General features: G+C 43.8%; 2 protein-coding genes and 1 pseudogene across 2 annotated transcripts; 1 reads left to right on the top strand and 2 right to left on the bottom strand.

Moving 5' to 3' along the window:
* Positions 1-56,368: 56,368 nt before the first annotated feature.
* Positions 56,369-181,460, bottom strand: EGF (epidermal growth factor). The gene is made up of 22 exons (XM_083178130.1): positions 180,819-181,460; positions 157,658-157,857; positions 156,881-157,062; positions 155,049-155,279; positions 151,062-151,261; positions 136,487-136,609; positions 134,464-134,586; positions 127,605-127,727; positions 115,632-115,757; positions 114,470-114,606; positions 108,642-108,790; positions 105,686-105,790; positions 103,821-104,044; positions 97,283-97,450; positions 87,288-87,455; positions 84,706-84,822; positions 79,934-80,056; positions 75,629-75,751; positions 74,046-74,175; positions 72,237-72,398; positions 69,044-69,121; positions 56,369-62,855 (listed from the first exon to the last, which is right to left on the bottom strand). The coding sequence occupies exons 1-21, from the start codon at positions 180,946-180,948 to the stop codon at positions 69,067-69,069; spliced, it is 3,099 nt and encodes a 1,032-aa protein (XP_083034256.1). The 5' UTR covers positions 180,949-181,460; the 3' UTR covers positions 56,369-62,855; positions 69,044-69,066.
* A 22,254-nt stretch (positions 181,461-203,714) lies between these two features.
* Positions 203,715-261,063, bottom strand: LRIT3 (leucine rich repeat, Ig-like and transmembrane domains 3). Its single transcript, XM_083178143.1, has 4 exons — positions 260,904-261,063; positions 257,155-257,627; positions 209,187-209,492; positions 203,715-204,842 (listed from the first exon to the last, which is right to left on the bottom strand). The coding sequence occupies exons 1-4, from the start codon at positions 261,017-261,019 to the stop codon at positions 203,755-203,757; spliced, it is 1,983 nt and encodes a 660-aa protein (XP_083034269.1). The 5' UTR covers positions 261,020-261,063; the 3' UTR covers positions 203,715-203,754.
* Positions 245,843-245,965, top strand: LOC146038783 (5S ribosomal RNA; annotated as a pseudogene).
* Positions 261,064-288,358: the final 27,295 nt, after the last annotated feature.

Raw genomic sequence — 288,358 nt, forward strand, 5'->3', positions numbered from 1 at the left:
CTGGTCCATTTTGCCGGCAAAGGTACAAAATCAGGGGCATTGCGTCGGTCGGGACCATTAACATTGGTCCCGACGCGATGCCCCCGATTTTGCCATAGGCTTCAATGTTAAAATATTTTTTAACATTGAAATCGTGAGCATCGCGTCGGTCTTGTGCCATTATAATGGCACAAGATGAGATGGACTTGATTAAGTCCATCTCACATAGGAAAAAATGTGAAAAATGTGAAATGGGCCAATATGACCCATTTCACATTATATATGGCCCCGTCGTCACCGCACGATAGATGCCAACCCGAAGCGTGGCGAGCGCAGCGAGCCCGCGAGGGGCGGCGGTGCGCGTCCTCCGACCTTTTCATTCCCCTACTATCCACGTCGACGTGGAGTTGAGAATATATAGTGTGGCGAGCGCAGCGAGCCACCGAGCCCGAAGCGTGGCGAGCCCCGCGAGGGGACGCGTATACCTGTGAAGTTATACTATATATATTCTCAACTCCACGCCGACGTGGATAGTAGGGGAATGAAAAGGTCGGAGGACACGCACCGCCGCCCCTCGCTGCGCTCGCCATGCTTCGGGTTGGCTTCTATCGTGGGTTGTGGTTTACGTAGTAAAATTTGGGGGTCTAGGGAGTATTTTACATTGAATCCAATGTAAAATCGGGTCCCAGGGACCCGATTTACATTTGATTCAATCAAAAAATCGGGTCGGTCGCGTCGATCGCATTGCATGCGACCAAATCGCATGCGATGCTATCGACGCAATTTTTCCGACATGACCACCCCAATGTCAATCGGGGTGGCCGTGCTAGGAAACAAGTACCCTTTATTCAATCCTTAATGAATACATAGCAAAAGATGTCACTCAACGTTTCTGTCCTCTCGGGACCATCGTCAGGAGTTTCAGTCCATATAAAGTATATGCATTAAACCCACAGCACAAATCAGGCAGTGATTATATATCACTAATGTGCCATCACCAGTGGCGGGTTTTACCTATAGGCTGCAGCCTCCCCATGTAAAATCCACCCCTGTGTGGAGCCAGATGTAGTCTGTGAGACTGCACTGGCTTCACTGTGACTGGCAGTGACTTCCTATTGGAAGTCTGACCTGCCAGTTACTCAAGGCAGTCCCATTGGTAGGTGTTCTCTCCCTCCGGGATGCCTCTATGGGGTACTGTGGGGGCAGCCCATAAAAAAGGGGTTCTGCACACTGCCCATGCACCTGGGACGGTGAATATGTTTCTATGGACTGCTGGAATGCGGAGGTTCAAAAAGGTTTGTGACCACATTGTTTAAATAGAAATAACAGGGGCTTTGCATTCACTATATTAACTAGTAATAATAAATAGTGCAGATTTAGGGCCTAACACCGACCTGATCCCACCCAAATCTGATTAGATTTGGGTGGGGTGTGTTAACACTGCTTTTTTTACACTGCTATGTAGATTTCAGATGGTATTTACCCTGCACAGAAACAAAACTCACCCAAATGTAACTCTCTCTGTGCATGTTACATCAGCCCCACCTGCAGTGCACACGGTTTTGCCCATTTAGATAACTAATTTGTCCTGTGATCAGGTCTGAATTAGGCCCTTAGTTCATGAATTAATCAATGCATTTCAGCCTGCTGCCCCCACCAAGGGACCCCACTTTTCTGCAGGTCCTACTGTATTGCTGAAAGTAATTACCATGGAAATATCTACTGTACCTTTTCTCAACATTTTCTGTAGTAATTAGCACACAAAAGATATAGACAGATCTATTGCATCCCAGAAAATGCTGGACATATTCTGATTGGTTGTTGTTCATTTTTAGAAGCTTTAGTAAATCTGCCCCTCAAAATGGGTACATGTGTGTACCCAGCGAGATGGGCAGTGATAGGGACCCAGCGGGGTGCCGGCATCGGCAGTTGCATTCACACTTGCCAGTGCCGGCCACAACGGAGGGTATCGGCATGCAGGGCCGATGGAGGATGCGCACACACTGGACAGAATGTAATTCTGACCAGTTGGAGTCACTAAAATAGTTTATCACCCAGTGTGTATGCACCGTCATATTACTGAGCTATAATGTTTTGATTCTTTGTAGATGAGGACAGATAAAATAGTTTTCTAAACTGAATTAGTTGTGTACATGGGATGAGTAAATCAGCACAACTTTTCTGTAAAACAGGAACATGTGTAGTATGCCATGTCGACATTCAAAACGTCAACATTGTCTGAAGTAAAACATCCAGGATGTCGACATAATATCAATGTCGACAGTGACATAATCTCAATGTGTCCATGTCACCATTCAGCTTGCCAACTTTAAACCTGCCAACAATATGAATATCAACATAGTAGCGACAAACCACCTGACCAGTAAGTAATTCTGTACACCACTGGAAAAAGAAAATGATAGGTTATAGGGGAAACATTGAATTCGCATTGTTTAGCAACTTCCCATCCCTGCAGTAATCGGTTATATGACAAATGACAATTCAGGCACTGTGGAATGATCTGTCTATTGACACTTTAACCGTCTCAGGTCCAACGTCTGGTCAGGCTCAACAGCTCTAGCGCTAGTAGCAGATCTAATGGTGAGACACTTTAAAATAAGAACATTAACATCGCTCAACATTCAATGTAGACCATTTTTTAATAATAATTTAAAAAAATACAATTCATTTAAACCAGACTAAATTGCATACCCCCTTCACAGTACAGTAAATCAGAGCATGGTTGCTGGCAGACCTTCAAAAACCTTAAATATTGCCTCACATAGATTATTTAATGTAAGTGAGCTATTGGTGTTGAGGCCAGACAAATGTTGCTTAATTTTTCAATACACCCAGTTAATTGTGGCATCACCAGACATGTCAAACAAATCCTATTTACTTTTGTGACTGGGTTACTAAGGTATCAGATTAAAGTGAGGGAGGAAGGGGGGTAGATGTAGTTTATCTAGACTTTAGCATTTGACATGGTTCCACATCACAGACTGTTAAATCATTTGATTGTGCTGATCTCTGAAGTGCCACAAGGGGGATCAAGGGATGAATCCTGGTCACCTGGCTCTCAATTTAGATATATGTATATGTGCAATTATCATGTAACCTTACAGTAGACAATTATATGGCCCAGAGTGGGTACTGGGCCATATAGTAAGATCGCCACTGTCCTAACCAGAGAACACGGGTTAGCACAGATTGCCCATACCTCCCAACATGACCCATTCTAGGAGGAACACAATGTTCTGTTCTTGGACTTCCCTCTTAATCTATGATTGCTATCCCCTGGTTCTCTATAATACATAAGGGATACTGGGGATTCACTTAGTACTATGGGGTCCAAAGGAGCCTATTCACATAAAACTTCAAATAGGGTGTGCTGGCTCCTCCCCTCTATGCCCCCTCCCACAGCTCAGTTTAGAAAAATGTGCCCTCAGGAGGGAATGCACACTCTGGTTTCTTCATTATTTCAAACTGTTATTTCTTGGGCATGCTGCTTGGACATTCAGCATACCTGCGACGTGGGAGATTAGAGAGGATAGATATCGACCTCTTCAAGTGCTGCTCTGATCCGGCACCATTACAAGGGGCGGAGCTACCTCAGAGCAGGACCAGCAGTGACTAAGCGACATGAACAGTGGGTAGCTTGTTCTGGCTCCTCCAAGGCATTCAAGTCTACAGATTTACTGGTACTGGGGTGTTAAACTGGGGGAGAGTAGCTGAAAACGGCTCCACTAAGGGCTTGTTTCACTGGGATTTCAGTGTAAATTCCACTGATAGCGCCATTACATTCCCACTGGGTCTGTTTGGCGATTGTGCTGGTTTCCTACCCTCTGGGTCCTTTACATGTCTGGAGCTGGGGCAGACTTGCTTTTACCCCCTCTGTGTTTTCTCCAGTGGTGCAAGTAAGGGTGTACTGTGTACGTTTAAAAAATATGTTGCCGGTACACCAAATCACCCCATATCCCCCGCTGTGTGCTGACACATTCAAGACTTTACTTCGCCCACCCCTCCATCAAGAGGAGAGCAGTGCCGCAGGCTTTCCCCACCCTTCCAGTGGCAACTGAGCCAATCAGAGCTCGCGTACCAGCAACCACTGTGATTGGCTGCCAGGCTGTGAGCTCCGATTAGTCAACGAGTAGGCGCCATATTTCAAATAGCTGAGAACCCCCGGAGGAGTGAGAGAAGCCTGTGGCACTGCACTCCACCCTCATACTCGCATCGGCGGAGGAGGCTCTTGACTACAGGGGTGAGTCAGCACCAGTAGCAGCGGCACTACAGGGGGCATTATTCAGCAGAACTACTAGAGGCATTATGAAGTGGCACTACAGGGGGCATTAACCAGCAGCACTAAAGGGGGCATTAAGCAACAGCACTACAGGGGGCATTAAGCAGCAACACTAAAGGGGCAGTATGTAGTGGCACTAAAGGGGGTATTATGAAGTGCCACTACAGTGGGCATTATGTATAATTGGCACAGCAGGGGGCATTATTAAACAGCACTACAGTGGGCATTATGTATATGATGGCAATCATAAATTAATAAGAAAGTCCAGGAATAGAGCATTATGGGAGTTATTCAAGTTCGCACAGAGGACCGATGTTGTGGGTCTGCACATGCGCAGGCGCGTTTGTGCGCATGTGCAAACGTAGGGTGCGCGCACCCTCTGCAAACTTTTGGTTCGCTGGGTGCACGCACCCATGATGGTGCGCGGGGGGGGGGGCGTTCCCATGAGAACACTGGGCATTCTCATGGTGATGTGGGAGCGGGGGGCTGGCAACTGACATCACCGGATGTCAGCTGCCCGCCCACATCCGTGTAAGTGACTTAAAAGTCACTTTTATATACGTGTACCTTCGACATCTTTCGATGGTCGCTGACCATCGAAAAATGTGGGAGGTTACCCACAGGCATATGAATGGATATTTATGCTAAACATTCATTCGCATCCTGTGCAAACCCGCGCTGCGAGGAGGGGCGGGTGGTCGTTAGTTCGCTGGGTGGGGTTTGGTGGATTTGCAAGGCTGCGAATTCGCAGCCTTGGGAATCAACCAGAATGACCCCCTATGTCCCTTCTGGTACGGGTCATGTTCGGAGATATGCCATACACACATCACTTCATGTGTATGGGCGATCTCCCTAGACTGCATCGTTCAGCATGCAGGCTAGCAGAAATTGCCTTGTGTGTACAGGGCTTTAGATCTCTGAATTACCTACTACCATGTGATTTTACTAATTATTTTGCTAATGCCCCTTGGTGTGCAGGGGGAAAAAATGTTTTGTGCCTCATTCTCGTCTAGAACAGCCCCCACCCTTTCAGCACCTGAGGGTCATTACTAGGCATGAGCGGGTTTGGATCTCCGAGATCCGAACTCCCCCAGAACTTCACGATCCGAGGCAGGATCTGACAAACTCGGATCCCGGAACTAGGTAAACCGTCAACATACCGCTGTCGGAATCTTGTGAGATCCGGACCCTATATAGCTCCATGCGGCTCTGTACCATCTCCCAGAATTAGAAAGGGAGCAGGACAGATGTGTCTGGCATCTATCTGAGCCAAAGGTGGCATGGTGTGTAGTCCTGTCCTGTGTGGGGTGTAGTGCTGTCTTGTGTGGTGTCCTGTGCTGCCAGCCTGCACAATTCTACACTTGCTGCTGGGGCTGCAGTATAAATCCTGTGGTGTCCTTTCTCCGTGTGATGTTCTGTGCTGCCAGTGCTGGGGCTGTAATGCTGAATGATAATTAAAGGGGTTCCAGTGCACCCATGTGCTGTATTGGTGCTCTGCCCTGGTTTTCACTCCATTTAATTAAAGGGGCTTCCACCCATGTGCTGTAGGGTTGTGCTCCCCAGTGTGTTCGCTTCATCTACAATTAAAGGGGTTCCACTCATATGCTGTATTGGTGCTTGGGTATGGATTATTTGGTCGACCATAACTAGGTCGACAGTCATTCGGTCAACACTGTTGTGTCGACATACAGGTAGGTCGACAGGGGTCTAGGTCAACATGGGTGAATGTTGACATGGGTCTAGGTCGACAATGGACTAGTTCGACAGGGGTCAAGGTCAACACATGCGTTAGGTCAACATGGGTTAGGTCGACAGTCAAAAGGTCAACATGGGCTTTTTGACTGTTTTTTTTTTTTTTTACCCGAATGTCGACATGGACACAATTTTAAGTGCACCGCATCCCCTCTCCCCTCGCACCGCTCACTATGCTTCGGGCATGGTGCCTTGCTGTGCTCAGCACATTATTTTGGCGCATGTCTGCTCACAAAACAGTCAAAAACTGTTGAACTTTTGACTGTCGACCTAACCCATGTCAATCTAACGCATGGGTTGACCTTGACTTCTGTCGACCGAGTCCATTGTTGACCAAGACCCCTGTCGACCTTCACCCATGCCGACCTAGACCCCTGTGAACCTAGCTGTATGTCGACCCAATGCTGTTGACCTAATGACTATCAATACAGTTGGGGTCGACAATTCAACCGTATCCCTGGTGCTCTGCCCTGTGTTCATTCCATCTACATTTAAAGGGGTTCCACCTGTGTGCTGTAATTGCTGCTCTGCCCTGTGTTCGCTCCATCTACAATTAAAGGGGTTCCATCCATGTGCTGTAGGGGTGCGCTCCCCTGTGTGTTCACTCAAAAAACAATGATGGAGGGCAACAATTCGGCAATAAGGAAAGATAAATAACCTCTTTCTAGTGCTGAAGCTGCTGCCACAAGCCATAAGCATGACATAGACGATGAAATGCCATCTACGATGTCTGCCAAGGTCTATGATCAATTTCATAGTAGAGGGCATGTAAGATCCAAAAAGTCAACCTCCAGTATATTATTAAAAAATTGAATTTAAATTGTTGGAATAGAATCATAAACTTGGCAATATCCCAGTTACGACACGGAGCGGCAAGGAACGGGTAAGGTCCTGGCCTATGTTCATGACTAGTGGTTCAGATTCATATGACAATGGAACCCCTCCTCCACACTCACAAAAGCAAAAAATTAAGCTGGTAAAAGCACAGCAAAAAAATGTGTTCTCCTGAGAAGGATCACAAATCCCCAAGGAGAGTCCAAGTGTGTCGGCATTTGCGATGCCTGGAGTCCTCAACACAGGACGGGTAGAGGTGGCTCCTTCGACCATTTTCACGCCCTCCACAAGTGCTTGAAGTAACACCCACAGTCCAGTTGATATTGACATTGTAGATGTCACTGTTGAAGTACACCGGGGTGAGAATATTGATGTAGCTGGTGCTGAAGAGAAAGTTAAGGAGAATGGTGATGTGGTTTGTTTAAATCAGGCACCGGGCGAAAAAGTTGTTGTCCATTGGGTAAAAAAGACCATCATCATGCCTGGGCAGAAGACGAAAACATCCACATCATTGATCTGGAATTATTTCTACCCCAATCCGGACAACAACTGTGTTGCCATATGTAGCCTATGTAAAGCTGTAATTAGTAGGGGTAAGGATGTTAACCACCTGGGAACATCCTCCCTTATACGTCACCTGCTGCGCATTCATCACAAGTCACTATCAAGTTCGGAACTGGCTAAGAGTGTAAGCAGTCAAGTGACACCTAATCCCTTTGTCCTGTTGTATCCAAGCGCCTGCAATCCATACCACCAACCCCTCTCCTCGTCAAGCAGTCCTTAAGGCAGTGTCACTGGCATTCAGGATTCTTCCAGAGGAGGAGTGCTATGCCTACTGCTGCCACTGCTGCTGTTGCTGCTGGGAGTCGTTCATCATAACGAAGAGGAAGTTGCAACACCACTACTTTTTACTAAGCAATTGACCGTCCTATTGCAAAGCGGATTACTCAGGCATTGACAGCTATGTTGGTGTTAGATGGGCCTCCGATATACGGCATTAGTGCAGTGGGATTTAGACAATTGATGGAAGTAGTGAGTCCCCGGTACCATATCCCATCTTGATTCCACTTCACTAGGCAGGTGATACCCAGAATGTACAGACAGGAAGGTGTCCTCAGTGTCCTAAAAAATGTGGTTGTACTTACTGGCCACTTAACCACTGACATGTGGACAAGTGGTATAGGGAAAGCTAGGGACTATATAACTATGACAGCCTCCTGGGTAGATGTATCGCCTTCCACAGCAACAATAGCAGTAGCAGCATCCCAGAAACGCCAGCTCATTACAAGGCAGGCTACAGTACAATGTCTATTACAGATTTCACTAAGAGGCACAACGCGAGTGATGGAAATCATCGCACAATGGCTTACCCCACTTAGACACTCCTGGGGATTTATGGTATCTGACAACACCACCAATATTGTGAAGGCATTACATCTGGGCAAATCCCAGCATGTTCCAATAAATTTGGTGGTGCAGCATTTTTTAAAAAAAATGACAAGGGCATACAGGAGCTTATGGTGGCCTGAAATATTGTGGGCCACCATTGCCATTCAGCAACTGCCTTCTGAAGACTGAAATTCCTGCAAACTCTCTTGAACCTGCCCTGCACCCACCTGAAACAAAAGGTGGTACTCCACTCTCTATATGCTTCAAAGAATGGAGGAGCAGCAAAAGGCCATTCAAGCCTACACATCCACCTATGACATAGGCATAGGAGGGGGGATGCACCTGAATCAAGCACAACGGAGAATGATTTCCATGTTGTGCAAGGTTCTCCAACCCTTTGAACTTGTCACACCTGAAGACAGTGCAGACACTGCCAGCTTGAGTCAGGTCATTCCTCTCATCAGGCCTTTGCAGAAGCAGTTGGAGAAAGTGAAGGAGGAGCTAAAATGGAGCAATTACGCGAAGTATGTGGGACCTAGTATGAAGCCCTTCATTTGCTTTGCTAGGATTTGAGGGTGGTCAATCTGTTGCAATTAGACCACTAAATTTTGGCCGCCATGCTCAATCCTAGGTTTAAAGTGTATGTTGTGTCTCTGTTTCCGGCAGACACAAGACTACAGAGGTGCAAAGACTTGCTGGTCAGGAGATTGTCAGCCGAAGCGGAATGTCACATGACAACAGCTCCTCCTTCATTTTCTCCTGCCTCTGGGGCTGTTAGGAAACAACTTAGATTTCCAAACCAACCGGCTGGCGGTGATGCAGGGCAGGCAGAAGTAAGTTTGGACATCTGGTCCGGACTAATTTATTTATTTATTTATATAGTTTCTTATATAGCAAAGCATATTCCATTGCGCTTTACAAATGGACTTGCCAACATTTTATAACATGTCTACAATCATTGCATATGATACTGTCACCATTGAAAAAATGGTTAAGGTTTACATTGGTGACAGCATCCATGTATGCATGTCAAACTGTACTGCCAGGAAAAATATGCAATTTGGAGGCCCCTGTACAAACTGGCTCTCTTTTCCATGCGTTTTCTCTTCTCCAGTGTGTACACCGAAAAAGTTTTTAGTGCAGCTGTGAAAATTGTCAGCGAGTGGCGTAGGAGGTTGCTTCCACACTCCTAGATGTGCCAGGTGTTTGTGCCACCCAGGTGTGTGCTTGTGTCACTTAGCATAGTCACCCAGCTACCTCTGTGCTACCTATTGGCCTACAAACAATATTGGGGCAGATGTATTAAGCCTTTACAAGAGATAAATAAAAGGGTGATAAGGAGAGATAAACATCCAGCCAATCACCTGCTAACTGTCATGTTACAGCCTGCGTTTGAAAAAAGTCAGTAAGGAGCTGATTGGCTGGATGTTTATCTCTCCTTATCACCCTTGCATTTATCTCTTGTTAAAGCTTAATACATCTGCCGGTACTTATGTATTATCTGGGCTCCCATGTTAAATGCACCCCATTTTTTCATACCCCTACTATCCAACTACGCATGGAGTTGATTTTATATAGTGTGGCGAGCGCAGCGAGCCACCGTGCCCGAAGCGTGGCGAGCGCAGTGAGCCCCCCGAGGGGACGCGGTCTCATAAGAAAAACGGGAGCCCAGATATTACATAAGTACCCATCTGCCCCATTGTGAGTTGTTCAGGATAGACTGTGAATGAGTGGATATTAATGTTATTGCGGTTAACAATAGCATAGAAACAAAGTGATCACTTTGTTTCAACATTAGTAGCAAATTTATATAACATACAGGAAAAGTTAATATAGAATCACGAACACTAGGCACGAATATAATTAAAGAATTTGCTTTGCACAGTAAGAATTCACAATTAAATTATTAAACATATACTTAAGCTCACCTAGATTTTTCGTCTCCCCTTTTGTTTCTCTATTTACCCTTCTCCTAAGGCTAAAATGCTACATCACCTAGATAAGTTGTAGGATCGGATCGATAAGGCGGCACTTGGCAACAGCTACGACTCATTGGATACTTAAAGGAGCGCAGGGGCCTAGGACACGGATCCACAGACACAAGTAGAGCTCATAAACGAGTCAGAGACTAAAGACATAAGCATATAAAGCCTGTCTGCGAATGGGAATTTTATTCACTTTTGTTATGTGTCATTCAATCTATTATGGTATCTAATATAAAATTTTAATACCAATTTGTATAAAAGGAAAAATTTAATAAATAAAGATGGAATTGAAAAAAAAAAAAAAAAAACAATAGCATAGAAACCAAAAAAAAAATTCTGTGACTTTAGCTGTTTTTATGGGTTTAAAAAAAAAAATACAGATCCAAAACCAAAACCCAAAAAGCGGTTTTGACAAAACCAATCCAGATCGAAAACACAACGGGAGATCCAGATCCAAAACACAAAACCTGACAAGTGCCCGTTGCACACGCCTAGTCATTACTAATTTCACTGAGCAGCTTTCAGTTTGTTTTAGAGCTTATTTGATGTGAGTGAGCTATTGGCTGCTTAAGGTCAGACAAAATGTTGCTTCACATTTTAATACACACAGTGAATTGTGTCAGGACCAGACATGTCAAACAAATCTTGTTGACTTTTTGTAAAGTATTAGATTACAGTGGGAATAGATGTAGCTTATCTAGACTTTAGTCCTTGACATGGTCCCACATCACAGACTGTTACATAAACTCAAAAGCCTGATATTTAAATATAAGATGGCTGAATGGATAAAATCTTGGGGCAAGATAGGAACGTTGTAGCAAATCAAGTACAGTTACAAGAGGGAAAAGTTACCAGTGGAGTACACCAGAGTTCTGTACTTGGACCAGTACTTTTAAGTATCCTTATTGGTGACATTGCAAATGGTTTTTGAAGGGAAAGTACACCATTTTACAGGTGACACAAAATTATGCAACAGGGTAGACACTACAGGAGGAGTAAAACAAACAACTGATGATCTAGTTAGACTAGAGCAGGGGTGTCCAAACATTTTGCGACGAGGGACAGATTTGGTGTAGAGTAAATGTGTGGGGGCCGACCATTCAGCCTGACATTCTTTGAATCATTAATCACATCAGAATGGTCCCCCACTCTGCCCCCATTCACTGTATGTCCCCTAGCCTGCCCCTCCTTCACTGTATGTCCCCCATTCACTGTATGTTCCCCACTCTGCACCCATTCACTCTGTCCCCCAGCCTGCCCCCCTTCTCTGAATTGCCATCACTGCCTCCATTCACTGTATGTCCTCCAGCCTGACCCTCCTTCACTGTATGTCCCCCACTCTTCCCCCTCCCTTCTCTGTATGTTTCGCAGCCCCTTGTGTGAGCCAGAGGAAGGAGAGGCAAAGCAGGCACTGCAAGGATAGGAGAAGCTTGGGCTCCCGCTGATGCCCTCCTCCGCTCTGCATGTTACGGGAGCAAGCTCCCCCCTTGCTGACCCCTCCCCAAACACTGCTGTCACCGTGATCGTGATATACGATTGCAGTAGCAGGGGCCCCACCTTTAGTGTCCTGTGCTGTGCTTCCCACATCTGATGATCTGCCCGCTTCCAGCTGGAGGCTGCGGGCCGCTTGAAATGACAGCAAGGGCCGCAATTGGCCCCCGGGCCTGACTTTGGACATGCCTGGACTATAGGAATGGTGAAGAACGTGGCAACTACATTAGAATGCAAAAAAAAATGCAAATCATGCACATGGGTGTCAAAAATCTGAAAGCTACATATGGTAATAATGGCACTATTAAGGAAACTACTGATGAAACACTACTGGTGTGTCTTTCTCCTTTTATTTACATTGTTTTCGCAGTAGAACAGTGTCCCGCATTCTGGGACTTGTGGTTCTCAAAGTCCCACTTTCACTTTACTTAAAAAATGCGCATGTCCAAAAAATAGGACATTATCGTTACTAAAATTTCCCAGAAATCACAAGTGATTTCTGACTGTCTAAAAATTTGCATCGTTTTATACTGTATGTGAGAATTTTGGAGAAAAAAACACGGTACGTGTCCTCCCGACCTGTTCATACCCCCACTATACATGTCGGTGTGCAGTTGATTTTAAAAAGTGCATTGAGCGCATTGAGCCACCGAGGCCAATGTGTGGCGAGCCCCGCGAGGGTACGCGGATTACACATTAAGTAATCTGCGTCCCCTTGCGGGGCTCACTGTACTCGCCACGCTTCGGGCTCAGTGGCACGCTGCACTCGCCACACTTTATAAAATCAACTCCACACCGGCGTTGATAGTGGGAGTATGAACAGGTCAGGAGGACGCGTACCGCGTCTGCTCGCCATGCTTCGGGCTGACGTGGATAGTGGAGGTGTTTCAGGAACACATTCACACCTGTCATGTCAGGCAGGTTAAATGGGTCAATGGTTCCCTCACAATGTAATAAGCACTGACTGGCTACACTAACTGCGTAATGCTAACTTACTATGCTAACTACATAAACTCCGTCTAGCTGCGAACGTACTGACTATGCTGGCTGTGGGAACATGACACTGATACGGACAGGGACGCTGACTACGCTAACTACGCTGGCTGCGGGAACACAATGCTGATACTGACAGGGACACTGTCAGGACTGCCATTTATGTCTTGTTTGGTCTGCAGTGCCTCTGGTTACACAGAGGTGCTGCTGTTGTTATGTTCACCTTGCAGTACCTCTGTTTGGCCAGAGGTGCTGCTGTCATTGTTTGGTCTGCGGTGCCTCTAGTTATGCAGCGGTGCTGCTGTTGTTATATTCACCTTGCAGTACCTCTGTGTGGCCAGAGGTGCTGCTATCATTTCTTGATCTGCAGTACCTATGGGTGGCCAGAGGTGCTGCTGTTGGGTTCTGCCTGCAGAACTGTGGCTTCTGAGAGCAGTTCCAGCTGGTATAATCAGCTGGACTGGGCTGTTCTCGGAAAGCCATTCCCAGCTGCAGCACATATTGATCATTAAGGGGCCTGTCTCTGTGTGCTGCAGCGATTGGTCTGCTCTGGTTTAAAAACTGCCTTTTCCCAGGGCCAGTGATAGCTTTCTCAGCCATTACTGTTACCTTGTTCCTGTACCTGAGTCCTGCTACCTTGTTCCTGTATTTGAGTCCTGTTACCTTGTTCCTGTACCTGAGTCCTGTTACCTTGTTCCTGTACCTGAGTCCTGTTACCTTGTTCCTGTACCTGAGTCCTGTTACCTTGTTCCTGTACCTGAGTTCTGTTACCTGGTTCCTGTACCTGAGTCCTGTTACCTGGTTTCTGTACCTGAGTCCTGTTACCTGTACCTGAGTCCTGTTACCTGGTTCCTGTACCTGAGTCCTGTTACCTGGTTCCTGTACCTGAGTCCTGTTACCTGGTTCCTGTACCTGAGTCCTGTTACCTGGTTCCTGTACCTGAGTCCTGTTACCTGGTTCCTGTACCTGAGTCCTGTTACCTGGTTCCTGTACCTGAGTCCTGTTACCTAGTTCCTGTACCTGTTCCTGATTTATTATCCTGATAAAGCAGCGAGTTTCATCAATCCTGCCTCCGTTTGTCTGTTCCTCCAGCAAGTATATTTCAATCAGTCTTGCAGTCCACTGGGACTCCTAACAGACACTGGCTACGCTGACTAACTGGCGCCGTGATAATACACAAGTACCAACCTTTGTTTTAATTACATTCTTGATTTTGCACACTGTAATGCCCATTTACATGTTATGCACACAGAGGGATGCCCATTACATGTTACTTCACATACTGTGATAACAATTACACGTTACACCACACGTGATGCCAATTACATGTTTTGCCAGGGCCAGACAAATGGTTTTTAAATCTAGGAGCCAGGATGAAATTGTAGGAGCTAAACAAGATAAAAATAGGGACATTGTGTGGCGAAAGCCAGAAATTTCCACCGTAATGCCTATTACATCACACACTCGTTACATATTATACCACATGCCATAATGCCCATTACACATTATGCCACACACAGTGATGGCCATTGCACGTTACACCGGGATGCCCATTACACATTTTCACACACGGTGATGCCAATTACCTGTCTCGTCACACACATGGTGTTGCCCATTACACATTGGATGACATTTAATAGGATTTAGTTTTTTTGCTGTTTTTAGGCAAAAAACGGCCAAAATCCCTTGCTTTCCCTTATCCCACTTTTTGCTGCGACTTCATACATTCTGAAGTGATGATTTTTAAATTTGCATCCAGATGTCTTCCCATTAAAATGTATACAAATCGCAAATTTAATGGGATGCAAATTTGGGAAAATGTTACAAAAAATTGCTACACAAACAGACCAGGTTGTGATGGGTGATTTTAACTGAACCATGCACAGATCAGTGTTATCTGTGCACTGTTCTGTCCAAAAAAAAACCAATAAAATAAAAAACAGCATGGGGTCCCCCCCCCCCTCACCTGAGCTCAAAGAGCTGGTTGTGGTTTCATAAAATCATGGGACAAACCGAGTAGGGGTCCTCTGGATATTATGAAACCAGCACCAAGCTCAAGGGTCCGTCCTGGTTCCCAAAATGTGGGGACAAAATTAGAAAGGATCCCCCGCATTTCAAGAACCAGCAGCGGGCCCAACCAGCCAGCAGGGTAATGCCACAGCCAGGAGGAGACTTTTTATACAAGTCCCTCCAGCCAAGGCATTCACCTCTTGACCTGTCAGCATGGGCAGGGATCCTGGGGAAGTGGGGACCCCCCCTCCAGAGTTTGTTGTTTTTTACACAAAATCGCACCATATCACACATATTCACATATCATTAAATAGTCGAATTCAGGCACCATGATTCCCATTATATGTTATGTCGCACACCATGATGCCCATTACATCACACACCGTGATGCCCATTATACATTACGTCACACACTGTGATGCCCATTACATCACACACCGTGATGCCCATAATACGCTATATCACACATCGTGATGCCCATTACATGTTACGTCACACACACACTAATGCCCGTTACAGGTTACTTCACACACCGTGATGCCCATTACATCACACACCGTGATGCCAATTATACGTTATGACATACACTGTGTTGTCCATTACATGTTACATCACACTATGATGTCCATTGCACATTATGCCACACATGATAATGCTCATTACATATTATGCCACAGGCCGTAATACCCATTACACATTATGCAACACAACGTGATGACGTTCACATATTATACCACATACCATAATGGCTACATCATGTTATCCCACATAAGTGCCACTTACCTACATGTTAATTGATGGGGGTTTCTTGCTCTATTCCAGTGTCTTCAGTCTCAATGCCATGGGGGATTACATGCTCATAGCGTGGGGCTCAGGACCCAGACAGGGTCAGTCAGGGACTCACTCAGACTCACCCTGTTTATTATCAAGTAGCCAGTCCAGGAAAGGTCTAAGAGAACAGAAAGGCAGTCAGCAGAGGAAGATGGCAGGTCAGAGCAGGAGTCAGGAGAGGTCAAGGGCCAGTCAGGAGCAGCAGCTGCAGGAGTCACCAGAGGGCTCTTCGGAGTCCTCGGCTCAGAGTCAGCCTCACCACTGGCACTGCTGTCTGCTGCTGACTGTGAATGGTGGTCAGAGGGAGGATGAGCTCGTCATGAGCTGCTGGCTAGTAGGTTGCTGCTTGCTCCAGTGCAGACCAGTCCTCTCCTCAAGTGGGGCCGTGGCCTGGGTCTCTAGTAGTAGTAGCTGGGGCTGGGTGCTGCACCGCCCAGGCAGGTGAGAGCGGAGGGCACAGACACAGAGACCCATTGCCTCTCCCCAGTGTCATCCACTGCCAAGTAGCATGGAGGAGGAGAGTCAGCCCACCAAGACCACAGCTGGACAGAACATCAGTTCCAGCTTTGATGAGCATGTGGACTTGGTGAATGCTGTTGTGAAAAACTATAATGTGATGTCTAATACCCCTTTCACACCGCAGCTATAACATGGTATATTGCCATTTTAAAACGTTTCTAAATGGTTATTGCTGCAGTGTGAAAGCTCCAGAGCGAATTTACCTGTTCCAAAATATTCAAGGTGAAAAAGCTGTCCTGGTACAGTGAAACGCGTTGGTGTTTTCCAGGGACCTAACTGAGACCTGACAAATATACTTTTTACTGCCCAATCATCTGGACTTGCACTTTATCCCCCCATTTGGGACTAACTTCCTTCCCAAGCACAAACGCACTTTAGAGAGGATCCCCATACCAATGAAGTCCTGACGGACTGGGACACCTCCAAAAATTCTATGGAGATTGCAGATTGGAGTACCTTTTCCTAACAAGCACAGCCGCACATTAGAGAGGATCCCCACAAGCCCATGCAATCCTTTTTAAAGGACCGGGACACCTCCAGCAGCACATAAGGATATCCCTACTGGACTCCCACTTTATCTCTCTCCAATCGTGCTGGGACTTTTGAGTGACCAGAGCAGGTTATACAATCCATTCTTTATTGGCAGGTCCATATATTGTTTTTAATTATAATTGTCAATAAGTGTCTTTTATTGTTGTTTTTTATTTTTATTATCATAATTAAATATGTATTGTACGATATATTATTGGTATCATTAAAAGAGCGCTGCATACCCCCTCTTTTGTTTGCACTACTGCCTAAGTGTACCTACCTAGTACAACTACATACTAGGCTGCTATATATAATTTAATTAAAAAATAATACTTGTGCTGCGTGGGACTGTAAAAAATAATTCCATGCTGCTGGTGCACTGACGTGTGCCACTGAGTGCCAAGAAGTACCTAATAATACAATTAATTATTATAAATTCTGCTGGTGCACATATACTAGTATTGCTGACGTATCTACCTGTCTTGTGCCTAGTACTGCCTTATCTACCTGTCTTGTGCCTAGTACTGCCATATCTACCTGTCTGGTCTGGGGCCCACTGCCTAATACTGCCGTATCTACCGTCTGGTGCCTAGTACTGCCTAGTACTGCCTTAACTACCTGTCTTGTGCCTAGTACTGCTGTATCTACCTATCTGGTGCCTAGTATTGCCGTATCTACTGCTGCAGTGCCACTCTTACATGAGCCACGTGTTTGTGCCGCACACTTGTGTGGCTTAGCATAGTTATCCAGCTACCTCGGTGCAACCTTTTGCCCTAAAAACAATATTGTGAGGTGTGAGGTGTTCAGAATAGACTGGAAATGAGTGTAAATTAATGTTATTGAGGTTAATAATAGTGTAGGAGCAAAAAAAAAAACCCCAAACCCAAAAATCCAAACACAAAACGTTTAGGGGGTGTTTTGGCAAAACCCATTATAACCCAAAACCTGAAGGTAATCAGAATCCAAAACACAAAACACAAAAAGTTGCCGGTGCACATCCCTAGTTGGAAGCCCTTAGCGCCGCACATCAGTTGCCTGATGGGTGCTGGGATGTCAAGCCGGACCGGACTGCTCCAGTCGCCGGGAAGATGTTTGATTACCACGGCTGGGGAAATAGTGACCTCCAATTCTCTGTGGGTATCAACAAGGGTGACGATGTAGCTTCTGGGTGGCCCAAGGGAAGACAAAGGGCTCTTTCTTGACGCGTTTCTCCGTCTATAATATCGGACGTTTTCCTCAGAAGGTGTAAGAGATGGCTATTGGAGCCTATTCACTGCTGGTACTGCTAAGGTCCAGTTAACTCCGGGTCCGAGACCTCTCTAAATAATTACAAACATGTGCGTGGAACTACAAAACCATTAATGCCCGCAATTAACCATCCTATTAAAGGGAACACCAAGTCTTGAGATATTTTGCTCTGGAAGATAATGAAATTATTATTACATCTATGCATATTTGACTTATCCAATGGAATTATATTGATTATAGGTCCTAGACCAGTGGTTCCCAACCTGTGGTACGCGTACCCCTGGGGGTACGCGTCCACATGCTTGGGGGTACGCGGCGGCCCGGCCTGTAATGGCGGCCGCGGCAGTCAGACAGGTCGCTGGAGGGGAGGAGAGTGCATTGCGCATCTCTCCTACCCCTCAGTGTGCTTCCCTGTGACTGGCCGCCCATCCGCCAATCAATCAGAGCTTGCGGGCCGGCAGCCAATCAGGAGCCGGCCCGCGAACTTTGATTGGCGGGCAACCCAGTCACAGTAAAGGGAAGGAGAGATACGCAGTGTGCTGTACTCTCCTTCCCTGAGAGAAGCAGCGCGGCAGCTACATGGCAGGGGGACACTGGACTGTCCTCTCCCTAGCAGCAGCGTCAATGGTGAGTGTGCTGCTGCTGGGAAATACTATGGGGGCATTGCTGGCACTGTGGGGGCATATTTATTGCTGGCACTGTGGGGGCATTGCTGGCACTGTGGGGCATACTTGTTGCTGGCACTGTGGGACATTGCTGGCACTGTGGGGCATTTTTGGCACTGTGGGGCATTGTTGGCACTGTGGGGCATTGCTGGCACTGTGGGGCATACTTGTTACTGGCACTGTGGGGCATTGCTGGCACTGTGGGGCATTGCTGGCATTGTGGGGCATACTTGTTACTGGCACTGTGGGGCATTGCTGGTACTGTGGGGCATTGCTGGCACTGTGGGGCATACTTGTTGCTGGCACTGTGGGGCATTGCTGGCACTGTGGGGCATACTTGTTGCTGGCACTGTGGGGCATACTTGTTGCTGGCACTGTGGGGCATACTTGTTGCTGGCACTGTGGGGCATTGCTGGCACTGTGGGGCATACTTGTTGCTGGCACTATGGGGGTATATTTGTTGCTGGCACTGTAGGGGCATTGTTGGCACTGTGGGCGCATACCCAGTACCATGGGGTCATACCTGGCACCGTGGTGGCATTCCCGTTTCTGACACTGTGCTGGCATACCTGGCACCATTGGAGCATATGTGTATCTGGCACTTTTGGGGGCATATGTGTATCTGGCACTATTGGAAGGCTAACGTGATCCGTTGGAATGTCTGTTGCTTCAGAGATTTGACAAGGTTCTGTTATTTTATATGCTGTCCGCAGAATGGGCTGAGCTTATATTGTGGTCAAGTGGTTGCACTTTTTTTTTTTGTCGTCATTGCCAGTATGACTTGCCCCTGTTAAGCCACACCCCTTTTTAGGCCACGCCCCCTACAATTTCACGAGGGGGTACTCATAAATGAAAAGCCTAATCAAGGGGTACGGGAGACAAAAAAGGTTGGGAACCACTGTCCTAGACTATGAATTAGAGACTGTGATATACATGGGTCTCTGGACATTGCCAATTAATTAAGGGACATTGCCCAAGGGGTACCTTATACCCATTAGGTTTGCTTAAGGTTGTTAATAAATTGTATTTTAATATTGTCTTTTTTAATAAATTTCATCTACATTGGTTCCATGCGCTCTCATTAATTATTGTTTCTTTTTAATATTGTTGTTTATGTTATGAGTTGCACATATATACCAACTAGGTGATTCATCGCGCTCTGCTTGCGCTCTTCACACCGTCGTAAGGGGCTGCGCCCCCATAACCTGTGAAAGCATTGTGTGGGTTAGGTGTAAGGGTGCTATGGGTTGAGGTAGGTGCTTGGGGGTGGTGTGGGTGGGGGAGTGGCCGGGTATGCTGCTGGGGGTTTGAGGAGGTGGTAGGGACACTGGTGGGAGAGGGGGGCGTGCAGATGTGGGCAAATATGTAAAGAGCCATACACAGTTGGTGACTTTGAGTTGAAAGCCGCTCAAAACAGCAATTTTGAGGGGCTTTCAGCTGAAATCGTTGAGCGGTGATACGCGCTCCCGCATCAACACTGGGAAAAGCTGTCTATACACGCTGGGCAAAGTCACCCATTGTATATGGACCTACACATATATATATGTTGGGGTGGGGGGGGGGTTTGCATGTGGGAATGCTACTGCCTGTAGACCAGGAATGGGGAGGACTGAGGACACTAGCAGGAGGGAGATGTGGGGTGTGTGGATGCTGCTGTGAAATTAGGGGTGGGGTGGGCAGGGGTGCCGGCGGGAGATGGGGTGCGGTACTGCCGGCGGGTGATGTGGGGGGGGGGTGGGGAATGGGGACGCTGCTGACTATAGATGGGGGGGGGGGATCTGAGGACACTGGCGGGGTGCTTGCTGGCTTTTTGGGGATGCTGCCTGTAGATCACAGGGGGATGGCATGTGCAGAGACTGGTGGGAGAAGGCGGGGGTGCTGGCGGGGTAGAGGTGTGGGCGGCAGACGCTAACCATCTGGGGGGTGTGCAGGCAGCTGCTGCCACTACCAGCATGGTGGGGGAAGGGGGGGTAGAGGTGCACATACCTTTCAACAGTCCTGACCTCTGATTCCTGCGGGAACGTCCCTGCTGACGGCAGTGTCCCACCGGGGGGGGGGGGCTGCTGCAAGCGGGGCTGGGGCATGGCTAGAAGCTCACAGAGCCTCCTGGCTACACCCCCACAGTGGTAGAAGGGGCGTGGCCTCGTGCGAAGATGTGATCATAGACCACGCCCCCTATCCAGCAAGCCACACCCCCAAAATTCGGCGGGGGGAGTGACACACGCTGGAGGCAGAGGGGGGGGGGGGGGGGGAGACACACGCTTGAGGCAGAGAGGGGGCGGAGACACACGCTGGAGGCAGAGGGAACAGGGGGGGAGAGACACACACTGGAGGCAGAGGGAACAGGGGGGGACACACTGGAGGCAGCGGTGACAGGGGAGAGACACACGCTGGAGGCAGAGGGGACAGGGGGGGAACACACGCTGGAGGCAGCGGTGACAGGGGGGCAGACACACGCTGGAGGCAGAGGGGATGGGGGGAGGACACACGCTGGAGGCAGAGGGGACAGGGGAAGAACACACGCTGGAGGCAGCGGTGACAGGGGGGAGACACACGCTGGAGGCAGAGGGGATGGGGGGAGGACTCACGCTGGAGGCAGAGGGGACAGGGGGGGAACACACTCTGCAGGCAGAGGGGACAGGGGGAAACACACGCTGGAGGCAGTGGTGACAGGGGGGAGACATACGCTGGAGGCAGAGGGGACAGGGGGGGGGGACACGCTGGAGGCAGCGATGACAGGGGGGGAGACACACGCTGGAGGCAGAGGGGACGGGGGGAGGACACACGCTGCAGGCAGAGGGGACAGGGGGTACAGACGCTGGAGGCAGCAGTGACAGAGGGGACACACGCTGTAGGCAGAGGGGACAGGGGGGAACACACGCTGAAGGCAGAGGGGAGGGGCACACGGTGGAGGCAACGGGGGGAGAGACACGCTGCAGGTAGAGGGGACAGGGGAAGGAGAGACAGTGGAGGCAGCGGGAACAGCGGCTGGGGGCAGGGGGGACGGGGGAGGAGAGACACACTGCAGGCTGGTTCTGTCACTTTGAGAGTGTGTGTGGGCGGGGTCAGAGGTGCTGATAGGCTATTAGCCTACGATTCCGCCCAGCGTTATAGACACACTCACTGATGAGTGACAGATGTAGCCAAATATATAAGTGATTTGAATCACCCTAGTGAATTGGGATATATATCTATTTAAAGCAATTAATTATCTGCGAATCTGCGCCTGATTTATTAGTTGTTGTTGTTTTTTTCCCCTCTGTACTACCCTGCACCTCGCTTCCCAAATCTCTTTCTATCTCACTGCTCTTGTGAACCAAGATTGGTTAGCTGTCGGTGGAAGTATAAACTGCCGCAACATCTGCTTTGACACTGGCTTCCAATTCTCTGTCTCATTGGCCCTAATTTGAACTGTGGTGGCATAACACCAAGTGACGTTATGCCACCAAGGGGGAAATTTACTAAGATGTGTATTCTACTTCCCATGTGATGTTGCTATGGGCAACCAAACAGAATCTACTTCTTATTTATTTAGCGCCCTCTAGAAGATAGTAGACAGGATCCGATTGGTTGCCCATAGCAACATCACATGGGAAGTAGAATACACACTTTAGTAAATTTCCCCCATGTGTCAGAAGTGACACATGGGGAAATTTGCTAAGAGGGCAGTTCTATTTCACATGGGATTTTGCTATGGGCAACCAATTAGAATCTACTTTTTATTTATTTAGCACCTTAGAAGATAATAGATAGAATCTGATTGGTTGCCCATAGCAACATCCCATGTGAAATAAAACTCCCATTTTAGTAAATTTCCCCCATGCTATGAGAGTGTCTTAGGGTTATCTAGGTAAGGAAATGTATCAATTGCACTTGTGTTCACAAAGAGGAGTTTTAGATATAAACAGAATCCTTAAGTAAGTGGGTTTCTCCCAAGTGTATCACATTGCATTATGTAATAGAAGTGAAAAAGTTAATATTTTTCCTCTACTGAAAGCGGAAAACAATGATTTTTCCTATTAAGTGATACCTTATTCTGGTGTATATCTTTGACAGCAGTGCCCTCTGCTGGGCAGATTAGAATGCAGCAGCTTAGAAACATACTTTTCATACTGTTTAGTTAATTTGAGTAATTTGTTGCACAAGAACAAGAAATACATATATACATATCTTGCAAGTTATTTTTAACTAATGTGTGGGGATTTTGTGTAAAAGCTTTGCACTTTAGGTTTTTGAGGAGATAGCATAAATCACAGGTGTTTAATAGGAACATATGCACAGTTACGGCAGTGTATATCAAAGACACCATTATTTTAGCTTGCCCAAGCATACAAAAAAAACCCTCTAGTACAGAATAATTTTCCAAAACGGACCAGAAAGTAATGTACATGATCAACAAATAAAAGGGCACACCACCAGCAAAGACCTGAATAAGTCATACATGTATTTGGGATGCGGTCAATTTGCCGGCGGTCGGGATCCCGGCGTTCAGAATCCCGACACTGGAATCCTGACCGCCGAAATCCCGAAACTTTCTCCCTCTGTGGGTGTCCACGACACCCTTAGAGGGAGAATAAAATAGCGTGCCGAGCGTAGCGAGGCCCCGGGCCCGCTGCGTGGCGAGCGCAGCGAGCCCGCAAGGGGGGGGCGATCCACGTCCCCCCCATGTCGGGATTTCGGCGGTCGGGATTCCAGTGTCGGGATTCCGACCGCCGGGATTCCGACCGCCGGCATTACGTATCGGATCCATGCATTTATATCATCACGACTAGACTACTGCAATGCTCTCTACCTGGGTCTCCCATCAAAAGAATTGCACCGCTTGCAGCTGGTACAAAATGCAGCCACCAGACTATTAACAAACCAGCCCCGCTCCTGCCACAAAACTCCCATTCTCTACTCCCTTCACTGGCTACCTGTAAAATGACGAATCGTTTTCAAGATTGGCTTACTCACTTTCAAGGCCCTACATGACCAGGGCCCAAGGTACTGTACCTGCAGCAGCTTCTGATTCCTTACTGTCCTACTCAATTACTACCATCCGTTGAAGAAGGACTGTTAACAGTTCACAGAATTTCCCTGAATTCATCTGGGGGTCGAGCTTTCAACTTTGCTGCTCCAACTCTATGGAACTCTCTTCCTCGCACAGTGCGAGAAGCCCCCCACTGTAGAATCCTTTAAAAAGAGACTAAAGACTTATCTATTTACTTAAGCATTTCACTGACATCTACTGTTAAGCTTGTTTTGTATTTTGAGCTGTAAAGACAATGGTAAAGCACTTTGAGTCCTATTGGAAGAAAAGTGCTATATAAATATCATTATTATTATTATTATTATTATTATTATTATTATTATTATTAATGTGACATTTACAGGTGTATATGCATTACTGTGTCTTTCTGCATGTACTTGCAATGGTACAAGCATTATACTAATTTTAGCATGCAGACTAATTTCTAGCCATAAACTTAGATTTTATACAAGTATTGCTCCAATACCCAATAATGATCCAGTAAACTTTTTTAGTTGTTAAGATGTAAAAAATACATTCCAAGTTTGTATGTAACAGCAGAGAAACTTTTTACTCATTTTTTAAATTTATTAACAGTTTCTTGTATAGCGCACACATATTCCACAGCGCTTTACAGAGAATATTTGAACATTTACATCAGTCCCTGCCCCAGTGGAGCTTACAATCTATATTCCCTTCCACATGTACACGCACACTAACAATCTAGGGTTCATTTTGTTGGGAGCCAATTAACCTTCGTGGTTTTGACTCCACTTTCCCTTCCCCACTTTGCTAAATGTGTATTTAAATTGTTGTGAGACATAGAGAGATTAAGCGGTACCTGACCGGACTTAGTCAGCTATACCAACACGTGCGGCTGCTGGATACGCGGTGTGTGACGTCTGCACTGCGATCCTTCAGCAGAGACACAGTGATTGACCGAGCGGCGTTCACTGCCGGCTACCTCGGTCATCCACGGAGCTGTCAGTCCGGCTGGCGTCTGGCGATTCGCCCGGTCTGTGAATGCGTGCTGATAGCATCAGACGCAGCACCCTAACATAGTGAGATACCACTTGCCAAGGTGCAGTGGTTGTTTGGCGCACTAAACATCATTTAATGGTACAATATCCTGCTGTTTGAGTAGAGGACCTTGGGTCTTCATCAGATTTAGCTGTCATATAGCAATCTGACCTACCGAACAGACGATTGGCCACTTACTAATTCAATCAGATACCACAACTCTACTACGAATAAACTGCAACAATTAAAACACATTATATTTACACTATTATAGTGAGAAATATTTAAACCCCAACAAGTGGAATAGTGAAGACCCACGTCGTAAGGATAGTGATATCCTTTTTATTTTTACATGTTTAACATTTGTATCCGTATGTATCTTTTCTTTTATTTCGCTACTGCTTTTACCAATAAATTAATAAAGGTTATATTTTATTAAAATTTCTCTTGGTGCACCACACAGTGATACTCCTTTTTCTCTGCATACTCCAATTAACCTACCAGTATATTTGGGTGTGTACTGCTACATCTGAGAGGAATCTTGTAAAATGACATATCCAAATGTAGATGATCCCCAAAGCAGTTAGTAAGAGCTGCTATACTTGGTACAGTGCTATGAAATGGTACTGATGATTCAATGTAAATGTATCTATCTCTTTTTTCTTCTGTATCTATCTCTTTTTATTCCTTTTTTCCCAAAAATGTAACAGTGTAATGTGAGTTAGGAGAAATGAGGGAGATTGGTAGACTAGAGGGAGAGAAGGAGATTGCTGCTATTTCAGGGAGACTCCTGCAGAATGCAGGAGGGTAGGCAGCTATGGCCTCTACCCTCATCTTCATCCCCACAATTTAGACTCTCTTGCTTAATCCTGCTTCTTCCACCTCTAACACTTTTCCTCAAGGAGACTATTTCTCACAAATGATGATACTAAAACTGTAATTCACACCCATATCTTTTCACATTACTGGACCTAAAGGTGTCCATACACGTGCCGATTCTGGTGTGTGTTTTGTGCTAAAATAGCATCGCATTGCATGCATTGTGCATGCCATGTGCATGCAATAAAAAGACAGTACTGTGCGATAAGATGCCGCGGGAGCGCGCATCTTATAGCACACATCGCACCGCCAGAATCGGCACATGTATGGGCACCTTAACTCCTCAGTGGCCTACTAATACTTCTATTTATCCTTGGCACTGCTTCCTGTCTTATTTGCCCTTTCTCAATACTCCACCTCTGCTGATTCCACCTGCCAGTACCTTTGTGTTCTATATAGAATCAAACTCCTCACTCACCTATACAGCCCTCATCCACTATGCTCCACCCTACAGTAAGTCCGCTGCATCATTTCCACTCACACTCACTATGTTGCACAAAGGGCCTCCTCCCTGAACACCACGTCCCACTGCCACCATCTGGATAATCTTATATGTTTGTGTCATTTTGTTTTTAGGATTATCCCCTTACATGGTGCTAGGAACCATTGAGGAACTGTACAAATATACAAATAAAAGATATAATAATAATAACAATAATAATAATAATAATAATAATAATAATAATAATAATAATAATCACCACTGGTGCACTTATTTACTGTTTCACTGTTTCCACTGTTATATACATCAACCCCAGAAATACCAATTTTTCAATGATACCCTACGGAACCAATTTACATAATCAGCAGCCTCATTTGCGCTTTACTTAATGCTGGGTAGTGCTAGCTCTGCTTTTGATGTTGAACGATAAACGTTTATATTTTTCTCGTACTACTACACCACTACATCTCTATTTAGTGTAATTTATGTCTTACATTATTCATGGGATTAAGATGACATCGATACTATTACATTTGGCACTACAAATGCACTTTTCTGACAAAGTGCAGAATAGGTCCTATTTAAAGTGTGTGTGTGTGTGTGTGTGTGTGTATAACGCACACTCTGCAAAGGTCCAAATTAAATCCATGACACTCCAGGTTGCTATGGTAACACATACTTGACAGTAGTGCTCAGTGATATCTTGAGCAGCTAATTACATGATAATTAGTTGGCTTCCAAGACTAGTAAAGGTCAGTAACCTTAGAAAGCTGAGTTAGGAAGCCTACAGCAGGTGTTTAATATTGGGTGGAAATTATAATATTATTATCATTATTTTAAACAAATCATGTTTTTCCGTTTTATTTTCATTTTAAACAAATGAAAGAATATGCTACAATATATCCTGTTTGAAATAACATATTTTGGGGATTAAACCATGGTTCGTGTCAGGGTCTGTAGATAGTTCTTTCATGTCCTAGACACTGACAGAGCTGGCATGACATGGATACCGGGAATGTTGTACATCAATATTTGCCTCTGTTATTTTTACTGTGACTCATACTGTATATCAGGTCTGAGTAGAGAGAAATCTAAACCTGCTTTAGAGCTGTGAGTAGAAGGTATGAGCAACAGATTACCTACATCTGAGGCAGAGAAAGAGAATGGAAATAATTTACATTGCAAAGTCTTGGTCACTGGCCAAACTTTACTCTTGTCAGATATAGGGCCAAATTCTCTAAGCTTCAAAAGTGATAAAATGGAGAGTGATAAACAGCCAGCCAATCAGCTCCTGTCTGACATTTTTCAAACAGTCTGTGACATGGCAGGTAGTAGCTGATTGGCTGGCTGTTTATCACTTTCCATTTTATCACTTTTGATGCTTATCAGCTCATGAGCAAACATTGTTATGGTAAGCTCCAGCTAAGTCACTCAAGTGCTGTCTCTTATAGGACACAAGTGCAGACATAGGGCAGGATGTATTAAAATACATCACCGCCCTTCGCTCCCCCCCGCCGCGATGCCAGCGCATATGTACTAACATATGCGGCTGGCATCACGGTGCGGTAACGGAGACCCCCCGCGATACCTGTATTGTGGTGTGCGGGGGGTCTCCGTCACCTCCCAGCCGGCTCCTGATGCCTACATGCCGGGGACAGTTAAGCAGGCTGTCCCCGGCGCCTCCTCCTCCCCCCTGCAGCCGGAAGGACGTACGGCTGCGTTGATAGGGGGAGGAAGGGTTTACCTTCCGGGGTCAAGGAGGACCTGCAAGAAGGTAAGAACAAGGGAGGGGGGAAAGGGGGGGTCGGCGAGGCGGCGGGGTTGCGGCGACGCGGCGGGCGGTGAAAAGAAGCCCGTAGGCTTCTATAGGGTATCGCCACCCAAAGGTGGCAATACCCTGCTCTGCGATAACGGTGCGGCCGGGTAATAGTACATAGGAAAATGCGGTAAAACAGGGGTTGTACCGCATTTCCCTTTAGTACATCCCGCTCATAAACCTTGGTGGAGGCAACAACCTGCCATTAGACTGGACCCTACAGTAGAGAATTGCAAGGGGGGGAAATGCTGTTTAATATTTAGGGGGATACTGGGCATATATATATATATATATATATTGTTTAGTATATATATATATATATATATATATATATATATATATATATATATATATATATACTAAACAACTATCCAGACATAGGGCCAGATGCACTAAGCTTCAAAAGTGATAAAATGGAGAGTGATAACCTACCAACCAACCAATCAGCTCCTGCCTGGCATTTTTCAAACACAGTCTGTGACATGGCAGGTAGGAACTGATTGGTTGGCTGTTTATCACTCTCCATTGTATCACTTTTGAAGCTTAGTGCATCTGGCCCTATGTCTTAAGCTGGCCATATATGTTACAATTTCGTTATGGGAGGGATCTAATTGGATTCCGAACCCCGAACCCCTGCATTTTCAAAGATTTGGCCACAATGTTGATATTAAATATGTTACAAATACAGGTTCCTCTTCATCTGAACCCCAGTGAGTCCACTTTTATTATATGAAGAATGCCGTTAGTCAGAGTTGTTTGTAGAAATATATGTGCTATGCTGGTTTGGTTTGTCTCTGTGTAAGTTTATTTGCCAGCACACCATAATGGATGAGACAATAGGTCTGATTCAGAGTCAGCTGTACTTTTGCGAAACTTTGCAAGAGTACAACTGGCTGCGGTAGTTGAGGGGGCCCAGCTTCACATTAAAGCACTAGCACATGTCCAGAAGCCCCCTGGCTCTGCAGCCTAGCAATATTTAGGGCTTCAGACCTCCCCCTTAGCAGCCTGGACACGCCTGTGTTTTCCAGGCCACTCCTAGAAAATGCTTGTGCCCCTCCCCCCAATGGTCCAATGCCACCGCCATTCCATTGGCGTTCCCCCCCCCTCGAAACATAAATTGTGATTGCGAGTGAATCGCAATTTAAGTGTTTGCACACGCACACTGGCACGTACAGAATGTGCATGCTCAGATCTCTGAAAATTGCAATCTGCGATTTTCGAAGATATGGGTCTGGGTCTGAATTAGGCCCAATGATCCTTGTAATGCCATATTGGAAGCAGTTGAGGTGCCTCTAGGTGAGTTGTCTCTCAATTTAGAAATACATAAATGTATGTATGTAGGTGCTATTATAGTGTAATCTGGGATGGCCAGAGCGGCTCTCTGATCTTCCTGTGTTTGCAATGTACAGTATGTAATGATTGCAGTAAATAAAATGTTGCCAATGCCTTACGTGACCATTTTCAGGGGTTGGCTAAGCTCCTTTCATACTGAAAGCCGTGCTATAATTTAATTTAACGAAGTGTCCAGAGTACTTTGCAAATGCCCAACACAATCTGTATGGCTTTTCAGTTATGGCTTAGGGCCTTATTCATGTCTGCACGTAATGTCGATGATAACACAATTGAGCTATTAATATCAGACTGTGCATTCTTTACAATCGCACTGCACATGTGTAAATGTGCCTTTGTGTTACCACTCGCAGTGAGGTTTTCATTGAGTGATTGGCCATTTGGTGGGATGTAACACTCATGGGTTAAAGAGAGGGGAAACTGGGTGAAACTGAGTTTCACTACCTGCAATAATAGGTGAAACTAGTTCTACCTCCATCATGGCCTTGCGTATTAATTCCAACAGAAAAGCCGGCCCCACCAACCACGTGAATAGATACTTGCAGTGATAATGCCGCTAATGAGCTGCAGCTACCACCCCCTTCCTCCAATTCTGGTGGCTCCAAGGTTCTTCTCCACTTGTAGCCTGTCCCTCATGGCAATCAGACAGCATTCTCCCCTTTCACCGTTTCCGGTGGCTTCCTTTTCCGGCACAGTATATGCAGGGCCGGTGTGAACTGTCCCAGCACCTTAGGCAAATCTTCACCCGCCCGCCTGCCCAACACACTTCTCTCCGCCCCCCCCCCCCCCCCTCACCTAAACATAGCCGGGGAGTGGTACTCCCACCCACCGGCTTTCTTCAGAGGCTGCTGGAGTCGGCACTTCTCATCACGTCAGACAGGCGGGTGTAAGCTCACCCGCAGATAGCCACGGCACTGACCAGCAAGGGTGGGGGTGCTGCGGGCAACCCCCACCGATAGCATCAACGGGCAGGCTCCACAGGGGGGCAGGTGTAAGTTCACCTGTTCCAGCAGAGAGCTGCTGACCAGCACTGGGGGTTCGCCGGCACCACCCGCCAATCACTTCAACGGGCAGGCTCCACGGGGGGGGGGGGATGAGGGGCAGGGGGGCATGGCAGGTGGGTGTAATGTAAGCTCACCTGTTCCCTGCTGGTACTTAACGTTAACAGCTGCTTTAGTTTCTGCTCTCCTCGGGCGGGAGCGCTACTGAAGCTCAGTACCGCCCTCCAGTGGCCGGCGCCCTAGGCAAGTGCCTGAAGCTGCCTAGTGGTGGTGCCGGCCCTGAGTATATGTGATGCCATGCAGTCACCACCACTGTAGTGACGAGGAGCCTCTAAGAAGAGCATACTTTGTGGACACAGAGCATGTAGCTGCTGAGTTCCACCACATCTCCAGGATCACTTTAAGCCCTGGTACCAGGAAGTAAAAACACAGGCGTGTCATGGTTTTTCCAGCTGTGTTCATGTACAGGTTGAGTATCCCTTATCCAAAATGCTCAGGACTAGAAGAATTTTGGATAACAGACTATGGGGGTTATTCTTACATATAGACAAAACCATGTGCACTGCAGGTGGGGCAGATGTTACTTGTGCAGAGAGAGTTAGATTTGGGTGAGGTTTTACTTCAAAGTGAGTTCTATATTGCAGTGTAAAAATAAAGCAGTCAGTATTTACCCTGCACAGAAACAAAATAACTCACCCAAATCTAATTCTCTCTGCACATTTTATATCTGCCCCCCTGCAGTGCACATGGTTTTGTCCATCTAAGAAGGAATTTGTCAGAAGGAGTGAACCAAAATAACCCCCTATGTGTTTTGGAACATTTTTATATTTCAATGAGGTATCTTGAGGTATCTTGCATTTATGTTGTATAAACACATCAAACACATGAAATACACATATATATATTTATTTATTTTTTTTTTTATTTTTTTTTGTGTGCATAAAACAATGTTTTTAAAACATGAACCAAAGTTTGTGTACTATCTCAGGCATGAAGATGAATGCCAAGAAATCATTTTCTTACACATATTTAGTGGCAGTTGTGGAAGTGCATTTTGCGATTAGTAATTCCGTAGCCTAAAAAAAAAAAACTAATAAAAAACTGTCAATATCAATCTATAATAGCTCTTTAACTGGATTTATACAAAATCCATTAGGAGAAATTATATAGGACAAAATGATAGTTTATCACATTCACACTTCTCAGGTTTGGAATTAAGGGGGAAATTTACCAATATGAAAAACCTAGTTTTTCGTATTGGTATTTCCCCTACGGCTGCATACGACTGTTTGAGTCGTATGACCCCCCAATGAAGGGGTTCCCCCCCTCCAGGACTTACCTGACCAGGCTGAAGCCTGGTACTGTCCCCGATGCCCCTGGGCGGTGGGCATCGGGCTGATTATGGTGTAAAAAAAAGACTAATCTATTGTTTTTTACTGTGGCACTACAAGTGTCAGCAAGCCTCCCCAGCAAGCTGGGACTTGGAGAACCACAAGTCCCAGCCTGCTGGGCATTAAAGGGCCCGCTGGCACTTGTAGTTCCACAGTTAAAAAAATAGTACACAAAACACACTGACACACTTTTAAAATAAAACTTTAATACATACAAAGCCCACACATACTAATACTTACCTATCTTCTTCCCGTAGGTATCCCTGGTCCTGTGTCGTCTTCTGGTCCTCCTGTGTCGTCTTCTGGTCCATGTCGACGTCTTCTGGATCCATGTCGTCCTCGCTGTCGGCGGTCCGGAGTCCGACGAAATCCATGGAGGAACCTGTGGAAGGAAACCATACTCACCTGTCCCAGCGCGACGTAGTCCAGGTAAGTGTCTTGGCAAAAAAACAAACCGAACACCCCGAAACCAGCCCGGACAGCGAGAGCCACACGGTGTTTGTTTACATCGTGCGGCTCCACCTCCCGAATGCCGCTATTGGCCGCCTTGCGGCTCCTGATTGGCCGCTAGGCCGCAAGGCGGCCAATAGCGGCATTTGGGAGGCGGAGCCGCACGATGTACACAGAGTACCGTGCGTCTCCCTGTCCGGTCTGGTTTCGGGTGTTCGGTTTGTTTTTTTGCCAAGACACTTACCTGGACTACGTCGCGCTGGGACAGGTGAGTATGGTTTCCTTCCACAGGTTCCTCCATGGATTTCGTTGGACTCCGGACCGCCGACAGCGAGGACGACATGGATCCAGAAGACGTCGACATGGACCAGAAGACGACACAGGAGGACCAGAACGACACAGGACCAGGGATACCTACGGGAAGAAGATAGGTAAGTATTAGTATGTGTGGGTTTTGTATGTATTAAAGTTTTATTTTAAAAGTGTGTCAGTGTGTTTTGTGTACTATTTTTTTTACTGTGGAACTACAAGTGCCAGCGGGCCCTTTAATGCCCAGCAGGCTGGGACTTGTGGTTCTCCAAGTCCCAGCTTGCTGGGGAGGCTTGCTGGCACTTGTAGTGCCACAGTAAAAAACAATAGATTAGTCTTTTTTTTACACCATAATCAGCCCGATGCCCCCCGCCCAGGGGCATCGGGGACAGTACCAGGCTTCAGCCTGGTCAGGTAAGTCCTGGAGGGGGGGGGATCCCTTCATTGGGGGGGTCCCCACTCCCCCAGGGCCCCTGGCCAGGCTGACCGGTCAGGGGGTTAATGTTTTGGCTGCGGGACCTTATATCATAAGTGTCTCCCGGCTGTGACATTACCCTGCTGGCTGGTTTGGCCTGGGACTGGTTCTTGAAATACAGGGGACCCCTAGTCATTTTGTCCCCCGTATTTTGGGAACCAGCCCCGGACCTGGAGCCTGGGGCTGGTTGTTAAAAATTGGGGAACCCCTATTTGTCGGGTTCCCTGATTTTTAATTACCGGCCCCGGCTCCTTCAGCCTGGTGTTGGTTTCGGCTGTGGGGGGGACCCCATGCCGGTTTTTTTATTTATTTATTTAATTTTTCTATTTTTTTACACTGAAGCCTGCACGGATCTGACTGATCCGTGCAGGCTAAAACGCAAATAAAACAGGAAAATGGTGTTCTATTTTCCTGTCGTATTTGCGTGGGTGTTTCACACCACTTAGCAGCCGTAATATCAGTACGGCTGCTTAGTACATCAGGAATCACCATTCTTTTGAATGGTGATTTCTGTCGTATCCTATCGATGGTGTAGGACATTCATATTTGTAAATACAAATACGAATGTTCCATCTTTAGGACTACGAATTGTTGTATTTTTGGGATTGTAAATCCCGAAAATACAAATTCGTAAAAAAAAGGTGTATTTCTCCCTACGAATACACCTTTTTTCTACGAATCCATTTTGGTAAATGTCCCCCTAATTGTCCATTTTTTTTGTTCGTGCTACCAAATAACTAGTCTACAATGTTATACAAGTCAGAAAAAATATATGAGTTATCCAAATACTGTATACTACCCAAGAACTTTCTAATCCCATTGACTTTAAATTAGGGTGGGACATATCATGAAACATTATACAATGTCATTATGGGCAGGGGCGTAACTAGAGCTTTGTGGGCCCCAGAGCAAAATCTTTTGAGCCCCGCCTGCAGTACATACGGTTTTGTCCATTAGAGAGTGATTGTGCCTTTCCGAGTGAATCAGAATAACCACCAATATCTCTTCTATTTCTTTTTACAGTTAGTTTCACCTCATCACTGCAGGCAAGGCCATCTTAATGTCTGGGTCCCACAATTCTAGAAGCTTTTGAGCAGGGATGGATGTCAGTCACACAATCAGAGGGGCAAGGCATTATTCTCTACCTGCCTCCCATCCTGCAGCCAGACAGTGAATAGCTGTCAGCATATTGAATGATTAATGGTTGAAGCTATCCACCAATCAGAGTGCTGACAACCATTCACTGTATAAAAGCATTCATAGAGGTGGTGCAGGACCACAGGAGGGGCAAGTACTTATTTTTATTTAATTAGTTCTTCTGAATGGGTTGGTAGGGACCCTTTCAGAGACCTCTGGGACCCTTTGCCATGGCCTACAAGTACACACAAAAAAAAAAAACTATTTTAGGCTGAATTTATAAATTGAGTATTTTTAATATCTGAGTTAACGTGATATCTATGAAATTCTCTGCAGAACCACTATCAACAAAAGCCAATTTGTTAGCTGACAACTCCCCATAAGCATAGTTACATAGTATTTAAGGCTTAATAAAGACTCACGTCCATCCAGTTCAACCTTGGTGTATTAGCTTCATCCCTTGTTATACGCAGTGTATACTGATACATTTAAGGACAGATTATGATTATTGCTTGTACCCTTGTATGTTTTTATCCAATAGATGCTTGTCCAACCTTATTTTAAACATATTTATTGTGCCTACCGACACCACATCTCCAGGAAGTGAGTTCCATAATTTGGCTGCCCTTACCTATAAAAAATGTTTTCTTCTAAGGGAACGAAATCTTCTTTCCTCTAATCTAAACTCATGTCCTTGTGTCCTTGAGTCCTTCCTTACGGTCTGACTGTTCCGTATATTCGCCCCTGATATATTTGTACATGTTAAGCACGTCCCCGCTTAAACATCTCTTTTCTAGCATAAACAATCCTAAATGGTTCAATCTATCCTCATAGCTTAAATTCTCCATTCCCTTTATTAGCTTTGTTGCCCTTCTTTGGACTTTTTCCAGCTATGTGATGTCCTTTTTAGAGTGTGGGGTCCAGAATTGTACTCCATTTTCCAGGTGTGGTCTAACCAATGCTTTGTACAGTGGCATAATTACATGTGAGTTCCTAGTCTCCATGCCCCTTTTTATGCATGCTAGTATCCTGCTGGCCTTATTTGTTGCTATATGGCATTGAGCACTGCACCCCAATTTGTTATCTATTTGGACTCCTAGATCCTTTTCAAGTTCTGAATTACCCAATGCCTCCCTGCTTAGGTTATAACTAGCACACTGGTTATGTCTCCCAAGATGCATAATCTTGCATGTATCTACATTGAACCTCATTTTCAATTTTTTTGCCCTTTCGCCTAATTTATTGAGATCACTCTGAAGCAGTGTAGGCCTCTGGGTAAAGCAAAGCACTGGGGCATTGCAGAAAATGCACATGTGCAGTCCCCAATCCATCAGACAGAGGTCGTATTCGGCCCTGTGCACACAAGTCTGAACCGGGCCCATAGTTTAAGCAATCATATTCTCTATACTCAGCAGACAACCGGAAAGCCCCAACCTGCACACACTGGGCTAAAGGAAAATTATAGGAGGAGATTGCAGAGTCTATTGTTTTTCATATAGATCCGCATCTTGGTTCCCAAGTTATAAAGGCTTGAAAGTTATAGCAAGAAGTTATTATTCTGCTAAGCTTCATGATTGCTGAATCATATTAAAACAACACTTTGTATCTCATCACTGTAAACCGTAACAATGATCCAAAATAGATCTCTCATGTGCAAAGGAGCACAGATTAGTTTCTGCTGCCATGACCAGGTCAGGCATGTACAGAGCAATCATAGCAAGCTGGACACTATTATGAGGCTCTAAACTACAGTAAACGCCCAAGACAAAGAATAACTCTGTAGTAGAGATAGGATCATCTCACTCTCTGGTGCTCATATGCTGAGAAAAATGGTCAAAGTTCAAAGTGCATCTTATGTCTCTCCTTAGAATTTTGGAAAGTTTTTTTTACCCTCATGAACCATTCAGGGAGGTGCAAACTGGGTTCTAGTACTACAATAAACTTCTGTCTGACTTATTTGCTTTGTATCATTTCCTATTCTATTCATTAGAAGTCAGTGGAGTTTATTTACTATGATGGGAGTTCTATTGAAGATAGGATGTTGCTATGGGCAACTAATCAGATTCTATCCTTTATCTTCCAGAAGGGGCAGGGAGGCGAAACTATTAAGGTCGACATACATTGGGTTGACCACTGAAGGTCATCAGGCCTTTGTTTGACACAGACAAAAGGTTGACATGCCTAAGGTCAACAGGGTCAAAAGATCGACACACACAATAGGTCGGCGATGGGAAGATCGTCAGTCAAAAGGTCTACATGGTTTTTTTTATGTTTTTTTAGCATGTGCCGACAGGGGGTATTTCATGTCCTACTATCCACTAGGGCGTGGAGGGAGAATATAATAGTTCCTGAAGCATGGCGAGGGTGTCCATGTTGACTATGTTGACATTTGGGACAAAAAATGCGAAAAATCTATGTTGACCTTTTGACTATCGACCTTCCCAATGTCGACCTAATGCTTGAGTCAACCTTTTGACCCTGTCAACCTTAAACATGTTGACCTTTTGTCTGTGTTGACCTAAGGCCCGTCGGCCTTCAGTGGTCGACCCAGTGTATGTTGACCTTAATTTGGTTGACCAATTCACCCATACCCTCATCATCAGCAGTACCTTATCTTGCTGGTTACTACTGTATATCGGATTTATTGGCATTTAGCAATAGTTTGCCTCCAGTAACGGTCTTTAAATTTTAAAGGGATACATGCCATCCTCAATTCCAATGCACAAAGGGAATTTGATCTATTTGTTTATTTACAATACTAATTATAAGTGTGTCCTTTATCGTTTATGTGATGTTATGCTGATTTGATTTCTTACCATAAATAATTTAGAGCCTGATTCAGTATTGTTCACTACGCTGCTTATGTTTGCAGCCTAGCGAACAGGTAAATGTCATCCCCCCCCACCGCGTGAATCCCCTCTCTAACATGTGAGGAGATGTGTACGATTTCACATCCCCACGCATGCGGCCACAAGGAGGAGAAATCATTTGATGGTCGTTCACCATAGAATCACTTCTCCTGTCTTCTCTAAGGCAAGTCAGCCTAGACTGTACAATTCCAGACAGCCGGCATAACCAGGAATAGGCGAGTCTGAGAGGGAGATAAAGTGGTTGGAGTGAGATAAAGTACCAACCAACCAGCTCCCAGCTGTCATTTTTAAACACAGCCTGTAACACGGCACAGTGCCGTAACTAGATATTTTGGGGCCGTATGGGGCATATACATAATGTCCTCTCTAGTGCCATTTACATAATGACACTGTAGAGCCATTTACATAACTCCCCAGTAATATCCACCGCCTCTGCTTTTCCCCCTGCTGGCTCCTTCCATCTCTGAAAGGAGGAGAGTGGGAACCAATTTTCTCCGTCCCATTGCTGACTCTGACAGCCAATTCAAATAAGATGTTGGCTCACATGCGAGGGGACAAAGTGTAAATATACAGTGTCCCCGGGGACATCTTTGACATTCGACACCAAAAAATCCTGAAAAAGTCCCGTTGGTCATGTGTCTGTCGATTATGGTCCCGCCAATCAGCCGCTGGTGTCTAACTAGCTACTGCTGCTTCAGCAGTCGCCGACTATCTTTACGTGTGTAACTAACTCAAGTCGACTAAAGGTGGTCAAACTTACCATGGTCGATCTTAACCCCATCGACCCACTATACCACAAGCGTATGCAGGTAGCACAGACAGAAAAAGATTTCCCCCCTACACCTACCAATAGGCAGAGAGCATAGATAGAATAATCATACCCCCCTCCCCCCACCACCACCCATCCACAGGCAGGCAGCAGATAGAATAAGCACTGCCACCATAGGATCCCCATATTCATGATAGTTAAAAAACAAGAATAATTTATTATTGAATACCACGCCTGCCTGCCTCCGTCACCTTGCTGCTGGCATGCGCTTCTCACCACTCAGACAAAAGCTTTATGCCACACCTCGCAAGAGCTGCCTGAGTGGAGCTGCTCCCCCTACATGTCAGCGGCCAGGCTCTCCGTACGTCCCAGTGGCCGCACAGGGAGACATACTGCTGCTGTCAGCTCGAACCGCATACTGGGAAAAAAATTCTGTGTAGATCAGTGACTGGGGTGGGTACTCAGTTCCTCAAACCTGCACACACATATGGGGATCGGTTGGCAATTGGCATGGAACACACATGCGGTTGGTGGCCCCATTTTTTCTTGAAGTACTCAGACCCCAACCACCACCACCACCTCCAGGCACATATCGGGAGCGGCAACTGGCGAGTGATTGGCAGGGAGCACCGATGCAGATTGTGCTGCCAGATGGTGCACCCACGGTGCAGATGCATTGTGGGCAAGGCACCACTAGCACACACCTAATTATAACCCTGACATGGCTGTTAGGAGCTGATTAGCTGGTGCTTTATCTCTCTCTCCACTTTGTCATTCTAAAAGTCTTAGTACATTTGCCCCTACTGTATGTTATTAACAGAACAATCTATCAACACAGAACTGATAATTGTATACTGTAAGCCGAGTGTTACAATTTATTTACAAAACAAATTTATTGCATGTTATGGTGAAATATGTTTGTACCTTTTAAAGATTAACCAAAAATATGCTACTTTGGGACTGCAAAAGCCTTGAAAGAAAATATTCTACCTATAATGCTTCATCCCTTACAGACTGCAGTCCCCTTTGCAGGTTATCAGGACTGCAGTATTGTGCTTTACTTTACCCATTGCACGAGATATCTCCTGAGTTTGGCATTTGTTAAATTCCAGCGATACTAAAATCATCAAAAACAACTGCATTTACAAGGGAATTTACAGTAAATATAACCTATGTAGGGAAACAGAAAACATAAAAAAAAAAAATAGGGGAACTTACAGGCTCGGGGTATAAGAAGGAGCCCTATATGGTATTGGAATGACATCACTGTATGCTCCAACATTTGTCCAGGCACCTCTTACAGATTGCGACAGGGGCTTTTTATTATAGCAATAAATGTTGCACCTAATCCACACGTGATTTAATGGACTGAGGGGCAGATTTATGAAGCCTGATGAAGTGATAAAGTGGCCGGTGAGAACACACCAGCCAATCGGTTCCTCACTGTATTTTTTTTAACTGAGCCTGTAACTTGACAATTAGGAGATGATTGGTTGTTCCATTACCACCTGCAACTTTATCACTTCACCAGGTTTTATAAATATGCCCCTGAATACCACTGTACTTTCATCACTAGTAAGTTACAATTTTTTTTTGGTACTTGTTTCCTAGCACGACCCCACCGATTTCTATTGTATGTCATCGGGTCGGAAAAATCGGACCAATCGAATGCGATGCGACCAAATCGCATGCGATGCGACCAAATCGACCCGATTTTTAATTGTACAGCCACCCTGATGGCTTATTACAATGTTAAATGCCCCCCAGACCCGGTTTTTAATTGTATACCCACCCTGATGGGTAATTACTATGTCAAATGCCCCCACCCCCCATTGTTAACGGCACGCCACGATCAACGCTAACCTGAAGCGCAACGAGCGCAGTGAGCCCGCGAGGGGCGGTGGTATGCGTCCTCCAACCTTTTCATACCCCCACTATCCACGTCGACGTGGAGTTGGCTTTATATAGTATGGTGAGCGCAGCGAGCCACCGAGCCCGAAGCATGGTGAGCGCAGCAAGCCCCGCAAGGGGACGCGGAATACATGTGAAGTATTCCGCATACCCTCGCGGTGCTCGCTGCGCTCGCCACGCTTCGGGCTCGGTGGCTCGCTGCGCTCGTCACACTATATAAAGTCAACTCCACACCCACGTGGATAGTGGGGGTATGAAAAGGTCGGAGGACACATACCGCCACCCCTCGCGGGCTCGCTGCGCTCGCCACGCTTCGGGTTCACGTTTATCGTGGCGTTGTGTTAACAAAGGGGGGCATTTGACATAATAATTAACCATCATGTGGGTATACAATTAAAAATCGGGTCTGGGGGGGCATTTAAAATTGGGTACAATGTAAAATCGGGTCGGTCGCGTCGCATTGCATCGCATACCATTGTAATGGCATGCGATGCCACCGATTTTTAAATTGTATGGGAAGGTCTTTTAAACCCGAAAATCGGGTCTGTCGGGTCCCATTGCAAACCTTAAGTTATGGTATGTGATGGGACCCGACGGGCGCTGTGCTAGGGAACAAGTACCTTTTTTTTTCTTTTTTTTTACATATTTTATTCAAATTTTGATATACAATTAACAATGTTCAATACAAGTTAAATTTTTAATTCTCAAAATCTGTGGATAATAAATATACCAATTGCGAGGGCAAAACCATGATGCTTTCATACATTGATACCTAGGGTGTTTACCTGGCATTAAAAAAAACTAACAAAAATAATGTTATTAATGCCAGAGGGTGTGTAATTTAAGATGATTGTGGAAATACAGAACATGATGCAATATAATTTTACTTTATGCTTGTGTGTTTTCAACAAAGGACATTGGGCCAAATCCATTAAGTTTTAAAAGTGATAAAATGGAGAGTGATAAAAAAAAAACCAATCAGCTCTTGCCTGACATTTTTCAAACACAGTTTAAGACATGGCAGGTAGGAGCTGATAGGCTGCCTGTTTATAACTCTCCCTTTTATCACTTTTGAAGCTTAGTGCATCTAGGAAGTGAATTTTCCTATATATTTGCAAAAGCTTAGATCTGCTTCCACAGGACAGTATAACTCAGCCTCACACAGACCCTGGAGCCAGCAGCCAGCAGCCAGCTGATGTAATAGCTATTACAGTATATTTGAGCACTGTATCTTTTCTACAGTATATCAATCAGCTGCGCACCAATTGCAAAAACAAAGCTATACTGTATACTGTAGATGTACTTTGGTTGGTGTATTATTGACCAGCTTTAATGTACTTATGCGAGTCTGCCCTGACCCAGTATTTCCATGTAGCAGGGATTATGTTTGCCATATGTGTTAATACCACTAAAATACAATTATTGTCTTTTAGTACATCTTTAGCTGCCTGGACATACATAATGTTCTCCTGGGTCAGAAGGCAGAGAGATTGTGGTGTGACCTTATGGATAATCCCAAAGCCTTTGAGTGGGCAGTTAATACCTTCTTTAGACCCTCATCTGTGAGGTCTGTGCACAGGGAACTTCTACTTAAGTCCAAATGCTGGTGTCTGAAAGAGATGAGGAGAAGTCAGTGTGATCCTGGCCAATCCTACTGCTCTGCTCCTGGATTAACCTTTATCCCTATATCTTCATTTTAATTCCCAGCACCTGAACCAGAAAGTGACCATATTCCAGTTACTTCTAATAGAGATAATGGGCAACATTTGGTTGGGGGAAACCACTGCGATCTCTTGATCTGTACCATACAGATGGAGGAACTTTAACCTCTTCTAATCACCTAAATGAAGTCTCCAGTGACCTGAGCCTCAAATATGACTGCATAGCTTCCACATTGCCTTAGTCCTTTATTAGCCGTGAGCATGGAATTCTGGGGTGAGGGTTAAGCAATACATGTTAAATGAATAGAGCATAGCTTGGACGATCTCTCATTATGTGCATGATGGAAATGATGAATACAGTTATTTTGCATGTGGTTATAATGCTCTGGACTGATAATACCTGCTAAGTTCTTGCATCAGTTTAAGCTTCTTTAACTTAATTAAGGATTAAGTACAGTGTTTCCTAAGAGACACTCAAATGACTATTTTCTCTGTTATTTTCAGTTTAACCAATACTTAATAAAATCATTAGGCATTTAGAAATTCTGACCTATAATAGTAACTAATTCATTACTTGTTATGATTTTTTTTTACTTGTTTTGATGAATTGTCTAATAGATGGATCAGTATGATTATTTCATGCCCAGCTCATGATGGTTCAACTTTATTTCCTAATAATAGCTTTGAAATAGGCTATACTGGTTGTACTGGCAATCATATGCCCCAGCCTTGGACTACAATGAAGGGAATGATGTTGCTTGTTGACATTGTAGTAAGTTTGCGGGGAAAAGAGCATTGGTAAGGCCTAGGGAAATGGGACCAGTTTATTTATCAATTGGTTTAATAACAGTGAGTGTCAGATATGACATGGGAGAAAAGGAAGCCACTGGGACAGGATTTTCTGTTGGAATTATTGTTCAGGGCTGTGGTGAAGGTGGAAATGAGTTCCCGCTACCATTAGAGGTGGTGGAACTCAGTTCCACCCCGTTCCCCCCACTTTAACCCCTGATTACTAGAGAAATAAGGAAAATAATGTTTGTTTCTAATGGCCCCATACACTTATGTAACTTCTGTAGGGAGTCTTGTGGAAGTCGCATGAGAATTCCACATGCGACCCCATTCCCTTCTGCCGGTAGGCTGCCCATGTCAGAGGTCAAACCTGCAAGCAATCTCTCCGTGCAATGGATCGGATCAAATGTCAAACAGCCGATTTTTTCAGGCCAATCGGTCGAAATTGGGTGAAAAGTGGCCATGTTGTACAAGTGTATGGCCAGCTTTAGATTGGTATCTTTTCCATGTATTAGGGACATCACTATTCTATGAGGCCACCAAACACAATAACTGTTTTAGAAGATAAAGTAGAAGTGGTTACAGGGCAGTTACAGGGCCTGTTGCGTGGACCTGGTCCCAACACTAATCATCTATACTAGCTGAAAATAGCTGAATCTTTTACTTTTTTAGCCACAATAAAATGAAATACCTGTATTTGCAAACTAGAGTGACTGAAAAATCATTGAATGGTGTATACAGCTATTGGATGATTTACTTACTTCCAAATTGGGGAGATGGAAGTAAATGCTTAGCTTCGCCCGCATGAAGAGTTGCACCCATCTTTGTACCATCTCACTAGCCATACTTATGAATCGATTTAATTATCCACAATTTGCAAACATAATATTCCCTGTATATGGATCCTTCTAAAATGCAGCTACATCAACAATTTCTGTTTATTTCTCTTATATGTCAGCAAAGAGTAAATGCCAATGTAAGGGGCCTTCAGTGCACTGTTGAACAGTACATCAAATCTAATTGAATTGACAACTAAAGCCAGATGCACCAAGCTTCAAAAAGTGATAAAGTGGAGAATGATAAACAACAAGCCAATCATCTCCTCGCTGCTATACTACAGCTGGGCTTGAAAATGACAGTTACAGTATAAGCCAATTGGCTGATCTTTTGTATTATGCATAGCTCACTGTTCCATCAAAACGCACTCATTGGACTTACCTGACAGCCTAATTACTGTATGCCTCCTTAGTTGCAAATGTAGTATGTGCAGTGTAAAAAAAAATCAAAAACATGCCTGACATCCAACTGTATCAGGCTTTATTTGAATTGTAAACCAAACAAGCTCAGCCATACTTCTCTAAGGGGGCATTAAATGTTAAAAAGCAGCAGTAATTCTTCTACAAATGTAGGGAATTGACCTAAGGATCAGTAAGGTCACAGAGCACATGGCAGGCCTTATGGGAGGCCAAAGCCTCTAGTCATGTGCACGTGTCTTAGGTCATGGAAGGAGTGTTCATTGTAACCAAAAAATATATAAAATGTGACAAAAACTCTGCTATAAATCTGTCTATAGGGGCTTCAGATACATTTAAAGCCCATAATTAGTTATCATTACATATATAGCAGAGACAACAGCAAAGCTGTGTCATATCCCACATTAATGAAAACAATAACAATGATATAAATAGGTTTCCAAAAGATCAGCAGGACTATACAAGGAACAACAATGTAGAAAAGGTAACATTATTAAAATGAGATAAGTCATGAGGATATGTGTTTTAGATTTCAGGTATAAATGACACATAATGTATTAACAGTAAACAAATGTTAAGTGCACAGATATATTTATTATTATATAATTATTTATTGTTGCATTATTTTTGTTAATATTTAACAAAAAATAAAGGTAAATGATATGATGTCTTTATTGACGTGTGTCGCAACATCAAAAGGTCTGAAGCTACTTACTTAACATGTGTTATTACCAAACAGAATATGCTACAAATTAAGAGTGAAAGATGAGGTTATGGATTTGATTCTGGGCCCTATATGTGTAGAGTTTGTATGTTTTCCCCACTATTGCATGGGTATCCTCCTGGTGATTCAGCTTGGAGGTGACGAGCACTAGGACCTGCCTCGGCTCACTCCAGAGGTCTGCTGTCCAACATGCATTACTGCGCATGCATGTCTTTGCAGTAAGTCTGTATCCTCTGGCGTCCTATGGATGTGACCACAGCCCTGCTTCTCTAGACCAAGTGACGGCTCAAAGGCTTTCAGTATTACCACCACTTAGGTGCATAAACACCCTTCTACCAATCACCTGTAGGAGCATTCTGCAGTAAGAACATTACAACACCCACCACACTGTCTGTTTCAGACTGCCACTGCTACTTTAATACTTCTGTATGTGTACTGTACTGCTGTGTTAACCCTAACATTCCCAGGGTGTTCTTTCATTAACCCTTTAACTATCATTTAATTAATGAATAAAAAACATTTTTTTAAGTTGAAAATCTGGACTGCTCAATTATTTTATACAGTACTGTAGCTAGACAGTTTCAGAGAACAGTCTGCTTTATGGGGCGGCCATTTTATCGTGGTCTGTCTCCATAGCATTGATTGAAGCCAGGAGGGGAGCCGGGACGCGCGGACAGGTAAGCATGCGGGGGATGGGGGGCAGGGGGGGTTACTATAGCACCGCAGCCCCCCCGGCACCCCCATATGCACAGCGCCCCCCCCCCCCCCCCCCGCGACCGTGGGGGCTGCGGTGCTATAGTTACGCCACTGAGTAGAGCAATAGATGATACTGTAGCTGCGTGGAGAAGAAATATTCTGTACAATGATGTAATTGACAATCCTAATTCTCAGACATTACATAGTCCTGCAGGACCACAACTGTTATTGTCAGGACTACACTCATTTTCACAGATATACAGTATTTTTTCCACTTACTGTTATGTACAATACTACAATGTGCCCTTTGAAATTGTTATTAATGTCACTGGAAGTTATTTTAATAGACATTACTCATGATAGTCAATGCTTATTTCTAAGTAATGTGATTTTTATATAATACACTCATAGGGGTAAAATTTCTAAGCCGGCCATATTTTCAACCTGAGAACTCTGCAAACTCACCTAGCTGCCAAGTTCTCAGGATTCGTATTTTTCGATGGTGAACTCATTCGTATTTTGCTGCCGAGTTTACCGACCCTGAAGCATCGACGGATCAATCAGATTATTATTATTATAATTTTATTTATAAGGTACCACAAGTGTTTTGCAGCGCCGTACAAAGGAACAGTACAGGGAGACAAAACTTAGCATTACATTGAATAAATAACAAAAATAGAGTAGAGGTAAAGAGCGCCACAGTTCAATATACATTACAGCTTAAATATAAGTAGTGAGCACTCAATTAACATACAACTAGAGGCTTGAGGCCAATGATGGAGATGAGTATGCGGACGAAGATGGTCACTGAGTGTTTGAGTAAAGGAGAGCTGTAAATGAAATGTGAAGAGAAGTGGGCTTCGACAACAGGAGGGAAGAGGGCCCTGCTCGGAGGAGTTTACAATCTGGTAGGAAGGGGAGACAGACAGATTACAAGAGGTGCAAGCAAGTGGGTGGTGGCTAGATAGCAGGATGTAAACAGGCAAGGGGTCGGAGAAATAGCTAGTTTATGTCTGTGTGATGCTTCTCTGTGTAAAATTAAGAAAGAGTTACAGTAAAAAAAAATCCTTGTGGGGTCACCTCCCCAAAAGCATAACCAGCCCGGGCTCTTTGAGTCGGTCTAGATTTCCCAAATACAGGTGAAAAATTGATTATGGTTCCCATGTATTTCATAAACCAGCACCAGGATTTTGGACTAGTCCTGGTTTTAAAAATACAGGTTACAAAAGTAGTTGTGGTCACCCATATTTTTTTAAACCAGCACGGGATACAACAGTCAGTAGTAATGCCACAGATGGGGGACACTTATTGTGTAAGGTCCTGCGGCCAAAGCATTAAGCCTGTGACTGCTCAGCCCTGCACCCAAGGCCAGTGCTAAAGCCCCGGGCTATCCCTGGCAACCCTGGGTGGTGGGTGCTGGGTTCATAGTTTTGTGTAAAAAATAGAAATAAGAAGCTGTGGAAAACAATTATACTCACCTAGTCCAGTGTAGATCACGTCCTATGTGGTCCAAGTAGGCATTCACAGGGTTGAAAAACAAAGCGCATAACTCGAACCACCGGACTGAAGAGCAGCATGTGCTGCTCCTCCACATAACTGAAGGTGAATCCCACTGTCAGCCAATGGGAAGCCTTCAGCCAATCAGCCGTGAACTCCAGAAGAGCTCTGCACCTGATTGGCTGTTCGTATCCAATAGAAGCATATGTTATTAAAATAACATGGGCTCCTATGGCAGTTTCCAGCATAGGACCCACTGTTATGAAAATAACATTGTCTCCTATAATGGGAACTGCCAAATCAGCCTAATCACAAAGTAATTTGAAAGTATTGCCAAGGTTAATAGAGGTAACCCCGGGGATACATTCTATTGACTTTGCGGTTAGGCTTATCTTTAACATTTTCTTACCTTTTATACAGAGTACATAATTGAGGCCCACGCATGTTTCTGCAAATATGAATGGAAAAAGTGATGCATTTTCCATTCATATGTTGAGCTGAATTTGTGGCCGAATTCACTCTTACTAATAATAGTAAATTTGACGATCCCATAGAACTCTATGGCCAAACGATGCCATTTTTAAAAGTGGCAACTTGGCCGAATTCAGCAATTCAAAAATTTGCAGAGGCACTGTGTCCCACCTGTGAATGGCATGAAATTAGTACAAATTATTACATTGGTACCTATTTGATCTTAGAAAATTTCCCTAATAGAGTCAATTTGCTGAACCACTATAAATTTATTGTTTATATTATATGTTATACAGTATGTTATGTTTTTAAAACATCCCTCTGGGTCCACCATATGCTCATCTATTAATATTCAGTAGTATCACTGGGGTTGGTGTCACCAATTACGCCAAATAGACGGATATACAAGTCAGAGACAAGTGGCCTGACTCCTTCCACAGGACTAGTGCCCGACAACCCTTGTGTTATAGGAAGGTTAAATAAGTGTAGGTTGCCAAAGCCGCCTACCATGGCACTGGGACAGGCTGCAGTGGGGAGCTAGGGTTAGCTCTTTTCCTTACCACTACTGTACTATTCTCTACTTTTCAGCTTCTTCCCTGGGGCACTGGTCTATCTTGGCCAGCAGTGCCTTCACTTCTTTCTGCAACCGAAGCTTTTCAGTGGCCATCTCTTCCTTCTTCTTTTTCTTTGGGAGGGCTTCTTTCCACACTCTCCTCTGGTGAACACTCTTCTTTTGCCCCTAGGAGGCAACTGAGCTATGATGTCGCATACCGTGATTGGCCTACACAGCCAGTGCCAAATTCAAAATGCCCCTGCTTAATGACTGCCAGTCCCTATGCTCCAATTATCTCATAGCTGGCACCAAATGTAATCAGTCTCTTTCGGTTTTTGATCAGAGCTGGGAACAAACACACTGTCCCAGCACCAGCCACTGATGAGTCCTGCTGAGGACATATCTTTGGGTCAAACTGCCTCACTTCAGGTGCTAGGAACCAACACTGCCATTATGAAGTGTGGTATGTCATACAGTATCATACTGACACTCATCAAGAGCTGGATATAAACTAGTGTCACTTGTGGACGAATATTATATGTAAACAAGAGGAGCTGTAATCATTCAGAATTCTGCTGCTAACTGGACACCTCTATGCCTTTTAATTAGAAATGAGCAGTTCGGGTGTATGTTCTGAAGGCTGGGGAGAGCGTATGTTCTGACGGCCATGAGGAGGCATGCTTGGTCTTAGTATTTAATGTTCACAAATTTAGGATACGACAGTGAGGTCAAAAACTGCCCATTATACTCCCTGTCTCTCCAATCTACCCAATGGGGGTAATTCAGGCCTGATCGCAAGGTTGCAAATTTGCACAGAGGATGATTATCAATAGCATACACTAGGCCATCCTGCGATGAAGAACTGCTACTTTTTGTGATCACTGGCCATTCGCAAGGTGATTGACAGGCGTCTGGGGGTGGTAACTGTACATTTAAGAAAAACTCAGGCGTGCCTAGGAAAACACTGGGAGTGTCTGGAAAAATGCTAGGAGAAGGTGTGTAACATCAGCTCCAGGGCGGGTATGCATTTTTGCATCACAGCTCCAGGGCTTGAAAGTGCTGGATGGCTTGTGGACACTGGGGTCTGTCAGGGCTATTAATAGACCCCTACGAGGACCTGCATATATGTGTCTGGGAGTCTCTCCCAGGATGCATTCGTGTAGGCAACTGTGCTGCATGCAAGCTGTATCTGATGCGAGTTTCTGCGGTAGGTTCAAAAATCCATTCTGATAGTGATTATTTTGTGTTGGAAATGAATTAATGATGCAGGGGCATCACAAGCCTTGGAAGGAGTGACACTAATGCGCCGGCTCTTCTGCAGTGATAGGAGCCGGATGCTACAATGTGATAGCCTTGTTCAAACCTCAGCTCCTGTCACAGATAAAGAGCCAGTGTGTTACACCCTGCCCATCTCCAGTCTTGAATGCTTGAAATACCAGCATTGCATTGCGCGGGCGGAGCTGAAATGATGCGTACGCTCTAGACAATCCCCAATAGGGCAGAATGCCCGTGGCTCCACCCCCAAATCGCCCCTTTCCCCTTCCGATGATGGCCCCGCCCCCGCCCCCCTGCTTTAGTGAGCTGGCTGCCCAGCATAAAAGTCGACAACTATGCCCCAGGGGCAGCTAGCATCTCCATGGGTGCTGGACACACTCCCAGAGCATACCTCCCAACATGACCATCTCCAGGAGGGACACATTGCTCTGTTTCTGGACTTCCCTCATAATGTATGATTGCCATCACCTGTTTCACACAGGTTAATTGATAAGAAAGATGCTTCAACACAGGTGATGTAATCATTAATTAAGGAAGAAGTCCAGAAACAGAGCAATGTGTCCCTCCTGGAGAGGGTCATGTTGGGAGGTATGTCAAATGTAACGCCCTCTGCACATGTTACATCTGCCCCCCTGCAGTGCACATGGTTTTGTCAATTAGAGAAAAAAATGTGCTGTGCCATTCAGTCTGAATTAGGCCCCATGTGCTGTAGCCTGTAATCATGCCAAACAGATGGGATGGCCACTTGCTAATTGCTAGTAAGGAATGTATTATCGTGGGAGGGAGAGGGAATCTAGCTGCAGATTATTTATCACAGACAGATCTTTTTTTAGTTGTATAATTCACAAGATCACAGCTAAAGATAAATGTATATTACACTGTTTATCTGTTTGCTTTTAAATTGGGTGTGGTCTACAATGAATAGTTCCACCCCAAAAGGCCGACAGGCACAAGGTTGACATACATAAAAGGTCCACACATAAAAAGATTGCCATGGGTCTTTCATGGTTTTTTTGGTAACAATTTGTACATTTGATAACATGGATCTCAAATGACTGTATTGCATCCTTTCACTTGGTTCGCTTTGCTTGCTATGCTACCGTTCCCAATTGGAGTCTAAATGGATGCTAAAGTATGGATGGTGTAATGGTTAGCATTCCTGCCTCACAGTGCTGAGGTCATGGGTTCAATACCCACCATGGCCCTAACTGTGCGGAGTTTGTATATTCTCTCCGTGCTTGCGTGGGTTTCCTCTGGGTACTCTGGTTTCCTCCCAAAAATGTAATGGTAGGGGAATTGGTTCCTAATACAATTATTCCAAAAATGAATGTGTGTGTACATGTGGTAGGGAATATAGATTGTAAGCTCCACTGGGGCAGGGACTGAAGTGAATGTTCAACTATACTCTGTACAGAACTGCGGAATATGTGTACAATGTAAATAAATAAATGAAAAAGTATAAAAAATCCCCCAAAACTCATGTTGACCTTTACATGTGATGACCATTGCCATGTCAACCTTTTGCTCATATCGACCTTTGTCTGTGTCAACCTTGTCAATGTCGACCATATGGTGTCAACCCATGGACTGTCGACCTATAATTCCCCTTAAATTCCCCATTTGTCAGAAGTTAGTATGTGTTACAGTTAGTTGTGTAAGGCTAGGGGAACAATTGAGTGATATCGGCATGATACGTCATTTCCACTAGAATGGCCTATTGTGTGCATCCTACAGTTTGTACTCCCAATGGCGCAATCCCGAAGGTCATTTACGATATCTTCTGGTTGACCTTGCAGAATGGCTAATCAGGAGATATCAAGTACAATGCCATGGTGCTACTGTAAATAAAGTAGGGTGTGGTACATTGTGCCGTCATCCCTGCCTCCTGCCATCTGTATGCATGGCATAATATATCATCCCATTGCCCATCAGATTGGCCCGGAACATCTAGTATTGATGCGCATGCCACCTAAAACTAGTTTGTAAAAGTTCTAAGTCCCTTAGGAAGCCAATTTCTGCTGATGCCAGCATAGATTTCCAGTTCCTCTCATAGCTTTACATGTGGTAGTGGGAGTGTAACAGCATTTCCACTATATTGACATTAAGCTTAGAGCTCACATTAGAAATGGACTTTTTCATATTATCAAGAAAGCTTCCATTGAAAAGCAGCATGTTTGTTGTGCACACAGTGGCAAGGGTCAGTCCTTTCTAAATTAAAATTCAAATATTTCTGGGAGACGGACACATCTGTGTTGTGTTAAATCCAGGGTTAGGTCTTCACTGCCATATTAAGTGCGTCACTCAAATAAAATAGTTCACGGCACAGGTATTAGATGAAACATATTGTAATAGATAAGAGCTCCGCTAAGCAAGATATTATATGAAAAAAATCTATGTTCAAATGATATTTATTTCTTTATAGTCAAACATTGCCAACTTTGACGGCCATTATACTGCATTGCAGTAACTACATGTAGCAAGTGGATGTGGACATAGAATAAATACGTTTTAACAGGACTGGATTAAGATTTGAGGGACCCCAGGACAACTAGCATAAGGTCACCCCTACAAATTAATTTTCAATATTATATGCTGGTGATGTTATTAAAAAAATATGTTTATCTGTGTGTGTATACTCTAAAAACCACAAATGTGTTGAACACACTGTAGTACTCCCAGTCCATAATATGCCACACAGATACCCTTATTCACATAATGCCTCAGTTCCCTGAGCTCCTGCTGCAATCTCCATCTGCACATCCTCCTCCAATCTCCTGTGCATTGTAAAGCACAGAGATCTCTGCTGAGTAGTGCTCTCTGGGCTGGGAGCCTCGGTTGTGGCTGAGGCTGTCACTGCAGAGACTGAGACCAAGCTGTCTCTGTCTCAAAAAAAGAACTATTGGTCCGTCAGGGGGGGTTTCTGGGTACTCGGAACCTGGGTTATAAATTGTGGTGCTTTCACACCGCACCTCGGTCATACTGTACATCCATACATCACCAACCCAGCAATAAGGGGGGTCCAGGGTGCGATGTGAAAGGTGTAACAAATAGTTTCTCACAGAGGCCCAGATACATTAGGCTATAAAATGGAGAGTGATAAACAGCCAGCCAATCAGCTCCTAACATCCATGTCTCAGACTGCGTTTGAAAAATGTCAGGTAGGAGCTGATTGGCTGGCTGTTTATCAGTCTCCACATTATCACCTTTTGAAGCTTAGTGCATGTGGCCCTTAAAGTTGAGAGAAGGTGGTCCACCATGTTGACAACATCATCACTTTTTAAGACAATTGAAATTTTAGTATGTAAGAATGTATGCAAAATTAATACAAATTAAATTACAGTTGTGGAAACACTTTTTCTCACACCAAACTAAGAAATTACTTTAAACACTGTCCCTTGTCCCATCCTCTTATTTGACTGAATTATGTGGTGTGACATGGATCCTTTAGGGATGGTTCCATAGAACTGATATCGTTTATCATGGATGAAGAAAAAGTGAGTTCATATATTTGCATTAGGGTCACGAATCAACATATTTTTCTTTTTTACTTCTAAATCTTTATACAGTATACTGTACATTGAACAAAATGTCATTTGTTTATATTACATTTATTAGGCCTTCTGATTCAAAGCTTTACAGTAACAATTCATAATTTAAAAGCAAATTAAAATATAAAGGACCTTGGGGGTTATTTTGGTTCACTCTTTCTGACAAATTCCTTCTTAGATGGACAAAACCATGTCCACTGCAGGTAGGGCAAATGTTACTTGTGCAGAGAGAGTTAGATTTGGGTGGGGTTTTACTTCAAAATGAGATCTATATGGGATGCAGTTAAGATCCCGGCGGTCGGGATCCCGGCGTTCAGAATCCCGACCGCCGAAATGCCGACACTTTCTCCCTCCTGGGGTGTCCACGACACCCCTGGAGGGAGAATAAATTAGTGTGCCGAGCGTAGCGAGGCACCGGGCCCACTGCGTGGCGAGCGCAGCGAGCCCGCAAGGGGGGGCGATCCACGTCCCCCCCTTGTCGTCATTTCGGCTGTCGGGATTCCGGTGTCGGGATTCTGAACGCCGGGATCCCGACCGCCGGGATTCAATACTGAATCCGATCTATATTGCAGTGTAAAAATAAAGCACATGGCCGGTGCACATCCCTAGTAATGAGCAGGTTGGATGTAAGAAGTTTGTTTAATGGAAAATATAAAATCACAATCTCAATGAAGTCACAAACCCGAATAAAGAATTATTTGTGGAAGTACTTCCTGAAGCTGCATGCTGTGGACAAGGGGCAGTTCACACCCTGGTTACAGGTGACACCCTCTCTGCACACTACCTCTAGTCATGCCTGTATAGCAAGAAACTGTCACGCTCTTAGAAACACCAGCTGGAGAGTGACGGAGGCTGGGTGCTTAACGTATGGTGGTTGCATCCACGACAGAAGGGAGTGAATCAAGGAGGATAAAATATAATGAATTTAATGAAGATATTGCAGACAGTGATAATGATGATAAAAACGGTATATGGCAAGTATGCAAATATAAAGTCAATTGTCCAGAAAGTATTATAATAGATTATGAAGCTTGGTCCTTGAAGAATATTGCAATATAATTGAAGAGTGGAATAGAATATAAACCGGAGTAGTAATTAAGGGTTGCAGAAGGAATTGAGGATTGGATGACTTGAAGAACGAATTAAGATTGTATTGCAGATTGGAAGATTGGATGATTGGATGAAGGTTGGAAGATTGGATGATGTGGATGATTGGATGAAGGTTGGATGAAGGTTGGAAGATTGGATGATTGGATGAAGGTTAGAAGATTGGATGATTGGGTGATGTGGATGATGATTTGAAGATTGGATGATTGGTTGCGGATTGGAGGATTGGATGATTGGATGAGGATTTGAAGATTGGATGATTGGATGAAGGTTAGTAGATTGGATGATTGGGTGATGTGGATGATGATTTGAAGATAATAAATGAAGATAACTGGAGAAGAGGAATCCTTTCAGTTTATGGCCGTGGCTGCTGCCAGAGGTAACCTTTGGAAGTGACCGTCGGGAGTACAGCAAGGTGAGACCCCTTTGAGGATCTGACCTCGCTGTCCACATAGGCGGTAAGCAGAGTCCGGTGGTACTTGATGCAGTAAACGGCCCGCAGGATCTTCTCCAGGGGAAGCTCAGGATTGTAGTGGGAACTACAGAGCCAGGTGAGAGCGGAAGCTCAGGATTGTAGTGAGTACTACAGAGCCAGGTAGGAGCAATGATGCTACAGGATCGACATCATTGCACTGACTGCTGGACTAGCCTGAGCAGCCAGTACTTACCAGGTGAGCTGTGCTGGGATTGGTCAGGCAATCAGAGAGGGAGGCGGAGCCGTGCAGGAGAGGCTGGGAAGCCCTGATTGTATGCAGCTGCACAAGCACCGGCCTTTACACAGACACATACCAGGCATACGCATACACAAATGGCGATATGCTACTCATGTCCTGCATGGAGCTGGAACACAATACACCAGTGTCACCACGCGATGACAACACGGCCACATGTACCCCAGTGGAGCCAGAGACATAGCAGAGGAGAGCTCCATGGTTTCTAGTGCACCTAGAGGGTCCAGGGCTGGGCACAGTACAGGGATCTTGGACAAACGCCATGGTGGATGTGACAGAAAGTCTAGTGGCACATCATTGGGCAGTGTTCAGCAGTCTCCCCTCTCTCACTGGCAAATATGCTGCTCATCTGCGCTGCTATACAGGCATGGCCAGGGGTAGTGGGCAGAACAGTGGGAGGTAATGGTGATCATAGACCCAGACTGATGCCAGGCTTCTCCATCTAGCCTAGGGATGGCCATTGACCATCAATTATTCAGAATAATCAATGGTTTATGGCTGATGTAGAATAGTTTTGCCATTAATGTAGGAGAACCAGACTGCTTCCCTCCATCGATGGCAAGTTTAACCGAATATTTTTTTTCCCAAACAAATTCTGGGTCACAGAGTACAGCTCCATCCCCGACACCCGCAAAGCCCCACCTCCTTGTTTTGATTGGTTAGCAGGCCACTCAGTCTAAGAAAATGGATGACCATCGTTGGGTAAAAGGATCGATGGCCAGTTGCACTATTGCTATCGATGGCAACAATGGCCATTCCTAATCTGGCCCAGGCCCCAGTAACTATAACCCACCCCCTTTTGGTGCCACTATGTATTGGCTGTACAGTATGTCAGCCTAGCTCTCTCACTTGAAACTGATCACTACAAAGGCAATCAGAGGGTAGTTGATGATCATTTTCTAATACTGGCTACCAGTTGATCTAACTACACTGTAACATAGTAACATAGTAATTAAGGCTGAAAAAAGACGTTAGTCCATCGAGTTCTAGCTATCTAACTTGTATCTACTGACTTGGTTAACTCATATCTATAGGATTCCCTTAGTGGCCAAATATTTATCCAGTTTTGATTTATATTCATTAACAGTAGTTGCTGTAATCACCCCCCAAGCCCGACCCCCTCCACCCCGGCCATAAGTTCCCGAATTTTACTGCTCTAACGGTGAAGAGTCCTCTTCTTAATTCAGTACGGAATTTCTTACCTCGAGCCTCAGTACATGCCCGCGTGTCTTAAGTATAGGCCTGTTAGTGAATAAATTATCTCCCAGTTCCATATAATTCCCAATCCTGTATTTGAACATACTAATCATATCTCCTCTCAACCTTCATTTCTCCAGTAAAAACATATTCAGCCTGGTTAAACCTATCTTCGTATTCTAGTGATTGGAGACCTTTTACTAGCTTAGTTGCTCTTCCCTGTACCTGTTCCAATTCATTTAAATGAACACAATATTTTCAAGTGTGGTCACCAATGACTTGTAAAGAGGCACTATCACATTGGCATCCCCTGAATCCATACCCCTTTTAATGCATGCCAGTGTCCGGTTTGCTTTTGCTGCTGCACTTGAGCAGTGAGCACTTTTACCCAATTCCTTCCCTACAGCATAATTCCCTATAATAACCTTAGCCTACAAGTAGCTTGTTCATTTTTGTTCCCATAATGAATTACTTTATATTTCTCAATGGTAAACTGCATTTCCACCTTTCCAGTTTATTTAAATCACTTTGTAGTGTTTCCAGATCCTCTCCTGAGTTTATTTCCTTACTCAACTTTGTGCCATCTGCAAATATTGCAATTTTACTCATTTTGGGCCTTATTCTAGTTCACTCTTTTTGACAAAATCCTTCTTAGATGGACAAAACCATGTGCACTGCAGGGGGGCAGATGTTACTTGTGCAGAGAGAATTAGTTTTGGGTGAGGTTTTACTTCAAAGTGAGTTCTATATTGCAGTGTAAAAATAAAGCAGTCAGTATTTACCCTGCACAGAAACAAAAAAACTCACCCAAATCTAATTCTCTCTGCACATGTTACATCTGCCCCCCTGCAGTGCAGATGGTTTTGTCCATCTAATGCTGCCCATACACTTATGCGATCAGATGCGATGGGACATTCAGGTGGTCGCTGATTGACTGAGAGAGCTCTCTCTCAGCGGCCTCAGCCAATCACAGGGCCATCCAGTGTTTCAAAGTCATACTATATGCTGCCACTACTGAGTCCCGCCGCCTGACATCTCCGGTCCCCAGCCAGGTATGTTCCCCACTCCCCACCAGCACTCCTGTCCTCCGCCGCCGCTACCATCAGCTCCGGTCCCCGCCAGTGCTCCTGTCCTCCGCCGCCACCGCCAGCTCCGGTCCCCGCCAGCACTCCTGTCCTCCGCCACCGCCAGCTCCGGTCCCCGCTGCCAGCTCCGGTCCCCGCTGCCAGCTCCGGATCCCCACGCTTATTGCATTTGAGCAATCGCATGTGGTTAAAAACCACATGCGATTGCTCATGCAATTCGATAAATATTATGTGCAGCATGCAATATCTCACATATGTATGGGCAGCATAAGAAGGATTTTGTCAGAAAGAGTGAACTAGAATAAGGCCCTATGCCACTTACAATATCATTAATGAATATATTAAACAAGGTGGGTCCCTCTATGCCTGGTTGTTCTTAGAATATTAAGTAAAAAAAATGCAACACACTCCATAAGGAACATGCTCAGATATTGTGCATTTACTGTACATCAGAATACTTGTGTTCACACTGTATGGTACGTTAGTGCTCATGGAGACCCATTATGACAGTACTATAAGTTAAGAGCAGAACATACGTTAACATAGCATTATACACACAGTACAAGAAAACCCAAGAAGCATATGCTTTAGGTTTTTAACAGTGAATAATTCTGAGTTTGGATCACAGCTGCTAAAAGTTTAGCTATTTACCTTGCAATCTAATCCATGACGTTCACTGCAAAAGACCTACCGCATTTACATGTTCTGCGTTCCTTTTAAAACAGCTGTAATCTAAATAAACAAGGAGAATTCAGTCAGAGCAGAGCGGCAGAAACCACATACGGGTTGCTTTGCATCTGCCTGGATGCCTTTCATGACTCCATCAAACGCCGGCCGATCAACAGAGGGAACAATATTATGGTATGTGCTTTAAATAGCTATGTCTGCTAAATTTAATATAATTATCAGAAAAAAAACATGGACAGTATCTTCAACAAAACCATTTTTTTTTGTTACAGTGAGAAAATGTATAAAAAAATTAAATAACTATCAGGTTCTTATTCAGCTTTTATGCAGCCCACACACGCACCGATTCCAGCGTGCGTTGTGGGCTTAACTAGCACACACAGCATCGCATCGTATGCCTTTTGCATACGATGTGCATGCGATGCGATACTGTGCTAGAAAAAGCTAGTACAAAAAGTATGTGCAGCACATACTTTTTGTACTGTACGATGAGGTGCCGCGGGAGCGCGCACCCCATCGTACAGCATCGCACCGCCGGCATCGGCGCGTGTGTGGGCTGCATAAGATATCAACAATTTGAAGATAAAACTGTGACTCCAAATACAAAGGCAAAATGAATTTAACACTTAGATCTGATAAAAAGCAGCCTTTTTAGTAACAAATAAGTTATCTTTAACATATTACACAGACTTATTTGATATAAAACAAAACACATCTCAAAAGTTGTAATTAGAAATATATAGCACATTGGGGGTTATTTTAATTCACTCTTTCTGACAAAATCCTTCTTAGATGGACAAAACCATGTGCACTGCAGGTGGGGCAGATTTTACTTATGCAGAGAGAATTAGATTTGGGTGGGGTTTTACTTCAAAGTGAGATCTATATTGCAGTGTAAAAATAAAGCAGCCAGTATTTACCCTGCACAGAAACAAAATAACTCACCCAAATCTAATTCTCTCTGCACATGTTACATCTGCCCCCCTGCAGTGCACATGGTTTTGTCTATCTAAGAAGGATTTCGTCAGAAAGAGTGAACCAGAATAATCCCCATTGTTTTGTCATATAAAGCACCTTCATCATTTTGTAGCAGAAAAAAAGTTAAAATCAACCAGATATTATGACTAATCCATTCATGAACTTCATGAATCAATCAGCACAATTCTGAGTTGTACTTATCACTGTGTTAAATAAATTGGCAAAATCCAGTTGGAAATTCCTGATTAACCAATTCCATTCCAAAATGATCAGAATTTTCAATTGGTGAGTTTTAGGATTTTTTTTCCAATCATTTTACAATCAATAATCTACTACTAAATATCAACTTTTTAATAAATCTGTAGATTGAAAGGGCTTCTCCAGATATTCAATCCCTGCGGCTACTTTCGACAGGGGAGATGCTAACATTTCTGACAGCATTGAAGCGGGAACTCAACCAAACGGATCCGACTTAAAAATCAGTTATATCTGTTTTATCGAAAACAGCCATGGATTGTCAAATTCATGGCTGGATCTCGACAATTCATGGCCATTTTCTCCAACACGCCCTCTTTTCAACAGTGGATAGGTGGAATTCCTCCTGTGGGTATATTGTCAAGCTGGTCGAAAAAGGCCAGGATGACTTTCGGGGCATTCCAACAGTTGGAATCCTGCATTGAATACCTTATCCTGTCTAATTTGTGTGACAGATAAACCAGCTGTTGGTGCATCTTAGCTCCTTTTCCACACAGCAAAGCCAATCCTACTTAGTGACCCGACCAAAACTGACCTGGGTTATGTCCATTAATATCAGAGCTCTAAAAATCTGAAGCCACAGTACCCTAGATTTTTTAATGGGGTGGAGATGCTCTTAAACAATAGGCTATACATTATTCCCACAAATTATGAGCAATATGTTTAATATAGTAACTCATTGATTTAAGTATGCGATTTGGATATTTTATTTCTGAGATTGCTTAATTAAAGATTAGTGAATACTTGTTGCAGGTGTATGTGTAGCTTTGTATTTTTAAATAAATAAGTTGGTTGCTGTCTCCTCCAGCTAAATTAGAAATACCTAATTAAAAAGAGTTGTTCCACCTTCCACAGAAGAGGTCAGTCCAGAAAAGGTTGACGCGAGAAAAGATGGACATTAGTTTTAAACTTTTTTTATGTCAATGTCAAAACCTGAGCATTTGGACCTTAAATTAGTGTATTGTGTACCCTCAAGTTGCTCGCTTCGCTTGCCATACTTCAGGCTAGATGCCTCACTCCACTACCACTGTGTTCAGGCACACTTTACAGTTACCATCGTAGACCACGTAAATGGTAAACTATGAAAAAAGTAAAAACAAACATTTAAAAAAATTGTGAAAAACTGATGCTGACCTTTACGCATGTCGACCATTGCCATGTTTAGACCTTTTGTCTATGTTGACCACATGACCTAGACACTGTCGACATATAATCCAAAACCCAACTGAAAGTGCATGTGTAATCTATGTGCAATATAATGGTTGAACACTGATTTGAGTACCAATATTCATAATTGCCAACAATTATAAAGCAACCAGGTCTGATGTGTGGGGGAGGTTTAATCCTGCTATTGTGCAATCATGGATCCAACCCCGATGTTCATCGCAACCCCTAGGGCCACCCCCTTCACTTGGGAGTTTGGGGGACAGCATAAACAGTTTGGCAGACATATTGGGACAGTTTGCAGGCATCAACACACACACACAAACACACGCACACACAATTAATTATTAAAGCAACTTACACAATTATCATAACTTTTTCATTGTACTGTTGCTCATCATTGGGCTTCACGTAATTTAGGCACATTTACAGGGCTAATGAAAGGTTCCAGGTGCCCTAGGCTAATACACATGTAGCTCCTCTTGTAATGCTGCTAAACACATGTGTATGGGTGCTCAGGGACTCACCATTCACACTGCCCATGTGCATGTAACGAATGGTATACATATGGTATGTAGGATATAATGCTAGTGGTGTGGGAAGGAGGTGTTGGCTTTAGTCTGCCCAGCTGGTGCTGTAGCACAATGTACTGTACATAAAGTAATGGTTCCATCAGTAAGTTACATTGGCACAGCCACCTGGAAGTCAACCTAAGAACTTTACCCCTCATAGTACTTGAGGTCAGATGATTGCTAACAAGCATTGGATAAATTAGACCTTAATTTTATTCCTCGGCTGTCGCTGGCAAGGTGCCCCCCTTCCCCAGTCCAGTGGCCCTAGGCTGCATCCTAATTAGCCTATTGGTCAATCAGGCCCCCAAATGTAACACAGGGCACTGAGACCTTTGCCTGCACACAATCTCATACCATTCTTAGAAATCAATACGTTATTAGTGTTTCTGTGGGACACTTGAAGGGGTGCAACAGGTTTGTGGGCCACTCCCATACCAAATTATCTGGGTTTTACAGGGTGGGTTGTGCATTACCTTTTTAGAATTCAGATGTTAAGTATAATGTTTGTGTTCATGGACACTTACGCAGGGAGATGGATACAGTTAATGCATTCAGATGCACAGACTTCAGACATAACAAGGCAGATTGTTGCATTTGAATATTAAAGAAAGCGACCACACTTTGGATAAGCAAAAAAGTAGGAACAACATTTCAGCTGAAAATCCTTCATCTGGCACATTCCTGCAATATCCTCCTTTAAGGCCCATGCACACTGGGCAACTTTGAGCTGAAAGTCGCTCAAACCAGCAGGTTTGAGCGGCTTTCTGCTCAAAGCCGCCCAGTGTGTATGCCCCAGCGGTGCATGAGCGGTAAGCGGTGAGCACTGCTGCGCACTCCCGCAACATCGTCGGGAAAGCCGTTCATCTGCTGGTTATACCCCCAGCAGATGAACAGCTCCCTGCCGTCAGCATCGGGCAGGAGGAAAGCCGCCCAGTGTGTATGCCACAGCAATGAGCGGTGAGCACTGCTGCGCACTCCAGGAAAGCCGCTCATCTGCTGGGTATACCAGCAGATGAGCGGCTTTGAGGACGGCTTTGTATAGCACTGCGTTACGCAAAGCCGTCCTCTCCCCTCCGTCAGCGCCGGGCAGGGGGAAAGCCGCTCAGTGTGTATGCACTGAGGGGCTTTCCCCGCAGCGACGAATGCTATCATCGCTGTCCATACATGCTGGGCATAGTCGCCCAGTGTGTATGGACCTTTACAGTGTATGAGTTGATATTAAGGAGTTATTCTTCTGCCATTGCTTTACCAATACCCTGTATATAACAAAATTAATCATTTGAATAAGTAAAAAATTATTTTATATGCATAGTAACTATTACAGACATTTCAAAAGTGACAATGCAATAGCTATTTGCAATTTTTATTTTTAATTAGGAGGAAGAAGGAGTTATGTTGGCGCACCCTTAGCTACAACACATTGCACAGCACAATTGTTTTTTTACCTTAGACTTATGTACAATGGATAGATCTCTTACCATAAAGATATCTTCCCTTGTACAATGTTACAACAATCATTTTTGTGCGTCACTTTTCATCATTTTGTGTATATTTGTGAAATGTAACCACAACTACACCATATCCACTGTAACTGAGGTGCTTTTACTAGGAAGCTTATGCTCATTGCTGCACTATGAACACTACTGGATGCACACATATCTACAGTAGTTCCAATTACACAGTACAGGTGCACAAATAAGCCAGAAGATACAGCACACACCCAAGATATGAAGAGTAACAATGAGCGTGGTAGTCATATTGTAAAAATGGAATGGTATCGATATCCTGTTATTTAAAATCCCGACAGTCAAAATGCAGACAGTAGAATCTTAATGTTTAAAATCAAAATTGTTCTAATTGAGTATTTTAACCCTAAGGGTCCTACACATGGGGAGATGTTGCTGAGCGATCTGAGCAATGTAGATCTCTCAGAACACAGAGCTGTACAACGATGTGTGCTGAGCGATCTGTCAGGGCCAGTGTTCTCTGGTGAGAACACTGACCCTGACCGGTGATTAGCTAGATTAATATCCAGCATGTTTGATATTAATTGCCAGGCCGTGCATCGCTGTCGCTATGGCCCCTACACACGGAGCGATGTAGGGACAATTTCTAAGCAATCTAGTGAAATCGCTTAGAAAATGCCCTGAATTGCCCCATGCATAGGCTCCATAACTCATCCCTCCCACAGCTTAACCCTAACCACCCCCTCCCCACCACACAGCCTGGCCCTATCCCTTCCATTAATGCCCAAGCCTAACCCTAATATTTATGGTCAGAATTCTGTCCATCGTGATGTAGGCATTCTGGTCCTCTGGATTTCAAATACAAGGATTCTCACCACTTTCCATACAAACTTATAACACAATGATTCAATAAAACAAAAACCTGTCATATACAAACCAGAATACCAAATGGGTAGAGTAGGTGTCAGCCTATCGGCCCTGCGCCTTTTAGGGGCCCCGCGGCAACATATTTATTTTATTGCGAAAGAATATTACAACCAAGTTTTTTCAAATTGTCTCCAAAAGAAAGAAAAAATTAATTAGCTCAAAGAAATGAAAACTTTACATTAAAGACTCAATAGAGAAAACACTGTACTGTATTGCTGTATTGTACCCATTAACAATGTAAAGTACATAAACCATAAACATCAGATTCACATTACAGTTTCCAGATTGTTTGGTTGGTAAAATTAGTGAGGGAGGGGGGGCACACGATATTTGCGAGAGAGGCCACGAGATTTCCTCTACCTACGGGCCACCACAAGGGTTTAATCCGGTACTACTCATACAACAGGGTCTAGTTTTTCCCTGTATAAAGTAGTAGTAGTAGAATACAACACACAACATCTGAACTACAAGCTGGACAAGCCTGTTCCAACCACTTTATGTCATGTTACAGTAATCCTTCACAATGGTGGATTTTTTACTTTGGTATTATTACAGTCTTCATTCATTTAAATCCAATCCCAATATTTTTCCAAGGGTATTTTGCTACATATTATTCTTCAGTTCAAAATAGTATAACAGAGTTTTTCTGTTCTTTTCCAGTCATTGCTGCTAGTATAACAACATATAGTTTCATTGTTCTTCTTTTCCAGACATTGCTGCCTATGTTGATGTCCTTTGTGTTGTGTAGTTCTTGGAACCTCTGGTTTGGAGGGTACTGAAGCTTAGCTATATATAGAAGCCTTTATTCATCGTTCTTACCAGTTACTTGTCCATTTTCCAGTTTCACAATCTCGCTGGACTCTGAACAAAGATAGGAATGCTGGTAAGTCAACTGCATGTATAAGTGATAGCAGTAACATTTCAGTTATGCAGAAAGTAACATTTTCACACTGATACTGAGGTGGAACAACATTTTTTCTTCATATTTTGCTATCAATACATAAAGCATTTTATAGAAGAAAAAAAAAAAAAAGAAGTAAAGACATACTCATTGCTCAGAGACTGCACCCTAGGCTTAGTAGGATACAGCCAAGTGGTAAGGTGAAAGCCTAAGAATATGTAGAAGAGAGTGGAATAATCTTGTTGAGATGGGGCTTTGGGGTAGATGTATGAAGCAGTGATAAGAAAAGAGAAGTAATAAAGTGCCTGGTACTTTATCACCGGCCAATCAGCTTCTAACTGTCCCTTTTTAAACTCAGCCTGTAACTGTGACAGTTAGGAGCTTAATGACCGGTGATGAAGTACCAGGAACTTTGGGGTAGATTTATCAAGTGGCGATCAGGGGAATATGCACTATCCCCATGCGTTATGGCAGGGGATAGCGCTTCCCATAATCTATGACACAAGCTGTGCTGGTGTCTAATGTGCGGTGGGGCAGGAGGCATAGTGCAGGAATGATCTTTTGTACTGTGCACCTGCCTCCTACCCAATGTATGAATGGTCAGCACCGCTGACCGTTCCGCCCCCTGCAGCTATTGACTTCGACATCTGCAGGTGGGGATGCCCTATCCCCACAGCAGGGACAGCGCTGTCCCTGCTGCTGGCTCTGAACTGCTTTGGGGATCTCGCGTGTGTAGCTAGATCCCGCGCATGCCCAGTCCAGCCAGCCGGGGGGAAGGAGACAGCGCGTCAGTGTTAACTGATGCGCTGTCAGCAGCAGGAGGCATCGCCAGAGGGGGCAGTTAGCGCTCCCCCGCTTCAGCAGGCAAGATGTTATCACATCTTGTCGGTCTCCCCTCCTGCTTCTCCTCGCTAATAAGGTGAAGCAGGAAGTGTTATAGCACGCATTAAGCGCCGCTATAATAAATCTACCCATTTACCACTTCTCCTCCCTTATCACTGCTTCATACATCTACCCCTTTGTTCCAAATTCAAGCACAGTTGGGAGGTATGTTCTACTGAATACATACATAAACATTGATTGTGATGGTTGTGGACAAGGTACCATGAGTGTAGGAAGCTGAAACCTTTATTCCTAACCTTGCCAGTAACTCACTTTCTTCTATTATGCAACATTATCATCTTGCTATAACTCCTATAGAAACTGGTCATTTAATAAGCAGGTGTATGGATGAACTTTGTTTCATTTATAAGTAGGACTGACATCACATTTTTTTTTATTAGTATGACAGAAGCCTTATATCCCTATTCTATGTGTAAAGATGTGTAAAGGGTCTGCGATGGGTGCCGTTCTAGGAAACAAGTACCATTGAATTTACCATTAGGGTCAATAATGATCAAATCACATCTGAACACACAATAAGGCAAGTGCTCACTTTGAGGCTAAAAATGGACAAACTGCTCAATACAGCAAATGATATCCAGTATTGCAAATCTAAATCTTTATCTTGTAGGAGGATGTCACCCGGCGCCGATGTGCAAGAGCAGGGGTCCTGGCAAGAGGGAGACCCAGCACCATTCTGCACGAGCAGGGGTCCTGGCAAGAGGGAGAGCAGTAGCAGGACTTTCATCGCGGACAATGCCACTGTACTGTATGTGCACAGCTCAGCTTGTGATGTGGGGGGGGGGGGGGATTTCCAACCCCTGCTTTCTCTCCTCCCCTTCTGCCTTCTTCTCTTCCCCTTCTCTCCCTTTTCCCACTCCTCTCTTCTTACCCCCTCTCCTTCCCTTCACTCCACCCCCCCCCCCCCTTCACCCCCTCCACTCCCCTTTCTCCCCATTTGGTCAGTACTTATCTGTATATTTTCATTGTGAAGATTAAATATCTGATATTTTATATTATGTGAATGCGCTCTCTTATCTAGTTATTAACTAGATAGATTCCTATTTTAGTGACAATGTTGGGGGGGGGGGGGGTCTTTCAAGATTTTGCTATGAGGCCCACAAAGTACTAGTCACTGTATGCCCCTGGCTGTCTTAACCGCATTGCAGGCCCTGTGCAAAGCACTGGGGACCCTACCCACCTATTCACAGGTATAAATAAATAAAAATAACTTAACTCACCTGTGGTCCCGTGCCGTCTCGCCACATCCTTCTATATGGTGAATGGCTGTCAGCAATCTGATTGGTGGATAGCACCAGCCATCCACCAATTAGCATGCTGACAGCCATTCACTGTCTGGATGCAGGCTGGAAGGCAGGTAGATAATTGTGCCTGTCTGGTCGGATTGTGTTCCTAATCAGAGTGGTTAGTAGCAATCTCTACCTGCTTCCCGGAAAAGCCACCCCTGCTCGAAGGAGCCTAGAATCCAGACTTGGAAAACTGCCCAGTGGGCCTATATATTAAGATGACCCTGGTTTCTGAACTTTTTTTTGTATAGCAATCCTTTTTTATTCCACAATATTACTGTTTCATTATAATAGGAGACTCAAACCAATAGTCTGTATTGATGAAGCAATATGCATCTCTCACTATTGGGCCCATTTCTTAACCCTTTGAATGCCAACAACTCTGTGAGAGATGTTCAAATTTTCTGCTAAAAATGTCAGTGTCGCTCACATTTGTTATATAAAATCAAATAAAAAATGTTGTGTAATAAAAGATTATACTTCCTATATAAATTAACATTCCAGGTCATTATGTTGAATAAAAATGTTTACGTGCCAATGTTTACACATATACTCACAGATTCACTTGGCACTCAAAGGGTTAACAATATTTTTTTACTAAATGCAAAAAAAGATACATAGTAGTCAATTATCACACTGCAGGTTGGGCCGATATTAACACAGCACATCCACATCTGATGTTGTGGATAGTGATAAATTGGTCCCTAATGGGCATAACATTATCCAGGGCCCTACTATGGAGATACTGTGATGGGAGAGCGAGGGCTGCTGTTCTGTAATGGTTGATGGGTGCAATGCTCTGAGGGGAACTGTGTTGTTAGGGGTGCAGTGCTCTCAAGGGTTCTTAGGCTAAGGGGAGCTCTGAAGGTAGAGGGGTGCTGTTATGGGTGAGTGGTGCTGTGATGGATGAAGAGCAGTGCTATGATGGGAGATGGTTGATGTACGGTGATGGGAGAGAGAGGGAGCCAAGAAGACCTTCTGTAAAAAATAAGAAGGAAGAGCTGGCCAAGGAAGAAGCCCCAATGGAGAAAAGAGGAAGCACTGCTGGTAAGGACAGGCCAGTGACCGAAGCAGAAAGCTGATTACTGGAGAGTACTGCAGTGGAGGAAGGAAAAGAACTAAACAAAACTCCCCACCGCAGCTTCTCTCAACACCACAGAAGGCAGTTTGACCACTATAACTTATTTAACCTTCCCAAGACTAACAGAGATGTCAGGAACTAGGCCTGAATGTGCTGTAGGTCTCAAACTTATGAAACTTATTGTGCATGTTAGGCAGGAAGAGCGTTAAGCCTAGGTCACTTTGTCATTCTTTTGAAGTGCAGGTATGGAAATACCAGTGGGACTCAGGCTGTGGGACTGCCAGAGTAAAGCCTCCCTTGATATTTTCAAATCTCCACTTAATTGTTATGCAAACAGTTGGAGACTATTGATATTTTAATACAGTATGTTTATAATGTGTAAGGTGCTGATGGAAAGCAAATGAAACAATTAGATCATCGTGACATTCTTGACAATATGAAATGGGATATTGTCATAAATAATTCTGTACTGTTACCACTCTCCTCACCAGACTCTCACTGATGCCTGCATCTTACGACAGGGAATATGGAGGAGAATATGAAGTAAATAACCTTAATGTCTGTTCACGCCGTATTGAGGCTAGATCTATGAAGACTCCCCTTTATTGCAGCCTCTTTGTTAGCTAACAAAAAACAGAAGCCATTTTGTTATTTAGGTTTAGGCATTGGAATGCATCCTGCTTTATGACAACTATATATTCCCAAAAAATATATGTTATTGTACCACAATGTGGACAATGTAGCTTGCACTCAGTGGGAGGGTGAGTTACTAAGTTTCTTATATAGCGCAGCATATTCCGTTGCGCTTTACAATTGGAACTTGTACAGGAAGCACTGGAGCCGGCACAATTTACCAACATAGCTTTAAAAGCAATAAGAAAACTGACCTGAGCGACAAATATAAATCTCATAGTGACACCTCCCTAAATGTCACTATAATACGTGTACATGTCCTACACAATTCTCATTACTGGTAAGAAAACATACACATGAGGTATTATAGGGAAATACAGATTATGTAAAGGAGGTGATATAAAATGAAAATGGGGACTGGTTTTCTGGGACAGACATAATGAAAACTAGTGTGTGAATGACATTAACATTCCTGTCGGGTATATTGTATATAGAAAAATGATGCAGATAAGTTTATCTTGTGGTGTCTGCATGACAGCTCAATGTTATATATGGAATATGGAATATATTATTTAAATAGAAAGAAATGATTTTGCACTCCCCTTTATCATATTAGATCAAATTGTAGGCCTGATTCAGACCTGCATATGTTCACAGCCTAGCGAACAGGTAAACACCATATGCTGTCTGGCCAATGCTCGCCCTCGGCCGCGCCAATCACCGCATTTGCATGCAAGTGCATGGGTATGCTTACACACCCTTGCATGCGTAAGCATACCCATCAAATTATTTTTTTGCCGTTCACAGATAAAAGTCAGTCTATACTGACTTATCTTGCCCGGAGATAGCTGAATTCATGGCGGGCCCTGACGTCATGTGACAACAGCCACCCGCCCCGAGCAGGTATTGACACGCCTGCGTTCGCAGGGGAATGAACCATTTTTATGGGCTCGCCCATAAAAAAAATTTGGCTGTTCCCTTGCTCTAGCCCTATGCCCACCCCTTCCCTTCCACAATGGAGCTGATGGCTCAGTGAGTGTGAAACTCGCCAAGCCATTTGCTCCTGGGGTTTGCAAATGCGCGAACACGACCATCAGGGATGGATTCAGCCCATAATGAACGGGCTTGAATCAGCCCCTGTGTTTGGAAATTGATTCATAAAGCAACTATAGAAAGTCTGGACAATCATATTGATGATGCCAATTTCTGTGATGAAAAGACTGAAAAAAAGCACTAGTGTGTTTCCCTGGTTTGGAGCCATAGAATTTGCTGTGTGTTAGAGACCATCTACCTGTGTATGCATCAGTGGGAGCCTATGAGGAGCTATCCCTATGACCCAGCGGCTCCCAATGGGAAGGAAGATGGGACAAACTTAAGAAAGGATGACCAGTCGCTAGGTTACTTATGGGAGCGAGAGGTGGTTGCGACAGGGTGGTTTGTAAAGAGAGCCGGTGGTGGAAACCACGGAGAGGAAATAGAAACACGCAGAGACTCGGCACAGCTGAACATGGGCTCATGACAGAACTGACCCAGCATATGCCAGATTCCTTATACTAGTACAGGACTGGCTAATCTGTGGCTCTCCAGATGTTGTGAAACTACAAATCCCAGCATGCCTTGCCACAGTTTTAACACTCCCTTATAGCAAAACTGTGGAAAGGCATGATGGGATTTGTAGTTTGACAACATCTGGAAAGTCACAGGTTGGCCAGGCCTGTACTAGCATATAAGGGCCAATGAGTAAAGAGCAATTAGTACATTATTTCCCTCTATTCCCATTCCTTGTGTATGAGATGAATTGCTAATGTTCCCTTTGCAATGAACCTGACATCTCATGCAGCAGAGAAATACAGTACATTTACAAATGTATACACATTTAATATTTATAATGAAGAGAAATAGGTGTGCATGTAATACAAGGCTGCGAGTTTCTGCACACACTGGGTCTACACTCATGCAATGTGCCATGTCATCACTTTGTCATTTCCTTAATTTAGATTCAGTTTTCCAACTGTCGTGTGCTGAGGCTAACAATAACACTGGCTCATAGCTACAGAACATCCAGGCAGCTGTGAACTTTGAGGGATAACAATGAAGTAAGATGAACTGGAGTTCAGGCAAAGCACTAGAAGTCTCTGGCAGCTACTTAATGTATAGAAGATGTGAATTATTTCATGGATAATCTCAGGAGGATCCCAACCACGCTTTGATCCTTTGCTACATTATTATGAAAGAGTTACTGTACCTCAGACTGGCTTCTACTTGCTGCTAATGCGGCTGGACAGGGCACACACCAATGTTTCTGCTTTGCACGCGCTGATGCCTTGAAGGGAAAACAAAAATAGATTAATAGGGAAAATAAGATGGTTACTGTAGCATTCTGACTAATAACATTGCACTGATGTTACTATGCAGTTCCACGGGAGCAACTGACTATAGAACATGATGTGTAAGCACCAAAACATTGTACCCACACAGAACCATGATAAATCTGCAATATATATATATATATATATATATATATATATATATATATATATATATATAAGTATTGTTTTGTAATAAATTATTAGGTAAAGGAGAATCACAAAGATGACATCAAGCACAATAGTTTTTAAGCAGAAACATGATTTTATGCTGTTGGGGGCTGTATTCAGCGCTTATCAGGTATTGGTTTTGGCCTTGTTCTTGCTGTGATAGGTCCCATGAAAATATATAGGTCACTGGATATTCACCGGACCTATGCATTCGAATGGAATACTTTTTTCTTTTCATCCAGAATAATAGGGTAGGGATGATTTTCGTGGATGCAGCATGATCAACAGCCAATTGGATACCCTCCTAGTTGTCGTTTGATATTTGCTTTTCAAATGTTAGGTAGTTGTCAAGACAGTGTAATGTGTATGTTGTTCTCCAATGCATAATGTGCTGAAAATGTGGGTACAAGTGGTGGTTCAACAGAGTTAGGTGTACACACCATTGGATTTCAAAATGGTCCAAGAACCAGTAATGTATCGTAATCAAGGGTGTGGGTTATTGTGTACGTGGTAGTGCAGCTGTACTCACTGTTAGCATAAGCTGTTCAGGCTACAGCCAAAGTTTCCTTTACACACCACAAGCATTAGATCCTACATGCCAGTTGTATAAATCTTTGTTACATACACATGGGCAGTATGAATGGTGAGTCCCTGAGCACCCATACACGCGTGTTTAGCAGCATTACAAGGGGAGCTACATGTGTATTAGCCTATGGCACCTGGAACATTTAATCAGCCCTGCCGGTCTCTAAAGGCTCCCATAGACTAGGCAATTCACCTGCAATTTGGGCTCTTTTCCTGTGATTGTGGAGATCTATCGCAGGAAAATAGAATAAATTGCAGGTGACTGACAGCGGGTCCAATGTGATGCCCGGTCCTGTGCGCAACACACCGAACCCTCCAAGTCGACCTGGCTGGAGAAGCATTCTGCAGGATTGCTTCCGGTACCAAGCAGGCTCGGCTCGGATTCCATGCGATATATATACACTTATAAATGAAAACTTAAAATATCCTCTGTGATACGGACCATTAATAATTCTGGCAGTGCTGAAATTATTAATACGTAGTCACCTAAAATATAAAATATATTTCTAGCTGTATTCCATGTACTCTGTCATCTAGTGTATCCTCGTACAATAATATGTGAAGCTGTAGTGGTCTCGCCAGATGTTTCTACAGAGGATATAGATGTAATATTTTCATGGCTGAGTTAAACTTTCAGCAGAGCCGCAGCAACAGTGTTCCAATGCAAGATAACAAAGATAATCTGATGTGATGCAAATCATTAACAGATTCTTTTTTTCTGGAAGAAGTTAGGATTTATCATGATGTTATAATTTTAACATTTAATCAAAACATACAAGCTCCCAGTAGGAATCGTTGTCCATTTGATTCCAATAATTGTTTGTTCATTGCCAAACTTTCCTTTCAAGTGTTTTCAATGTGAATATTTGTAATGTAAAACCGCAAAACTGAGAGTAGATGCCCTAGTTGTGCAACTTGCTATGTACAAGTAAAAATACCTGCCATGATCTCACTATTCTCTACAGTTCATTGAACTGCTGAACAAATATATGTAAATGTTGCAAGTATCTCGTTTAAGAAAACTTGTAGTTTGCTTAACTGACCATTTAACTGCACAGAAACATAGATTGCCCTTTCTCAGGCAGATTATACTTCATGAACAGGGTTATTTACCGTTCAATTATTTACATGCCTATCTCCCTTCTTTTCTGCAGAATAGAAGTCGACAAATAATAAAAGAAAAATAATCTTGGCTCTAAATACAATATAACATGACCACCATGTGTTTAAGATTAGCGTTGTATGCAGTTAGAGCAAATGTCCATGTTTTATGTAAAATAATAAGATATAAAAAGGTGCTTTCTAAGTTTCTTACTGTTTTCTCTAGGCATTAATATTTGGAAGACATTGCATATATGTCTTAATATAAAGTTTAATAAGCATGCATATATTTTCCTCTAATATAGCAAATTTCAGTTTTATTTGTATACATTTGAAGTTTGTAAAAATAAAGTGAACACTATGTTTTAAATAACCATAAAAAAAAGGGTTAAAATCAACATGATTGCCTTGGATGCGGAGTCTCCATTTACATGAGAATTTGGAAAATTAATTCACTTTGTAATGCAGATTTGTGGTGATATAATACATCATTCAGAAAATACAGTATTGAGGCCTTATTGCATTGCTATAAACATGTGTCTTCAGAAGTCCAATGAAGACCTGAAACGCTGGGCATATACTATACAATTATCTGGCAGATAATCTGACTGGTTGGAATAAAAATCTGGTAATTAATGAGAGCAAATGAAAATGGATGTTCAGATATTCGGTTATGTCACGGACTTAAACAATTCGTATGAACAAATTATTTCCATTTTCCAGGGTTTGGTAGAAAATGGTCAATTATAATTTGCTATGATTCATTACCAGAGTTTCATTAAAACCAGCCAGATCTGGCAGATAATCTGCCAGCTAATTGTATAGCTCAATGCTGGCCATAAACCTATAGGATTTGGGCCTTTTTCACCCGATTCCAACGGATTGGGCGCAGAAATCATGTCCAGAGTATATGCACCTAACCTCCTGTGATGACAATTGCTGCGCACAAGATTTTTCAAATCCTGTAGGATTCGACAGCACTTGTTGGGGGTCGCATATTATGTATATGTGGCTCCCCAGCGGATAGTTGCCGAGGTATCACATGGGAGGCTGCATGCGGTACCTCGGATCATTTACACTCTATAAAAAGAAGTTGATGCCAACTGCTACCAGGTACCAGATCAGACAGGAAATCATGCATGCATTGTATGAATCACTAATGACGACAATCATGGGCACAACAGCAGATATTTCATTAAACTTCAGTGCAGTCACCTGTAATAGTATATCACAAAGGAGCCAAGACCCAGGACAATGAGGAGGACGACCAATGAAACACCAATAGTAACATTACGAATCCTTGTCTCCGATTTGTGTGGTGCCCACCACTCCAAGTCATCAAACTGGCACCGCTCTCCAATATATCCCTTGGCACAACTGCAATATAGGGCATCATACAATTTAACACATCTTTTAAAGCAGTTTCCTAGCAAAATACAACTTGCCTGTTCCAGTAAAGCATATATTATACACCTATGGGAATGTCATTCTGCAAAGGAGCCATATTCATTTTCATAATGTGTACAAGGTTGCATAGTGGTTTATCAAACTATGGAGAAGACTATAAAGAACCATGTGATAATAATAATATACACCAAAATTAGTAATGTTCTAAGACCACAGCCATGTGTCACTGGAAAATAGATCTCTAGTCATTCTCATCTCCGACCTAAATACTTTCCTGAAGCACTGCCGTCTGTCATGTCTTACTCAGGCTAGTGTGTTTGGTAGATCAGCACTGCCACCTGCTGACCATATTGAGAGTTAGCATGCAATTAGATGGCAACGGTATTTCACAATAAGGGGCCTATTAGGACTTGACATATTTGAATGTTATTGCCTACAATGCACATTTTTCTACTGCGATTGGACACCTTAAAAGACTATGGCGCCCATGTACTAATGGATCGCATATACATAGCAATATGTGATCCTTTCGGCTAAATGTATGTTCCTGCAGGTGCAGGGACAGGAGCTCCGAAAGGTGCCCGTCCCTGCGATCTGCAGTGCTGAATACCGGGGGTCTGCACATGTGCGGTTAGCACTGACTGCACGGCCCCACTGGCATTGTGGTTAGTAGCCTAAAGGCTACTGCCATCTCAGAATGGCGGTAGCTGTGAGAGCCGACGCGATGCTACCCGATATTGGTACATCAATCAGCTTTGCATCCTCCATAGAAACCTTTAGTGGATGCGGCTGCGGGCAAAATTGCAATAGGTATCAGAGAGCTCTGCTTCAGTCCCTCCTAGTTACAATCTGGAGGCACAGAATATTTGTGGCTAACCCTGAAAACATGTGTTTTGGGGGAATTAGCAGCAAAAATGTTATGGTAAATGGGCACCTTCTGTCTAAATATTAATTTTTGTGCATTGTGGGATTGTGTCTCATTAGTACTGGAAGAGAGGTTAGGGGAAAGCAGGCATATATATTAGTAATTCACATCACTATGAAGCAACTTGTGTTTGGGTGTCATTTTCATTATTTGCATTTAATTACATTTTATATTAAAACAGAAATGTAATATTTATTAATAACTGTGAAAACAATATTCTCTCTTACTATGCTTCATTGCATTTATTATGTTTTGCGCAAAGAGTAATGCAAGTTTCTATCACTAACACTGTCAACCCAGTTCTACACTATCTGTACACTATTATTAGGGTTAAGTATACATTTTTTTAGGCAGCATACCTCCCAAAATGTGGGAGTCTACAATCAGGATGGCCGGGTGGTGTGGTACAATGGAGCGAGTCTACTTAATGATCATGTCAGCAGTTTGGAAATATGCTTTCTTCTGGGTATTTTTTCATAGATATGCACGGAGTGTAAATGCATCTACCACTAAATAACTTCCCAATTCTATGGTATTTATGTCTGAATATTACACAAACATTCTGTACATCTAGTTAGACCACTAAATAAATGCAAAATACCATATTGCAAGAGGAAAGGAAGATTGGGAGGAGAGCTGGGATAGTTTGCTGCAGAATGTAAGTTTGCAGTGTGACACTTTTTACAACTTACGTGCATGCAAACTCTTCCAGAACTGGAAAGTACATGCACACACCACCATTGAAACAGTAGTCTTCATAGGATGCCGGACATTCTCGTGAATGCTTATTTCCTGAAGAGTTATTTATATTCGTTTTGAATTCTGCAAAATAAAATATCCATAGATTTGCTGGTCAATATACAATGATATAGGAAGGAATATAGTGATACAGTACATGACATTGTTTTAAACAGATGCAAATGTAGTTACTGCAGAAAAAGGTCAGAACTGTCCATTAATCATAACATATATAGGCCCTTATTCAGATCTGAGCGCAGTACAAATTTGTTCCCAAAGTGGACAAAACCATGTGCACTGCAGGTGGGGCAGATGTAACATGTGCAGAGAGAGTTCGATTTGTGTGAGTTATTTTGTTTCTGCGCAGGATAAATACTGGCTGCATTATTTTAACACTGCAATTTAAATTTCAGTTTCAACACACCCCACCCCAAATTAACTCTCTCTGCACATGTTACATCTGCCCCACCTGTGTAGTGCACATGGTTTTGCTGGTACAGGTACAGATTGCTACAGTATGTCTGTGCTATTGGATTGTGAAATGGTAATTAGCGGTAGGGAGAATGTAAGTGTACATGGGGGCTATTTTGACTACCACCCCAGCCCACCAATGTAGAAGACCACTTTAAGTATATGTGGCATTATTTCTATCTACAGTAGGCTCCCTGGTGTTCTGATTTTTACAGGATTTCTATGTTTTAGACATAGAATATTTATGATCATTACAGATGCATAGAACCTCATTGAGTTGGGTATCCCAGTTCCTTGTTTCAAAAATATAGGGGCAAATTTACTAAGATAGTTCTATTGCACATGGGATGTTGCTATGGGCAACCAGTCAGAATCTACTTCTTTTTATTTAGCACCTTCTAGAAGATAATAGTATCTGATTGGTTGTCCATTGCAACGTCACATGTGAACCAGAACTCCCATCTTAGTAAATTTCCTCCATAGAGCTGATCTCACAGGTGTAACATATCCTGATAAGGAAAATATATGTGGGGGCTATAGAGCAATACAGATAAACAGACACTGATGGGAAATGCATTAACATTTAGGCAACTGGAAAAGCATACAAACATATAAATAATTAATACCATGAGGACTGCACTTAGTAGTACATACAGGATGCTTTGGAAATTGAAAATCAATTTTCCACAAGTAGTTGGTAGGATTAGTTAGTAAAAAAGATACAACTACATTTACATGACAGAGATTGTGAAAGGACAGCTGCTAATAGCAAGCAACTGGCTTTGAAGAATAAATAACTATATCATTATTATATTGCAGCAAAGAAGTAAAGCATTTAAAAGCATTAAACACTTGCATTTTTAAATTGGTCATTTAAACTAAATGAAACGGGGATAATGAAAGTACTTAACAAAGATATTATTGCAAAGAAATGTTGAGGATAATTTAAAAATAGTAGCATCAGACATATGAAAAGCTTTTTAAATATGCAATGAATGTTTGGCTCCAGTGTAAAAGATTGCTTTGCTGGTTAACCAATATCTCGATGCTCATTAAAACAACTGACCTATACAGTTATCTGCAGCTCCAGGAAGCCCGTTAGTGCATATACAGGTGTAATTCCCTGGGGTGTTTGTGCACTGAAACATCTCTCCACAGCCATGATTTCCTAGTGCACATTCATCGATATCTGCCAGACAAAGGTTTACAGTTAATAGAATATAATGTCTGAATTGAGAACACAAAAAAGTACTGTGCATCTGCAAAGAAATAGTAACAAAAAAGAGAATTACAGTTACATAGGAAATTAGCTATGGGGGTTCTTCAGAGTTGGGGCCATCCCGCGATAAAATCCAGCCATTGCTGGCCGTACGCAAGTTGATTGACAGGAAGCTGGCATTTGGGAGTCTCAGTGAAATTGCAGGCCTGCCCATGTGTTTTAAGGGAAGTCGTGTGATGTCAAATTCGGCACCGATCAGCCTGTTTCTATTGCACCTGCTGAGAAAGTCCTGGGCTACGCAAAGACTGCACACACTGGAAAAATCATTAAATGAATTTTCAGCTATATGACGATCAGCATAATATTCTCAAGCCTTGCACAGCAATTCGTAGCCTTGCACAGGGCAGCATTTCCCTCTGGCTCGGCGGCATATACCTCATACCAGGGCTCTGCAAATTAGCAGCCGTGCAAACTGGTCTGAATAATCCCCAATATCAGGATCAGGATGGAGCCAGACATCTGTATACCAGGCTGCTGTAAGCATACTGTCGAGGGAAAAAGCAGTAACACTTACAAATGTAATCAATGTTCTATATTTTGCTAAATTACTGCCATTACTATTACTCCATAAATATACTACATTTCTCCATGTTAGCTATTTAATGCTAGATATTAGGCTATAGAGAAAGCAGAATGACAAAAAACAAACACTTCTTGAAAAATGGCAGTGTCATATACAGGTTGAGTATCCCTTATCTAAAATGTTCGGGACCAGAAGAATTTTGGATAACTGATTATTCCGTATTTCAGTATATTTTTATATTTCAATGATGTATCTTGAGGTATCTTGCATTTAATGTTGTACAAACACACCAAACACATTAAATACACACAAATATATTTTATTTGTGCATAAAACAAGGTTTCAAAACATGACACAAAGAATGTGTACTATCTCAGGCACTGAATTTGAATGCCAAGCAATCATTTTCTTGCACATATTTAGTGCCAGTTACATATCATGTCCCCAGTAGTGCCAGTTACATATCATGTCCCCAGTAGTGCCAGTTACATATCATGTTCCCAGTAGTGCCAGTTACATATCATGTCCCCAGTAGTGTGAGTTACATATCATGTCCCCAGTATTGCCAGTTAGTACATATCATGTCCTCAGTAGTGTGAGTTACATATCATGTCCCCAGTAGTGCCAGTCACATATCATGTCCCCAGTAGTGCCAGTTACATATCATGTCCCCAGTAGTGCCAGTTACACATCATGTCCCCAGTAGTGCTGTTACAGATGTCCCCAGTAGTGCTTTTAGCAAGAAAAATCCTGTATAAGTAATGTTGTTTTTAACTAATGTCTCTTTTTCATATTTTTTAACCACTTGAATATTTACATTTTGCACTGTGCCCTTTTCTACTACAGCAGATTATTGTCACAAAATTTTCAACATCATGTCAACTATTTCCAAGGTGTTTAGCATAAATTTCAGATAATTCAAAATGCAAAATTGCCGATTTTTTGTGTGTTTAAAAACATATAATACTCTGCCAGCTGGTGTGGCATTGGCATTATTGTTGTTAGGATTTAAGTGGCAACTCCATGACCCTCATGACTATTCAACAGAAAAGGTTACTCAACGAGTTTAACTACTTGGTCATTGCAGATTTGAGCTGTGCCTTCATTATAATGATTTCCAAGAAATCTATGAACTTGTTCCATTTGTGTCCCTTACTCGTGCAGGTGGCAAAAGAAATGCAGATATAAGGCTTTATGCAAATATTTGGCTTTAGCCATTGATCTAAGGGCAGGGCCAGACAATAACGACACTGCAGCAGGTAAAGAAAGCAGTTGTGTTGTATATGAGCAATGTCCATGACTGCCTACAATGAAGCAACATGATAAATGCGATTGGCTCATTTCTGGCTTAGGAAACATCCAATCACACACTACTGCACATGGAGATTTGGCAGCTTCCCAATTAATGTAAAAATGTAATACGTTAATACACAAGCACATATATACAACGCATGCCATGTGATTTTTTATGGGCTGATGTACAAAGTCTTATACGGACATAAAGTGGCCAGAGATAAAGTACCAGCCAACCAGCTTTTGTCATTTTCCAAACACAAAAATAGAAGCTTAACACACACTGGACTTTGTTGCAGTGAAGGTAAAATTTACTTAAACCAGCATATTATACATTAACGTTGAATAACATAGTCAATTGACGGTGCTGGAGGAGCTCCTAGGAACTGAAAATCTAATACTCTAAACAGGTGATTGATGAGATTTATCAGGAAACATAGGGTCTGATTGCCATGCCTGCATTAGCAAGGGAACGGCCAGCATTTTTACAATTGTACAATTTGCACCTACAGGATGCATTACCTATTTATCCATTTAGTAATGTACTGTACATAACAAGGTCCTCACTCACTTGTCCCTGGAGAAATTACCCAGCCGGTCTAAATAGTAACTTAATATGGCTGACATATACTGTACCTGCTTGTTAGTTGTTACCGGTCACTATACGAAACAGGAATGTTTTTCTTTTTCAATTGAATTTGTATTATATAAAGCAATAAGGAAGTACAATACATATAAAATAAGACATAGTATTTCACAATGGGACAAATAAAGAATATAAAAAAATTCAAACTTTGCGAAAAATTTAACTCAAGAAAAAAACATGAAAGAACGGGGAACATGTACAAGACATACAGTCCCTTACTCTGATTGAGTCGGATGGCTCCGAATGCGGCCGGACAGCCGATGGTTGGTGTTTGTGCATGTGCAGCTGCGTATCTGCGCAGGTGCGAACGCCTCACACGTCCAAACACGACACGTGCAGAAAATGATCGTACAGAACCATCCGAGCACGTGGTGGAGAGGGACGTGAAGGGCTGATTTTGCTCATTACCATATGCGTACGCCCCGCGTTTCATGGGCCGCTGGGTGTACGTATGGTAATCCAGCTGTGACACACGTGTGGGGGGCGGACATATGACATAGCCGGATGCCAGCTGCCCACCCATATCCCTGCTTTTGCACGGAGAAATACCCGAGTGGTCTGGAGCACTCGGTGCTGCATGACCACTCGGTCCAGCATTCGATGGTCGGCGACCATCGAATGATGGGGGAGGTTCCCACAGATGGAGGAGGTGTTCACATGAAAAATCCACTCGCAGTCCGTTCGGTCTGCGTTTTACCGCATTCGGACGGTGTGAGCGAGCCTTACAGAAGGCGGGCTAAGAACACCCGGTTCCTGTCCGAAAAATACGCATCCATCCGATTCAACTAGAATAAGGGCCACAGAGACAAGAGGGGAAAGACGAAGCGATAAATATGTCAAGTGTTCAGGAATGTCAAAATAAACAGGAATGTTTTTATTATATTGCTTGTACTCTTTAATTATATTGTACTTTTATTATATTACACGGTACTTATGTAGTATCTGGGCGTCCGATTTAGAAATCGGATCGGATCGCATCGCATCGCATGCGACCAAATCGTATGCGATGCGATGGTCAAGATTTTTCCATAGGATTCAATGTTAAAATGGTCTGAGTCCATTTTAACATAGAATTCAATGGGAAAAAGGGGTCCTTTTCCTTTCCCCACTATCCAAGTGGGCATGGAGTTGGATATAAACCTGTGGCGAGCGCAGCGAGCCACCGAGCCCGAAGCGTGGCGAGCGTAGCCAGCCCCGCAAGGGGACACAGAATACTTTTTAAGAAATATGCGTCCCCTCGCGGGGCTCGCTTCGCTCGCCACGCTTCGGGCACGGTGGCTCGCTGCGCTCGCCACACTATATAAAATCAACTCTATGCCCACTTGGATAGTGGGGAAATGAACAGGACCTTCTTAACATTGAATCCTATGCAAAATCGCATCGCATCTGATTGTATGCCTTAAGGTAAGGCATACAATCACAAAATCGGCAGCCCAGATACTACATAAGTACCTATTTCACTTATGATATTGTACTCTTAGAATATTGAAATCACCCCCCCCCCCCGCCCTTCCCCTGGATAGTAGTGTACACAGATAGACACTAGTCCATATATACATAACATCAGAAAACACCCATGCCTTGAGACATTTAGTCAATTGTGTAAATAAGCTTTTTGGACTGTACTTACCAATGCACTCCAGTCCGTTTCCCAGAAAGCCTTCTCTGCACTTGCACATATAACCACCCTCCATATTGATACATTCTGCCAGTGGATCACAGGCAGCAAACTGTACAGAGCATTCATCAATATCTGCAAGGAAAAATTATGATATGAAATGGATCTTATAATACTTATAATCTGATAAAGAGAATAAAGCATTATTTTCACAATCACGTAGTAGTAGTAGTACGTTTATTTATAAGGCGCCGCAAAGTGTCCGCAGCGCCGTACATAGCAAACAAAAAAACAAATGACAAGGTAACGTACAGGGTGTTTTGAAAAATACAGTATAAATAGGGGTATAGCTGGTAGAAATAAAATCAGCATCAGTTCAGAAGTAGGTGTCAAAATTGTCGAGGAGACTGAAGATGAAGTTGAGGAAGGGAAGAAGAGGACAGGAGGACAGGTGAGGTAAAGAGGTAGGGTGAGTACGTGATGCAGGAGGACCCTACTCATAAGAGTTAACATACTAAAAATAGGTGGGTGGACGAACGAAAAACAACAGGATAAGTAGGAACGGAGGGGAACGGAGGCAGGATAGGAGGATCAAAAGAGGTTAGGAGGAGGGATAGGCTAGTCGAAAAAAGTGGGTTTTGAGGGAGCGCTTGAAGGAGGTAAGGGAATCAGAAAGCCTGATGGGTGGCGGGAGGTTGTTCCAGTGCAGGGGGCAGCGCGAGAGAAGTCTTGGACACGGGAGTGGGAGGAGGTGATTAGGTGAGAGGTCAGTCGGCGGTCAGCGATGGAGCGAAGAGGACGGGAGGGAGTGTGGATAGAGATCAGTGAAGAGAGGTAAGGAGGGGTGGTGGAGGAGAGAGCCTTGTAGGTGGTGGTGAGGAGTTTAAAGAGAACTTGGAAAGGAATGGGGGGCCAGTGAAGAGATAGACAGAGGGGGGAGGCGGAGGTAGAGCGGCGGGAGAGGAAGATGAGCCTAGCAGCAGCGAATGGATTGGAGAGGTGCGAGGCGGGTGAGAGGTAGCCCAGAGAGAAGGATGTTGCAGTAGTCAAGGCGGGAGATGACAAGAGAGTGAATGAGAATTTTGGTCGCGTCAGTGGAGAGGAATGGTCTGATGCGTGAGATGTTGCGTAGGTGAAAGCGGCAAGACTGTGAGAGAGCACGAATGTGGGGGGTGAAAGAGAGGGAGGAGTCAATGATGACACCGAGGCAGCGCGTTTGGTCGGTGGAGGTGATCTCGGTTTCACTAATGCTGATGGAGATAGTGGGAGAAGAGGGGATGTTCGGGGGATGGAAGATTAGAAGTTCAGTTTTAGCCATGTTTAGTTTCAGGAAACGTTGGGTCATCCAGGCTGAGATGGCCGTGAGGCATTCGGAGACCTTGGACAGGAGTGATGGGGATAGGTCGGGGGAGGAGAGATAGATTAGGGTATCATCAGCATAAAGGTGGTAATGAAAACCATAGGAGCTGATGAGGGTGCCCAGAGTGGTGGTGTAGAGGGAGAAGAGGAGAGGGCCAAGGACTGACCCTTGGGGAACACCGACTGGCTGCGGGGTAGTAGGAGAGGAGGAGCTCGGAGTGGAGACGGAGAAGGAGCGATCGGAGAGGTATGAGGTGAACCAGGAGAAGACCGTGCCAGTGATGCCAAAGGAGCGGAGGGTGTTGAGCAGGAGAGGGTGGTCAACAGTGTCAAAGGCAGCCGACAGATCAAGCTGGATGAGGATAAAGAAGAGGCCTTTGGATTTAGCCGATAGTAAATCGTTAGTGACTTTGGTCAGGGCAGTTTCAGTGGAATGTAAAGGGCGGAACCCGGATTGGAGGGGGTCTAGAATGGAGTTAGCAGTAAAGTGGCTTAGGAGAAGATTATAGGTCAGACGTTCTAGGAGCTTGGAGGCAAAAGGGAGGAGGGAGATGGGCCTGTAGTTGTATGGAGAGTTGGGGTCCAGATTTGTTTTTTTTGAGAATTGGGGAGACAAGAGCGTGTTTGAAGGAGGAAGGGAAGATCCCAGAGGATAGGGAAAGATTAAAGAGGTGAGTCAGGTGAGAGCAGACTGACGGACTGAGACGACGGACAATATTGGAGGGGATAGGATCGAGCGGGCAGGTGGAGGGAGAAGCGGATTGAAGGATAGAGTGGACTTCAGCAGCAGTGGTGGGGTAAAATGAGGACAGGGGTTGGAAGGAGGGGAGTGTAGATGTAGGAGGGGAGGAGGGAGAGGGTAGAGGTCATGGCAGCAGTGATGGCAGTCCTGAGAGAGGAGATTTTGGTTGAAAAGTAGGTAGCAAAATCAGCGGCTACGATGGAGGACGGAAGAGCTGAAAGGGGGGGGGGGAGAGCAAGGAGTTGAAGGTGGCGAAGAGCCTGCGGGGATTGGATGATTGGGAAAGGATGAGGGACTTAAAGTAGGATTCCTTGGCCAGAGCAAGGGCAGAGCTGAAGGAGGAAAGAATGAATTTGAAATGGAGATAATCCGCAAGGGAGCGTGATTTCTTCTAGAAGCGCTCAGCAGTGCGAGAGCACTTTTTAAGGAATCGGGTGAAAGGCGAGTCCCACAGTTGGGGGTTGGAGCATCGAAGGGGGATAGAGGAGGGAGGGCAGGCAGAGTCCCGTACAAATTCTGATAAGAATACTACATTTTCTACACTACTAGCAAATGCCTTTTATAATCCCCCTGACTCCTCAAAATGAAGGTTATGGAATGTGGTCTCTACTGTACTTCTTCATCTTCTAGTTTCTGGTATAATATCAGTAATGTTAGGGTATGTTTGGCAGCTGTGTTCCAGGGGGGAGTTAGTGGAGTGAGCTGACTTTTAAATTCATAAAGTGCAAAACGATTTATGGTGTACTGTAAATTCACACGTGCCAAAAATATATGTGTGAAACAAATAAAGTTACACAGTATTTACATTCCAGAGTATATTTAATTATAATGTCAGTCTTGTATATAAAAAGAAATGTCAGCTACAGTATGAATTACATTATATAATATGGAGAAAAAATAATGTGTACTTTACAGCTTCTTAAAAATATTCACACTACTTTAATCAGGGGCACTTTTAGGGTTGGTTGGCATAATGCAGCAGTCTACCCAAAATCATTTACATTGGTGTCATTTTGCCAGTGACATATTTTGAAAGATAGTCGGATGCAGTAAAGGTTAAAACTCTTTAGCAGTTACGGAATCTTTTTCTACTTCTACACAGACCCATCTTTCCAAACATATCACCAAATGTGTGCCGGAAGAGGGGTGCCACACAGGCATCCACAGTGGCCAGTTGGTATAGGCAGAGAGTGTGGTATGAGACTGCCTAATTGTCTTGTGTGTACTGCACACCCTGCCCGCATGATAGACCACTCTCATCAATGATCTTATAAGTAGTACTGAAAAAGGGTGTCATTCATTTTTGCAAAGTGGTCTGGAAGTTTCATATGTAGAAATAATTGTTGAATTATATATTTAAAACAGTGTTTATTAATATGGCATTTTCCCATTGTGTATTTATACTATATATAGTATATATATGTATATGGCTATGATCATAAAACATGGCTTTTCATATGCAATTGAGCAAAGGTAATAACTAAAGTCAAAGTGGAGGAAGATAAAAAAAATTGCATTGTAATTATGACTTAATTATTCATGCAGGACTTATTGTATGAACACATTTTCATTTGATTGATGTTATAATATGTTTAACCCATGTTCTTATAGCCTATTAAGTATGACCTGATATTAGTAATCCAGTAATCCAATTTACACAATTTGCACATTGCTTGCACCATTCAGAAGCATTAATGCTTAGAACAGTAGAATAGAGTACTATAGGAGCACTTTTACATAGTACCCTATGCTCTACACTACACTCATTTGCACAAACCCCAAGGATAGTTAGTTTTAATTTTACTGCTGGATTCTCGATACAATTACTATTGTAAGCATAAAGACCAATCCAGAAAATTGAAAATGCAATTTCTAAACAGACAAATTAATAATAGAAATAATAACTTTTGTCATTTTTTTCATTAGAGGTAATATCATATGTAGTATTATTTATTATAATAATATAGTAAAAAGAGAATTCTTTGATCCCTTTATAGCACAGTGTATATTTACCAACAACTAGGTTACAAATACTATATTCTTACCTTCAATTATTTAAATGCATTTTAAACTAATGTAGAAAGTAACATAATAAAATAAAATAATATAAATTCTTTATGGCCTTAACATTTTCTCTCTATTAGAAGGTTTCACTTGTTTCTTTAGAATATTATTGTGCATGCAGCAAATATTTATTTAATAGTTTTCTAAAAACATAACTTCTACTATAGAAGTTAATTATCGTTGGTGTCTTGCCTAATTGTAGGAAATATATATTTTAGCTAGCTTCTGGACCTGGTTTATTTATACTTTCGTGGGTGCAGTAGTTGTGCTGGGAGAAGATCTGTCTCCTCTGAATAAACATTTTCTAACTTTTGTACAGTGACAATGGGCTAACAGAGCGAATAGTTCCACCCCAGTGATTAGGAACAAGCACATGCAATACAATTTTTTAACATGTTAACATAACTGCAGGTTTTGTCATGTAGATCCCTCTGGTATGTTCTCAGTTATTTCATAAAGGTCCTCAGTGCCAAGGAAAATAATGGTATTAAAGCTAGCCAATGTACGCGGCATTTCTGTGAGTTTTACAACAGTGGTTTGGCTCTGAGAACCCGTCATACCTTTATGTCACAAGTTCTCCAGTGAAAGTAAAAAGTAAGGGTTTGCCAAATGTCATTACCATTACAGGACTCTCCATTCCCGGTATAGCCTTCCAAGCACTGGCATCTTGGTCCATCCTCTGACGGCACGCAATGTGCATTGATATCGCACTGCCTGTACATACAGCCACTCTCATCTGTTTGGAGAACAAAGTTTACAACCTCACATTTCTGCCAAAGAAAGAATTACAGGCGTAACAGGTGCACCCGCTATGTGACCTTTTTAGATTACTTTTTCAGTTCAATATGGATTATTCTTAAAATACAATCATGGCAACTAGTTATTGCAGTGCACTATTGTCTATAGTTTCCTACAAAACCAGCTTTGACTAGATTAATATTATGAATTCATGGATCAGTTCTGTGTTGCAAATAAGACAGACAACACACATTTATAAATGAATGTGCTTCACTTTCTATATCGTTTTATTACAGACAGAGTGTTGTGTGATATTGCTCCTGTAATGCATAATACAGTATGTGTCATTCGCTTAGTTTAGTCTATGTATATTGAAATAATTTGTAAAATTAAGCGTCAAAACAACAAAAAGTGCAAAAAATATCAGTTTATTCAGATATAATAGCTTATAAAGGCAAAAGTGGCATGGATAGTGAACATCCTAGTAACACCTGCAAATATCTGCTTGTAGCATTGGGTAATGGGGCCCGCATATTAGGGGCCCGAATAAGCTAGATTAGAAAACATATCAGCCTTCCAATTAATAAAAAAAAAATCTACATTATTGAAAACTTGTTTTAATGTTCGGTAGACATATCTATAGGACATATCCTGATGAAGAGTATTTGACCAGAGTAAGCTTACTATGACCAAAGTTCCCTCCTAAATGAGGAATTTGAAAAAGATACAAACTTAGGATGGCAGTTCAATGAAAACTCCACTCTGAAGGGTTATACTGTGAATCTGCTGTGTATGTGTAGACAGGTATGTGCTGTGGGAATAATCTTTACAGACATGTTCCCAAATATTAGAGACAACCAACCTGTGCTCCTAGGACACACCTTAGAGTGGGAGCTGTAACAATGGGGTACCTTCATATTAAAAAGCTTCTCTTTATAATAGCTTTCAAAAGTTACCAAAACCATTAATTATAGAATTTTATTAGTTCATAAATCCATGGTTGACTTGCATTGCGTGTGAGGCTCCTACTAAGATGCCTTCTATAATGAACATATAAAAAGTATATAACATTCCATGGATTTAATCACTAGGAGTGGGGGCTGGAGTGACACAGAATTGACAGTCATTGTAATAGTGCTAATTTTGCGTTTAGAATAATTATAGTAGTAAATGATAAAGAGCTAGATAGATAGATAGATAGATAGATAGATAGATAGAGAGATAGATAGAAATAACATAAAAGGGACTCATAAGAGATACCGTACATCAAAGATAGCAGAAATATATTTATTACATATTAATTTATAGCAGCCCTACTATGTGGGACCTTTGGTGTTCTGCTGATCTGAGTGCAAGGATGATAAAGGTCACATGTTAACCGAAACATTGATATTGCCTAAATATGAAAGGGATACATCACTTAAATATTTGATGTATCTCTGGTTAATGTCCTTTTATAATGTTTTTATAAATCTGGATCTTGGTAGAGGTCGCAGTGGCTGACACCCCAGCCATTGGTGCTAATTTTCTAGATGTGAGTACAGACTTTTTGTACTATCCTGTAACTCGTACATGTTTGTGTGCCTGTATTTATTTACATCTAAGATGAAATTGTCAGCTTCATTCCTTACTCTCCATCACAAGATATAATGAACATTCCCTTGAGATAAGAGTTTTTTCTTTATGCTACCTCAATGGAGCCCATTGATATGTCTGTTACAAAAGAAAGCTTTTTAGAAGAAAAGAGACATATTTCTATTGGCAACATGTAATAGGCTAACAATCTTATTGAGATATTCCGACTAATGGTTCTTAATTATAATATAATACCTCCCAACATGACCCTCTCCAGGAGGGACACATTGCTCTGTTCCTGGACTTCCCTCTTAATGAATGATTCCCAACACCTGTGTTGAAACACCTTGGTAATCAATTAACCTGTTCAACACAGGTGATGGCAGTCATACCTTAAGTGGGAAGTCCAGGAACAGGGCAGTGTGTCCCTCCTGGTGAGGGGTCATGTTGGAAGGTATATAGGGGGAAATTTACTAAGATGTATATTCTATTTCACATGTGATGTTGCTATGGACAACCAATCAGATCCTGTCTACGATCTTCTAGAGCATGGGTCTTCAACCTGTGGCTCTCCAGATGTTGTGAAACTACATGTTCCAACATGCATTGCCACAATTTTTCCTATGAGAGCATGCCAAAATTGTCAGGGCATGCTGGGACATGTAGTTCTACAACATTTGGAGGGCCACAGGTTGAAGTCATGTGTTCTAGAGGGTGCTAAATAAATAAGAAATAGATTCTGATTGGTTGCCCATAGCAAAATCACATGTGAAGTAGAATACACATCTTAGTAAATGTCCCCCATAATACTGTATGTTACAAGTTATTTTACAGAAACATGGACAGAGATGGATAATATGTATGACAGCAAGCTGGCATGTGTCCTACCTGACACCAATATTTCTGCATCCAACTCATTGCTGCCATTTGCATCTTCTCTTATCCCAGTCCCATAGAAGTTGGTAGTAAGTGGGCCATAAAGGGAAGGCCGATATCTCGCTGTCTCATTGCTTACAGCTAGATGTTTTCTAGGCTCCTGTCTGATGTCTGCAATGGCTGCAACAGAGAAAACTGTCAAACTTCATCTTAAAGTAATTATATATTCACTGTATCTGTCATTACTAAGCTGCACAACTTGGCTCTCTCTTTTTTTTTTATTGTGAGTATTATAAGGGGAATTAGAGCATAATAGGATCAGTAGGTAAATATAGACAGCTAGTGACTAGAATGATGCTTTATTTTGGTCAGGTGTTTAGCTGACTCTCCCATAATTTGGTGCATGTTTTGTAATAAGCAGAGACTAAGTTTAAACCAAAGACCGAATCAGCGTTACACTTCTAACCAGCGGGCACATTTCACTTTGAACATGAGCCAGGGCTTAAGCCTGTGCCTTTAAAGAAGATGAACGAGGACACTCCCTCAGAATAGAGTGGTGCCAAGCCAGGATATCTGGACACATCACAAGTATTCTCAGATTAGATAGTCAGCACAGTAAAGCTTCTATTATGCTACATCAAGGCATCTAAAGCAGTTCTCTTCCCCTTTTCCATTCTTTATGTCTCAGCCAGAAATACAATTCAATCCATGAAGGGTATCAAAACAAAGTGGCTCTTCTAATTCCATCCTCCTAACACTATAAAAGATTATGATTGCAATGTAGTTACAAGCGTGTAGAAAAACAATGACTCACTTTTGCTTTATTGTCTATTTAGGGCGAACGTGCCCAGGACCAACAGTGTAATGAACGATAAGCTCACAAAACAAAACTCTCATAAATGATACACCTGAGTGCGCTTAAAATACCCTGTAAATAAAAACATATTTGGGAGAAGATTACACTAATCCCGTACTACCTGCTGTTGTTTCAGAGGCATTAGCAGTTTTTCCACGGCACTATTTCATAAAGTCTTTATTGAGCAAATGATAAGCCTGCAGTCTGCTCTCGCAAATCACCACTCTAACACCTTTTTATGAATGGAAAAGTCTTCTTCCATAATGAGCTCATCAGTGTCAGCTGTCAGGCTGGAGTTTTCCACTTATACCGAGGGAAGACATATTGATAAGTGAAGCCTTGTGTTATAGTTATCTGCTGGATCATGTAACGTATTTATAATGTATTTTCCTTTTCCTTTCTAAATCGAATATCCCATGTGTAAGTTAATAAAACTTCTCTATGAAATAGGACAGATTGTGGGCTTTTGTTATTTTGCTCGACACACTTTAAGATTTTTAAAACAATATGGTTGATTCCGACTAATCGGAATGACCAATCGGTTAAAAGCTTACTGTGTTTTAGCTTGATCATGATCCAATGTGGTTGCCCGCGGGTCGTTCATCGAGTCTGCCGATCCCTTTTGCAGGTGGAAAGATGAACAAAAGGTTGTGCATGATTTGGACACATTGTTGTGTCTGTATGCATGATGAACAATGTGGCAATGATGTGGTATATGATTTGCCGGGTTAGTTGGGTCATTAAACGACCCATCTAATCCTCTGATTGTTGACTCAATTGTTCTGTGCGTGGACATGATCAGAGGTGTTCTGGATTTGAAGGTAAATTGGATAGACATTGGATTGGATCCAATATCTATCCGTGTGTGGGAACCTTTACTGATGGATTTCAGAGAAATATATTACTCTGCAGCCTTGCGAGTCGACCAGAATAAGGTCTATTGTGCGGCCAATAAGTAAGTGTGTGTGTGTACCAGAATTGGCCACATGGTAGGCAGATACATCAGTCTGCACACAGGTTGTGTAAGTGTGTACCCAGTCCTAGGGGGTCACTGAGTGTTTGCACACCCCTGATGTAGCTGTTAGTATCCTACAGTATATTATAAAAGGCTAACGCTGCTTCTCACCTCTTTGGGGAAACTGCATGTTTTGCAAGCCTACGGTGCCCAACTAAGCAATGGAAGTGTTTTTACTTCTAATGTGAAGAAGATGTACTAATGTGAAGAAGTCATTGGGGGGTGCATTAACATCCGCCACCTTACATCGCCAGCATTCGTCAGTTACCGCATTGTTAATGATCGCATATGCAGTTATGCACTAACATATGCAATTAATAATGCTGAGGACAGCTCATGCAATCGCAGCTGTCCTCTGCGAAGTGGCTTCGGCGTTGGACTTTTGGTCTGATGGAGCTGGAGGGATGGCGCCGACAGCGGGGCATGCTCGGAGGGATCCATGAGGGATCCCTCAAATACCACGGCGGAGAGAAGCCTATAGGCTTCTATAGGGTAATGTCAGCTTTTTCAGGCGTTACTCAATATTGTGAAAACCCTAGCGATCCACTTTTAGTGCATGGGGAAATGCGGTAAAAACCCTGATAATGCAGTTTTTATAGCATTTTCCCTTAAATGCATCTTCCCCAAAGTCCATAGCAACCAGTAAGCTTCCAAATATAATTTATTTAACAGTTTAGAAAATGACAGAAGCTTTGGTTGCTATTAGCGGGATGCAGTTTAAATCCCGGCGGTTGGGATCCCGGCATTCAAAATCCCGACGTCGGAATCCCGAATGCCGAAATCCCGACACTTTCTCCCCCCGTGGGTGTCCACAACACCCTCGGAGGGAGAACAAATTAGTGTGCCAAGCGTAGCGAGGCACCAGTCCCGCTGCGTGGTGAGCGCAGCGAGCCCGCAAGGGGGGGCGATCCACGTCCACCCCTTGTCGGGATTTCGGCGTTCGGGATTCCGGCATCGGGATTTTGAACGCCGGGATCCCGACCGCCGGCTTTTCATGCCGAATCCCTATTAGCAACCTCTCCACTATCTCTACAATGCTACCATTGATACGCACTGCTGCAGATACGCTATGAACTAAACAATTTATAGAAGAGAAAATGTCACTGCACCATCAGAAAAAGGAATCTTTTTGATACTGTTAATTTAAAAGGGAGCTGCTTTAAAACATAAAACTTTTTCAGTATCTGACTCGCAGGTGTGTATTCATACAATGTCCATGGTATTTGTGGTATTCATAACATGTGCAACATAATACTTAGGAATAACTTAAGGTCCCTGTCACACCATGTCAGCTCAGTTGATGATGGTATGACAACCGAATCAACAGACATTAGTCCTGACAGTGTAATTTTCATTACATAGCAGAATAAAGCAGCCCCATCACATACAGCCCTGAGTTAAACTGTCATGATTTGATTTACTTTGTTGGCTTACTGTCACATAATTCATTTTTAGTTAATTCAATATACAAAATTGTTAGCAAAAAAATAAACAAAGAACACACTGGAAATAAAGCCACGGCAAAATGTACATACATGTCATAAACTGTTCAATAATAGCCCTAGGTACTGTGTACTGTATGTACTGTTTGTGATGACACCAGGTCTCCAGGTATCAGTTTTGGGTACCTCATGTTTCAGGACTTTAAAATGCATACAACAAGTAGAAGTGGCAAAAGCAGGATTTTAAGAGTGGGGTTTCCAAATGTGATCCAAAATCTCCCTCTCTCCAGCACATTGCAGTACATACGGGAGTCTGGGGGAGTGGTAACAGTCCTGGAAATTGTTTTTTTTTATAAACTGGATACTGTATGGAATACAGTATTAATATTTAACAGTACATATGGTCTATAGTATATACTGCTTTAAACAATTAAAGTGGCCAGGAAATGTTTAAACATCATAATAAATAAATACACAATCATAATAGAACCAGTACTGCTCTTTCTAAGCTAACAATCTCCCACTTCATGGTAAGGCTCCTTTCTCTTCCTCCTGGCAGCTACTCTCTGGTCCATTGCAATGTTTGAGAGATCAGATCCACACATACAGTAAATGTGGTAGAAGAAGCTGGTGCACTAGGCATGTGCAGCAGCTCTGCTCTGTCCCTTATACTGCATGATGTGGTGGCAGCTCTATTGATCATATTATATGCCAGTGCTATTGTTGTCATAATTTAAGGCACTTGTAAAGAAGAGGGGGGTTTCCGGGCAAACAGAACCCCCCCCCCTGCGTTTGCATATGCGGTAGATAAAATAGCATCTTGCAGCCTATTATTATCTGGCCCTTTAGAGTCACCATGCCAATGCTCGTTTAGTATGTTTAAATATCAAAGCATAAAAGTGTATTATTTGCTTAATGTTTATCCAGTATTATAACATATAGGTACTGGACGAAAAGTGGAAACTCTGGGCAAATGATGGATACCAATCATATACAGGTTGTGCCTTATGTATTATTATAAACATAAAACCCCTGTGTGATCAGGTTCATGAATATATTATGATTGACTATAAAATATGACTGGCATGGCTGCAAGCAAAACCTTGGTGACTATAAAATAAAAGAGTTTGGAAGGGTGCATCTAGCAGGTACTTCAGTGACCGAGACAGTTCAACTTGGTACAGTGGGCCCAATTGTGACCTGATCCCACAGCTGCCAAATCGCACGGTTCACAGAACACATGCACAAGGGCATCGTGACGAACTCCTGCAACTAGTTCTGTTCGCTGGCCTTACGCAAGGTAATTGACAGGGAGTGGGCATGTATATGTGTGTGTGTTTGGGGGGTGACGTCAGCTTCTGCCCGGATGCGCCTGTTTTTCATCGTAGCGCAGTAAGTCTCAGGCTGCGTGGTGCCTGTGATGACTTGTGCCCTATGTAAAAATCATCCGATGGTGAGCCTGTTATAAAGGATTTCAGACATATTTGCATGGGTGTGAACAGATGTGCACCTGTACACTTCAATGCGCACATGAAGCAAATGAATTAGCAAGGCGGGATATCACTGGAGAAGAGCGGAGGCTTAACTGATTGCAGCCGTGCGATCAGGTCTGAATTACCCCCCTGTGTCACAAGCACTGTTGTTTTATGTGATGTCAGCAGGGTACTTTGGGCCAAAATACCATCTTCAAAGGCCAACAATGAATGGTAGTACATACTGCAGGATTGTGCTATATGTGCATTCATTTAAGAAGCACGGGAAACTAGATTGTTTACTGCAGATCCATTGACGTATAATGTAATGCTTTCCATGCCTTTTCTGGTATTTCATCTTACCCGGTTTGCTGGATGACTGTATGGTGGGAGTGTACATTAGGCGGACAAGTAGACGCATTTGGTTATGCACATAAATAAACACTGCCGGGTCCTCATATTATACAATTCATAAATCCCCTTAAACCTGGACAATGAAAACAGTTTGAAAGGCTTCCATCTAGGGATGATGGAAGAACTTTCCCACAAACCACCATCCCAAAAAAAAACCGTCAAAAATTGGTTGAATATTTCCTGCTAACATATTATGTGAGAGAAGATAATAACGTACTGACAGGCGCTGTGTGTGAGACGGAGCTGCTGCTGTTCCTATGAATCATGTCGTAGGCTGTGCAACATCTGTCTTATTCGGCAAACTCATTATATCATATGCTACTTATTTACATGGCCCGAGGACAGTGCATCCGTTTGCCTTGTTGTACCTGTAATTTCTTCCAGAGATCTTTAATACATCAAATATCAGTAAAATCATGGGCATATAAACGAAGCTTGAATCTGATCATGTCTATTGTGCAAGTCTTTCAAAGTCTTTTCAAAGGAGCTTGTGAAACGCTGATAGAATTTGGCTACGTTTCAGATTCAATATTTTCCTTTGGTAAAAAGAAGAAAGGAAAGTTTTGCCAGAGGCAACTAAAATATGTCATAGTTAATCATAATAGGGATTTATAGCTCTCTTAGGTCATATATCACAATGGCTCACAATAGGTTTGTACAGTGTTCAGAGACTGACTCGACTATAAAAATAGACATCGGTCTGGTATTCATTTTTAGTAATACACTGATTTGTTTAGTGTTGCCAGTTTTACAAGCGCTGTAGACCTATATTAGTTACTATTTAAGAGGACACAGTGTCATGACAATGTAAGCGATGTTATACCCTCTAAGCATAATTATGTGGTCATGTGTCATGTTTATGGGGTCAGCGTGTTTTCCAAAAGGCCTGAAAAAGTTAGTGGCTAGTGGTAATAATGCCTTCTGTCTTTGTTATCACTCTTGCCTCTAGTTACTACTTAAATAGGGAACATGAATGACATGATGACAATGAGGATTAGATGGGCTTCTGCCATGCCATCCTTTCCCCCAGCTGTTCTTAGAGTCTGAGTCTAATTCCACAGTTAGTTAAAGGACAATAGACTAACGTTGAGGACAGCAGTCTGGAATGCAGAAACCTGAGACCTCGTCACTGTTATCTGTCCAGGCGGAGACATTTGCTCAAGAAAACTGTCATTTGAAAGATTATTTGCAATAATACATAGTAATAATACAGTTATCAGGGATGTTCTTTTGCATTTGGGCCTTTGGTCCTTTACTAGATTTATTTCATATATCTAGGGTCCATGTGCAGATAATGTAATAGGTAATCGTCAGGGGTGGTGTTAAGCCCTAGAGCGCCCTAGGCAGTGTTCCCCCTCCTGTCAGATACAGATTGGAGATGTCATTATAATAGTAGTAACGTAATACAATGTATCACAAAGTTAAATTCACACGATGAAAGACATGACTGCTGACTCCTTTCCTTTGCATATAAAGAGCCTGTCGCACATAATCAGTTCTCATTATCCAGGCTGGTGTTCTGCTCTCATCCTTCTCTCTCCCAGGGCTGCCATCGAGGGGGGACTACGGGAACTGGAGTCCGGCCGCTGGACAGAGAGATGGGGCCAATGCTAGCTTCTACCGCCAATACCTGATGAGCTGCACCAGGCTGCACAATAACATCAGACTGATGAGCAGGGTGGACTTCCTAGAACAAGCCTTCCCTCTGCATTGGCGTTCTCGGAATTGTTCCTTCAGGCCTGCAGTGCTACACCTACAGTAGTGTGAAGTCACAGGGTGGAGAGGTGCGGCAGGATCTGTTTATTTTTTTGGGGGGGGGGGGGGCTGTCAATTTTGTCAGTTCTGGGCCCCAGAATTTCTGACGGAAGCCCTGCTCTCTCTGGTTAAGCTTGTTATCATGGGACTGTTTCTCTGCTCATATTTACGGCATTTTGGAATGCTGGTCATTTGTCATAAATGTCACTTTTCTAGATGGTTTAAAAATCCTTTAAGAGAACGTAATCTAGTTAACATTATGGAGTGTCAACCTGAAATGCTTATGTAATTATTATTATTTTTTTAAACAAATTACCTTCACATTAAGTAAAGTTAATGGCAAACCTCAATTGAAACCATATTTAAAAATAGAATGTCTTAGCACTTTTTGCATTAGTCTAAGTTGTTGTTCTTTGGTAAAGGAATCTTAATGAAAGCTACAAGTGTTTATGTGTCACTTGGAATCCCATGCAGAATGTTGTTTTTCTAGTGTGTAAATCCCAAAGTGGAGTAGGAGCTAGTAGAGTCCTCTACTGCACTGTACACAAAGATCACAGTGCTGTGAGTAATCACCCTATGGACAGATTCCTAGGCAGAGTGGGCCAGATGTATCAAGCTTCAAAAAGTGATAAAATGGAGAGTGATAAACCACCAGCCAATCAGCTCCTATCGCTCATATTACAGGCTTGGTTTGAAAAATGACAGGTAGGAGCTGATTGGCTGGGGGTTTATCACTCTTCAACTTTATCACTTTTTGAAGCTTGATACATCTGGCCCTCTGATAAATGTTCCTGCAGTGCTTCTCCCACCTTGGTCTCCTGCTAGTCAGTAATATATAAGTAAAACAAATTTAGATCCATGAACTTTATATCATGTGACACCATTATTTGACTGTATTGCTTTATCTCATCATGGAGGACAGCAGGGAAAACAGGCAGAGATGGAGGAGAGAAAAATGGGAAGAGAAAACTATTCTCTAAACATGAAAATAAATCACAGGAAAATTGTTATGTAAGAGATTGTAAAGAAACAACTTACACCAGTTCAACTTCTAGCCCCACATTACCACCATAAGTACCACTTGTAAAAACTACACCCCAAAAGACAGTAAAAACTAATAGGTAAAGAGAGAAAGTGGAAATAGTGACAGAGAGGTCCTTTAAATGATATATGAATAAATGAATAATAAATAATAACTTAATTTATTTATTATTATTCCTTATTTATTACCAGTTATTTATAAGGCTTGCCTGGCATCATCTGAAGCAAGTCATCTAAAGCAAGCAATGAGTTAGAACTGGAGTTTGGACTTGATTTGGTTATAGACCGAAACACTGCCACATTTTATTTAGTTTTTCCCAAATTACTATCTGTCTCAGCCTCTGAGAAAAGCTATGTATTACTCTTTGTTTTACTGTTTCTTTACCATGATCTTCATCATATACCTCTACCCCCACTGTATGCAAATCCTGTATGCTGTACCTTCGCTGGTCGCACACCCTGCCAGCAACAAGCTGGCAGGGTGTGTCAGCTTTGGAAGAAAAGTGGTTCATAAATACAAATACTATTACTGCTGCCTTTGAGCAGCATGATCAAGATGGCGCCGCTGATGGCTGCCTAGGAGCTGTGCAGCTCAGCCAAATATGTTCCCTGTGTGATAACTGTACTGTCTCTGCTTGTATTGTTACCTACCTGGCTGTTTCGGCGACCAGTGGCGCCGCTGATGGCTGCCTAGGCACTGTTCAGCTTGGTGGGTATGTGTTCCCTGTGTGCTAACTGTACTGTCTCTGCTTAATGTTACCTACCTGGCTGTAGCAGTGACCAGTGGCGCCGCTGATGGCTGCCTAGGCGCTGTGCAACTCGGTGGGCATGTGTTCCCCACATGTAATGTCTTAATGTAATGTATGTAATGCCTTCCCCCCCCCCCCCTTCATCCCTGCTTGATGCTGCACTGTAAATCCACAAAAAAATCCTAGTGTGCGCAAGCAAGTGGCCAATAAAGTTGATTCTGATTCTGATATAGGGCAGACATATTTCACAGCAGTTTTCAGACAATTTTTGGTGGTTTACACCAGTCCTTGGCCCAGTGAAGCTTACAATCTATGGCCCTTATTCTGATCAGTGCGTACATTCCCGAATTCTTACGGAGCGGGCCGCACACAACGCTATGCGGACATCGTCCGTAGAAACGCCCATTGAGCCTCCGCATTCGGATGGACTCACTCTTTAAGAATTGGGCGTGTGTACGGACGACCTAAAAACCTTGCGTGGCACCACAAGTGCCACAATGACCTGGCACTGCTTAGCGCTGCACACCCCCATTACACCGTCACCCATGAAGCTCTCCACCCCTGGGAACCCTCCATCTCCCTAGCTTCACCCATTAAATACGGCACACCTATTGCCGGCTAAATGCAGACTCCCCAAGTCTCCCCATAGAGTCACACAGCCTCCCGTCTATATTTAGAAGCTCATTCCACGCTAGTTGATAGCGCTTTGCCGGGCTCTGTTATTACTGTGGCACTACAAGTGCCAGAATGACCTGGCACTGTGCAGCACTGCAAACACCCATTACACTGTCACCCATGAAGGGCTCCACCCCTGGGATCCCTCCATCTCCCTAGCTGCACCCAATAAAGACGTCACCCCTAAGCACCCCTATACCTGACTAAATCCAGACTCCCCAAACTCACACAGCCTCCCGTCTACATGTACAATTTGAGACAACATAGTACAGCTGAATGCACAACCAGTCAACAGTCAAAGTCAAAGTTAAATGTAATAGGGTGTGAGAATCAGAAAGTGAGAGATTTTTATTAAAACAGCAATCATTTACACTGCAAAACCAGGTTGATTTTGCCATGTAAATGATTGCTGCTTTAAAAATTGTCCACATATATTTGAAATAGCAGTGGATATCAGAAACACTATAAATAATTTATAGTTATATATTTCTGTATCATAACATCACATAAATATGTTAAAATTATTTTAAACAAAAGACAATCATAGAGAAAAGAAGGAAAATATATCTAGTAATTGTTGAAGATTACCTAACTTGGCCAAAGGATGCACGACCACAAGTGCTGAAGGCCTCTGCATACTCCCCCGGAGACGTACCCAGCTGCCCGGGTTCCTCTTGTCCATTCTAATAATTGATGGCTGCAGCCAGTCAGACAACCATATGTGATCTTCAAATACTGCTATACCAAAGGGATGGCCTGCAAATGATATACAGTTATAGTCCTGCACATTTATTTCATTCATCACATAGTCAAATTTATCCAGACTTACATGAATGCAAATGCAGGTGTACAGATGTTGTGGGTGTGAAAGTTTCATAGGACCCAGTGCAAACAACCAGGGTTTAATTTATGAAGTAGAAGAAGCCAAAGGAGCATCACATAAACACAGGGCCGGTGCTAGGCACCGGAGCGCCCCAGGCAGGGAGGGGGGCGGGCGCCCCTGCGATCAACCACTTACCCGCTCCAGGGGGGCCGCCTGCCGGGTCCAGTGATGCGGCGCTGTGACGTTCGGGGGGGGTGGGTGTCGCTTGCCGTGCGTAGCGGCGCTTGCCGTGCGTAGCGGCGCTGGCCGCCGCGATTCTCCCCAGGGAGGGGAGGGGGGTGTCCGGCGCCGTGATGGTCCAGGGGGGGGGGGTGTCCTCACTGACGTGTCCCTGACGTTCCGGGGGGGGGGGGAGCTTGGTGGGTGATGCGGGTCGCCGGGATGTGACACAATGCTCCCCAGAAAGGGGGGAGTGGGCGGCTTCCTAGGTAATGCGGCGTGGGGGGGACCAGCTCCGAACTGCCACCCTCCAGTGGCGCCGGCCCTGCATGATAAACATGTGTGGTAATGCTGTCGTCTTCAACGTGTGCAAGAGCCCCTAGACTTCTACCAAAGTGCACAGGATTACCTACTGATGGCTCCCATACATCTATATTGCTATTCCATGGCCCTGGAAGAAAAACTGATCCGCCAACCAGTGCCCACTAATGGTCGGTGATCTGTCTGGGGATCAGGGATATGAACCATTTTAAAAATGCCAGATTTTTTGATCCCAACCAAAAATTCAGGGATCTGGATTTTAAAACATCTTTAAAATTCCCAATCCCCCAACCTGGTTATTGCCTCAATATATCATAGATGTATGGACGCCATTAGAAGGTTTGATACATTGCAAATTCATGTACACAAGAAGAATAGATTATCTAATTGTAACAACAAAGTCGCTTTAGGGTTTGAAAAATACATGTTCTTCATAAATAAGACTTCCTATAAAATAAATACTTGAAAGTTGAAATGATGATCTACTAGATTTTGCAGAAGTATAAACTGAGATTATAATCATTTATGGATTGTTTACTCATTTGAGTACCATAGCAGACAATTATAAACTACAGTACTAGGTAAAAGCTAATCAAAATGACTGCTCATCAAAATGACTGCTCCTACCGCCAATCTCTGTCTTCACAGCTCCCTCTCTCCTTATCCAGCAAGTTTGAAACAGATCATTTTGCTTTCACTTTCTGTTAAGGAGTAATTTGGTCTGTTGAGTGAGCTCTAGTGGTCACTGGCAGTAGTTCACCTCACAGAGGTGAGGAGTAGTTAACCTTTTATATATGTATAGATTTTTACAGCAATGCCCAAACAAGAAATACTTCAGATACTATAATAGTATAATATTTCCACCAGTTATGCGCTAAGAGTTAGGATCTTTGTAATGAACAATCTTGATAACATTTATCAGTAAATATTCAGCACCTGAATTAAATACTTATGCTTGGCATACACTGTCACACCAACAGACTTTTTAACCCTTGGAGTGCCAATGTTGCTGTCAGCGATCTTCAAAATATGCCAGCAGCTCACATTGACTGTTCTTTTAGTATCAATAAATAAATAAATACAAATACTGCCAAGTCAATTAAAGTTTAGTTAAATATTGCACCCCAAAAAAAATTAACAGTCCCTGTGAGCGGCGCAGGCATTTTCAATGGATATTTTGTGGATCTCTCACAGCACCATTGGCATTCAAAGGGTTAATAAAAAAAATGTTTTCTTTGCAATTTTGGCACCTATTTTGACAAATTCCCTTGGCACTCAAAGAGTTAATCTGAGAAGTTGAAAACATCAACTATGGTGGTCCTACTGTACACTTAGAGATGTCTTACAGTCTATGACCTACAATATATGTGTTGCTTTACAGGGAACGAGACATTTCCCCTTCCTCCATCAAACAGGGGACATGGCTGAATACACTGCCAGTTGTGGCTAGCTAATTATCAAATCTTTTGGACAGACTGGGAGACAGGCCAATTATTAGTGATAGGTTGTGGCAATCCACTGTACAATTATCTGGGCGATCTGCCAAAATCTGACAGATTGGCCAGATAATTGGATAGTGTATACGCACTATTAGCTTACAGTATAAAGTAGTTTTATACATTAGTAGCAAATCATAAAGTTTAATGGAAAATAAGTGCTATAACCATGATTGTAGGGTCTCAGTGCTGTTTATGTTAATTTTCTATTAAAAGACAGAATATTTGTAGTTGGCCCTATGTTACTATGCAATGATATAATCTGATGCTGCAAAAATCTTTTTGTACCTAAAAAAGCAGAGCTAAGAATTTATTTAGACAAGCATAAATCCAACACAACATAATTATCGCGGTCATCAGCCAGGGCAACAGTAGGGGCAAATTTACACCAACTTGAGTAGCATATAACCAGCAAAAGTGGTTGCGTCTAGATCCACTTGAATTCTTTGACAAGGAAGTGACATTTTGTGAGGGCAGAAGTTGCAGTTGCCCTCACACTGTTTTTTATTTTATCTCTAATTTCCGTAGGTTTAGGTTATTGCATTTTATTGCAGCTGGATTGTCCCCTCGCCACGCTTCGAGCATGGTGGCTTGCTTCGCTCATCACACTATTATATTCCCCCTCCAAGTATACGTGGACCCAAGCATGATGGGAAATGTCACAATACTGAAGTGGTTCTAGCCAATACCCTGCAAAAGTGTTATGCACATTCCTAGTAAAGAAAATGAATGCATATCAGGCATGAAAAATTGTGGTAATCTGACAGTTACGGTTGCTGGCACCTGGAGAGGCAGGGCGGGGAGGGAAGCGGTGGACATTCTGAGTATGCTTGTTGAAATAACTGCAAATGGAAGCTGCCCGGCAATGAGACACAGGGTTTATTCAGAAAATAATGAGACTTCTGTAAATCTGGGAAAAGCTATTTATTGAACTTTCAGATACATTGGGTTAATAATCTTCAAAGTGTGACTCTTGAGCATCCATACACCATTGCCAGCATTTCTGCCAAGCTTGGTATGCCTCCTGGAAGGCCTTAATCGGAATGTCCTTGAGTGTCCTTGTTGCGGCCGATTCTACTTTGTCTTCGGCCTGAAAATGTTGTCCCATTTGAAAAAAAAAAAGAAGTCAACCCGGGCCAGATCCAGACTGTAGGGTGGTAAGGCAGTTTTGTCAAGTTGTGCTTGGCCAAAAACTCCCTTGTTTGCAGCGATGCGTGACTTGGCGCAATGTTGTGATGGAGGATCCAGTAAGTGGCTATCTCCTTGTGGATGCAGATGATTGAGAACTTCCATGTAAAAATGCCCCACTGACAGTGTGAACGGTATGTAGAAATTCCCTGTGGGCCACAACTTTCAAGTCGAAAAAGACATTGAGTATGGATTTGGTCTTTGATTTGCTAATTCGGCCTTTTTTCGGGGTGAGGCAACAATGGTGTGTGCAACTGTGCACCTTGCGCATGCTCCAAAAGTTCATAGGAAATCGCCACATACTTGTCGTTTTGATCATGAGTCAAAACCTACCCTTACTTTCTGGACAGACCCTGTATACACCTATTTAAGCCCCATGATTTGGGTTGCCTGAGGTCATTGGCAGATACAGGCTGATGATGATTTTAAAGGCCACCAGAACCAATTTACTCTGCTTTGCTGAGAAACACAGACTGAGGGGGAGGCTGAGAGACACAAAGTTAGGAATGGCTGAAAGAAACAGTGAGAGGGAGGCTGAGGGACACAGAATTCAGTTCTGGAGTGACAGGGATAAAGGACTATACTGCAAAGGATTCCCAAAAAAGAGTGCTTTTCATGTAATGCTTCCTGAAGCATGTGAAATCTAATTCTATTACTTTTATATTGACCCCACCACTTTTTTAATACAGCCGTTTATGACACTCAGATGGCACCTCAGGTTCCTCCATGGGCAGGATGCACCACATGTTTATCTATTCATAAAAAACAGTCATTCCTGGCCTCTGTCCTCAAAGCACACTAACAGTGCAGGTTTTTGTGTCATCCAGTCTTCAGCACGAATGGTTAAATCAAAATAACAGTTATTAATTGAGCCAGTTGTGCTCAGACATGGCTATTACTGGGGCATGGGCTGTTCACACATGTCACTTTTCCCATATGCAGCTTGGGTCCTATATGGCTTATTTCCTTCAGTGTATCTTTGTGGTGCACCCACCATGGCTGCGTCACCTGGTATTCTCATGAATGGGATGAAATATACATGGGCCTGACTGTTATATGAGGATCCGGTACTTATGAGTTATCTGGGCGCCCGATTTTTTGATTGTATGCCTTAAGTTAAGGCATACAATCAGATGCGATGCGATGCGATATCGCATCGCATCGCATCGCATGCGACCATCGGATGCGATGACCCGATTTTTCCATAGGAATCAATGTTAAAATGGACAGAGTCCATTTTAACATGGAATTCAATGGGAAAAAGGGGTCCTCTTCATACCCCTACTATCCAAGTGGGCATGGAGTTGGATATAAACCTGTGGCGAGCGTAGCGAGCCACCGAGCCCGAAGCGTGGCGAGCGAAGCGAGCCCCGCGAGGGGACGGTATTCTATGTCCCCTCGCGGGGCTCGCTACGCTCGCCACGCTTCGGGCTCGGTGGCTCGCTACGCTCGCCACAGGTTTATATCCAACTCCATGCCCACTTGGATAGTAGGGGTATGAAAAGGACCCCTTTTTCCCATTGAATTCCATGTTAAAATGGACTCTGTCCATTTTAACATTGATTCCTATGGAAAAATCGGGTCATCGCATCGCATCGCATCCGATGGTCGCATGCGATGCGATGCGATGTGCCCGATCCGACCCGATTTAGAAATCGGGCGCCCGGATAACTCATAAGTACCGAGGATCCTACTAAGCGCAAGTGTTTGGATGCTGCAACTACCACATTTTGTGCAACCTATTACACGGGGTAATACTACATAGTGCAACCAAGATGGCTGACTCACCCTGGCACGGCTTGAATATAGAACCCCTGGAATTTATTACCCAATATGACGGCACCAAGCCCGCATTATGCTTATTGTGCTCTCTAGGTTTTTTTTTCTGTGTGGGGTTCTACTTGTTGTTATACAAAAATCCTTTGTAAAATTAGTTTTTTATCTATATTTCCCTAACAGCAATGAAATAATGCTTTGTGTAAGCAGAGGCATCATTGGGTAGGGTAACACTCCTAACTCACACATCCCATCTGAATGTGACCTCACAGGGATTTCCATGTCCAGAATCCCCGGAGATGCTGTCTACCTCCATAGACAGGCTGTCTGTAGTGCCAGCTCTTTGAAAGGAGCCAATGCTGCAGGAGAATGTCAAATGCAGCACCAGGCTCCTGTCACTACAGAAGAGCCGGCACATTGGTGTCGCTCCTTCCGAGGGTGACACCCAGTGGCGGGCTGCACCCCACAAGCATTCGACTTGTGTGCTCACCACTGCATGTATGTACTATTAAAAATATGTCTGTTTTGTATACTAGCCATAAGATGGTAGTCTTGTCCATTAGCTGTCAGCATGTCAACAGTCACTAGCATTATGGGAAGAATAGCTTTATTTGCAAGCCAACAGACTGAGGAGAGAGACAGATTGGAACCAAGGGGGTTATTCTGATTTCATCGCTCCCCCCCTCCCCGCGCATTCACATGGGGGAGCGATGCTTATGCGCATATGCAGATGGTTCGTGCAAGCGGGCATGGCAAACTGGCTGTTTTGCCATCACGTTCGCACCTAGCAGTGCAGGTGAGGGGCGTGGGGTGGCAGCGAGGGGTCACGCCCATGTGAATATCCAGCGTTTCATGGGTGTTTCAGGGGACGGGCAGGGGACGGGCAGCTGATGTCAGTGGAGGTCAGCTGCCTGCCCGCTTCCCGTACAGGGCATCAGCAGACCTAGGACAGAGGTGTCCTAGATCTGCAAGTGCTTGCAAAATCATTGGATGGTCGGAGACCATCCAATGATTTTGTCCCGCGACCATCGAATGGTTTGCCTGCGAATGGATGTATATGCAAATCATCCATTCACATGCATGCAGGGATATTCGTGTGCGGGTGGCATTTAATCCACATGCAAAGCTTTGCGTGTGGACCAGCATAAGGTTCCATGTTTGCCAAATTGTATGGTGGCCTAAACTTTTGATGAGGGTCCTTGTACTGTACATTATGAAACTATTATTTTCATGTAAAAAGAATTAAAAAAAATTTAATAAAACAAAAGGTTAAAATAAAAAGTATATAACCCCAAAACCTCACCTACTTCATTCTGGGAAATGGTGTGTCGGTTTGAGCCATCCAGATCAGAGACTTCAACAACAGATCTCTTAGCATCACACCAGTACAATTTATCAGTGACAGTCTCCACAGTGATTCCACTTGGCCACACCAGGTTAGTGCTGACCACTACTATCCTTTCACTTCCATCTAGGCGGGAGCTTCCTATTTGTGGATTGGTTCCTATATCTGTCCAAAATAATCTCCTGAAAATAAATAATAATAAAAAAAAAACAACAACAGTCAAATTGTGTTATCTTTAGAAAAGCTGACTTTGTGAACACATGATATTTGGCTTTATCTAAACTCCTAATTTTGCAATGAAAGCCCCCCTGACTAAATATAACTGGCAGCATTCTTACTAGAGAGCATATAAGCCAGTTGCAGATCTCACAAATGTTAAATATAATGAAAAAGCAGATTGAGAATGTATCAGAATCAGCTTCAATGTAATGCTGCCTCTGATTGACTCTCCCTTCTGTTCCATCTGACCTACAGTATACCTCACTTCTATATCTTTGCTGTTTATAACAGGTATAACCTTGGAGGAATAGGTGGCTCATAATCAGCTATGAAAATAATAATAAAAATAACACTTATATTTTTACTATACACTTATAATCATTTAGAAAGTGTAAGAATTAAGCTGGGGTCACAGAGCCCCCCTCAATAGACATCACCATGCACCTACATTCACTTGATTGCTCAATAATTTCAAGCAAATTGTTGTTGGACATTGGGACTTTTTTGGGCCCAAAGCATTCAGGGCTGTAGAGAGAGTGCCTGTACCCCAGAAAAGTTGGTGGTGTGGCCCAATCACTGAATTGTGGCCATGCCCCCTTTAAAACATAATGATGAAAAACTTGTTTTTATGTTCCGCAGAGCAGCGCGGACTAAGTGGCAGCAGCCTCCCTGGACCTACCACAGCCCACCACACAACTGGGCAGGGGAGAGAGCCTACAGCTGTCTGATAGGTAATAAGGAGGGTTGAGGGGGGCGCGTACCCTTGCATGTCGAACAAGCCGGGGCCAGGTAATTTGTATGCTTTACACCCCACCTCAGCGCCACTACATACACTTTGTCACATTGGGCCATGTGTATTGGGACAACAGCAATGTACACTGGGCAGGGGAGAGAGCCTACAACTGGCTGATAGGTAGGAAGGAGGGTTGAGGGGGTGAGCGCATCTACATACACTTTGTCACATTGGGCCAATTATTCTGATCACAGCTGTGATATCTTAGAGCATGAGTGTCCAAACCGGACCTCGAGATCTACCAACAGGTCATGTTTTCCAGACCACCTGTGGATGTTTAGAATGTGTATTAGTTAGGAATGAATGCAGCACATGTTTAAAATTGTGACAGGTAGTAATGACTACCAGTGGCGGTTTTTACAAATGGGCTGCAGCCCCTCCAGGTAGAATCCACCACTGTAGTGAAGCCAGATGCAGTCTGTGAGACTGCACTGGCTTCACTTTGACTGTCCCTCCCTCCGGGACACCTTTCTGCAGGCTGCTGAGGGGTTCCTGCCTGCCTACCAGAAATGGTACGGGCCGCCATTGATGACTAACCTTGTGCACCAGCTAGGTAGTCTGGAAAAGGTGGACTGTTGTAGATCTGTATGGCCAGCTGAATAGTAGGCCCTGATCAGAATGGTATACAATACCTGCATGCACCATTTACAAAGTAACATGCAGTACTAACTGAAGGCAACATGTCCATTACTTTACGACAAAATCTTTTGTTTCATTATTAGCAGTAATATTAGTAATAATTCAAAATAAAATGCTTAGCTACAGTATATGGAGGCCGTACAGTATATGCCCAGGCATCACTGCTTCTTACCCCATCAATGGATGAACACAAATTCCTCTTGGCTGATGTACTTTTTCCTGGATTACTGTTTCTCTGTTTTCTCCATTCAAATCACTTCTTTCAATACAAGATCTTCTATTTGTTAAAAATAATAAGGCAAAGTTAGCGCTCACTCCTGCTACTGAACATATCTCTGTTTAAGCATAACAATACATAATGCAAGGCATATCGGACCGATGACCTTTGCCTGGATTGTTTACTTTTTCCTGCATTTTGCATCTTAATTCAATAAAATTAATTACTTTTCATTCATCATCTTCATACTGGCATTACTAGGTCTGGGCTGGAAGATTATGGACGGCATGTACTAAAAGCAAAAATTGCATTGAAGCCTAGATATACTAAGCATCACATTTTGGATGGATACATCCCTGCAATTACCTGGGGTATAGCGGCATTAAAATTGACAATAGGCAACTAGAATTGAGATGAAAATAGCGAAGGACAGCTCTGCCAAAAAAAACAGTCCTTTGCCATGATAGGACGTCCAGGTTTATGACCTGGGAGTCCTTCTGCGCATGTTTCAGAGGATCTGATTGGACACCTCTCGGGGCACAATCTGTGAAGATTTGTTCTGAGTTTGGCCCAGCCATCAAAGATCCAGAGAGTGCCTGACTAGATCACTGGGTTGCAGTATCCGGTGCAACCGCTGCTGGTCCCCTTTGGCTCCTGTATGACATCTTGCCAGCTGGTTCTTCCAGGAGGCTCTATTGTAAGCATTCCCTGGCCTACTCCTGCAGCCCCTCCACTGGAACACCGGGAATCAGTGACACGCCATAGCACAACAGTGCTTCAATTCCCACAAATGGTGAAACAGTACACACAATTTTTTTTATCCATTTGGTGGTGCTTTGCTGGACAATAACCCAACCATTGCTTTGGTTAACCCATATGTGTGGGTTTGGAGGGGGACTGAGCCACAAGCATAATTAATTCATAATCCATGATCCAGTTCTATTCATTTTGTGAAATGCAAATGTATAAATGCAGGACAGAATAGCATGAGGCAGAATGGTGACTCCAATTGGATCATCATTCTGCAAATGTAGACCATGATTAAAGGGTATCCGGATTATGGGTCAACAGTGTGTGGATTCGTTTTTTCAACCACTGTGCCGTGGCTCACTAGTGTGCCTTGGGCTCAAGTGTGCCCCCAGATCTAGAGATGCCCAAACCATTTTACAGACACCGCCAGTAGTTCTACTGTTATTTACTGGTCTCTTCCTGTTCCAGTCCTGTCTCTGGATCCTGGGGATATGAGATCATCCCTTGCTGACATCAGTGGGCTGACATCATCTGACTACCTCTCACGGATCAATTGTGGCAGTGTCCTAGTGTCCTGGTTTAAGGGCTTGATGCTTAAGAAGCTGCCTGGAGACTACATAGGACATGAATTGGATCTAGAGAAGAAGAGTCACAGGGAGCTAAGGTGAGGAGTTGCTCAGGTGTCCTGCTGTTATACTGTCCTCACTAGCTCTCTAGAAGAACATAATGGCAGCTAGGCAGGGACTCCTAGGGTGATCACATGAGGGCCTTTTTAACTCTACCCCCTGGGGCGCTACACACTAAAACAGTAGGCATAAAGGTCTATCCTTTGCTCTGCAAGCAGATGAGCCTGGCATGGACTTTCATCTGTGTTTTTTTTATATATATATATATATGTGGGGACCAATGTGTTGTTTGTTTTCTTGTGAGGGCCAATGTATTTTTTTTTTTTTCAGATGTGGGCACCATTGTGATTGCTTTATTCATATAGGAGCCAATGGGTTGTTGTTTTTTACCTGTCTGGGCCAATGTGTTTAACAGTGTGGGGGTCTGATGGTGTTCCTTGGCAATTTTAAAATCTTGCTTTGTGTGCAGCGAGTTGAAAAAGGTTGAAAATCACTGGTCTAGAAAGACAATAAAAAGACTGACACCAAAAGGTCAACATGGACTAGGTCGGCATTTAAAACTGTTTTCACAAGCAAAAGCTCACCATGACAATGGTCGACACATGAAAAGGCCAACATGAATTTTTCATGATGTTTTAAAATTTTGGGGCTCTTTTCATACTTTAATATCCACATGGACTCTGGGAATGGTAAAGTCGGGCGATGGTACATGCTACAGGCCTGGCCAACCTGTGGCTCTCCAGTTGTTCTAAAACTACAAATCCCAGCATGCACTGCAACAATTTTGGTATTATGGAATGATAGAACTGTGGTAAAACATAGTGGTCTGTGCTGTTTCACAGCATCTGGAGAGCCACAGGGGGGCCAGGCCTGTACTACACTAATTGGGGATCCACAAGCTAAGTCGTCGACATTCACACAGAAAAAAACTTGAAAAGCTCATGTTGACCTTTTCATGTGTAGGCTTTTTCCATATTGACCTTTTGGTTACGTTGTTATGGTTATGTCGACTTTTTGTCAATGTCGACCTTGTGCATGTAGATCTATTGACTGTCTAGACACTGCTGACTCATTAATCCGGAAGCTATTTAAACGGATGCATTCCCACATACCTCTGAAAATAGCCTGTTTCACTTCAAAACACGACCTTTAAAAAAAATGCAGGATCTTGATGATCAGAGTCCCTACACTTCCAAGTTCCCTACAGATAATATTAACCCTAACTCACCCTTCCTGCAACCTAACTCTAACCTACCCCTCCCGCAGCCTAAGCCTAACCTCACTCATATGCATAGTGGACCTCCGATTATCAGATTGGTTGAGAATTTGCAGCCTTTCCAAAGGGTCTGAATCTGCCCCACTGACAATCAGGATCCTGACTGTCGGTATTTTAATCACATCTCGATGTGACTGAGCACAATACAGTATGCTGACTGTAAGTAAATAAATGAAACAAATTGTAGCAACAATAACATACACTTTTTTTCTACAATGGCTCCCAAACCACAAAGTATTGGAATACATAAAAGCCATACCCTCTGTCAGTCCAGTATAGTTTTCGGTTATTAGCATCAATAGCAACCCCCTCTGGGGTGTCCAAGGCCTCAGAAATCACTTTGTCACGACCACTGCCATCCATCTTTGCACTTTCTATGCACTTCAGAGCTGTGTGTGCAAAGTAAATCTAAGAATAAAATTGTGTAAATGCATAAAACATGACACTGGAGATGTACAGTGTACTGCAAGCTACATGAATGGAATCAATACATTAATAAAAGTACACTTGTGTAATAAAATCTGAATGTATCATTTAGAAATCCCTGTATAGCTGCATTCATTTGACCTAAAATGAGATCTCATATTTCTCCAAGTCCTAGTGATATACATACTGTATGTACTGTATAAAGCATAGGCATCAAATAATATTGTATGCCTTATAGAGCTTGTTGATGTAAGCACTCTCCCTTCACATGCTTTCCTTACATAGCCTTACAAGGGGTCTGCAGACAGCTGGAATGGCATAATGGTTAGCATTACGGCCTAACTGCACTGAGATCATTGGTTTAATTCCCACCATGGACCTAACTGTGCAGAGAAGGGGTGTTTTAAGAGAGGAGTGGACCCGCATGCAGCCTCTGCAGCGGGCAACCTCCTCTCTGATGGTGAGTAGACTCTGGCATTATGCCAGAGTCTACTGCAGATGCGCAGGTCTCCGGGAACATGGCGCCCACTCCTTGTTCCAGGAGACATATCCAGTGTGCATGTGTAAATCACTTGGAAATGGCCTTCGTTGCTGAGGTACCGGTGAAGGACTCTGGAGAGGTAAGTACAGGGCCGGATTATAATGGAGGCACAAGGGGTCAGTGCCCCTGGGCCCCCCTCTAGCTAGGGGCCCCCTGTGGTTGGCATGTATTTTTTTTAGCTAAAGGTTTTGTGCATGGGAGTGGGGTAGTGCTGCAGCTTCACCTATCTGCCAATGTGACAATGATTAATGGTGCTGAGCATTGGGAGCCAAGTGTGCAGTGCATTACTGGGAGATGACTAAGTCCCATGACACTTTGCACCAGAGGGTAGAGGCTGAGACGTTTGTGCTGAGCTCTGATTTTTGGAGCTCATTACATGGAGAACAGCAGCAGCAGCCTAGTCATGGGAGGGTTTTTAATCAGAGTCAGCACTGGGACTGTGAGGTCTCCTACAGAGTAAGGTGCAGAGGGACAAACACAGGCTTTTCATGTGGTATGTATGTATGTATGTATGTATGTATGTATATATATATATATATATATATATATATATATATATCCCCTGAAGTTACCCATTGACCAAGTTTATACTGCCTTTACTCTGTGTTTTGACAGTGTAATATTCCCCCATGCAGTTTGCGGCCAGTAATGACAAGTGCAAGGGGGCCCCCCTGTCTAAAGTGCCCCGGGCCCCCCGAAGGCTTAATCTGGCACTGGGTAAGTATAACATACTGTATGGGTGCAGTGTGGGCCCCCCTGGACCCAGGGGTCCATATGCCCACTGCACCCATTATAGAAACGCCTATAGAAACGCCTATGGTATGCAATTTATATATTCGCCCATAAATTCGCCTTTTGCTTTAGTTAAATTCCTGCAAAATATGTGCATGCTTTGAAAATAACTGGTAATAAATAATTTGCATTATTATAACACATTCCTGCTCAATTTACAGACTGGTGAGAAGATGCACTGGAGTTATTGTAATAATCCAGGACTCTCCCAGACATTATTAGAGGGTTGGTTACCATGAATGAACAATGAGGGTAATTCAGACCTTATTGCTGCTGAGCAAATGTGCATCAGCCAGCAAATAGATAGATGCTGCCCCACTGAAATCCCCATTGCAAATTATGTGTACGGCTAGTGAAGATTTTGCATCCAAACCCCCTTGCAAGACGCTCGCCAGTGAGTGATTTTTATACTGTTCACCACTGATCGCAAGCGCTGTATGGCCCTGTACTTACTTGGCAGCTGCAATGAATACAGGCATATCCAGCCGGGTCTGACATCACAACCCTGCCCTAAAACGCTTGAGCACTCCTGCATTTTTTTCTGGCAAGCCTAGCATTTTTCTTAACGCTCCCACTAAACAGCCAGTTACCACCCCCAGACACCTACTTCCTGTCAGCCACCTTGTGAATGCCCAGAAAAAGAAAAAAGTAGCAGGATTCTTTCTCTCGCAGTCTCTGGCACGCACATTGCGTCCATAGGCTTGCGACATTCATCGATAATCGTATTCTGTGTGAATTAGCACAGCAGCGATCAGGTTTATATTAGGCCCAGTCATAGGCGAATCTAGGGGGTGGTCCGGGGGTGCACAGGACCACCCATTAGCCCATGTTGTAGCTGAGGACCAGGGCTTTCCAACGAGCCCAGCCCCGTGTCTCTAGCCCCCCGGGAACCGGAGATACGGCCAGGCAAAGCTGGAACGTTTTCCCTATAGGATAACATGGGACACGCTAATTCCGACCCCCACCCAGTTCAACGGCTGCCAGTTCCCCCTTCGGCATCACTGAAGCTCGAGGTTGATCTCAGTCAAACCCAAATCGCTGGGCCTTCAATCTGATACCAGGCTGGATTCATATGGGTTAATTGGTTCCAGGGATATTGAGGTTAAACCGTTTTTTTTTTCATGTCTTAAATGTAATTTCATGGCTGTTTATGTTCTTTGAGGGCAGATTTCTCTGGAACCAAACAGCCCAGTTTCACGGGACCAAAATCATTCGAAGCCAACTCAAAAGTTCTTCAATATGATACGTGTCTCATGTAAATGGGTCAGTTGGTTCCGAAGATATAGCTGGTTGGTTAAAGGGGAGTAGGGAGAGGGGAGTGGTTGTCTCTCCCCCTCGCAATAGAAAATGCAGGGACTAGGCTGGTGTATAAGGGGTCAGCGTGGGAATGTCCCTGCATAATCCTGGGACCATATTCCCGGGTAAATCCCTGCATTTTCTGTTGTGAAAGGGGTATTATTTCAAACAGCCGTGACCTGCAGTGCTCTGAATACAGCCGGGCAGCCCCTGCTCTCTGCCCAACTGTCAATGACTGTCACCCCTGCAGCTTCACGCACAACAACAGCGCGCACAATATTTAAAATGTCCCCTCGGCTAGAGGGGACACCAGGAGGGGAGTGGGAGCGTGCGCTGCGCTGCGCTCTGCTCCTCTCCCCATAGAAGCAGCTGCACCGCTCTCCATCTCTCCCTGCAGCAGCAGTGAAGGCTCATATAAAAATTTACAGTAAGTGGCACTTTTGGGGGCATTGCTTAAGGGACGCTACAAGTGGCATTATGTGGGGGCATTACGCATAATGTGTGGCTTAATGTGTAAGGGGCATTACGGTGTGCAGCATCATGTGTAAGCGGCATTATGTGTGCAGCATCATGTGTAAGGGACATTATGTGTGCAGCATCATGCGTAATGGGTACTATTGTGCGCGGCATCATGTGTAATGGGTACTATGGTGTGCGGCATCGTGTGTAATGGGTACTATGGTGTGCGGCGTCATGTGTAATGGGTACTATGGTGTGCGGCATCATGTGTAATGGGTACTATGGTGTGCGGCATCATGTATAATGGGTACTATGGTGTGCGGCATCATGTGTAATGGGTACTATGGTGTGCGGCATCATGTGTAATGGGTACTATAGTGCCATCAAGCTAGAACCACCTAGCAATGAGCACGTAGGTAAGCAGCACTTATGTGGCAAATATGTAATGGGCATTACGGTTTGTTATATAGTATGTAATGGGCATCATGATGTGTGGCACAATGTGTAATGGGCATTATGGTGTGTGGCCTTATGTGTAATTGGCATTACGGCGTGTGGCTTTATGTGTAATGGGTATTACGGAGTTTGCTAAAATGTGTAATGGGCATTACTGTGTATGGTCTAAAGTGTAATACCACACCCCTTTTTGTGATGCCACGCCTCCTTCCCATGAGACCACGCCCATTTTTGCAGCGCGGCTACGCCGCGCAAAGGTCCCCCTACTGTTATATCTAGATCTGGGACCACCCATTACCATAATTCTAGATTCGCCTATGGGCCCAGTGTCTGCTGTACCTTATGGATGTTGAGTCCATAATTGGGCTGCACGGACGGTGTAATGGTTAGCATTACTGCCTGAATAGTTTACTTCCATAAACAAAACACAGGATGCTTTCTTTTTCTGGAAAGCCAAATACGGTAAAACAGAGAATCGTAATGTGTTTAATACAGTTAATCTGTGCATAATCCAACAGATTTACAGGAGCAAAACGGTGACTGTCCTGGGAAAAATAAGACACGTGGGAGATTTTCAATAAGTAGATCTTGTATACAGTATGCTTTTATAACTTTTATGTTGAATACATTTAAATACTGCTGATTTAAATGGATATAATTACTCAAATGCCCTCTAAATATTCATTTAATAACAAACTCAATTTAGTTGCTACTGTCACTAGTTTCTTTCTACACGAGTCTTGAAAGCAGGTAACAGCACCATCTTGTGGTACATTGTTAATATTACAACAATATACATTCAAGCTGAATAAATGAGTTTGTAAATGTGTAAGTGATAAATGTCTACTGATGTTACCAATGACAGAACTGTCAAAACTTTTGTTGATGTACAGAAGTATGCACTTAGTATTACCACTTAGCTCTGTACAAATATTTACAACATAGTTTTTATTATATATATAAAAAAAAATCAAAATAAGTGCTGCTTCATTTTCACTGACAGTGCCCTTGGGACATGTGGGGTATTCTGGGTAGGTTCAAGCAAGTGATAGTCTAAGGGCATGTGAAAGATTTGAGGGGCATAGGCGTGCGCAGCACATTTCATTAGGGGGTGCACATATCATTACGGGGTATCTTACAGGCCCATTGGGTGTGTCTAACACTACCAATCAGACGTGTCTACCATCAGCTATTGGCCCTCACTACAATATAAAACATCTCTCAGCCACAACATAATCTCCTGCCTAGTTCAGTTTTTAATCTTCTACTTACTCTGTGTAACAGTACATGCAAATAAAGTCATAAACATATATGGATGACGCAGGTATGTAGTGATATGACAATGTTCTAGTACAATTAACAATGCAAAACACACATACTTGATTGATGGGCGCTTGTTTTAATGGAATACCAGTTCTAAAAAGCAAAAGTATATAAGGGTGGGCACAGCATTAGGGGGTGCCTGTGAACCTCTAACACTCTATGTGCGCACGCCTACAGTATGTGCCTATGCACATCCTTGCTGGCGGGTCGCCAGAACGTACGCGCTGGCGACCCGCGCGTCTCAGTCTCCGTCGCTAGAGTGGCGGAAACCCTGTCCTGTCCGGGGTAAGGGGGGGGTTAGGGGGGATGCGGGCAGGCGGCGGGGACCCCGGGTTACCGCCGGCAAGCCGGCGGGGACCCGGGGAAACGTTTGGAAGCGCCGTCGGAAGGGGGCGCGCGCGCCTCTCGTGCGCGCGCGTCCCCTTCTCACGATCGCCATGGCGCTGGCGGGGGATGGCGGCTGGCGACGCCAGCGCCATCCCCTGCAAAGATGGGAAAAGACCCATCTGTATGTTGAGGGGCATTTGGAAGCATCTGTGGATGAGTGATGTGTGGGCTTCTGGGAGGATAGTATTTGACCCCTGATTAGGCTGTGGCTCCTGCCTAACAAGGTGCCATAGCATTAGCAGGCTTCAATTACTCAACCACTGAGCAATATCTTTGGATTCCAGATATGAGACTTCCTGGCAATGTGAAACACTCAATAAAGTCACTGAATTATTGAGGAGATATGAAAACATGGGTAACGCATACAGTACAATGGAGAATGGCTGTATATGATCAGTATACACTACCCTATCTTCCACAGGGTCATAATCCAGTGCAAAGACTCTGCCCATCTGTGAGTCCAATAGACTTTCATAATGTGTTCCATCAAAGTTCATTCTCCGTATGTCATGTACATTTGCAAACAGTAGGAATGGCCGTGGACCTGTACTTGGGGAAAAAAACAGGTTTGAGATTGAACATTGTAGAAATGAAAGTTATCACAAAGAAAAACATTTAAGTTTTAGTCATTTTGACAAAGACTTTATTCACCAAATTCTCCCCCTTAGGAGGGGTTATTCTGGTTCACATGCAGTGGAAGCACTGCATGTGATTTTAATGCCGCCCGCCGCTCGTCCAGCCACCCGCCCCTCTTGCTCGCCAAAATTGTTTGCCTAAACATCCAGCAGCCTTGTGGGCAGGTACCACATCACTCTCAGCAGCTTTGCATGCACCCTGACCATGAGGACAGGGCAGTCAGCTGATATCGGTGGTATGCGTCACTGCCTCATTTCCATGGGAATGACCAGTGTCCATTTGCCGCCGCCCCCCACCCTCACTGGTGGGTGCAAAGGGACATCAAACTTGCAGTTGATACATCTGGCCCTAAGTGTCCTGATGCTTACTACCCAGAAAAGGCATATGCATATGCACACACATACTGTAAATTAAACTTCAGACTCATCATACGGCATTTGCCTTTGCGATACATGCAGATACGGCTTAAAAACATTTTGACAGATTAGATTAGACATGCATTAGATAGACATGGAAAAAGTCAGACATGCATTAGTTAGACATTGAAAAAGTTAGACATGCATTAGATAGACATGGACAAAAAATAGACCTGCATTAGTTAGACATTGACAAAAAATAGACCTGCATTAGTTAGACATTGACAAAAGTTAGACATGCATTAGTTAGACATTGACAAAAGTTAGACGTGCATTAGTTAGAAAATTACAAAAGTTAGACATGCAGTTATTAGACAAAGACAAAAGTTAGACATGCAGTTATTAGACAATGACAAAAGTTAGACATGCATTAGTTAAACATTGACAAAAATAGACCTGCATTAGTTAGACATTGTTTGTGTTGACCTATTGACTGTCTGACTAGACATTGTCTGTGAGCTATACCACTCACTTAGGAACAGCAATAAATGAAAAAAATATATGAAGTGTTACTGACCTGAAGCGAGGCAGTGTTTCTTATCCCACTGTAAGGTGTACCCAGGAAAACAGTCACATTCCCAGTTTTCTCCTCTGGATTTCCTGCACAATTGACTACAGCCACCATTGTCTGGAGTGGAGCAACCTTGAAAACAACATTTGTACTACATATCTGATAATGTGGTATGTATTAATATAAACTACTGTAGATACAATTTGGCGCACTTAACACTGGCCCAATTCATACCAACCATAGCAGTTTCATAGCATAGGAAATTACATGAATTAGGCCAAATGTGTTTTTATAAATTCACCAGTTTCAATGTGTTAATGTATTTACCTTTTTGCATTACTGGGTGCACTTCTATAGAAGAAGAACCACAGTGACCATTACTGGGAATTGTACATATATACTGCAGATGTTTTTTCAGACCTGAGCAACAACTATACATTATGTATCTCACAGGTTATGAAACTCGGTCCCCACACAGTGCCAGTTTTTGCAGGTCTCCTCACAGAACCACAAGTGAAATAATTAGCTCTACCTGAGGATCTTTTAAAATGTGTCAATGAGTAATGAATGCACCTGTCGGATGACCTAGAAAAAGTGAACGGTGTGGGGTCCTCATGACCTAGTCTGAGAACCAGCTACGGACTGGGCCGCCAAATTGGCCCTGGCATTTGTGCATGTGCACACATACACCGCGCATGCGAACGCTGCCTCTACCGGCTTGCACAAGAGAGGGGAATTGTGGCATGTGATGCACCCCTCTCTCCTGGGCTTCAGCGGTGCATAGAGAACTGTCGGACCCGCCGTTAGTCCAGTGGCTCTCTCTATTTGCCGATCGGGAAGTGGAGCCTACACCTTGCAAGTAGAAATTGGCCCACCTGGCTATCGGCCCCTCTGGCATTTGCCAGAAGTGCCAGATGGCCAGTCTGCCCATCGGGGCCCTTGGTGTATCTTTAACTAGGGCACTTGTGGATTTACCATACTGTGGGGTTACTGTCCTGTGAAGAGCTCCACAAAGCTTGGTTTTGGACATGTTTCGTAGGCACTCAATCAAAGTAAGTTCTGAACCATTTATTACCCCAGCCTTCATAGACTAGTTCCCACAGTTGCCAGAGTAAAATAATAGTCAATATTACAGATATTTGGGGGAAAATTACTAAGCGAAATATGCCTAAAATAGGCATATTTGTATAAGTAAATACGCCTACAGTATATTAGGCATATTCGTATTTTCAGTATTTACTATGTCGAAAATACAGTATGTCAATTCGTATTCCTATTTATGGCACATATATACGCCATCATAAAAATACGACTAGGAATCCCCATTCTAATTTATTAAGCGGCTGTATGTAACATACGTCCACTAATTAGTGGGATACAGCCAGTAAAATACGCCTGGAAAATACACCTCATTTTCCAGGCAAATTTGGCAGATCAGTCAGATCCGTGCAGGCTTCAGTGTAAAAAAAAAAAAAAAGTTTTAAAAAACGCCATCCCCTCCGGCCATAACCATAACCAGGCTCAAAGAGCCGGTCCTGGTTTTAAAAATCAGTGAACAAATCAAATAGGGGTCCCCTGTATTTTTTAAAACCAGCACCGAACTCAAGGGCCAGTCCTGTTACCAAAAGAGGGGGCCAAGCCAGCCAGCAGGGTAATGCCACAGCTGTGGGACACTTATTATATAAGGTCCCGTGGCCAAAGCATTTACCCCCTGACTGGTCAGCCTGGGCAGGGATACTGGGGAAGTGGGACCCCCCCCAATGAAGGGGCACCCTGCTGATGTTGGTGTAAAAAATAGATTAAAACAATTGTGTATTGCTGTGGAACTATGATTCCCAGCAAGCCTGCACCGCATGTCATCTTCTGTCCCTGTAGGCATCCAGCTAACTTGGCAAAATAAAAAACCAAATGCCTGATGCCAGCAAGGACTGGGGAGAAGCCACAGAATGTTTGCATTCTGCGGCTCCCCTACGAATAGCAATATTGGCCGCCTAGCGACTCCTTATTGACCCCTACATATTTATTTTTCTTTTTCTTTTTCTTTTTACACTGCAGCCTGCACGGATCTGACTGATCCATGCAGGCTGCCGATTCGTATTTGTATTTAGCGGTCATATATTTGGCTGCTAAATACAAATATGACAGAATACAGCTGCCTACGCCATTGGCTAAATACGATTCTGTAAATAGGGCAGATTAGTAAATCTGCCCTTTTTACGTATCGCATGTTCGTCACAATACAACGATGGCAGTCGGATTCTGTTGTATTAATAATACAAATATGAATTTGTATTCTTAATAAATTTCTCCCAGTAAATTGTATTCTTTTTGTACATAGAACTTTACATCGGAGAAAGTTTAGTGAACATTTCACATAACAGGTTATCAGCTAAGGTACATTTTGCCATAAGACTGGCGGGTACATGTGTAGTTTCACGGCAGCAGCTACGTAGTCAGCGTAGTGTCCCTGTCAGAATCAGCGTAGTGTTCCCGTGGCCAGTGTAGTTAGCGTTGTCAGCATCCCTGTCAGTATCAGCATTGTGTTCCTGCAGCCCCTGTCAAAATCAGCGTAGTGTTCCTGCGGCCAGCATAGTTATCATAGTCAGCGTCCCTGTCAGTATCTGCGTAGTGTTCCTGCAGCTGAAGCCAGCATAGTCAGTACGTTTGCGGCTAGCCGTAGCTTATGTACGTTAGCATAGTCAGTCAGCGTTACGCCGTTAGCGTGTAGTCAGCGCAGTCAATAAGTTTGAGGCTATCTGGAGCTTACATAGTTAGCACAGTTAACACGTGTCATCATTATTGTTTAAGATGGATGACATGACAGGTGTATAAAGTGTGGCGAGCGCAGCGAGCCAACAAGCCCGAAGCGTGGTGAGTGCAGTGAGCCCCGCGAGGGGGCGCTTATTACTTGATGTGTATTCCATGTCCGCTCGCCGCTCTTCAGGCTCATTTTATGAGTCCACACGCGGGGCTCGGTGGCTCGCTGTGCTCACCAGACTTGACAAGGTTGCATCATTGTGGCTCCTCCCCCTTCTATACAGTGTGGAAAAAAAAGGCAGGACTATGATTACGTGTTTCAGCATAAAAACACTTTAGAGCCTATATGATCATCTCTCTGCCGGCATCTGCCAGCGGAGGTGATCTGGCGGTTACAGGCGCTGTGTGAAAGGCACTCACTAGGCTTAAATCAGAGGTTTTAGTTAAGCGCTCTCCTCTGTATGTGTAAATGAGTGACACAATGCTGATGGTGTGAAATCAAAAATGTCTTTTATTTCTATAGTTGCAAATACATGTACATATGAAATAAGGGTGAAGGTGTGTGCCTTGAATGAGCCCCGTGGGGGAATTGGGGTGCCAGCAGGCCCCTTTCTACCATAAGCCTAGCAGGCTTATGTCTCATACAATATAGAGAACGAGGGGTTTGTACCTGCGCACTGAATCTATCTTTTTGATATTCTTTAACTAGCAGCTGCACCTAAACGGGTGACTAATCCCGTTTAAGAAATGGGCAAGATATAAAGAATAGTTTTGTGGTGCTGCACTCCGTTAATGAAAATTCTACAGGCTGTTTTAAAATAAATTGTTGTTCTTTATTTGTAAGTAGTAGTACTGGGTATACGGCAATAAACCTTTTCAATACAAACGCCTGACGCTAAGGACAGGAATATTATATTCCTTCAAGGTTTTTACAATTGCTCGTGGTGAATAAACATGCGACACATGCACTATGTACCTGGACCATGTGCGCTAATTTACAAGGCAAGTATATGGTACATTACAAAAAATGTAGATAAAGAACAAAACATAACGATACTGAACAAAGAAAAAAATGAAAAAAAATGAAAAAAATGAGAAAAATGAAAAAAATGCAGAAAAAATCAACACAAGCGTGTCGTCAGTTATCTGTCCAATAGATTGGACGGTGTGTGCACAGTTGTCGCAATATTGTGCGATAATTGCAGTAAATTTAGGGTTCCTTGGTGAGAAAAAAATGTGTTCAAACTTAGGCCCTTATTCTGATTCGAGCGGTACGGCCCGCGTGCGGCCGTACCGCCGATGTTTTCCGTCTGCACATGCGCAGGTCACTCTGCGCATGTGCAGGGGAATTCGCCGAACAAAAAATTTAGACGCCGCAAAGGGGGCGTATAGGGGCGTGAGGGGCTTAATAGCCTCATTTCCCTATGTATACGCCCCGCGTTTCATGGGCGTTCCCATGCAAACGCGGGGCGTATGCATGGTAATGAGGCTATGACGCCACTGATGGGGGCGGAAAGCTGACGTCGCCGGATGTCAGCTCTCAGCCCCCATACAAGCTATCACACGGACGATTGTCCGTGTGGTCTCAGCTTGCGGGAGCTGCTGTGGCGTGCGGCCCTGCCTTCGATGGTCGACGACCATCGAATGCAGGGGGCAGCTCCCACCATGGTGGAGGCGTACGCCCCACCATTTTTGTGCGGATCGCCAGCCGTCCGTGTACGGACGGCCGTGGCGATCCGTAGTGTGGGCGGGGATTGGTTTGTGCGGCCGGAGCACCGTGTGCGGCTCTGGCCGCACCAACCAGAATAAGGGCCTAAGTCTGTGCTTTAGAACAATGTCGAGCGGCGTCCCGCTAATTGTACTCCTCCTGTCAATTAATTACCGGTTATTGTTGGTACCTGTAGGTTGGTGTTCGTGTTCGGTCGCGGTTTTTCTCGTTGGGAGGTGGCTTGGGATCACAGGGTCCTGGACTTGGGTGCTGCGCCCGTCTGCTACGTCGCACCGGCAGGTCCGTGCGTTACACGGCTGACCGGGCTGTAGTGAGGCAGACGCTACTTCCTGTCTGGAGATGGAGCGGCTCACCGTTTCTGGATGGAGATCCTTCACGGTGACCGCTCGGTCTCCTGTACAAGACTCTGTATGACCAGCCTCCTCTAGATACTCACCACTGCCGGTACACTTGGTTTCCTTCAGTCTCGCTCAGGTCTCCGCTGCGTGGCGGTGTGTGCACCCACCGGCCGCTTCGACGTGGGATCCTTCCAGATGTTACTAGCTTGGTTGCTAGCAGGTATAAATATGGTAGTAGTGTGTACCCTCCAACGCGTTTCGGCTTCTGCCTTCTTCTAGGGAGATTGAGTTTTGAATCAGTGGTGTTCTTTAAATGTCCCTCCATTTCTCTCATCATGTCCCTGGTTGGTTCATATTTCTGAGTCTCTAATTGGTCTAGGTCCTGGACTGGTTCCTGATTGGTCTATGGCCTGCACATGTCCTTTGTTTACTTTCGTCTAGGTCCTGGACTGGTTCCTGATTGGTCTATGTCCTGCACATGTCCTTTGTTTACTTTCGTCTAGGTCCTGGACTGGTTCCTGATTGGTCTATGTCCTGCACATGTCCTTTGTTTACTTTCGTCTAGGTCCTGGACTGGTTCCTGATTGGTCTATGTCCTGCACATGTCCTTTGTTTACTTTCTGTCTTGATTCTATAGTAGTTACAAATAATGTTGATGTTTATACACAATTATACGATGTTTCCTATCTGTTGCTGGTTCTGCTCCCGGGTTAAGTGTGTGATAAACTATTTTAGTTTGTTTGTTTCTTTTATCAAAGAAATACCATTATTATTTGTTAGGACAGTAGTTTCTATATTTAGTGTTTGTAGGGTATGGTCGGTATTGGGCAAGTGGTAATTAAGGTAATAATTATTTTGATGATTTAAACGGGTGTTTATTTGTCCTTACTAATAGTTTTTTGGTTTATTTGTTGCTTATTTATTTGTTTATCTTGTGGTTTGGGTGCGATGATAAAAGTGGTTTTTAACAGATATCTGTCCCTATTTCTTCCCAACTATGGCTTTCACTTCGTTATCTACGTTGAGTCCCCGAGGTTTCAGTGTTTTTAATTCGTACATGTACCTGAGTTCAAGTTTGTTTATTTTCTGTGTGAAGTCTCCTCCCCTCCAGTTGTTTTTGACCTCTTCTATTCCGATAAATCTAAGTGTACTCGGATTGCCATTGTGGTGGTCATGGAAATGTTTTGATAGGTTATGTTCCTCGTTTTTTTTGTTGATATTTCGGATGTGTTCATTAATTCTTGTTTTTAGGGGTCTTGTTGTTCTTCCTACATATTGCTTATTGCATCCACATTCTAGCAGGTAGATCACTCCTTTACTGTTACAGGTGATTCTGTTTTTTATTTTATAAGTTTCTTGGGTCGATGTGGATTTAAATGTTTTTATTGGTTGGGTGGTCTTTTGTTTTTGTTTTTTGCAGCCTATGCATGTTCCACAATAGTAGAAGCCTGTATTGGATTCACTTTTATTAATGGTTGACTGGATTTGTTGCTTTGGGGGGATGTGGTTTTTTATCAATTTTTGTTTAATGTCAGGGGCTTTTCTGTATATAATTCTAGGTTTTTCTGGGAGAATGTCTGCAAGTGTTTCATCTTGTAATAATAACGGCCAGTGTTTTTTTAGGATATATTGTAATTGTTTTGATTCCTTCGAGTATTGGGTGATGAATAGTACCTCTTCGCTTATTTTGTTGTTTTTCTCTTTGTAACTCAGGAGGTCCTTTCTCTCTATTCTCTCTACTTCTTTGCATGCAGTTTCTAGCTCAGTGGGTTTGTAGTCCTTTTCTATGAATTGTGATATCATGTCAGTACTTTGTTTTATGTAGTCTGTGTTTTTAGAGCAATTGCGTTTTAATCTGATAAACTGGCTTTTTGGGATGGATTTTAACCAGTTGGGATGATGCCAACTGGTAGATAGTATAAAACTATTGACATCAACTGATTTTTTGTATGTGTTTGTATGAATTGTGCCATCTTCAATGAAGATCCTGAGATCCAGGAATTCTACTTCTCGTTTACTGTATTTGTTTGTGAATATCAGGTTATTGTTGTTTTTGTTCAGGTATTCTAGGAAGTTTTGTAATGATTTCTCGTCCCCTCTCCAGATAAATAGTATGTCGTCTATGAAGCGTTTCCAGAGCACGAGATTTGACCCTGGGCCCCCCTCTGTCCATATGTACTTGTCCTCCCACCAACTCATGAACAGGTTAGCGTACCCAGGGGCAAATCTCGTGCCCATTGCAGTCCCTGTTGTCTGAATGTAGTACTGTTCCTCAAACCACACATAGTTGTGTTTCAGAATGAATGTGATACTGTCTATAATGAATTTGGTTTGCTCGGGTAAGATGTTGGAGTCTTTGTCTAGGTGATATTTTATGCTGTCTGTGCCTTGTTTGTGATCTATTATGCTGTACAGTGAGGTGACATCAGATGTGACTAACCAGAACTTCTCTTCCCATGTTTGGTTTTGAAGGTGGTTGAGTATGTGTGTCGTGTCTCGTATGTATGATTGTTGTTGTTGTACATATGGTTGTAGGAATGTGTCAATGTAGTGTGAAAGATTTGATGTTAGAGAATTTATTCCGGATATGATTGGTCAGACCAATCATATCCGGAATAAATTCTCAACCACCTTCAAAACCAAACATGGGAAGAGGAGTTCTGGTTAGTCACATCTGATGTCACCTCACTGTACAGCATAATAGATCACAAACAAGGCACAGACAGCATAAAATATCACCTAGACAAAGACTCCAACATCTTACCCGAGCAAACCAAATTCATTATAGACAGTATCACATTCATTCTGAAACACAACTATGTGTGGTTTGAGGAACAGTACTACATTCAGACAACAGGGACTGCAATGGGCACGAGATTTGCCCCTGGGTACGCTAACCTGTTCATGAGTTGGTGGGAGGACAAGTACATATGGACAGAGGGGGGCCCAGGGTCAAATCTCGTGCTCTGGAAACGCTTCATAGACGACATACTATTTATCTGGAGAGGGGACGAGAAATCATTACAAAACTTCCTAGAATACCTGAACAAAAACAACAATAACCTGATATTCACAAACAAATACAGTAAACGAGAAGTAGAATTCCTGGATCTCAGGATCTTCATTGAAGATGGCACAATTCATACAAACACATACAAAAAATCAGTTGATGTCAATAGTTTTATACTATCTACCAGTTGGCATCATCCCAACTGGTTAAAATCCATCCCAAAAAGCCAGTTTATCAGATTAAAACGCAATTGCTCTAAAAACACAGACTACATAAAACAAAGTACTGACATGATATCACAATTCATAGAAAAGGACTACAAACCCACTGAGCTAGAAACTGCATGCAAAGAAGTAGAGAGAATAGAGAGAAAGGACCTCCTGAGTTACAAAGAGAAAAACAACAAAATAAGCGAAGAGGTACTATTCATCACCCAATACTCGAAGGAATCAAAACAATTACAATATATCCTAAAAAAACACTGCCCGTTATTATTACAAGATGAAACACTTGCAGACATTCTCCCAGAAAAACCTAGAATAATATACAGAAAAGCCCCTGACATTAAACAAAAATTGATAAAAAACCACATCCCCCCAAAGCAACAAATCCAGTCAACCATTAATAAAAGTGAATCCAATACAGGCTTCTACTATTGTGGAACATGCATAGGCTGCAAAAACCAAAAACAAAAGACCACCCAACCAATAAAAACATTTAAATCCACATCGACCCAAGAAACTTAAAATAAAATAAAAAACAGAATCACCTGTAACATTAACGGAGTGATCTACCTGCTAGAATGTGGATGCAATAAGCAATATGTAGGAAGAACAACAAGACCCCTAAAAACAAGAATTAATGAACACATCCGAAATATCAACAAAAACAACGAGGAACATAACCTATCAAAACATTTCCATGACCACCACAATGGCAATCCGAGTACACTTAGATTTATCGGAATAGAAGAAGTCAAAAACAACTGGAGGGGAGGAGACTTCACACAGAAAATAAACAAACTTGAACTCAGGTACATGTACGAATTAAAAACACTGAAACCTCGGGGACTCAACGTAGATAACGAAGTGAAAGCCATAGTTGGGAAGAAATAGGGACAGATATCTGTTAAAAACCACTTTTATCATCGCACCCAAACCACAAGATAAACAAATAAATAAGCAACAAATAAACCAAAAAACTATTAGTAAGGACAAATAAACACCCATTTAAATCATCAAAATAATTATTACCTTAATTACCACTTGCCCAATACCGACCATACCCTACAAACACTAAATATAGAAACTACTGTCCTAACAAATAATAATGGTATTTCTTTGATAAAAGAAACAAACAAACTAAAATAGTTTATCACACACTTAACCCGGGAGCAGAACCAGCAACAGATAGGAAACATCGTATAATTGTGTATAAACATCAACATTATTTGTAACTACTATAGAATCAAGACAGAAAGTAAACAAAGGACATGTGCAGGACATAGACCAATCAGGAACCAGTCCAGGACCTAGACGAAAGTAAACAAAGGACATGTGCAGGACATAGACCAATCAGGAACCAGTCCAGGACCTAGACGAAAGTAAACAAAGGACATGTGCAGGACATAGACCAATCAGGAACCAGTCCAGGACCTAGACGAAAGTAAACAAAGGACATGTGCAGGCCATAGACCAATCAGGAACCAGTCCAGGACCTAGACCAATTAGAGACTCAGAAATATGAACCAACCAGGGACATGATGAGAGAAATGGAGGGACATATAAAGAACACCACTGATTCAAAACTCAATCTCCCTAGAAGAAGGCAGAAGCCGAAACGCGTTGGAGGGTACACACTACTACCATATTTATACCTGCTAGCAACCAAGCTAGTAACATCTGGAAGGATCCCACGTCGAAGCGGCCGGTGGGTGCACACACCGCCACGCAGCGGAGACCTGAGCGAGACTGAAGGAAACCAAGTGTACCGGCAGTGGTGAGTATCTAGAGGAGGGCGAGCCAGGCTGGTCATACAGAGTCTTGTACAGGAGACCGAGCGGTCACCGTGAAGGATCTCCATCCAGAAACGGTGAGCCGCTCCATCTCCAGACAGGGAGTAGCGTCTGCCTCACTACAGCCCGGTCAGCCGTGTAACGCACGGACCTGCCGGTGCGACGTAGCAGACGGGCGCAGCACCCAAGTCCAGGACCCTGTGATCCCAAGCCACCTCCCAACGAGAAAAACCGCGACCGAACACGAACACCAACCTACAGGTACCAACAATAACCGGTAATTAATTGACAGGAGGAGTACAATTAGCGGGACGCCGCTCGACATTGTTCTAAAGCACAGACTAAGTTTGAACACATTTTTTTCTCACCAAGGAACCCTAAATTTACTGCAATTATCGCACAATATTGCGACAACTGTGCACACACCGTCCAATCTATTGGACAGATAACTGACGACACACTTGTGTTGATTTTTTCTGCATTTTTTTCATTTTTCATTTTTTTCATTTTTTTTTTTTTTTTTCATTTTTTTCTTTGTTCAGTATCGTTATGTTTTGTTCTTTATCTACATTTTTTGTAATGTACCATATACTTGCCTTGTAAATTAGCGCACATGGTCCAGGTACATAGTGCATGTGTCGCATGTTTATTCACCACGAGCAATTGTAAAAACCTTGAAGGAATATAATATTCCTGTCCTTAGCGTCAGGCGTTTGTATTGAAAAGGTTTATTGCCGTATACCCAGTACTACTACTTACAAATAAAGAACAACAATTTATTTTAAAACAGCCTGTAGAATTTTCATTAACGGAGCGCAGCACCACAAAACTATTCTTTATGTCTCATACAGGTGGGGATGATGTGGAAGCTGCTGGTGATAAGCCCTTGCGGGTGTAAGGGGTCAGCAGAACCCTTTAACCATAAACCAGCAGGCTTATGTCTTATGCGAGCAGATGAGAATGAGGAAAGGGGTTGTGAGTGGGGCAAATGGGTGGGAGTACAGTCCAGAGCGAACAACAGCAAAGGGGGGCTGGAGGCAAAGTCACTTGATGATTGTATGTGTTGTGCTGGGTGGCGGCGTCCCGCTCCCAGGAGTCTTACCCCAGTGATCCTCTTGCAGAGTGGTACGCAGCGGTGCTGTGCTGAAGTCCCGGGCTGTGAGTGCCACTCCGAGGTGAGGGATGCTCACCCGGCCGGCTTGAGAAGTGTGTAGCCGCTCTGCTGGAAGTGCGGCCTGCTCAGACGCTACTTCCGGGTTGTCGCGATGACGCGATGTCGCGATGACGTCACCGGGGACCGAGCGCTCGACTCCGGCTGGAGGAGAATGCGTGTCTGTGCAGTAGATGCTGTGAGTTGATGCTTGAAGTACTCCCACCCATTTGCCCCACTCACAACCCCTTTCCTCATTCTCATCTGCTCGCATAAGACATAAGCCTGCTGGTTTATGGTTAAAGGGTTCTGCTGACCCCTTACACCCGCAAGGGCTTATCACCAGCAGCTTCCACATCATCCCCACCTGTATGAGACATAAGCCTAATAGGCTTATGGTAGAAAGGGGCCTGCTGGCACCCCAATTCCCCCACGGGGCTCATTCAAGGCTCACACCTTCACCCTTATTTCATATGTACATGTATTTGCAACTATAGAAATAAAAGACATTTTTGATTTCACACCATCAGCATTGTGTCACTCATTTACACATACAGAGGAAAGCGCTTAACTAAAACCTCTGATTTATACTATTTTGAGCACGGACCACTCAGTTAAGCTGCCCCACATACAAAAGGCTAATAAGCACTGTAACCACCCCAATTATCTACTCACTAGGCTTGCCAGGGACGCCGTGGACAGAGCTGCAGCTCGCAGGGACAATACAGTGACTACGCTGCCTGACGGGGACACTACGCTGACTACGCAGGGCTGCCACGGGGACACTACGCTGACTACACTAAGCTGCCGCTGGGCTACGCTGACAACGTAGCTGAACCTACGCTGAAAACGTAGCGTAGCCTGCCTCCGTGAAACAACACAAGTACCCACTGGCGTACTGTGCAAGGAGCACTGCTGAAGAAACTATGCACATCTGTCACACTGTAAGCCTGACTGATGATCATATATTATAGCACTCACCTCTGCATGTTTTGCCATCACTTGCTAGCACAGATCCTTTAGGACAGAAGCAGACAGGTCCCCCAGCGGTCTGTACACAGTCGTGACTGCAGTTCCTGTTTTCCTGCAAGCAGGGTGTCACATCTATTGGATATAAGAATAGGTTTCGGTTGGAGTTTTTATATATAGTTAACATAACATTTCAATTAGAACCAAGAAAATAAAATACACAGAAAAAGCGTACTGGATCATGAAATGCTGCATATTAAGGGCATGATTAGACCGTTAGCAAGGCTGCAATTTGCAGATGGCCAAAACCATACCTCCCAACTTTCATTGGCGGTCCAGTGGGACCTTTGCGTGTGGCGCAGCCATGCGCCCAAAATTTGGGAGGCATGGCCTTAGGGCGAGGGGGTGTGGCTTTAAATCGCTCTGTTTTGCCGCTGCTGCCCGTCTGCCTGCGGGGAATAGACCAGCGGGTGGCAAAAACCGGAACTGTACTGCAGGTGAGGCAAATTATATGTAACATGTGCAGAGACAGTAAGATTAGAGTGGGGTGCCCAGCATTTCTATGGGTATTCCCCCAAAATGCTGAGCGTTCCCCTGCTTCCTTCCCTGCCCGCCCCCTTCTCTCCCATCAATGAACAAATGCCTCCGCGAGTGTGAAACTCGCCGAAGGCATTCACTCAGGGGGTTTGCACATGCGCATATTCAGGCATGTGCCGACCTCCACCATCAGCCAGGGACCCAAGGAATTGGGCTCACTATGATTGGGCCTGAATCACCCCCTCTGTTTCTCCATTAAACTCTATCATTAAATTGCAGATGACACAACTGATTAGATTTATCAGTAACAATGATGATTCCGCTTATGAGGAGGAGATACGACATCTGGCTTGATTGGAGGAGCTTATAGTGGACTTCAGAAGGTAGAGGTGAAGTCAGTATGCAGCTTTCCAAATAAATGAAAAGAGCGTGGAATGTGTTTCCAGTTTTATAGTGCTATGCACTCATATTTTGGGGGACCTCTCATGGACCATAAATGTTTGGAGTTTGATAAAGAATGCCCATCAATGTCTTTTTTATATCGGCGGGGGGGGGGGGGGGGTGCAAAAATGTTAGTTACGCCACTGCTGGTATGGGGCTGTACACTGCCTCTATAGCTCCCCCCATCTGTAGCCAGAGCAGCGGCAGCCTGTCACTGTAACAAGAGGCAGCTGAGAGCCGGTTTAAACTAAGTAAATAAAACTGATAGTTTGGTGGGCGGGGGGGGGGGGGGGGGTTCTAGGTACTTTGTGCACATATGCATGCTTGTGTGATTTGCTGCTGCATCTGAAGACACAACATCACATAATATGCATGCACATCAAACGTGAGTAAAAACTACACTTTTCATCCGATTTAATCAGATTGGGACGAGAAATCGAATGAAGTGTCAAATCGCATGTGTTTCGACTCCAATCCAATCTGATGCACTGTCCCGTGCACATCGGATTGGAGCAGCAGATCGCAAGGGCTGCCATCAAGATTTATCGTATCCGGCAGCCATTGCTGGGATCGCATACAATACATTGTATGCAAAAGGACAACATACAATGTATCCTATGTGATCCTGCCCCCTGGGAAGCTGCCAGGAGGTTCAAGGAGGATCTGTGGCACCCCATCAGAGCTTGTAAAGACATTTATTACACTTAATGTATTTATCTGTTATGGACTGCTGTGAGCCAGCCTCAGGTCACATGACTTAGAAGCTGCTAGAACAAGTTACAGCTGGCTGAGGCAGACTGTTAGGGCAGTTACCCAGGGTCCCCAGAGGTAGCAGCTGGAAAAAAGGGAGATGCGCAAGGAAGATGCCGCCTCAAGTAACACTGCGGCTATTATCTGTGAGAGGGTGGTGAATTTGGTGACTGGCAGCTGGGAGAAGTGGCACTGAGGTGCTTCTAATTGACAACGGCAGATTGGAGGAAGGGCCTGGAGGTGCAGGGAAGCAGGCCAGTGACAACAATTACTACAGAGGTATAGACAGTCCAGCCACTGTGATACAGACAAGGTCTGACCTTTACAATTACACTGCATCGCTCATACCACAGGCAGAGGAGCAGGTGGATGGTGATTATACCAGGGACAGAGACACTATTTCCCCACAAAATATATGTGGGCAGTTCATCTAGATGCATGCAGCACCCTCACTATTAACAAGCAGCCACCATCTATAGACTACTGATACAGGAGGTGACAGGACTTCGTGGAAGCAGTGTGGCTAGGACTGACAGCTTTTACTAGCGTGCAGAGCCTTACACCAGCTAGAGCAAGTAACACCTTGCAATTCAGCCATAGACAATACTGAGCTTTGACTTTATTCACCAACCACTAAGCAAGAACCACTGTTGTACCAAGATTATTATTGCAGCTCAGCATAAAAGGACACTGTTGCATGGAGCATTAACTATCTTCAGAAAGAAAGGAGTTACAACACTAACTAGGGAGTGCTACGTTTTTATCTTCTCATCGCCCATTTGTAGCATCTACTTCAGGCTTTTAACATTTGTTTCAACAAGATTAGATATTGTCACTAAAAAGTGCACTATAAAATTAATCCAGCTGGCTATAGAGGTAAACGGGGCCCCGACTATAGAGTCATTTTAGAGAGAGATTTTTGCTTTGTGTATATAGGTAGCTACATTGTAATATGCATTGTGTATACTTTATTGGTAAAAAAAAAACATTTTGAAGTTCTTTTAGTGAAGGAAAGGCTTCACAGATTCATTGTATTGTAATAAAAATACAGAAAGGCAATTGTGTAATTAGTGGCTGTGGGTAATGCATTTTGAACTGTATTGTATTGTGCATTACTAGTAAAACTTGCTTCCCATTAGACACCACAAACACCAGGTTTAGGTGAGAAATACCAGAAGAAATAAAGTAACACCGTCAACCAGAGTATCACCCTTCCTAATACTTACCTGTAAATTAATACCTTTCATGACACTTCCCACAGAGTGTTACAGATCTCCCCTCTGAGAAGTTGCATAGTGTATGGGGTCTTCACTCTCAGGTTAATCAGGATGGTTCGGCTGTTCAAGCTGCTGGGGCCAGTTTAGCTGTGTCCAAGCCCTAGCTCCTCACACTCAGGAATGCAATCGCTAATCCCCCATTCCCAACAGGCTACATATTGAGAGCACTGCATGGGAGAACGCAGGACCCGTTCGGCACACGCACATATGAAGCTACGCACCATCAGAGACGTACATAAACATTCGGGTTTCATACAGTACATCTCTGGATTAGGTCCAAAAACCAGCCCAAGTGGGGTACTCAATATGGGATTCCGACTGTCGAAATGTCCGGACAGTCGGAATTCCGAACTGTTTTCACTCAGTTCGACTGTAACTCAACAGCCGGAATTCAATGTTCCAGCTGTGGAGAGTCAGAAACTGGGCGGATCGGCAAAAACGGACGCAGATTGTCGGAAAACGGCCATGAATTTGACAATCTGCAGACGTTTCTGGCATACTACACCTTTAATGCTGTCAGCAGCATTGAATAAGCAACGGACTATATTTATCCTGTCGGGAATTAACGGCACATATTGAATACCCAAACCAGGGCCGCCACTAGGAATTTTGGGGCCTGGGAGTGATTTTCAGTTCCTACCCCTCCCCCTTTCTTCTTTTACCGCCCGACCCCTGCCGCAGGTCCCGAAGCACAGGCTTCTTCAATGTTGAATGCCGGCAGCCAATTAAAATCAAAAAAGCAGGCAGCACAGCGGAGGCAGTCAGGGGGAGGGGTTTGCGGTGGGCAAAATGAGCTACACGGGCCCTTCCAGAGCACAGAGCCTGGGACAGCTGTACCCACAGCACCCCGCTGCCGGCGGTCCTGACCCCAATTCATATTCATGAGATATATCTAACACGTTATATATCTAAAGCATGCCTGTTGAAAGTCTGAACAATTTACGATGAATGAATTTAAATAACACTATTTTACAGTCTTTTAAAATGAAAAACAGGAGGGACAGAACGCCTGCACACCTTCGGAAAATGCCTTTTATACTAATACTATCTAATACAGAAGCCGCTTCCTTAGTCATTACTTTTTTATCCTGGAATTATTCATGCCAAATTTGTTCATATAATAGATAAACTCCCATGATTAAAGCAATGAATACTTAGTTGTGTCTTGGAGCTAATTCCTCTTTGCTTTTTTCCTGTAACTAGTAATACAATTGTAGCAGTAGCTGTAAAGCAGAGTCAAACAGAAAAGTAACTCATATAACAAGACACAATAAGAACTAGAAGATTTAGCAAACAATAAAAACATTTACAACTTGAAATTTGTAATCTATTAGGTTGGAACACTGTATAATTATGTTCTCGTTATTTTACTACACAAAATACTAGAAGCCACATTAAGAACAGTCATCAATGCACAGCATGTAATTCATTTTACTACTGGATATTCATTTATTGCAGTGAAAGTGCTCAGAAAATACTTGATTTACAGTTTCCTTTGAGGTTCTTGATAGCAACTGACAATTTAATGTCAGCAGTAATTATACACTGTAACTAGAGCATTTAGAAAATTAGATTTTACTTAATTTTATTTCCAAACTTATTATTATTAATATTGAATACTACAAAATTACTATTTTACAATGTTTAAAATGAAAACATAAATGTTCAGTATAGTAAATGATAAAGACAAAGGGCCCGTTTTTGGTCCGCATGCCAGTTTATTCAATGTCCTGACTGCTGATCGTTGAAAAGGGGGCATGTCTGGCAAAATGGATGTGGATTGTGGAGATCCAGCCATGATCTCGACAATCCAAATGTCGTGCTGCCTCTTCAATGCTGTTTGGACCGACAGCATTAAATAGGCACCCGCCGCTATTTCCCCTGACGGAAATAGCGGTGGGGATTGAATACCCTCCAAAGCCCCAATTAAATTGTGTACATTGGAGATCAAATAATTTGTCTGAAATTCTCTGAATTTCAATGAATGACAGTGAAATTTGCAGGGAAAAAAAAGCCAATATTTTCTTGTAATACAGATTGTAAGCCAAGGATGATATAAAAAGCTTACGCTAACATTAGATAAAAAAATACATTATAAGCATACAGAATTTTTTTAAAATATTTTTTTTTTATTTAAACACAATCAGATCAGTTGTGTAGCGTACTCTACCTACTTTAGTGGCATCAGGTGCAATCATGCAGCGTGTGGGTGCACAGATAAGTTATTCCATATAGGTCACTAGAATGTTCTGTTTATTGTATTGACATAAACACTACTTTTAGATATGAATTATTGGTACTGTATTTGCCCAAATGCAGCAAATCAGTGCCAATTTAATATATAGCAACACTGGGCAGATGCCCAGCATCCCACAAGCAGGGGTGGGTGGTGGTCACATGATCAGCATACCAGCATAGATGCCTCTCAGCCTGCAGCCACAGCAAATGTCTATCAGTACTGTACATCCAGAAAACAGGGCTGACAAGCAACCGTTTTATTCAATGGTCCCCAAACAGCTGCAGACTGTCACTCACCTGACATCTGCAGCTGCACTGAATCCAACATCGCAGGATAAGACATGCACATGTACAGCATGGCTCCCGCACATGTGCAGATCATTTAACATCGTAAACCTTTGATAAAGCTGAGAGACCGCCAGTCGCCCAGCACCCCTTTTCAAGCCTTCCTCCAAGCACATTGTGGATTACAAAGTTTAATTTCCACCTTTTGGATACCTGAACCAGGACTCAAAGTTGGACTCTGCCCCACCTGGGCTGGACTGAAGCCTTTACAATAAGGACATCATCATTTCTACACTCCTACAAGGGGACGATTCCATCTGCTGCAAGCCTACAACAAAAATACCCCACTACACGGGAGTGTCTCAAACTGTCCTAATCCAGCTTCACCTTGTATTCCATCTGAGCCCAAAAGGAACAGGATCCTCATCAAGGAATATAAGAGGGGCGCTATTCCCTTAACCACAAATTTATTCTCACGCAGAAATTGCACCATATATAGAGGTCATTTAAAGGAGCCTTTATTCTTATATATATTTTTATGTTATTTTAAGTGTGTGTAAATCATGTTTTAATAAATTTATGACATATCATTCTGGTTGGTAATTTGTTCCTCAAAGCGCATTTTCTTCCCCTATCTCTTTAACATAGTAAACCTGCGTAAAAATTTAAAGTACCGGATAACTCTGAATCTGGCCGATTATCTTCTATCGTTTTTGTTCATTTATCATGTGTTATATTTGATTGTAGATATTTGATTTAACATGTTTATGTGTTTAGAGGACTATATAACCCACACCTACATTAGACAAACCATACTCATATGGTTTTTGTAAAACACTTTTCTCTTTTGGGTATACTGGTAGGAAAATTGGACCTTCCTTGCATTTGACCTTCCAGGGTGAAAGTTGCAAGCCTATATCTATGAAGATGTTTGCCGCAAAGTGTGTGTTGCTTAGATGAGTCCAGGGCTGCAAACTGGGATGGACTTGGCCTCTGAATCGGCCATAGCATTTGTGCACACACGTGCTACAATCAGGCATGCGTGTGCTGCTGAACCTGGCAGCAGGAGTGAGGGGCATAGCAGCATGCGATGCGATCTCTTGTGGACCCAATTGAAGTACAGAGAGAGCAGCTGGCCCCACCACGAGTCCAGCGTCTCTCTGTTTGTAGATTAGGAGGCGGTGCTTCCGACCTGGATGAACAAATCGGCCCACCAGGCCACCAGCCCCTCTGGCATTTGCCAGAAGTGTCAGATGACCAGTCTGACCCTTACTGCAAACCACATCACAAGAAAAATACTTAACAAATGTTTGTGTACATTAGATCACAGACACCCTACTCACCATGACATGACTTGTTGTCTGGAAGAAGGACGTAACCTCTGGGGCAGGTACAATAATAAGAACCTGGAATATTTTCACAGCCAAGAGTACAGCCGTGGGTCCACATAGCACATTCATTAATATCTAATGACAGAGAAAATGTATATCTATGATTGTATACTGGCATATGTAAGTGGTTTAGATGTTTACTTGAGACATTTATTATGCAGAACATATACATCTTCAGTATAGAAAAGTAAATAGTAAAGCTATTTTTCTTTCCTTATAAATTTAAGTTCACCTGAATAAGAAAGTTTACACAGTTAAAACCACGACCTTTAACCTTGTTCAATAAACAATTCTAATTCAACAGCTGGAACGGTTTTCTTTTTTGCTAAATATTACACATACCTCTGTTGCAATGTTCATAGAAGCCAGGCGCTCATTCCTGGAATGTTGGCATTTTTATACAGTGGTAATTTACTAATATAGGTATATCAGTAACAAAGTGCAGTAAACAAATCTGAATTCACTAATCAAACCAGAGAAGGCTTATGACTTGATGCTTATCATAGCCATCTACTTATGAACCTGTGGACTTGGATTAGTATTCAGACCAGACGTTGCGCTTAATACCCAAGTTGCGCTTCATGTGACTATTCACCAAGCTTGGCAGCATCTGTTTACTGAAAGTAACTTGGTGACCGTGACCCAATGTTTCCACATAGCAAAACATAGGTCTACTTTGTGGGAGACGCAGTTGAGAAATATTGTTCCCATTAAACTCCAACGCCCAGGTTACTTTGAGCCAGTTACTAGTAGTATAGTACTGTAAGACACATGTACTAACAAATATACCATTTCCATCAGGGCCATAACTACGTGTGGGCGAGTGGTTTGCCGCACCAAGAACAGAGGCTCGGTAGGCACAACCACCCCCCTTACGGTGTTGGCTTGCAGGGTGCATGGAAGATATACAACTACTGAACATGACCAGATCTCTGAGAAAATGGCCGCAGTGTCATTTTCCTTGTGTTTTCTGAGGTATTTATAATTAAATGGATGCAAGTTGTGCAATATGGTCCCCTCAGACACAGGGAACTATGTCCATTGTATACCCTGAATCTATTATAGTTTCACCAATGTTATAATTTACAGGAGTGAATTAGATATAGTGATGTACTGCAGTGTTTCTCAAACTCGGTCCTCAAGATCCCACACAGTTCACGACAGGTGCTGACTGACACATTTTAATTAATGATTTCACTTGATTCTGTGAGGAGACCTGCAAAACATGCACTGTATTGGGGTCCTGAGGACCGACTTTGAGAACCTGTGATGTACTGTATTGTATATTTATATTCGTACTGTAAAAATCCTATGCTTGCCCTTATGCTTCTACACTTTTTGTTCTCACTGATTCTACTCTTGAAATATGTAATGGCCGTACATCAGAGTGAAGACTCAAATTCACTGATCAAAAATTACTATGAAATGTACTTAAGGCAGTGGCGTAACTATTAAATTTCAACCCCCCCCCTTCCGCAAATTCGGGCAGTGCCCCCCCTTTTGGGTTAACAACCCTCCCTCCAACCCCTAGGGTTAACAACCCCCCTCCCCCGCGCCCTCCCCGTGCACAGTACCTCCTGCCGCGGCCGGCGCTTATGTCAGATCCCGGCTCTCCTGGGTCCTGCAGCATATAAAAAGTGACTCTCAGAAAATGGCTGCCCCCATAATGCAGACAGTTTTTGAGGATGCTAGAGTAGGCGGTGGACCTGACAGAAGCGCCGGCCGCGCCAGGAGGTACTGTGCACGGGGAGGGCGCGGGGTACCAGCCGGCGGCAGGGGCAGACAGCAGCAGGTAATTATAGCCTCGCAGACCCCCCGGGGCTATAGTTACACAGCAGCTGTATTAAAATATGCAACCGTCACAAGACCATCGTGGCACATGCATGCGATGGTTCACATGCACAGAGGCATAAGAATTCACTCCACTGCATACAACATTGACATTGTGTTCATCTCCGAAAAAGGGAATTCTTACCTTCACAGTGTTTTCCATCATCAGCAAGTTGGAAACCATCCATACATCTGCACTGCTGACTCACTGGATCAGTCTGACATATTCCTGTGCAGTAGTCTTTGGCCACAGTACACACCTCGGACCCTGGAATAATATAAGGCATAGCAGGGGTTCAATGGCCATTCCTCTGACCCTGAAATTAGACAATGCACAGCAGTATTTCAATGTGTATACCACTGACCCCAGCATTATTCAATTCATAAAAACAGTCTATTGTGCATGCCTCTGATATCAGAATAATAATAATAATAATAATTATTATTATTATTATTATTAATAATAATAATAAACACAACCTATTAGATAAATCCAGTCCACCTTTACAGGTGAACTAGTCTTATGTATCACACTGTGTGAAATGTATGGGTGAGTTTCCACTGATATCTGCATAAAGGTTTCAGATTTTATCTTTTCTATCTACAGTATGACATCAAATTAGGTGTCTGTTCTTAAATCACCTCCAATTCTATTTAAGGAGACTGAACATAGGCAAACTAAAGCACTGACCACCCCCTTAATATTTCAGTACAGTACAGTACAGTTACATTGTTTGACATTTTTAGAACATAAAAATGATGTTCCATAACGAGGCATTTGCCAACATACCACCTGTCCCTTTTTATTGCATCTTCATCTCTTTAATCTTAATAAGATATCTCATTCCAGAAAACACAGTGTACAAATTTTGGGTACTTGTTTCCTAGCACGGCCACAATGATCATGATCGTGGGCATCGTGAGGAAAAATCGGGGGCATCGCGGCCATCGCAAGCACTAAAAAATCGGGTGCGATGGTCGCGACGCGATGCCCGCGATTTCCCCATAGGGAACAATGTTAAATGGCTCAATTTAGCCGTGATGCCCCCGATTTCCCATAGGAAACAATGTTAAATGGGTCAATTTACCAAAATCATCATAGGGAACAATGTTAAATGGGCCATAAACCCTCCAAAACACCCCAGAACAGTGAAATGTCCCCCCAAAAGTAGTTTACGCCACCCCACGATCAACGCGAACCCGAAGCGTGGCGAGCGCAGCAAGCCCGCGAGGGGCGCCGGTACGCGTCCTCCGACCTTTTCATACCCCCACTATCCACGTCGGCGTGGAGTTGAGAACAGAATAGTGTGGCGAGCGCAGCGAGCCACCGAGCCCGAAGCGTGGCGAGCGCAGCGAGCCCCGCGAGGGGCCGCGGATACCTGTGAAGCCCGCGAAGGGACGCGTTTACCTGTGAAGGTATCCGCGTCCCCTCGCGGGGCTCGCTGCGCTCACCACGCTTCGGGCTCGGTGGCTCGCTGCGCTTGCCACACTATTCTATTCTCAACTCCACGCCGACGTGGATAGTGGGGGTATGAAAAGGTCGGAGGACGCATACTGCCGCCCCTCGCGGGCTCGCTGCGCTCGCCACGCTTCGGGTTCGCGTTGATCGTGGGGTGGCGTAAACTATTTTTGGGGGGACATTTCACTGTTCTGGGGTGTTTTTGGGGCTTTCTGGCCCATTTACCATTGTTCCCTATGATGATTTGGTGAAATTGAGGTATTTAACATTGTTCCCTATGAGAAATCGGGGGCATCGCGGGTACATTGAGCCATTTAACATTGTTTCCTATGGGGAAATCGTGGGCATCGCATCTGGACCATTTAAGCCTTTTTTAGCCGCATACGACGCGACCGACGCGATTTTAACTTTTTTCAATGCATTTCAATGGGAAAATCGGGGGCATCGCGTCGGTCGCGTCGTATACCACTAAAAACCGCGATTGTGGCCGTGCTAGGAAACAAGTACCAAATTTTGTTTGTATGTACAAAGCCCCTATTTAATAACCAATGCCTGTCATGGCCAAACTCCTGCAAAAAAATGAAATTATGCAAAATGTTGTACCCTGGCAGAGTCATGTTCTGGGGACTAACTCCACTACTGCGCATGTGCAGCAGCCATTTTGGCGGTAATTATTGTCACAGCTGCAGCGCTAAAACACGGGACATTTTCTGCTCTTGAGTCAACTGATGGGACACCAAGCGTGCAGAAACTTTGCTTAGACCAAGTTTTTTGTGGCGTTTCAAGTGGATTGATCCCAATTAGATGCCTTTAATAGAGCATTTATGGTCATCTTTAAAATGTTTTGTGAGTGAGGATGTTTATCAAAACCTTTTTAATATTGCACAAAAGCCTGGCCCATCATTCCCTTTTTTTTGTGATATACTGTAGTCCACATAATAATAATACATGGGTGCAGTAGTGTGGGCCCTCTGGACTGCACACATTGCACCCATTATAGAAATGCCAATGCCACTTGCATTAGATTAACTACATTAAAACAGGTGCACAGTTATCAATGCATAAAGGGGGGAAATCAATTGTACAAAACAGCTATACCCAACTAAACGAATGGACACAATGCGAAAAGTACTGTTTGAGCACCCAAGCAAGTCACACTTCGCACAAACCAGATTGCCACCCCTGGAGGCTGCAAGCTGAATGTGTCTCAAGGGAGCGAACCACGCCTGAAGGGAGCAACAATTAAATTGCTCTATTGGTCAACATATTGTGGACTCTCTCTGCATCCCCATACCCGTGGAGACCAGCAGGGGGATCCACGCCACCATATACATACCAACTACGGTTCCTGATACATCATATATGGTGTGATATGTGCTGTTAAAGTTTAAATCCTGTGAGTGTCTCTTGAAGGGGTTAACCCCCATACGAAAGTTGCCTGACATCTTTTTCATCTATTACGTTCTGAATATTAACCTTGCTGGCTATATAGTCAAACAGTATTACACGAGGGGAGTTGCCCTCTATCTCCCTCTTGTCATTTCATGTACCCATATGGAACAAGGAAAGTGAAGAGAGACATCAGGACTATGGAAGTCGAGTTACACACACGCCATTTTAGGATAGTATGGCCGCCATTTTGGTTCGCAGAGTTGCGCAAATAAAGTTTCCATACCTGAGTATGCGTGGCAAAGTGGACCAGAAGAGTAGCCATACTATCACACATAAATTCATAAATACATACTGACACTAAGTAAAATATAGTTAAAGGTTTAGAACGCCACACATAGCTTAGTTAGCCCTGCATACATCTGTCTGTATCGTGTTTAGTACCGTTCCGTTCAGTTCATTATGCGAAGTATTCCGGTCATTGCGAATATTTCGCAATATACACTGCCCGATAGTTATGGACATAATCCATAATCCAGGGACAGTTTCTGTTGAAAGAATGTAACAAAGAAATCCAGATGAAACCAGTTCTTATCACTGCTGACGCCGAAACCACCGAACAAAGGACTCTTAAAGTTCACTCCCCTGGACCTAGCCAAACCAGGTGTATCAGCTTACCCCCCCAATCACAGCTGACCTGACATTCGACCCCTGACCAATGAGAACGGCCTTTGACCTCCCCTTTCTGACCCTATAAGATAGGCGACCCAGAGCAGCCAAAGTCTCTTCGGCACATCTACCTTTCCCTGACCTGACCACCGGACTATAGTTCATCCCTGAACGATAGTGAGCTCTGACCGGACTACACTTCGCATATTTGATGAGAACGGTAACGGTTGCATTAACGGTATTCATCCTTATTGTATTGATTGGCTGATTGTGTCTTGTATCTGTTTTCTTTCCCCTTAGCAGAGTCTGTTTAGTATTCATTGTTAGTATATTGTATTACTTGTTATACCTGTTTATTCTTATTTCTGTAACCCCCTTTTGTCCATTAGGGACTTAAATACATCCTTTTACGGAGTTCTTATCTCCTTATTTCTATACAGTGGTCGTGTCTGTTTATTCGCATAATAGCGACAAGGTATATTACGGACACTGTCCGATAAGGTATATTCGCAGTTTAGAGACAAAATACTGCGAAGGAATCTCTGATTAAGGTACTGGTTCTCTGTGTACATAATACAATAAAAGGTACACTACGCTGCGCTACGCTTTGTACGCACGTAGTTAGGTATAAAGGGTACGTTGGTTGCGGACTTATTACGTAACCTGCGCTTTTCACTTATTGTCTCTCTGGTCATATTTAATCGCCATTAACAATTGGGGGCACGTCCGTCCGCTCCACATTCCAGAACTCAGTACCAGGCGTGCGACCCGACCTATACCAGCAAAAGGGTGGAAGTATTATCCATTGCTGGATAGGCCAGGTCCGCGGCGGTGCGGGGTTCGAGAAGTGCTAGCGCTGAACCCGGAGTACAATAAGTGAAAGCCACGTGTTTTAAAGTATATCATACCTAAGTGTTTAGTAAACTGTACTTCTGCCTGCCACAAGTAGTTTAACGGGGTATAGTGTCTTGGGTTGCTTGTTTATTACAGTATATGTACCACGTGCGATAAGGTTCGCACACGTGGAATCTGTGTTTATTATAGTACATAGAGGATCCCCTCTGTGCAAAACTATAACTTTTATTGTTAGTTACTGCAAAACCAGAGACTCCGCCACGTGGCGACAAGCCCTGGGCCTTTTTGCAGTAACGTAAAGCGTCTATTGTGTATTACGCAAGGTGCGCGCGCACGTGCCCATATCGGGAAATTTTCGCATCTTTGTACGTGATTTACGGATTAAGTGCGGGATTTATTTCGCATCTTGATACGTAACTTTCGGACGGAGTTAAGGGATTTATTCCACATTTAGGCGCAATTACTGCGTATAGCGAAACCCGAGTGCAACCTTGCAAATATACTATAGAACACGTGGGTGGCCGATTCATCGGCGGCCTGTGAACAGCGCATGTACACACGTGGCTGTTCATTGGTACTGCACATGCAGCACACATAGGAACTCAAAGGTGAACAGTATTGAACCACTAGCTTTATTTAAACAGTATAGCAATATACTGTGGATAAGGTGGTGATTAAATAAAGAGAAAATAAGTTTTTTTTCTTTTCGTTCATTTTCTCATTAAGCAAGCAACTCAAGCATTATTTTAATAGATTCCTATAGCGTATTATAAGGGATTTATACCTGCATAAGTATCTAGTGACAAGCTACCGGCCTGGGAAGATTTTCTGTACAGAAATATTTCAAATATATGCATAAGACCAAGGTGTAACCAGCGCCCAGTGTGAAAAATAACTGAGGCGAACGGGTGTGTGACGACACGACTCAAGCGCAGTGTAGTCCAGTGTAGGACAGTCCAGTTAGGACCGGGTTCACGTGACGACGTGCCCATAGGAACTGCCCCTTCAGTGGAATTGATTCCGCTAGGAGGGTACAAGAAGATACATCGGAACGCACTTGTTTCCGATTAGCTACTTTAGAAATCCAATTTTTGGGGGTATAGGAAAACAAGTTTGTTATACCCTGGAAAAATTGTGCCGCACCAAGCAAGTTGGCTAGAAGTTCGCTGCTAGTTGAAAGACTTGGTGATTGAGTATCGTACCTCGTATCCTTCGCACCTGCTTGACTGTGGGATGTTCTAGGAAGCTGTAGAAGTGAGTGTTTGGGGAGCTCTCAGATAAGTAATAACCCACCGATATCTATTAAGCTGTGAACGTTTATTCCTGTAATTATGGGTAATAACGGGTCACGCTGTGATAACGTGCATGTTAGGGAGGAAGCAAGCCGGCCAAAAGGATCGGCTGCTTTTATTATGTGCAGGAAGCACGGTGAACTCGCAGTTGTTTACCAAAATAAATGGAGAAAAATGACACAAGGCAGCAAGTTAGAATTTCCCAGTGTTGGTAGCTTCGATCCGGAAATCTTATCGGCAGTAAAAGATGAAATATGCCTACTCTCCAGTCGTAAGGAGAGAGTGAAGCATATAGATATTCTTAAATTGTGGCAGAAGGAAGGACAGGAACAATGGGGAAGCAGAGGTCTGGCAATACCTGACACAATCAGCCAAAATATAAATGCAACCGCTGCCATAATAGAATCAGCTCCCCCACCCCCATATGTGCCGAAGGGGATAATGACTCATAAGAAAGGTATAAGTAATAATGTATCCGTTGCTTACCTGTACCCTGTCTTATCCCCTTACAAGGAAACCCGAGAGGAAAACGAGCAGCTGTTGGCACTGGCCGTCTCTCATGCAATTAATATGATTGAGGGAAAAGCTCAACCCGCTGTTGAGGCCCCAGCACAGGAGGAAGAGACGGCTGATGCCAACAGCATAGTATTGGACTCAGGTAATGATGCACCACACAGCACAGACACAAATGACTCCCAAGCAGGTCCCAGTAATGCGAATGTGGTACAAACATACCCTGTACGCACACTGGAGGTTCCCTATGGTAAGGCAGACAGAGAGGGTGTGATACCTACCAGAAAGATGACCATGCTCCACCCATGGACACGGTTAGAGCTGCGGTCCATCATTACAGATTTCCCTGACCCAAGGAAAGATCTGGCATTGTGCCGGAAATTTGTAAGGGATCTAGGAAACTCTGATGAGCCCACCAACAAGGATTGGAGAATCATGTTGAGGGCCTGTCTCCCCACTCACATTGACATCCCGAAATTCATTCAGGATAGTGGATTGAAAGTGGACAAGGAGATAAATGATGAGATCAACCAGGAGAATATACGCCTGATTAACTTACAGTTGGGAGTATATTTTCCTGCGGCAGTAGAATATAGCAAGATTTTCACCATCAAACAGAAAGATGGCGAAACTGCTGCTGATTATTTTACAAAGGCCTTACTGGAGGTATCAAAGTACACTGGTGTCTCCGAGCCTAAGGACGACCCCCACCTGAGGGAGATGATTGTCTCTGTGCTGGTGGAAGGGCTTAGGGAAAACCTGAGAGCCAGAGTCCAAACTTCTTTTCCAAATTGGCGTGGAATGACAGTGGATGCCCTACGGGAATCTGCTGTGGACCACGACCGCAACATTAAGAAGCACAGGGAACTGCAAACTGACAAACTGATGATGGTTAGCATCCAAGCCCTTACTAATGCCCCAAACAAAGCTGCATACCAACCACGAAACACCAGGGACACAGGTAGAAAGCCAATTATCTGTTACAACTGCAATAGGGAAGGTCATTACTCAGCTCATTGTAGGGCAGGAAACCCCAGGAGTTACCAAACACATAAGCGAGAATGGGAATCTCACAGAGGTGAGACACAGAGATACCCAGCCCCTAGACAATGGGAGGAGACAGACAGGTCACGCAACATGCCTCCTCCCCATCTGATGGCTGACACTGTGCTAAGGGCAACCCAGGTCAGACAATAGGAAACAGGTCATACCTGTATCCTACAGCCAGTTAGATTAACTCAACACCTTAGAGAGGAACCTCAGGTGAAGGTTGATATAGCTGGAGTAAGGCAAACCTTTTTGGTTGATACAGGGGCGGCCAGATCTGTTCTCAACACTCCTCTTCACTTGGGTTTCACTAACCAATCAGTAGCGGCAATTGGGGTAACAGGAAAAATACAACATTACCCACTGACGAAACCAGCGGAGGTTACAATCGGGCCTCTGCATACCAAACACTCTTTTCTGTTGGCTGCAGCGGCCCCGACTAACCTCCTAGGTAGAGATTTACTATGTAAAATGGGATGTGTCATCTATTGCACTCCCGATGGGGTATTCCTAGATACTCCTAAAAATCTTACACAAGAAGTGCAAGATATGCTGGACAGTCCTCAGAGGCTAATGTTGTATTCCACTGTTGTAGAATCAAATCCATCTAGGGTAGCTGAAATTACAGCACAAATACCGAGTTCCCTTTGGACTAAAGATGGACAGGACGCTGGGCTAATGGCAAATGTAGCTCCAGTAGAAATCCGCTTAAAAGAAGGCAGGATAGCCCCAAAAATACCGCAATACCCTTTAAAACCTGAAGTTGAGCTAGGAATATTTCCAGTGATCCAACGATTGCTCCAACAGGAAATCCTAGTTAGAACTTCCAGCACGGCCAATAGTCCCATCTTTCCTGTGAAAAAGAGCGGGGGGAGGGGCTACAGACTAGTGCAGGATTTAAGAGGGGTAAACAAGGTAGTTGAGAGCCAATTCCCCGTAGTGCCAAACCCAGCTGTCATCCTAATGCAAATCCCACCTCACTGTACTCATTTCACAGTCATTGATTTGTGTTCAGCATTCTTCTCCGTCCCTTTGCATCCTGACAGCCAGTATCTGTTCGCCTTTACTTACAGAGGAGTACAGTATACCTGGACACGACTTCCCCAGGGGTTCATAGACAGCCCCAGCATCTTCTCCCAGGCCTTGCATGATTGTTTACAATCCTTTCAACCCAAGAGTGGTTCGATACTGATACAATATGTCGATGACTTGTTGTTGTGTTCTGGGTCACTGGAGTCATCAGTGGATGACACTAGACAGCTACTGATGCATCTCTCAGAGACAGGACATAAAGTATCAAAGGATAAGCTGCAATTATGCCAGACCAGGGTTAAGTATCTGGGACACTGCCTTACCCAAGGGCTGAGACACCTCACCGACGACAGAATCCAAGCGATTCAGAACATGGTACTGCCACAGACCCAGCATCAGATCCGTACGTTCCTAGGCATGTGTGGATACTGTCGCAATTGGATCCCAGGATTCTCTATTCTGGCATTACCACTGCAAGAGATGGTTTCCTCAACTAAGCCTGATCGGGTCTCTCATACTGAGGAATCTAAACTGGCTTTCGAGGAACTAAAGGTGAGCCTAACCAAGGCCCCAGCACTGGGAATGCCAGATTATGGGAAACCCTTTGAACTGTACGGAACTGAATCAGGTGGGTGTGCGGCAGGAGTGCTTGTACAAAAACATGGTGATGCCAACCGACCAATAGCGTACTACAGTGGCCAGCTGGACACAGTAGCACGCTCACTCCCAACTTGCTTACGAAGTGTGGCTGCAATAGCACAACTAGTAAGTAAGAGTGAGGACGTAGTGTTGGGACACGATTTAACTGTTCATGCTCCCCATGCTGTCTCTGCCCTCCTAAATTCTGCCCAAACACGTCATGTGTCCTCAGCACGGTTCACTAAGTGGGTACTGGCGCTGATGGCCCCAGTAAATATTACCATCAAAAGATGCAACACACTAAACCCAGCCACATTCCTTCCTCATGTGCCTTCCAAGGCACAAAGGGTGGAGGGTGATGGGAATGTTGCTGAATATGGTAAAGCAGAGTTTAGTGAGAGTGAGGACAAACATGATTGCATGTCCTACCTGAATCAGACCTTCACAGCACGTCCTGACATAAGCGACAGCCCATTAAGTGAGGTAGACATAACCTTATTCACAGATGGTAGCTGTCATAGACAGACGGACACGGGAGAGCTGTGCACAGGCTACGCAGTAGTAGATGGAGAAGGTATTGTGGAAGCTGAACCCTTGGGACCACCTCACTCAGCACAAGTAGCGGAACTGGTGGCACTGACCAGAGCATGTGAACTGGCCCAAGGAAAATCAGTCAACATATATACCGACTCCAGATATGCTTTCGGAGTAGTCCATGATTTTGGAGCCCTATGGCGCCTCCGAAATTTCATGACGGCGGCTGGCACACCAGTGGCGCATGCGACATATATTAGGAGACTTCTGGGAGCTATTCAGCTTCCAGACAGAGTGGCTGTTATCAAGTGCAAAGCTCACACATCAGAGAAGGACCCGGTGTCACTTGGTAACAGCCGCGCTGATGAGGCAGCGAAAAGGGCCGCATGCCCTGTAAATATTTTCACCCATCCCACCAACCTTTGTACACTGAACATGGTATCCACATCCAAACTGATAGACATGCAGAATTTGTGTTCCCCACAGGAAAGAGCAGTATGGAAGTCGAAGGGATGTGGCCAAGAGTCTACCGGACTTTGGAGAGATGGACACGGGAAACCAGTGGCCCCCAGAGCATACCTTCCTAGTCTAGCCGAGGCGGCCCATGGGCTGACACATCTTGGGAAGGAAGGTATGTGCAAGCTGGTAAAGGCCTACTGGTGTGCACCAGGGTTCGCTTCTCAAGCAGGTAGAGTGGCAATGTCATGCCTCACCTGCTTGAGGAAGAACGTTGGAAAAGCCATCCCAACAGAGCCATCCCACATCCCTCCTACAGAAGGCCCTTTCCAGGTAATACAAATCGACTTCATACAGTTACCACCCTGTAGAAATTTGAAATATGTATTAGTTTGTGTTGACATGTTTTCCAGCTGGGTGGAGGCTTTCCCCGCTGCCTCCAACACTGCTACCTTTACAGCAAAGAAAATATGTCAGGAGTTTGTCTGTAGGTATGGTATCCCAAAGGTCATTGAGAGTGACAGAGGCACTCACTTCACAGGAGAGGTCTTCCAAATCATGTGTAAACTCCTGGGGATTAATAGTAAACTTCATACTCCATATCGTCCCCAGGCGAGCGCCAAAGTTGAGAGAATGAATGGTACTATTAAGAACAAATTGGGTAAAGTGATGGCTGAAACAGGGTTGTTATGGCCAGAGGCACTGCCTATTGTGTTGTATAGCATTAGGACCACTCCCAGGACTCCGCTCAACTTGTCCCCCTTCGAGATATTGTTTGGTCGGCAGCCACACATTATGATAGACCCACAGGATGATCTCAAATGTAACAATGAGCTAACTGTACAGTATCTCCTAAAGCTAAACAAACAGCTAAGGGAGCAACAAAAGCAGCTGAAATTACTGAACCCTGATATGCCTACAGAGAATTGTCATAATCTTAAACCAGGAGACTTTGTTATGATCCGAAATTTTTTACGCTCAGGTTGTTTGATAGACCGTTGGGAAGGACCGTACCAAGTTTTGTTGACCAGCACTACATCAATTAAAGTCGCAGAGAGAGAGACTTGGATACATTCGTCCCACTGCAAGAAAGCCAGTAACCCAGAGTCCCAGTGTGCAGAGAGCGAGAGAGAAGAAGTGTTGCTAGAAGCATTGTTTCGGGAACACTGAGAAGCAGCCAAGGTCGAGCAACCTGAGTGAACAAAGGTCTAAGAGCAGAGCAAAATAAAAGTCCCCTGGTAGAGATGATGGAAGGACTCCAAGCAAAAGGTTCACAGTTATGCATATATGTCTTTGTTTTCTTTCTGTGTTCTTTTATTCACCCAAAGATACTCGGTGGCTGCCACATCCTAGAGCGATCGGAGCGGAGTTCTGACAGTGTAATAATGGACCCAGATATGGGTGAGGTAGAATCCCTAAACCAGCTTGACACTTTGCCCATGACAGGAGAAGGTAAAAGGTATGAGGGAAACGTAGTTCAAGGGCTATGTGATGAGTTATTGTCTGGTGAGTACTGTGTCTGTAGATATTGTCAACCTAAAATGGAAGAAGAATGCATCCAGCGATGTCAGTCGACAAGTAAGGCAACTACCGGCCGACATCCCTTGAGTGATTACCACTCACTAGTGGGTAAGGTTTTAAACCAAACAGAATGCTGGGTGTGTTCACAAGTGCTACATAAAAGGAGTAGTGTAGGCCTAGTCCCATACCCGCTTAATATTTCAGAGATAAGCGTATTAAATAAGGGGAGGCCATTGGATAAGAGATACCTGTATACCAGGTCCCCTAGTCTTAGATTACACCCATACCAAGTGGATAAATCCCTGGTATGTATGAACTTCTCGAGTTCCAGAGCGATTGGTACTTGGGAAGTGACATGGCATAACCAGACAATAACTTACTCCCAGCGTCCTGATGGAGAGCCTATTGATAAAGAATTGTTGTTAAAAATCCGAACCAGTGGGAGACACTATAAATATGTCTACACGGTGAAGAGAAGTAAAATGATGGCCGGCAGAGTATCAGCCGGCTACTGTAATGTAAACCTTCAGCCAGAAATCTGTGAGGAACAAGTCAGGGAACAGGGGACGGGGATGTTCTTATGGATAATGTGTGACAAGATCATGAAATACTCTGTCCCTTATTTTCTCCCTGACGATGTTTATTATATTTGTGGTAGAAGGGCGTACAAATGGCTCTCCATGAACTACGTTGGTATTTGTTATCTAGGCAGAGTGTTACCGGAAGTGATGACCCTCGCACATGATGAGATGGTGAACATACACAGAGGTATACCTCCTCCTTACACTCATACCCATTATGACCAAATCCATAAAAGGGATTTAACAATCAGGAAAGAACCCCTAGCTTCCGAAATGATACACGAGTCGTTCGGTATCCAACTCCTTATTGCTTTAGATATCACCCATACCGCCAGAGGAGTCATAAATTTTAAATATATACAAGCATTAGCCAGCTTGGTAGATAACATCACTGAGATTTATGATGACACTTTTAGATACACTGGGAAGGAGTTGCAAGCATATAAAAGAGAGCTAGTCCAACATCGGATGGTGCTGAACTATCTGACAGCTATGACAGGAGGATATTGTGTCACCCTCTCTACACAGTTTGGGGTGAAATGTTGTACATATATCACCAACAATACTGAAGACCCAGAAGAAATCATCGATCATCGGATGGATGAGATTCTTCAGCTTAAATGGGAATTTAGAAGGGAACATAATATCAGCCTGGCAGAAATAGGTAACAAAGTTAGTGAATGGACCTCCTGGTTGAATCCAATGCACTGGTTCTCTGGTTTAGGAGAATGGGCGCAGGGGATCATAGCTAGCATAGGAAAACTCCTTCTCTGTATCGGTGGTGCCATCATAGTCTTTGTGCTATTGTTCAAATGTATAAAGGTGGTAACCCGGGGAAAGACAAAACGTACCGAAATCATGAGTGTAAGAACGAGAGATACAGAGGAAGACCAGGGTTTGGTATATGACCCTAAAATCGAAACCACCTCCCTTTAAAGAAACCATATTTGTGAACGTGTATATGTTGTAACCACCCCTGTTTTTATTTTCATCCCAAAATTGTACATTATCCTTCGTGACCCTGAGTAGGTTGTTCGATAAATGCGGCCCATCGTTTATCCATGATCCTGGATCGGCCGAGAGCAGATGGTTTACTCCCCTTATATGTTTAATTCATGTATCCCAATTTCTCTGTTAGGATTATGAATTTCTGTATTGTCGTGTGAAATGTTTTGTATTGTAACAGTTTTATAATTACTGTTAAAGGGTGGACTATGGAAGTCGAGTTACACACACGCCATTTTAGGATAGTATGGCCGCCATTTTGGTTCGCAGAGTTGCGCAAATAAAGTTTCCATACCTGAGTATGCGTGGCAAAGTGGACCAGAAGAGTAGCCATACTATCACACATAAATTCATAAATACATACTGACACTAAGTAAAATATAGTTAAAGGTTTAGAACGCCACACATAGCTTAGTTAGCCCTGCATACATCTGTCTGTATCGTGTTTAGTACCGTTCCGTTCAGTTCATTATGCGAAGTATTCCGGTCATTGCGAATATTTCGCAATATACACTGCCCGATAGTTATGGACATAATCCATAATCCAGGGACAGTTTCTGTTGAAAGAATGTAACAAAGAAATCCAGATGAAACCAGTTCTTATCACTGCTGACGCCGAAACCACCGAACAAAGGACTCTTAAAGTTCACTCCCCTGGACCTAGCCAAACCAGGTGTATCAGCTTACCCCCCAATCACAGCTGACCTGACATTCGACCCCTGACCAATGAGAACGGCCTTTGACCTCCCCTTTCTGACCCTATAAGATAGGCGACCCAGAGCAGCCAAAGTCTCTTCGGCACATCTACCTTTCCCTGACCTGACCACCGGACTATAGTTCATCCCTGAACGATAGTGAGCTCTGACCGGACTACACTTCGCATATTTGATGAGAACGGTAACGGTTGCATTAACGGTATTCATCCTTATTGTATTGATTGGCTGATTGTGTCTTGTATCTGTTTTCTTTCCCCTTAGCAGAGTCTGTTTAGTATTCATTGTTAGTATATTGTATTACTTGTTATACCTGTTTATTCTTATTTCTGTAACCCCCTTTTGTCCATTAGGGACTTAAATACATCCTTTTACGGAGTTCTTATCTCCTTATTTCTATACAGTGGTCGTGTCTGTTTATTCGCATAATAGCGACAAGGTATATTACGGACACTGTCCGATAAGGTATATTCGCAGTTTAGAGACAAAATACTGCGAAGGAATCTCTGATTAAGGTACTGGTTCTCTGTGTACATAATACAATAAAAGGTACACTACGCTGCGCTACGCTTTGTACGCACGTAGTTAGGTATAAAGGGTACGTTGGTTGCGGACTTATTACGTAACCTGCGCTTTTCACTTATTGTCTCTCTGGTCATATTTAATCGCCATTAACAGGACTTAACACACTAACAGGGGAGTATTAGCCTCTCTTTATTACAGCGCCCATATTTCATATATTGAGACATCTTTTCTATACGGGCGACATATTGTGTCTATGGGGAAAAACTATTTAATTCTTCCAAAATTGTTCTGCTATCCATGGCAACCTATCTTATACCAAAGGAAATGTTTGTAACAAAGTCTGAGCAGTTGCTATGGGTCACAACACCATTTTGGTACAATTACCTGTGCATCTGTTTATAGTTAATTGGATGGAGATGGAACCACATACAATAATGAAATATCAGAAGTAATAAGATACGTTTTTCATTTTCATAATACGTCAACTTACCAGACCTGTAGTACTGACTAGATGCACTGATGTATATTAATTGTATATCAGTGATGTCCATAAACGTCGGTTTTAAGATTATAGTAACAGAATCTTTCCCAGTATATTTATTTATTCTTCGGATGGAAGTAGATTTCCTTTCTGAATAGTAGATATGATCAGAGAAAATTGAAAGCCCCCAAATGCTGTGTCTAGAAGAACTAAAAAAAATGGGGAAAAAAAGTTTGAAATCAATTCTTTTCAATGTGTCAGAAACTTTCATTGCTTATAAACAGTTTATCATTATACTACTAGTAAATCATGGGTTATGGCAGACTTGTTTAATTAATGATGGTACACATACCCTCCAACGGTACCGATTTAGCCGGTACAGTACCGTTTTTAAATGGTCTATACCGGCTAAATAACAGTGTACCGAATGTACCGTTTTTTGGGGCGGCTCCTGAATCCTTCTTCTCAACTTGAGGATCGGGTGTCCTGTGGATAGAAAATCTGTAATTCGGGCTTCTGCACCCGTTCCCAGTGGTGCGCTTCGGGTCCCAGTGTGCATTGCAGAACCCCCAGCACTCTGTAAAGGCAAAGCCTCTGGCGGCGGCCATGCACGTTTGAGGTCTCTGGATGACTGGAGAAGCAGCGCTGTGGCAGCCGCGGGACTGCAGATGGCTTGGAGCATGTGAGTTGCACAAATAATAAACTGCATATGCTGTGCAGTATATACAGATACTTCATTTCTGATATTTTTATATGACATGAAGTTAATTTCAAATGTAAAATACATATGTGAAAAAATGCCCAGTATACATTCGGAAGGGGGACGTGACCACACCCACTTTGTCCATTACCACGCCCCTTTCCGTATATGTACCGATTTCTGCCCTTTAAATGTTGAATGGTATGATGGTACACACAGATGACTGAGCACATTTACAATGGACCAATCAAACTTGTGCCTAACAAAGGGTTAGGCAATGCATGCTGTTAATTGTAAGAAGGGTTCACTAAGGAATGCAGTGATAGGGGCCCAAGCTTAAAAGGTGGGGGTAAACATCAGAGGGTGTGTGTCTGGTCACCACAGTGGGACTTGGCCAATCGGCGTAACTAGGGGTAGGCAGCCCTAATGGTGGAGGGGAGAGCTGGTGCCACAGGGACGCAGGTGTTGGAGAGGTGCGCTCGGCAACCAGCAGCAGTCCACAGGCTGTTTGTCCCCCGCAGCCACCATCCCCAGGTATAGGTGTTCCCCAGCACAATCCCGCGCTGTCACATCCCTGAGTGACAGCGCAGTTAGCCCCCCAATGGTTAGCCCCTCAGCGCTCCCTTACCAGCCAATTGTAGTGCTGCTTGTGGGGTGTCCCAGCGCTGCAGTGTGTTCGCGCTGTGTGCCTGTCAGCGTCCCTCCTGTAGTGTGCAGAGCCCCACTATATATTCAGCTGCTCTGAGGCAATGGAGTCCGCTGTGTCAGTGTGGCAGGGGAGCTGTCAATCACCGCCTGATGGTGTCTCCCGCATAGCGCCTGCAGCGCTATTTCATTGTCTGCCTCATAGATCTCTCCAGCTCCAGTCTGCACGGCTGTGCAGACTTCAAGCCAGCAGAGAGACCTCCATAGAGCATTGCCTGCTGCATATTCCTAAAGCTGCAGGAGCAGATAAGTACAATAACTGCACCAATACACCTGCTGAAGTTTGCCTGTGTACACCTAACCCCCCAGCCTAGAACCCTAACCATACACACAACCCGCAGCCTATAACCCTAACTATACACCCACAGCCTATAACTCTAACCAAACACACACACCCCGCAGCCTATAACCGTAATCATACACCCACAGCCTATAACTCTAACCATACACACACACCCCGCAGCCTATAACCCATACCATACACACACCCCACAGCCTATAAACCTAACCATACACCCACAGCCTATAACTCTAACCATACACAAACACCCCGCAGCCTATAACCCTAACCATACACACACACACTACACCCTATAACCCTAACCATACAGGCACGCACCCTGCAACCTATAACTCTAACCATACACACACACCCTGCAGCCTATATCCCTAACCATTCACCCACACCCCACAGCCTATAACCCTAACCATACACCCACACCCCACAGCCTATAACCCCTACCATACACACACACACCCCGCAGCCTATAACCCTAACCATACACCCACACCTCGCAGGCTATAACCCTAACCATACACCCACACCCCACAGCCTATAACCCCTACCATACACACACACACACCCCGCATCCTATAACCCTAACCATACACCCACACCCGCAGGCTATAACCCTAACCATACACCCCACAGCCTATAACGCTAACCATACACACACACCCCACAGCCTATAACCCTAACCATACACACACCCTGCAGCCTATAACCCTAACCATACAAGCACGCACCACGCAACCTATAACCCTAACTATTCACACACACCCCCACAACCTATAACCCTAACCATTTGGTGTATAGTGTAAGGTACATTATGGTGTGGGGTGTATAGTGTGAGTGGCATTACAGTGTGTATCATATAGTGTAAGTGACATTAAGATGTATTGCATAAAGTATAAGGGGCAGTACGTGGTGGGGAGGGGGCGCAAAAAAATTTTTGGGCTGGGGGGGGAAAAATTTATAGTTGCGCCACTGGGTCATTTAAAAAACATGGCCGCTTTATGGAGAAGGGGACATGACTACCCACTTTGATTGACAGGAAGGCTAATCTTGGTAAAGTTTCCTTAGAAACAAACAATCACCCAAGTTCATCCATTATCCTGTCCAATGAATTAATGAGGAAGATGTTTGCCCTTGTACACCTATGGCACAGTCCAACCCTGCAAGTATATCATGCTAATGTAGGCAAAACAATGTCATACATTCAATGGATACATTCACATTTACCATTGGTGATTTGTAGTGTTATTTTTATTTCTATTGTTTATGAACTATACATTAGAAAACTGAAAGGCTTTTTCATTAGTATGGTTCTCTTAAATTAAATTGTTACAGTTATTTCTTTAAAACCAAACAGCTGAAATAAATTTAGTTAAAATAAAAAAAAAAGTCCAATATTTTTCCCATTGATTTTCCTGCAACCAATGGTCCGGTTCATCGGGTACCAGGGGGAGGTAGGATTTTATGGGTGGTAAATGTAAACTAATCTGTGGGAGTGTTTAGGACGGCAGCGGGAGCAGTGGGAGGGCTTAGAGGGGAACTTGGAGGGTATCGGAATGCGGAAGGGGAGAGTCACGCTGTGGTGGGGGCTGAGACCTGCTGCGGAGGCTTGTATCGCTTGCAAGCAGGATACAAGCTGTGGGGGGTTGGTGAGGGGGGAATCGAGCTGCGGGGGGGCTCCCTGCATTCAGGTGACACCATTGAAAATCCAGCAAAATCTGTAATACGGCTCAGTGCTAGAACCAACTATGGCGGAAAATCGTTGGTGTACCTGTATTACCATGCCAATCCATATGCTTGTAATGCATTCTACATTAAAGAATATGTTGACTGTATTTTAAAAGAATGTTATGTTAAGTAATGTGTGGTGTGTAACCAACAATTACACCTGGGGAATAGGGCTATCAGTGGAGAATATTCTGCTGGCACCATTGTGTTCACTCTCAGAACGTCTGTAAATAGAGCATACAACACTGACTCTGTCCTGACCGCAGGCACACGTGGAAGTGGTTATTGGAACTAATACATTCCACTGTCCACAACTAACAATGGTGGTTTACTCAGTTGAATCGAACCTGGCCTTAGTGGCCTCTTGTAGTATTTAAAGTAAAGGGGAAAGTAATTTACCCTGTCATTAGCCTTATTTGTAGAAGACTTATGTAATTGTTTATTTTTAGTCATTATTTTTTGGTAAATATATAATTTTTAAGTCTAGAATAAGCATTGGACAACCCCAACTGAACACAACAGATGAGACACATTGCACATGAACAATATATAAGGTATAAACACTTACTGGCCTAGATACTTAATTACTTTGGCAGCACCCCCATAATATGTGCATGTGCCAATACTAGATTCTGCATCCTCTTGTTTAGACATCACCCAATATATCCTTTTGTCAGTTGTATCCAGGATGAGGCCTTTCAGCACCCCTTTTATTTCAAGAATGGTTGTTACACTGGTCCCATTCAGTCTGGATCTTTCAATGACAGACACCGAACGGCCAGATGTCCAGAATAGAAAGCTAAAAATGAAAATACACCATGTTAGTTATACTATACAGTATGGTACTATATAGCCAATGGTAAGTGACATCTTTGCTTGTAGCAGTTAGCTCTACTAATGTCTACGACAGCGTGATAATCTCGCCCGCTATTAGGGCTATCAGGCATAATAGATATGCACTAAAGGTAAATCCCTTTAGCATATATTGAGAAGGTTCACCAATCCATACTCAATAAAGTGATATAAAATTTGTTTAGACCCCCCAAAAAACAATATTTTTAATATATATTTATCCCCACATACAGTAAATGGGGGAAGAGAGCACTCACTAAAAAAGTATGTTTGAAAATATCCACACTATACCATTATATACAGTTTGAGTATCCCTTATCCGGATATCTGTTATCCATATTATTCCGAAAACCATAGTTTCCAGAATGTTTTTTTTTTTTTTTTGCTAAAAGCACTACTGTGGCCACATGCTAAACAAACTAAGAAAATAATGTAATTTGTGTGGTGCACCTCTATGGTCTCTCACGATCAAGAATAAAATGTAACCTTTATTATTATGGTTAAAAACTGGCAAAATTATTTAAAACTCACACAAGAGTACAAAGAAACAATAAAGTGTGTTAAAATATGGTGGCTTACTGACTACGCACTAGCTCCTGTTTGGTATACTGTATATGAATAAATTAAACAGGTTTCTCACATTGGGGCAGATGTATTAATCTGCCTATAACGTTTGGCGAATAACGAGTCCCGCTTCTCCAGCATAACGCGAAGAAGCGGGAAACGTTATAGGCAGATGTATTAAGCAGATAAGGAGAGCCATTATCCCCAGCGTGAACGGCTCTCCTTATTGGCTCCCTCGCCGCCCCGCACATGCGCACTCGCAGTCCCCCCACCTGGCCGGCTTTCTGGGCATGCGTGAGATCTCGCTAAAACCGCAAGATCTCCAGCGCAGTCCAAGCCGGATGCAGGGCTAGCGTTGTCCCCATAGTGGGGTATAGGACAACGCTAGCCTTGAGCTGGCGAAGCAGCCGGGTGAATTAACGCCTTGAAGGCTGTTAATACATCGCCCCGGCCGTTAATCCCTGAGGGGGATTGCAGGGACAGCCCCGCCGAGCTTAACTGTCACTAGCGCACGTTAGGTGCACTAGTGATACATTAGGGAAATCGTAATCCCCCCCCAGTTAACCAGCAATAAGTGCATTTTTGCACTTAACGCTGGTTCATACATCTGCCCCATTGACACTTATTTATTAAATCAAATTTGAAAACAGCTAGTATCTTTGGGGCAGATGTATAAGGGTCAGATGTTAAGACCAATACAAGCCTTAATTATTGTTAAAGATATATCATTCCAGTCAGCAGTTCAAAAGTCCATATAACAAATTTATTTTAAAAAGTCTCTATTTCATAAAAACTGTAGATATAGCATCACGTTCCAACAGATATTTGATCTTCCCCTTTCACCGAAGTGGCAAGGTAGGGATCTATAATTGATGTGTAGAGGGACCCTTCCACCCTAAGAAATGATTCAGCTCTGCTCACATACAGTAAATATGCAACATATTAAAATGAGTAATTCAAACTAAGTTCTAAAGTTGCAAATACCCCTCCACTGGATCAACAGAAATGAACGTGGGAAGCACTAAACCTCTCAAAAGGGTTTGAGATTTCTTCCCACTCATGTCGGTCCACTCTATGGTTCCTTTGTGATGTTTAGACCACAAAATTCTCTTGTTTTTCCAGTCCAGTGTGAATCTTGTTGCCCCTTTAACTATAGCACGCATTCTCTGAAACAGAAAAATAATAGTCACATACACATTAAGTAGGAAAATTACCTAAAGTCAGAATTATAATGTTGTAAAACTGAATAGAGGGTATCACATAGTTGTTAACCCATTAAAAATCAAGAAGCCCAGTAGACCCTAAACATTTTTAGTCTCATATTTCAAAGTAAATATATAAAACAACAACTTACTACCACTTTGGTGAAACCACCTTACCAGTTCATGTGTATGAATTCACCTAGCCACAGAGTGTGTTCCCCTTTTTTCCCATATTCACAGCCCAGGACTCTTGAGAAGAGCCTCAGTGCTTTTAAGAATGGGTTCTTCTGCTTGTATATAATAAATTCTGAGTACTACTAGCAGGTATTGTGCTCATATATAAAAATATGGGAAGTACAACATATTGGGTGGTATATAATAACAAGTGGGCACTACTGGTATAATGATGGTTTAAAACTAGAGGAAGAAATCCAAAAACTGATACCCCATCTTCAATTGGCATTTGTATATAGGTAGGCATGGCACACATGATCACAGAGAAAGACACAAACACATCCTCTTATGTGTTATTTCAGTGATATAAAATGTGGCATTTTACCTCTCGTTTAGTTCCATTTAAGAAAATTCTTTGAAAAAAGTATCTGTTAGGATCCAGCCAGTAAAGTCTTTGCTCCTGAGGATCAAAATCCAGCAACACTGAAGATCCAGCACTGGGCACTAATGTTCTGAGATTTGTCCCATCACTGTCAATGCTGAGGATGTCATTTCCATGGTTGAACAACAGAAAGGGCGCTAGACCTGAAAAAGTAGATGTACATTTCATATAAATTCTTTTTTTATTATATGATATCAATTGCTCTTTCTTTTAAAGAAAACTACTTTACTAAACTATATCGCTCACACTGAGCGATATGCAGCAAAAGGCTAAAATGGCATTTTCGGAGGTTTGACCATGCTCCACATATTCAAAAAGCCAAAAATATCATACATTCCGGGGCTTGGATGTGGTGGGAATCTTCAGATTGCTGTTGCCCTATAGAAGCCTATGGGCTTCTATCGCAGCGCCCTGTTGTAAGAGATCCTACCAAATAATGGGGCAGATGTATTAAGCTTAACAAGAGATAAATCCAAGGGTGATATAGAGAGATAATGTCCAGCCAATCACCTGCTAACTGCCATGTTATAGCGTGTGTTTGAAAAAAGTCAGTAAGGAGCTCATTGGCTGGACTTTTATCTCTTTTTATCACCCTTGCATTTATCTTCTTAAGAAAACATCTGCCCCACTGTGAGAAGCCAGACCATTAAAGACGCACACCAATTTATTGGCTGAGTTCAGATAAAAAGTAATTTTGTCTAACATCCAACTTTTTCCCGTCCACTAAATTCATCTCCCATTTATATTGTATTTATATTGTATCAAATTGAAAAATTCACTTCCAAACTTGCTCATCTCATATGCTGGCTAAACACTATACAATGTGTGCACTCAGTGAGATTGTTAGCATCAAGAGGGGTTTAAGAGAAAGATTTTTTACATTTTTGTTTGCAAAAAAAAGCATTCACTGATAGGCTTTATTTGGATAAAAAAAAACACCTTGTAAATCAAATATAAAATTTCTTCTCGAACATATGAAAGTAGCAAATATATATCTTTTTTTTTTTTAAATACACACACACAATTCATATCAATGAGGAAAAACACCTATCAGCTTCAGAGCTAAATTTGCATTCAGCCAACCAGAATGGTTACCTAGTGCCATCACTATCAGTGAGTATTTGCACTGGCCGCCCAGTCCCCACAACTGATACAGCTAACACATACTGTATGTCTACAACTATTATTTGAACATTTTCTACACACCTGACTCTGCATGACCTCCACTGTTTGGATTTTTTCCCCATAGTACACTATGACTCCACTAAGCACAACTTTGCAGAATGCTAATTCAAACATTGATCATGTACAGTGCCTCTCATGCCTGGTTGCTGTACTTATGCTATGGTTCAGACTTCTGATACAGTTGCTAGGTTTCCTGTTTTTGATTCCTGGAAGGGCCTATCTAGAACTTCAGTACAGTTTCCATCCAGCCATTGCTGGCTCCAGAGGAGGGGCTACAGCACAGTTCAAAATTCAAATTGGGGAGCCCCATCAATTGCCAGTGAGTCAGTATAGAGGGGGTTATTCTAGTTCATTCTTTCTGACAAAATCCTTCTTAGATGGACAAAACCATGTGCACTGCGGGTGGGGCAGATGTAACTTGTGCAGAGAGAATTAGATTTGGGTGGGGTTTTACTTCAAAGTGAGATCTATATTGCAGTGTAAAATAAAGCAGTCAGTGTTTTCCCTGCACAGAAACAAAATAACTCACCCAAATCTAATTCTCTCTGCACATGTTACATCTGCCCCCCTGCAGTGCACATGGTTTTGTCCATCTAAGAAGGATTTTGTCAGAAAGAATGAACTAGAACAGTGGTGGCCAACCTATGGCTCTTGAGCCTCATGCGGCTCTCCCCCTTGTAAAGTGCGGCTCCTGCTCCCACTGCTGCCCGCCACCCACCGTCTGTCCCAGTCCCCCCTGCTGCCGGTTCCCTGAATCCCTTCTCCTTCTGAGGGGAGGAGAATGCGCATTGCGCATCTCTCCTACCCCTTACTGTGCATCCTTGTGACTGGGCCGTCAGCCAATCAGAGCTTGTGGGCCAGCAGCCAATCAGGAGCCGGCCAGCGAGCTTTGATTGGTGGGCGGCCCAGTCACAGGGAAGTGAGGGGGAAGGAAACACGCGGTGTGCTGTGCTCTCCTCCCATCGGTGACATGATAGGAGGACTGCAGGGGGACACCAGACTGTCCTCTCCCCGCCTGGCAGCAGCAGCAACAACGGTGAGTGCTGCTGCTGGGAAATTTGCACTGTGGGGTCATAGCAGTTTGTGGCACTGTGGGGGCATAGCAGTTTGTGGTACTGTGGGGGCATAGCAGTTTGTGGCACTGTGGGGGCATAGCAGCTTTTTGGCACTGTGGGGGCATACCCGGCACCATGTGGTGCATACCTGGCACCGTGGGGGGCATATGTGTATCTGGCACAATTGGGGGCATATGTATATATGGCACTGCACTATTGGAGGCATATTTGTATCACACCCACCCAAGGGGTCAAAATAGACTAGCCCCTTTTTTTGGTGCATGCGCCTTCGGCGCGCGCATGATGTCGGCTCTTTAGCTTGACTACCGATATTTTTCGGCTCTTTACCTCTGACCGGTTGGCCACCCCTGAACTAGAATAAACCCCAGAGTGTCAGTTGGTGTGGCTCTCCTTTATGAATTTTGAACTGTGCTGTAGCCTCACCTCTGGAGCCGCCACTGCATCCAGCCATCTGTGTTCCTATTCCTGGTCTGGCTTCCAGGTGCTCATGTAAAATCTGGTGGTATGTACATCCATCAATTATACAGCTAATCATCATCCAGTTCATTGTGCATCGTAATCAATGTCTGCACTTACCTTAGCTATAAGGATCAGCCTAGTGTAGTAAGAACTGTTAGATGTACCTTGGGGTCTCTTATCAAATACACAGAAGTGTTCTGGACCTGTATCATGTACTCTGTGCTGATATTATACTTTACACTCTACCTTTACCACATCAGCTGAATTTAAGAATTTAAAGAGTACCTGCATTATTTTGGGACATTCATTTACTCTGAAAGGGATGTTCTGCATTTGAAATTCTGCATATCGATACAAGCAATAACCCTGTAGCCACAACATGTTAAACATATTAAATAATGTACATATGTTTCTGACATTATTTATGTCAGTTATATTCTGATCACTATATCACTTGTCCTCATGCTGTATGTCTACATTATCTCCTACATATCCTAGTACCTTTGTTTGTCTACACTGACCCATGCACCCTGTGTTAGAAGAGACAAAGACTGAACTACAGCTGGACATTGCTTGTTAGATGTAAGGGAGGACACCTACCCATTGCAGATCCATGCAAACATTGGTTATACACATCACTGTGTGCGCATGTACAGCATAAGGTAGGATAGGTGTAGGGCATAGGGTAGGATAGGGGCAGAGATGGGTGCTGATCACATCTTTTTTAGTAGCCTATGGTAGTGCTATTAGTTTTTTTTTAAAAGGGGTGATTTGGGAGGCCAGAGCCCTTCTGCTTCCAGGCTTCCCACCTTCCCTCCCCTTTTTGTGAAGTTTGTGGTTTTGATGTTAGCTATTTTCTGCGGGAAAGAACGATAGGTCACCAGTACATGTGCAATTGTTTAGTTGAGGTGCACTCCCCTCAGTGACTGGTAGTAGGCTGTACCACCCCTACAGGGGGCAGTATCATCACCCAAACTGGTGTCTAGTCAAGTTAGAAGGTTGTGTCTTACAGAGGTGTCCTGCAATGCCTGTTGTTGGTTGTAGCTGTGCATAGCAGAATGCCCGATTTCTGGCCGTCCTTTCTTTACTTCCATACATTCTTTAATAAGAATCCTTTGCATTTTAGTAAATACCTAACAGTTTCTCTGCTAAAATCTATGTCTTAGTGGGGCAGATGTACTAAGCCTTAACAAGAGATAAATGCAAGGGTGATAAGGAGAGATAAACGTCCATCCAATCAGCTTCTTACTGACTCTTTTCAAACACAGGCTGTAACATGGCAGTTAGCAGGTGATTGGCTGGACGTTTATCTCTCTTTATCACCCTTGGATTTATCTCTTGTTAAAGCTTAATACATCTGCCCCAGTGTCTTTATTTAATGTAGAGTTTAAGGTCAAGTGATCTGCACCCATGACCATCTCATCTGATAGAAGGTTTATCGCATTTATGCTACTTGTCTATTTTAACCTTTAACATTTCATATTTCCTTTAGCGTAGTGTAATATATTTGCAGGTCATTTTGGGGCTATTAAGCTCTGGAAAAAAATAACACCAAAATCACCAGTAACTGTATATATAGTAAATAAAATATTTTACTACTTATTTTTTTCCATTTTTAATTTTTATATTCTGTAAAACAAAGCTCTTTGGATAACCAGTATCAAACGCCAACCACATTTGCCATGTAACTCCGTAAACCCTACATACCATTAAATTAACCATGACGCACAATGACATTTTAGTGCCCTCGTATCCCAGCAACTCTGGTATTATAGAGGCCGTAAAAAAAAAGTGGCTTAACAAAATACAAAGACACACTGCAGCATCGCGCCAGGCTGCTATGAATAGAAGAATGAGCTGCCCGAAGCAGTGATGAAAAGCCCCTTTATTTCACCTTAACGCATAATGCGTTAGAGGAACAAGTGAAAATAATGAACAATCTCAAATCCTTGGCAGCTCTGAATGGTACTGTAGACAAACACACATTTTGCACTTATCTGAAAGCATGAGAAAGGCCCTGATGAAGCTTAGCAGGGCATTAGTATGCCAGGCAGGAAGACACCAGAGGAGACAGAATGTTAAGCCATAATTTCAGGACACTGACTAATACAAGAAAAATTTGCTAGCATTTAATACAATATTGCATTTTATGATAATATTACTACTATTTGTACTTGTTATTTTACACAATATCTAACAGAAAACATTAAAAAAATTCTCAAGGTGTCCATACACGGTACAATTATTGTATACAATATCGCATCTCATCTCATCTCATTGCATCGCACAGGTTTTGCAATGCAATGAGATGAGATGAGATCTAGTACAAAAAGTATGTGCTACGCAAAACCTGTGCGATGCAATGAGATGAGATGCGATGCGATATTGTATACAATAATTGTACCGTGTATGGGCACCTTAAGAACTTGGCTGTAATGTTTTCTTTTGAATCATTAACTGACTCTTTAAAGGAAAACTGTATAATACTGGTCATTTTGCGGACAATTGAGACGTGATCACATGGCTGAGAATTTGCACAGCGGGAGATAATCAATACACTGAGCATGTGTATGGGCCGCAATGTGCGTGCGCGATGCTATGCTGTGATGAGAGCATGATACTTTTTTTTCTTCGCCAGCCATTCGCAAGGTGATTGGCAGGAAGTAGGTGTCTGTGGGTGGTATTCCGCAGTATAGTGGGAGTGTTCTGGATAATGCTAGGCATGACGGAAAAAAAGCTGGGAGTGTCTGGGAAAATGCAGGCATGCCAAAGCCTGTTAGGGGAGGGTGTGTGATGTCAGCTCCAGCCTCGATCAGGCTGATTTCATCACAGTCGCTGAGAAAGTCTCCGGCTGCTCTGAGCCCGCGATGACTGGTGACCAGTAAAAATATAATTTGATAGCGAGTCTTACGAATGGATTTGGACATTTTTGCATGGCTGCAAAATCTTTGCTAGCCATACACATCCATTCCCACAGTGTACACATTAGTTTGCAAGGTGGCTCTTCACTATAGCAGTGCTGCATCCAGCTGATTGCTGGCCGCTGCACATTCGTGACTGTGCGAAACAGGACTCGTAATTGGCTCCTTTGATTAAGTTTAAATCAGGTGGCATTGATTTGTTGGTACCTTGGCAAAACTACTTTAGGGGAAATATGGGAAAGATATGATCGTGTCAACAAGCTTTAAGCTCTACCCTTCTACTCCACACATTACGGTTTGACTGGTGTACTGCCCCAGTCAAACTCCCCACCTGCCACTGCCTACTTCCTGGTCACTGGCAATACACAGCAGGGGCTATGGTTACATAATTCAGCGAGAATCGCACCATCGCCCGCCTACTTTACTTGCTATATGGACAGCTGGGAAAAGTGGCAGGGGCTGAAATCGTGAGACATGCCTGTTCTTCTGGGAAGCTGGGAGGACAACCCAAATTTCAAGATTTTGGAAGCCTTACCGGGAGAGTAGGCAAAAATGGCTTTAAGATCTACATTCTACTTCTCCTGGAGAAGCCCAGAGAGGAAAAACAGAGGCAGCATGCCAGAGGTGCGGGGACGAGGTGACAACACCAAGCCAAGCCCTGATGCCATACAAATGCAGCAATTTGTGGATCTTCTGAGAGGGGCAGGGCTAAAATGGCACAAAATTTAGCAATTTGCCTCATTTAAGCCCTGCCCCCTCTCGGAAGAGCTGCATATTCCTGCATTTGTCTCAGCGGTGAAAGGGGAAGGCATACAGGAGACTTGGCTACCTTACTGCTGTAGGGGGTGGGAGGGCCACCCGAATTTTGGGAGCCTCTTGGTAAGTCTGGGCGGGTAGGCAAGTATGCTTTAAGATAACTGTAAATCAGTTGTAGTTTACACATTGAGCAATTTAAAGAATCCCTGCAAAGAGTAAGGGGATACCGCAGCTGCATGGGAAAGAATCATACTTCAGAAAAGCTGGCCCTGTAGAAAGGGGTGCCGGATGGCTCACCGGCAGTCGGAATTCCGTACATGCAGAAAGAGCGACTTTTCAGAATAAATTCTTAGTAAAAGAGGCAAGATGAATCTGCCAGCAAGTTCACAACTTCATTTCCACCAGTAACATAATGAACAGTATAAACATAACACTCTCTGAGGGTCATACATTGGGTTTACATATAATCACCATGACATGTGGCAGTGTCATTGGAGTGTGTGAACTGGTGCAGGTGCATACAGCTGTTCGGCAGCAGAGGTTTTACACTTGGAAACACACATGAACGTGTGCAATAGTTCAACAGATTCTAGCATTAGAATAAGGCTTTCCCAACCTCGGTCCCCAAGTCACACTAAATCTGGATACACACCAGTGGTTCCAAACCCTGGTCCTCAAGTACCCCCAACAGTGCATGTTTTGCAGGTCTCCACACAGAATCACAAGTGACATAATTAGCTCCACCTGTGGATCTTTTAAAATGTGTCTGAATAATGAGTGCACCTGCTGGGTGACCTGGAAAACGTGCACTGTTGGGGGTACTTGAGGACCAGGGTTGGGAACCACTGCATTAGATGACAAAGATAGACATATAGTGCTGATGCACACTCCACAATATTAAGCTCTACTATCTAATATTGTGCATTTCAAGACCCCCCCCCCCAACCCAATATACAGGCCTGTTCGTATAGGTCTGAATTTGACCCTGTCCCCAATGTTTGCTCTGTGCATGCACATTGTCACCAAGTCACCAATGCACATGTGCAGGCCCCGCTGTGAGCGCCTTTGGCTAAGTTTCTCTTCGCCAAGGTGCTTACATCCTGAGTGACAGGCAGGAGGCATTTGCAGGGATCCTCCCAGTGTTTTATGGGCATGCCCACAAAAACAGTGGGCATGCCCATAAAAACTCTGGGCAAACCCCAGCACAGGCATGCCCCTGCCTGTTCGGAGTGGGCAGATGACATCACATGATGTCAACGCCTCCCCCCCAATTCGCAGAAGACGAGGCAGATTAAAGGTAAGTCCAGGATTTGTATATATTAATACCGACAGCATACTGTGGCCACTGAGAATATAGTTTGCAAGATTGTACAGTGTGTATGCACTATGGGACCCAGTTGCAAGTTTCTGAAAATTGCAGATCACCTTGTGATCGAAGTTTAAGTTCCAACAGGGGCGCAGGGTACAATCCGGAGACGATCCACTGTTCGCAGGGCAGACCAAGCTTTTTTTTGTAGCGGCAGGCTTGTCCGGGCCACTCCGGGGAATTTTGGTGTGCACACAGGGAGCCAGCTGTTGGGGCAGCCTTGTCCTGTTCTGAGTGCTCCCCTCTTCCCTGCAGACCTCCACCGCTAGTTGTACTATTGCAAAATTTTGAAAAGTGCAGCTGGGTCTGAATCAGGTCCTACATCATTTGTTTGGGAGTCCAAGGTATATTGCATCGTTTTCATGTCACCTAATGTGTATGCAGCTTTAGTCTGGAGGGCAGAGCTTATTATATAATGGACAGACTGAGACTCTGAGGATCGAAGGAGAGGGCTTGATAACCAGGAACGCCTGAACAGCATTGTAGGAGCCGGGCAAATAAATGCATTTGGGGCCTCTTCACATCCATTGATGGGGGAAAAAAAATGTACATAAAAAAACAAATCATAACACGCCTGTAGTCCTGTAACTTTTCACCTCTTGCTTCCATACAGGGAATGGCTATCCATTGGTGGATAGCTTTAGCATGCTGACAGCCATTCATTGTTTGGCTGCAGTCTGGGAAGCAGGAAGAGTTTGATGCTTGGGTTGCTCTGTTTGTGTATGATTCACAATCAAAATGACAAGGCAGCATTATCTACTGGCTCCCAAGAAGCTCAGGAAGCAGATACCCACAACCAGGGGTTAAAGTGGGCCGGAACGTGGCGGAACTGAGTTCCGGCAGTTGCAATTGAAGGCGGAACTCAGTTCCGCCTCCTTCCACGGACATCCACATTGCCCGGCTGTCGTTTTTTAACTGCATTTCCTCCGTGCCTATTTGCTGTGCGGTTTTAGGTCAGGGGTGTTTACTTCCTGGGAGGGAGGGACAGAGGTGCACTTACAGTGAATCCTTTAGTGAGGCGTCGGAGAGCATTGGAGGCGGAGTCACTGCCGGAAGAAGCTGCTCCGTAGAGGTGAATCAATGCCTGCCTCGTGCTTCTACCACCGCGCTGCCTGAACCTGCTCCATACAGAATGAGGAGGGGCTGCTGTGCTGCCCAGAGCCTGCCAATGTCGCTGCGCTGCCCAGAGCCTGCCAATGTCGCTGTGCTGCCCGGAGCTGCTCAGTATAATGTAGAAGGAGCTTGCCTGGTGCCACCCGAAAATGCCTGGGCTGGCTTTGTGGAGAAGGAGCCAGTCTGAAGACCTTCAGTATAGAACGAGGTGCCGCTGTGCTGGTTGGAGCCTGCCTGGAGTTGCTCCGCCCCATGGAGGGAGGACAAACTGCTGCTGCGCTGAGCTGCTCTGTGGAGAGGAAGGTGATGGTGAGGTGAGCAACCCCCCAAATGTTTGTCAGTCTGTCTATGCCCCCATTCATCTATGCTGCCCCCATCCATCTGTCTGTCTTTGCCCCTTCCCTTTTTTTCTTGTCAATCTGTCCCCTCATATGTTGCTACTGTGCAGTATGTCAGTCCATGCCCCCTGTCAGTCTGTCCCCCCATATGGTGGTATGTCAGTCCATGTCCCCTGTCAGTATGTCCCCCCATATGGTTCTATGTCAGTCCATGTCCCCTGTCAGTCTGTCCCACCCATATGGTGGTATGTCAGTCCATGCTTCCTGTCCGTATGTCCCCTCATATGGTTCTATGCCAGTACATACCCTCTGTCAGTATGTCCCCCCATATGGTGCTCTGTCCTTCTTTACACCAATATGGTGCTCTGTCCGCCACCTATGTCCCGTTTCCGTCTCTCTCCCCATAGGGTTCTCTTTCCAGTCTAAGTTTATCTATCCCCACCCCATCAGTCTATCCATCTATGTTCCAATTTGGTGTTCTTTCTCCCGTTTATCCCCTTATATGGTGCTGTCTGTGTAAACTTGGCCCCCACAGATCCATGCCCTTCCCTGTCTGTAGCCGGTTTGTCTTTACCCCCCACCCTGGTTCTGTGCTGTAATCATGTATTGTCCCTTAAACTTGCTCCCTCCCCCTCTCTCTCCCTCCCTTACACACAAACGCAAAACAATGAAAATACTTAAAATGGCGGATTTGGGGGTGTGGTTTCAGCAAGGTGGGAGGTGTTAGGGGTGTGGCTCCCAAGGGTGGGTGTAGAAGGGAGAGTTCCACCACCTCCCTTGGACCACTTTAAGCACTGCCCACAACCCAATCTGCCCCAGCTCGAAGGCCCCTAGAATTGGTCCTTGGGCAGCTGCCCATTGAGCTCATGCATTAAGATGGCCCTGTCGATACCAGGGAATGGTGACCACCACATATCTTTGTCACTGACTGCAGATACCTGACAAGTTACTCTGAAAAGCCTCCAAACTTTCAAGGAAGTGTTCATGCATTGCATACCCACACATTGTGTTTATGTACCTGTCAGCATCTGAATTTTTGGTAGGAGGCCTTCTCTGCTGTGGAGAATGTAGGTGAGGGAGATCCGTCCAGAGGCAAGAAACACCACATGGCTAAGTTTAGCCATGCGGAGAGTTGCACCCTGGTCCATGTGATCATGAGCTACCACCAGCAAATTCCCACTGGAGGTTAGTGAGGTGGGGGTGGAGGATCTTGAGGAGACATTCTCTGCTGAGGTGAATGTAGGTGAGGGAGCTCTGGCCAGAGGCAAGAAACGCCAAATGGCTAAGTTTAGCCTTGCAGAGAATTGCACCCTGCATCATGTGATCATGAGCTACCACCAGCAAATTCCCAATGGCAAACAAATGCTTGTGTGGAGCTTTTTACCCTGTCAGCCTTAGCCATGTTGACATTTTTACAGTGTTTACCTTAGCCCTTGATTGACAATGTATGTCAATCTTATGTTGTTGAACGGAATCACACATATCCCAACAAATTACACCAACACAGCCTCAAATCTACCTGCACAACCTGCTGCTGATGTCCACTTTCATGACCCCATCAACTTATTTGGCCCATCTGACAGTACATCACATATCCCACAGCCTACAGTGAAAACACATCAGCAGACACATAATTACCCATGTTTATAAGAAGCAGAGAAGTGTGTGTTTGGTGTGGGGTCAATGGGCTTTAATAAGACACACATATGTGCAGGGGAGTAGCTCTGCTGATTCTTGGTGTTGTCCTGGACAGTGGCTTGACACTTAAACATCAGGTATCAGCCACAATTAAATCCTCATTCTATCATTAAGGAATTTAGCCAGAATCAAGCACTTAATTCCCTCAGAAGATCTGCCGAAAGTCATACATGCATTTGTATCCTCGCGCCTTGACTATTACAATGCCCTCTACCAGCAAAAGAACTGCACTGCTTGCAGATGGTACAAAATACAGCTGCCAGTCTATTAACTAATCCACATAACACCCATTCTGTACTCCCTTCACTGGCTGCCTATAAGATGGCGAATAATTTTCAAGATTGGCTTACTGACTTTTAAAGCTCTACATGACCAGGGCCCAAGGTACCTGCAGCAGCTTCTGATCCCTTATTGTCTCACTCGATTACTGCGATCGGTTGATGAAGGACTAATAACAGTACCCATAATTGTCCGGAATTCACCTGGGGGTCGAGCTTTCAACGCTGTGTCTCCAACTCTATGGAACTCACTTCCCCGCTCAGTTCGAGAAGCTTCCACTCTGGAAACATTCAAAAAATAGATTTAAGACTTTCCTGTTCACCCAAGCATGTCACTAATGTCCCTTGTTAAGTTTGATTTGTAGTTTGTGCTGTAAAAGGCTAATGCAAGCACTTTGAGTCCTATTAGGAGAAAAGTGCTATATAAATAACATTATTACTATTATTATTATCATTTAATAAAGATTACTTTTACATTTGTAAATCTGCAAACATGTGAAATTCACCTTAAAATCAAGGTCTATTTTTAAGTTGTATTTTTTTAGAAATAGTACTGGTTTACACCTCATCGATGCACGTATTTTCATAAACAAATTATTAGTAAATTTGGGAAAAATCGTATTCTATCGATGACGTATATATTCGTATACCAACAGGAATACGACTGGTAATATTGGCCGTTAAAAGGCAAAATACTAACATACTTATCCATTAGTAAATTTCAAAAATATGAATACAAGGCCCTATTAAAATATGACTGCATACGAATATATCAAATCCAACCGTATTGTGCTTAGTAAATTTCCCCAGAAGAGTGAAAATCACATCTCCAAGCACATCTTTTCTGCTTATACTGTAGAAGCATTTCATTGCGCTTCCGCGATATATAGCAGCTTTGCATAGAGCTCCATTTACTCATGCGCATCATGGCAAAGATATAGAAGGATATATCTGTACACCCTGCCACTTACCAAATACAGATGTAGCCACACTCATCGTTGCGGCTCCAATCGCCACTTTGGTGATTGGGACGATTCTGCATCGCAGGTGTGAATTTGATGCAATTTGATAACCACAACGATGAGTGTGGCTACATCTGTACATACTAATCGCATTTGTAAAATCTGCATTCAGGATGTAAATTGCATTATTTGGGGGAATTAGGCTTTGAATTATAATTATAATACTTATATAATACTCATACATTTAAGTATATTTAATCCAATATTCTATGAAATGCAGCCTTATCATTTCTAAGAAGAAAAAAAAAATAATGATCTTAAGCTGGGTACACATTATGCATATTTTTCTAAATGATATGCACAATAATAATATCGTTAATGTATCGTTAATGATATTTTCATGCATATCATTTAGTGTGTACGCAATATTTCAATAATGATGCATGATGTCCATCATTATGACCCCTCTGTCATCTGTACATGCAGTTGAATTGCCAATGGCAGCGTGCTTCTGGATGTGGCTGCAGCTGCTGAACTATATCATTAACAATATTGTTTTGTGTTTTAGTACTGTATCATTAGTCCAGGAGTACAGGCAGTTCATGGGAAATTCATTAACGATATCATTCTCGCACGATATCGATTAATTTGTACTCTGCTTTAGTTACCGTTAGAAATAAAAATGTTATTCCCACTAAAGTTAACTCAGCACAAAAATGTAATTGCAAATTGGTATGCAGGTGGGTGGTGACAGGGGTGGGACTAGACTATCCTTAGACCCCGCCCCTCATGGCAAAATGCTGCCAATAGCACATGTGTGAATGGAGGTAGCACGATTAGCCTGCACCCCTATCATAGACTTGTAACATTATTCTTCCCTTTCCCTGGGGTGCAATAGCGGTGGGAGGGACTACCTGAAAAATTGTGTATTTGCTGCAGGACCCCTTCAGCCCATTCGAGTCATCCAACATCCTAGTCCTAGACATGATCCTTGCCCTAACCCATACAGGCAGCTCCTGGGACAATAACGAGCCATGCCACTGTCACGACTGCATTATCACAATGGAAGCTGTAATAAACGATAAAAAATACTGTATACACTTAAACAAATATGCAATGACCCTGTTTAGTCCTGTCAGCTGATGCCATACATCTTATTTTGCTGAAATTGGTCTGGAGTTCATCTCCACCAACCAAACCCCATTATACCTCAGCTCTCCTTTCTTCCATGTTCTCTCTCTCTCTCTCTCTCTCTCTCTCTCTCTCTCTCTCTCTCTCTCTTTCTCTCTCTCTCTCACTTACTGTTAGTTCCCTTCTTTATTTGTCAGCTTATTGTTAGCTCTACTTCTTTCCTCCATATAGTGGGCACCCCCATTACCACCACCACCACCACCACCACCTATGCCTCTCCATTCTGAACACCCTTTCTGCTGTTCTTCAGCTCCCCAACTTAATGTCTCTAACTCTCTGGTAGAAATCCCCCTGTTGCTGTTTCCCCCAGGTAAGTATCCTCCTGAGACCCCTGTGGGCCCCTGCTGCTGTTCATCCTAAGACCCCATTTCCTCCAGCAATCCCACCCTCTTTAATTATATCTGAATCCAGACTGGTCATACAGACTGCACTTACTCATCTGTCTCAATCCCACCCAACTGTTACTCTAAAGGCTCTCCTTATCTGGCCTGTCTCCTTCACTTCTGAACAACCTCTCTTGTTTGGCATACCCCTCTCCTTATCTGGCTTATCCCCTTATGCCTAGCTCAACCCAGTGGCATGCGGTGGGGTGAGGCAGGTGAGGCACAGCCTTTCATGTCATACTAGCGTATATGCCGCTGTTTTGAATGGATAACGTATGTAAAGTCTGTAAAAAATGCAAAGAATATATTAAAAAAATCTTATTTTTATTATTTTAACAATTTTTATAGTCAAAACTCTGGAGTAAAAAGTCTATGGCAGGTGAGGGAGTGCCTCACCTGGCTACCTTTTCTGCACATCTCTTATCAAAACTCAGCGAATCTCCAACAGTTAAAAAATAGGTGGTTTTAATCAGGAATTGGGCGCTCTCCTTACGAACTCTTCATAACGACTTAGAAGTTTCAAATAATGGGGGATATAAATAAAGTATATATACTCCCCTCTAATGTAGTTTTCAACTTCTTTCCTCCAGATGTCAGTTCCCTCAGATCCTCCGATGTGGATATGAAAAAGGAAGGATATAAGGGAAACCAATGTGTGAATCGGTACCAATAATAAAGATAAAATTTGTGTTCACTTTTTGGCAGTTTTATAGTTTGTATGCCATGAGCGTACCCAGACTCACTCAAAACAAATATATGGTACACTTATCAAGGTTTCTTTTGAGGGTGAATAGCGTACCCGTACTCACGGTGTGATTGTTGGTTCAAAACACATCAAGGTATCTTTTTCCAGCGTTTTGAAGTAGAAAGACTCTGCTTCTCTCCCTAGAGGAGCCTGAGGAAGAGACAGATGTCTCGAAACATGTTGGTCCTGTACTAGTGTCCTAGTTCCCAGAGAAGCAGAGCCTTTCTACTTCAAAACGCTGGAAAAAGATACCTTGATGTGTGTTGAACCAACAATCACACCGTGAGTACGGGTACGCATTCACCCTCAAAAGAAACCTTGATAAGTGTACCATATATTTGTTTCAAGTGAGTCTGGGTACGCTCATGGCATACAAACTATAAAACTGCCAAAAAGTGAACACAAATTTTATCTTTATTATTGGTACCGATCCACACATTGGTTTCCCTTATATCCTTCCTTTTTCATAACCACATCGGAGGATCCGAGGGAACTGACATCTGGAGGAAAGAGAAGTTGAAAACTACATTAGAGGGGAGTATATATACTTTATTTATATCCCCCATTATTTGAAACTTCTAAGTCGTTATGAAGAGTTCGTAAGGAGAGCGCCCAATTCCTGATTAAAACAACCTATTTTTTATCTATTCTAACAGGGATAAGGGAAATATCCCATTTTTCAGGATAGGCAAACCCCTGCAATATTAGCGCTAATAGATTCTCCAAAAAAACCCTAGCGAATCTCCAACAGTGTATACTGCTGCACATGTGTATAATGCTGGCATGTACCCAATGACTCATATATTGTGTGCTTATCTGGCTCTGGTACTTGCCAGGGACTCTTGAGCCATTTACCTCACTGCACATCCCTGGCTCACCCTCTGTCTTCACCTGGCCTGCCCCGCTCTCATCTGACCTAGCCTTTTATTTATCTCTATCTTCTCCTCTAGAACTGCAGCAGTGCGAACCAGGTATTCCTATGTGTCTCCGTATGCCAGTTGGGGGTGCTTTGCCCAGCCTGCGCTGTCCAATATGTAGGCTACTGTCAATGTAGATGGAGGAGAACCAGATGGTTTCCCTCCATCAATGTCAAGCATAAACAAATATTTGTTTTACCCCAAGGGGCTAGGACCCCCTTGTTTTGATTGGCCCAAAGGCCAATCAGTCAAAGAAAATGGATGACCATCGATATGTAAAAATTTTGATGGTCATCCATTGCATAGTATGCCACTATCAATAGCCAGTTACACTATTGCCATCAATGGCAACCAATGATGGCCATCCCTACTAGTACCTAACTTAATAGGACAGAGGGGAATCGGAGGGGAGACGGCCATGTTTGGATGCGCTGCAGGCTCTAGTAATCATAGGAGACAGCAGTGTAGCTGCACTACTGATCTTCTTTGAAAACAATTGACAGAAATGTCAATGAGAAGGAGGACACGGGTCCGCACCCCACCCACACACCCACATACACACGGGTCCAGCTATGAATAGTACACAGGCACTATTCAAATATTAGTCTACAGCTAATATACACCATTGGTTTTAATCTTGATATAAACCATCCATACGGCCAAACATGACAAATTCCAGGAGGGACAAAATGCTCTCTACCTGGACATCTCTCTTAATATACTGTATGATTGCAGTCACCTGTGTTGAAGCACTTAACTCAGTAAAATAATTCAACACAGGTGACGCCAATCATATATTAAGAGAGAACTCCAAAACACAGAATCAAATTATCTTTGGGACAGTGCGCACCACTTGACCTGCGAGCACCAACTCGGGGTACAGTGCTACTGGACCAATGCAGCCAGCCAAATGAAATAAGGTAAGTGTGGGTCGGATCAAATGGAAATGGTATGGAGGGACAGGAAGGCATACTAATGATAAGGGTGTTGGCTAATTTTCAATTGGTGGGACATATGTTTTTGGTTTTAGTAATTTATTTGATGGGGGTAATATAACCTCAACGTGAGCTAATGGTTGTGCCTTATAATTTAAAGTGGTGTGGATGCGACTTTCTAGTTTGGTCAAAAATAGGTTTCTTTGTTAAACTTGAGTATTAGTTATTTAATGTCAGAGCTGTTGGGTCTATTACTTTTTTTTTTGTTTTAAATAATAGGTTTCTATTAAGTCTTGCAATGATACAAAATACAGAGGAGAAACTGTATTGCAATAAAACACAATGAACAAGGAGGAGCAATAGAAAAAGGCAAAACATTTTAAATCAGCATTTAGTCTGTAATAAAATCAGCTATAACTTAACCGAGCGAGCAAGACTTACATTTAGCATAAGCATGATGGGGATAGGAAACAGAAGAAGATGAAGTATGGGGCATGAGGGGGAAGAAAAGGGATGGGGACACTTGAAGGGGGGCTCAACATGTTATACGGTACAATAAAGACTAATAAAAAGGAAACATACTGTACTCTCAATGAGAAATTACTCATCAGTGGTGCGCGGAAGAGAGGAAAGAACTGCCAGGTCTAAAGGTTCACTATGAAGTACAGATTGGCCCTGTTTTTTTCTGTATTCACTCCACTTGAACCATTTTATATGAATCGACGAAGCAGAGGGTGAATATTTGATGTTGGCTGTCTCAAAAAACAAATGTTTATGGATCTTATTTGCAATGTGTCAAAATTAAGGTATTTCAGGTGATTTCCAATGTTGGACTATGGCCGCCTTGGTTGAAATCAGGATGTGTCCAAGGAGATATAGATCTCCCACAGACAGCTGTGTATTATGATGCAATAACGCCACTACAGGGTCGGGCAGAATGTGAATTCTCAAAACGTCACCTATGAAGGAGAATACTTCAGACCAAAGTGGGCGTAATGCGGGCACTCCCAGAAGATATGGTAAATGGTGCTGTTGGGTCTATTTCTAAATGTGAACACTAGGGCTTGTTGTAGGTTGGGAGATCTGATTCTCACATGACATGCTATTGATTGAACTTTGGGGCAAGTGACGGTAAACAATATTTGCTTATTGTCATTCTGACCATGTTTCATGTTGTACCTATCCACTACCTAACGACTCCACAATATTGCAGGATACAGAATCGCTAACTGAACATAATACAAGAGCAGTTACAGGGAGTGAAATGTCTTGAATCTGGTTGGACATCTGTAAACTGCTAAGTCAAAACTTTGGTCCGATTGCAAAGGCATGTCTTACAGTACTTCACATCATTCTGCTTGTGGAGAGGGACCTGTATGGCTCCAATGTTTGTTATGGAGCTGACACTTTACAAAATATTTTGACTATAGTTGGCACTCAAAGTGAAAAACATTTCCTGGTTATATTATAATGTTGTAGCACACAATGAACTTGTGCTGGACAATTTAAAAAAACTGCAAACTTAAGTTACAGCAAATAAAACTCTTATGCATTATATTGGTTTAGTATTAAATGCTAACCTGTTGTAACACCTGAGACAAATTCTCTTAGAATCCATGTCTGTTGTATTTGGAGTTTGGAATTCAATTGTTGGTTGATTCCATGCTGCAAGTGTCTGCAAATGTGTTTTCAATGCAAGAAGTAAAATTATGTCTAATGCTATTGGTTAACTTCTAGGATCAAACCATAAGGCCAAACCTACTTCAGCCCACTGAAGAAGGACCAGAAAATCCCTCTCCAGTCAAGATTTCCCCATAAGGGAAAGCCAACCTATAAGAGAAAGCACCTTCAGAAGGCATTAGCTTATGAGGATAAGCAAAAAAAGCCTGATTTGTTAAAAAGTCCTATAATGCTGTACCCATACAAAACAAATGTGATGGCTAAAGCCAGCACTGATGATTGGTGATATATCCCAAATCTCTTGCTTTATAGCCTTGTTAATAGGGGAGATGATAATTCTGTAAGAAACAGCTGTTTTTTGTGTTTGACAGACAGAAATAATTTGATAATGTTCAAGAAGGACAGCAATACCTGCACACAGATATTACAATTAGTTAGATTATATACTGTATCACAAAAAAGTGTGAGTTTTTAATTGAAAAGCATTACAACAAGCTGCAAGTGAAGTATGCAACATTCAGGGAGTCAGTATCTTCGTGTATCTATTTTATCTATCACGCACACATAGGGGAGTATCATATTATTATTTATTTATTTACAGTTTCTTATATAGCGCAGCAGATCCCGTTGCTAGCTTGCCAATAAAGCACATCTATTGCGTACATTGCAAGCCATTGTGAATATTATACCATAACTCCATCTCTCTTCACATACATACATATATATATATACTACTCCTGATGAGGACTGCATTGGTCTACTCTTTGGGGGAAATTTACTAAGATCGAATGGTTACGAATGGTCTTATTTGTACCAATTCAATGCAAAATGCGTAAGTATTTCACACATCGACAAATTTATACAAATGTGTACGATTCATATTTAATTCATTCGTATTTTTTAGAATGTCTAAAAAATACAAATTTATACACCATCGATAGAATACGGCCTTTAAAGCCTATTCTTTTCAATGGTACCAACAAAGTTACTAATGATTCCTACTGGTTTATATGAATATTGATCACTAGTAAATATGTCAACTAGACCATGTTTTTTGGTCGTATTTGAGGCTTCTTAATGTAAAAAATAGAAAAAAAATAATAATAATTGGGGAAAAAAATGGTATCCCACGGAGTCTGTTGGACAAGGGCACAGACCTGCGGTGGACCTTTATAGGTAAGTATAGTATGTGTGAATGTAGTATTTAATAAACTTTTCTGATGTGTCTGTGTATTATTTCACTATTTTTAATGTTGTAGAACTACAAGTACCAGTGGGACCGTTATTGTTCTGTATGCTGAGACCTGTGGTTCTCTAAGTCCCTGCATGCGGTGCAAGCTTGCTTGGACTTGTAGTTCCACAACATTCCACAAAAGTGGTGCCCACCGCCCTGGGGCACGAGGGACAGTCAGGGGCTTCAGCCCAGGCAGGGGGTATCCTGGGGGGGACCCCTTCATTGGGGGGGGTCCCCAATCCCCCATGGTCAGGGGTTAATGCTTTGGCTGGGGGAACTTACATAAAAAGTTTCCCCAGCTGTGGCATTAGCCCGCTGGCTGTTTGGCCCAGTGCTGGTTCTCAAAATATGGGGGACCCCTATTTATTTTGTCCCCCGTATTTTGGGAACCAGGACTACGACCCGGTATGAATACGAATGGGAATGAACACATACGACATCGGAAAATATGAATGAAAAGAATACGCCAGCTTTTTAAATTTGTCGTATTTCTCATCCGTATTTTTGGATCATATATGGCCGATCCCATTCGTACCCATTCATACGCTGATCAGCCATATACGGACAATATATTTATAAATTTCCCCCTTGTTTCACATACAGCTTGTCTATCAAACATTATGAAATCTTACAATGTCAATTTAATTTCATCCTTCGTTCTTTTTGTAGACAGCTCTGACACAGCAATACCTAGCATAGGACTGGCCCACAGAGGATTAACCCCCTTTGAATTTAGCATTCAATGCCATGTGTCATGTCCTTTCTGTCTCGCAACCTGACAAAGAATGTGCCCTCCAGCAGCCCCCAGTGTATGCATCGCTATGGGGTCTCTAAACAAATATTCTATGTTTGGTGTCAGACTTTTCTAGGAAGCAAACATTTAAAAATTAGTTGTTTCAATTTAAAGCTACTTATTATACCTAATGTTATACATTTTGCATAGCATCCTGACTGATTTGCTGAGCCCTCATCTCTCACCTGATACTAAAAGGGAGATATTTCCAAGCCGTGGAGAGATTCAGGGACATATGTATTAAGCCTGCAGAAGTGATAAAGTAGAAGGTGATAACACAGCAACCAATCAGCTCCTGTCAAGTTACAGTCTGGGTTTGAAAAATCAGTTATGAGCTGATTAGCTGCTGTGTTATCTCCTTCTACTTTATCACTTCACCAGGCTTGATACATCTGCCACAAAGTACCAACCAATCAGTTGAAAACATAGCCTGTAAAATTACAGTTATAAGCTGATTGGTTGGTACTTTATCACTGTCCACTTTATCTCTCTCCAGGTATTGATAAATCTCCCCCAAAATAGAAATCTTATAATCAAAGAAATGTATAATTGATCAAACAGAATTCATACAAAGCACATCCCTCAGCTTCTGCCATCATGCAGACTTATGTGAAGCTATGGGGAACAACATAAACTATAGTTGGGAACTTTTAACCCTTTGAGTGCCAAAATCTCTGTGAGAGATGCCCAAAAAACTGAGTGTCAACATCTCTGTGAGCGATGTGCAAAATATTCATGGAAAATGCCAGCGTTGCTCACATTTGTTGTATAAATTCAAATAAAAAATGTTGTGTACAAAAAAAGTTTATATTTCCTATAAAAGGCAAACATTACAGGTCATTATGATGAATAAACATGTTTGCTTGGCAATTTTCAAATATATTTTGACAAATTCACTTGGCACTCAAAGGGTTAAATACCTGGACTCAGACAAACATATAATTAATTGAATTAATTAAATTATGTGTAACCAACATGTGACATCATGGAATTCACAATTTGCACTTCGGGTGTAAAAAAAAAGGTACTTATGTATTATCTGGGCTCCCATGTTAAATGCACCCCATTTTTTCATACCCCTACTATCCAACTACGCATGGAGTTGTATTTATATAGTGTGGCAAGCACAGCGAGCCCCGCGAGGGGACGCGGTCTCATAAGAAAAACGGGAGCCCAGATATTACATACGTACCAAAAAAAACCTTAACTTTTTCAAAATTTTTAGGTCGAATTTAGATTCAAACTATTCAATCAAAGTGCTGATTCTTCAATTAGTCAAACAAAATGCTTGGATTGGCGAATGACTTCCACATGTTTCCGATTAAATTTGCGGACATTTTCACCCCTCGTTTGCAATTTTTCACTGATGCCAATTCAACCAAAAGTGAATCGGCATCAACGAAAAAAGACTAAAAAACAGGCAAAAATATCTGCAATTGAAAACTCCATTTTTTTCGGCTACCTAAAGAAATGGACTTAAATGAAAACCCCTATTAGTTTTTAAGCCTAGAACAGGGATGGCAAAACCGGTCCTTGATATATCATAACAGTTCATGTTTTCCAGATCACTTGTGGATCTGTAGAATTTGTCGGTTAGGAATGAATGCAGCACATGTTTTAAAATGTGATAGATAGTAATGACCACACCCATGAAAAAAAAACAACAAGCTAGCAGGGGTGCCGATGTATAAACCGTCAGATGGCGGGAAGGATTGTACACCTGTGAACGGTGTGCTGTAGCTGCCTCTCTCCTCAGCTCTCTCCTCAGCTCAGCACACAGCACTGAGCAGCAGGGCTGCCGACAGGGAGGTGCTGTTGGTACAGCTGTCCTGGGCCCGGCCTCTGGGAGGGCCCGAATTTTGCCCACCGGATCCCCCACCCCCCAACAGCCTCCGCTGTGCTGCCTGCTTCTTCAATGTGGGACATTAGCGGACAATTAAAATGCTGTGTACCGTTAGCCAATCAAACCGCCTGCCAGTACAAAAGCTCACCAGCCGGTGCTCCATTTTAATTTGCTGCCGGAATCCTGTGGCATGAGTTGGGTGGTAAGTGAAGGGGGGGGATATGGGAGTGGGACCTGGAGGGGCCCGGACTGAAAAATTCCTAGTGGCTTCCCTGGTGAGCAGTGCGTGCTGAGCTGGGGGAGTGGCTTCTGCAGTGGCAGTTAATTCTCTCTCTCCCTGCTCGGTTCACTGTAATGAGGGTGGAGGGTAGCGCCCACCGGGCCCCCTCCATCAGATCCAGGCTTGGGTAAGAAGGTCTTCCCCCTCAGCGCCACTGCCTAGAGTAGACTATAGTGGCAAAGTATAGCTTGGACTATGATGGCATAGCAAAGCTCAGACTATAATGGCAAAGTACAGCTTAGACTATAATGGCTAGGATTGCATGATAATTATATCATTAACGATATTATTGTCTAGAGTGTATGCACTATATTGTTAATGATGCAGGCTCCTGCGGGTCGTTAATGGACCCCCCAGACTCCCAAGTCACCTGTGCATGCAGTCACAAGTCCTGACTATATTGGCAATGATACCATGTTCGGAGCCGTGTCAGGATGATGTCACGTAACAATATTGTTAATGATATTGTTCAGTGTGTATGCACAATATCGTTCGCCTGGGAGTTTGCTGGAAAACATGGAGCATATCATATAATGTGTATGCACCTTTAGACTATTGTGGCTAGACTATAGCTATAGTAGCAAGTATAGTTTAGACTAAAGTGCCAAAATATAGCCTAGATCACAGGTTCTCAAAGTCGGTCTTCAGGACCCCACACACTGCATGTTTTGCAGGTCTCCTCACAGAATCAAGTGAAATAATTAGCTCCACATGTGCATCTTTTAAAATGTGTCAGTCACTAATGAGTGCACCTGTCAGGTGCCCTGGAAAACATGAACTGTGTGGGGACCGAGTTTGAGAACCACTGGCCTAGATTATAGTGTATACATTAAAATGAGCCATATTACAGAATAAAACCAAAATACTTTCTTTATGTGGAAGCAGCAAAATAAACTTACTGTATTATTTATGACATTACTATCTACACACATTTGAGAATGATTTACTCACCGTTACAAGCAGACAGGTTGTAGCCTATATGATGATAACCTTCTTGACAATCCCATTGTCCTATTCCTTTGGTGCTGCAGAAACCAGTGAAAAAGTATACTGTCCAGAAAACAGTTAATATAAGGAACATAATCTCTTCTTGTGTTGCTGTCCATAGGCTACATGTCACTTGTTTTCATCCTGTGCAGCTCTGTGCATGAAGGGTGTCCTGTCTCTTGCTCACAGCCTTTCATATCCAACAACATTTTTTTTCTTTTCTCCTTTTTTTTTTTTACAAATCCCAGATTTTTGTTTTCCGCCTGTCTTTTTATTTACTCGAACAATACTCCGACCTCTCTCTGTATACAACCATTCTAATTAGTTATGCTTCTTGATTTTTTTCTTTTGGAAGCAAAGTACGAAATGCCAGGCACCCTAGTGACGAATGTAACACATTCAGCAACTACAGTAGTCTGGGAGAATTTCTTCCACAGTGTCAGAGCAATTTGTTTTGTGATAACCTTCCTCTTCGTTGTGTACAGTACTATGCCCGGTTCTGTCTTCCCCAATTACTGCCTCCTTTAAAATGTTTCCTTGCCACACCTCCCTCCTTCTTAGTGCCAGCAGAGTGGAGCTCGTCTTTGGTATTTTCAATACTGGGAATGAGAGAATGCAGACTAAGAACAAACACACAACCACTTGTAATTCCTTTCATATTCTGTTATACGGTGCGGATGGTATGTACAAATGGAGTACTTTTTGTGTTTGCTGAAGTTTTTGAGACTCACTTGAGTCATCTTCGATGAAGGATTTATTAAAAAGTTACGGGTGACTTATTAAGTTCTCTTTAAACACATGAACTATTACACAGTTGATTAAAAGTGACAACAAATTAGTCATACGGTCCAGATGGGAGACCATCTACCATAGAAACGTTATACTGTAGATAGAACTTATGTCTGGGTGTGCAGATAAGCACTGAGCTGGGGTGACACTGCAGAACTTGATTAGCAGGCTGCAAAGCAGTTATATTAACATTGACGTATTAATCAAAAGTCATGATACTATTGCTTATATATATTATTTATATATTAACAGTTTCTTATATAGCGCACACATATTCCGCAGCACTTTACAGAGAATATTTGGACATTCACATCAGTCCCGGCCCCAGTGGAGCTTACAATCTATATGCCCTACCACATGTACACGCACACACAGACATTTTAGGGTTAATTTGCTAGGAGCCAATTAGCCTACCAGTATATTTTTGGATTGTGGGAGGAAACTGGAGTACCCGAAGGAACCCCACACAAGTACGGGGAGAATATACAAACTCCACACAGTTAGGGCCATGGTGGGTATTGAACCCATGACCTCAGCGCTGTGAGGCAGTAATGCTAACCATTACACCATCCGTACTGCCCCATATATATGAACGGTGAACAGTGGAATATATTATTCAACTCAAAAATGGATAATATTTATGACATGGTTATTATTATCACAAATATGGTGAAGTTACTAAGAATTACCAATAATTAGAGTGGGGGCTCACTAGTTAATCTAAGGTACTTTAGGGTTCAGTATTACATTATACAAGCAGTCAAGAAAACAAGAAAGATACAATAGTAGATTCTATTTTAAAGTAGAAATGCATTATACAGTAGTTGGCAAAACACAAAATGGTATCTTAAATCCACCAATGCCCATACTGTAGATTAGATTTTACCCACCCAGTAATCCTTAGAGGTAAGCACTGCACACCCCAGGTTCTGGCTGATGCCAATCTTTCCATGTCACCATTATTCCTAACCAAATGCCTGTTATCTTATTTAAAGTAGACATGCTCATACTGTATATGGATGCTGCTGTCCAGCACACGGCACCTGTGACCACCTGGTGACATTTCAGAATGAAACATGACAACATACAGTAAGTGCACAACACAGTGATACAACCCTCACCACCAATAACACCACCAATTGGGAGACTGAGAAATTGGTGGTGTTATTGGTGGTGAGGAAGATGTGCAGCATTATTAGCATACAGTATTTACAAACAGCAGCTCTGTACAAAGATGTAGCTGCTGTGTGTCCTCTGTCCAAAAAGGGGCTAATTCAGGTTTGATCACATAAACACTTTATACCCGATGTTACAGTTCTGCAATCGCAGCGCAGAATAAAGAACATCTCTGCCTGATTGACCAATGGGTACTTGTGTATTAGCCGGGCTCCCGGTACGTAGTTAGCGTAAAGGCGCTGTCAGAATCAGTGTAGTGTTCCCCCGGCCAGCGTAGTTAACGTAGTCAGTCAGAGCCAGGGTAGTTAACGTAGTCAGTCAGAAGTAGCATAGTGTTCCTCCGAGCATCCCTGTCAGAATCAGCATAGTCAGACAATCAGTGTCCCTGTCATAGCTGAAGGTGAAGTGATAGTGTAATGGCTGCAGAACCTGTGACAATGTTCATCTTGCCAAAGACAGAAGAGGATGCAGGTGTGAATGTGTTCCTGAAACACCCCCACTATCCACGCCAGCCCGAAGCGTGGCGAGCGGAAACGTTACGCGTCCTCCTGACCTGTTCATACCTCCACTATCCATGTCGGCGTGGAGTTGTTTTTATAAAGTGCGGCGATCGCAGCGAGCCACCGAGCCACCGAGCCCGAAGCATGGCGAGTGCAGTGAGCCCCGCGAGGGGGCGCGGATTACTTCACATGCTTCGGGCTTGGTGGCTCCCTGCGCTCGCCACACTTTATAAAATCAACGCTGGTGTCCCCTCGCGGGGCTTGCTACGCTCGCCACGCTTCGGGCTGCCGTGGATAGTGGGGGTTTGAAAATGCCTCCTTTATTCTGCATAGGACGCACTTGCACCAGCATACCCCCTTTATGCATGAGGCAAACGTGCTAATAATTACTGAGAAGCAGGAGCGTCTGAGACGCACCTGCATCTCAGACAGCTGGAGCGCCTCTCCGCCAGCGCCCACATGATCCCCTCTCCGCTGGCGTCCGTCAGTGCAGGGGATCTGACGGTTACCAGCGCTGTGTGAGAGGCACTCACTAGGCTTGGCATGGACTCCGGGACAGAGCCATGGACGCCGGGGTCAGACCCGGGCTGCCGCGGAGTCACTACGCTAACTACGCTAGGCAGCCGTTGGACTACACAGACAGAGTAGCTTACCCTACACCTGCGTACGTATGCTAATTGGGCGCCCGGCTAATACACAAGTACCGACCAATGTTTTTGGAAATGGTTGCATGTTGCACCCACGCCACGAAGTACAGTTTCCCTGGCATTGCAAGTTGTGATGCAACAGGCAGCCTAAGGTTGGCTTTTACAGTATGGTCCCGATGTTCCTCTAAGTTGCAATTGAATTATAGCTCAATGCAATCGCAAATGCAGGCAGAAGGTGATATGTACAGCCTCATGCATTTGCATTGCTTAAGGATCACATATGATAAGCTGCTGGGAGCAGCTTATCATATCTGATCTAAGCTGAATAAGATCCACAGACGCCTGAGAACCAGTGGCGTAAATTCATCCCAGTTGCCCGGTAGACAGTGTGATGTCGTCTATGGTCCTGCTAGGAGGGGGCGTCAGCCACAGAAGCTTTTGATTAACTGTTTCAAACTTAAATGGAAGGAAAGGTGCCCCCTTGGGAGCAGGAGCCAGGTGGCAGAAGACTCCATTGCCTCCCAGAGTTACGCCTCTGCTGAGAACAGAGTCCTGTGGCACATCAAAAACATGAGGCCTTAATTTAGCTTTGGCAGGGTAAAAGCAAGATGGGTGAAAAAAGTCTTGTCACTATGCCACTGACAATGCTAATTACCTTAGCTCAGTTAACTGATTGCACAAATGACAGTAACTTACTCACAATGGCGTAACTACTAAATTTGTGCCCCCCTGCGGAAAATTTCAGCAGCCCCCTCCCACCCCAAGTAGAGGGGGCTAAAACATAAGGGGGAGTTCTGGATGGACACGTAATGGGGAGCTCTAGACAAGAACATAAGGGGGAGCTCTTGTCTGTACCACAAGGGGGAGTTCTAGACTGATAAATAAGGGGGAGTTCTTGGCAGGAACACAAGGGGGTGCTCTGGGCTGGCACATAAGGGGGAGTTCTAGACTCATACATTAGGGGGAGTTCTGGATAGGATCATAAGGGGGTGCTCTGGGCTGTCACATAAGGGAAGTTGTCGGCATGCGCATACATAATTAAGTTAGCGCTCTGGGATGGTATATAAAGATTTGGTACTTATGTATTATCTGGGCTCCCATGTTAAATGCATCACTTTTTTCATACCCCTACTATCCAACTACGCATGGAGTTGACTTTATATAGTGTGGCGAGCGCAGCGAGCCACCGTGCCCGAAGCGTGGCGAGCGCAGCTAGCCCCGCGAGGGGATGCGGTCTCATAAGAAAAACGGGAGTCCAGATATTACATAAGTACCAAAGATTTTTATCAGCAAAAAAAAACATAACCTACAGTAAATGTTCAGAGGCACAGAGGGCCAAAACCATGTGCACTGCAGGGGGGCAGATGTAAAATGTGCAGAGAGAATTAGATTTGGGTAAGTTATTTTGTTTCTGTGCAAGGAAAATACTGACTGCTTTATTTTTACACTGCAATATAGATCTCACTTTGAAGTAAAACCCCACCCAAATCTAACTCTCTCTGCAAGTAACATCTACCCTACCTGCAGTGCACATGGTTTTGTCCAACTAAGAAGGAATTTGTCAGAAAGAGTGAACCAAAATAACCCCCAGAGTGAGAATACATTTTATGGCCCTCCGTCCAAGTAAATTTCTTAATTCCAGTACTCCAAGTAAAAAGATTGAACACCCTGTTTCATTGTAATACACCATGAAAACCCGCTGCCAAGGAGGTCACTAAATAACTAATACTCCATATTTTACTGGTAATCATTCTCAATCTTTCCTAATTTAGAGGAGAATAAGAATGAATCATTATTATGTTGTATTATTTAGAATTTAGCAATGTAGGACTAACATCCACATACCAGGAGGGAATACATGTGAAAAGGCATGTCATCTAAACTTAGGGGGTTATTCAGACCTACTGAAGGCTTCCGGCTTCCTCAGGAGTGAGGAAGCCGAAAGTTCAGTTATCCGTGGAAACGCGTTGAGTACTTCTATTTGAGACCCCACACCCACTGATGACCCATCGATATTCCTGAAAACCATAGAGTACCACCTGAACCTGGATTGAGTTTCTACACCCTTTGGGATACCAAGCCAGTTCCCTAAAGAGACTTACCAGAAAACCAGTGGTTGCCATCAGGATTCTTATTGCTCTCAACGAAATAGAGCATACCAATTTCATCATTGCTGTCTTTTCATTTGCAACTGGAGGGGATTTCCAACTACCCCATCAACCATCTTACATCAGTGGAGCGAATTCTCAACTGGTAATATGCAATACAATCCTTGTTTTGGGCAATTCTTTTGACATTTGACTTTTAAATCCTGCAATCTTCAATTTCATGTCACCCATGTGACACGTCCCCCATCCTTTAGTTTCTTTTTTATGTATTGATTTATGCATTATTCTTAGTTATTTTATTAATTTAAACATTTGTATAATTAGAGTTAATACATTTTTTATTTTATTACTATCTGAATCAATTACTCAGCCAGCGCTGGCTCATTGTACTTTAACACCCCACTGTGTCTCTGGCTCTGCTGGTCTCCTTCTTCACACATCCCTGCATGCTCTCTCTCTCTCTCCTGACCCCTTCCGGCTTCCCGCACTTGTCCAGGCAACCGCAGCGCTCCTGGGTCTCAGAGTCCTCCAGATTGTCTCTGGGCTGATTGCTTAGCAACCAGGTGAAAAGTGCAGCATCTCAGACTGCACATGTTACTAGTTAAAAAGCCTGCCATAAAAATGATAGCTAATCAGGCATACACATGGCGTGATTTGAGACCCATTTGTAAGCAATCTGACTAAATCGCTTAGATGAATTGGCTTAGAAGCAAAAAACCCTGTGTGTGTATGACCCATAGCAATAGTGATGCATAGCCCCATTGCTGTCGCCGGGCTAGATATTTCAAGCATGCCTGAAATATCTAGTCATCACCGGTGTTCTCTCTATTGAGGTCATGGGCAGTGTTGCTAAGCACAAAGCTCAATTTGCTCCGGGTGTACTGGACATTAGTCCCTCTGCTCCTACCTCCAATCTCTGTCTTCACAGATCCATCTATTTGAAACAGATCGTTATGCTTTCACTTTTTTGTGTAATTTTGTCCAGCGATACTTCACCTCATAGAGGGGAGTAGTTCGCCCTTTATATATAGATATTTGCTAGGTTATAAACATCATTTGGTATACTCACTGTCGCATTTATAACTATTAGTAAAAACTTTGGAGAATAAATAATTTTTTAGAGATTGATTGTTAATGGTTTTACCACTATTAAAGGTGGCCAAACACTTGCAGATTTAGGTGGGTATGCAATCTGGGCTCAACGGCTGTCGATCCCCGCCGACAGCCATGATCCTGGCCAGTTTGCGGTCAGATCGACTGCATAACGACAGACGGGATTCAATGTCCCGCCTGCCACTCGGCGCAAAGGGGGCGTGGCCGCAAAAACAGCCGTGGATTGTCGATTTGCGGCTGGGATTTTGACAATCCACGAAAAAAAGATCTTATTCTACTAGACATAAAGAGAAGGGCGCCAAAAAATAGGAGCTGGTTTTCAGAAAAAAGCTGCTGCTCAATTTCAGGGGTAGTCAGTCCCTAACAAATAAACCAGAGGAAAAAAGAATACAAGGAAACAGTGCTTTTTACCACAATGAATAACCCAAATGCAATTGAAATTGATATTATTTATATGAAAAACACATTAATATAATTATACATCACATACAAATAAAAATAGAGGTAAAAAATATATATATAAAAGCTGATTGAATTGCTCTCTCCTGGATATAAATAAAGTGCAGGATAGCACTGGCTCAATGGAATTAGTATGAGGAATGTGCACATTACCAAGAAGATGGATGATGGGTCACTGTCCAAGGATGTTTAAGAAATAAGGAAGGTAGCACAGGTCATCTCTAGTCATATGGTCTCCTGATGTGGTGCCGCTGGAGGTATCAGGGGTCCAGATATTAGATCCCAAATTTCCCAAAGGTCCTCTCTGGTGGTGCGGCGCCCCCTGTGGCCGCTGGAGGAAGCATGATGGGACAGCAAGGTAGAAGATGGTATTCCTTGTTTGAGTAATTATTGAATGATGGTAAGTTACATCTGTGGGGTTTGTCCCAGGGGCATCCAAATGGCAATGGGAAGTCAGGAACCGCTGTGAGTCCCGTAGTTAGTCTCCACACTTGGGAAGTGAATGAATAGACCCAATGTGCAAAGTGACAATCCACAGCCATTACCGGCAGAATGGGCCCGACAGCTTCTGAAGTCGGGCCCGTTCTGCCGTGATCCCACATCAATGCTGTCGTTAAAGACAGCATTGAATAGGGAGCCACCGCTATTTCCCACATCGGAAATAGCAGCGGCACATTGCATACCCCCCTTATTGTCAGACCTGGCTAGTTGGAACAAAAATTTCTGAATGACAGTTTGTCAGTTTTCCAGCATTTCCAAGCGAAAGGTTAACTGTCATTTGCACTCATCTGTAACCAGGTTTTTGTTCCAAGCAGCCAAGTCTGACAATAAATCTGTAGTATGACACAGGGGATATGATATCTGACTTTGTGGGAGATTCTCTAAGAATCTCCGCCCCCCTTCCCCACCCATCGCAATTATAATTATCGCATATGTTCTAACATATGCGATAATTATAGCAAAGGACAGCTGTTGCGTTAAGAGCTGTCCTTTGCGGTGAGAGTAGCCGGGTCCCAGCAGGTCCCGGCGGCTCCCCCCTCCCTCCCACACCCGGCGCTGCTGCTGCGCCGGGCTCTCCTGTGCTGCCCGGACCTGTGACCTCCTCCCTGCACTGATCCTCTTCTGGGTGCAGGGAGGAGGTCACAGGTACGGGCAGCACAGCTCTGTGCTGCCCGGACACAGGTGAGGGGGAGGGGTGATGCGGGGCAGCGGGGGTCCATGCGGGGCGGCGGGGCGGCGGAGGGTTGCGGTAGAAGCCCCCCGCCGCGGTAACCCAGCGGGGGATGCTTACAGCATCCCAAAATGCAGTAAAAACCCCGGGGTTTTTGCCGCATTTTTAGCTTAGAGAATCTCCCCCAAAATGGTTTATTTTTTATTTTTTATACAAGGGTTAGTTTTGGTAATACTTACCAGAACTGTTTGATTAGCAAATATTAGACTTCATAGTCCCTGTCTTCTGGAGAAAGAGCCTAGTGCTCAGGGCTTTGCTAAGCATCCCCCTAAGCTGCGTGCAGTTGTAATTGTAGACTTATCAAAGTTCTGTATTGAATTACTACTACCAACTTTCAACAGAGCTAATGTTTAGCTTACCTATGCGGTATCAAGCCATAAAACAGTAGTGCTGCAAGAAAGGCGGCCAGCTGGGCAAAGGATCACACTTTAGGGCGTGTTTGCAGATCTAAGCTAACTGACATGCTTACATTATGACACCAGTAGGGGAATGTGTTGCAATCTGCAACATTTCTCCTCCAATGTCTACTCTAGCACGTGCTATGTAGAATTGTTTAGCTTGATATGGAGGTTTCTCTTCCTCAAGTTTACGATACACTGATTACCTTGGAAAAGGTGTTAAGGCTGACTCTGTGATCAACATTGTCTGACTCTAAGCAGTGCAACACGCGGATCACCAGCTGCCTGTAGAGAAAGGGAAAGAACTGGCCAGTGACCCAAATGTTACTGTGGGAAGTAAGAGACATCCAAGAGCTTGGCATTCGGGCTTAGCTACCAAACACACCCTTGTGAGTGGGCACAGCTGCAGATTCTGCTGCTTAAAAAGGGAAGGAAGGACAAGGAAAGTTTATGTATGATGTGAACTTCTCGGCCCTACAACTGTGCTCTACAAGGAACTGTGAAGTATTAAGAATGCATTTGATCATGTGAACACTGTCACATAGATTCTTGAAAGCACATAAAAGGGAACTATGAAGCTCCTTAATTTCTAAGACATTGTACAGAAGAATGATGCCAGCATGTACGTACAGTATTTCATAGGCTGTGTTTTTGTAATGACATACAATAAAATATTGATGAAATGTATGATGAAAATTTCAAGTGAAATATAACTTACAATTCACAATACACAGAAAGACAATTCAATAAAGGGGCAGAAACATAACTTGCCATGGACTCACAAATTTGGGGGCCAGGGTATCATGCAGAGAAGACAGCACAGACTCTGGCACAGTGCCCCACAGAGATCTAAATAAAATATACACGTCACTTCCCTTTTTTTATCATCGAGGGTCTGATGGCGTGAGTGGTCCTAAAGCTCTCAATGGTGTCCCATGGGAATATTCACATAGAGAGGCATGAAAGAAATAAAGACAATGTATTTTCTATGAGAATACATATGACCATATATGGAGAATAAAGTCCCAAAGTGATTCACTCTCAGGGGAAAAACAGGTGTTTTGATAGATGTCCTTCCACCATCAAGTGCAGAAAATGTTATCATACCGATAGACTCACTTTAGTGAGGTGCAGAACCCACACATAAAGGTATCTTTAAGGATATGGAAGATCGTACCCCACTCACAGTAAAGAAAGGCAGATATTTTATATAAAGGTATCTTTCAAAGGGAATATTTGATGGGGAGCGTACCCCAACTCACTGTGGAAAATGAGGTGCAACTCTCATCAAAGTTTCTTTACGACACTCAGATTGGTGTCCAAAAAGATTTTATTCATAAAAACACTCCAAACATATGAAAGATAAAAAATACAATCCAATAATTACATGGAGGCCCTTTTCCACCTTGGGGGTGAAGCTAGATACACAAAAAAGATGGAATATATTGTCATCCCTTGACAAAGGTCCTTGTGGATTGAAACGCGTTGGAGAGCTGTAACGTGCGTGGGTGTATGCAGTGACTGGTGGTGGGCTGAACCCTCAGCCGGGACCGCTGTTTAGAACGGCCACGGCAAAGCCCTACTCTAACTCTGTTGGCCGTCCCGGGCAAGTGACCACAGGCTGCAAGGTGCTAGGCTTCTCCTTTAGTCGCCGCGTTCGAGGGAGCAGGTTAAGCCCGCTCCAACCCCGATGCAACCAGGTTTTATGTTGAGACAAGCCCACGGCGACTGTCAGGGACTGGACCAAAAGGAGGATCTGACTACTAGGGCCTAACTGAAAGGAACACCCTGTCTGACGGCACCTGGCCAAGGACGGGGAATGTGACCGAGCCACAAGCACCGGTACTATAGTAACGGGGTGCCACCAAACGCAAAATACGGCAACACAAAATGGTACAATACGGTACCCCAAAACGGGCGTAAATCCCCTAGCATGAGTCTCTCCGGATCCCGGAGAGCCAGGCAAGACGGAAACAGAACAACTAAAGATACGGGACAGCTTGTCCAGAAAATAACGAATAAGGACCGGGCTCCAATGGAGCACTTACGTAACCGGAACGGAACCTCCAGCGGCAGAAGATGGAGCGGAGTACGTCTGGAGTGTCTTGGCAGGACCAGATGGAGAGATCGCTGACCAAGAGAATTCCGGATAAGGGACGGCCGCAGCAACACGGCAGCGGACCCTCGCTGGAAGGTGTCGACACAGCGACGGAGCGTGGCTGGGACCACGGCAGGAGGATAGAGGCACGGGCACGGTGCACGGCAGAGAATCTGCAGGGACCGGGACAGCAGAGAGCAGCAGGCCCTCTGTGGGGAAACAATATAACCGGCGGGGCTGTATTGGACCAGCTCCCTTAAAAGGGTGCTGCTGGCCAATCAGCCTCCGCCGTAGGACCAGGCCCCCAACCTGTCTAATTATCCCCAGCTGCCTGGGCGCGCGCCACCCGGCGTCCCCTGGTTGCCTGGCAACCCCCGGGTGACGCGGCCCGACTCCCTGTACTGTCCCCCGGCTGGGCGGAAGTGACGCGCCGCAGCCGGGCGGACGTCACATCTTCCACCCGGGACTCGCCGGGCGAAAGTGCCCGGAGCGCTCTTCTAAGGGCGCCGGGCTGCTGCTGCGGTGATGCCGCAGCAGCGCGTTTGTCAGCGCTGCTGACAGAAGCTGTGGAGGTACCCTGACCCCTTGCCAGTTGAGACTGATACACCCTGGACTTTCACCATCTATGTGGACAATCCGGATTCATCCACATCCAGGTCATATATTCCATCTTTTTTGGAAATATTCGGTACGCGTCCTCCGACCTTTTCATACCCCTACTATCCACGTTGGCGTGGAGTTGAGAATATAATGTGTGGCGAGTGCAGCGAGCCACCGAGCCCGAAGCGTGGCGAGCGCAGCGAGCCCTGCGAGGGGACGCGTATACCTGTGAAGTTATACGCGTCCCCTCGCGGGGCTCGCTGCGCTCGCCACGCTTCGGGCTCGGTGGCTCGCTGCCCTCGCCACACTTTATATTCTCAACTCCACGCCAACGTGGATAGTAGGGGTATGAAAAGGTCGGAGGACGCGTACCGCCGCCCCTCGCGGGCTCGCTACGCTCGCCACGCTTCGGGTTGGCGGCAATCGTGGGGTGCCGTTGAGGGGGTTAAAATTGGGGTCTGTTAAAATTGGGGTCTGGGGAGAATTTTACATTGAATCCAATGTAAAATAGGGTCCCAGGGACCCTATTCACATTTCAAACAATGTAAAAATTGGGACCATCGCGTCGGTCGCATCGCATGCGATGCGATCGATGCGACAGACCCGATCAACATCGGTGTGGCCGTTCTAGGAAACAAGTATCGAATCTGCTGTGCTACATAACAAACAGAACATAAATAAGTAACTAATGAGCCATTATGTATACATACAACTTTCAACAACGTCCCCACCCATTTGTTCCACCAGGTTGGTGGGTGGTGGGTAATTGGCTGGTGGCAGGGTGCCTTCAGTGTAGCCACTGTAGGTGAGTGGAGAATGGAGGGAGAATGAGGAGGTTTGGGAGTGGGTAGGGGAAGGGTCGTGGGTTTGGGGAAGGTCATGGATAGGGGTAGGGTCATGGATAGGGGAAGGGTCATTGATAGGGGTAGGGTCATGGATAGGGCTAGGGTCATTGATAGGGGTAGGGTCATTGATAGGGGTAGGGTCATGGATAGGGGTAGGGTCATTGATAGGGGTAGGGTCATGAATAGGGGTAGCGTTGTGGGTAGGGGAAGGGGAGTTGGAGTGGCCCTCCTCCTCACGGGCCTGTCTTGCTCTTTCCCATGCTGTGTAAATAAGAAAAAATAGAGCAATGGATGAGTGTCAATTATGGGACATTATTGTATTAATCAAAATCAATATTCATATACAATTACATATTATATCCACATGACTGCATGTCAAAGAGGAAATATCACACATATAGTATATGCCATTTATAACTCATTAACACCCACTTAACCTCATTTACTTATATTAGTTATTAATGTGAAAATTAAAGCATTCACTGGTAATTATTTGTTTATAGCGTTAAAACTCACATCTCTCAATCCGGCGCCTAAGACGCTGGAGGAGTTCAGGCTGCCGCCAGGGGCGGATTTAGGGATGAGGGCGCCCCTAGGCACAACAATAATGTTTACTAAGTAGGACAGTTTATAGGGGCAGTATCTGCATGTCCTATCCATTTACACTCTATTTAAGATGGAATATAGTATAGTACAGTGGATATTTTGCAGTTATTGGTACATTTTGGGCTGACAGTACTATCACAGGCATCCAAGTGCCGCCCCCAAACATGTGCCGCCCCTAGGCCGGTGCCTCACGTGCCTAATGGGAAATTCGGCTCTGGCTGCCGCCTCCACAGGTCGGACCATCGCCTCTCCAGCTGGGCGACGGTCCCCCGCACCTGTGCGCGGGCGAAGTTTCGGCGCCGGGCAGCAACATACGCCCGGCGCTTATCACGGTTGCTGATAAAAGGGCCCGCACGACCCGGCCTCCTCTCCATTACGGAGACTAGGGCCATCAGCTCCACAGTGGAGAAAGGTGCTGCTCTTTGGTAGTCAGCCATCTTAGCTATGGCGCATTAAAAGCAATCATGTCCTGTGATTGGTTGGTAAGAGTGTTATTTGGTATTAACTTTATTGATCATATTTATATGAACAGTGTGTATGCGCCACATCAATCGGCGACAACATCGCATCGCCATAGCTTAGCATTGCATAGCTGGCCTTCGCATTACTTACTGTATGCATTTACATACAGTGAGTACACTAACATTGTAAATCTATCAAATCTCTAATTAAAACATGTAAAACCTTACCTTACACCGGTCCACACTGCAGATCTGGATTCAAATGTACATAGCATCAAGCCAGTATTTATAGGCCTATCACATGTGATTTGGATGCAATTAGTGATTACTACTGAATGTGTTGTGGAATGGATTTAAATCTGGAATGGGTTAGTTACATTTATTGTACCTATAATACAAGTGCACATTCCAATTCATCATTCACATATTGCATGTATGACTTGAAAAAGTTGTAGTGGGGCAATGATGAAAAATTGAGCATATGTATAGAAAAAACAAATCGGAGTTGACGCCTGGTTTTTGGTTGTGTTTTTTCCTCTGGTATGGGCGTGGCGTTGGCGCCGCAAAATCATAGCGGTATATGCTGCCGCACGATACGTAGCAGTACAGAATGCTGGGTTGGGTTGATGTATGCAAATTAGAGACATGGGTATATACAGTATAGGTGTGCTAGAATAAGGAGATTTTGCTGCAAACATGTCTGGTACAGGGTCAGACACTGTTACTGATCATGAGCTCATCATGGCACGCCTGGAGTCCATAACCTCCAATGTGCATCAGAGGCCAAATCTGTCCTTGAGAGGTGACCAGCCAATGGTGTCTGCAGGGCCATCTTCTGCAGGGCCACCTTCTACCTTAGCAGAATCATTGGGGACACAGCAGGTGGCTTCACAAGAGAGTAGCCAGGCCAGCACTTCGAGAACAGCAACTCGTAAGCGTGGGCGGAAGAGGACAACAGAGGAACCAAGCACAAAGAACAAAGCATTCCAACCGGAGAAACTACAAACACTGGTATCCCGTGCACGGGATTGGATTGAGTTGACACACAAGAGGTTGACACCCACAATGAAGGAGAAGATTTGGGACAACATCACTGCGGAGATTAATGTGGTTGCTCCACAAGTTCGTGAATCAGATCGTGTTAAAAAAAGGCAAGTTCTAGTGTGTACAATACCGTTAGGTGTACTTATTACAAATACACATGTACATGTGATAGCACACACATTGATCTGAGACTGTTTTAATTTATGGCTTACATTGTTTACCTATTAGTGGTTTCATGCAATTATTAATCATATAGGGTGGGATGTTGTAACATCCGTGCCCATTATAGCCAGGCATTGCATTATTAATAACGGCATATGCTGTAACATATGCTGTTATTAACGCAAGGGACAGCTCTTGAGATAAGAGCTGTTCCTTGCGATGCGGTGCCGGCACTGGACTTTCGGGTCTGTGACCCGGGAGTCCATCTGCACATGCGCAGAGTGACGCGCCGGCCGCAGGGCATGCTGGGAGGGATCCGTGACGGATCCCTCAAACAGCGCTGCGGTAAGAAGCCCTCCGCAGTGCTGACACTGCGGAGGCACAACACAGCATACAGAAATGCGGTAAAAACCCAGATAACGGGGTTTTTACTGCATTTCTGTGATAGAGAATCGCCCCCATAATATACTAACTCCACACAGGTAGGGCCATGCAGGGTATTGAAGCCATGGCCTAACTGTGTGGAGCCATTAATGCTAACCATTACACCATCCTACTGGCCCTATTTACACCAGTAATTTTAAACAAAGAAGGTGATATGTCAAAACTGCAATATTGTGACATGTGTGTGAAATTTATATTGGCCTTAGTATTTGTGTGTAACCTCTTTCAGTGTACAATTGAATGACCCACAATATATAAGTTTTGCAATACCAGAAATGTGTTTGTACAAAGGAAAATGCAATTGCTAAATGACAGCTCACATTGCTAGGAGCAACAGACATTATTGCCATGTCACTTATTCAATATATATAAGATGGCGACTGTGAATGTATAACAATATGCTGAATGGCCATGTTCAAGGTGATTATTTTAAGTTTTGAACTAATGAAAGTTATGTTGAATGAAGCAGCCTAAAAACTCAGTAGCATATAAAAATGCATGCTAATACAAACTTCAGGTGTGAGATGTAATAATTGTAAATCTTTGGTTGCAGGTGGCAAGACTTCAAAAGCAACCTCAAGAAGAAATTTACCTCACGTTGGGAACACAGCCACACCACTGGGGCTGGTCCCATGCCATCCCGACTTAAGCTCACCTCCCTGGAGCAGTTGGCCTCTGATTGTGTAGCTGTAGAGGAGATCCGGGGGTGAGCAACATGGACAGTGAGGCCCCAGTGGATGTATTTGTGGCTGAACTCGAAGGTAATTTGTTAGCATGACATAACTACTTTGTGATAAGTTTCAAGGAATGTGTTGTAATTGTACGTTTCTATTTCAGCACCATCTCCAATGTGCGGTAGTGATCTTCTTGAGGAGGAGGAGAAGTCAGTGCCATCCATGCCACCTGCCACCAGTGGCATCCAGGTGCAGCAGCCGCCACCAGCCACACCGGGTGTGCAAGGGTGGACGCAGCTGCTTAATACCATTCAGCAGCAGGGAGAGTCTGCAGCAGAGCAGCAGAGTAGGACCGAGGAGGTCATGCAGGCTATTGTCGGCACCCAGCAGGCAATAGCTGGCAGCCAGCAGGTCATTGCTGATCAAACTGTTCAGCAAAATGACCTGCTGGTGCGCCAAAATGATCTCCTCCTCCGCCATAATGAGCTTGTGGTGGAGCTAATCACCACTAATAGGGCCCTATTATCAGCCGTTTCTGCTGCTTTCCCACCCTCAGCACTCCCTGCTTCCGGAAGGGGAAGAGCAACACCCCCTTCCACAGCAGCTGCTCCACCCAACCCACCAGCACAACGTGGCCGTGGCAGAAGAGCTGCTGCACGTGGCCAGGCCCCTACCAGGGCCAAACGTCCACGCTAAGGAGGTGGCATCTGCATTAATCTCTGCCCTTATTTCGTCCCAAATCTTTTCTTTTGCTGTGTGTGTCAACTTCACGTGTGCAACCCAATCCTGTGCAAAGGGTACCAACATTTGTGGTGCCTTCAGTTGGAATATTTTGCTGCCCTCTTTCTGCTACCATTACTGGCTGCTGGTCTCAAAGTGTTGGTCCTATACATTTCTTGTGAAGCCACCTGATGTGTTCCTAATGATTCTGCTGTGGCTCTGTATAAAATGAGTTTAATTTTGTACATCCTGTATATTATTTTTCATTATTGTTATGTCCCCTTTATTTTTTCCCATGTGAAAATTAACATGCTCAAAAGTTTTTATATTTTGTTATAATGTAATAAATATTTATTCCCACCCCCACATGTGTGCTGTTATCGCTGAATGTAAAAGTGAAATTTACATTTATATTTGGTTCACAAAGTTCTGTCCATTGCTTGCAGTGTAAATGTGAGTCAGATAGCAACAATGCAGTCGTGTTTGCATATATTGTAGTATTTTGTAATGGGCCATTTAGGCAGCAATGCTTCCAATTGAACCTAATTAATCACTAATGAGTAGAGGAGTAGATTGTATTGTGGTCAGCTGAGAGTGCTTCAGGTGCGGGCGTACTAATTGGGCGAACCGAATGCCTAGCGCATGAACAAGTGGTCTCCGCAAACTGAAACTTGCTTATGGACACCGCATATTTCATGCGGGTTGGTTCGCTTGCAGTCGGTGTCCTGTCCGAATGCACGCCTACCACAGTTCATGCACTCCCACCTGTACGCCCAGATTTACTCCCAATTTTGCCCACTTTGAAACCGTGCCCTTGTGTACGCCCACATGGCGACCATATTACGCCCATATTTCTCGAGCCAAATCGGTGCAAATTTCTGGACGATATTGGCGAGAACGAATGCGGAGACACTACATTGTACATGCGCATAGCGTTGCCTACACATGCGCAGACGGCTAAAATGTGCCCTCCGAAAGAATACAGAATGGTCCACACCAAGCAGAATAAGGCCCTCTGTCTCCTGTGCAGAGAGTGACAGGACTGTGCACGATCTGCCGGCACTGGACAGCACAGTATAACCCAGCTATGGCAGGCGGGTAGAAGCCGGGGAGGGTGGAGAGGGAGCGCTCCTTCTGTGCATGACAAGACTTGGGGCGGGGCACCTGGAGTGTGCCCGGGGAGTGATGAATTCTCTCTGGGCCCTTGAAATCCTTGGGCCCTTGGGCAACAGCCCATTGAGCTCAATGGATAAGACGGCTCTGCCTCTGACGGCTCTCAGCCATTTCAAATATGGAGCTGACATTCTGGTGTGTGGCATAATATTTAATGGGCATTACAATGTGTGGCATAATTACCCTGATTCAGGTTCACTTGCAAAAGCAAATTCTCTCTCCAATGGACAAAACCATGTACACTGCAGGTGGGGCAGATGTAACATGTGCAGAGAGAGTTAGATTTTTAGTGTTATTTTGTTTCGGTGCAGAGTAAATACTGGCTGCTTTGTTTTTACCATACAATATAGATATCAGTTAGAAGTACAAAACCCCACCCAAATCTAACTCTCTCTGCACATGTTACATGTTTTTTGACCAGTAGAGAGAGAATTTGCTTTTGCAAGTGAACCAGAACCAGACCCAATGTGTATTGTGCATGACAGTGTGTGGATATATATATATATATGAAATAGGCATTACGGTATGTTGCATAATGTGTAATACCGTGTGTGGTATAATATATACATAGGCATTACCATGTGCCGTGCTATCAGTACCACTAAGAAAAAATCTCTACTTGCACCACGGAATATGGCTCTGCATGCATGTATCCAGTTGAATGGGACAACTCTGCTATTAAGAGGAAAATAATCAAAAATTACAATTTATTTGTATTATGTTGCAGTTGCAAATATGGTTCAAAATTGATCAATGATAAATGGATATAACATAACAGGAGGAATTCAGGCTAAAGGGTAAATTTGATTATACTCCTTTCAGACACCATCCCAGCAAATACAAGACACCAACAGGTTTTTCAACATGAGTGTTACCCATGTCCCAGCTTGGAAAACCCATTTTGCACTAAACTGTATAACCAGGTTTTTCCTGGGTGATCCCCATTCACACATAGGACCTTAATCAGATCTATTTGCGCAGGGGAGTGATGGTCAGCAACTGCGCATGTGCATAAAGTATTATACGCATGTGCAGGCGCAGCAAATTGCTTATTCACCAGCCCATTCGCACCTAGCAGTGCGGGCGGGGGGGCCTGGGGCGACAGGCATGGAAAGTCGCCGGTGATGTGGGGGCGGAGGTGGGCAGTTGATGTTAGCGGATGTCAGTTGCCCGCCCACTTCTGGTACAGGGAGCCCGCAGAGAGATGTCTTAGATCTGCGAGCGCATGCAAATTCATTCCATTGCTGGTGTCCATCAAATTATTTTGTCCCCATACGCAAATGGATGTTTATGCTAAACATTGATTCGCATGTGTGCTGGGAAATCAGCGTGCGGGGGGGGGGGGGGGGGCTCAGGCGTTCCTTAGGTGGCACATAGATGACACTCAAAGCTATAAATTTGCAGCTTTGTTGCTTGTGAACCCTTACTGTAATCGGTGTTATTTAAAGGGGATGCGTCTTTGGCTCACAAAAATTAGGTCATGCACACAGGGTTGAGACTTGTGTGCTTTGAGCAGGGTGGAGCCCTAGGCAGCCGGAGCAGGCAATCAGGTAATTCTTGGCGCAATATATGCATAAAAAGCCAGAACATTCTTGGGTATCAGCTCCGTTACCCAGCTCAGGAGCACAGTCGTGAACCAAGGGCTTAGTCCTGAATTGTTTCATTTCACACATGTAGAAATCCCATGTTCATGTGCGTTCATGCGCAAAAAGCTGAGATATAGCTGCATGTGTGAAAGGGGTATAAGAGGAGCAGTGGCAGAACTCTGGGAGGCAATGGAGTCATCTGCCGCCTGTCTCCTGCTCCCAATGGGGCACCACTCCTAAATCAGTTCAATTGAAAACCATCAATATTGCTTTTGTAGCTGAGTTCAGAAATATATGTGCTCCCTCTCTCTCTCTCTCTCTCTCTCTCTATATATATATATATATATATATAAACACATATATATTTCATATATTAGGTTGGGTTTGTGTGTGGGAGGTGTGTGGGGGAACCAATATATATCTTGCCTCCGGGCAGCTGGGACAAACTTACGCCACTGAAGAGGAGTATCAGACATAACGAAGTTTCCAGATCCACTTACCCAGTCAATATAGTTCCACCTCCTCCTTGATTGTATGAATCAAAGCATTTTATAATGGGGTTAGAGTATGGGCCTCCTCATCAGGATCTCCAAGAGGGAACAGCAAATGTAAATAAGTATGACTGAAACTGCATAACAAGAAAATGTTAAATGTTTTTGCATTCCCTGTAATCACATAATCATAAATTGAAGCACTCACATTACAATTCCGTTAGCTGAATAAAATGTTTTTTTTTTTTTCCAGTTGCTAATAAAACAACATGAATGTCTTGCACAAATAACAAAACATAAATTCGGTACTTGTGTATTTTGGCGGCGCCCCCGATGTCCATCATACGATGAACGTATCGCATCGCATCGCATGCCATGTACCCGATGGCATGCGATGCGATGCGACGCAATTTTGACCCCTATACGATAAAAAATCGTATAAGCACCCTAATGGGTGCTTACAATGTTAAATGCACCCCCACGCCACCCCCCCACTATAAACGCGAACCCGAAGCGTGGCGAGCGCAGCGAGCCCGCGAGGGGTGGCGGTACGCGTCCTACGACCTTTTCATACCCCCACTATCCACGTCGGCGTGGAGTTGAGAATAGAATAGTGTGGCGAGCGCAGCGAGCCACCGAGCCCGAAGCGTGGCGAGCGCACGCGGATACCTTCACAGGTAAACGCGTCCCTTCGCGGGCTTCACAGGTATCCGCGGCCCCTCGCGGGGCTCGCTGCGCTCGCCACGCTTCGGGCTCGGTGGCTCACTGCGCTCGCCACACTATTCTATTCTCAACTCCACGCCGACGTGGATAGTGGGGGTATGAAAAGGTCGTAGGACGCGTACCGCCGCCCCTCGTGGGCTCGCTGCGCTCGCCACACTTCGGGTTCACGTTTATAGTGGGGGGGTGGCGTGGGGGTGCATTTAACATTGTAAGCACCCATTAGGGTGCTTAACATTGTATAAGCACCCATTAGGGTGCTTATACAATGTTTAATCGCATCGCATCGCATCGTATGGCATTGTTTGCCATGTACAATGGCATACAATTTGAAAATTGTATGCCATCGTGCACTATCGTACGATATCGCGTCGCATCGCATACCATTGTATGCGTTATGGTATGCGATGCGATGGGCGCCGCCAAAATACACAAGTACCATAAATTCTTTCAGGCAGCAGAAAGGTACTTGCAGTGTGTGCACAAAGCAGGAAGATGGAAGAATCATTCTTTAAAAATATCTTACCGTAATATAATATTCAGACCTGATCTCACAGCTGCAAATTCACAGGCCAGGCATTAATTGATAGACTTGCCATGCATACAGCTCACCAGAGGGAGATACGACTTTTGGGAGACCCCTGGCTATTCTGGGAGGCTAGACAGGTATGATTCATACAACCTTTAAACCTGTGCTGCACTGACTATTGGCCTTATAGAGCATGATTCAGACTTGTACACTAACTCAATGGGAACAGGCAGAGTGGCTTAGATGCATGGGCAGCAATAAAAAAAAAAAAAAATCACTCAACTGTATACATTAACATTGTGTCCATCGCCAAAATCAGGCTCTTTGTCCTCACTGCTAGGAATGCTGGAAAATATGTCCAACTCACAGCACTGAGCGGGAGACATGAGAACCAACATTTGATAAAGGGTATCATTAACTATTTAAGAAAGGGCCTTGCTGCTGTGTCCAGGCAATTAGTGTCACCACACACCCTGCAGGACTCATGTAGCATTAAAGAAGCATTTTCCCAGATGCACCTTCTAGATTGTAAGCTCCTTGGAGCAGGGCCCTTTTCCCTAATGTTATCACAGCCCTCTTCTCCCGCACTTGAATTACAACTCTCTCCTACACGGTCATCTCTTCCAGGGACAGTACGCAGACAACTTCATTGCTTCCCTACATCTCAGCTGTATTGTGTACCGAGAATTGTGGTGCTAGTTGTTACCTGTGCTCTGTTTTAGGCTGGGTAAACACTGAATGACGTGTATAACTAGCAAACACTAGCGTGACTAATGTTTACAGTATATACTTTTAATTGGGTATTCCAATCTTGAAGTGGGAAGGCAACTGACCCTTCCTTGATTTGATATGCTCAATCCCTTCATTTCAACTTCCTAGTAAATGAATTAAACTGCATTATTTTCCACAATTGCTCAGTATTTATTTAGGAAACAACTGTGAGGCATCAGCAGCTGACAGAACACTTGGCTCTCCCCCAGCGTTATGAGAAATGAGGATGTGATATGCGATCATGCCTGTAAAATGTCCGGTTACAGTATGTTCTAGAGTCCAGTATGTATCCGACCAGTGTTGGACTGGTACATGAAAGGCCCACCCTTGAATACAGTGTGGTGGCCCATGCTTACAGTTCAGGACAGTCTTCAGAGGGGGTGTGGCTTGCTGCCACAATGCTTTGTCTCACCATTAGAGAGTGCATGGGCTGCACCACTTGATACACATACATAGTAAATGATGTACTGTACCTGATTAAAAACAGTAATGCACTGCAGGAAATTCACCATGGATCTGTGCAGTATAAGGTAACATTTAATGTATAATTCAAGTACACAGTCTGGAACCTGAATCCTTGTGGAAGAGGAGGAGGGGACCCCCCCAGGCAGCGTTCCCATAGGTGTTACCCTGTAACCCAGTGGGCTAGTTTAACCCAGTGTCCAACTCTAATTAGACAGCAAAAATTAAACTGTTTTTACAGGCACATTTTTCAAACCCATTTGCATCCAACTCTGAATTAGCCCATTATGTTTCTACTTGCAATCCCCAAAAAATGAAACTTTGTTCTATGTAGGGTTTTCCAAGGTGATAAAATAAGAACAGCTCAATGCTTCCTCTATTTATTCTTGTGCTTTGAGTTTACTCTGCCTGGCTCCTATCAGGAATCCTAGGAGGACACCAAAACCCCAGAAGCCCGCAGCTACCCTAAATGTATAAACATAACTGTACTATAATATAATAATTTCCTATTTATATTAAATGGGATGCAGTTAAAATCCCGGCGGTCGGGATCCCGGCGTTCAGAATCCCGACGCCGGAATCCCGACCGCCGAAATGCCGACACATTCTCCCTCCTGGGGTGTCCACGACACCCCTGGAGGGAGAATAAATTAGTGTGCCGAGCGTAGCGAGGCACCGGGCCCGCTGCGTGGTGAGCGCAGCGAGCCCGCAAGGGGGGACGATCCACGTCCCCCCCCTTGTCGGCATTTCGTCTGTCGGGATTCCGGCGTCGGGATTCTGAACGCCGGGATCCCAACCGCCGGGATTCAATACTGAATCCTATTAAATATATTTTTTTTCTTTTTGTACTAGCGCCTAAGTATATATTTTTGGTCTATGTAGGGTTTTAGCTTACCAGTTAGGAAAGAATCAGGCAATATAAAGTTCAACAAAAGCTAATGATTATTAAATTACTGTCAGTCAACAGATCATTAGAGTAATGCCGGAAAACAACAGGGTGTGATCGTCAATAATTCTAAACATATTTCAAATTTTATTTATTGAAAACCAGAATAAAAATAAAACAAAAGCTATTTAGAATGCAATACAAATATTAGCAGTAGTATTCGGGCCGTGATCCTTCACTTTTACAGGTCCCCTGTGAGTCCATACTTGACCTGGAGCACAAAAGAAGTCTTTCGGATTCTGTTGTGTCTCTACGTGTCCATAGTTCACCTCCAGTATTTATGGATCGTGGTCTAAGAGATAGCGTCTCAAACTTTATGTAAGTTTCTTTTAAAAGGTCTTCTTCACCAGGAGACTGGGGCTTACGTTGCAGCTTCATAACTTTATAAATCAAGAAAACGATGATGGGCAAAATAACCACGCAACCAACACTGCTGGCAACTACTAAGAGAGTTACCTGGGAGCTGCTCTGCTCACTTTTAAGCAGAGCGTCTGTGGAAAACACAATACATTGATCTTTCTTTGGCCGAGTTGACTTGGGGCAAACACAAGCCATGTATTTTGTGCTGGGCTGTAAGCCATCTATTGTAACTTTATTTTTACTTGGATCGGTGCTTAACCTCAGCATCACCTCCTCGCCATATTTTGAATAAAGCACAGTCAAAGATGAACTATTTGTGGTATTTATTGTTCTCCATGTTAACGTGACCCGATCCTCTGTTTCACTGATGACTTTTAGATTGCGCACAACAGAATTTGTTTCTGCATCAGCTGCCACATTTTTGAGTGCATCTCCTTCCTTGTTACCTACTGAAGACAGTTGGGTTTTCTTGCTTGCTGCCTGCGATTGCACTTTGGTGTTTTTTTGTGGTTTCTTCTCTTGGACCCTCACTGTGGTAGGCGTAGCAGTAGTCGGAACTATATTGGGCTCTGCTGTAGTTTGTGTGGATGGTGATGTTACTGTTGGAAGTGTATATGAGACTGTGCTTGATTCGATCACTTCTTCCTTTGTTTCTATTTGCATATTGCTTATCTGGTCTGTTCCTGGTCTCCTCCCAAAACGTTGCGGTGTTCCTGTTGTAGTGACAACACCGACTACTATGACAGTTATTGATGCTTCTGATATGCCTGCCAAATTTTTAGCCCTGCATCGGTATTCTCCTGCATCTTTGTAGGAAATACCATTCATACTTAGAATTGACCATCTCACACCATCTGTTGGAGACTCCCGAATAACTGTGAAATAAAGAAATGGAACAAAGTCACATTATGAAGTGAAATTCTTTTACAAATATGATGGCTTCTTAATCTGTACAATACCTTAGGTGGCCACAGTGTGGATCACAAGCATAAAAGGGGCATATATCAGACTATGTGGGGAGTTCTGATGGCATGTGGAGGATGTTTAATGGATGTGTAAGGGGCATTCTATGTACAATGTTAATGACCTTAAGAACAAATCATTGTGCTTACATTTAGAACCATTTTTTTTTTAAAATAGGTTTGGGCACATCAACTCTCCTCTGTACCACAATGAGCACTTGAAATTGACATTACGTCGACATTAATAATATGGACAGCCACAATGTTGACAGTACATGTCCATGTTAGACTTTCGATTCAAGGTGCCCATACACGGTGCGATGCGATGTGCGCTCCCGCGGGCATCTCATCACACAGTACAAAAAGTATGTGCTGCACATACTTTTTGTACTGCCCATGGATTGCATCACACTCAAATTGCATGCAAAACACATGCGTTTCGATGTGATCCAGCCCATAACAGGTGCGATCATCGCACCATGTATGGGCACCTTTAGGATTAAGCAATGGTTAGGCTAGGGTTTAGGGTAAATCAAAATAATTTCAACTGCCAATGTATGGAAGCATACAAAAATCAATTATTCACTCCCAAAATGCTGGAAGCTGGACAACAGCGATTGCTCTGATAAATTTAGTAGATCAAATGGATTTAACTATTTTTTTCTGAATGGCCTTGCCTGTTTTCCAGTGTTGTGAAGCAAATGATCCATTCTCTTATGCTTCCATAAATTTCCAAATTTGTGTTCCCACCAGACAGATTGGACAGACAGATGTAGGTTGGTATCTGGCATTAGTGTAAATGGCCCCCCAAAAAATGACCCGGCAATCCGACCTGGGAAAAAAACAGGGTTGAACATGGGTAAAACCCGTGTCAAGGGGCAGTGTAAAGAGGATAAATGTGGTAAATCCTGGGTCTGACCAAAATAGGAACAGTGTTCCAAATACCGAGTCAGATTTTGGAGTAAAAAAGGTATTCGTCAACATAATCCTGGATATACAGTTCCTCTTAATGCTTTATATGACTTTGTATATTATGCCCCTTTCCCACTGCAGCCTTAAAACGGTATTTTGCCGATTTTTGAGGGCAAAATACCGTTTAAGGCTGCAGTGGGAAAGCGCCAGAGTTGAAATACCGTTTAAAGTTAAACGGTATTTCAACCCGTTTTCAGAGCAGGATTTTGCACGGTAATCTACCGTTTAAGATGCAATGGGAATGCATCTTTAAACGGTAGAGATGATTGCTGATTTTTTTCAGCAATCATCTCCGTGTGTGTACGCTGCCGGGCTGAAAGATTAACCACTTTCAGCCCGGCGGTACGCCCCGCTGCCCCCCGCCCCCTCGCCCCCGTCCTGTTATACCCCTTTTACACCTTTTACACGGGTCCCGTGTAAATGGCGGTGTACATGGTCCCGCTGCGGGTGCAGGCACCCGCAGCGGGTCCACAGCGTGCAGCGCTGGGCAAGATGTGCCCAGGTGCTGCGGGAGGAGGGGGGTCCCTGCTGCTGCTGAGGGGAGAGGGGGTACCTGTCAGCCTGACACGGCGCTGCCGCTGCTGTATCTCCCCCCCGGCGGCCGCTGCCGCTGCTGTATCTCCCCCCCCGGCGGCCGCTGACGCTGCTGTATCTCCCCCCCGGCGGCCGGTCCTTGCGGCGGATGTACAGTCAGTGTCGGCGGTCCCTCTGGCGCAGGGGAAATAGTACTTATTTCCCTTGCGCCAGAGGGACCGCCGACACTGACTGTACATACGCCGCAAGGACCGGCCGCCGGGGGGGAGATACAGCAGCGGCAGCGCCGTGTCAGGCTGACAGGTACCCCCTCTCCCCTCAGCAGCAGCAGGGACCCCCCTCCTCCCGCAGCACATGGGGACAGCTTCCCCCCTCTACCCCCACAGCACCCGGGGACAGCTTCCCCCCTCTACCCCCTCCAAGCTGCCTGTCTATCCTTGTTGATAGATATATATCTATCTATATATATATAGATCTATATAGATATATATATATCTATATAGATATATATATATATATATATACATAGATCTATAGATCTATATATATAGATCTATATATATATATATATATATATATATATATATATATAGATCTATATATATATATATATATAGAGATCTATATATATATATATATAGATCTATATATATATATATATATATATATATATATATATATATATATATAGATAGATCTATATATATATATATATATATATATATATACAGGAAAATCGAACCGGCACTCTGAACTCCAAGTTCAAATGCCCCGGGTGCCAACTTCAGATGTGGATAGAAGTGGAGAAATAAGTGTCACTCCAGGGGTCTTGATACAACGTAATTTTATATAGTAGAATATAAGTTACATGGTCAAAGTCGACGTTTCGATGCTCGCAAGCATCGTTATCAAGACTGCATGTAACAACTGAACAAACAGCAGAGCTTAATACATAGTGTCCGCACGGCGGCAGGACCCATATAAATAACATACCTACCGGCCAAGCGTGGACTGGACGGGTGCCGGGTGCAGAGCGCGACTCACCCCAAAGTTAGGTTGATGCGCACGCTGCTGACGTCACTCCACACAGCATAGTAACGCTGTGCGATGGAGCGCGTCCCCGGCAACCCGTCCAGAACCCCAAGAGCCGGCAACATGACAATACAGCTGAAAGTACACAACATCATAAGAGGCTGAAAAATAAATAAACAGCAATAAGCAACAACAGCGCAGCAGTCTGGGAGACACATTAGAAGGGTACATGAAAATGAATGGAGTGGGTAGACTACATGAGAATGGGTAGACTGTACCAGTGTCGACAGAGAGATAAACGGGCACACATATGGGATTAGAGGAAAAGACCCCAGTTGAGGCGGTCATTGAGCCCCTTGGGTTTCACCGTCTGCAATTTATAAATCCATTTAGACTCCAACCGTAACAACATGCCGTCACGGTCTCCTCCACGGGAAAGCATGGGGACGTGATCGATAAGGATGAGCTTGATGCCCCTGTCGCCTGTACTATGTCGGCAAGACTATTAGGACCATACGTGATCGTATGGCCCTTCACCGTTCATCTATTAACAGTGCCATCTCCAACAAACGTGCCGACCAACCGGTTGCTAGACATTGTCTGGAGGCTGGTCACACTGTGACTGACATCAAGCTCATCCTTATCGATCACGTCCCCATGCTTTCCCGTGGAGGAGACCGTGACGGCATGTTGTTACGGTTGGAGTCTAAATGGATTTATAAATTGCAGACGGTGAAACCCAAGGGGCTCAATGACCGCCTCAACTGGGGTCTTTTCCTCTAATCCCATATGTGTGCCCGTTTATCTCTCTGTCGACACTGGTACAGTCTACCCATTCTCATGTAGTCTACCCACTCCATTCATTTTCATGTACCCTTCTAATGTGTCTCCCAGACTGCTGCGCTGTTGTTGCTTATTGCTGTTTATTTATTTTTCAGCCTCTTATGATGTTGTGTACTTTCAGCTGTATTGTCATGTTGCCGGCTCTTGGGGTTCTGGACGGGTTGCCGGGGACGCGCTCCATCGCACAGCGTTACTATGCTGTGTGGAGTGACGTCAGCAGCGTGCGCATCAACCTAACTTTGGGGTGAGTCGCGCTCTGCACCCGGCTCCCGTCCAGTCCACGCTTGGCCGGTAGGTATGTTATTTATATGGGTCCTGCCGCCGTGCGGACACTATGTATTAAGCTCTGCTGTTTGTTCAGTTGTTACATGCAGTCTTGATAACGATGCTTGCGAGCATCGAAACGTCGACTTTGACCATGTAACTTATATTCTACTATATAAAATTACGTTGTATCAAGACCCCTGGAGTGACACTTATTTCTCCACTTCTATATATATATATATATATATATCAACAAGGAAAGACAGGCCTGACCCATTGTCACAGGCACTAAACGTTTTGAAGAGCTAAAACGTTTTACCTGCAATGGGAATGGTACTTAAATGGCATTTGAAACTGTAATCTGCTGCAGTGGGAATGCTAAATACCATTTAAGATTACCTGTAAACTAAAACGGGTCTGCAGTGGGAAAGCAGCATTAAGCAAGTTTATTTGGTTTCCTTAGTGACGATATAAATTACTATATATTTATTTATTTACAGTTTCTTATATAGCGCAGCAGATTCCGTTGCGCTTTACAATAGTAGATAAAACAAACTGGGTAACAAGTAACAACGGACAGACTTGGAGGTAGGAATATATATAAAATTTTACCTGTATAATTAGTAGCTGTGTTGTTAATCCTGCTCCATAATAACTGTGGAGTGGGGTAGCCGGTAGCATCACATCGCAGTAGAACATTGCTACCCAATGGCGATGTAATTTTGGTGGCTGATGTCATCACGGAGGGTTTAAGACATTGCTCTAGTTCAGCTTTTAGGAATAATATTCCAGCTAGAGACTCTGGACCACTGCAAACCACCAGAGGGTCCAGGAATATCACATGAGGATCCACTATCTTTGAAAGTTCAATCAACTTTGAAATACGGCAGTCACAAAACCAAGGGTTATCTTGAAGACCTTGCATGAAAGAAAATATACAAAGTATTACATTTAGTTAAGAATTAAAAATTCATCCAAATCCATCTAACACATCCAAATGTTTAAATTTTAATATAGTAAAGATGTGTCCCATACACTGTTGCACAAGCCCCCCTTGAGATATTGGGCAACTCGGCTGCACAGAGCAGCTTTTCGCTCAAAAAGTGCTTAGTAAACGGCATCTATACAAACAGACATGATCGCAGGACAAATTTGTTCTTAAAATGGGCAAAACCATGCTGCACTGCAGGTGGTGTAAAAGTAAGCATGTGCAGAGAGAGTTAGATTTGGGCAGGGGCGGATTGGGGAGTAAAAGTGGCCCTGGAATATTTCTGGAAGTGGCCTCATGTGGGCGGCAACAATTCAATAATGGGCGGAGCCAACATAACAGTAGGCGGGATTACCACATCACTATACTTTGACAGGCAAAACTAAAGCATCAATAGTGTCTGAATATCAGATTGATTAATATAAACTTTTGTTTGTTGGTGACACTGTAAAATGTCACTCACATTAGTCACTCAGATGGATGGATATGTCATGGTATCTCAGCACCGGCTGGATTAAATGAACACAGCAGTCCTCCCTCAAAGGTGCACCACTATCTACCCATGCACACTAGAGAAACAACATACAGGCCCTAAAACTTACCCACTAATTTGTAACAAAACTACACACTATGGGCCTTATTTTGGTTCATTCTTTCTGACAAAATCCTTCTTAGATGGACAAAACCATGTGCACTGCAGGGGGGGGCAGATGTAACATGTGCAGAGAGAATTAGATTTGGGTGAGTAATTTTGTTTCTGTGCAGGGAAAATACTGACTGCTTTATTTTTACACTGCAATATAGATCTCACTTTGAAGTAAAACCCCACCCAAATCTAATTCTCTCTGCACATGTTACATCTGCCCCACCTGCAGTGCACATGGTTTTGCCCATCTAAGAAGGATTTTGTCAGAAAGAATGAACCAAAATAAGGCCCTATGTGTTTGTATCATTAAGTAAGCAACCTACAGTAACAATGCAATTTTCAAAAAGTGTCCACAATATTGGCCACCACTGTAACTTAACTGAGTGATGCAATTCTCCATGCATCCTTATTTTCTATTTTTTTTTAAAACCATAACATAATGAACAGGAGCTACAACTATAGCTTGTTCCAGAAAACAAGCTACATATATAGGACAAATACTATCTTTATAAATTATTATGTTGTAAAAGGGCCTAAAAAGCAAAAAAAATTGCAATAAAATAAGGCATGGATAATATGCCAGTACATATAAATGCACATATGTTCCGCAGCGCTGTACAGAGACCATTATTACCAGTTATATTATATAGTGCACACATATTCTGCAGTGCTGTACAGAGATTATTATTACCGGTTATTATATAGCGCACACATATTCCGCAGCGCTGTACAGAGACTATTATTACCAGTTATTATATAGCGCACACATATTCCACAGCGCTGTACAGAGACTATTATTACCAGTTATTTATATAGCGCACACATATTCCACAGCGCTGTACAGAGAATATTATTACCAGTTATATTATATAGCGCACACATATTCCGCAGCGCTGTACAGAGAATGTTATTACGTTATTATATAGCGCACACATATTCCGCAGCACTGTACAGAGAATATTATTACCAGTTATATTATATAGTGCACACATATTCCGCAGCGCTATACAGAGATTATTATTACCGGTTATTATATAGCGCACACATATTCCGCAGCGCTGTACCGAGACTATTATTACCGGTTATTATATAATGCACACATATTCCACAGCGCTGTACAGAGAATATTATTACCGGTTATTATATAGCGCACACATATTCCGTAGCGCTGTACAGAGAATATTATTACCAGTTATATTATATAGCGCACACATATTCCGCAGCGCTGTACAAAGACTATTATTACCGGTTATTATGTAGCGCACACATATTCCACAGCGCTGTACAGAGAATGTTATTACGTTATTATATAGCGCACACATATTCCGCAGAGCTGTACAGAGAATATTATTACCAGTTATATTATATAGTGCACACATATTCCGCAGCACTGTACAGAGACTATTATTACCGGTTATTATATAATGCACACATATTCCACAGCGCTGTACAGAGAATATTATTACCAGTTATTATATAGCGCGCACATATTCCGCAGCGCTGTACAAAGACTTTTATTACCAGTTATTATATAGCGCACACATATTCCGCAGCGCTGTACAGAGACTATTACCAGTTATTATATAGCGCACACATATTCTGCAGCGCTGTACAGAGAATATTATTACCAGTTATTTATATAGCACACAAATATTCTGCAGCGCTGTACAGAGAATATTATTACCAGTTATTATATAGCGCACACATATACTGCAGCGCTGTACAGAGAATATTATTACCAGTTATTATATAGTGCACACATATTCCGCAGCACTGTACAGAGACTATTACCAGTTATTATATAGCGCACACATATTCTGCAGTGCTGTACAGAGAATATTATTACCAGTTATTTATATAGCGCACACATATTCCACAGCGCTGTACAGAGAATATTATTACCAGTTATATTATATAGTGTACACATGTTCCGCTGCGCTGTACAGAGACTATTATTACCAGTTATTATATAGTGCACACATATTCCGCAGTGCTGTATAGAGACTATTATACCAGTTATGTTATATAGTGCACACATATTCCGCAGCATTGTACAGAGATTATTATTACCAGTTATTTAGTGCACACATATTCCGCAGCGCTGTACAGAGAACATTATTACCAGTTATTTATATAGCGCACACATATTCCGCAGCGCTGTACAGAGACCATTATTACCAGTTATTATATAGCGCACACATATTCCGCAGCGCTGTACAGAGACCATTATTACCAGTTATTTATATAGCGCACACATATTCTGCACCGCTGTACAGAGACTATTATTACCAGTTATATTATATAGTGCACACATATTCCGCAGCGCTGTACAGAGACTATTATTACCAGTTATATTATATAGTGCACACATATTCCGCTGCGCTGTACAGAGACTATTATTACCAGTTATATTATATAGTGCACACATATTCCGCAGCGCTGTACAGAGAACATTATTACCAGTTATTTATATAGCGCACACATATTCCGCAGCGCTGTACAGAGAGCATTATTACCAGTTATATTATATAGTGCGCACAGTGAACATATGAGGGTAGCTCTGCTTGGAGAGAGCCAGGCTCTCAGAGACGGGAGGTGGCAGGGCCAGGCCACTATCCAGCAGTGACAGTCAGCAAGGGGACAGACTTCACTGGGCTGAACCTGAGGCTGCCAGTAATGATGCCACGGCCGCCTACTGCTCAACTGAGCCGGCCTGAGCCAAGGTGAGCAGCCAGAGCTGGCCTTACCCAATTTGATGCCCTAGGCAAAATTTTTGTTGGTGCCCCCCAATTTCCCTGTTAAGGATATGCGGGGGGGCGGGCAGCTGACATCACTGGATGTCTGCTGCCCGCCAACTCCCCCCCGAGCGGACACACGTATGTAAGGTTGCTCAGAGCAACCTTACATATATGGGTGCACCTTCAACATCTTTCGATGGTCGGCGACCATCGAAAGATGTGGGAGGGTCTCAGTGGCATGCGAATGGATGTTTATGTCAAACATCCATTCGCATGCTGTGTGAAGGAACGATGAGAAATGTACACTGACACACAGACATGATCGCACACAGATACACGCTGAAAGACACACGGATGCTGACACAGATACAAGGCACCACTGGGTGGGAGAGAGGTAGCTGCCAGGTAGTGGGATAGCGGAAGGAGGGGAGAGAGATGGAATGCAGTCACAATCCCGGCAGCCGGAATCCTGACTGCCGAAATCCCGGCACTTTGTCCCTCTGTGGGTGTCCACGACACCCATAGAGGGAGAATAAATTAGTGTGCCGAGCATAGGGAGGCACCAGGCCCGCAAGGGGGGGGGGGAGAACCACTTCCCCCCTTTTGGAGATTTCGACGGTCGGGATCTGGTGCCGGGATTTCATACCAATCCCACAGAGATACTGCAGTCGGTCTGAAATCAATGGGGCGGTGACAGCGGTGGATGGGCGGGTAAGAGGTAGAGACCACGGGGGCGACAGTGATGGCTGGGTGGGAGAGAGGTAAGGTAGAGATCATGGGGGGGCAACAGCTGTTGTTAGGTAGGAGAGATGTAGAGACCACTGGGAGCAACAGCAGTGGCTGGGTGGGAGAGAGGTAGAGACCTTGGGGGGTGACAGTGATAGGAGAATGGAATTTGGGGTACAACAGATATCTAAAATATGCAATATATACAGTGTGTGTGTGTGTAATATATATATATATATATATATATATATATATATATATATATATATATATATATAGAGTCCAGGCAATTCGCACACTATAGTGAGGCAGCGTGGGAGTGCGGGGGCCACATAATAAAAAGTTAGAGATAAAGGAAGCCAGCACATCCATTTCCAAATGGAAAAATATTTTTATATGAAGTAAAGTGAAAAAAACGGGAACACATCATGGCGGGTCTGGGTCAATACACAGATACAGTCCAGCTTTACATTGTTACCGCAATCCAACAGGATAACATGATGGTCCACTTTCAAGCCACTGATGCCCGACGGCCGTTTCGGTGTGGTCACCGTCGTCAGGAGCATAAATGGCTATCAGTTAGGACGCATATAAATAGCATGGTCAATCAAACAAAACATCACACACCTGTCTGTACCCAGCGCACACCTCACCTGTGTATGTCTATTCCGTCAGTACTGTTCAAAGTGAGCGGCGTCCGTGACCGGAAGTGACGTCACACGGGTACGGACTGAAAGCCCTTCCCCGCGTTCGTTTCCACGGCAACAAGACGCTACTGTTGGAGAGCACCTAAGCCTGGATCTACGGCGTCAGACCGGGTACAAACCCAGCGCTGGCGTCCGTTACCATGGCTAGGCTTCTCTATGACGCAAGTCTCAAAACCTCTACTTGAGGTCAGCGATCCTGACACAATGCCTGGGTACACTGACAAAGGAGGGAGACAATTGGCAAATAGCCATAGCGTGCAAATAAATGAGTACGGAATATTGACAGGTAACACTGGTGTGATGGTGTGGGCCGGTTAGGTGCTTAAAATACATAATATCGTGACCAGATGTTATATGCAATATACATATTTCAACGCAGACTAGCAGCCATGAATAAATAAGGAAAAAATAAGAAAAATAAGAAAAAAATAAAAAACGAGAAAAAGACATGTGAAGAAATGCAATCATCATATATTTATAAAAAACAATTGAGGGAATATTCCTCATTGAGTCCATCAGGTGATATACAGCCAAGTTGGCGTATCCAGAAACTCTCTCTTCTTAGCAACAGGTTTCCACGATCGCCCCCTCTTCTCAATGGGGGTACATGGTCCACGGGCATAAAATGAAAGTCCTTCATGGTATGCTTTAAAAGGTGGAAATGTTTGGCAACAGGCGGAGTTGTGGCATCGATGGTGGTCATAGCTTTTTTAAGAGAGGACCGATGCATCCCAATGCGTTCCTTTAAAGTCCTTATCGTCTTACCGATATATACAAGCTTGCAAGTACAGACAATCGCGTATACCACAAATCGACTATCACAGGTGAGATGATATCGTATGGGATATGTAATGGAAGTTCTAGGATCGACAAAAACATCAGAAGTTAGAAAAAACTGACAGTTAATACATTTGCCACATTTGAAACTCCCATTTTTAGGTACAAGCCACTTGGTCATTTTCACAGGTGCTAAGTCAGATTTAGCAATCAGATCTTTCACATTTCTGCTCTTCTTATAGCAAAACATTGGGTAATTAGTACAGTATTGCCCTATTACAGGGTTTGCCTGCAGAATATGCCAATGATTAATAACCACATCACGTATTCTTTTCGAGGCTATAGAATACGTACTGATAAACGTCAACCTGTCTGATTGATTTACTCTCGTTTTAGATATAAGGGCTTGTTCTTGTGAGATCCCCTCACAATGACCAATGGCTTCACTAATCTCATCTCTAGAATATCCCCTCTCCTCAAATCTTTTCCCCATCTCTATCAAGGAAGGAGATACATCTTTATCATCTGACGTTATTCGTCTTACTCTGAGTAACTGTGATAGTGGCAGACCCCGCTTGAGAGGGTGTGGATGGAAGCTGTCAGCCATTAGTAACGTGTTTTTGTCTGTAGGCTTGCGATAAACGCAAGTAGTGATGCAGCCATCACGGAGGTTAACCCCAACATCAAGAAAGCTGATGTAAATCTCACTGAATGCCAGTGTAAAGCGGATGGAAGTGGGTAGGTCATTTAAAAAGTCAACGAATTCAGTCAGAAGCCTAGGTCCACCAGTCCACACCATGAATAGGTCATCAATGTAACGAACATAAAAAAATATAAATGAAGAATAAATGTCATGTGACATGATATATTGGTTCTCGTACATATGCATAAACAGGTTGGCATAGGCCGGGGCCATGTTTGACCCCATGGCCGTGCCCTGCCGCTGTAAGTAAAAAAAGTTTTCAAAAAGAAAATAATTTTTTGTAAGTACAATCTCCATAAGCAATAATAAAAAATTCACATTGGGACCCTCATAGTGTGGACTGGCAGAAACCAAGCTCCTGACTGCATCCAGTCCATCCTTATGTATGATGTTTGTGTATAAACTGGAAACATCTAAAGTCACTAAGAGAGAGTCGACTGGAAGTTTACCCAACTGCTTTAGCTTGTGTATAAAGTCAGTGGTGTCACGTAAGTAATAGGTCGTGTGCTGTACCACAGGTTGGAGCCAAAAGTCGATATACTGGGAGATGGGCTGACAAAGAGATCCACAGGTGGACACAATAGGTCGACCCGGTGGGTTGACCAGAGTTTTGTGCACCTTCGGCAACACATACAGAATAGGGGTGCGTGGATGGGTTTGCGTAAGAAAATATACAGTGGGTTCATCCAACCACTCATTGATGAGTCCCATCTGTATCACCGAATCAATTTCCTTTTTATAGGCATATGTCGGATCATATGTCAACCTTTTGTAACACACTTCATCAGCGAGCTGCCGAAGTACTTCAGAGATATAATCTGATCTATTGAGTATCACCACCCCACCCCCCTTGTCGGCGGGGCGGATGGTGATACTAGTATTAGCTCCAAGATTTTTAAGGGCCACATTTTGCTCTCTTGAAAGATTGGAATATGATAACTTCTGTTTACTCATAAATTCAAAGGTGTCACGTTTGACTAGATTAATAAAAGTCTCAATGGATCGATTTTGGCAGGGAGGGTCAAAAGTGCTTTTAGTTTTAAAGGGATGGGGTTTTTTGGGAGGCGTGGGGTTCTTTACAAAGAAGTCTTTTAATCTGAGGGAGCGATGAAATCTATATAATTCAACTTCAAAGTCGAAAGGACGTTGTTTAAAAGTTTTTACATAGCTCAGGCCTTTGCCTAATACCTCCAATTCATGTCTGTCAGGTGTGTAGTCAGATATATCTCTGAAGTACTTCGGCAGCTCGCTGATGAAGTGTGTTACAAAAGGTTGACATATGATCCGACATATGCCTATAAAAAGGAAATTGATTCGGTGATACAGATGGGACTCATCAATGAGTGGTTGGATGAACCCACTGTATATTTTCTTACGCAAACCCATCCACGCACCCCTATTCTGTATGTGTTGCCGAAGGTGCACAAAACTCTGGTCAACCCACCGGGTCGACCTATTGTGTCCACCTGTGGATCTCTTTGTCAGCCCATCTCCCAGTATATCGACTTTTGGCTCCAACCTGTGGTACAGCACACGACCTATTACTTACGTGACACCACTGACTTTATACACAAGCTAAAGCAGTTGGGTAAACTTCCAGTCGACTCTCTCTTAGTGACTTTAGATGTTTCCAGTTTATACACAAACATCATACATAAGGATGGACTGGATGCAGTCAGGAGCTTGGTTTCTGCCAGTCCACACTATGAGGGTCCCAATGTGAATTTTTTATTATTGCTTATGGAGATTGTACTTACAAAAAATTATTTTCTTTTTGAAAACTTTTTTTACTTACAGCGGCAGGGCACGGCCATGGGGTCAAACATGGCCCCGGCCTATGCCAACCTGTTTATGCATATGTACGAGAACCAATATATCATGTCACATGACATTTATTCTTCATTTATATTTTTTTATGTTCGTTACATTGATGACCTATTCATGGTGTGGACTGGTGGACCTAGGCTTCTGACTGAATTCGTTGACTTTTTAAATGACCTACCCACTTCCATCCGCTTTACACTGGCATTCAGTGAGATTTACATCAGCTTTCTTGATGTTGGGGTTAACCTCCGTGATGGCTGCATCACTACTTGCGTTTATCGCAAGCCTACAGACAAAAACACGTTACTAATGGCTGACAGCTTCCATCCACACCCTCTCAAGCGGGGTCTGCCACTATCACAGTTACTCAGAGTAAGACGAATAACGTCAGATGATAAAGATGTATCTCCTTCCTTGATAGAGATGGGGAAAAGATTTGAGGAGAGGGGATATTCTAGAGATGAGATTAGTGAAGCCATTGGTCATTGTGAGGGGATCTCACAAGAACAAGCCCTTATATCTAAAACGAGAGTAAATCAATCAGACAGGTTGACGTTTATCAGTACGTATTCTATAGCCTCGAAAAGAATACGTGATGTGGTTATTAATCATTGGCATATTCTGCAGGCAGACCCTGTAATAGGGCAATACTGTACTAATTACCCAATGTTTTGCTATAAGAAGAGCAGAAATGTGAAAGATCTGATTGCTAAATCTGACTTAGCACCTGTGAAAATGACCAAGTGGCTTGTACCTAAAAATGGGAGTTTCAAATGTGGCAAATGTATTAACTGTCAGTTTTTTCTAACTTCTGATGTTTTTGTCGATCCTAGAACTTCCATTACATATCCCATACGATATCATCTCACCTGTGATAGTCGATTTGTGGTATACGCGATTGTCTGTACTTGCAAGCTTGTATATATCGGTAAGACGATAAGGACTTTAAAGGAACGCATTGGGATGCATCGGTCCTCTCTTAAAAAAGCTATGACCACCATCGATGCCACAACTCCGCCTGTTGCCAAACATTTCCACCTTTTAAAGCATACCATGAAGGACTTTCATTTTATGCCCGTGGACCATGTACCCCCATTGAGAAGAGGGGGCGATCGTGGAAACCTGTTGCTAAGAAGAGAGAGTTTCTGGATACGCCAACTTGGCTGTATATCACCTGATGGACTCAATGAGGAATATTCCCTCAATTGTTTTTTATAAATATATGATGATTGCATTTCTTCACATGTCTTTTTCTCGTTTTTTATTTTTTTCTTATTTTTCTTATTTTTTCCTTATTTATTCATGGCTGCTAGTCTGCGTTGAAATATGTATATTGCATATAACATCTGGTCACGATATTATGTATTTTAAGCACCTAACCGGCCCACACCATCACACCAGTGTTACCTGTCAATATTCCGTACTCATTTATTTGCACGCTATGGCTATTTGCCAATTGTCTCCCTCCTTTGTCAGTGTACCCAGGCATTGTGTCAGGATCGCTGACCTCAATTAGAGGTTTTGAGACTTGCGTCATAGAGAAGCCTAGCCATGGTAACGGACGCCAGCGCTGGGTTTGTACCCGGTCTGACGCCGTAGATCCAGGCTTAGGTGCTCTCCAACAGTAGCGTCTTGTTGCCGTGGAAACGAACGCGGGGAAGGGCTTTCAGTCCGTACCCGTGTGACGCCACTTCCGGTCACGGACGCCGCTCACTTTGAACAGTACTGACGGAATAGACATACACAGGTGAGGTGTGCGCTGGGTACAGACAGGTGTGTGATGTTTTGTTTGATTGACCATGCTATTTATATGCGTCCTAACTGATAGCCATTTATGCTCCTGACGACGGTGACCACACCGAAACGGCCGTCGGGCATCAGTGGCTTGAAAGTGGACCATCATGTTATCCTGTTGGATTGCGGTAACAATGTAAAGCTGGACTGTATCTGTGTATTGACCCAGACCCGCCATGATGTGTTCCCGTTTTTTTCACTTTACTTCATATAAAAATATTTTTCCATTTGGAAATGGATGTGCTGGCTTCCTTTATCTCTATATATATATATATATATATATATTACACACATGCATGCAAACACACAGACCCTATATGTCTTTGGAAAAAAAAAACACACACACTTGTACTTTAGCTTACTGTAGTAAAATAGTAGTCAAAGTGTTAAATCTGTCTGGCTCTCCGTCTTCCGTGCAGCAGCAGCATGTAGAGGGGAGGGCTAGTAATTGGAGTGCAGGGGGAAGTGTTCCGTGCTTAGTAGCAGGAACAGAAAGCAGCAGGGAGATGCTGACTTTTACTGCCAGCCTGTGCGGACGAGCAGGGGAGGCACTGCTGGGAAGGAGAGATCAGCTTCCGGATTGAAATCTTATGCTTCCGGCGCTGCACTCATACACTGTGGCAAGTGCAGCAGCCGGACCAGCAATAGCAGGACAGCAGAGAGGATCCCTCTCCTGCCCAGCCGCAGCGCCTCCATGGTTGAGTGGGCGGGTGAGGCGTCAGTCAGAAGCTCAGAGCCCGCATGACTGATATTTGACAGCAGCCGGCTCTGTGAGCACTGCAGCTGCTGTATATTTGTGCTCTCTGCTGCCCCTGCTGCCTGCAGCTATAAATTCGGCCTCACTACCATCGGCCTCCCGGGAAAGTTCCCGGTAGATATAATGGCCAATCCGCCCCTGGATTTGGGTGAGTTATTTTGTTTATGCAGGGTGAATACTGGCTGCTTTACTTGTACACTGCAATGTACATTTCAGTTTGAACACACCCCACCCAAATCTAACTCTCTCTGCACATGTTACATCTGCCCCACCTGCAGTGCACAGGGTTTTGCCCATTTTGAGAACAAATTTGTCCTGCGATCAGGTCTGAATTAGGCCCTAATTTCCATTCTGTACACTTTGGCCCTCATTCTGGTTGGCTCGCAAAGCAGCATTAGTTCACTGCATTGCAATCCTTGTAGCACTGCCCGCTGTGTGTCCGAACGCCCACCCCTTAACTGACCATCAAAATGATTTTTGAAGCGCTCGCTAATCTAAGTCACTGTCTGGTGCCTTAGATTAGTGGCGCCATGCTCCGTGAACAGGGCGGGCAGCTGACATCTGGTGACACCAGCTTCCCGCCCACGGAAGGCCGGTAGCCTCCCCCGTCTGCATGGGGATACCCAGTATGTCCCTCCCCCCGCCCGGTGCGATCGCCACGGAGACTATGCGAGGAAGCCCGCAGTGAAGACCTACGCATGCGCAAATTTGCTTATGTGCATGCGTAGATCTTCAACATCGCTCGCCGTTGTGAATTTGCAATGCAGTGAACCGATCAGAGTGAGGGGCTTTGTATCTCTCTTCTTGTGCAAAACCATTTACTGTTGTAGTTGTAGCCTGACGTCCCTGGTACACTTTGTATGACTTTTTGCTGATTCTGTGAGCAAGAACATAAGCACATTAACCATACCTCCCAACTTTTGACCTGAAGAAATAGGGACACTTGCGCGGCGATGCCGCGCGAGTGCCCGAAAAAGGGGCGGGCGTATGCAAATGAGGGCGCGGCTTATGCTAATTAGCCGCGACCTCATTTTCATGCGAGAATAGACGCTGTGCGCATGCGCACAGCGTCTATTCTACTAGATTGGGGGGTCTCCCAACTGCCACCCCCCGCAGCGGGACAATGCCTGCCACGGGTGGGACAGCGGGACAGCGGGACACGAAAATCGGGACTGTCCCTCTAAAATCGTGACAATTGGGAGGTATGCATTAACAAATGTACACTTCTCCTCATCGATCATTTCAGTCATTCCGGGCATCGTGCACCACTTTAGTAAATATACCCCCCAGGTGTATGAGGGTTTACATACATAAAGTAATAAATGCACAACTGAATCACAGGGGCCCAGTCATTTGCAGTAGTACAATGAAATAAGACCTATATCAAAAACAATGTAAAATATATAACAAATATAAAATATTTATATGAGACATATCTCCAGTAAAGGTCAATAAAATAAATGTAAATCTTTTATGTTTTACAAGGGGTTACCTGATCTAATTACTGTAAAATTGTACCATGAGGTGAGTTGAAAGGATTTTTTAGGGCTTCCCACTGTATCACAGTTATGTGTAGCTTGTAGTGTACATTGCAATGTATTCCACCACTAGATGTCACTGGTTTTCTATTATTTTCACAGTCTCATGCCATAATTCCATTTTGTTATGGGGCCTACACACAGGGAGATTTGCTAAACATTCTGTGCAATGCTAGATTGCCCAGAATGCTCAGCAAGATCGCTCAGCACATGGTGTGTCAGCGCTGTGTGCTGAGCGATCTGTCAGGGTGAGAACACTCGCCCTGCCCAGTGATTAATTAGATTTATCCAGCATGCTGGATATTAACCCCTTCCCGACATTTGACGTATATATACGTCATGGCCGGGATGTACTTCCCGACACATGACGTATATATACGTCATGACTTTAAACTGTCCCCGCATCTATAGACGCGGGGACAGTTTAAACATGTCTGCTATCCCTGACAGCAGACATGTCCCTGCATGCCCAGGGGGGGTGGCGATGCCTCCCCCCCGTCGGCGATCGCTATGATTGGCTGTTCAATGTGAACAGCCAGTCGCAGCGTTTTCCTGTGTTACCGGCGAATCAGACGCTCGGTAACACAGGTGTCAATCACCGCCGGGTGTGAGGGGGCATGAGGGGGTCACCGGTGATGACCACACCTCACCCCACCTCACCCCACCTGCCCCCAAGGCTGTGATTGGTCCGTCGGACCGACGGACCAATCACAGCCAAGGCGCGTCATTTAAACTAACGGTGACTGCTCTGCAGACGCCATTCCGGTCTGGAATTGCGTGCAGAGCGGTCACCGGCCACTCTGTCGTGATATACATACCTGAACCTTGCCTGATACTTACCTGATCACCGCTGATCACCGCTGGTAGCGTGCTGCCAGCAGCTGGATGCTTCCTGGATCTTGTGACTTCCTGTGTCCTGCTGCTGCAGTGTCATAGAGTCACAGATCGTGAGAGATAGTGACAGATAGTGACAGAGAGTGACAGAGAGTGATAGAAAGTGATAGAGAGTGATAGCGAGTGCTATATTTTGTGTCTGCTGCACCCCTTTTGTGCTGATCAGTATATCTGTGCTGATCAGCAACTTTTTGGGTTGTTTTTTTTTTATATATATACCTGTCAGTTGCACCAAAGGTTGTGCTGCCTGTGCAACTGACTGCTGCCCCCCCTTTTGTGCTGATCAGTTTAAATTAATTAACTGATCAGCAACTTTTTGGGGGTCCAGGGTTTTTTTTTTATATATATACCCTGTCAGGTTGCACCCACAGTTGTCTGCCTGCTGCCCCTCACTGCTAATCAGTGTCGCATCACTGCATCACTGATCTGCAGTTTTTTTTTGGGGGGGGGGGATTGCAGTGGGGTTTTGTTTTTACACCCACGTTGCTTTTGTGGGTGCTTTTGTGGGTGTCCTGTGGCCGCTGATCAGTGACGTACATCACTGAACAGCATTTTTGGCACAGGGTTGATATCATTTTTTTTCTGCAGTTTTTTTAAATTGTTTTTTTTTTTGGAGAGTGCTGTGGTTTATTACACCCACGTTGCTTTTGTGGGTGTCCTGTGGCCGCTGATCAGTGACGTACATCACTGAACAGCATTTTTGGCACAGGGTTGATATCATTTTTTTTCTGCAGTTTTTTTAAATTGTTTTTTTTTTTTGGAGAGTGCTGTGGTTTATTACACCCACGTTGCTTTTGTGGGTGTCCTGTGGCCACTGATCAGTGACGTACATCACTGAACAGCATTTTTGGTACAGGGTTGATATCATTTTTTTTCTGCAGTTTTTTTAAATTGTTTTTTTTTTTGGAGAGTGCTGTGGTTTATTTTATTTTTTTTAATTGTTTTTACACCCACGTTGCTTTTGTGGGTGTCCTGTTGCCTTTGAGCGCTGTTCAGTGACGGACGTTACTGACCAACATCTGTGCTCAATTTTTGGCGCAGGACCTTTTTTTTTTTTTTTTTTAACCCCTTCAATTTTTTTTTTTTTTTATTGGGATCAAATTCCTGTATAAAGTATTTTTTTTTTCTGCACTACATACACACTACACACTACATACCCCCCGTGTTGAAATAAAGTTTGTACACCCCCTACACTATACACGTGTTGAAACATTACACTTACAGAAACACAAAAATAAAAATGGCATCCCAAATGTCATCCCAAATGTCATCCCAGTCATCCAGAAGAATGTATTCAGCGGAGGAGGCATATGCCATGCTTGCCTCTGACTCTGACACAGCCAGTGATGCAAGCGGGGAATTTGAAGGATTCGTCTTAAGCTCCTCTTCCTCCTCTAGTGATGAGGGACCCCCTCAAAGACGCCCCCGTAGAGCAGCTGAGACCCCCCCCAAATGATTGATCCCGTATGGACCCCACCACCAGACAATTTTGAGCCCCAGGTTCCTGAGTTTTTGGCCATCCCAGGAATCCAATTTGATTCAACAGGTCTTAGAGAAATTGACTTTTTCAAATTATTTTTCTCTGATGATTTTATACATTTAATGGTGGACCAAAGTAATTTATATGCCCAGCAGTTTATTGCTCAAAACCCCATGTCATCATTTGCTAGGTGGACCCCTGTAGATGCAGTAGAGATGATGACGTTTTGGGGTCTGGTGTTACATATGGGCATAGTAAAAAAGCCAGAAATTAGGCAATATTGGAGTACAGATGTTCTGTACAGCACCCCACTTTACTGTATGGCCATGACTCGAACTCGTTTTGAGATAATCCTTAAATTTTTACATTACACTGATAATGCACAGTGCCCACCCACAGATGATCCCACCTTTGACCGGCTATTCAAAGTCAGGCCGGTCATTGATCATTTCAGTGCCAAATTTGCAGAGATGTACATCCCTGAAAAATGTATTTGTATCGACGAGTCCCTTATACATTTTAAAGAAAGAGTTAAATTCCGCCAGTACCTTCCCAGTAAGAGGGCAAGGTATGGCATAAAAATGTATAAACTGTGTGAAAGCACCTCAGGGTACACCCACAGGTTTAGGGTATATGAAGGGACGGATTCAAGAATTGAACCGCCAGAATGCCCCCCCTCCCTCGTAGGTGTTAGTGGAAAAATTGTCTGGGATTTAGTGCACCCCTTCCTGGATAAAGGTTATCACCTCTATGTGGATAACTTTTACACTAGCATCCCCCTGTTTAAGGCCCTTGGTTCAAAAGGTACAGCAGCTTGCGGTACTGTGCGCAAGAACCAAAGAGGCCTCCCAAAAACGCACATTGCCCAAGTACTGAGAAGGGGTGAAAGCAGGGCACAATCCACCGAAAATATGTTGTTGGTCAAATATAAGGACAAGAGGGATGTCCTTATACTGACAACAATTCATGGAGACAGTACCACCTCCATCCCTGTACGAGGTACCAGTACCCACACCTCAAAACCTAATTGTATCCTAGATTACAATAAGTACATGGGCGGAGTGGATCTTTCAGATCAGGTACTGAAGCCGTACAGTCCCCTGCGGAAAACAAAAATCTGGTACAAGAAGCTGGCCGTGTATATCATCCAGATGGCACTGTATAACGCTTACGTGCTATTCCGTTCTACCAGCCAGAGGGGGACATTTATGCACTTTCAAGAGGAAGTCATAAAGGGCCAAATATTTGGGAACCAGCAGGCAGAGGGCCCCAGTACTTCTAGTACTGGCCCCCGTATTGTACCAGGGCAGCATTTTCCTAACGAAATCCCCTCCACTGCAAGAAAGGGCAGGACACAAAAAAGGTGCAAAGTTTGCTATAAAAAGGGAATAAGAAAGGATACTATTTTCCACTGTGAAACTTGCCCCGACAAACCCGGCCTATGTATAAAGGAGTGTTTTAAAATATACCACACATCTATGGATTATTAGGTTCATCATTTCACCGTGCTTCGGGGGTCTTGCTAATGCCACATAGCACCCACCATTCATTCCACCAGAATCTGAGCTGCAAAATCCAAAAATCACTCCTTCCCTTCTGAGTCCTGCCATGCACCCAACTGGTATTTTTTGGTCACATATGAGGCATTGCCATACTCGGGAGAAATTGGGGCACAGATTTTGGGGTGCTTTTTCTCCTTCATTCCTTGTGAAAATGAAAAATTTGGAGCCAGAACTGCATTTTTGTGTAAAAAATGTAATTTTTCATTTGCACAGCCCAGTTGTATCAAAATTGGTGAAACCCCTGGGGGTTTGAAATGTACACTATACCCCTAGATGAATTCCCTGAGGGGTGTAGTTTGCAAAATGGGGTCACTTGTGGGGGGGTTCCACTGTATTGGTGCTTCGGGGGTCTTGCTAATGCGACATAGCACCCACCAACATTCCACCAGAATCTGTGCTGCAAAATCCAAATATCACTCCTTCCCTTCTGAGTCCTGCCATTTTTTGGTCACACATGAGGCATTGTCATACTCGGGAGAAATTGGGGCACATATTTTGGGGTGCTTTGTCTCCTTCATTCCTTGTGAAAATGAAAAATTTGGAGCCAGAACTGCATTTTTGTGTAAAAAATGTAATTTTTCATTTTGCACAGCCCAGTTGTATCAAAATTGGTGAAACCCCTGGGGGTTTGAAATGTACACTATACCCCTAGATGAATTCCCTGAGGGGTGTAGTTTGCAAAATGGGGTCACTTGTGGGGGGGTTCCACTGTATTGGTGCTTCGGGGGTCTTGCTAATGCGACATAGCACCCACCAACATTCCACCAGAATCTGAGCTGCAAAATCCAAAAATCACTCCTTCCCTTCTGAGTCCTGCCATAAACCCAAATGGTATTTTTTGGTCACATGTGAGGCATTGCCGTACTCGGGAGAAATTGGGGCACAGATTTTGGGGTGCTTTGTCTCCTTCATTCCTTGTGAAAATGAAAAATTTTGAGCCAGAACTGCATTTTTGTGTAAAAAATGTAATTTTTCATTTGCACAGCCCAGTTGTATCAAAATTGGTGAAACCCCTGGGGGTTTGAAATGTACACTATACCCCTAGATGAATTCCCTGAGGGGTGTAGTTTGCAAAATGGGGTCACTTGTGGGGGGTTCCACTGTATTGGTGCTTCGGGGGTCTTGCTAATGCGACATAGCACCCACCAACATTCCACCAGAATCTGAGCTGCAAAATCCAAAAATCACTCCTTCCCTTCTGAGTCCTGCCATGCACCCAAATGGTATTTTTTGGTCACATGTGAGGCATTGCCGTACTCGGGAGAAATTGGGGCACAGATTTTGGGGTGCTTTGTCTCCTTCATTCCTTGTGAAAATGAAAAAGTTTGAGCCAGAACTGCATTTTTGTGTAAAAAAAATGTAATTTTTCATTTGCACAGCCCAGTTGTATCAAAATTGGTGAAACCCCTGGGGGTTTGAAATGTACACTATACCCCTAAATGAATTCCCTGAGGGGTGTAGTTTGCAAAATGGGGTCACTTGTGGGGGGGTTCCACTGTATTGGTGCTTCGGGGGTCTTGCTAATGCGACATAGCACCCACCAACATTCCACCAGAATCTGAGCTGCAAAATCCAAAAATCACTCCTTCCCTTCTGAGTCCTGCCATGCACCCAAATGGTATTTTTTGGTCACATGTGAGGCATTGCCGTACTCGGGAGAAATTGGGGCACAGATTTTGGGGTGCTTTGTCTCCTTCATTCCTTGTGAAAATGAAAAATTTTGAGCCAGAACTGCATTTTTGTGTAAAAAATGTAATTTTTCATTTGCACAGCCCAGTTGTATCAAAATTGGTGAAACCCCTGGGGGTTTGAAATGTACACTATACCCCTAGATGAATTCCCTGAGGGGTGTAGTTTGCAAAATGGGGTCACTTGTGGGGGGGTTCCACTGTATTGGTGCTTCGGGGGTCTTGCTAATGCGACATAGCACCCACCAACATTCCACCAGAATCTGAGCTGCAAAATCCAAAAATCACTCCTTCCCTTCTGAGTCCTGCCATGCACCCAAATGGTATTTTTTGGTCACATGTGAGGCATTGCCGTACTCGGGAGAAATTGGGGCACAGATTTTGGGGTGCTTTGTGTCCTTCATTCCTTGTGAAAATGAAAAATTTTGAGCCAGAACTGCATTTTTGTGTAAAAAATGTAATTTTTCATTTGCACAGCCTAGTTGTATCAAAATTGGTGAAACCCCTGGGGGTTTGAAATGTACACTATACCCCTAGATGAATTCCCTGAGGGGTGTAGTTTGCAAAATGGGGTCACTTGTGGGGGGGTTCCACTGTATTGGTGCTTCGGGGGTCTTGCTAATGCGACATAGCACCCACCAACATTCCACCAGAATCTGAGCTGCAAAATCCAAAAATCACTCCTTCCCTTCTGAGTCCTGCCATGCACCCAAATGGTATTTTTTGGTCACATGTGAGGCATTGCCGTACTCGGGAGAAATTGGGGCACAGATTTTGGGGTGCTTTGTCTCCTTCATTCCTTGTGAAAATGAAAAATTTGGAGCCAGAACTGCATTTTTGTGTAAAAAATGTAATTTTTCATTTGCACAGCCCAGTTGTATCAAAATTGGTGAAACCCCTGGGGGTTTGAAATGTACACTATACCCCTAGATGAATTCCCTGAGGGGTGTAGTTTGCAAAATGGGGTCACTTGTGGGGGGGTTCCACTGTATTGGTGCTTCGGGGGTCTTGCTAATGCGACATAGCACCCACCAACATTTCACCAGAATCTGAGCTGCAAAATCCAAAAATCACTCCTTCCCTTCTCAATCCTGCCATGCACCCAAATGGTATTTTTTGGTCACATGTGAGGCATTGCTGTACTCGGGAGAAATTGGGGCACAGATTTTGGGGTGCTTTGTCTCCTTCATTCCTTGTGAAAATGAAAAATTTGGAGCCAGAACTGCATTTTTGTGTAAAAAATGTAATTTTTCATTTTCACTGCCCAGTTGTACCACAATTGGTGAAACCCCTGGGGGTTTGAAATGTACACTATACCCCTAGATGAATTCCCTGAGGGGTGTAGTTTGCAAAATGGGGTCACTTGTGGGGGGGTTCCTAACTTTTAGCATCTTATGGTGCCTAGAAACCTACATGGTGCCTAAAAAATAATCTCATAAAAAGGAGGCTCCAAAATCAAGTAGGTGCTCCTTCTGTTATGAAGCCTGTGGTTTGGTCAACGTGCACACTAGGGCCACATATAGGATATTTATGAAAACAAAAGAATTGGGGGAATCAATTTTTAGTCACATTTCTCTAGTAAAATCTACTGTGTTCCTTAGAAAAATGTATTAAAATGGCAAATCTGCAAAAAAAATGAAATTTTGAAATTTCACCTACACTTTGTTTTAATTCCTGTGAAACACCTAAAGGGTTAACAAACTTCCAAAATGCTGTTTTGAATACTGTGAGGGGTGCAGTTTTTGAAATGGCATCATTTATGGGGGTGTCTCACATACAAGTCCCTCAAAGTCACATCAGAACTGAACTGGTCCCTAAAAAAATCAGTGTTTGAAATTTTCTTGAAAATTTGAGAATTTGCTATTCATATTTTAAGCCTCCTAGTGTCCAAAAAAATTAAAAGGATGTTGAAATAATGATGGAAACATAAAGTAGACATATGGTCTATGTTAGTTATTAACTATTTTGAGTGGTATGATTATTTGTCTCACAAGCAGAAAATTTAACATTTTGAAAATTGCTAAATTTTCCATTTTTTTACGACATTTTGGTATTTTTCACAAAAAAAACACAGACTGTATCGACCCAAATTTACCACTAACTTGAAGTACAATGTGTCACGAGAAAACAATCTCAAAATCACTGGGATAAGTAAAAGCAAAAAAAAGTTATCCCCACTTAAGTGATACCTGTCAGATTTGAAAAAAAGGGCTCTGTCAGGAAGGCAAAAACAGGCTGCGGCGGGAAGGGGTTAATCTCCTGGTGATAGCAATGCACGGGACCGCACAACACTATTGCTATGGCCCCTGCAATGTAGTGGCATTTTCTAAGCGATCTAGTTAGTGTAGGCCCCATTAGGATATCACCATCAAATACTCTGCAGTTAGACTTTGGTAAAAATGGGATGTATTCCTAACTAACACAATAATAATGTTGACATTTATAATGTCGACAGGTATGTTTACATTGTTAAATTGTTGACAGGTGATTTGTGGACATTGTCAGACTGTCAATATTAGGGTGAGGCTACAGGTGGGAATATTAGGGTCAAGAGGGGGTTAGGTTAGGCACTATAGGCAGTGCTGTCTCAACTTTGGGGACTAGGGCTACTGGCGACACCCCCAAAAAAACAGCACTGGACAACCACCTCATGGGTGTGTTGGAAGAGCTGCTAAGCTGCAAATAATTTTTAAAATCTTGACAGTTCCACCCATCTCATTGATAATTTAATATCTTGAAGATTTAAACCCAGGTAACACTGGGTACTTAAGCTAATGTTTAATATGGGTTAAAGGATCTTGAGCCTATTTATTTTTGTATTGATTTATAATGATATGGTTACATTTCTGTGCATTTTTTACAGTATTCTGTATATTGGGCCCAATTCACAGCATCCAATTATCAATAGATTGCGCATACACAATGCACAATGCCTGCTAGTGAAGAAATCTTGCTACCTCATCATTTAACCCAATAGTGAGGATTTTAGTGAGATTCACCTGGAAACCAACATGCCTTTTTTTGGCCAACTGATGCTATCTAATAGTGCATGATTATTATTATTAGGAGGGGTGCAGCAGAGGTCCTGCAATGAAAAACAATGCAAGTTTGGAATTTAATTGCATATGAAGTTCACCGCGAGAATGGCTAACAAGACCCAATTCACACCTAATTGTATTGAAAACTTAATGTTGTGGCTGTAAAGTCTCAAATTCATACGTATATACATACTGTACATATACAGTACATCCAGAAAGTATTCACATCGTTTCACTTTTTCCACATTTTGTTATGTTACAGCCTTATCCTAAAATGGAAACAATTATTTTTTCCCTCAAAATTCTATACACAATACCTTATATAATGACAACATAAGAAAACAGTTTTTTGGAGATTTTTGCAAAATTACTAAAAATAAAAAACGAATAAATCATATGTACTGTTTCCACCGATAATCCTTGAGATGTTCCCAGGGCCGCCGACAGGGGGGTGCTGTGGGTACAGCTGTCACCGCCTTCCCCACCCAGCGGCCCCCCAGCCAGGCATGCACGATACACAGTGCAGCCTGCAGAGGGGCTCAGCACCTGCTTGTATGTTCACCGAGAGCGAGGTCAGCTGAGGTGAGTACCGGGGAAAGGGGGGGGGGCACGGATGCGGGTGGGGTGTGTGTTGTGTTGCGGGAGCAGAGCGGCGCGGGGGGTTCCCGGACTGAAGGTCAGTCCCGGGACCCAAAATTACTAGTGGCAGCCCTGGATGTTCCTACAGCTTGAACAAAGTCCTCCTGTGGTAAATTCTGTTGATTGGACATGATTTGGACAGGCACACACCTGTATATATAAGCTTCCACACTTGACAGTGCATGTCAGAACATAAACCAAGCATAATGTCAAAGGAATTGTCTGTAGATCTCTGAGTAAAAATTATTTCGGCACAAACCTGGTGTTGAAAATCCCAGTGAGTACAGTTTACTCCATCATCCACAAATGGAAGAAGTTGGGAATCCCCAGGACCCTTAATAGAGCTGTCCGTCCGTCTTAACTGAGCGATCAGGGGAGAATGGCCCTAGTCAGGGAGGTGACCAAGAACCCGATTGTCACTCTCTCAGAGCTACAGCATTCCTCTGTGGAGTGAGGAGAACTTTCTGGAAGGACAACCATCTCTGCAGCAATTCACCATTCAGGCCTGTATGGAAGAGTGGCTAGACAGAAGCCCCTACTTAGTAAAAACAGATGGCAGCTGGCCTGGTGTTTGCCAAAATGCACCTGAAGGACTCTCAGACAATGAGAAACAAAATTCACTGGTATGATGAGACAAAGTTTGTACCCTTTGGTGTGAATGCCAGGCATCATGTTTGGAAGAAACCAGGCACCGCTCATGACAAGGCCAATACCAACCCTACAGTGCAGCATGGCCAATACCATCCCTGCTAACTGGCATTTTCCTCTATTGCCACCTACAGTACCTCAAGGCTGTCCCTCAGTGACTCCAACAGAACATCCCCTCAATGCAGTATCTGGTTGATAGGTCCACAGTGTCTAGGTTGACAGTCAATTGATCAACACCAAAAGGTCAACATTCACAAAATTACGACATGCAAAAGATCTATATTTGCAAAAGATCAACTCAAGCAAAAGGTTGACTTGAAGAAAGGTCAATGGGTTAAAAGGTTGACATGAGTTTTTTGTTTTTTAATATTTTGGACTTTTTCATATTTTAACATCCACATGGACTGATTGGGAACGGTAAAGTGAAGCATGGCGAGCAAACACGCTACATTAATTGGGGGCACATGTCAGCAGGTGTCTATATTGCCAGCGTAAAAACGTAACTTTTTCATGTCAATCTTTTGCTTGTGTCGACCTTTTTGTCAATGTCGACATTTTGCATTTCACACATGCACATGGAAATCCCAAGTTTTATTTATTACCAGCTATTTATTTTGCGCACACATAGGTTGCAGTGCTTTAAAGAGAATATTTGAATTATCGCATCAGTTCCTGTCACAGTGGAGCTTACATTCAATATTCCTTTCTACATATACACTCGCACACATTCATTCTAGGGTTACTTTTCTTGTGAGCCAATTAACCTACCAGTACATTTTTGGAATGTGGGAGGAAACCGGAGTAGTTGGATGAAACCCACGCAAGCACAAGGAGAATATACAAACTCCGCACAGTTTGGGCCATGGTGGGAATCGAACCCATGACCTCAGCGCTGTGATGCAGTAATGCTAACCATTACACTGTCTGTGCTGCCCAAGTTTTGCACGTAAATGCACATCACCCAGGATTTCTGTATGTATAAATGAAAAGGACTACAACCCTGTTCCCAACCAGGGTCTGGGATGCAGGAATTTGCTGGGTCACATGTATGAAAGTGATATTAATTTATTTACAGTGCATAGTGAGCACTATATTGTTAATTTTAACTGCTGTAACCACTATAATATTGGCATTGCACACCAAACAGACCTATATGAAAATATTGCATGATGTGTACCTCTTTCGGGTACACGTAACATGAAGGATTGCTGATTTGAGACAAGTCATTCATTAAAAGATTAAAATGGAAGGTGAAATAAGGATGGAACATTAAAATCCATGGTGAAGTAATGGCTGTCTGTTTTAAACACATGACTGAGATTAAATGATTTCTGAAGTACAAGGCTACTAATTAGAAAATCCCAGCTAATCCTGCCTCTCATAACACAGTTAACTCTGCGACACTGGAGTACAGAACGCTTATTCATTCGGCACCTGTCACATGGCTGAACAATACAATAACATTTTATTTTATGAGTTGTTGGAATCATTTATAAAATTCTATTGTACAAAATAATACACCGTTTAAGAATTGACGTCTTTTAAATCATTATGTAATTTGAAAGTACTACATGCAATTCTAATGTTTGTAGTGCATTTATATATTTAAAAATGTTGTTTTTTGCACCATACTTTTCTGTTACAAACAATTTATAGTCAATGTAAGGTTTTTCTTTAAAAAAAAATAATAATTCTGGTACAATATCTTGGAATCATGAATTCCTAAAATAGTCTCTGCATTGATTTGCTCAACCATGTGCACTGCAGGGGGGCAGATGTAACATGTGCAGATAGAAATAGATTTGGTGATTTTTTGGTGATTCTTTGCAGGGTAAATACTGGCTGCTTTATTTTAACACTGCAATATAGATCTCACTTTGAAGTAAAACCCCACCCAAATCTAATTAGATCTGCACAAGTTACATCTGCCCCACCTGCAGTGCACATGGTTTTGTCCATCTAAGAAGGATTTTATCTGAAAGAGTGAACTCGAATAAGGCCCAATGTGTGATGAGATATAAAGCAGATCCAATCTGATAATATACATTGTTCCATAGATTAACAATAAAATAGCAGAACCTTCATAATTTTGCATTAATAATGCATTCTGCATGTTAGATTGCTTTCATGCCTTTCTGTAACTAGTAGTGATGATCTTTCTTTAGTGAAGAATTCAGTATTTGTAAATCCACGGTGCATGTAGGGGAATGGACCAATTTTCTCCTGTTCTGTGGCCTCATGCCGAAGTATTGTGTCATTATGGCGTGCCACCCCCCATAGACGCATAAATTGCGACATTACGTCAAAGTCTTCATACTTCAATGTGAAAGGTGTCACATGGGGATTAAAAAGGTGGCTATTTTCTGTACTGTAACTACTGTTAGCATATAATTAGATACAACTTGTTTTTTATGGATATAGTGAGTGTCCTCTTCTTTCCTTTTACACACTTACACCTGTATATACTCGCACACACACACACCCGCACACACATATACTAGTAAAAAATATATCGCTATGTGCAACTGATAGTCCATACAGAGTTTGTAGCATCAGGTTAGTGTACATTCACTTTTCAGCTCACTGGATGTTTCTTTCTCAAGATAATCTAATATTCTATATTTATATACTATGACATCAGGCCACATCACTCAAAAGGCGTTTTGTCATATTTGATTACTTTTTCCTTCTAATGAAATAAACACATATGACTGAACGCATCAGTTGTGCAGTAAGCTGCGCCGCACAGTGTGCACTGAGTATCTCAGCAGCGACCCACCCACGGCCCACAGAAGTCACTGGATTTAGGCACGACAGCCCCATGGTAAGGGAAATGTCACTGTGGGGGCATATATGTACCTGTCACTGCGTGGGGCATATGTAGCTGGCACTGTGGGGGGCATTTATGTACCGGCACTGTGGGGGGCATTTATGTACCTGGCACTGTGGGGGGCATATATGTACCTGGCACTGTGGGGGGCATATGTACCTGGCACTGTGGGGGGCATATGTGGTAAGTCGACGGTGGAGGGTAAGGAGATTACCTTGTGTTGCCGGATGTTCTCATATCCACACAGATTCTTCACTGGGTGAGCTGAGGAAGACACCTCCACAGGAACTAAAACAAGGCGTTCAGCAGGTGCAACACTTGCGTTTTATTTAATGCCAGAATATAAATAAACAAGGGTCACACATTTAATTGACTGTGAGCGACTTAACCTTACAATGATAACTTCCACCGCCTAGCGGTTTACTACCCTAAACCGGAGCAACAACCTCTCACATAAATGTAACCGGATATCCCACGTCACTGGGGAGTGGAAGTACAATCCCGCCAACCAGCAATTGGGTTTGGAAAATTAATACTTTCACTCAGCAATGCTAAGAACCCAATGTGGACCTAGCCACATACTCACATGGGATCACAATTTACACGTATTATAATGCATACAAACATCAAACAGTGCAAGACATAGGATATGACTTTCAACGTATCTTACTAACATGGTATTAAATAAGTATCGCCCAGGTAAACACCCTAGACTGATGTCCCTGAATGGAGGGTGAACAAAGGATTCCGGAATAAGGATAGATACTTGCTCCGGGCAATATAAACTTCGACCACGAGGTGGCAGTGCACTCCTCTTCCTATGTAGGTGCAGTACAGCAGCGTCTCTACACTTTTAGGTAGTTCCCAATAAAGTTGTACTGGAGGGGTGACTCCTTTAGGTTGGTGGGGCTCCCTGGAGGTATGAACACTAAGTGGGGCGGTCCTCACCCTGCTTGGGGTGTCCCCTTTTGTGCCCGGCGTACCTGTCATTCCGGTTAATGAAGCCATATCCCCTTCGGACATTAAACCACTTGACAGTTCCTTGTGCCCGTGTGGCCAGCACTTTCTTCTCCACCTGACTCCTCTGGACGCAGATGATGTGTTGCAGGGTTACCTTCTCAGCCTGATCTTGGTCGACCAGTTCCTGCTTTAGTGCCGAAATCAGCTCTTCAGGGCAATTTCTGAGGATGTTCATGCCCAGGATGATGGGGGAAACCTTTCCTTTCCCACAGGTGATCACCAAATACCCCTGTTTGGGTAAGTGTGTTCGTCCGATCTTCAGGTCGGCCTCCCAGTACCCGGTGCAGTTGATCTCCCGGCCGTTGCCAGCGACCACTTTCACATGCGTGGGGGGCGGATCCGGTCAGTTGTCCCATTAGGATCTGGACGTTCTGTTGTTCTTGCAAGGTGTACAGTAGGCATGTTGATTCAATTCCTCTTTTGAATTCTGCGAACGTGTTTCCCGTGTAGCGATAGGACCTCCTCGCGTCCCGACGGCTGCTGCTGGACTTCTTCAGTTGCAGGAGGGTGCACTAGTGCGGGCGCTGCTGCCACAGCGTTGCCGCACTCAGTCACACCTCTCCCGTCCCGTGCGCTCCTTTCTTTCTTCTTCCCCCCCGCCGGCGTCTTCTCCTCTGTGCGGCATCAGCTGACCCCCGGGCGGTGTGCAGTCTTCATCAACGGCTCACCGCTGGGTATACTCCGCTCCACTCTGCTTCGCTCCCTGTCGTTCCTCTCCCGGCACACACGCCGCCTCCTCCTTCAACCTTGTTTCTCCTCTTCTCCCGCGCTCTCCCTCGTGCTGGGACTCTGACCCCTCTGTCTCCGCCTCCCCTCCTATACGTTCCCCAGGCTGTCAATCAGCCTGAAGACAATTTACTTCGCGCCCTCAGTCCTCGGGGTATTAACCCCTTGAAGTCCGCTGTCTGGGCGGTGTTCAGTGCGGTTGCCTAGCAACCGTATTAACACGGCCCCACTAGAATAGGTGGCTCAGGTTGGGTTGCCACACATATATGTACCTCGCACTGTGGGGGGCATATGTACCTGGCACATATGTATTCTTTTTGAGTAAAAAAAGGGATGGTGTGCCTTTGCAATTTTAAAATCTTGTTTAGTGTGCCACGAGTTTAAAAAGGTTGAAAATCACTGCTATAGCCTATTCGTGTGGTGTGTGAAGTCTGTAAACATTCAAATTGCTTTATTAACTCAACAGAACTCGAAACCGAGGCCTTTATACCGTTTATGTGATGCACACAAATTTAAATTACCTTCCAAAGTTGCACGGCCAATATCTTTTGCCGCACACAGCCTCCGTAAAATTAGAGGGAACATTGACCATGGGGTCATTGGAAAGAGCCACTAAGAACTGTTTTGCCTATGGTCTCCATACAGTATATCCCTCCGCATCTCCCCCAGTGTATCTACCTGAATATATAGTCCCCTAATTACTTTATCTGCTATGAACTAAATATATTCTATGAACTGTGGACATCACTATTTTATATTTACTGCTACTCATTTAGATATGTTACACATATAGATTGCATGAATGATTATTAAAATTAACAATAACGTACATACTATAAAATGAGCAGCGCTACTAAGAAGGAATGTACATTTTACAACATGAAATCTCGTATTGTTCAGAACAAGAGACTGAATCACCCCCCCCCCAGCTGCATTTGCAGAGATGCAGATGGATGTGTACACACATCCATTCGCATGCGGCCGCACAGAGGAGAATTCATTCAATGGTTACTTTATGGAGCTTGTACCCAGTAGACGATTGCATCTATAGACAGTGTTGCCTAATAGAAGCCTGTGGGCTTCTGACCGCAGCCTTTCCTCAGTGGTATATAATAGGATCCCTCACAGTGTTCTTCATGGCTCATGCATGTGCTGATTAATGGCCATGCATGTGTAGAAAGACTATTCTAGAAGTGTCCTTTCCAATTTGAATCCATTTGTACATGCATGCAGGGGTAAGTTGCCATTAGAGCCTATAGAGGGGAGGTGGGGAGGAGGAAAGAAGATCCCTGGTGGGCTGATGGACATATGGGGGTGCTAGTGGCCAGGAGGATAGAGAGGACAGATTGGTAGTGTGGGAGTATTAGGTGGTAGATAGTGGCATGTTCATGTGTTAGGGAGTAGAAGTTGGCAGACTGGTAATTTAGGAGTGTATGGGGGGGCCACTTTAAATTCCAAATCCATCCATGAAAACAGGGAATTACATTGTATTGGTATTAGCAGAAAATTGCAGACACAACTGAATAAAAACAAAAAGTAGTCTTTGGCGCTAGGGACTTGGTTACCTGGTTGAGAAAGCCGCCCCAAGAGACCCAAGAGACACCTGGACCACTTGCTCCTGCTACCCGCTCACTACCGATTATAGAGCCGGAAGACTGACTCCACCAGCCGCAGATCTCCCCCCACCGCAGACGCTGTGGCAGAGCGTCGCGTGGGTGTAAGACATCAGGAGAAAAAGCCGCGGTGAGGAGACGGCACTTGCCGGGAGACACAGCCGGCTGCACGCACCACTCTACTCTGAGTCGGCAGAGATACGGAGATAGCAGGCGCTGCAGCACAGATTCACCTGTGCACCAACCTGACCGTTGCCCACACCAAGGAGCGGTAAGAACTACCTCTGGCGACAGGACGGACACTGTTACATGCATTTCAGTAACAGAAGTCCTGTCTCCACTTTGTGACTATTATTTCTTCTTAAAGCAAGGCGCCCATGTTGGAGTTGAATAAGTGTGCACACTAGCCCTTTCCACCCTTGTGAATTACTTTTGTCCTGAAAAGGAGGAAGGACATTATGTTCAAAGGATAATTGGACTGATATTATTAACTGTACCTTCACTCCCTTCCCATCCCAAAAGGGAAAGGTTCAATTCATCAGTACTCACACCCAGTGGTCAATTTTAGTGTCCAACTGACGCTGTAGCTTTAAGAGTGCATCTATGTATGTTATGTTGTGTTTATGTGTTTTTTAATAAATTGTAATTCATTCTTGTTTCACCCAAGCGCCCCATGTTATTTTTTGTTTCTTACAACTGAATAAAAAGCCATAAGGACAGATGCAACTGTATCCAACTCAGAACCAGGCAGTATATGGAGTGTTCCTGCCCCTTCAATAAAACCCACCGCCTCAACAGACTCTGCCTCAATGAGGGCTGCTTCCAGAAATTTTTCAGACTGGTTTTCCATTACAATGTACTCCTGCATGCATGTGTGATAGAGATAGATAGATAGATAAATAGATAGATAGATAGATAGATAGATACAGAGGCGTGACTCTGGGAGGCAATGGAGTCATCTGCTGCCGGGCCTCTGCTCCCAAGGGGGCACCTCTTCTCCCCTGTGAGTTTGAAACAGTTAATTGAAAGCCGTCGATATCACTTCTGTGGCTGACTCCCCCTCCTAGCAGGACCCTAGACACATCAAATTCTCTTTATTCTAAACATATACACACACATACATATGTTTATATATATAAGGTTGGTGCTTGTGTGGGAGGGCACCAATATTTGTCTTGCCACTGGGCAACTGGGACGAACTTACGCCACTAAATAGATAGTGAGAGTGAGGTCTTGTGTGACCCGGCACTATTGCTGCTGTAGATAACATGCTTGGGTGCCTTTAGTGAACAATGGTGCAGGCAAAGTGCATAAATAGTCTTTTATAGTATGATCTTAATTAGGCCAACGCTTTAGTGTCTGAACAGCACTTTTTTCAAGGCACACATGCATGATAAATAAAGTGCAAAATAGGATAGATTCAACCTTCCATCTGTCACCAGGATCAGAATCTGTGCCCTCACCGTGGCACCATGGTAACGCATGCATTCCGGACACGTTACCATGGTGACTCAATCTCAATGGGATGACGCCCGGTGAAGACACGGACTCCGACCCAGCTCAGTGACAGATAGGTGGTTGATTTAAGCTGAGTGTTTTTATTATAATATTTTGGTTTTATTCATCTTGTATGTATGCCTTGAAAAATGTGTCATTCAGTGCTTAATAATACGATCAAGCAATAAAAGACTATTTATCCATTTATGAGTACAAACTTTGGAGTGCCACAGACTTATATATATATATATATATATATATATAAAACCAGCAGGGGACAGATCTAGGCTTTCTAAGCACACATTATCCCACCGCCTGTCTCTTTTTCTTGGCAGATGCTCAGATCCACACAGCAGAGTTGGTAGGATAAGCTTTTGCCACTGGGTATGTTCCATCCCTACTACTACATGTATACGACCACAACTATAGTAAAATTATATTACTGCTATTGTGGTAAAGATTCAACCCATTGTCAGGAAAGTAGGAGGGTTACAGGTAACTGGAAACCTACCTGCAATTTTTTTATGACATATATTAACTTTCTGCATGAATGTATTGTTTTTTTACAAATAAGCTGGATTTTTTTTTATCGTTTTACTTTAATATTACCACATGACAAAACAAGCAGTAGCATTTCACAATATATAAAGATGGAAAAGATTAAACAGAGGATCGCGAAAATATCCAAACATGTCTTCGTGAAAATAGATTGATATCGATATCATGTAGTAAACAAGTTTTATACATTTTTCACCAAATAGAGAACAAGTTTTATACTTAAAAATAACTAGAGCCAAATATACACCGAAAAGAAAAAAAAAAGTAAGTGAGGATATTATTGGTTCGAAACAAATTGATGTAATTATGAAGAGATAATCTATAAGCATAAATTGCTGACAGCGAACCATGGACTCCAAACCTGCTGATATTTGGAAACAGTGTTATTTAATAGGGAAGTAATATTTTCCATAGAGGAGATGTAACGTAGTCTATTAATCAGTGCATTTTTAGTCGGGGGTTGTGAGGATTTACAATTTTAGTACATGAAATATTACTGACCAGTGAATTATTAGATATTCAATAAAGATACGTGTACATATTTATGTTCTGTAGAAAATAAGTGTTATTTGCTTATCTTAATTTGTGGTTGTTCTACAAAGCCTAATGCTAGCCTTCAAATGATCCTGCGGCTTAGAAAAAGTGACAAGATCATTTTCCTATTTTAAGACTAGACAGAACTTGGCCGAATCATTCATTATTTGGGACAATGGACTTCATTCAGTTCCGGTTGTAAGAACGTCCATTGATGCAAAGTATAGCTTTTGCATTAAAGGGTCCAGGCAACAACAGCATGCACTCAGACGAATTTCAGCACTACAACAAGGTAGAAATGAAGACACAACCCATTTCGGCAGCATAACCTATGGGTTGTGTCTTCATTTCTACCTTGTTGTAGTGCTGAAATTCGTCTGAGTGCATGCTGTTGTTGCCTGGATATATATATTCAGCTTTTGGATTCCATTGAGCACACATCCGGTTGTCCTGATTCATATGGGCCAATATTATTGTGAAAGAATCTTTTTGAGGTCTTATTTGGTTTGGGGCAAATACTAACCCCCACTTACCGGGTCCTAAAGATCGAATGTGGTCCGATTATTACTATCTGTTCGAATAAACTTTTGGCAGTATATATGTGTTTTAATGATATGTATTGTTGACGCCATCCAGACAGTGTGTATGAAACTCTTTACCTAGAAGGGCGCCCATCGCGGGCATCGCATGTACTAAAAAATCGCATGCGATACGACCGACGCGATGACCGCGATTTCCCATAGGGAACAATGTTAAATGTCCCAATGGACCCGATTTTCCTGTTCAATGTCTCAATTGTCCCAATTTTCCATAGGAAACAATGTTAAATGGCCCACACAGGCCAAATAGGCACCCTGAAGTGTGAAATGCCCCCCCCCCCAATTGTTAACGCCACCCCACGATCAACGTCAACCCGAAGCGTGGCGAGCGCAGCGAGCCCGCGAGGGGCGGCGTTACGCGTCCTACGACCTTTTCATACCCCCACTATCCACGTCGGAGTGGAGTTGAGAATAGAAAGTGTGGCGAGCGAGCTCGAAGCGTGGCGAGCCCCGCGAGGGGACGAGGACACCTTCACAGGTATACGTGTCCCCTCGCGGGCTTCACAGCTGTCCACGTCCGCTCACCACGCTTCGGGCTCGGTGGCTTGCTGCGCTCGCCACACTTTCTATTCTCAACTCCACGCCGACGTGGATAGTGGGGGTATGAAAAGGTCGTAGGACGCGTACCGCCGCCGCTCGCCACGCTTCGGGTTGACGTTGATCCTGGGGTGGCGTTAACAATTGGGGGCCCATTTCACACTTCAGGGTGCCTATTTGGCCTCTGTGGGCCATTTAACATTGTTTCCTATGGAAAATCGGGTCCATTGGGACATTTAACATTGTACCCTATGGGAAATCGCGGTCATCGCGTCGGTCGCGTCGCATGCGATGCGACCGACGCGATTTTTTTTTACAAACGATGCCCACGATCAAAATCGTGGGCGCCCTTCTAGGTAAAGAGTACCCCAAAAAAATCTGGAGAATTAACAAATACATGTTGTAAAAAAAGCTTTTGTGTGTTACATGCTGCCTATGAGGCACCTTTTTATATTAAATCATATTGTGTTTTACAAATTGTGTATTAATTCCTGGTAGTGCACTCTGAATCTCTTTTCCTTATTTCTAAACTAACCTGGGTCCTGTCTAACAGGGGATCCTCAGAGTTGCTACAACTTAACTGTTGTGCGCGGTTTGGGTTTCCTTTGTCTTTTATATATATATATATTTTTTCCTGTCACTCCTAGAGGTAGTACTAACTAAAAATTATTTTATTATTTAACAAGTACTACAGTACCTCCAAGTAAGCGGGTGTGCCATGGGGTCCCCTGTGGCCCCCGCTTACGCAAACACCTATATGGTGGATATAGAACAAGACTTCTTCTTCAATCGAGAAGTGAGAGACAGGATAATTTTTTATAAAAGGTACATCGACGATGTCCTCCTTTTGTGGAGGGGACGTCCCGATGACTTTGAAAAATTAGTCTTAGACATCAATAGCAGAGATTGTCCAATTAAGTTTACATTCCAGATGAATCTCGAAGAAATTGCTTATTTGGATGTTTTAATCAAAATTGTTGACAATCAGATCTGTACATCCCTTTATACCAAAAAGACCGATAGGAATATGTTACTTAGGGCAGACAGTTACCATCCCCCCCGCCACTATCCGCAGTCTCCCCTACTCTCAGTACCTGAGAGCAAAGCGTATCACCAGTTACCCGGCTGCAATACAGACGACTTTAGATGTAATGACAGATAGGTTTAAAGACCGTGGGTTCCCAGATAATGTATTAGAGAGTGCCATCAAGAAAGTCTCAAAAGTGACCAGAGAACAAGCTTTGGTCTGTCCAGCTAATACTGCAGCTAAGAAAACAGGTGACAAGATCCATTGGGTACAAAACTTTAATACTGCCCATCAAGACATAAAATATTGGAGTAACAAACTTTGGAGTAACAAACATTGGGAATGACAACGACTTAAAAAAACTTAAACAGGCTAAAATAATGCCCTGCTACAAAAAAGGAAAAAGTTTGAGGGATTGGCTGGTTCATAGTGACGTAAGTGAACATATGTTGGCAGACAAGAGAATACGTAGACATGAGCCAGGTTGTTATAAGTGTGTCGGCTGTACTACGTGCCAACATATGATCGCCACTAAAAACTTTTATCATCCACAGTCCGGGAAGAAATACGTGATCCGACATGCATTGACATGCAGTACGTCCTATGTAGTTTATATGGTAAAATGCCCTTGTGGCTTATGCTACATAGGCAAAACCATCCGCCCCTTTAAGGAGCGGATGGTGATGCATCGGACGACCATAAGAGCAGCCCTGGGGGGGAAACCATCAGATCAGCCCTTTGCCAGACATTTTTTAGAAATGAAGCATAGTCTTGCTAGTTTTAAGCATGTCATAATAGACCATGTACCCGAGGATAAAAGGCGTGGAGATCGACATAAGAGTCTCTTACACCTAGAATCGAAGTGGATTTATCTATTGGATACGGTCAAACCCAAAGGCCTCAATGACCATCTAAATATGAGTATATTTGTAGATTAAGTCTTGTGATCATTTCTGTAAAGTGTGCCTTAACTATGTATATCCTAGGCATGTTGCCTTATTATGGATACTGCCCCCTGTTTTCTTACATATGCCTACACCACAAAAAACTGTAGGCAATTACTTTGTATATAGTGTATGTTTTTTGGCAAGTTTCATCTTGCTTTGTATATGTTCACTTTTGCCATTATATAAATGTTTATGTCTATTTTCGTTTCTTTGACAGTCACAGCGCATTATTTCAGCGCATAAGAGACTGTGTATGACCCGCGTTGCCATGGTTACCGCTCAGCGGTGCGAGACGGGGAGAACAGGAGAGGGTGCTCCTTAGACTTCCGGCGGACGCACAAGCTGCGGGCCAGGACGGCGTGGATCACGCTGGTATGTACATTGCTATTTAAGAAACGTATTGTGTTGTGTGCTTTTATATATGTTGCCTGACGAAGGGCTGGATTAAAGGAAGCCCGAAAGCTTGCAAACCCTGTGTGGTTGTGGATGTTTTATTTGCTGCAAAGACCGCGTGTGCTCGCAATCTGGAGTGGCTGTAATATTTGACTTGCTGAAGCACTGCGGCTGTCGTTCTGCTGTAGGAGGGTGCTGGTCTACTGGACTTGTATATATATATATGTATATATATATATATAATTTTGTTTGTCTGCCTGGCACTCCCTCAGCGCGATGCACTGTACCCAGGTGCCCTCCGGATCGGATGGATACAAGTGGAAGAAGAGACAAACAGCGGCACTCTGGGTATTTTCAAAAAGTGGTGTATTTCAGCAAAAAAGCATACCAACGTTTCGGGGTATATGTCACCCCTTTGTCAAGGTAAAAGTGCAGTAACAGAGTGCCGCTGTCTGTCTCTTCTTCCACTTGTATATATATATATATATATATATATATATATGGGTTTCAATAAATGAAGATGCGGCGACTATTGCTCTGGAGTAGTCTCTACTGAGTGTGCTGGTCCGCACAGTAATAAACCATAAAAAATTCTTTAAAAGTGGATTTAGAACACGGTATATACTTCTCTATAGGTATGATAAAAATATCAAAAGGTAGGTATAAAGAATAAAAATTCACATCTAACTTCAACAAGAACCAAATCGAATTTCTGGACCTCATACTGCAAGGGGAAAATAATTCCATAAACACACTCAATTTTGTCAAAACAGTGGACACAAACAGTTATTTACACTATAAAAGCAACCATCAACGCAAATGGAAAGAAAACATTCCCTACTCTCAGTTCCACAGGATCAAGAGGAATTGCAGCAAGGAGGATGAGTTTGCAAAACAACTGGAAATTTATAAGAAAAGATTCGAGGAGAAAGAATACCCTCAAAATATTCTACAACAAGCGACATCCAGAATTCAGAATTCTAACAGAGAGGAACTCCTACAGTATAAAACAAAAGATGATAAAGATAAAAATAATTCTACAGCATTCATTACGACCTTCAGCCAACACGAACCAAAAATCAGGAAATCATTGAACGACCATTGGAACATCCTCCTAATGGATCCCATACTCAAAGAGATTCTCCCCCAAAGACCTGCATTAATATTCAAAAAATCTAGAAATCTGAAAGACATCCTGGCACCCAGCCTTCTAACCCCAAATGATAATCAGAACCCATCAGGACCAAAGTGCAAAGGTGCAAAGGTGCATACAAGTGCGGCAAATGCAATATTTGCAAACATGTACATCCGAACAGAAAAAGCTTCACAAACTCGGATAACAGCAAGGATTACAAGATCAAAGACTTCACTAACTGCAATACTTCTTCAGTGATATATCTGCTAGAATGTCCGTGCAACCTAAAATACGTTGGCAAAACCAAGCGGATCCTGAAACTACGTATACAAGAACACAGCAGAAACATTAAAAACAAAGTGGACACACATAATATTTACAAACATTTTATGACGCATCATGACGCTAACCCTGAGGGACTCACCTTCAAGGCAATTGAACATGTGAGACTAGGCCCCAGAGGAGGAGACCTAGCTAATAAACTATCGCAAAGATAGATGTTCTGGATATTCGAGCTTAAAACCATGCACCCAGACGGTTTTAATGAAAGTTACGAAATTGCCCCGTTTTTATAAGGTCCTATCTTCTATACGCCATTCATCCTTTACCACCACCTACTTATTATCACCCTAAGCACGATCACTTTAGAACACCCTCCCTATCGAATCACTAATTTGGACCACTATACATCGGACCGGTTCACACTTCTACAGTCAAACCACATTACTGGTACACGCCCAATCTCGTCCGATCTTGGAAGCTAAGCAGTGTTGGGCTGGACAAGTACGGGGATGGGAGACCTCCCGGGAAAATTCAGTGCTGTAGATTACGCTTGTGAACATTGGTCAATGTCATATATAAACACCATTGTGATATCGAAGGGAGGGTTATTAATATTTTAGTAACTGTAATAATTATATCAATAAATTTATTATATATATTATATATATTTTTATTGTAATATTTAATAAAATCTTTTTAGACATTGTTCACGTATTAAATAAATATATTTTATCATGATACCCTTGAAGTAATTATTTATAGGCACATCACTACGTTATATACTAATAAATAAGCTATCTATAATTAGCTTTAATCACTTTCTGCACGGATCACTTTATCATCACATATTAAGTCTATATGTGCTAATGTTGAACACCTCCAGTCTCTTTAAATACGTCAATCAACCATGGTACTTGATCACAATTGAATGCAGTTTGTCATTTGCATTTCATTTACGTTTTTTTCTCTATCCCACTCTATGTTTCCATAAGGAAAATCCCTCACAAAATGGCCACCGCAACTCCTGCATTTGTAAATGACCAGCAGTCCTCATTAAAATGGCCGCCGCTATGAGAAACACCTGTAACAGATATTCGTATGCACAGCCTCAAGACGTCTCTCCGTCCACTAGAGAACCTGAATATTACAAGCTCATGGGAAGGACGGACGTATTCGCACTAGCGCGAGGACACTTCAATACGAGAAGCCGGCATCTGAACTAACTGAATGCGGGCGCATGCGCAGTAGCGCTAATCGGACACCGGATGTGTGGCGGAAATACCGCTCACACATCCAATTAACTCGTATCCGTGGACTTTTATAAATTATATATTATCCATGCACACATGTTAATGCCACTATAGCGCACTACAGCGCAAGATATAGGAGAGCCATTTATAATGATTATTTACCCTGATATTTAGATAGTAATACTAAGTGACAGGAAGTGATGTCACTATAGGAACAGGAGCTATACTAGTATAAATATAGGTCTGACCTCAGTCTACTTGCACCCCTTGATAAAGTCTGAAGGACGAAACGCGTTGGGACTCTTTAGCCCTCCTGTCTCATCTATTTAAAGATAAGCTACCCTCCTTTCTCTTTTTGCACCTGATTATTGTTTTTTATTGTTTTTTAATAATTTTTTAGTATACAACATTTTTTAAAAAAATTATTAAATTGTCTGTTTTTTATTGATAATATATTTTCTTCTGCCATGTTCAAATAAATGTATTTATTCTTTATACCTACCTTTTGATATTTTTATCATACCTATAGAGAAGTATATACCGTGTTCTAAATCCACTTTTAAAGATTTTTTTATGGTTTATTACTGTGCGGACCAGCACACTCAGTAGAGACTACTCCAGAGCAATAGTCGCCGCATCTTCATTTATTGAAACCCACATTTTTCCTAAGTAACTTACCATTACTTTTACGATTGAAGATTGGCTGACACCCCGTAACTAGAAGGGGGATATTGCCTGGTATACCGGGTATCTGGACTGAGGTTTTCACAGGTGGCGCCACACATCCTCTTGTTTACATATATATATATATATATATAGACCAGTCCAATAGGCGGCACCCACGGATTTTTCTTCAAGTAATCAGACACACGCCAAGGTAGTGCAAGCTTTCGGGTTTTATTACCCTTCTTCAGGCAGCATACAACATATAGATTCAATTACATCAGTGTAAATGCTCACCTTAAATACCAAATGTGGCGCCAAAACAACAGTGTGTCACAGGTGCAGCATCAGGTAATCCACCTCCACGTCATAGCCGGCATTGCCGCTCAACGCTTCCGGGTCTGTGTACTGCGTCCCATCACCATGGAGATCTGGCGCACACCAATGCCGTAAGCACTCAGCATCGTGCACGTCACTCCACGGACAGAGCGCAGACACACCCACAGAGCGCTGTCACGTGTGCCGCCATACTGCGGGGAGGACTCCTTCATTTTGTTGCCATAGTAACACACGCTATAATGGCGTAATCGAACACCAACAAATCAAACATTAAGAAAAATATGTACAAAGATTTTGAATACAAAAAACACGGATACAAGTCACATAAGGATATATCATACATTATTCAGGAATTAAACGAGAGGATGAGCGTTCCAAATGGTCCCGGACCGGTTTCAAATGACAACAGAGCAATACTTCTATAAAAAAATATACCATACATGTTACGTAACCAACGCTGCTGTTTTGGCGCCACATTTGGTATTTAAGGTAAGTATTTACACTGATGTAATTGTATCTATATGTTGTATGCTGCCTGAAGAAGGGTAATAAAACCCGAAAGCTTGCACTACCTTGGCCTGTGTCTGATTACTTGAAGAAAAATCCGTGGGTGCCGCCTATTGGACTGGTTTGTATTTATTTACTTTGGCTGGGCACCACGGTGTCTGCTGTTACCCAGTTGGGACAAGGAGGGTGCCGGCCTATTGGACTCATATATATATATATATATATATATATATATATATATATATATATATATATATATAGAGAGAGAGAGAGAGAGAGAGAGACTTTGTGGTGCGGCACTCGTGGCTTAGTAATAAGCAATAAATACTCCGTACAACAGGAATGGTGATCAACGTTTCACATAACGTGTATTTGTTTATCCTGATGACAAATACACGTTATTTGAAACGTTGATCACCATTCCCGTTGTACGGAGTATTTATTGCTTATTACTAAGCCACGAGTGCCGCACCACAAAGTCTCTATCTATCCCTCTGTGAAGGCACCGGCTGCAGCATCTATAACGTTATATAGGAGTGCCTCTCTCTCTCTCTCTCTCTCTCTCATACATTTGGTCTATCTATAATACTTTACCTGACCCGGCATATAGTGTCCATCTCCGTGCTTTGCTCCGCCCCTCTGGAAACCCCCTTCTGAAAATCCTGCGTTTGCCCCAGCGGTTATCCCAAAATAAATTGATCCAGATGTTATATTGAGGGACGTCTGTGGGTAGGTTGGACAAGTCACCGTATCAGCAGGGATGGTGTCAGCAGACCAGTTTAATGAAGCTTCATTAAACTGTCTAATGATTCACATTTTATACTATTGTTATATATTGTATTTTGTTTGTGTTTATTAAAATTGTTATATTTTTTGAGAACCGTCTGATCCATTTATTGGCATAGCCAGCGCTGACACTTCCCACTTGTTTCTTCCTAACATTATTTGGGGTCTGACAACCCCGTGTTAGCTGCTGTTGGTTGCGCACCACGCATACACACTTTGATGCCGTTTCAGGATGAGAAGGCCAAGGCCTCCATTTGTTATAACGGAAGTGTGTTGCTGTTATTTAGGGTGTGGGAAGAGGCCAATGGCCCCCATGGTAGCAGAGGTTTGAAATGGACTGAATGATCTGAGGCTGCATCTTAGGACACAGCTGGTATCACTAATGCAGCAGGTAGCATTTGCTTGTAATAGATCTCTTCTACTACATTACCGTACAGCACTTTCTTCCAGGCAAGCAGTAGTGATAGCTACTCCATCCGGACCTTACTGACCCCTTAATGATAACACTGCATGCATAGATTAAAACAGTCAACTTCCAAGACCATTTTCCAACATTTTTTGATACTTATATTATATCCATATTGGATATGACACTATGGGGGAAATTTACTAAGCCAAATACGGCAAGAATTGGCGTATTCATATTCAGTTGTATTGAAATATGGGCACATATTTGTATCTTTGAAATTTACTATGTGGAAGTACAGTATGTTAGTATTTAGCATTTGTACTGCCGATAATGCCATTCGTATTCATATTCCTGTAGGTATATGAAGGAATATGCTTTGTATTTTACATTACACCAATGTTATTTTCAAATGTACTAATAATTCGCATTGGGAAATACGATGCGTAAACAAATACAAAAAAATACTCCTTAAATTTTTGTATTTCACATGCCTTTTTTCGGCATGTGAAAAAGAAAAAGAGAGGTAGCAGCGCTCAAAACAATTAAGGGAAAAATTGGATGATCTTTACAATAATATTGATTTAATATGAGCAGGAATTACACAGCAATAAAATAACACATAAAGAAATTATAAACAATTGGTAAACAACATAATATAGATTTTGATTGTAGTCTGAGCCAGCCCAGCAGAGGATTCCATCTCAACTGACCCCCACATGGCACCATTGGGGTACTCAAGGACTCTCTGGACAACCGCTCCCCAAAAAAGTCAATCATCTGGATACTCGTGGTTATCTACCTAACTGTCCTCAAACCCAACTCCAGTGGATTCCGGTAATTTGTGCCACCCAGGACCGACCACTTGGACTCAAGGACATTGTATACCATCTGATCAGGAGCGGTAACTATGTTTCCAGCCTAAAATTCTGGGCATACTAGGAACGGACTCTCCAACATTGCTGCTATAGTGTAGTAAAAGGGATTTTAACCTATTAATTTAGATTATGTTGTTTATAATTTCTTTGTGTGTTATTTTATTGCTGTGTAATTCCTGCTTATATTAAATCAATATTACTGTAAATATCATCCAATTTTTCCCTTAATTGTTTTGAGTGCTGCTACCTCTCTTTTTCTTTTTCTATTGTATATACAGGAGTAACTAACCTGTTTATAGCAGCCGCTGGGAGGCCACTCCTGCCGAGCACCCCAATAGTACCCTCCCTTACCCTGGGTGGGCTCTAAATTGTTTTCGGCATGTGCAGCGAATCCTGTTGCGGAGGGCTGGAGCATTCGCTGCCAGCACTCCTTGTCACCCTATGGCAGGGGCGGATCCAGGATAAAATGACAGGGGGGGCACCATGATAAAAAAGGGTTTGGGTGGGGGAGGGGCGGTGTTAGTGGTGCCAGTGTACATGCTAAGAGAGAGGCAGGAGAGGGTGGGAATGGAATTAAAAATAGGCCCTGGCATTTAAAGTACGCAGGCCCACCATGGCGACAAAAGTGAAGGATGTTGTTGTGCGCGCGCCAAAGGCGCGCTCCAGAAAAGGGTGTGTGGCCACTCAACAGGGGGCGTGTCAACACCATATACAACTTCTACACATTATGCAACAAAATACTAGACCCCATTATACTTGCCCCTTATACATGATGCCAAATGGAATGAGCCAAAATTTACATAATGCCACATGGATTGAGACAAAATTAAAATAATGCCACATGGATTGAGCCAAAATTTACATAATAACACACACGGATTGAGCCAAAATTCACATAATGCCAAATGTATTGAGCCAAAATTCACATAATGCCACACGGATTGAGCCAAATGCATAAAATGCCATACGGATTGAGCCAAAATTCACATAATGCCACACGGATTGAGCCAAAATTCACATAATGCCACACGGATTGGGAAAAAATTCACATAATGCCACACGGATTGAGCCAAAATTCCCATAATGCCACATGGATTGAGCCAAAATTCACATAATGCCACACGGAGTGAGACAAAATTCACATAATGCCACATGGATTGAGCCAGAATTCACATAATGCCACACAGATTAAGCCAAAATTCACAATACACTACATAAACAGGGACATTGTCCACCAAAGGCTCGCATTAAACATTTACACCATAATGTCCATTACACGTTAAGTTACACGCCATTATGTCCATTATGTGTTATGCCAAACACCATAATGCCTATTAAAAATTATGCTACATAAGTGCTGCTTCTCTACATGCTCATTGCCAAGGGTTCCATGCTCATTGCCAGAGGTTCCATGCTCGTTGCCATGTGGGATTACATGCTCATTGCCAACGGGGAATACATGCTCGCGGTAAATGGGGGACAGCCGCCGCCAGGCAGAAGTGATAGCCACTGACAGTGGCAGAGCCTGACTGTATTCAGAGCACTGCAGGTCCCAGCTATTTGAAATAATACCCCTTTCACACCAGAAAATGCATTCCCAGGTTGGCCCCTTTTACACCAGCCTAGTCCCTGCGTTTTCTGGTGTGAGGGGGAGAGAAAACCACCCTTCCCCCCTTTAACCAGTTATCTCATTTAACCGGCTATATCTTCGAAACCAACTAACCCATTTACATGAGACAAGTATTATATTGAAGAACTTTTGAGTGGGCTTTGAATGATTTTGGTCCAGTGAAACTGGAACGTTTGGTTCCAGAGTAATCTGCCCTCAAAGAACAAGAACAGCCATGAAATTACATTTCAAAAATAAAAAAATCGGTTTACACGCAATATCTCTGGAACTGATTGACCGATTTCGACCGGCCTGGTATCATAATGAAGGCCCAGCGATTTGGAATTGAATGATATCAACCACAAGCTTCTGTGATGCCAGGGCGGGAACTGGCAGCCATCGGAACCGGGTGGGGGTCGGAATTGACGGGTCCCATATTATCCTATGGGAAAAAACGTTACAGGTTTGCCAGGCGATATCTCCGGTTCCCGGGGGGGCTAGAGACACGGGGCTGGGCTCGTTGGAAAGCCCTGGTCCTCAGCTACAAAATGAAATGACAGGGGGGGCACGTGCCCGGGTGCCCCCCCCCTGAATCCGCCACTGCCCTATGGCGATTTGTAACCTGAGTCGGGGGACGGTGGCAGGCAGGGAGATGGAAGCCTCCCTGCCTGCCCCAGAATGTGTGGGGGAGAAGGACTGCTCCCAGGGACACAGGCAGCAGAAGCTGCCCCCCCCCCCCAGGAGAGCTGGCAGGGGACGCAGGTAGGGAGCCGCTGCACTGGTCCCGCTTGTGAATATGTAATGAGCTGAACCAGTGTGAAGTGAATATCTAATGAGCAGTTCCCCGCCCCTGCTGACGAATGTGTAAAAAATGTTTTTGTATATATTCATGTGCTGCAAGCACATTAATAAAAATAGCATGCCCCGTCACAAAATAAAATTTCGGATTTTTTGTCACCAAAAAAAAAAACCCTTTATTTTAAAAGATCACTTTCCAGTTCAAAAAGATGTTTAATGCAAAACGGCGAATCATGGCGAAAATCATGGCGAAAATCATGCTGAAAGCAGTTCTCCATCCTAGCATTGAATACACCAGGGGCGGATTGGCTTGGCAGGAAACCGGGCCAATTCCCGGTGGACCAGCCCATAACTCGACAAATTTGGCCGATCTCCTTCCCGGCCGGGCCATGGAATGCGCCACCTAACAAGCATACTCAAAAAAGGTGTGTGAGTATAACTATAATAAATGACTATAATAAACATTGTGGGTGCAGGGGATGTGGCTGCCATGGGACTGCCTCCAGTCCCTCTGCTCCACCTGCACCCAGTCATACTAAACTGCATCTAGATAAGGGCCCCTATCACACCCAGCCAAGGGCCACAGGAGACCAGTACCCTCTCCCTGACAGAAATCTGAGCTGCTCTCCTCCAGCAGCTGCCCCATAGGGGTGAAGCAGAGGTCAGCCTCTTGTTAGCAGGTACAGTTTACAAAATGTCCACAACTCCTCTGATGACTGGGCCGTGTCTCTGGCCTCACATTACCATCCAGGCAGCTTCATAGCCACTGGCTCCACGCACACCCTCTTCCTGCCACAAGCAGTTCTCCCACATTGATACCCTTAAGTTCAGAGATAGTTGGGGGAGGAGCGCTAGCAATTTAATATATGTATTGTGCCAGAGTGTGATAAGGGCTATGGGATTGAAAAGTTAGATTTGAATATACAATGTAAAATATAAAATATAAGTGGTGGCACCTGTAAAAAGTAAAATTGTTAGTGCCAATGTTTACACTCTTTTAGTGAAAGAGTTGGATTTTTTTAAAAGATTGGTCAGTCCGGTGTTACTGTCCCTATCTTACCCTGCACTCCGTGTTGGTGGTTTTCCTGCAATGCTGTACTGGCTTGGGCCCCTTTTGGTTGATCGGGCTGTGAGGGCTTCTAAGCGCAGAAACCGGCTGAACCACGTTTGCACATGGCAGCCGCTGCGCTGATGCTCCGTCTTTGCTGAGAGGGACCGGACGTAGCCGGAAGTTGGATTGTGGTCACAGATGGAGCTGGAGATGGGTTGAAGATGAAAGCTTGCCAGAGGGTCTTGGTTCTCTTCACCCTTAAGTTCACCTCCAGGTTGAAAAATCATAGCACGATAAGTGTCCGGGGAGCCCTGTACCCCTCCTACCCACCAAAACTTACCACCCAATCCCTGGTGTGTGACACCCCCTGTTCCCTCTACCCATGTGTGTATATGTGTGTGTGACACCTTGTACATCCTTAGCCCCCTAAGTATTGACAACCTGTCACCCTTCTACACTGTGCATGTGTGACGTGCTGTACTCCACCCTAAAAGGGGTAGTATATTAGTGATCTGTGGGAGGGGTTAAATTGCATTTTTATTGTATTTTTTCCCTTCCCTTTCTCTTTCCACCCATATCTTCTGTCCATGGCTTCCAGTCATCATCCACCAATTCCTCTGTCCCCTGGTCAAAGACAGTCACCCCACAAAGTCTGCCTCACACTCACAGCCTGTCACTGTTGATAAAATATTCACACCTTTGTCCCCACCACCCCACACTGTCTACCCACTGGTCACAGCCCGTCACCCCACACTGTCTACACACTGGTCACAGCCTGTCACCCCACACTGTCTATCCACTGGTCACAGCCCATCACCCCACACTGTCTACTTACTGGTCATAGCCTGTCACTCCACAATCTACCCACTGGTCACAGCCCTTCACGCCACAACCTCTGTCTCCCAGTCACAGCCCATCTCCCCACAACCTCTGTTCTCCAGCCTGTTACTTGTTCAACATATCTTTAGGTGAATCAAACATTTTTTTATGCAATTTTATGTGAATATTGCTTTATATTTTTTGCAGTGGATCTCTCTTTCTATGTCTTTTAGTGGATCTGGCTTTTTTATGGACTTATGGGTCTGGTATTTTCAATGTATTTTTATTTGGATCTAGCTTCTTTAATGTAGGCCATAGTTTAGTATCCAGGTTTTAACCTTACATGAAATAGGTGACTTATGCCATGTTCACACTGCCAGTGTGAACAACATGGTTTTTACCTGGCATTTTAATGACGGGGACTGCAGCGCCAGACCCTGTTCTCACTGCTAAGGCAAATTTCCAGGTGAAGCAGTTCTATCCGGTAATTTGCCTTTTAACATTGTTTTTGTTTTTGCAGTGTGAACAGGTCAACCCGTGTCTGCATACTCGGCTCTCAAACACGGGTAAAAAGCAGAGTTGGAGACCTGGGAATTTCATCACGGGTTGACCCGTTCACACTGAAAAAAACCTGTTAAAAGGCAAATTACCGGGTCGATATGCTAGACCCGGGAATTTGCCTAGCAGTGAGAACAGGGTATAAGTACCTCAGCTAATTTGATTGAACTGTCAGGACATGCATGGATATCCTTTACACCTGGACTGTAATGGAGGAGTTTGTGAAACTTTGATGGGGCCTGTGACAGCATCATCATAAGTTCAATTGAAGGGTGATCAAATTTATCATCACTCTATCACAAGTGATGGCCTGCCACTGTGGCTAACTCTCCATATAGTCTCTGCTGGCTGTGTACAACATGCTGGGAGGAGGGATGGTATTATCTGGTACAGGGCACGAGAAGATGTTACTAGTTATACAAAGTATTAGAATGCAGACTACAGTATAGACGTTTCAGACATTTCTCCAGCAGCACCTTTGTGTTATCAAAGTAATGCTGCCACTATAGCTAGCAAATCATTGTAGAACATTTTATAATATAAATAACCATTTGAGTATAACACTATGGGCCTGATTCATAGGCGGACAAAATTCCTCTACAGCTGCATCCGCCTTTGTACACAGTACTGTACTTTAAAAATGTGTAAACGCTGCAGCCGATCAAACTTGTACTGCGACACCCACCACCTGTGTTTCAGATCTGCATCTTGTGTACACTATAACATTTTATAATATCCCCTACTATATGTTCCAAACTCCTGGCTCCTGGTTCCCTGTGAGACCACACCCCTTGAGGTCACACTCCGCCCATCACCATACTCCACCCCCATAAGGGCTGCTTCCAAAAAATTCCCGGGCTGGTTTTCCTGCCCAATCTGCCCCTGGAATACACTCTCGACAAATCCCAGGGAAAACCCCATTGAAATACACCAGCGAATTGCAGCAAGCATGAAATGGAGAACTGTCCGGCATTCACTGTTCGCTTTCGGCGAACAGTGAACATTGAATAGGGTGAGTCAGATTTTCACCGCAGAGAGAGAAAACAGCCCAATTTGAGGGAAAAAAACAGTGAATCAGGAGCATTGAATACTGCCTTTAGTATTCACATATTAGCCCTCAGATACTCCTATGCACAAGTGTGTGCCTTATAAAAGGCCATTAAGCACACACACTCACAAACAAAGACTGAAGACTGCAAATAAAACCGACAAATACTCAAAATAAGACACACTTATAAAGCTACTATACAAACAAGATTCACAGGACAACTTTCACTACAAAAATTCACTCAGAAAATCTTAATAACCATTAAAACTCCAAACAAACTCCACCTACTCACCACACTCTCCACACCTAGCTAAACCCACAAGGAGCTAGGGTGTGTAGGGGCTTATATATGGCTTGGAGAACAGTCACAACTTTATAACTTGCAGCCAATCACTAAGTGGGTTTAGGTTTCAGAAAAATTTTGTATGCCTTTTTTAAAATATGTACATATCACATTTGAAAATATGTAGGTAAAAGTAGGAAGAAATAACAGGAAGTTTAACAGGCTAAAATATTTACAGTCGCAGAAATACGAATACGCATCCATAGGACCCTATATACCATGGGTCCTCAAACTGCGGCCCTCCAGATGTTGTGAAACTACAAATCCCAGCATGCCTTGCCACAGTTTTGCTATAAGGGAGTGTTAAAACTGTGTCAAGGCATGCTGGGATTTGTAGTTTCACAACATCTGGAGGGCCGCCGTTTGAGGACCCATGCTATAAACCATCGTAAAAATACGATCGCTTTGTAAATTTTGAAAATAACATATGCATACGTATTCCAAATACACACCTGATGCCAGTCATAGACAGTGGTAGCCACAATATGAATACAAATTGTATCTAGTTGTATTCTTTCAGCAAATTTCCGCCTACATATATTGGGGTACTATTGCATTTGTATTTGATCAACAGAAAGTGTTACACCTACTATGACCTACAGTACATCTTGAAATAAATCCTTTAAATTTTAAACCACAAAATCTGTATGCAACCTATGGGCTAAACTTCCCAAACTTACCCAGTATAACTCGATGTGGAAGTTTTTCTGTAGTGCTGAATGCTGGTTCTGAGAATGGCGGCCAGATGTCCAGCAGGTCTGAAGGCAGAGAGGTGAGCTTATTGCTGGACACGTCTAGGTATGTAATGTTTTTTAGGTACCGTGCAGCCTCTGCTGGAATACTTGCTATTTTGTTGTTATGGAGGTCCAAGGTACGCAATTGAGGCATCTCTAATACAGATTCCCATGGAAATACAGAGATCATGTTCCCATCCAAGCGTAATTCATGCAATTGTTTCAGATTGTAAAAGCTGCTGGAGTCAATGCTAGTTATACTGTTGTAGGTGATCCAAAGATATTTCAGATCAACCAGGTAATAAAAGGCTTCAGTGGGAATTCTCCGGGTAACTGTCTTTTCTACTCGAAGCTTCACAGTGTCAACAGGAACATTGACAGGAATGTCAAACATGTCAGGATCATTGCAAAGAACAGTTCTGGAGTAATAAATAAATTAAAATATCTTTATTTGGTACATGGGATTTCAAATACTACAAAACTGTAGCTATGGTTAAATTCAGGGCCAGTGCCACCACCATGCAGCTTTAGCCAATTGCCTAGGGCGCCGGCCACTAGAGGGCGGCATGAAGTAAGGTCATCCTCACCAGCACGCCCTGATTCAAGGACGTACTGGAACTGGTGCAGATGAGTGGCGGGTCTGGCCACACCCCCCCCTCACTGGAGCAGCGGGTCTGCCCACACCCCCCCTCGCTGGAGCAGCGGGTCTGCCTGTACCCACCCCCCTCGCTAGAGCAGGTGAACGGCGGGTCTGCTGCACCCCTATGGAGTAAGTGAGCGGGCGGGTCTGCCCGCACCCCCCCCCCATATTGCTTGGGGCAGTGAAAGGGCTTACACCAGCAGTGGTTAAATTACACCTATGCCTAAACTCAGCAGAGGCAGACATTTTGTGAGCTGAACCAATAATCTCGAGAAAGCAGCCAATCATTATATTAGGAAACCAATAATAATTTTATTTTACTAGGAGCGATAGGTACTCTTTACCTAGGACGGCGCCCATCGCGGGCATCGCGTCCATCGCCTGCACTAAAGTAACGGGTGCGACGCGACCGACGCGATGCCCGCGATTTCCCATAGGGATCAATGTTAAATTTTTCAATGGACGCGATTTTTCAGTTCAATGCCTCAATGCCCGCGATTTTGCCATAGGAAACAATGTTAAATGGGCCACAGAGCTCAAATAGGCACCCTTAGCAGTGAAATGTCCCCCACAATTGTTAACAACACCCCACGATCCACGGCAACCCGAAGCGTGGCGAGCGCAGCGAGCCCGCGAGGGGCGGCGGTACGCGTCCTCCGACCTTTTCATACCCCCACTATCCACGTCGGCGTGGAGTTGAGAATAGAATAGTGTGGCGAGCGCAGCGAGCCACCGAGCCCGTAGCGTGGCGAGCGCAGCGAGCCCCGCGAGGGGACGCGGATACCTGTGAAGCCCGCGTAGGGCCGCGTTTACCTGTGAAGGTATCCGCGTCCCCTCGCGGGGCTCGCTGCGCCTGCCACGCTTCGGGCTCGGTGGCTCGCTGCGTTTGCCACACTATTCTATTCTCAACTCGACGTGGATAGTGGGGGTATGAAAAGGTCGGAGGACACGTACCACCGCCCCTCGCGGGCTCGCTGCGCTCGCCACGCTTTGGGTTGGAGTGGATCGTGGGGTGTCGTTAACAATTGTGGGGGACATTTCACTGCTAAGGGTGCCTATTTGGGCTCTGTGGCCCATTTAACATTGTTTCCTATGGCAAAATCGTGGGCATTGAGGCATTGAACTGACAAATCGCATCCATTGAAAAATTTAACATTGATCCCTATGGGAAATCGCAGGCATCGCGTCGGTCGCGTCGCACCCGTTACTGTAGTGCATGCGATGGCCGTGATGCCCGCGATTTTTTACACCCGATGACCGCGATGGACATCGTGGGCGCCGTGCTAGGTAAAGAGTATCGAGCAATATATTATTAATATTATTATTAATAACAGTTTCTGATACAATGCAGCAAGTTCTGTTTTACAATAGAATACTAATACAATTAGTAGGGATAAAACAAACTGTAGTTAGTTGCAGACAGTCAAAATGGTAGGAAGACCCTGACCGCAAGCTTACAATATATGTCTTTTGGAGTTTTATATTATTTCATATAAGTTAACTTCTTTCCAGTCTTCTGTATCACTTTTTATTTTTATATATATTGTTGAATTGTTCATAACTTTGAAAACTGTATGGACTGAAATAAAAAATTCAAAATTTGACTGAAAGTGGAAATTTCGGGCAGATAATGGATACGTTTGTGCTTGTAAATGACTTGGTTTTTCAATATTAGTCAATTGCAATTCTCGTTATAGGTAAAATTTAATAGTGTGCAGTAAACCGTACATGCTGCAGTTCATCCCATAATGTAGATTTTTAAAGCATCAATCATTTACAAGGCACAACTAGGTTGGTTCTACTATGTGATTGATTACCGCTTTAAAAACACGGCCATTCTCAGATGAACTTCTGCACCTTCAGCTTCTCGCACACTATTACATCTACCCTAATATGTTCTTATTCTCTGGGATTATTGCAGACTACTAAAAAAAAATTGTTCAAAAATGATCAAAATATTTTAAAACAGAAATGTGTTTTTTTCCAGCAAGGCCTTTCCAATTTAGTTTGATGGCCACATTTCTGCTCATATTCTAAGTACTTCTTCAGATGCCCTCAACAGCCAAGAGACTCTGGAGAGTATTTTGAGGGCGGTATTCAATGTCGGGCCCTGTTTCAAACAAGAGAAATAGTGTCCGCCACCTATCCAATGCTGCCGTTTCCAACCATTTGGATCCATTTTGTCAGAAACGGACGTGGATTGTTGAATTCATGGCTATTTCTCGTCAATCCACGGCTGTTTTCGCTGACACGCCCCCTTTTCACCACTTGACAGGCGGAACATTAAATTCAGCCTGTTGAGTTGCAGGTGAGCTGGCCGAATACCCCACTAAAACTCTGGAAACAGATAAGTGACATTCTGGAAGATATTTTGAATTTCGCTACAGATTTATTATTTCTCAAAAATGTGAAGATCCAGAGATATCATATTGGAGTGGCATCCTACTACATTTATAAATTCTGAATCTATACAGTTTATGTACATTTGGGTGTAATAAGGAAAAATCAAGAAAGAAATTATGGGTGGAACAAAATTGCTAGGACCATCTGTTTCAAATTCTGCTGGTGAAAAATAGAACAAGGTAAATATTCTGGAAAACAGATTTTAAAATTTTGCTTATCAACATCATTCAATAATTTGTCTAGTTGGAAGTTTGTATTATTTTGATCATGTTTTGTGTTAGTTTGAATGGGGGTGTTCTTGGTTCAGCTCCACCAACAGCCATCTTGCTTCTATAGATCCAGATCTGTACATTTATATACCACAAGCCACTATAACTGCTTTTTATAAGGCTATATAAGTTGCCAGAGTGCTTAATGCAGGTTACAGAAAACAGGGATGACACTATTTACTATTTCTACGCATTAGCATCATTTAGGTGATAAACAACAATATTTGACCATATAACAGAAAATGACCATCCTAGGAAATTTCAGTACACTTGCACAAAAATTGTGCGCTGAACAAGTATGGCTTATATTCTAAAAAACTGCCTTAAGACACACACAGTGCAAACCTTTATATGCAGTATATGTCTAAATTATCTGATCTTACCTTGTTCCAGTGCCGTCACTTCTCCCGTGGAAAATACAAGTGCATTGTGACGGACAAAAGGCTTGAAGTTTACCAAAAATCTGTACTAGAAAATAAAAGTAGATTAATAGAAACATGTTTTTATGCTATTAGGAGGAAGTTGAGCAATTTTGACACTTCATTGTTTAAGCCACGCGAATATCATTCTGAGACAGGGAGCTACAGGGGTATACCCTCATTTAGTAATAGAAGATTACATGAGATTAACGGAGATCTAGAGTTACTTAACCTTCAAGTGTGTTCTTTAAGGGATTGCAGGGTCACAGTCTGCTGGTATTCCACACATATAGCCATACACATACAGTGAAACACAGAGATATCTGGCAGGTGTCACTCTATCAAAATAGAGCAGTTTCAAGAACAATTAAGTCTTGTAGATAAAGGTATTCATTAGCTAAAGCCATGATATTTGGATACACAAATAACAAATTAATCTTCATTAAAAGTAAATAAGCATATAAACAGGTCAGACAACTGTTAGAAAATGCCCTCATTACTCAAGCCAAACATTCGCTGGAGATCTCCAAATGTAAATATTATAAATGGGGGAATAAGGCGGCCAGATTGTTAGCCACCATGTCCCGCGATCATGTGACATGAAATTGTCACAGAGGAAATTTCTCAGGTTATTAAAGATCTGATATGATGTAAAACACCAGTCCCAGGCGGCCTTTTGGGAGAGTATTATAAAATGTTACATGACAGCATTCTATCAGCAATGTATTAATTGTATCAGACGATTCAAAGGGAATACCCGGAATATCCTACATTTGATGAATCCCACACAATACTACTCCAAAAACCAGGGAGAGACCCACAACTGCTGGGCTCTTATCGCCAAGCACAATACTGAATGTGGATTTTAAAATCCTCTCCAAATTTATGGCCAACCAGTTGCAAAACATCTTACCATCATTACTCACCAAGCACCAATTAGGCTTTGTAGCGGGTAGACACTCAGAGAAGGCAATAAGGTCTGCAATAGCAGCAACAACTTTCTCTGTGCTGTTTGGATACTCAAACAATATACTCCTTAGCTTAGACACCCACAAAGCATTGTGCTCTGGCCACATTTGTTCTCGGTGTTGGAACACAGAGCATTTGACGCTGACTGTATTAGACTTATCTCCTTTTTCTTTACTATTCCCATACTACCTCACTCTTGATTAACAGCTTACAGGGAGAGAAAATGGAGAGACATGCCAGGGATGTCTCTGCTTTTTAATTTATCTTTGGATCCACTGTTAAAAATACTCCAAAATTGGTCTCTTTTTCAAGGTTCTCAAGAACGATGATATCTGCTTTTGCAGATGACTTACTATTATACATCAATAATCCTAGGGATGTTTTATCACTCATTTAGGAAAAGTTTGAAGTTTATGGCGGCTTCTCTGGACTGGTAATAAATGATGATAAATCAATGGGCATGCTTTTAGGCCCAGGCAGCTCTATTCCTCCTTGGAGTAATGATTTTCCAATAAAGTGGGTCTCCTATTCTTTAGCATACTGTATTTGGGAATAACTTTAGATATAAATCCTGCTGATCTGTACAAATGTAATGTTACTAAGGTAATACATGGCATCACCAATTAATCTAAAAGTTGGGAACACCTAAATCTGTCATATCAAGGCAGAGCACAGTTAATTAAAATGATCAATTTTCCCAGATTATTGTATATTTTACAAATGTTCTGTCTTGTTAACAAACATTGTTTTGTCTTGTTAACCCTAAAAGATGCAAACTATATCAATGCACAATTTTGATCCTTTATCTGGAAGGGGAAAATATATTGCATCAGTTTAATTAGGCTATGCCAAACTAGACAAAATGGAGGCATTAATTTGCCATATATTGTGCGTTATAGTCATGCATCCCAGATGAGCTATCTTACATTGTTGATTCATGGCACAAATGTACATGCAAATACTATGGTAGAATGTCAATGCTTAGAAAACATCTAGCCAAGTCTAGCCATATTTCTGTATGCCAACGATAACGAAATATCAATATTACTTTAGGGCACTCCACTTCTGTGAAACAGCCGTGAGGTTTGGCACATTGTGAGACACAGAATGGATCTAAACATGCATCTTACTCTTAATTAAAACCCAATGTTTGCATGGCAGCCCACCCTTTCACCATATGGAAAGCAGGACAAATTAACTTTATAGGGTAACTGGTCAACACGAGGTATAAGAAACCTCTGTTGTTTACAGAAGCTACAAACAAGTTTGAAATTCTTCAGGCATTCCCAATAGCATTCCTATAAGTACAACATTTTGACGGTAATCATAGAATTTTAAAACTTAGATTGGGATAATCCTTTAGACAGAGTAATAAAAGGAGGGTCTACAGATAGAAAAGCAATCTATTATTATTAATCAGAGAATTTAAAAACTTAGATTGGGATAAGCCTTTAAATCGAGTAATAAAAAGGGGCCCTACAGATAGAAAAGCAATCAGTACAGATGGTGTAATGGTTAGCATGCCCACCTCGCAGTGCTGAGGTCATGGGTTTGATCCCCACCATGGCTCTAACTGTGCAGAGTTTGTATATTCTCCCCGTACTTTGTATATTCTCCGGAGTCCTCCGGGTACTCCGGTTTCCTCCCACAATCCCAAAATATACAGTTAGGTTAATTGGCTCCCAACAAAATTAACCCTAGAATGTCTGTTTGTGCGTGTATATGTGGTAGGGAATATAGATTGTAAGCTCCACTGGGGCAGGGACTGATGTGAATGTTCAACTATACTCTGTAAAGCACTGCGGAATATGTACGCGCTATATAAGAAACTGGTAATAAATAAATAAATAATATAATTTTACAATCCCCTTTTGATAATACTGCTTCTCAAACAGGGCTGTGTCAATGATTGGTGCAATTCCCTGCGTTCTCGACTCAATACTTTTTTTGAAGCTTCTTTCGGCTAGCACATATCAAGAACTGTTTTATAATATAACACATCATTTATTTATCCCCTAATAGACAATTGAAAACGGGACTTCTGTCTTACGATATATGACCCAAATGTCAAAAAGAATCAGCTGACCTATCTCACTCCTTATGAGATTGTCCGATAATACAGGGATTTTGGGCAAAGATCAACCTCACTCATATTTTTGTTCTTCACAATCTTCACCATATTTTTAGGATGGAATGGGTAAATACTATGTTTCATAAAGAAAAACATGTATTCTTCTTTTTTGATATCTGAGAGAGTTATATAGCTCAATGACCCCTCCTAACAAGAAAGACAACTCATAGTAGCTCACACTTGAGTGCATGGTATACACCTACTAGACAACAAATGTATTTAATTTTTGTACAGGTTTTTTTTGGGACTAAACTGTTTCACACTGCACTTTATAGCATAGTATTGTCAACAATATCTATGCTGTACTGTAAATTTTCTAACATAGCACAACTCCATTTTGTACAGTGTATAATAAACTATGCTTCAATATAACAAAAAAAAAAAAAAAGAAGTAAATTTACACCTGGAACAGATATGCCCAGCATAATTTTTTTTTTTTTTTTTTAGTTTTCATTACATTACTTGTTATATGTATGTTTCCATTCACTCTGTGTAATATTCACAGTGTTACTATCTTAATAGGTACAATTTCTTCTATTTTTCCTGCTTCCTGGGAAGTGGACAACTTCCTGCTAAGCTACTTGTACTCATAGATTTTGGTTCTTACGTTGTATAATCCTGGTATATATGACTATCTTATGTCAGATGTGAATGGCAATTGTATGTGATCTCATTTATTCAACATTGATATGCCTATTGGAAAAAATCAATAAAAATTGTTTAAAAAAAAGAAAAAAATGTACACCTGGAACAAACCATATTCTATTTCCAAGTACATTTTTACATTCAGTTGAAATGCTGAAAAGCTTTATTTTTACACTGAATTTTGAGTTTCAGACACACTGCTCTCAAACCTAAATCTCTCTGCAATTTTACATCTGCCAACTTTCAGCCAGGGCCACCAAGAGAAATCCTGGGCCCCGGTACAACAACTTCCTGGGGCCCCTACGGACGGAGCTCGCTGCTGCACACTCTGCGGACCTGTTGTTACACCACAGCTTCCAAGGTGGATACAGGGACAAAAATTTACACCGTAATGCCTATTACACATGTCACAAATCCATTTCATATTATACCACATGCAATAATGCTCATTACACGTTAAGCCACACACCGTAGTGGGCAGAACACATTATGCCATACACCGTAAAATACCTATTATATATTTTACCACTTGCCATAATGCCCATTACATATTATTCCACACACAGTAATGCTCATTGCATATTAGGGGGTCAACATGCTCATTGCCATGGGATTAACCTGCTTTTAACCTGCTCTGCCAGGGCTTACCTGCTCTGCCTGGAGTAACATGCTCTACCAGGGGTTACATGCTCTGCCAGGGGTTACATGCTGACTTCCAGAGTTGGGTCTCAGCCCCAGCAGCATGGAGGGAAGCAGCAGACACAGAACAACCAGCCACCCACCTTCCACCTTGGAACACAGTGACCTGGACATGGGAGGGGAACCAGGTCTGGGTCTGCTAGACTGGAGACATGGCACTGGCACCTGCTGCTGCTGGTGGCAGTTGGGATGGGAATGTGGGGAGCGGGGCAGGCTGGTACCGCGGGATGGGGTCTTTCTGACCCAGTTCCTCCTGGCACCCAGGGACTACCTACCCTAAGTATCCTCCTGTTGCCGAGCACGGTAAACTCCCAAGTCACGTGGCTGGCTTTCAGCAGCCCTGGAATCGGAGAGTGGAACAACACAGAAGAACCTCTGTAATGCTGCTGCCCCCACACTGGCCCACATCCGCACTCCCAATGCTGCCGCTGAACAGCTAACTCCGGCGCACTCAGACCCGGCGCACTCGCCACCAAATAAAAAAAAAACTGTGTGTCCAAACCAGGGCCCCCCTGACAGGCTCGGGCCCGGGTAAACTGTACCTGCTACCCCCTCCCCCTCTCGGCACCCCTGCTTGCAGCGCAGCACAGAAAAAAATGAGAAAATGTAGGCGGATAGTCTAAAAATGACGAACACTGGCAATAAGAACAATCAGTCAGCCGGCATTCTAATTGGTGAGTATGTTGTGAGTGGGCAAGTTACAGTATGTTTAGGCATCAGTTGGAGGATTAAGAGTTAGTCTGTGGGGAAGGCTAGGGATAGGCTGCAGGGGGGTTAGGTTTTGGTGTTGGGGGTTAGGGTTAGGCACTAGCAGTAAGGGTTAGGGTCACGCTGCGAGGGGGGAGTTAAAGCTAGGCTCCTAGAAGGGAAAGTGTACTAACTTGATCCCTGTTGGGATTGCCTGTTAAAGGATGCTGAAGTCAGTATTGTCACCGCCAGCATCCTGATCGTATATATACCCAATTGCAATTTTATGTGGATTGCAGTGGTTTATCTTATTGATATGATATGGAGAGTCACATTTGCATGCAGATGGCCCTGGTATAACTTCTAACATGACACTGGGGTGCAAGTGGCAGTGGTGTACCTATAGCAAGGCAAATTGGTATGGAGGTGGACCATTATTATCATTTACTTATACAATTCTGTACAGATGATTTTATTTATTTATTACCAGTTAGTTATATAGTGAACACATATTCCACAGCGCTTTTACCGAAAATCCCCTGCCCCAATGGTAGCTTACAATCAATATTTCCTACTATGTGTACACACGCACACACACTTTCTCACTAGGGTTCATTTTGACAGGCTCCAAATAACCTACAAGTATATTTTGGACTGTGAGAGGAAACCAGAGAGCCCTAATAGACCCATGTAAGCACAGGGAGAATGTGCAAACTCTACACAGTTAAGGCAATGGTGGGAATCAAACCCATTATGTTAGTGCTGTGAGGAAGTCATGCTCATCATTACACCATCCATACTGCCTCAACAGATATTTATACTTCACATCAGTCTCACTCTCTATACACAATCACAAGTCCATTTTAGGCAGCAGCCAACCAGCTGTTTAACTGTTTGTGGAAAAGATACAAATACCTTACAGGGCCCTGATCTAAAGCAAACTCATGATCCCATTATTGTGAGGCAGCAATGTATAGTTTTGTACTGTGTAAGCAGAGCCGGTCTTAGGCATAGGCAAACTAGGCAATTGCCTAGGGCATTTGGAATGCCTAGGGGCATCAGCAGCTTCTGCTGATTAAAATGATATGTAACATGCCTATATTCTATGTGTGAGTGAGGCTGTATCTGCATATGAAATAGTGTATTCATGGAAATCACTGTAACATAGCATTCCTTATGCAGGTACAGCCACAGTCGCACACAGAATATAGGCACGCCACATATCATTTTAATCATTGGAAGCTCCTTGTGTGTGCTATTCATAACAAAGCAAATAAGATGAATTTTCAGCAAAAAAGTCACCCAACGTTAGCAGAACTGGCCAGGAGCTGCATGGCCTATTGAGGCAAGATGTATGAGGAAACATCTGTATCCAAGCAGAGGCAGAGGTCACAGTGTTAGCGGCTGTGCAAGTTCAGCATAGGTGTAAGGGGCATTATGTGTGTCATGTATAAATGCAGGGCCGAAACTAGGGTTTCCGGCGCCCGGGGCAAGGCAGTCTTTTGGCGCCCCTCCCCTAGTGATGCTGCTGCGCGCAGGAGGCGCGCCGAAATTTTCGGGGGCGTGGCCTAATTTGGGGGCGTGGCCTATAATCGCTGCTCTCCCGTGAGGCCACGCCCCCATTTTGCCGCTATGGGGGCATGACCCAGAGGCTCTGTGAGCCTCTAGCCATGCCCCCAGCCCCCTGGCTGCGGGAATAGACGCTGTGCGCATGCGCACAGCGTTTATTCCCCGCTGCTTAGTTAGCAGCTGACAGGGGGGACCGACCAAATGACGCCTTGTCCCTGGCGCCGGAGACCCCCCCCTCCCCGCACAGTCCTCTCACCGTTGAAGCCGCAGAAGCCGCAGCCGCATCTTACTTTGACTTCGTCCGTCTCCTACTAGCGCTGCGGCGGGAAGCGCTGATGACTTCAAAAAGACTTGCCGGACGCTGATTGGCTGAATTCAGCCAATCAGCGTCCGGCAAGTCTTTTCGAAGTCATCAGCGCTTCCTGCAGCCGCGCTAGTAGGAGATGGACGGAGTCAAAGTAACATGCCGCTACAGCGTACACATACCTGTCACCGGACCTCACAGCGCCCCTCACCTCCAGCGCCCGGTGCGCGTGACCCCCCAGCCCCCCCCTAGTTACGGCCCTGATAAATGCATTAATAATGTGCAACATATGTGTAACAGGCATTATGTGTGTCATTTGTATAAGGGCATTAATAATGTGCAATATGTGTGTAATGGGCATAATGTGTGTCATGTGTATAAGGGTATTAATAATGTGCAACAAATGTGTAAGGGGCATTATGTGTGTCATTATGTGTATGAAGGGCATTAATAAAGGTTGGCATAATGTGTAAGGGTCATTATGGTTATAAGGACATTATTAATGTGTGTCATGTGTAAGGGGCATTATGTGTGTCGTGTGTATAAGGGTATTAATAGTGTGCAACATATGTGTAAGGGGCATTATGTGTGTCATGTGTATGAAGGGCATTAATAAAGGTTGGTATAATGTGTAAGGGGCATTATGGTTATAAGGACATTAATAATGTGTGTCATGTGTAAGGGGCATTACTGTGTGGTATTATCAGGGGGTGCTGAGAGAAAGGGGTAGGGGGTACAAATTACCCAGGTCAAAGTCTGATGGAAGGGCCCAGTGGGGGCCCTGGGCCCCCTCCCCTTAAGTGACAGCAGCAGTTGCAGCTCTTCTCCTCTGCCCAGCACACACTGCTTTGTGCTGGGTTGCAGTGTGGCCATGAAGGTGCTTAAAAAACAACATTTTCTCAGGATTTTTTTCTAAGGGTATAATGTGAATAATGTGAGGAGTAATGTATATAAGGTAAAGTGGTACTACTGTGTGATGTAACGTGAATAAGGGACACCATCGCATGATATAATGTGAATAAAGTTGCACTACTGTGTGGCATAATTTGAATTGGGGGTACTATTGTGTGACCATGCCCCTTCCCAGCAAGAACACATCCCTGTTTGGGCTGCGCACCGAATGTGTGCGCTGTTTCTATTTAAAATATTGCGGGTAGGAGCACCAAAATGATAATTGCTATGATGAGGGTTGATGGTGCTGGGAAAGGGGAGCAGGGTCAGAGGCGGAACTAGTGGCGGTGCTAGGGGGCACCAGACAAAATCTTGCCTAGGGCGTCATTTAGGCTAGGGCCGGCTCTGTGTGTAAGTGGCTGTGAAATAAACAAACATATATAAATATTTTGAAGATGTGGGAACGCCAGTCACATTGGTGTGCAGGTGTCAGTGACACAACTTTTCATGTCAGCTGACTAGTCTATTTTGTCTGTGGATGGCAGTGGTGTAGTCTCTAAATATGGGATAACAGCCATGTATGTGGCATTGATTTAGCATCTAGATACAAGTTGACCAGTCACAGGGATCAGCTCCATAAATTTTAACTTTGAGCTGACAAATGATATTGGTATGCAGGTGGCAGTGGAAAATTCTAGAAGTGAGATGATGAGGCACATTTAGATATGAAATAGTCAGGTATGTGCATGCATCAAAGGAATACTTGGTCAGATTGATAGGTGAATGGTTTCTATGTGTGTGTCAATAGTAATATAGTTATTAAGACTATTGTACATGGACACATTTAGAACTACTTTTTCCTATAAATTCACCTTGATACATACATTGATTTATAGAGTGTTTTGTATTGAATATATGTATGAATATGTGAAATTGTCTGGGCAGCCAGTTTGTGATTGATCCATTTCACAGACAGCCACAATTTACCATGGGTTAGCGTAGAAGTGCCAATTCTCCAGGTTTTCGTAAACACCTCATTTCACATGCTGTATCCCCTTACTGTTTGTGTAGTTGCTATAATTCATTCTTGCCCTTAACCTACAGCATACCACAAATACTTGTACTGACTGTTCCCATTCCAGATTGTGCTGTCACAATGTTAAAAGTGGGAAATATTTCAAAAGGATCCCCTCTTGAACAACATTTTTTCATTCCAAGCCGAGTATTCATATCTGATTTTGCTGCAGGGCGATTCTCCAGAAAGTAAACATAAAGTCCAGTGCATTCACATTTTCTTTCATTTTAAACTAATCTGTTAACAAATTGGCATGTGAAAGCTAAATTGCTTAGTGGCAATGCCTTACCCTTTAACTTAAGATAAGACCCACTAAAATCTTAATATTTTGGAGAAGTATGTTGGTTGAATTTGTTTAGCTGTCCGGGGGCTCACGGACAATCATTCTAAAGTACAGTACTAGTGCTTATTAAGGCAATATAACAAATACAAGCATGACTAATGTTTGCATTGCTCACCATGCATTATACAGCACTGCTGCTCTTTTTATTTATTTTTTCAATACAATTTGGGTACTAGAGGGCAATGTTGCCTTGTGGTATATTTATATTAGGGATGAGCAGGTTCGGATTGCCAAGATCCGAGCCCCCCCCCCCCCCCCCCAAAACTTTCTGACCCAAGCAGTGGTGTCCTGTGCTGTTGTTTAAGTTTAAGACTTATTTACTGTATGTATATGGGTTTCAGAATGAATCATTCCCCCCACACATAGCAGAAATGGACAGTGCACGCCAAAGGCGTGCTGCAAAAGTCTACACTGTAATGCCAATTACACATAATGCCACACACTGTAATAACCATTACACATAACGCCACACACCATAAAGCTCATTAAACATAATGCCATACACCGTAATGCCCATTACAGATAATGCCACACACTGTAATGCCCATTAAACATAATGCCACATACCGTAAAGCGCATTAAACATAATGCCACACACCGTGATGGCCATTTAACATAATGCCATACACCGTAATTTCCATTACACATAATACCACCCACCGTAATGGCCATTACAAACTTTACCACACACCGTAATGCCTATTACATATTATCGCACATAAGTGAAGCTTACCTACATTATTATTATCGTTTATTTATATAGTGCCACAAGGGTTCCAGACAGGGGAGTAACTAGAACTGTCTGGGCCCCATAGCAAAAATTTTGAAAGGGCCCCCCAGCACTCTGCCAGAATAAGGAGGGGGTGTTGGGGGTCAAAATAGTAGATGGGGGATATGACACAGTAGAAGGCAGGGCCAGACAGGATAGAGACTGGTAAAGCTTACACAGAGGGTTTAGGGGGGGGGGGGGGGGGGGGGAGTAAGTAAACCTACTGTCGGGATTCCATCCATTGGGATGCCAGTGTTGATTTTCTGACTACCTGCATCCCCACAGTCGGTCATCTTCCTTCCCTATGTTAAACTATGTGCAGCTGAATGTAGTAAGTGGAGTGCGAGTCACGGATTCAGTACTGAATCCCGGCGGTCGGGATCCCGGTGTTCAGAATCCCGACGCCGGAATCCCGACAGCCGAAATGCCGACAAGGGGGGGACGTGGATCGCCCCCCCTTCGCTGCGCTCGCCACGCAGCAGGCCCAGTGCTTCGCTACGCTCGGCACACTAATGTATTCTCCCTCCATGGGTGTCGTGGACACCCATGGAGGGAGAATGTGTCGGGATTTCGGCGGTCGGGATTCTGGCGTCGGGATTCTGAACGCCGGGATCCCGACCGCCGGGATTTTAACTGCATCCCGAGTCACATGGGTGGGTCTTTGAGCAGTTAGGGTCACTAAACTGTAAGGGGCAATCACCAGTCTGGAGAAGGGGGGACTCTCTGTGGGGGGTACTGTAAATGTACTGGTTGGAGGTTAAGTGGAGGGCAATGAGATGTGGGCAGTTAGCCAATCAAGAAGGAAAGGGGGGGGGCAAGGTGGCAGATCGAGAGACACAGGGATGGTGGGGGCCACCGGGCTGGAAAAGAAGCATGGTTGGTTGGTTAGATGGGGACACTGGGATGGGGAACGCTGGCTAGATGGGGGGGGGACAGCTGGCTAGATGGGGGGACACTGGGCTTTAGCCAGCTGGCTAAATTAAAGGACACTAAGCTGGGACCGGCTGGCTAAATGTGGGGACACTGGGCTGGGGACGGCTCTCTAGATAGTGGTGCACTGGGCTCTGGACAGCTGGCTACATGGGGTGCACTGGGCTGGGGACAGCTGGCTACATGGGGGGCACTGCACTGGGGACAGTTGGCTACATGAGGGGCACTTGGTTGGGGACAGCAGGCTACATGGGGGGCACTGGGCTGGGGACAGCTGGCTACATAAGGGGCACTGGGCCAGGGACAGCTGGGTACATGGGGGCACTGGTCTGGGGACAGCTGGCTTCATGGGGGGCACTGGGTTGGGGACAGCTGGCTACATAAGGGGCACTGGGCCGGGGACAGCTGGGTACATGGGGGCACTGGGTTGGGGACAGCTGGCTACAAAATGGGCACTGGGCCGGGGACAACTGGCTACATGGGGGCACTGGGCTGGGGACAGCTGGCTAGATGGGGGGGGGCACTGGGCTAGGGCAGCTGGCTAGAGGGGGGGGTTGGGGCACTGGGCTAGGGATGGGTGGTGGCAGCAGCACGGCTCTGACCTGTTATTTGCTTATCGGGGTCACACACATTGCAGCACCTCAGCTGTTGCTGTTGAAAATCACATTGGCGCTGGGGAGGGCAGAGAGGGGAGCCACCAAGTCCTGCCCTTCTCCACTTGCTGGGTCTCATCATGACAGATATCGGTGGAGGGAGCTGCCAAGTCCTGGATCTCAACACTGGCTGGGGGGCGGGCTGCCTGGTCCTCCTGGTCCCATGCTGGATCGTACCATGACAGGCGCCGGGACAGGGAGGGGGGAGCAGCCAGCCCAGATCCTGATACCCCGTCTCATCATGGCCGGTTCACCCCCGCTGGTTCTCAACATGGTCTGCGGGGGGGCTAAACCCCTATGCTGGGACTCCTCATAATCAACGCCGGCTCCAGGTGGGATTGTGACAGTGTAATCTGCGCCGGGGACGTGAGCGGGGCTGACATTCAAAGAAGCCGGGTTCGCAGCATCAACATCCATCCCAGTCTGCTGCCTGCGGCGGCGGCAGGCAGGTGATGAAGTCCTGCCTCCGCCAGCCAGTAACCGGGTGCTGCTGTTGCGGGGCGGGAAGCTACATATTGTGTGCACTCATGTGGCTGGTGCAAGCGGTCATTAGAAGGTGCCTGTGCACCCCCGGCAACCCCTGTGCGCATGCCTATGCCTGTGCTGCTGTATAAGTTTAGCGGTGCTACCCTGTGCTGCTGTATGTGTTCAGTGGTCCTGCCCTGTGCTGCTGTATAAGTGCAATGGTTGTGTCCTGTACTGCCATATAAGTCCAGCGGTACTGCCCAGTGCTGCTGTATAAGTCCAGAGGTGCTGCCCTGGGATGCTGTATAAGTGCAACAGTTTTGTCCTGTGCTGTTAGGGGGGATGCTGTCCTGTGCTGTATAGCAATGTACAGGGCTGCTGTCCTGGGGTGCTGTTTTGGGGCACTGTCCTGTGCTGTACAAAGTTGTACAGGGCTGCTGTACTGGGGAACTGCCATGTGCTGTAAAGAGGTGTACAGGATTGCCGTCCTGGGGTGCTGTTCTGGGGCTATGTCCTGTGGCACTGTTCTGTACTGTTAGGGGTGCTGTATATAAGTCCAGCAGTTGTGCCCTGTGCTGCCAAATAAGTCCAGCGGTGCTGCCGTATTGGTGGTGCGTGTTGATACCGAAATGGAGGAGGAGGACACACAATTTAAAGATCAGGAACCACTTCCTAGTGCTGAAGTTGTTGCCACTAGTCTTGACATGACGATGTAAGTCCATCAACGTTGTCTGCGATGGCCGATGCCCAATGTCATAGAGAGTATGAAAAAACCTAATAAAAATGTAACGCTAATAAAAAAAGTCAGTTAATGAGAAACTTAAAATTCCATTCACAACATAGGGGGTTATTCTAGTTCATTCTTTCTGACAAAATCCTTCTTAGATGGACAAAACCATGTGCACTGCGGGTGGGGCAGATGTAACTTGTGCAGAGAGAATTAGATTTGGGTGGGGTTTTACTTCAGTGAGATCTATATTGCAGTGTAAAAATAAAGCAGCCAGTAATTACCCTGCACAGAAACAAAACAGCTCACCCAAATCTAATGGGCCCCACACACAGCACAATATTCAGGCATTTTCTGAGCGATTTTAACAAATCGCTCAGAAAATGCCTGAAAATGCATGTAAATCGCTGTGTATATAGCCCACACAGCGATTTACATGCGCGCCCCCGCCGTTCTGAATCTGCACAAGATTCAGAACGGACCAGTCTGTCAATTCAGAGCAGTCGCTGAGATGCTCCTGCTCATCTCTCGCATGTGTGGCGCGGGGATGAGCAGGGCCATCTGAGCGACCGTCACTGAAGACGCTGCCAACAAGAAGCCCCGCTGTCACTCACCGCCGACTGAAGCCGCTGCCGCCCGGAAGCATTCCTGCGTCAGTCCGACTCCAAGTAAAGTATTGGCTTCTCTCACAGCTCCCTGCAACGCAACCCCGGGCACCCAGCACACAGCAGTGTCATATATTACTCCCGCTATAGGCTGTCCTACTACTTCCGCTGGCGCTGCCGCAGCACTAATGACAGGACAGGCACCCCTGCTGCCGAGGTGATTACAGGGTCCACTGTCACTGACATTAATGTAGGGAGTCGGGACCCGCGGCAGCCGGCGCTAATGACTGGACCCGCTGCTATCACCATTTGTGACAGGCACCCACTTCAGCCGGTGCTTATTACAGGTACCCTAATGGCGTGACCTGGTGGCTTGGGGGAGCTGGCAGTGTCTGCGGGGAAGCTGCTGCTATGATAGGCGGGAGCAGCCTGCCCTGCCCCATCACAGACATCAGCCAGCATTGGCTTGTAAATACCAGGGACCATTGTGTTCTAGTAATCAATGGAGGCAGAATTGTCTGCAGGGCTGGTGATGAAATGCTCTCCCACATTGGTGCAAATGTCTGGTTGCCCCATATATATGGGGTGAGGTGGCTGCAGATGTCAGTAATGTGCATGTTCCCTGGCTAATGTCAGGCTAGTCAGAGTACATGTGCTGGGACTTGTAGTTGTATAGATACTTATATGGTGCTGCGGAAACTTTGTCACCTAATACAAATAAAAAAGTCAAAAGTCAGTGTGTGTGTGTGTGTGTGTGTGTTTATATGTACAGTTTGTGTGTTTGCACTAGACGCCTATGTTTAGGAATGGGGATGGGGACCCCTATACCACATTATATATATATATATATATATATATATATATATATACACAGTGCAGTTTGATGGCATGTGCGGCTGTGACAGTCGTGACAGATTTGAGATCTCCCGTGCTGAATCTCCCAATTTGAATCTCTGACACAAATCTCTCTGTATGTGGCTCATTGTCTGAAATGAGCCAGAAGAGTGAAATATCTTGTGCTGAATCTCCCGTTATGTATCTCTGGCACACATCTCTGCGTATGTAGGGCCCTTGATTCTCCCTGCACAAGTTACATCTCCCCCCCTGCAGTGCACATGGTTTTGTCCATCTAAAGGGCCCTACATACGCAGAGATGTGTGCCAGAGATACATAGCGGGAGATTCAGCACAAGAGATTTCACTCTTGTGGCTCATTTCAGACAATGAGCCACATACAGAGAGATTTGTGTCAGAGATTCAAATTGGGAGATTCAGCACGGGAGATTTCAAATCTGTCACAGAAAGTGAAACACTGCACTTCATCACGAATGTTATTATTACTGAACATTGCTTATTACTCGTTAATAAGTATTCTTTCACCTCCCCCTAATATTGCCCCCCCCCCCAAAAAAAAAAGTTAATCATTGGTGGCTAGTGGTTCCCCCTGCACCGACCGACCCCCCCATATGCAAACTTTTAAACATTGGTGGTACAGTGGGAACGGACATAAAAAAAATACTTACCAAGTCCGGGGTCCAGCGTCTCGTCCTGTCATACAGACAATCATTTTGTAAAATAAAAAAATGGCATGGGGCCCCCCCCCCAGGCATGACCAGCCCCGGGCTTTTTGAGTGGTCCTGGTTCCCAAAATCCAGAGGACAAAGTGCGTGGGGTCCCCTGGATTTTGGGGACCAGCACCAGGCTCTTGAGCTGGCCCTGGTTTCCAAAATACGGGGGGACAAAATGAATAGGGGTCCCCCGTATTTTGGAGACCAGCACCAGGCTCCACTAGCAGGGGGTGTAATGCCATAGCCAGGGGACACGCTTGATGGTGTCCCGTGGCAAAAGCATTACCCACCCTAACTAGTCAGCCCAGGCCGGGAGTTTTTGGGGAGGTGGGGACCCCCCAAATAAGGGGGTCCACCCTCTCCAGGGCACCCCAGGCCTGGGCTGCAGCCCGGGGCTATCCCCTGCACCCCTGGGCGGTGGGTGCAGGGTTGATAGCTTGTTTAACAGTAATATTGTCTTTTACAGTAGGACTACAGGTCCCAGCAAGCATGCCCCACATGCTGGTACTTGGGAGAACCACAGGTACCAGCATGTGGGGCATTAAAGGCCCGCCGGTACCTATAGCCCCCCTGTAAAGGAAATATTAAAATAAAACACACAAACACTGTTTTAAAATATTTTATTAATCTGATTCTTCTTTTTTCACCCAGGGGAGCTCAGCCCCCCAGGGCTTCTGCGGCATCTTCACCTGGGGGCGGCAGCCGCCTAAGCTCTTTTGCATGGCTGCCGCCTCCCAGGGCTTCTGCCTCTTCATCTGTGTTCTTCACCTGGGGGCGGCGGCCTTTTAAGCTCTTTTGCATTGGCCGCGCCTCCCAGGACTTCAGGAGCTCTTCTCTCCTTCTCCGCCGTCGGACTGACTGCCCCTACCCCGTCTCGAGCTGGCTAATATAGCCAGCTCTAGGGGGCGGGGCAATGACGCGGCGAGCCGTGATTGGCTGGCCGCGGCCATTTTGAAATTCATTTTTTTTTTTTTTTTTTTTTTACATGTCCGCCGCGCTGCCGCCCCGCTGCCGCCGAGAGCCGAGAGGAGAGGTGAGGTGGGGGTGGCGATGGGTGCTACAGCTGGTGGGGGAGGGGGGTCAGGGGTGGCGGCGGCGGCGGCGGATTCTGCGGCGCGGGGTGCGGCGGGTCTGCAGTCGCTCGGCCCTGCTCATCTGCCCGCAGCCACACATGCGGGAGATGAGCAGGAGCTTTCTGAGCGACTGCTCTGAATTGTACAGCCCGTCCGTTCTGAATCTTGGACAGATTCAGAACGGCGGGTGCGCGCATGTAAATCGCTGTGTGGGCTATATACACAGCGATTTACATGCATCTTCAGGCATTTTCTGAACCCCGAGGCGGAGAAACGCGTAAAGGAAACTAGACATCGGTACCGGTACCATACATTGTTGGAAACAATTCTTCTGCCATCAATCCGGGAGCGTAGACGAGTCCGCTTAGCTGCACTGCACTTGCAGAGAATCTGCAGCTGGAACCCGAGAGCTACATCTGAAGCTTGGCAAGTTACCCCCTCCAAACAATAACCTTACTAATATGGTTGATGCTATTGCAAAGTAGCAAGTGTTCTTTGGACATTGTATACTAATATCCACTAATCCATAGGAGCTGTGAGAGAGCCACCTATATTAACTGGACTAACATTGCCATACATAGGCTAATACAAGAATGCGAGCATACTAATCCAAGTTGGGCTGACAACATAATAAGCACTTCCTAAAGTGATTGTCCTTTGATTAACCCCTTTTTCCCCAATTTTATGATTAATTAATTTTTTATTATAGATTACCGGCCGGTGATTAATGTGTAATTGATAATTGCTAATAATTTTTAATAAATTATATATGTTGTTTAAAAACTTGAATCAGCGCTGTCTCTAATTTTCTTTTGTGATTTTCTGAGCGATTTGTTAGAATCGCTCAGAAAATGCCTGAATATCGTGCTGTATGTGGGGGCCTTTAGAAGGATTTTGTCAGAAAGAATGAACTAGAATAAACCCAATGGAGTGGTAAGGAAAGGCTAAGGCCTTGGCCTATGCTCAAGCTCCTGCGACCAGTGATTATAATGGGGCTGAAAACGGGAGCGCGCACCCGGCGATTTATCACCAGGGCACACCCCCATCACTGGCAATATGGTCGCCTGCGACCATATTTCCAACATTTTCAACCCCTATCACCCCCGTGTGTACACAGCTTAAGGGAGAAATAGAGGGTGACTGGGAATGACAGTGTTTGACAGGGAGAGAAGTGTGTGATTGGGGAGGCAGTAGGTGACGGGATACGGTCATTGGGTCACCAGCATGATGGTCGACACCATTAGGTCGACATGTATTTAGGTCGACATGACTTAAGGTCAACATGCAGGAAGGTCGATATGACTTAAGGTCAACATGGGTTAGGTCGACAGGGTCATTAGGTCAACATGGGTACGGTCGACATGGGTTTTTTTTTAATGGTTTTTTTTTAGGCAAAATGTGCAGACAGGCGGTATTTCATGCCCTACCATACACTAGGGCATGGCGGGAGTATAAAATAGTGTGCCGAGCGTAGCGATTCAACATGCCCGAAGCATGGCGAGGGGACGCGGTGGTACATTTCGGTGTCCACGTCAACACAACATGTGCTCACACGGTATTTCATGCCCTACCATCCACTAGGGCATGGTGGGAGAATAAAATAGTGTGCTGATCGTAGCAAGGCACCGTGCTTCAAGCATGGTGAGCGCAGTGAGCCATGCAAGGGGACATGGTGCTACGTTTTAGTGTTTATGTTGATTGTGTTGACATTCCGGTAAAAAGAAATTAGACTTTTTCAATGTTGCCCTAATGAACCTAAAGTCATATTGACCTTCCTGCATGTCGACCGAATGTGGTGTCGACCATAATGCTGGTGACGTAATTATAGGTTTGATTCCCACCATGGCCCTAACTGTGCGGAGTTTGTATATTCTCCTCGTACTTGCGTGGGTTTCCTCCGTGTACTCCGGTTTCCTCCCACAATCCCAAAATATACAGATAGGTTATTTGGCTCCCGACAAAATTATCCATAGAATGAATGTGTGTTTATACTTGTGGTAGGTAATATAGATTGTAAGCTCCACTGGGGCAGGCACAAAAAAGAAGAAGAGTATGTCCTTATGTGGTGCACCTATGAAAACTTGCACGAGTAAAATGTTACTTTTATTCTTATTTTTAAAAGAGCGAAATATAAGAACACACAAACATAACATAAGGTGTTTTAAAATAACGGCGGCTCACTGTTTCCACACACAGTATTGCTTATTGTAATTTCAATTACAGGAGTAAGTAGCCAACACTAATTGTAAAGTGATCAATTTCTATTAAAGTGTTTGAGTGGCTAAATTCCTTATATAGATATGCACATGGAATTTTTATATACACATTCTCCTGTGTCTTCAATTATGACACGATCTAGAATGGTTTTAACAGATAGCTCATTAAATTCACAGAATTTTTCTGAAGTCCACCTAAACTGTTGTCCCTCACAAATAGCAGAGACCCCTTATGTGGGTTGACATATATGTCGGCTAATGTGTCAGAGCTGACCCCAGAAGGAAACTGTATCGACCGGTGATTAATCATTCACAATGAATCATGTATAGTTCACCAGTAATCCCGGTGGGGGTTATCAATTCTGATATAAGCCGATAATGATGGATTTGGAAAAGTGGGGTAACGCACATCCAGTCTCCATCATAAGAATGGCTGGAATTGCCAAGTATTAAGGACACAGAATGGAGTATCCTGGTACAGACCCACTTCAGGATAGATTCCGGGGGAATCTGCTAATAAATATCAATAATTGTTGACATAAATCTTGATTCATCACAGAAATGATCCCATGTACAATTATATTCATACCATGTCTCCCTACATATAGAGCTAGAATTGCTGTGTTTGGGGAGTGTGGTTTATAGCCACAAGGTAGATGTAAGCAGATTTTATTCAGAATCAATAGTGAACATAGGTGGGGAAACAACAGTATGGTGTCGACTTCAGATGTCAATTATATTCATACCATGTCTCCCTACATATAAAGCTAGAATTGCTGTGTTTGGGGAGTGTGGTTTATAGCCACTAGGTAGATATAAGCAGATTTTATTCAATAGTGAACATAGGTGGGGAGTCAACAGTGTAGTGTCGACTTCAGGTGTCAACAGTTCTAATATCGGCATTCAAATAGCAGGTATGTATTAACAGTGATTTTCTGGAATAATCACCGTTAAAATAGGGCTACTGTGGTGATGCTATTTTTATATTCAAGTAGCAAAAATTGCCCTCAGTGTTAACATGCAGTGTGATCCTGCACACAGGTAATTAGCGCAGGTGTTAGGGCAGGATAAGAGTGAGAAGTCCTTCAACACTCTCCTGTACGCTGCTATTAAAGACTTGTGAAAGTCACTGGTATAGCTGGTTGACTAGACATGAGGAAATCCTCATGCTATCTGCCAGTGCATAACTATGAGGAAAATCCTGTATTAATAAAACAGATCAAAATACATCCTAGTAAATGTGTGGAACAGAGAGCGTCACCGCTAGCCGGCGCACGCTTCGCAGACAGCTTTTTCAAGGCCAACTCCACCTGGCCAGACTGAGGCTGTTCTTATACCGTCCCTAGTGTGGGCGCGGCAGTTAAAACTTTGATTGACGGCAGCCCCGTCCTGTGAGTATTTTCTCTGTTAACTCCGGGCGGCGTCCATTCATCAGGGGGCGCGGCAGTCTTAGAGGGTGATTGACTGCTCTCGCGTCCTATCATATCACTGCTACGTGAGTGCTGCACCACTCACCAGTTATCTCTAACGGAGCTGACATGTTTACATTGGTTGTCATGGTGACATCATTGTTGATGATTCATGTGAGTCTCTGTTTAGTATTGTGTGGCCACCAGTATCTGTTCTCGGGACCAGTATATTCTTATATTGCCCCGATATCATGTGTGGTATATGTGGCAGCTTGTACTGAATTTTACACGCTGTCTTGTCTTAGGGTTAATTGATACTAAGAGACATATGTTGTCTAAAGGTATTATGTCATCATGACAGGCAACAAAGTAAACTTCACATGATAAGAATTTTAGAAATAGATACAGACAAGCCACATTCAGTGTCTTTCCTGTGTCCAGAATATACAATGTATATAACGTCTGAATGCATGGTGAGCGCAGAATTAAATTTTATTCATGGAGGGAAAGGAGAGAATGAAGGATGAAAAGAGAAGGAGAAGGAAGGTAAGAGCAATAAATTCATGGCATTATGTTCTTTAATATAGGGCAAATTGGTGTTGCATCTTATTACAACTGATGACCATATTCATAGTGAGATCATGACGCTATACATTACTAATGAATTTATATGAAATGGTGTCCAAATTAACAAGGTGAGTAGACGTCAAGGTAATATTGGGTCAAAACATTGTATGATGTAAAGTGACAAAAAATAACAGTGAACCTGTTTCCTAGTAACGTTAAAAAATATTATAAGAAAATTGATGAAATGGTGTGTGACATGAGGAGTGACAGTGAAATGTCTAGGTAATAGGATGTGGTCAGGACAAAATGTCCTACTGCGTATAAAGGAAGTCTGACACTTGTCAGAGTATACTGCACAGTGGAAAATCCATAAGTGATCTGGAGTGATATGATCAATGGTCAAGTAACATTTAACCAGTGAGTGTGAAAGAAAATCCTAAAAATTCAGTGAAAAATTTTTTGTGAAAAAATTATATAAAGGTGATCAAAAAGGTGTGACCAAAGAAAATTGTATTTATTAAAAAATATATTAAAAAATATATATATATATATATATATATATATATATCTTGGATATAATTCCAACATGTGCCTCTAGGTGGAGATAATTGCGGTTATACACCAATTGCCGGTGCTGGAGGAGAATGCCAGAGTATTTTTAAAGGTATGCTGAATATTTATTTTCTTCATTTAATCCATTTGGGACCATGGCATCTAGTAGAAAGATGAGCCTGGTTTCCTGCCTAAGCAGTTCGCTATCCAGGTCACCTCTTCTGATGCCCAGGTTAACCTTGAGCATGCCATATGCTTTAAGTCCTGAGGGGTCTTGTTGATGATGCCGATAGAAGTGGCGAGCCACTGGCGTTAGAGTTTTCATCGCTGTCTTATCCCTTTGGGCATTTTTGATACTGTTTGCATGTTCCATAATTCGTTTTTTAAGGGGCCTGATGGTCTTGCCTATATACGTTTTATTGCACGGACACTGTAGGTTGTATACAACCCCTGCCGTGTCCCAGGTGATGTGGTCCTTAATCTTCCAGATGGAATTGAATTTGTCCCGATAGGAATTTGTAGCAACCATATAGGTGCAGGCTTTACAAGTGCCACATTTGTGTGACCCAGTTTTGGTCTTGTGTGGCCCCTTAATCTTGTCCAGATGGCTGTGGACTAATATATCTCGCAGGTTCTTACTCCTGCGCCAGCTGATTTCAATTCTGTTGCCAAGAATAGGAGACAGATCTGAGTCTGTCTTGAGTATATCCAGATGTTGATTAAGGATCTTTTGGATGTCACGCCATTCTTGGCAATAGGTCCCTATAAATCTGACTTTCTGGTCCTGTTGGTTATCTCTTCTTGAGGGTACAAGTAGGGATTCTCTTGTCACTCTTTTGGTGTTGTTGTATGCAGATTTTATGGCTCGATTACTGTAACCTCTCTCTCTGAGGCGGCCACCAAGTTCATCAGCTCTTTTGATAAAGTTATCTTCATGTGAACAGTTCCGTTTTGTCCGCAGGAATTCTCCTTTGGGGAGCCCCTTAATTACAGGAGGAAAGTGGGCACTTTTGAAGTGCAGTAAGGAGTTAGTGGCCGTTTTCTTCCTATACATGTCAGAGGAGATGGTCCCATCTTCCTCTATGTTCAGGCGTAAATCAAGGTAATTAACCCCTTCCTGGCTCATCTCATAGGTTAAACGAAGATTGAATTCATTGATGTTAAGAATATTAATGAAGGCAACAAAGAGGTCAGCATCTCCCTCCCAGATAATTAATAAATCATCTATATATCTTAACCACAATAAAATGTGGTTAGTATATAGTTCGTGTTGCTCCTGGAACACCACCTCCCGTTCCCACCACCCCAGGTACAGGTTCGCGTATGTCGGAGCACATGTGCTCCCCATAGCGGTCCCCCGTACCTGAAGGTAGAAGGCCTCATTGCACACGAAATAATTTCGCTCTAACACGAATCGTAAAAGTTGAATGATGATTTCGTGTAGATCATTTTCTCGGTCCATGCTGAGAAAATATCGTGCTGCATGGATGCCCTGTCGGTGAGGAATACTTGTGTAAAGGCTTTCGACGTCACAAGTTATCAGCCAAGAGTTACAATTTAGAAAAACATCCTGTATCTTTTTCAGGACATCCATTGTGTCTCTGACATAGGAGGGCAGTGTGACTACATATTGTCGAAGGTGGAAATCAACAAATTCACTTGCTTTTTCAGTCAGGCCCCCTATGCCAGAGACAATGGGTCTTCCAGGTGGCATCCTCTCATGTTTGTGGACCTTTGGAAGTAGGTACAGAGTTGGAATACGTACATTTTTGACCACTAAAAATTGGTATTGGTTTTTAGTTATCACACCATTTTTGAAGGCTGTGTCTAACATGAGAGAGTAGGATTTGAGGAAATCATCAGTGGGATTAAAAGTCAACCTTTTATAACAGGTAGTGTCTTGGAGCTGTTTTTCCAGTTCTCCTATATATAGGTCCCTGGACCATAGCACCACGTTTCCCCCTTTATCGGAGGGTTTAACTATGGTGTCACTCCAATTTTTGATCTCAATTAAAGCCTTCTGTTCGTCTCGACTGAGGTTGTGTTTGAACTGGTAGGAGCATTTGTTTCTCTGTAGTTGATCTAAATCCTTGCTCACAACATCAACAAACGTCTTGACGACAGGGCAGATGGAAAAATCGGGATAGAATGTTGACTTTTTTTGGGGATGAGAAAGATAAGTGTCTATTCCCAAAGATGTTTCGTCTTCACTAGTGTCATTTCCACTCTCATTTTGGAGATCTTCCAGTGTTAGTAAAGCTTGTCTCTCTTCCTCCGTGTACCACAAATTGAAGATAAGTCCTAAATTGGTAGGGTCATGTGTCTCTGGAGAGGCTCCTGTAGTTCCAGGTTCCCCATCTCTATCTTTCTTGCAATAAAACTTTTTTAGTAATAATTTCCTTGCGAAAAGGTGTACATCTTTTTCATATGTAAACCTATCGAAAGATTCTGATGGGGAAAAAGATAAACCTTTTTGTAAAACGGTAATCTGGGGTTCGGTAAGAATATGGTTGGTGAGATTAATAATCTTCAGTGACTCTTCTAATTGCGGTACCTCCGCCGTTCTCTCTGGTCCTCCCTCCAGTCCCTCACTTCTCTTTTTCTTCTTCTGCCCCCTCCTTGTCCTGCCATGTCTCTGCCTAGGGTTTCCCTGATGAAACCGGGGCTGGCCCCTAAAAAATTCCTATGTGAAGTGCCGGGAGTAGGGACATCCTGTCCTGACTCATTGCCCGAGGATTCTTGTTCTGAACTGCTATACTGGGCTGGGTTGGTGGATGTGGGTCTTTTCCTATTAAGGTTCCACCTGTATACCCGGTCATTAAGAAAATCATTAACGTCTCTCTGCATTTTCACCTTCTTTACTATTCAGCACGGACAACTAATCAATACCATTTTCTTTATCATATACTTCTAAATTAATTTTGAGTTATCAACCCGACCTAGTCCATTTCTGAGGTACTCTCATTAAAGTACATTCCTAACCATGCTCAATCCAGAGCCATCCATGAGTGCTGCACCCCTATTCAGTCTGAGTAATGAACTGGATATCAGACAGGCCACTCTTAGGCAGAGTAGAGAAACCATGCTGGAGAGAGATTTGTCTCATTTTAACACCTCACAAGAAGACTGGATGAACGATCTCCAGCAACTCAAAATGGTCTTAATAAAACAGACAAAGACATTTTGGAACAAAATGACCTTTGAGAGTTACATCAAACAAAAAGTGACACCTAGAGGTTTGAGACCTAGGGTTTTTCCCTCCTTTGAGTTGGCCACTCCAGCATTGAAAAACGAATGGGAGAGAGCCCTCACAAACTGTTCCTTTGAACTCATTAACATCCTAGTGAGACATGATGAAACGATTCTGAACCAATACACCACTGACATCTCTGCTCTTAGTAACAAATTCAAACCCTTTGAAGGCCTGGACAAATTTCAGAAAACCTTTCTCAAATTTAAAAATGAGATCGATATTTTCGAAAAAGAGGTCATTAGCAGTAAGAAAGGGAAAATGCAGAGAGACGTTAATGATTTTCTTAATGACCGGGTATACAGGTGGAACCTTAATAGGAAAAGACCCACATCCACCAACCCAGCCCAGTATAGCAGTTCAGAACAAGAATCCTCGGGCAATGAGTCAGGACAGGATGCCCCTACTCCCGGCACTTCACATAGGAATTTTTTAGGGGCCAGCCCCGGTTTCATCAGGGAAACCCTAGGCAGAGACATGGCAGGACAAGGAGGGGGCAGAAGAAGAAAAAGAGAAGTGAGGGACTGGAGGGAGGACCAGAGAGAACGGCGGAGGTACCGCAATTAGAAGAGTCACTGAAGATTATTAATCTCACCAACCATATTCTTACCGAACCCCAGATTACCGTTTTACAAAAAGGCTTATCTTTTTCCCCATCAGAATCTTTCGATAGGTTTACATATGAAAAAGATGTACACCTTTTCGCAAGGAAATTATTACTAAAAAAGTTTTATTGCAAGAAAGATAGAGATGGGGAACCTGGAACTACAGGAGCCTCTCCAGAGACACATGACCCTACCAATTTAGGACTTATCTTCAATTTGTGGTACACGGAGGAAGAGAGACAAGCTTTACTAACACTGGAAGATCTCCAAAATGAGAGTGGAAATGACACTAGTGAAGACGAAACATCTTTGGGAATAGACACTTATCTTTCTCATCCCCAAAAAAAGTCAACATTCTATCCCGATTTTTCCATCTGCCCTGTCGTCAAGACGTTTGTTGATGTTGTGAGCAAGGATTTAGATCAACTACAGAGAAACAAATGCTCCTACCAGTTCAAACACAACCTCAGTCGAGACGAACAGAAGGCTTTAATTGAGATAAAAAATTGGAGTGACACCATAGTTAAACCCTCCGATAAAGGGGGAAACGTGGTGCTATGGTCCAGGGACCTATATATAGGAGAACTGGAAAAACAGCTCCAAGACACTACCTGTTATAAAAGGTTGACTTTTAATCCCACTGATGATTTCCTCAAATCCTACTCTCTCATGTTAGACACAGCCTTCAAAAATGGTGTGATAACTAAAAACCAATACCAATTTTTAGTGGTCAAAAATGTACGTATTCCAACTCTGTACCTACTTCCAAAGGTCCACAAACATGAGAGGATGCCACCTGGAAGACCCATTGTCTCTGGCATAGGGGGCCTGACTGAAAAAGCAAGTGAATTTGTTGATTTCCACCTTCGACAATATGTAGTCACACTGCCCTCCTATGTCAGAGACACAATGGATGTCCTGAAAAAGATACAGGATGTTGTTCTAAATTGTAACTCTTGGCTGATAACTTGTGACGTCGAAAGCCTTTACACAAGTATTCCTCACCGACAGGGCATCCATGCAGCACGATATTTTCTCAGCATGGACCGAGAAAATGATCTACACGAAATCATCATTCAACTTTTACGATTCGTGTTAGAGCGAAATTATTTCGTGTGCAATGAGGCCTTCTGCCTCCAGGTACGGGGGACCGCTATGGGGAGCACATGTGCTCCGACGTACGCGAACCTGTACCTGGGGTGGTGGGAACGGGAGGTGGTGTTCCAGGAGCAACATATACTAACCACATTTTATTGTGGTTAAGATATATAGATAATTATCTGGGAGGGAGATGCTGACCTCTTTGTTGCCTTCATTAATATTCTTAACATCAATGAATTCAATCTTCGTTTAACCTATGAGATGAGCCAGGAAGGGGTTAATTACCTTGATTTACGCCTGAACATAGAGGAAGATGGGACCATCTCCTCTGACATGTATAGGAAGAAAACGGCCACTAACTCCTTACTGCACTTCAAAAGTGCCCACTTTCCTCCTGTAATTAAGGGGCTCCCCAAAGGAGAATTCCTGCGGACAAAACGGAACTGTTCACATGAAGATAACTTTATCAAAAGAGCTGATGAACTTGGTGGCCGCCTCAGAGAGAGAGGTTACAGTAATCGAGCCATAAAATCTGCATACAACAACACCAAAAGAGTGACAAGAGAATCCCTACTTGTACCCTCAAGAAGAGATAACCAACAGGACCAGAAAGTCAGATTTATAGGGACCTATTGCCAAGAATGGCGTGACATCCAAAAGATCCTTAATCAACATCTGGATATACTCAAGACAGACTCAGATCTGTCTCCTATTCTTGGCAACAGAATTGAAATCAGCTGGCGCAGGAGTAAGAACCTGTGAGATATATTAGTCCACAGCCATCTGGACAAGATTAAGGGGCCACACAAGACCAAAACTGGGTCACACAAATGTGGCACTTGTAAAGCCTGCACCTATATGGTTGCTACAAATTCCTATCGGGACAAATTCAATTCCATCTGGAAGATTAAGGACCACATCACCTGCGACACGGCAGGGGTGGTATACAACCTACAGTGTCCGTGCAATAAAACGTATATAGGCAAGACCATCAGGCCCCTTAAAAAACGAATTATGGAACATGCAAACAGTATCAAAAATGCCCAAAGGGATAAGACAGCGATGAAAACTCTAACGCTAGTGGCTCGCCACTTCTATCGGCATTATCAACAAGACCCCTCAGGACTTAAAGCATATGGCATGCTCAAGGTTAACCTGGGCATCAGAAGAGGTGACCTGGATAGCGAACTGCTTAGGCAGGAAACCAGGCTCATCTTTCTACTAGATGCCATGGTCCCAAATGGATTAAACGAAGAAAATAAATATTCAGCATACCTTTAAAAATACTCTGGCATTCTCCTCCAGCACCGGCAATTGGTGTATAACCGCAATTATCTCCACCTAGAGGCACATGTTGGAATTATATCCAAGATATATATATATATTTTTTTTTTTTTAATATAAAACTGCTTTCTCACTTGTGAGTGGGAAAGAAAGCACTCTCCACAGAAATGGTTCAGTTTTAAATACTGAAAAACGATATGCAATCAACAATGAAAGATAGAAGAAAAAAACCTGCTGTTGGTTCAAATCTGCCTCCAACGTTTCGGTCACTTCTGTGACCTTTGTCAAGGAGAATGAAAAAGCCAAGCAACCAGCGTCATCATAGTCACAATA

This window comes from Crinia signifera, chromosome 1 (assembly GCF_055691185.1).
Source record: "Crinia signifera chromosome 1, ASM5569118v1, whole genome shotgun sequence".
Lineage (NCBI taxonomy): Eukaryota > Metazoa > Chordata > Amphibia > Anura > Myobatrachidae > Crinia > Crinia signifera.

Coding starts and splice junctions, on each gene's coding strand:
- LRIT3 (XM_083178143.1), bottom strand. CDS start 261,019: ATGTTTCTATTAATCTACTTTTATTTTCTAGTACAGATTTTTGGTAAA. Junction 209,493..257,154: donor TCCACATCGAGTTATACTGG/GTAAGTTTGGGA, acceptor CTTTCATGCAAG/GTCTTCAAGATAACCCTTGG. Junction 204,843..209,186: donor CACAGCTACTAATTATACAG/GTAAAATTTTAT, acceptor TTTATTTCACAG/TTATTCGGGAGTCTCCAACA.
- EGF (XM_083178130.1), bottom strand. CDS start 180,948: ATGTTCCTTATATTAACTGTTTTCTGGACAGTATACTTTTTCACTGGT. Junction 157,858..180,818: donor CAACCTGTCTGCTTGTAACG/GTGAGTAAATCA, acceptor CTACTTTTTCAG/GTCTAGCGCCCTTTCTGTTG. Junction 151,262..155,048: donor GTAATTAAGTATCTAGGCCA/GTAAGTGTTTAT, acceptor CATTTTTTTTAG/TTCTTCTAGACACAGCATTT.